The sequence below is a fragment of the Fringilla coelebs genome (genome assembly GCF_963513975.1).
Source record: "Fringilla coelebs genome assembly, chromosome: 1".
NCBI classification, from domain to species: domain Eukaryota; kingdom Metazoa; phylum Chordata; class Aves; order Passeriformes; family Fringillidae; genus Fringilla; species Fringilla coelebs.
This window is the reverse complement of record NC_140028.1, coordinates 128,646,249-128,934,606: the sequence shown is the minus strand read 5'-3', so window position 1 is coordinate 128,934,606 and position 288,358 is coordinate 128,646,249. Positions and strand designations below refer to the sequence as shown.

At 39.4% G+C, this 288,358-nt stretch overlaps 5 protein-coding genes across 16 annotated transcripts in view; 3 read left to right on the top strand and 2 right to left on the bottom strand.

Annotated features, from left to right (window-relative positions):
• Positions 1 to 17,939, top strand: part of COL1A2 (collagen type I alpha 2 chain) — a 38,047-nt gene extending 20,108 nt beyond the window's left edge. The window contains exons 25-52 of the mRNA XM_084209879.1: positions 139 to 237; positions 987 to 1,040; positions 1,685 to 1,738; positions 1,858 to 1,911; positions 2,011 to 2,064; positions 2,854 to 2,898; positions 4,976 to 5,074; positions 5,742 to 5,849; positions 6,629 to 6,682; positions 7,253 to 7,306; positions 7,864 to 7,917; positions 8,026 to 8,079; positions 8,186 to 8,293; positions 9,254 to 9,307; positions 9,397 to 9,450; positions 9,992 to 10,153; positions 10,374 to 10,481; positions 10,918 to 11,025; positions 11,957 to 12,010; positions 12,119 to 12,226; positions 12,438 to 12,491; positions 12,819 to 12,926; positions 13,560 to 13,613; positions 13,745 to 13,852; positions 14,238 to 14,484; positions 14,904 to 15,097; positions 16,693 to 16,935; positions 17,524 to 17,939. Of these exons, the coding sequence (XP_084066005.1) occupies positions 139 to 237; positions 987 to 1,040; positions 1,685 to 1,738; positions 1,858 to 1,911; positions 2,011 to 2,064; positions 2,854 to 2,898; positions 4,976 to 5,074; positions 5,742 to 5,849; positions 6,629 to 6,682; positions 7,253 to 7,306; positions 7,864 to 7,917; positions 8,026 to 8,079; positions 8,186 to 8,293; positions 9,254 to 9,307; positions 9,397 to 9,450; positions 9,992 to 10,153; positions 10,374 to 10,481; positions 10,918 to 11,025; positions 11,957 to 12,010; positions 12,119 to 12,226; positions 12,438 to 12,491; positions 12,819 to 12,926; positions 13,560 to 13,613; positions 13,745 to 13,852; positions 14,238 to 14,484; positions 14,904 to 15,097; positions 16,693 to 16,935; positions 17,524 to 17,670 (2,694 nt within the window). The 3' untranslated portion in view covers positions 17,671 to 17,939. The remainder of the gene's footprint in view (positions 1 to 138; positions 238 to 986; positions 1,041 to 1,684; positions 1,739 to 1,857; positions 1,912 to 2,010; positions 2,065 to 2,853; positions 2,899 to 4,975; positions 5,075 to 5,741; positions 5,850 to 6,628; positions 6,683 to 7,252; positions 7,307 to 7,863; positions 7,918 to 8,025; positions 8,080 to 8,185; positions 8,294 to 9,253; positions 9,308 to 9,396; positions 9,451 to 9,991; positions 10,154 to 10,373; positions 10,482 to 10,917; positions 11,026 to 11,956; positions 12,011 to 12,118; positions 12,227 to 12,437; positions 12,492 to 12,818; positions 12,927 to 13,559; positions 13,614 to 13,744; positions 13,853 to 14,237; positions 14,485 to 14,903; positions 15,098 to 16,692; positions 16,936 to 17,523) is intronic.
• A 12,498-nt stretch (positions 17,940 to 30,437) lies between these two features.
• On the top strand, positions 30,438 to 59,166 carry CASD1 (CAS1 domain containing 1). Of its 6 annotated transcripts, none has more exons than XM_084204439.1 (18): positions 30,438 to 30,708; positions 35,842 to 35,938; positions 36,619 to 36,739; positions 38,263 to 38,307; positions 40,462 to 40,524; positions 41,683 to 41,727; positions 44,378 to 44,501; positions 46,196 to 46,410; positions 47,374 to 47,799; positions 48,207 to 48,296; positions 48,856 to 48,975; positions 49,936 to 50,092; positions 51,643 to 51,722; positions 52,607 to 52,708; positions 53,995 to 54,135; positions 54,672 to 54,749; positions 55,730 to 55,822; positions 56,829 to 59,166. In XM_084204439.1, exons 1-18 carry the CDS (start codon positions 30,576 to 30,578, stop codon positions 57,093 to 57,095), a joined length of 2,397 nt encoding a protein of 798 aa, XP_084060565.1. In that variant the 5' UTR covers positions 30,438 to 30,575; the 3' UTR covers positions 57,096 to 59,166. The 6 variants fall into 6 exon arrangements, with proteins under 6 accessions (XP_084060565.1, XP_084060566.1, XP_084060569.1 ...); XM_084204442.1 differs by lacking the exon at positions 30,438 to 30,708 and adding an exon at positions 30,960 to 31,169; XM_084204441.1 differs by lacking the exon at positions 30,438 to 30,708 and adding an exon at positions 30,960 to 31,181.
• Positions 59,167 to 59,900: 734 nt separating this feature from the next.
• On the bottom strand, positions 59,901 to 92,927 carry SGCE (sarcoglycan epsilon). 5 transcript variants are annotated; one of them, XM_084214932.1, is made up of 12 exons: positions 92,753 to 92,927; positions 84,501 to 84,605; positions 80,561 to 80,683; positions 77,892 to 78,049; positions 75,110 to 75,182; positions 74,093 to 74,291; positions 72,281 to 72,443; positions 68,875 to 69,086; positions 68,098 to 68,124; positions 67,194 to 67,382; positions 65,495 to 65,538; positions 59,901 to 62,981 (listed from the first exon to the last, which is right to left on the bottom strand). In XM_084214932.1, exons 1-12 carry the CDS (start codon positions 92,859 to 92,861, stop codon positions 62,965 to 62,967), a joined length of 1,419 nt encoding a protein of 472 aa, XP_084071058.1. In that variant the 5' UTR covers positions 92,862 to 92,927; the 3' UTR covers positions 59,901 to 62,964. The 5 variants fall into 5 exon arrangements, with proteins under 5 accessions (XP_084071058.1, XP_084071059.1, XP_084071061.1 ...); XM_084214933.1 differs by lacking the exon at positions 65,495 to 65,538; XM_084214935.1 differs by lacking the exon at positions 80,561 to 80,683.
• Positions 92,928 to 127,054: 34,127 nt separating this feature from the next.
• Positions 127,055 to 258,364, top strand: PPP1R9A (protein phosphatase 1 regulatory subunit 9A). Of its 3 annotated transcripts, XM_084216044.1 has the most exons (19): positions 127,055 to 127,137; positions 128,260 to 129,931; positions 194,477 to 194,609; positions 195,102 to 195,222; positions 200,269 to 200,373; positions 213,793 to 213,928; positions 222,069 to 222,224; positions 227,649 to 227,702; positions 229,543 to 229,772; positions 231,099 to 231,195; positions 231,327 to 231,498; positions 237,081 to 237,238; positions 237,811 to 238,111; positions 242,186 to 242,273; positions 242,374 to 242,451; positions 245,610 to 245,808; positions 248,350 to 248,469; positions 251,651 to 251,833; positions 252,777 to 258,364. In XM_084216044.1, the coding sequence occupies exons 2-19, from the start codon at positions 128,480 to 128,482 to the stop codon at positions 252,987 to 252,989; spliced, it is 3,996 nt and encodes a 1,331-aa protein (XP_084072170.1). In that variant the 5' UTR covers positions 127,055 to 127,137; positions 128,260 to 128,479; the 3' UTR covers positions 252,990 to 258,364. The 3 variants fall into 3 exon arrangements, with proteins under 3 accessions (XP_084072170.1, XP_084072171.1, XP_084072172.1); XM_084216045.1 differs by lacking the exon at positions 222,069 to 222,224; XM_084216046.1 differs by lacking the exons at positions 237,811 to 238,111; positions 242,186 to 242,273; positions 242,374 to 242,451; positions 245,610 to 245,808.
• Positions 258,365 to 262,485: 4,121 nt separating this feature from the next.
• LOC311166544 (serum paraoxonase/arylesterase 2) lies at positions 262,486 to 277,109 on the bottom strand. Its single transcript, XM_084226578.1, has 9 exons — positions 277,006 to 277,109; positions 273,483 to 273,553; positions 268,264 to 268,319; positions 267,568 to 267,733; positions 266,266 to 266,392; positions 265,240 to 265,440; positions 264,555 to 264,636; positions 263,912 to 264,040; positions 262,486 to 262,981 (listed from the first exon to the last, which is right to left on the bottom strand). The coding sequence occupies exons 1-9, from the start codon at positions 277,077 to 277,079 to the stop codon at positions 262,823 to 262,825; spliced, it is 1,065 nt and encodes a 354-aa protein (XP_084082704.1). The 5' UTR covers positions 277,080 to 277,109; the 3' UTR covers positions 262,486 to 262,822.
• Positions 277,110 to 288,358: the final 11,249 nt, after the last annotated feature.

Genomic DNA, 288,358 nt, shown 5'->3' with positions numbered 1-288,358 from the left:
AGGGATGCATGAGCATGCGATGTATCAACAATGGTGAAAAGTTAAATGACATTTGCTTCCTGTCAGTAAATATTTCTCCTAAAGCTGAACTCTAATTAAATTACCTCAGCCATTTACAAGTATGATTTCTTTTTCTAGGGTTTCCCTGGAGCAGATGGTAGAGTTGGGCCAATTGGTCCAGCTGGTAATAGAGGTGAGCCTGGCAACATTGGATTCCCTGGACCGAAAGGTCCCACTGTAAGTAGAGTACAGAAACTTTCTACTACTGTGAAAGTATTTCCAGACTAATCTTTAGAGTCCTAACTCTATCCTTAATCTAACACATCTCCCTGTATCCTCCTCATCAGATGGCATCCACTTACATTCAAGAGTTCTGTTTCAAATTATTTTCCAGTTATCTAAAATATGATTAAAGAAATGAAAAAGCAGTTTAATTAGCTTAGGGATATTTTTAAATTGAAGTGATTAGAATAATATATGTCTATTTTATTATTTCAGTATGTCCATTTTATCATTTCTGTGTATTCGCATCTGTAAAAGTTCTGTGAAGTTTGGCCCTTAAACCAGTTCCAGAGTACTGTTATTTATAGAGGACTATCCAAAGGTCACTCAATTAGAAGAAAAGCTACCAGTGACTTCAGTGGAGTTCTTTACATGTCCCACAGAGACCACAGAATCACTCATGTCATGGACTTGGGTGTTGCTGTACACACAGGCAAACATATAGTGTATTGCATAGGATACTACATGGACTGCCATGAATTTCAATCTCAAAACATAAAGGCATCGAGTTTTGAAAAGACAGGTATTTTTGAGCTAATCTAAGTGATCTAAAAAGACAGATGGTGCTTGTGTGTGTTTTAATTGGGGTTAAAGAAATATTACAGTAAATCTTCTGGCAGTGAGAAGAAGTCTCTGCTTAGTAGTTTAAACTGAATCTAATATGAAGTGTTGGTTAACTTTTATATCTTTTCTTTCAACTTCAGGGTGAACCTGGCAAACCTGGTGAAAAAGGCAATGTTGGTCTTGCTGGCCCACGGGTATGTGGATAAATTTTCTTTATCACCTTCCAGAGAGGAAAAAAAGCAGGTTTTCCAGACCTCTGTAATAAGATAGCATTGGATTGTGCAAGGTTAACTAGATGATGAAATTAGAAAAGCCCTTGAAGAATGCATTATTTTTAGCCTCTTGTTGGTGGGGGCTATTACTTAATGGATAAATCAAAACTCCCCTTCTTGGGTATTAGTGGGGTAATTAATTATGGGGTATCACCCTATGAAGAGGAAAAAATAGCACTCCCTGTCCTTAAATCTTAGAGCACAGTGTATGGTTTCTTATTCATCCTGTAAATTTCCAACTTTTTACTCATAGTTCAAACTTAGTAATTCTTCCATTTAAGGGGCCCAAAAACAGTCTTGTCTGTGAAAAATGCTATCAGCAAAATTTCCATATTCTGTAATTCCAAAAAAAGTTTTCTTAAGTATGAATGTGTTGCAATAACTAAAATTATGAGAATTTAAAATTTTAAGCATCTTTAGTACCTCTGGCTGTGAAGTTCTTGCAAGTAAATGGTTAAGTTCAAAAGACAGTCAGAGATGTTTGATTTCAGCACATAATAATTTAGAGATATTACTCATATCAAATTAAAACTTTTGATAATAGCTTTCTACTTGAACATATACAGGGTGCTCCTGGTCCAGAGGGTAACAACGGTGCTCAAGGTCCTCCTGGAGTCACTGTAAGTAACAGCCTCCACACAAATACAATTTGTGATTTACTTTTCATTAATGGGACTTCCCATTTGAAAATCCATTTCCCTGTTTTTCAAGTTAATCACTTGTTTTTCATTCCACCCAGGGCAACCAAGGTGCAAAGGGTGAAACAGGTCCTGCTGGCCCTCCTGGCTTCCAGGCAAGTAACTGTGTGCTCTGTTCAATCTCATCCATGGCTCTCAAAGCATGAAGAGCTTCTGCCTTAACTATATTTGTATTCTTGTTTCTTTACACTCAGGGTCTGCCAGGTCCCTCGGGTCCTGCTGGAGAAGCTGGTAAACCAGGCGAGAGGGTGAGTGACAGGCACAGCATTCCATGGATGGGGCAGGCATTGCATGAGGGCTGGGTTTGCAATGGCACATGAGGTGGAGCAAGAGCCTGTTGAATCTGTTTGCCAAAACAAAGCAATCGGGGTAACATGCAAACTTTAATAGTCCCTTTTACATTGGAGCTTGCATCGTACTTGCTTTTTAAAAGCTTTGGTATGAAACAGAGCAAAGATAGTCCTTTGCTTTTGGGGCCTTAAGTAGCAATAAACTATGCTTCTTCCCCCAGAAGAGACAGTACATGAAAAATATTTTACTTCCCATTTCTTTCAAAGTCTTCAAGGTTCAGTCTAACCCGCACTACTCCATTTATGTTTTTGCACCTCAGCTGATTTCAGGGAATGTACAATGGCATCCAGCTGAGGTGGTTCAGTTGTAATTCATGCTCTAGCTGCTGCACAGTTACTGTGGGATGGACTCTTCAAATTGTGCATCCTTTGTGTCATTATCACCTTTAACATTTATAGTTCCATCTGTGTCCCTGTAAAAGAGTTTCCATTGTGTATACCTGAAAAAGGAGCTTGTAATTTAATAACTAACTCCTCAGATGAAAAAATATTATCTAATGTCTACCTTGAGATACTGTGCAGCTGGAGGAAGAGAGCTTATTTTCTATGTATGTAATAGATTGTCTGAAACTGTCTGAAACTTTCCAATATGCTGTTGCAATTTGAGAATTTCTATTTGTTGCTAAGAAACAAAATAAAATTTAAGTAAATAAAATAAATTTTACCTCTATATCTACTCTCTTCTAGGGTCTTCATGGTGAATTTGGTGTCCCTGGTCCTGCTGGTCCAAGAGTGAGTAACTCATTTGAAATCTGGTAGAGACTGTGTTAATAATGTGTTCAGTAATAATAGTAACTATGTACATTTCCATGTTCCTCAAGGCAAAAAGCTTTTCTCTGTTACAGAATAGTGTATTGCAGCAGACTCCCAGGAAGGAAGGATAATATTCTCTGCTCTTTGCTGGTGTCAGGGTATTTGAGTTAGGGTTAACACAGTTGCCAGTGCTAGTAAACTTCTGCATAAGTATGAATATTACCCAAATAATGATATCCTGTATTAACCTTACAATGAGACTGTGGATGATAAAGGACTGATCCTGCACTGTTACACTGAGGCCTGATGAGTATGAGAGTTTTCATCTGCAGTGCCTGTGCACAGACCTTCTTAGCCTGACCATTTCAGTTTTACAATCCTTGCTAGGCAGCTCCTATCTCCCCAGTTCTGTCTTTGAATAAATAATGGGCTGAATTCAGAAACCAGAATAGTCATTAGAACGTATTGCCTCCCACTTCCCTTTAGTTCTGAACTGTCAATAGACATCCTCAAAGAGCTTGGTGTGGATGCCTTCCTGCACGGCAAGATCCCACTTATGCAGAGCAAGGTGTAGTTTATAAAGGGCTCAATTAAGTATTTGCTTTCCAAATCTGCCTCTAAAGAGGTTGATATTTGACCTACTTTTGTTGCTTCTTCTTTTCTTCTGACTTCCAGATTAAATGTATCCAGTGAAAAATATTCCCATTCACTCTTATAAGTTATTTCAATCAGTTTAAACAGCACTTTTTCTCCCTATGTTTCAGTGCCCTGAGCCTGTATCAAAAACCATGTGTGCTCTAAACTCTCATTTTGCCATTTCATCCAAGCCAAGTTCCCTTTGTCATACAGTAGGGCAAGCTCTAGCTCTGCTCTATCTTGCCCTAAGCATCACATCACATCACATCAAGCCCTCAGTGTATTTCATCCAGTATTCCATATTAGGTCTTACTGATGCTTTATCTACAAAACTGACACTTCCTAAAAGTACCCCACTGCTTGTCCAGATCACATTTTCCTTTTGCATGTGTGTGTCATATTGTTGGCTATTACCTTTCCCTTTCAGTCTTTTTCACCATTGAAACCTCCACTTACAGGAGAATTTGCAGTTTTGGTGTCTAAGTAAATGGTCTGGTGCTTGCACTCTTGAATTTTATCTCTTTGCTGTGACAGTCATCTAGCAGGTTGTTCACGTCTTCCTGTGTAGTCTGCCAATCCTTCTTCCTGTTGACAAATGCTTTTACCTATGTGATATCTGCATATTTCTTCTTTTTCTGCTTCTCTGTAATTAACAAAATGTATGAAAAAAATTAATTCAGGAACATGTCTACAATATAAATAATATAAATCTGTTGCATCATTGATGCTTTTTACTGGTGTGCTAACTCCCCTTAAGTCAGTTCTTTGACCACCTCATAGTTCTTATACAAATTCCAAATTCTCCAGCATAACTAAAAACTCCATTATACCTTATCAGATTATTCACTGGTGTCCAGCTTGATCATACTGAGATAATTTGAGGTATCTTTAGTAAAACTAGTGTTTCTATCTTTTGTACATCTGTTGTGCATTTAAGTTGAGTTTCTGGCTACTCTGACATCTCCAGATCCATGATGAAGAATTTATATACCTGTTACATATACCTGTTTATAGACCTGTTTATATACCTGTACATTATACCTGTTATAATGTACAGGTCACATTAGTAGGCTTTAGGTGTTATTCTCATGTCACCAGGCATCTGCCACTGTATAAATAATTTCTTGCCAATAACTATCCCTTTAATTTCACCAGATTCCATTATTTGTCCTAAAACAGAATCTCCATTTGACAGTAGAATGACAGACAATGTTAACAGAACAAGCACAGTAGCCAAAATCCATGTTTGAGAAGCATTAAGACTTTAGTTTTCAGCTGTTGTCATGATGCAAGGCCTCATTACTTCATTTTGTTATTTTTGTGTCAGTTTTTATGACCAATTTATTTCATAGCTGCACAATTCTAATTAAAGTTTTGTTCAGATAAAAATGTGCCACTCAGATCAGACTGTCTCCTGTAGGGTGAGCGTGGTCCTCCTGGCGAGAGCGGTGCTGTTGGTCCTGCTGGTCCCATTGGAAGCCGTGGTCCCTCTGGCCCACCAGGCCCCGATGGTAACAAGGTATGACTTTGCCAGCTGCCATTGCCTTACTGTTGAATTCCTGATCAATGCAGTCCAAAACATCTCTCCAAGTGGTGAAGTTCCATCCCAGCTAGTCCACACTAATATTAAATGGATTTATGTTTAGTAATATGGATGATGGGAGGGGAAGTCAGTTTGAATACAGGTTGTCAGCTGGGGATGCTGTTATTCTGTTTGGAGACAGGATCTGAGATTCTGACCAAAATTCATGCTGACTTCTGTTCATACCCACACCTACTTGTACACAGGAAGCTCTTGTCTCTAGTTAGCAATATTTTCCCCCAAATATTAGGGCAATAATAAGTGATCATCCTGCAAATGATGATGTTGGCTTGATGCTAAGTGAATCTGGGTCTTAGTTTTTTAGATTTCCATGGCTAGTCTTTCTACTGAAGTTTAATTTGGAAAATGGACCTAAAACCTCAGGAGCCCATAGAATCAGAAAGAGTGTTCACAGCTAGCATATTCAGTAGCTGGAAAAGTAAAACATGTACAATAGCTCAAGACAAAAATGTTACTGCTCACAGTTTACAACCAAGTAGAATGGTGGGCAGAATAGTAATGATGATTTTGTTCCAAATTGTGTGACTTGACCCTGACTTATGTGATCTTGACCCTGACTTTTATGATATGCTGTTGCTGCTAGGGTGAGCCTGGCAATGTTGGTGCTGCTGGTGCTCCTGGTCCTGCTGGCCCTGGTGGAATCCCAGGAGAGAGAGGTGTTGCTGGTGTTCCAGGAGGCAAGGGTGAAAAGGTAAGATTGACAACTGGCTTGTTATTGTACGCACAAGTTTGAGAGATGCCTAAATTTCATTAAGCTGGAAAAACCTGCAGATTACCCCAATGTGACTTTTATTTACTGTGAAACTGTATCCGCAAGTAGAGGTTTTCGTCTAATGGACTGTCTTTTCTAAGGTGCTATCCTAAAACTTTTTAAAAAACACTGTGTATTGACCTGCAGAATATTGAAGAACACTGGACTGTATTAAGGAAAAAAAGACAACAGAGTGCTGATCTGGCTTCTTGACTCTAGTGGTGGTCTGAAAATAACTTTTTGTTATATGAAACATGTGGCATTTTATGTGTCCGCCCATGTGACATCATTTTAATAGTTGTTTTCTTGCTTCATATAGAAGGTATAACATTAATACCTAGAAGAACTTTTACAGATAGCTATCTCTTGACCCAAAGAAAAGAGATTTTGAGGGGGATTTATATTCATCATTTGTAATGTACATGGACATGATTTTCAATTTCAAATTCCATTCAAAATTCTTGCTACCTGAGAGAAGCCAAGAAGGCTTCCCATGACAGACAGCATGCCAGTACTCCTTTCAAACATTCACTTTGCCACTCAGTACCCACTCAGCAATAAGAATAAAAATAATCAACACCCATTTCTCCAGAAAACCTATCATAAGGTTCTTGTATGATGTCTAAGTAATGCACAGATACTCAGCAAACAGCTCAAGATTTCTTTCATACAAACTGTTGTGTTCACTACCAATACAATTTTCCCACTGTGTGTTCCAGGGTGCCCCAGGTCTGAGAGGTGATGCAGGTGCAACAGGAAGAGATGGTGCTCGTGTAAGTATCTTCTGGTTCTACTTGACTTTACCTTGCTACACCTCAGAAATTAAATAACTGAGAAGAACGTTCAGAATTTGCATTTCCCACTGTATTGCATTACTGCTTGTATCTGCTCATTTTTTATACAAACAAATGTAGTTCTGTTGCCCCTTGTCCAAGGATGATTGAATTCAGGAGGAGAGAGAGAGAAAAGGGATCACTTCTCATGCATGCAAGCAGAGAAATTACATGAGCAGAGTATGTCACCGACATTGCACAGCTGCTCAGTGTGCTAGTAAACTTTAATTTCATGGGCTCAGCCCAGGCAGTTAATTTTAAAGACAGCCTGCAGAGTTACACAAAATGATCCTTAATTTGAGATTTCAGGTTTCTTTCTTAGGATTCATACTTAGGGAAGGAAAATAACAGAATAGGTTTTGTTTCATAAAATCATGTATCCTTTATATTGAGAACACCTGAAAGGAAGTTAGTTCCACACCTTTCTTCAGGGGGAAGGAGAAAGCTTATTTATAGCAGTTGGTCCTACTTATATTTGTCTGAAACAATGTCCTGTCTCTTGGCCTATAGGGTCTCCCTGGTGCTATTGGTGCTCCTGGCCCTGCTGGTGGTGCTGGTGATCGGGTAAGTCTACTCTTTGAATGAAAAAATGCCTTTTTGGTACAGTTTACTCACACATGAATGTTAAAGATGATTTCCATAAAAACCAATTCCATCTTTCTAGTTTGCACCAATTCTTTAAGTTTTTCAGATTCAGGAAGCAAGAGCTTTTGGGACTATTCAGTGAAGCTTGCCATAGGACCCCAAACCTTTTTCTAAAAGGGCAGGGAAAGGGATGCGTGTCTGCATGGCAGTGGGTTATATCTGGAGAGGATTCTGATTCAGCTTTGGGCTGAATTTTTCCCACCTGAAATTAAACTCCACAATCCTTCTCACACTGTGAGAGGAAATTTGATACAATGATGAGTAACCACCTTAGCTCAGAATGATACTTTATGCTGTCTGAGAATCATTAGATATAATTAATACAGGGTAGATCAAAACCAGAAGCATTTTCAGTAACATCCTCTGTACTGGAGATCCAAAGAGACTCACTATATGTATCTGTACCACAGGAGCACTCTTGTTCTGGCTGCAGTTAGGCCATTTCCCAGTGTCAAAATGTTTTGTCTGTCTTTTAGGGAGAAGGAGGTCCTGCTGGTCCTGCTGGTCCTGCTGGTGCCCGTGGTATCCCTGTAAGTTGTAATTTCTACAATTATTCCTGTGTCAAAGACATGATGTTCAGAAAACTGCTCTTTTAAAGATCGTTCTAACCAGTCATCTCTTCTTTGTCCTCTCTCTAGGGTGAACGTGGTGAGCCTGGTCCTGTAGGTCCCAGTGGATTTGCTGGACCACCTGTGAGTTTTGTTTGCACTTTGCTCATAAAACCTTCCTGCCATAACCTTCCTCTATTTCCACTGCAAGGTTTTCAATTCCTCATTTTGTCTGTTTTTCTGCCCACAGGGTGCAGCTGGTCAGCCTGGTGCTAAAGGCGAGCGTGGGCCCAAAGGACCTAAGGGTGAAACTGGACCAACAGGTGCCATTGGCCCAATCGGTGCTTCTGGACCACCAGTAAGTGAATTGTGTTTTTGTGAAATGCATCTTTCTCAACTGGGCCATGCAAGCAATGTATTAGCCTGAAAGCCTTGAATTCTGAAAAGGTAATGAAAGAAATTAAACTTCAAGCTAGGCTGTGAGGAAAGTTACCCTGCTGATTTTCACACATTATGTAAATTTTATCAATCTATTTATGTGGGCTCAGATCGTGAGTCTGGAACTGAAATGAAGAGAAAATAATAAGTAATTTTCAACTTGCTCTCAAGATCAGCAAAATCACTCTGTCTTGGACCATTCAGGGGGTGATTGTGGGTAAGTTCTGAGCTGAGGATGTTGACACTTTTCTCTTAAAGATGGGATGTGCTGTCACAGTCTGATTTTCGGACTCAGTCATCCAGAAGAATTGGTGCAAATTTGTCTGTGCACCCATTTGCACATAGGCTTTTCATGTGCTGACACCTTTATAGGCCAAAGCTGTATACTGCCTCACATGGATATTACTGGGGAACAGGTTGAAATGATGCAAAAAGTCAGACCCATGTACTTCAAATACCACAAAGTGTTGAAGGATAATGTGGCTTGGGTTACTTATTGTATGATTTTAATAACAATACCAGGCTCTTGCACCAAGTGGCTGTATTAGTCACACAGTGCAAACAGAGGATTTGATTTTGCCCTGCTTTCACATTTTAACTTCCACATTTGTTTAGATGCATGTAACATTTGCAAGGAAATTAATCTAAATCATAAGTGCCTTATGCAACTTTTCTCAGGCCTTATGATACCAATTCAAAATGTGTGTGAGAATTTAATACCTTATTGTTAAGATAGGCTACATGGTTTTGGGCCCAGTCCTCCTGCTGCTGTAAAAATCACCCCTAGCTTTTGCTCAAGTGAGACTGAGCCTTATTCTAAAAAGAAAGTATTAATTGTTTTTGATTGATCCATCTCTCTTTTTCAATCCTTCCTATTTAGGGTCCTGCTGGTGCTGCTGGTCCTGCTGGCCCTCGTGGTGATGCTGGTCCTCCTGTAAGTCTTCAGGCTTTTAGTACATTGTTGCTTTTCATGAAGGTATTGTTTCCTTTAAACCTAATCTTCATTTTCAAATTTGTTTTTAGGGCATGACTGGTTTCCCTGGTGCTGCTGGAAGAGTTGGTCCTCCTGGCCCTGCTGTAAGTAACTAATGAAGAAATGTAATGGGAGATAAGTCATCTTGAGCAGGGGAAACTCACTCTGTTTTGGAATGGGAATCTTTTTTATTTTTCAACAAGAAATTCTCATTCTAGATTGACATTTGTAGTCTTTTCTTTTCAAAGGTGTTTCCAACCTTTACCAAAAGGCACTTCTTTTTTTAGATACTGTAGATTTAAAGAAATTTTAAGTCCTGTTATTCAAAGCAAATAATCCTCTTGAAATGGAAGATACTTGGTTTCTCATTGCAATTCATGTCTCCAAGAAGAGACAGATCTATATTTTCCCACCAAATTTTGCCACTTTCACATGCCCAGAGTTTTAGGGGAAAAAAAAAAAAAACAGCAGTCAAATGATTCTACTGCTTCCAGCTCTCCACTGCTAACAAAGCAATAGAAGTTGCTGCTTTGGAGCAGCTGATGACCTGTTTATTGCAAGGGACTATTTTTTCATCTGGACTTGAAATGAAATTTTATCCCCAGATCTATATTGTAATGGTATCATATTCATACTCAATCCTAGGGCATCACTGGTCCCCCTGGTCCTCCTGGCCCAGCTGGCAAAGATGGTCCTCGAGGTCTGCGTGGTGATGTTGGACCTGTTGGCCGCACTGGTGAACAAGGTATTGCTGGCCCACCCGGTTTTGCTGGTGAGAAAGGTCCATCTGGAGAGGCTGGTGCTGCTGTAAGTTACTGAGTATCACATCTCATTAAAATGTTTCTCCTCTTGTGAATGTTATGGCTTCTGAGATACATTTGGTGTTTGTGAAGTGCTTTTCTAGAAATTTCTTCTGTGATCTGCAAAAATTGTAAGCAAGAATGCAATTTTCCGTATCATTGTCTGATGTGTATGTTCTATTTTATTTGTGTCTATTAATATAAATATTATTCTCTTCATGTCATAGGGTCCTCCTGGTTCCCCAGGTCCTCAGGGTATTCTTGGTGCTCCTGGTATCCTCGGTCTGCCTGGCTCTCGGGGAGAGCGTGGTCTTCCAGGCATCTCTGGAGCAACAGTGAGTATATGTTTAGTTAACTGCTTTAAATAGATAACATGTAATTAAAAAGAAAAAACCCACAGACTTGAGGTCCTGTCTGATGGGGAGCCGGGGAGATGCAGATTATGCTGTTTTCCTTGCTGTTGGAAACAGAGGATATGGACCTACCTGACATAGATCAATGGAAGAAATTATGGCTTGTTGCAGACAAACCAGAATTATCTGCAAGTGAGCAAATTTCTGAATGTCAGAAATGTTAAGAGGTTTCTAGTAGTAAAATTTAGAATGAAGATAACATTTGCTATAGATAGGTATATTTTTGTGTCCTGATTCTTTTTTCCTTCCCAAACTCATTGCAGTGAAATGCTGGTCTTAAATAAAGGCTAAAAGTTCTGTAAGACTGGTTTGTGTTGTATTACAATGTCACATTTTGTTACAACTGTTCCTGCATTAGGGTGAACCTGGTCCCCTGGGTGTTTCTGGTCCTCCTGGTGCCCGTGGTCCCTCTGGTCCTGTGGGTTCTCCTGGTCCAAATGGCGCTCCTGGTGAAGCTGGACGTGATGTAAGCTGTCTTTTATCCTCTTCAGGCTTATTTTTCTTTATTCTGATCCAAATAAAAATACTCAGAAAAAGTGGATGGAGCTGGAGGCTGTTCTGCTAGCAAACTTGCAGAATTTCTTCAGAGAAAATTATATCAGGATCTTTATAGATATGGATTCTTAGGCCCAACTAGGTGGCAGACCTTTTTAAAGCAAAAGTTGTGGCTGAAATACATCCAAAAGTCACTCAGAATATTTTCACTTTTTACTTAAATGCCAAGAAAGATGGAATGGGGAACATACGTATCTTTCATGAAAGTATAAAAACTGCAGCCATATCAGGGAAGTTTATTTGATAACCCAAAACATAGTTAATACATTATGAATAAAAATCTTGCAGAGACTTTGCAGAATTTCAAGGAGAACAGAGAATAGTAATTTAAAAATCCCGAACTTTGTTTCATTGAGATTTTCTGAATGAAAATGGGTTTCATTGGACACAGCCTAAGTGCTGAAGTGAAATTAATATTCACAAAGGAAACCATTTAACCTTGTGAAGTACCACAGCAAAGTGATTTAGCTGTGGCTATTGTTTAGGTTCTTTTCCCTCCACTGGCATTTTTCATCTAAAAAGAAAGTCTCAGTTTTAAAAGAGTGCAAGCTAGTGAAGACCACTATTGCCTCAGCTTTTTCATCTAGACAAATGTTGCAAAGCCCAGTAATTTTTTCCTCTACTGAACCTAAAATATTTGAAGACTATTTTAGTTTTCTGAGAACATTAGTATATTTAAGGCATTTGAGAATGACATGTATAAGGAAGAGGTTTTTTTGTCTTTAAGATTTATACAATCCTATCTCAATATCCTCTCACTGTAAGCAATTAAACTGAGGTACAGTTCTATGTGAGATGAAAGGTGATGGAATTTAGTAATTTTTTTCATGGTATTTTAATAGGGCAATCCTGGTAATGATGGTCCTCCAGGCCGTGACGGTGCTCCTGGCTTCAAGGTAACTTGCTTCTTTTTCTTGTATTTTATTGTCATGGAAGAAATATCCAAATATGTGTTAAGTCAGTAATAACACAATGTGTCTCCTGTTGCATTCCTTTGTTCCCAGGGTGAGCGTGGTGCTCCCGGTAACCCTGGTCCCAGTGGTGCTCTGGGTGCTCCTGGTCCCCATGGCCAAGTTGGTCCTTCTGGAAAGCCTGGAAACCGTGGTGAACCTGTAAGTTGATGATATGATTATATACCTTAACTTTCTAGATTTAGGTCTAAGAGGACTATGACTTGCCTATAATATGTACATATATACAAAGTACTTCCCAACTCTGCAATCTATATAGATAATTGCTTCACTTTCTCCAGAGATGTGTGAGCATGGAACCCTCATTAGAACAATATACAGCAGTGACATGTATTCTCTATTCTTGTTTCAGGGCCCTGCTGGTGCTGTTGGTCCTGCTGGTGCTTTTGGTCCAAGAGGTCTTGCTGTAAGTTTGATTTTTAAATACATTACCACATTGAAGAAAAGAAAACATGCTTTATCGATAAGGACTCATAACTGTGGCCAAGGGGCCCAAACAATAATGCTTAAGGACCTGAAAATATTTAGGAACTTAGAATCTCAATTCTCTTTTGTGGGATCAATCCTGAAGCTTTTAGGATTTGCACTCTTCCTGGGTGTGTAAAGGGGACGTTCATTATATACACTGGGATATGACTTAATGTAGAATATTTACACTTAATTCTGGCTTTGACAGGAGTATGTTGTTTGAAGCCTTCTAATTTTTTCCTTTGACACCTATATTCCTTCCTAGGGCCCACAAGGTGCACGTGGTGAGAAAGGTCTACCTGGTGATAAGGGGCCTAGAGGTCTGCCTGGCTTGAAGGGACACAATGGATTGCAGGGTCTTCCTGGTCTTGCTGTAAGTAAATGATTTTCAGGGTTTTGAATATAATGAGCAAAAAAACCAAAAAAAGGTCACACTAGCAAGGAATTACATATGCACAATACAATATGTTAATGCCACTTACTCCATTCTTCAGCAACTTTCAAATGAAGAGTCATAAATAGCCTCTTTAACATTCAATGGTTTTTGTACAAAATTAAAGATTCTGGTATTGGCATTAGACTGTGACTACCATTAGTTCTCTTGAAGCTCAACTGCATTTGGCTATCAAAGAAGTAAAAAATCTTCTGCCTTTGTTTTAGTATTATTTCTTATTTTGGCCAGAAACTGTACTACTTTTATCTCAGAAAAGCTGAAGTAATTTGTGGATTTTCTTCCCTTTAAATTTGGGTATCAACTTTAGGAATTCTGACTTTTCTTTTAAAACCTTCTCTGAAGATCAGAAGGAACAATATAAAGAATTTTAGCCTCTCTACTCTCTTCCCAAAACAGGCATTTTATGCCCTAACTCCGCTAATAAATGTCATTAGCCTAAGAGTCCCATTCTCTGAACCCAAATACACATTACATACATTTCCCTCTTGAATCAAGCAAACACAAACACGTTCCACTGCTCTTTTTTTGATGACTGTGTATCTTTCCCAATAGGGCCAACATGGTGATCAAGGTCCTCCTGGTAACACTGGCCCTGCTGGCCCAAGGGTAAGTGAATTTCAGAATATATTCAAATAACTCCCATTCTCTTTGTGCAATATATAAGTATGCTCCCATCCATATGAATCCCTATTTGTAGCATTTTTACTGTCATTTAAACTGTTCAAATTTCCATTTAGGGTCCACCTGGTCCTTCTGGTCCTCCTGGTAAAGATGGTCGCAATGGCCTCCCTGGACCTATTGGCCCTGCTGGTGTGCGTGGCTCTCATGGTAGCCAAGGTCCTGCTGTAAGTATAAACTTTTTTTTGGTTGATTTAACACGTTTATGTTATAGCATAAGCCTAGTGATTACATCACTTCAGAAGCCTAATAATGCACATGGTTTTATTTCTTAAAAAAGATATGTAATATTAGGGAAATGTATAATAGACCTGAACTAAAAGGTTTTTTTCTCTCCTTATGGCCTGAGTGCAAATGCGCAAAGGAGATGTGGTAGTTCTGCACTGTGCATCTTCCACTGCTTCAACCCATAGCAGTCGCCACAGCGCTGCCTCCGATTCGAGCTGAGGGTGCCAGCAGTTAACCAGGACTATGCATGGGTGGAAGCATTTCATTAAAAGCACCGTATCTCTAACAGAATGCTTTTTGTCTTCTACTTTTGACAAACTTCAGGGTCCTCCTGGCCCTCCTGGTCCCCCTGGCCCCCCTGGTCCCAATGGTGGTGGATATGAAGTCGGCTTTGATGCAGAATACTACCGGGCTGATCAGCCTTCTCTCAGACCCAAGGATTATGAAGTTGATGCCACTCTGAAAACACTGAACAACCAAATTGAGACCCTGCTGACCCCAGAGGGCTCCAAAAAGAACCCAGCTCGCACCTGCCGTGACCTCAGACTTAGCCACCCAGAATGGAGCAGCGGTATGTTAGTGCCAGATGTTTGCCCTTTCTGGCTCAGGAAGCACTTCCAGGGCATTAGCTTTCTTCATTGAAAGGTATCCTTGGCCAGGTGGCAAAAAACCTAAATGACAAGGAAGAAGTTCTTTCTGCCTCCACTGAAAATAGATACAGTTACATCCTGAAAAGCTCTTTGTAGATATTGTTGCACATTATTGCAATAATTTTCCAAAAATAACACAAAAATATTTAACCCTTGCTTTTAAATACAGTTTCTTATACATTAACAATCCAAAATACCTGTATCCCACTTATCACCTTATTATTGCACCTAGCTGTGATATTTATGGCCTGAGTTCCTATATATCAGACAAGTGAATATGAACTGCATGCAAAGTTTATGCTGAGTGAACCATGATTTACATTTCTTCCCCCAATGGCAGGCTTCTACTGGATTGACCCCAACCAAGGCTGCACTGCAGATGCCATTAGAGCATACTGTGATTTTTCCAATGGTGAGACTTGCATCTATGCCAACCCTGACAATATTCCTGCCAAGAACTGGTATATCAACAAGAATCCCAAGGACAAGAAGCAGCACATATGGTTTGGTGAAACTATCAATGGTGGCAGCCAGGTAAGTGATGTATGGCAGGGTGATTGTTTCCTTCAGCACCATCTGAAGAGTTCTCAATTCACTGACTCTCAGAAGCAAGCAGATAAATTAGGTTCTTAGGGGAGAAATATGAAAAAGCTATCTACCTTTTATCTCAAGGGCATAGAGCTCTGATTCTGATTTAGATCAGTTTCTTAAAAGTACTTTTCAATATTGTTCTAACTTTTCTTGGTGTCTGCAAATGATCAATTCAGCCTGACTAATGGTTATTGCTAAGGGAAGCCTGGACTGGAATATGGTACATATAAAGACATTCCAGAAAATGTCTGAAAAGTTAAGAAAAACATCAATCTTTTAAATTGATATTTTTTATACACACTATTCCTGGAAAGATATCTATATTACACATCACAGATTCTGAGTGCATGCCACCATAACATTCAGAATTGTTGGTATAAGTGAAAACAAGAGCTACTACTTGCATGTTAGACACTGTCCCAGCAAATTGCAAATACATCACTTTTTTAAAGCTAAGGAGATTTAATTACCTAATTCTTAAATGAAATGGAGTTGATATTGTGATGAAGTATCTAAGATGAGATTTAATCACATTGGATCAGAACAGTCTAGGGTCCTGTTTCTTAGAGTGGCTAAAAGTAGATGCTGTAAAAAGACTATAAGAGTGAAGAAAATATTTGTACCATCCACAAACACTAGTGTTCTAAAAAAAGTTTCAAAACTCTATCAAAAAAGGTTTCACGGTTTTATTGAGACAGGCATTGTTTGTGTATCTGTAGGAACAGTAGATTATCTTCCTTGAACTTATCTGATCTTGTCTCTGAATCCATATAAATTGCTAACACCATACCTTGGAACAGAACTCTACAGTTCAACTACATCCACTCGTGTCTGGTTGTCAGTCTACCTCCTACTACTTTTAGTTCATGCTCTTTAGCTCTGGAGTGGCAATAGAAAAGTGATTGCAGACTTGTGATTCTTTTTTTTAAAGCTCCTAGCTGTCATGGTTTAAGCTCAGATAGAAATAGGTAACATTGCCACTTTCTCAACTCCGTCTCTCTTCCCACCAATACACCCTAGTAGAAGGGGGATGAGAATCAAGGTAAAACTGGCTTGTTGAGATAAAAACAGTTTAATATTTGAACATAAAATATAGTAACAATGGTAAATAATAATGATATTAAAAAGGAAAACAATAGGTGATGCAAAATGTCATTGCTAACCACCTGCTGACTGGTGCCAGACCGCCCTGCTTCCTGAACCCAGACTGGCTGCCTTTTTGGGTTAATCCATCCCAGTTTATATATTGAGCATTATTTTTTATGATGTTGAATATCCCTTTGGCCAGCCCAGGTCACCTGTCCCAGCTATGCTCCCTGCCAGTTTCTTTTGCACACTTCCTCAACATCAGTGTGTTTTCAACACCATTCTCATTCCAAATCCAATACACAGCACTGTATCAGCAACTGAGAAGAAATTAACTCTACCCTGAAGCTGAAACCAGGACACCAGAGCCAGAGCGGCTATCACTCATTTTCATTACGAGCATCCTCCTTTCCCCCACAATACAATTGACTGGGTTCCTCTCTGTTTTTCAGTTTGAATACAATAGTGAAGGAGTGACCTCCAAGGATATGGCCACCCAACTCGCCTTCATGCGTCTGCTGGCCAACCATGCCTCCCAGAACATCACCTACCACTGCAAGAACAGCATTGCCTACATGGATGCAGAAACTGGCAACCTTAAAAAGGCTGTTGTGCTGCAGGGATCCAACGACGTTGAGCTACGAGCTGAAGGCAACAGCAGATTCACTTTCAGTGTTCTCGAGGATGGCTGCTCTGTAAGTAACACAGAAACCACGGGCATGGTGACTGCCCAGGCCTAAGCATGTGGTTAGGGATAGAGTTGTGCTTTAATTCAGAATTAGATTATTGGTCAAACCAGCAAAATTTTGCCTGGTGAAGATACATAGCCTACAAACCCAACCATGGCAGATCCTTAACAAGTGGGAAGGAAGAGATTACAAAAAAAAAATCCTACCTTGTACTGTTCATGTGGCCAAAAAAAGAGTTTTCAGAGGGACCAGATCCAAATTCGATGTAAACAGAAGATTGATAAGAAAACAATGCGCATGCTGTAGAAGGGGCAGGATCTTTAAGTCCTAAAACAATCAGGCAGAGTTCTCTTAGGATCTAACATCATTTTGAATAATATGGTAGCTTGCATACAGCATCACATCGGACTACAGAAGATTCAAGTAAATATTTTCTCTTTATTGGAGATCTAAATGGTTGGATGTGAGTATCTGATTTGCAAACAATACAAGCAAAATTAATATGAAATTATTTCAGGAATTATCCATTCAGGTAAAACAATTCTTAATACTGTGAACAATGCAATAACAACTGCAATGAATCTTCTCTTACAGAGAAAGAACAATGAATGGGGCAAAACAATCATTGAATACAGAACAAATAAGCCATCCCGCTTGCCCATCCTTGACATTGCACCTTTGGATATTGGCGGCGCTGACCAAGAATTCGGTTTGGACATTGGCCCAGTCTGTTTTAAATGAATGAACTAAAATTAACTTAAAGCCTCTCCCAAATTATTCTCTTGTCATTTCTTTTTATAATGAAAGCTGACTCCTTCCATTTCTTCTGTTCATCTACTTGCTTAAACTCTGGGCGAAAGAGAAAGAGAAGAATTGATTGGAGCATTGTGCAATGAAATTTAATACAGCCCCAAATGGACTTGGAAGTCTTTCAAGATTTAACACCTTGTTTTGGGAAACGTCAACCTTTGTAAAGAAAAAAAACCAAAATAAAAAGTCATGAAAGTTTGCACCACTTGTGGCCTTTGAATATCTTCCACCGAGGAAGTTTAAATCCATGACTTCCAAAGGGTTAAACTACCTCATACACTAAATCAAAAGTGATCCACATCTTTTGTAGGAACTTCTCCATATGATCTGAGGTACTTTCAATTCCACTCAAAATACAGTGGTGCTAATTGCATAATAACAGAGTATCTTTCCAATACTTGAACTTTGATGGTGCTAGTAGCATTTAAAGTATTGCTTCTCTGTTTCTTTGAAGTCTGTCTTAAAACTTAGGATGTCCTGTCTCACCCACAGGTTAAGCATGTGGATAATTTTTCTTCCTCTTTGTCTTCTTCCTCCAAAATCAGGTGTTCCCGATTTTCAAATTTCATTTCAATCTTCTACTATGGTTAAAAAAAAAAAGTCATCATTTCTCAAAAAAAGAAAGAAAGAAAATGTATTTTGTATATGTGAGATGTTTAAATAAATTGTGAAAAAATGAAATAAAGCATGTCCAGTGTTCCAAAAGAAACTATTTAATTACTTGCTTAGATACATTGGAGATTCTCAGACCAAGATTTTAGCACATTGCTATAAAACATTTTGTTAAAGCCTCAAAAGATTGCCTAAAATTCTCTTAAGAGTGTGATTTTCTACATGACTCTTCATTTCAACACTAACTTTTGAGAAGTTCTCAAGAAACTCAGTGCCTCATAGTATGAGAAGTTCAGGACCAGAAATAACTTCATCCTGTTTTCCAACTAGTAAGTAGGATTAATGGCTGCAAGAAGGATCATCATCTTACTTAAAGGGGGAAGGAAAATGAAAGTTTTTCACTTGAGGACAGAAAGCTCCTGGCTGTTGATAGAGCTGTGCTGGCTGATGCTGGGCTGCAACCAGCAGAACTGTGTCTGTGCACTTTAGAAAGGATGTGCAGAAATCTATGCCAAGAATCTCAAATTTAGTTCTTGTCAGGAAGGTCAGTATTAGGGCCTTACAGTTTCTTCAGTTGTGTATGGGACACAGGACCATATGCTTTTGCTAACCTTAATAATTTACTGTCACACAAATCATCACAAGAAGCAAAGACTTCTCTGAGATCATTTAGAAGACTGCTGAAAACCCTAAATGAGCTGCAATTCTAACAGCCATGTTTTTGTAGTTGGGAAGGTGCTTGAGAGAACCCACTGAGGACCATGAAGACAACAGCAAAATCATGTAAGGCAAGAGGTGAGGTCGCCAGACAGAACACCCAAATAGTGGCATGAAGAAAATATCCAGAATAAAGTCCCTGTAACCTGAAGGAAGCATCACTCCAAAGATTAGCAGCTGAGAGTCTGAAGGCAGATCCAAATTGGTGCAAGGCGGAATAAGCAGTAAAATCTGTTTCTAAAGATACTTTTTTTGTTGTTCCTGATTGCAATGAACTGATTAAGGAAAATAGGACAAATATCAAAACATAATCTTGGATGCAGCTGCTATGTGCCTGCAGTTCTGTGCTGAATTAGTAAAAATGAGAATTTCCATTATGAAATATAACCCTTTTTTTTTCACTGAGTAAAACATACTGCAGGTAAATACCTGCATTTACTCATTGGACCATGATGATTCTTAAAATATTATTATTATAAGCATTTTTTTATCATTTCAAAATAAATTTGTTGTTGCAAAAACAATAATTCAATATTTGAAAATAGTAAAGACTTTCTTTCTAGAGATTAACTACAAGACGGGAAGTTCCTACAAAGACTGAAAAGCTAAAATTTCATCCCTCAGGTTATGCAATTCACTAGAAGGTATGCAAAGGTTATTGCCAGGATAGGGAGGTGGACCTTTGTTGCCTGGGGAGAAAAAAAACCCCCAAAGCTAAAGGAACACATGAGTTTAAAAAGGAAACTACACCTAGCAAACAGTGTCTCCTTTTGTCGTCTTTTGATTCCTCCTTTTCTCTCTGTGATCTATTCCATGGCATATCCTCCTAGGCAGAGAACACCATTCTATCAGCCCTCTGATAACATCCAAATTATGTGTTTTCAGATCTTTCAGAGGCTCCAAAAGCAGCCTCATTCGGAAAAAATACATAGTGTTTACCTCACAAATTCCAGCCTCATTAGCGCTGGAAAGGTATTCAGTCTGCCTTGCAGGTTTTCAGCTTATCAGAATTTATTGCATGATCAAGTATTTTGCTTATGCTATGTACAGTATTGAAAAAACTGTCTCTCAAAGATCATAGCTGCAAATAAGAGATAAAGGGCAGACAGGGCAGAGAGCCTTAATATTGTCTAGTTTTGGGAATAGAAGATGTTGAATAAACTTCTGGTAAAGTGATCTTAATTATTTTTCGGAATACTCTGTCTCCCTATAAGCATTATCTTTGGAGAATTTCATTATCAGCAGCAATATATCTATACCATTAGCATAAATTAACTAATATAATAATGTTTACATTTGTAACAAGATAGAATCTTGGAAGGAAAGGAAAACAGCTGGAGTAACTAAGTGAAAGGCAAAGTTTGCAGCAAAGCCTGGCTGTACTGCACCAGAACAGAATTGCTGGGGAAGCTCTGTAGAGCTGGGTGGAGAGACAACTGACGTGTAGTGCTCGGTTGTGACACAACTGTGCAAACCAAAGTACCACAGCATTCAGACCATTGTCCTCCCTGGAATATGCAGGATTGATAACCCTCACCTGTGTGATCAATGAATATGTTCTGTCTATCAGCTTCTCTTGCACCATCCCCCCAGGAGATGGACAGAGATTAAAAGGCTCCTGTCAGTATGTACTTCAAATTATATCTAAGCTGACTTCTGATATCTCCAGTGCAATATTCCTTTTTGTATCCATGCAGTTTCCCATTGCAGCAGGCTCAGCTGGCAGCAGACTGGGATCTCTGTAGCATGTGCTTTTGCATTAATATCGCCTAAGTAAGTAAAAACTAGAGGCAAGGAGAACACCATCAACAGGACCAACATTGAGCAAAAAGAAACTCAACCCATGAAGCACAGTTCTAGAAGGGGCAGTTGTAACCCCACAGCCACGTAGGGAGAAACACTAGCCACTGGCAATTATCTTCAGTATCTGAGTTTATCAGTCTAAAATATGAATACTGTGCTACAGACAAATATCCTTTAATACAGGTGATTGACAAAACAACATTAACAGACAACATATCTGCACTTCCACCTCTCAGGTTTAGGCTGAAGGTTTTGACATGAATTTTGATTCATTTTCTTGTAGAGGTTTCAGACAGGATCTCCTAGAATCTGCCTTCCTACCACCCTCTTGGTGAAGTGTTTTACAGTATTAGAATCATGTATCCAATTCCAATAAGATATTAGCAAGCTTAAATAAAGCTATTAGATGTGCAAACAGAAGTGACCCCTAATTCATTTAGCTTTAATCGTGCCTCATTCTGAGCTCATTAGAAATCCACTATTTTTCTATAGGGCTCCCCCTTGAATCTCAGATGCATAATGAATGCAATCTACAGTGCATAAACAAAGAAATTACTGCATGTCTATATTCTAAGGCTGGAATACATTTGTCCTTTGCTGAAAAACATGTGGTTGGATATTACATGAGCAAAATTTCCTACACATGAATCCACGCTTATGTATACGCTCCAACTACTCAGGAAATTATGATTCTCATTAAGGCAAATATAACTATCAAAACAAACAGATCATTTGAATATTATTTTGAACACAAGCATTTGAAATACATAAAATAAATTCCAATAATTATTATCAATATCTTACTGTGTTCAAGCTACAGAAACTGGACCTTCAGGTGAAACGAAACTTTTCCCAAATGCCAATTCTGAAGACGCAGTCAAACAGTAGAGCAGTTCTCCAGCATTTTCATAGGCATTGTGCACCACCTACTGCCTCACATACTAATTACCAGCCCCTGAAGACTGTTTTTCTGGGGCTTTTATTCCTAAATTCACTGTCATTCACAGAATCACAAAATATTCTGAGTTGGAAGGGATCTACAAAGATCACCTAGTCCAACTCTTAAGTAAATGGCCCATAAAGGTATCAAACCCACAACCATGGTATTATTGGCACCATTCTCTAAGCAACTGAGCTAATCTCAGGGTTGTAGCAGTCAAAATCTTCTGTGCCAAGACTACTCTACAGGCTATTTCTTCAAAACACCAGCATCAGAACTCACCCTAAATATGCACTAACATATGAGAAGAACATTCATCCAAACAGGAAAGCTTTTGGAGCAAACTGCAGGCTCACTCAGGGCACAAAAAAAGACAATAATTAAATTTACCTTTTAGTTGTTAGGTTCTGTCAATCTGAAATTATCTTCTCTATAGAGCAGTGTAAAAGACAGGATTTTTTCTTCATTAAATATTTCCTCCATAATGACTGTCAGTTTTTCTGTTTTTCAATTTTATCCAGAGGGACTTACCACTACTTTTTGGTTAAGTTATTTAACATCTCAAGGTGTAAATCTCTTGTCCCAATATATCCCAGTATAGTCTCTACAACAGTGCAACAAGAGGAGTCACCCAAACACAGTCTGACTTAATTTGGGGAAAATACTTTTCATTATTCTTTCTAGTTAATAATAAGCTACCTTCTCATTTATTCTATTTTTTCAGCATTTAACAGGGAATAAGACTAATTCCTCAGTTTGAAAGAACATCCATTGCTATTATGGCTGTCTGTACCTGCCTCTATACCACATTTGCTTTACCATAGTCATCTAAAATCTCAATTCCTACAGAAGCTGCCCACAGCCAAAATTACTTGTTCCTCAGATTCTGCAATGAGATCCAAAGGACCTCTGCTTCTTCTTCTTAGGAACAGCAGAGAGCAAACCACACCCATGAAGAGCACCTGCCTCACAGTAGACAAAAAGTAGAATTACAGTTTTACTTTATTTCTCCAATCTACTTTAATTCTCATACAGACACAAAAGATGCATTAGGTACAATAGATACAGACAGATACAAGAGGTCCTTTGAAATTTTTCAGTTCCATATGTGATTCTGGAGTACAGTTGCAAATACTTTATTTCATGTAGTTCCTATAACTCTCAGTACTATCCAGTTTCTGGAGACATTAAGGGCTAGGGTTAAGAATTAACCCTGTGGAGGATGAGCTGGTGGTTTGTGCCTACAGATGACAGTGTCCTTGTCTGGCTCCACGTGAGAGGAACCAGCATTTGATCTCCCTCCTCCAGTGCTGGGATGCCCTCAGCCGCTTTGGGAGTATGGAGTTCCTGGAGACTCAGGAACTACATTCCTGCCCCCCATCACCTTCCTCCCACAAGTTAACCATTAAATATCTATTTTGACAAGCACATCCAAGAGTAAACAATACTGCTTCTAACACCTTGCTCATGTTTAAGGCAGTGTTCTCTGGCCCTATATACAATGATATTACCATCTCTACAGCTTTTACTCTTGTGTGTATATCAGGCTCTTATAAATCTCTTTGTTGTAATAAGACTTGGGTATCCATTACAGGTATGACACCCCGATAACAAAATTATGGGCCAAGGACTGACCTATGGATTAACGGAGTTTCTCTCACACACTCTTTCTTGGTCCATAGCAATGTTCTTACCTTCTACTTATTCTCTGCTGTAGAAGCTTAGTCTAAAAATCCATTCCCTATGTTAACTCTACATAAACACTGCGGAAATTTCATATGCAACAACTCAGTAGCTGTTTTCTGTGGTCTTTGTCTGAAAACTCCTTTACCTCTTTTCCTCTCACATGAAAATGCACTGCCGAGACACACTATGGAGACTACTTGAATTGATTTCTACTGACTTTTTCATCTGTTTCTTAGTATGCTTATGAAGTTAAATAGATTTTTTTGTTTGTTTGTTAAACTCACAGCCTTTTACAACCTGAAACTCTGAAATTTAGGACAGCATGACTCCTAAAAAAATATAAATTTTAAATTCATTATTTGATATGATCTCCATCTAGTATGTTGAAAACCAACTGGGATTTGTATTCCATTTCCAAGTTGCTTTGTATGTTCTAGGAAAACAGGTCTGTAGAAAGAGAGCTCTGTGAGAGAAGGGTAGGCTCATAAAATGGAATCATAGAATCATTGAGTATTAAAGGGTGGGAGTGGACCTGAAAATTCATCTAGTCTTGATCACTCCTTGCAGGGGCTCCTCCCACTACACCAGATTTCTCAAGGCCTTATCCAACTTGGTTTGATCATGGCCAGGGTTGGGGTACCCACAATCTTCCTAAACAACACGTTCCAGGGTCTAACTAACCTCACAGTAGAAAATTTCTTCCTAATATCTAGCCGAAATTCTCCCTCTTTCAATTTATACCCATTATTCCTTGTCCTATCACTACAGCTCCTGAAAAAGAGTCCACAAGAAAGCTGCTGAAGGACAATGGGCTCCAGCGGTTTCATGGCATATGGATTTGTTCTGGTTTTAGGCTTTAGAGAAAGCCATACACTATTAGTTAAACCTTTCAGTTCAAGTATTTTTAAAGCATAAGAAAAAACAACACATCAAAGAATTAGATCTACCTGTCAGTCATCTAGCAATTATTAAAGTGGGCTATGCACAGGAGATTTAAAGCTAAGGGAAAAAAACAATAGCTCTCCTGTAGATTCCAACTCACCAGTTACACAAAATTGCTGGAAATAGCACAACTATTCAGTTATCTGTTAATTCCTAAATGACAAATCTTTGCTAAGCCTGAGGTGCATAGTAGCCCATGTTGATATTTTGGATATATGTGTTTACATTTCAACATCATAAAATAACACAGATCCTTTACAGCTCACAAACAACACAACAGAGGCCCATACAGACAAATACCTTTGATGGAATAGGGAACGTTGCAATGTTTGGCTAAAATGAAACTATTTCTATGCAATTTCATTTTAAATAATGATGCTTGGAAATATTTTAGTCTGTTAATCCATTGCTTCATACTTCAGCAAACAAGGGTTTCAGTGAACCTGAGGCTAAACAGAGAATTCCAGATTTGTAGAGTTTCACTGAATGGCTAGGTTTGGAAGGGACCTTAAGGTCATCTGGTTCCAACCCCCTGCCATGGCAGAGGAAAAGCAAAGACCCGTCCCTGGGTGGGCTTGAACCACCAACCTTTCAGTTAACAGCCGAACGCGCTTACCAATTGCGCCACAGAGACTCCCTTGGTGCTGGAATCCTCATAAGAAAAAATAATTTCCCCACCCAAAATAAATTTATGTTCCTAAAAATGTCAGTTTCAAGTAGCAGGGATTTAGTGCAGAGATGCTAAAAGAGAACATGGTCATCACATGGCATCTATATTGCTGGCAGCCAGAAGAAAAGGCTTATAATGCTGCACAAACACAGCAAAGCTTGCACTGTGCCTGTGTAGGCTTCCAAAGGCTGCCCTAGAAATATAAAGAATTCTGAATTTTAAGAAGGCACAACTAGGAGCACAAGGGAGAACCATAAAAAAGGAAACAATATGAAACAAAGTGTTCATGAAAAGAGAATACCTCAATTTGAAAGCAACTAACAGTGACTGCCATTTTTCCTCAACCAGGAGTCAAGAAAAGAGAGGGGGGGGAAATAGAAAAAACTTATACTTCCATACCAAAAAACTCATCAAAACCAAACATTCTTAACCCATTACTTTGATGGATGCAAAGCTTTGAGGATAAAAATGCAAGCAGCTGAAAGAAAAATAATTTGTATTAGTGAGCTGAGCTGGGTCCCAGCCCCTTTTTCAGGACTGTGTAGCTGCACAGCAATGACACACCCCATGATGCAGAAAGGTGTGGCCCCTTGACTGTCCTTAATTAAAGGAAACAGATGACTTAAATATTTGCTATCTGCCCATTTCTCTTCCCTGTCTTCATCTGATCCATCTTTGTTTCAGACCCACAGAAGCCTGAAATGAAAACACTATTAAGCCTCATGTCATAGAACAACAGATGCATTTATCTCTTAGTGATAAAGCTAAATATGGCCTTTGTACATGTGATTTCATAATTACTTCACTTAATACCAGTCTGATTTTAGTGCTGACTATTGAGAAATCGTTATTATAACTGTTACAAAATTAGAAATCTGTAAAAGCAGTAATTGGTGATAGAATTTCCAGGATCTTACAGATTTAAGGGCATATTTGCTTCAGCATTTGGCTACAAATTCAGTACTCAGGCTACACTGGTTGATTGAACAAGTTCACTTAGAAAAAGACTTCTTACACTTCATACTTCTTCTTCATTAATGCAATCAAATATTTGCAATAGGTGGCTACCGTGCATACACATGCCACATGGAACCTCGATTCTTAGGGGAAAATTGATTATCATTATGAGGCTGAAAACCCAGCAATTAAAATGTCTGATGCCATCATTTGGCAGGTACCCAAAAGCTGCCCAGGCAAAAGCTGTATAACTAAAATTTCTACACCCCCCAGGAATCCATTGGAAACATAGCTTTGTTTCTGGAATTACAATTTGACCAGAGCAATTTGGCAATGCTGCACCATTAAAATTAAGAAGTGATATGGTTTGGGGTATGGCAGATCCTACTAATTAATTAGTCAACACTTAACATGTAAGTTAATGTAGGGAATATTCTACTTATTATATAACAGACAGAATGTTCCTTGTGAACATGTGATCATTTCCCTTATAAAGCTTGAAGATTAGAGGTAAGAGATAATTTTTTTTCTAGCTCTGGTGCTTATATTCCTTTCTATATAGATTTGTGAAAAATTATACTCTTATACACAAACTCAGAGGGGAAAATATCACATAAGAATGCCCTACTATTCCTCTGAAAATACTTAAATGTCAGGTCTCTGTTACATCTGACTTTATACTACAATAGCCACTTCATTTTCTTACATGCTCCCAGCCCTTGTGATTACATTGTGCCTTTGCCTGAGGACAGCAGCTCCAACTCGAGAAGCTACACATGGCTGTAATACTGAAAACAGGAAAAAAGGACATCTGCCAGCTCAGTTTATCGGCAAACTCGTATGCCAGGTTTGACCCATGGCACAAAGTTCTCCTTCCATTTATGCTGAGCCTGCCAGGAAAGGTCAGGAAGCATTAAAAGAAGAATTACCTCTTCTAAATTATATCTGTTTAAATGGGATCTGTCCAATTTAAATTTATTTTCTAAATTGAACAGAAAGTCACCATTCTTCATGGTAAGTCATTCACTGTATTTTAACTTACAAGTAAATTACCACATTGCTTGCTATCTCAATTCTGCAGAGGGAGGGTGATTAGTTTAAAATAGATTGGTTCTCTATGAGGGAGTGGAATTAGGTGGGATGAACCCCTTCATTCCTGACTGTTATTAGATTGATTCATAGAGGAAATAGAGCAGCCAAAAACCACGGTAATGACAGCGTCAGATATTAAGAAATATAGAAAACACCACAGCCTCTTATGAAAATAAATAAACCAGTTAACCCAAGGCTACCCCTGTAGAAAAAACATATTTAAAATTCTTCCAGAGGCATTTTACTTGTAATATTCATACATATTATCCCACGTGTACAGCAGTGTCATATCTCCTCTGCCTCTCAAAGGAAACACTTTTCTCTTCTCTGGGTCTTCCCTCTGTGTCTGCTCTAAGTGTTCCCCTCCTACTGATGGTCCTTGATGCTTTCAGCAGAGCAAGCAGAAAGCCAATGGGAAGCTGTAGCATTTGCAAACCAAAAGCTGAGGTTTGACTGATCAGAAGGGCTAGCAACCCTCTGGTTTACTTTCAGCACAATAGATTGATCAGGAAAATAAAGAAGGCACAAAGCTGTTTCTAGCTAATAATAGTTCATGTCTGGAACTGGTTTTATAGGGTACTTTGCAATTCCTAATTAGCCTTTTCTATCAGGCCTTTTATATATAGGGGTTTTGGTGTGAATTACTTAGGTATATGTCATGATGCCAAATTGTGAAAAACAAGGAGGAGCATGTTAGAAGAGAGACCATATGCCTGCAAATCACTTCCTAACTCACAGCACTTCAGCCACAAGCTTCTGACTGAATGAAGGGGATCTCAGTTATTAAACTCCTAAGCAATGTCTCCAAAGAGGCATGGAAGTAAAAGCAGATGTCTTGCTCACACCCATATAAATATTTAATATACATAGGGGGACTATCTTAATTAAGAATCTCAACTTGCAACAATATCAACATGTACAGTCCTAAAATAGCACAGTTGAAATCCACACATGGAGTTTACTAAAGATCAGTGTTAGGTCTTCATGGCAAGTGAGGAATGCCCAGGGACTTCCAGCAGCAGGCAGCAGATCTGAAAGAGCCCTCCAAAGGCTGTATGACAGAATTACTATTTCTAAGGGTTGTAATTTTCTGAGATATATATAAACAGAAATATGGTTGTTTTGATAGCATTTTAGTTCCTGCTGCTCTTTTATAGAAAGATGATGATTTAGTTGAAAATCCCTGAAATTCTCCAGAGACAACCTTGTTGTGGAGACTTGAATTAATTTTTTGATTTTGAGAATAAAATATATAATAAATTATAAATAAATAAAATATAGATAAAAAATATAAAAAATAATAAATTAAATTTCCCTGCTTAAGAATTGTGCCCACTCTAACTGAGAAGCTGAGTCAAGATCGCAGGAGTTCTGGCAGAACCCCATGCTTTCTGGATCTGCCCTGCTTATAGTAACAGCAGCAAACTGGGTAAGTTTTGAGGAGCTGCACTCGTCATAAATGGACCTTGCAGACTTGCCCCATAGCCCTCAAACTTAACATATTTACATTGCAGAATGACACAGGCAGAAGTAAATATGTTTTGGTGGGATGAAAAGTCTCACTTGTTCGTGAACAAATGTTATATAAACAGGTGAAGAAGAGTATCTGTGGTCCTCAATGACTGCAGGAAAGATACATTTCATAAGACTGTAAAGAATCATTATGAGCAACAATGCAAAAAGCTACAAAATAGTCTAGCTAGAGATTATGTTTAAAAGTGTTTAAGTTGCTTCTTAAAGTGTAAAATGCATATGAAATTAAGACAAAGAAACTGAAGCACTATCAGGAATATTTTAACAATCTAAACAAACTTTAACAATCAAGTTTGCTCACAGTAAGAAGGCTTTGAAAATTCCTGGCTTTTTAAATGAGACATGAGCAAAAAAATAATGCATCAATGAGAATTTTTCGTTAATGGAGTAAAAGAATCCCTACTACAACCAGAAATGGGGGGTTGCTTTGTCCGTATTTTTGTCGTTGTAATTGTTTTGGTTTGGTTTTGTTGGGGGTTTTCTGGAAAAACATAACCAAGTAACTACCAATCTGTATACTTGGTACCATTTTTCTCTCTCTTTCCCTGAGGGAATAAACCTGAGCATTTTAAAATAGTGAAGTGTTTTTATTATTTAAAAAGAATACTGAAAAGGTGAATGAATCAACAGACAGACTTGAATAGGAGTATAGTCTATACATGTTGGCAGACAGTAAAGACATCAGTTGGATAGAAATGGGACATACATTGAATATATAGTAACAGAACACATCAGAATAATACTTAGAACTCAAATTTTGTATGTACATAACATTATGTGACTACATACTGCACACATTTCCTAAGTTTTAAATTTGTTTGTACGGTTTATATATGGTTACTTTATTTTGTGGAAATATTTTTCCTGTGGCAACCTGCCCTGCTCTGGGCCTGCAGGGTTTGGTGGCAACTTCCCAGCCCCACCACTGATGAGGGACTGGATTCCCAGCCCATATTTCCTGCCCAACTCACGTAGCTGCCTGTGGAGGAGCAGAATTTCCCTTTTGTAAATCTTAGCAAGATTTGATTTCAGCAAACCCAAACCCAGGTAAATCTGTGGGGGTTGGCCTCTTCTCCCATAGGATGAGAGGACACAGTCTTAAGATGCACCACAGTAGATTTAGGTTGAATATTGGGAAGAATTTCTTCAGAGAAAAGGTGATTATGGGCAGCCCGGGAGGTGGTTGAGTCACCATCCCTGGAGGTGTTTAAGGAAAGACTGCATGTCTTTCCTTAAACTCAGTGACATGGTCCAGTTGGCATGGTGGTGCCCGGTCACAGGTTGGACTCGATGATCCCAGAGGTCTTTTCCAGATTCCACAGAATCTGATTCTGTGATTCTGTGTGTCAGCTTGCTTGTACAGTTACCCGCGTTCAGAGGGAGTGAGCGTCTCCCAGCCTGGAATGGCCATTTCGTTGTCAACAGAAGAGTGACAAGTGTTTCAAACGCATTATTTGGAACGAAGCCCTCACTGCTCAGTGCCCGATAGGGACCGTGTACGGCACAGACCCTCGCCCAGCTCCTCATTCACGGAGCAGAGTCCCCAGGGGGTTTCCGCCTCGCCGCCGCCCCCTCAGCTGCGGGGCTCGGGCCGAGCGCGGTGCGATCCCGTGGAATCCACCGGGCATCCTCACGGCGCCGCGGGGCGGGGAGGCGAACGCTGGAGCCGCCCGCTGGCGGTCGAGGGGAAGCGGCGGCGCCTCGAGAGGGGCGCCGGCTCCGCCCCTGGGCCGGGGGGCGTGGGGCTGCTCTCGGCCGCGGCGGCGGGGACGGCGGCAGCGGCAGCCGCAGCGGCGGGGTCCGCGTTGGCCGCCGGCGGGGACCCAGTGCTGCCCCGCCGCGCCCGCCCGCCCCATCGCACGCTGTTGTCATGGAGGAGCCAAGATGGCGGCGCTGGCCTACACCGGGGGCAAGCGGGAGATCAACTACTACTTCAGCGTGAGGAGCGCCAAGGCGCTGGCGCTGGGCGCCGTCCTGCTCCTCACCGCCTGCCACGCCGCCTCCCGCCGCTACCGAGGTGAGGGGGCGGCCGCGGGCGCTCTGCGGGGGGCCACGGCTGCCGGGCAGGGGAGGCGGAGCCCCGGCGGAGCTCGGGAACCGCGGCCGTGCAGGGAGGGCGGAGGGTCCCTCCGTCCGGGGCAGCCGGTCTGGGCAGCGTAGCGCGGCGGGTCGCTGGCTGCCGAGAGACGCGACCTTGGGGGACAGCGGGGACCCGGCCCGCGGGGCTCTGCGGGCCCGGCCTGGGGGTCGCCGCAGGCCCCGCCGGTCGGGCGAGGCCCCGCGGAGTGAGGGGGCGAGCGGGGCTGGCGGGGCTGTGGCTATGCGGTGTTTGCACTGGGAGTTCGCCGCAGCTCCGGGGGCCCGGCCTGCGGCAGGTGAAGCTGCAGGGGTAGAGGGTGACTTCTTCCCTGTCACTTGTTTCCTTACGGCATGATTAATGGCCAATTACCTGGCAGTTAGTGGTTAAAGTCTTAATTGGTACGAAATCTGGTATGTATTGTTTCACTCTTTGAACCATCGCCTCAAACATAACGAAACCGGCCGCTCTGGTGGATGAAGCGCAGTAGAGAGCTGCTTGCCTTCACGTGTTGTCGGTGGCCGTGGACATTGCCGCGGCCAGGCTCTGGGCACCGAGCGAGCTTGTGTCACTGTGGCCGTGGCCGGCTGCGCACGGGCGCGCCTCGGTTACGGGGCGCCGGGAGCTCGGCTCGTTCCTCCTCGCTAGGGTTGTTTTGGCCCTGAAGCAGAGAAACTTGGCATGATCCGTAAATGCAAATGCAGCCGCTGAAGGATATATTTACTTGTTTCTGTGTCACGCTGAAAAATGTGGTATGTTTTTGTGGGTAAATGAAAAAGTTGATCTGTAGGGAGGTGACCGCGGCTCTTTTTGTTGTAGCACAACTGGTGTCGTGTTCTAACACTTGGCTGCTAGCATTCAAGGGAGGCAAGGTTGAGCGAGGCAGTTCATTGTGGAAATGGAAAAAGGGGTAGGGATCTCTGTGTTTACAATTCCCTAGATTCACCCTCTAGCTGGCATGTCGTAAGTCTGATAAACTGACTAGTATTAAATTGGAGGACTTGGAAACATTTATTGAATTCTAGAGTAAATCAAACATGAGGTAATTGAACTTGCCTGTTGTGCAGTGTTCCTTAAGGGACAAAAGAGTCATAAAACTAGACAGAAGGAAGGTGGCAAATTTTTAAAGAGGGATTGCAAAACTAAGCAAATGGGGGCTGACATATCAAGCAAGTTACAAGGAAAATAAAATATGTATAATTTCAGTATATTCTGTGAGAGTTAAGAAGGGGGGTGAGTCTTAGATTGCAAAATGGTGATAATCTGCTGGCCTTTATGTAAACTGTATGAATTGTTATAAACCTTTCAAGTTTTTTCACCTAAGGCTTTTAGTTTCTTGAAGCAATTAAAGGGTAAGGGAAAGGTTTTCCCATAAGTGTTTAAAAGGTAGGAGGACATGGAATTGTAGTGAAAACACACTTACCAATTTGGGCTTCTATGAACATAAAATGTTCAAAAGAGAAGTTTAGAAAAGGAAGGTGGAAAAGTTACAACAGATGAATTTTTAGGATAGGTTAAAGCAGAGGTGCTTTAATCGAAGAGATCATTCTGCAAACCTGCAGTGATACCAAACAGTTGAATTCAGCAAATGCCACAGTACTTTTGGCATGTAATGAAAAAAACAGGTTTTAGTTGAGCTTTAGCTGTACACTGATAGTGCACAGCTAAAACTCACTGGCACCTCACTTACTCTCAGTGGTGTTGATCACCCGCTCTTAGTAGCGGTATGATAGAACTTGGAAAGTGTGTACAAAAGAGCAACATAAATGGCAGAAGAATGAAACAGCTTCTCTATGACAAATAATAAACTAAAATTCTGGTTCCTGGAGAGAAATCTAGTAACTTCTTAATGTTCTCAAATGCTAGGAATTATTGGGGGAAGGTAAATTGGTTTTTACTGTGCCATAACACAAAAAGTATCAACTGACAAAGGAAATTGGGTAATAGATTTTAAATGATCACAAGAAAGCACTTTCTTTTACACATAAGACATTTTACACTGAGATTTTTATATCAAAATATCCCAAAAAAGATTATTATGATTTCCAGAGGGTGTTTGAGGTAGGGCTGCAAACAGGCTCAAAGTAGCTAGGCTGTGAAGGCCAGGCTATGTCACGTAAGTGAATGCTGTGTTTGTTGTGCCTTTATACTTCCCCTTTTGTCTGATTGTCATTACGTGGAAATGTTTTAGCTAATTTGGGCCACAGCCATGCAAGTGCATATTATAGGTAGGAGCAGCCCAGTGTACTTTCAGTCAAACTTACCTGTATAAAGTTTACTTTTTTGAAAAAATGCTGAACTGGGGTTGTGGAAGGTCACATTTGTGTTCAGGAAGACTGTCGTATTTATGGGTCACCTACATTTTTTTTTTTACAAAAGAATGTGAATAAAGAGAAGGTAGAGGCTGTCTTTAATTTGTGGAGAGTTAAGTGGGTTCAATGTTTACATACTATCCAGTGAAGTTAATGCTTTGTGGTTTTCAGTTGTTATATTTCAAAGGTACAGTCCTAAACCATTTTGGAAATAAGAATTTATTTAGAATTTTGCATTCTTAAAATTAAACTCTGTTTAAAACTACATTTCTTACTTAGAGTAATAGAGAGAAACTGAGTTTCTAGCTCTTTGAGAGTATGTATTTTAGAGAAAACTTTGTGAAACATTTTGCTCTGGTGCTCAATGAAGACTTTGAGATTTCACAATTTCAACTGAATAACCATGATTTTGAGAAATGATAAATTAGAATAATGAACATTAAAAATTTCAGAAAAATTATACCCTTAGTATAACTATAATGTTGTGTATCTAAGTAAGCGTAAAACTTAATGTTTTGGAAGGATAATTTACACAAAGAAAGAGTTTAAAAAGAATTATCTTTGTTTGTGTATACATTGGCATTTGAAATTCTTTTTCTTGGGTTTTGAGTTGGTTTTTTGGTTGGGTTTCTTGTTGTTTGTTTGGTTTCTTCTTTTAAGATCTCATTGATCTTAAGAAGAAGTAGTTGTGGTATATTAAAATGAGCATAGTTCTTTAGCTGCTATTTCACCTGCTAAATCCAGAGTTGAGCTTTTCTGGAGGCACTCTCTGGTTTGTAACCTCCTCTTTACTTTCTTGGCTGCTGTTTCAGTTTTGCTTTATTCCCCTACTTCATCTTCTCCCCTTATTTTCTACCAGTATGTTTAAAGGAAGATATCAAACTTGAGTAATAGCCTGAGTGAGTTTCAGGAGCTTTTTAATATTGCTCAGGGCAATGGTAAGATAATGAGTACCTGGAGTTGGGAAAGAAGGCATAACCCATTGACATGCACTATTGTCTCTATGTTTGAAATGTATACAATGTGTGATGTTTGGAATGTAACTTCAGTGAATGTAGTGTAGGATGAAGGATTGAAGGATTGATCTCTTTATGGGCAATTATTGTGGTGGAAGTGCCATGGAGTGCAGAGCTACTGAGCTTGGGTCATGACCTCTATGTAAGGACATCCTCCCGTCTCGAAAACTCAATTGAGAAAGAAGTGATAGTGGTCTTCAAATCATGGCAGATATAAGCCCAAACTGCCCTGTTCCCTTGAAGAACCAGGGAGAGCCCCAGGTAAATCTAGTAGAAACCATAATTCAGATAAAGGCAGATGATTCTTCAAGCATCAGCTCTGGATATAGAAAACTCTGGAAGGATTCTGTGGGTGCTAAGAACTTGAAGACTGCATGTCCGTTTCACTAAATCCTTGGAATGAACATAGTTGGGAGAATATTGGGCAAGAGCATAATGTTTATTTGCCCTCTTCTTAGTCATCTCTGAGCATCTGCTTTTTGCCCCTGTTGAAGGTGGAAAACTAGGCTAGACTGACCACTGGTCTGACCATGAATAACTGTCCTGATTTTCTTACATATCTTTCTCAGCAAGTTAATGGATGTCAGAGCGAGTCTGATTAGTGGTGGATATTCTTTTACAAAGTTCACTCTTATATCACTTTCATACATCTCCCAGCTGTCATCATCTGCAAAGTGGAGGCCTTCATATCAGTAATAACTCTAAACCACCTTGTTATCAAACTCATGTTGCTTTTGATTAGATAGTTTTTTTATTATTCCTGACAGTTTCATTTTTTTATGCAACTTACTTGATGTTATAGTTTGCATGAGTTTGCAAGTTTGAGGATCAGGGAAATTGTGTTGCTTGAAAACCAAAGTATGAGTTGAGCTTAATGAAGTGAAGGTTTCAGAGAAAGTGTTAGGTAGGGGCAGTGGTACATTGTTTCTGCCCAAGCTAGAACAAGTCCGTACCACTTCATTCACAACCATTTCCCTGTTTGTCAGTGCTCGGAAATGCCAAGTATGACAAAAATGTTGGAGAGCAACTTCTCTTGCAATGAATGGGCTCAGTTGTGTTCAGTTATAAATCAGCAGAATCTGACATGGAGTTGGAAAGATAACAGTCATTGATTTCATAACTGAGATATCTGAAATTTAACATGACCTGAAACATCAGCACCTGTAAAATTATTAATCTTAATTAGCATAAAGCAAATTGACTGGAAGAGATAAGTGCAGTTCAGAATCATTAGCAAATTGATGTGTAAATGTCTGGGGGTTTTTTTGTGTATTAACCCATATCACCTGTTCTAAGGTGACCACATGACCATGTCTTGCAAAAACTTGTAATGAGTTTTATGTTCTATACAAGATGCTGTGCATGGTGATTCTGTGTAGAAGATTACTTTATTCAACAGTTGTATTCTATAATTTCATATTTGGGATAGTAGATAGCAAAGTGGATTGGTGTCTCTTAAAGGAAATGCCATTCTAAGTAACAGCATCTTTCTGACAGCAGAAGTGGGAACACTAACATTTTGTGGCCAGGAGTGGGATTTACAGAACACTATTGTATAATGAGTGAGAAGGCAACTTGCAGAAGCTTGTGCAAGATGTATTTACAATCAGTTAAATTTGTTTACTGCTGTTGATTATTTCAATTTCTGTTTTTCAGATGTTGTCAAATTAGTTTTTATAATGGCAACAGGGCTATGTTTTATATTTCATGTGTCTGAATTCTAATCTTAATATAACATTTCAAAGGTGGTGATACATGTGAGTATCTTCTGTCCAGTGGGAGATTTCTTGGAGAAAAAGTATGGCAACCTCACAGTTGTATGATGCATAAGTATAAAAATAGGTAAGGAAGCTCATGTCTTCTGTTCATCTGTAAATAAGCATCCTTGTTTGACTGCAGCTGTAGTAATTGCTGTAATTGTAGTAATAGTGTAATCTGTTATTCACTTTATATCTGATACTCTAGGCTTTCAAAAATGCACATTTATGAGAAAGAAGTCTTTTCCAAGTACTTTATCTGTGTCTACAGTGTTTACCATAGTTGTATTTCTGTATAAAAATACAAATAAATGTTGGTGATGGAAGTACTGGCACAAGTTATGGAGAGCCACGTGAGGCTGCATATGTCACTTGCAGATTGCTGACCTTACATGTCAAATTGCAAGTAAAAATATCCCAAAAAAATCACCTATGACTCTATGACTGTTTTTCACTTCCTAGTAAGAGAACTCTTTTTTTTTTTTTTGAGTTATGCTGTGTATTACCATTTTGAAACATCTGTATTTGTAGCACACATAATAGGAAACCTGCTTAGTTTATTGTCTAATCACATTAGCAGGAGAGTTAATTTTCAATTCTGTGCAAATTGCAATAAATTGTTTATTAATTCAGCATGTAAAAAAAAATTTATCATGCCTTAGAGCTGGATATAATGTTTAGAATTATCTATATAGCTCCGTAGATTTTGAGAATACTTCTTTCTAAGGTACATATTTTCTTTAATGTTGCTGTTTTGTTTTACAGTGAAGCAAAAAATTGCCTCATAGACAAACATGTTGTATTTATAGGAGATTCTAGAATTCGACAGCTGTTCTATTCATTCATAAAACTGATAAATCCTCAAGTCAAAGAAGAGGGAATTAAGGTGAGATAGCTTGTTTTGGTGATTGATTTTTTTTTTCTTGCTTCCCAATTTACCTCATAACTCTACTCTGAACTTCAAAAAATCAAATTATACTGTTTTCTGGCCTTGCCATGTGAAAGGAGAAGCGCAGAAAGGTCTTTTGAAGAAGATTAGACCAAAATAATTGTTTGGGTACACATGAGATAGTTGCGAATCTCAGAACTGGAAGCTCAAGAGAAAGCTTGCAGCAGCCTGGGAATAAATTAGTGAAGCTGACTTGTCCCATAGCAATTTATGCTTTGCATTTGGTTTCTTGATGAGAAAATGATTGCTCCTTTGTGTGTTTTTAAATAGTAATAATTCATGCCTTCTAATTTGTCATTTAAAATGTCAGTTAAATTGCTGATCTAATCTGTTCATAAAAATCCTTGGGGCAATGACAGATTTCCAGGTCTAACTAGAAGCTGAAACTAAAAATATCTTCAGGTCTTACCTTCTTTTTGATCACCGATGAAGAGCTGTCTGAATTTTATAATGTTAAGTATGTAAACTGCAGCCAGGTGGAAGGAGGAAGAAAGGATTTAGGTGTATCATTTGTTGAACAAAATGCTGTTTTGCTTTGCTCTGTGATACTTTTTGGGCACGTGTCTTCATAGATGTATGTACATACATGATGGAAAAGACACCTTTCAATAGTACATCAGATTTGTCAATTATTTAGTAATTCTGTCACTTAGAAGTGCAAGGTGGCAGCTTGTCCAGCATGCAGCATGCAATCACTTCCACCTGTCAAAACAAGATGTTTGATTGATCCAAGAACTCTGTTTTTCTTAGTCAAGGTTGTTCTTGCTGCCCAAAAGTAATGGTGAGATGATAGAGTGCTGTAATGGATCTTGAGTTGAGAGTATTTTTTGTCAAGTGTTATTGAAATCAAGATCTCAGTTTGAAGAAGAGAAGTACACTTGTTCTTATGGATCAGTACCAAAATTAATACCGTGTTTTATAATTTTAAAGGAGTATTGTGAATGCATATCTGACTCCTTCCTTTCTGACTTACAGTTTTCACTCAGAAAATTTAATAATGCATTATAGATTTTATTTCTGCCTGACACTATTGTCTTTTATTCTTTAATTAAAACTGTGTTGGTTGTTTTGTGTAAAGGAGATGGGCAGATAAAAAGGAAGGCTGGAAAAAGGCAGCGTAAGAAAAGAAAGAGGAAAAGTCATAAGTTTTTCTTATGCTGGGAGGCTAAATTTAGGAAAATATTTGATACCTTTGTAACAGAGTGAGCAGAAAGCATTTCAGAGACTTTGTTGGCTAGACTGCTTCCAGGAAAAATAACTGTTTATTTTAGTAGCTTGTTTTATCAAGAAAGCAGCATAAATATTTTGCGTGAGTACACTGACAAGTTTATACAAGGAAAATCCTTTCCTCTGAAGATAAATATTGGGTGAGAGCAAGTTAGCATAGGTATGTAAATATTTTGTTTTCATTCTCAAAGTTTCTCTTACTTTGTTTTTATTGTTTTGGGGGTTTTTGACAGCATGGAAATATCCCGTTTGAAGATAAATCTGCTTCAATTAAAGTGGTAAGTTTTTATCTAGTGTTAAATTGCAAACCATAATCGTGTTATTATTTTATCCAATATCACTGAAAATGCCGTCAGAGCTGAAAAGTTAAAAGAAGGTTAAGACCATCAACATTCTTTATAAATATTTCACAGATGTTTCACAGTGCATCTTAACATACTATATTTTAAGAGAATTTGGCATGGAGTACTTGTATTGTGTGGAGTACCTGTATTAGTTTTGGGCATAAGCTCTGGAACTGTGCATAATTTTTGTCAGATATTACAATTTGGCCTTTTCAAGTATACCTTTTTGCCAGGAAGTTTACTCTTTTCATGCTGTAAAAAATATATATGTGGGTCTCCTTGGATTGGTAATTGTAATTGCCATTGAGTTTTCTATGCTATCCCAACAAGTAATCGTGCCACTGTTTTTGCTTGGAGAAATAAGCACAATGTTGATTATAATGTGGATGTTTTTAAAAAGTAAACAAAGTACTTGAGGCTAGTTTTTCTGAAGGGCTCTGTTCTCCTCTGCCCTGGCAATGGAGATGCTGTCGTCAGTAGCTTTCTTTGCTTCCCATGACAGCTGTCAGCAGTGCTGGCATTGTGGTAGTCATGTATTTATTTATGCCCTGAAGAAAACTCATTCTCTATTCACCAAAACCGAAGAAGCAGTGTGTTTGCTGAGTTCTCTGAATATGGGTTTTCAGTACTTGTTTGTGTACATGGTTAAGATTTAGGGTACAGAATAACATTTTAGGGTGGTAAGCCCATGGCAATTTAAGCATGTGCTGACCTACTCTGTTGGCCTTCACAGTATGTTCTTGTGTTTGTGCTGTAGCTAGCACTGGTGAGCTGTGGAGTGGGTTGTTTCAGGAATCAATTCAGCCAAAAAGTTACTTTGTAGGATTCCTTTTCAGTCAGGTCTGATGTGGTTCATCATGTGGTTATCTGAATGCTGGAAAAGATGGGACAGAACACAAGGCATGACAAAGAGGCTCATGCAGTGTGATTTGCATTGGGCTGGCATGACAGGGTCACATCTTCAAAACTCCTTAACCACAAAGATTTGAGATGGCAGGTCTGGGCTTTTGGGAGACGTCTCATAGTTAATATATTCCCAGTCTGCTGCTTCCTTGTTTTGTTGCAGTGTTGCTCTTTGACATTATTGGCATGGTAGCTGAATTTCCATATTCAGACTGACTGTGACCCAATAATCCAAATGTGGAAAATACTTGACCATCAAAAGAGAAAATTACTGGAAACAAGTGGAGAGTTTAATTTTGCCCTTTCTAGTCGTCACAGTTACTCTTCTGTCCTCCGGCCACTGTAGAGGACTGCATGATTGTTCGCAAGTTCCACAGCCAAATAACGAATTGACAGCACTCAAGTGAACTACCAGAATGTAACAATCCAGAGGAGTGGAAGATAGAGATTTCCTCTCTGCTGATAGTGTTTCAGCATTCTGTTACAAAGTTTCCTCACAATAGTTTCTGCATGTGTAGTCCCTGCCATTTCCCTTCAATGTGTATTTTTAGGCTATTCAACAGTGCTGTCCTGAGGAGTAACTAAATGCTAGGAAGTCATGGCTTTCCCTGGGAGACATAAAAGCACTAACCTACACTGTCCTTCTAGATGAAAGCTGAGCACTGCTCCTGGCATCTAAAGAATTGTTAGGTTTTGATTTTGTTTGAAAATTATGATTTTATGCTATCAGTTATTTTAAGCTTTGACACAAAGAAAATTTGCTGGTAAGGATGTGGAAAACTGAGCAAAAAGCAAGTTCTAATACCTTATAGATGTGACCTTATGTGACTTTATCCCTGATTGCAGTCGAAACCCAAGGACATCTCATTTGGCAGACATTAAAAAAATAGCTTCTTGGTGAAATTCTGACTCCTGAACTACAAATAAAAATTTGTTTTTTATGAGGGAAAAGTTTTGTGGATTTGTTGGCTTCTTCTCTTTTTTTTTTCTTTGCTTTCTGTTTTCCATGCTGGAGTAAGATATCAGGTTTTTCATGCTAATCATAAGGAAATCACACTCTGAGCCAAATGTTTTTCCTTTAGAATTGAATTGATGGCAGCTAGTTTGGGTTTTTTTCATTTTTTGGTTTTAGTCTACTGATTGTCTTTTAAGCTTACAGAGTAACTCTTCCTTTTTTTTTTACAGGATTTTCTGTGGTATCCAGAAGTTAATGGCTCTATGAGGCAACGTATCAAATCTTGGACTGAGGTTTGTTTTAATCTGATCTATAATTTGACTTCAGAGTGGTGAAAGGGGGATGTTTGCTGGTGCATATGTTTCTGGGTATCTCCTGGTCTTCCAAGGCTGGTATCACTTGGACCTTAAAAACCCCTGAGCAAACTAGAAAAACCCTACTTCACAGGAGCAGGTTAATTAACCCTATTGAGAGCTAAAAGAATTTCAGTCTGGTTTGGCATTTTACTTCCTCTGTGGCTGCAATGACTTCACTTTAATGTGACCAAATATTTTGATCCTTATGAGTCCATTTCAACTTGAGATATTCTATGATTCTATGATTTTGTATATTTGTTAATTTGAGCATTTCAGAGTAAAGGGCAAAAATAATTTGCAAAGTCAAGAATTCTTTGATTTGATTTGTTTTCATTTGTTTTCAATATCTCCATCAATGAGCATGCTATTTTTTTATGTGTTTCAGTTATGAGGCAGGCTGTCATGTTATTCTGTATGTAACTCTGATAACAAGTAATACATTTACAGATCAGCAACTAATTTTTTCTTGTTTCTTCCTTTGTTGCCTTTCAATAGCCTGGAGTTATTTAGTAATAGCTCACAGTGATTATTTTGCTATCCTGTTGATCATTCTTGCACAACACTTTCCATCAGGATAGCTGAAATTATCATTTGGTTTTCTTTTTCTGTGGTTTCTACAAAGATTGAGAGCTGCTGGTTTTCCTTGCTCTGCTGGGATAAAACTGGTACTGAGGTGCTTAGGACTGTTTGTTTCCTTGTGCTCTTTTGTTGAGTACACTGGCCCTTGTTCTTGTCCTACTCAAAGCTGTCACACGCCTCTGGGGTGACAGTGGTCAGTGCAGCAGCTCCAACAGATGTTTGACAATGCTGAGACTGAGATAAAAAGTTGAGTAGTGTGATCTACAGTTTGCTTCACCTTAGGAGAAGATGTCTAAACAGCTTTTAAAGAGAGCTTATGCTCTCTTTAAAAGCTCAATTGATCAGGATTACATATCTTGCATATATCAGTTGTATGTTCTCTGCAATATATATCTGCAATCTACTCTTTTGTAGCCATTAGCTGATGGGCAAGTGAGTCACAGTTAATCAAGATGTGAGTCTTAATAGAATTTAAGAATATTTTAATACTTATTCCTTTTTCTGTTTGTTTCTTAGGGTTCTGTGGCAAAACCTCATATAATTGTAGTAGGAGCTGCCACGGTAAGTTATACTTTTATAGGGGGTTTTAGTGAAGAAGGAAGTTCTTGTATGATAACTTTTAATGTTCTCAAGTTGGTTACATGATCAAATTGTTAAATACAGTTTAGAGTAAAATATCTGTTCTCAGGGAATTTGCTGTTACAAAAAGTAGTTTTAAAATACCAGGTGTGCTTTATTATACCTGTGTGATGTAAAGTACTTGCTTTTTGTCAGCAATACTGGTCATTAAGCATTAATTTGCTTTAACCTGACTAATAAAGTGGTTTTAGTTAAAAGCAGATTATTAATTTTGAAAATTAAAGTATTTGCATACTAACTGAAGTGTATTTTTAATACATCTTTTTCAGTCACAAAATTCTACTTTTGAGCATGGCCCAATCTGGATGGTCTCTTTCACCACACATATTTCTTTTATATATATATATGTAAAAATCATAATTTTACATGGATAATTCAACAACTAAGCAAGTTGGAGTTCTGGAATCTTGTTGCACTGGAAGATTCCACCACTGATATGCATTGCAGCATCACAGAAAACAGGGCTGACAAGCCCCAGAAGAGATGTCCCTACCCATCAGTTTGCCACCAGGCAGGATATTTCTACCTATGTTGCACTTGGCAAGAGTCAACTAATTCTTTAAAACTTCCAGGGATGGAATTCAGCAGGCCCCCTTAATTAGTCTGTTCTAGTAACAAAGTCAAATCAAACAAACACTCATCTCATTATTTCCACATTTAATGTCCCTTACTTCCAAATATTTGGGAATAGGAATTTGGAAAGAATTAGCTAATTTATTTTCATAGGAGTTGAAATGTAAAGGGAGGAAAATGTGTTGCATTTAAAACAAAATCCTTCAAAAACAGTTTGTTTTAGAGACAGTTGAGGCACTCTACCAATCTGGAAACTTGTGGGCATGCCCATCTAAGGACAAACTCCCTCACTTTTAAGAGGTCATGTGTGTATGTAGCCCTCCCCACTTTTCCTGAGGCATCAGAAATTCTCCTTTTCCTTTAGGTGAAGCCCTAAGTTCCCTTCCTCTGCAGGATCCACATAAACATTTGAGCTTTAGGAATTGTAGTAAGCCTAGAATATAATTTCTCAGTCTGAAACTGTAGTAGGATGAGTCATTGTATTCCATATAGAAAAATGCCTTTATGTATGGATAATGTTCTGGCATGCAGAAGGCCAGGTTGCAAAGCTGCAGGACACTTAACTAAATAATTCCTTTTACTTGTATGTATATATTAGCCCTAGCTTGTTGCCTTTTGTGGACAGCAGGAGATAGAAACTAACAATATGCTCTTTTTAACACTAGTATATTTATACAAAACATTTAATATGATATCTAGAGTTGAACAAAGATAAACTTCCTCTATTTTAAGGGGCTTCAAAAAAAATAAAAACCTAAAAAATCAGACATATCAGCAACCTCACCATAGCTGACACTGGTGTGGTAACTTGCCACTAGATTAAACTGGTGTGTGTCCTTGGAGTTTGTTGCATTTTGAAATTTACCTATATCTTTAACTTAGCTCTTGGGTTGGTCATGCTACTTCAGCCTGGACATGTCTGTCTTAAGATGGCAACTGCATAAAAGTTTATAAATAGAAGTCCTATAAGCTGGAGGAGCTCCAGCTCATACAAAAGTCAGTTGCTTTCTTATTTTGGGAAAAGGAGCCTCTCTGAGAATGTCACTACCATGCTCTGCTTCTTAATTCTTCACTTCCTGTCGTATGGAACATGCTGCTTTAACTGTCTGGTGAATACTGTTGGTGTTTCAAATTAAGTATTAGCTGCTGGGAGAAACTGCTTCTTTTTTTCCAGTGTGAGTTCTCAGAGCAGCTGTATGTTATTTGGCTTCACAAAGTATTAATTTATATTGAACAATATTTTCAGGAAGTGCATTAATCAGTGTACTTGTCTTACGATGAAATTTTTATGTGGCTATTTAGAGATAAATAATAGCCTACATTTGGGCTAATTGTTATGGTTTTTCTTTTTTTAGTTTTTGCTAGGTCAGTAGAGATACAGTAACACTTTTAAAAAAAGCTGCCTCCATTTTTCATACAGTGTGTAAAATAATTTTCGAAAGTTAGGAGGAATTCATGAGTGGCTATAGCATTCTCCCAGGGATTTCCTATAGAAGATTAAACCAGAAATTAAATTGGCTCTTGTTTGGTTTTTGGGGTTTTTTTCCCCTTTGTGGATATCTGCAAAACAGATGGAAATATTGGAACTTGATACCACCATCAAGTTTTTTTTGCATGCATCTCTTGCTGTAGTCAGTCTACAGAGGAATTGATTGAACTGGCCAAGGGTTTTCAATAACAAGAGTGGCTTTGCTACTTCATTGTTGGATAAAGCCAGGAGACTTTGAATTAAAACATCTTGTGTCATTTAATTTATGAAAAGTCAAATATACACATAAGTTGAACGTTAAATACTCTGTATTTGGATGATGTGACTGAATGTTATTATCGGTCTGGACAGCTGCTTGGTCCAAAAGAATTCTTTTAGCACTTTTAATAGAAAACTGAAGAAATCTAGCTGTATTGAAATAATGAAAAATAGCTACAAGTGGAGCAAGGGAATCAATTAATCAAGGGTCCTCAGACATACATCATCTGATTTTTTTCTTTTTTTCTCCAGTGGTCTATCAAGATTCACAATGGCAGCAACGAAGCTCTTGCACAATATAAAATCAATATCACTTCAATTGCACCTCTTTTGGAAAAATTAGCAATAAGTAGTGATGTTTACTGGGTCTTACAAGGTAAAGTAATGAACAGTCGGTAACAATTTTTGACCTCACTGTCAAAATGTTAAATCATTATGTTGTAGGCTATGGATAACGTAATCCATACTGATTGCTTGCAGACTGAAAAAGGTGTTGGTTCAGCTTCAGTCTCTCCTTTCTTGCAATCATAATTAAGCTGATACCTAAATAGCTGCTACTACTGATAGAGATTTCAAAGCTCTAGCAGGAAAAACTTTTGCCTTGTGAACTCTTAGTTCTCTGTTAGCTTACTCTCAGACTCAACATGCCAGGTCTGTTCTCCCTGTGCTGTGCTCCATACATACCTCCTGGGAGTCAAGAACACAGGTGCATGCAACAGCAGTATTCCTGTGGTTTTTGTTCAGTTGAATTTTCAGGTTATATTAATAACAGAAGAAGTTGAACAAGTGCATCCTCTGTGTGTGTCTAGAATGAACAGACACACTCTTGAGAATATAGAGAATTTAAGTCCCTAGAATGAAACTTGTTTCTTTACACTGTGATGAGAAATCATGGCTCACAATGAGTCAGTGAGATTTTTATTATGGCATCAAGCTTACATTGTTTTGCTTTTCTTTAATAAAGCTAAAATATTTCCCTGAAACTGAGCAATGAGCTCATAGGTAGAATGTTCTCCTGGTTTCTCTGCCACAGGACACACCATTTTAGATTGTCATCACCTTAGTTACAAATATAGGCAGATTTTGAGCCCTGTTAGCGATATACCCAGCTGTACCCTTACAGTCACATCCAAGTTCCTTTCAAAGATGGTTCTAGAGGTAAATCTGAATCAACAAATCAATCTCTCATTCCTTTCAAAGCCATGTTTATTTATACCAGAAGCACTTAGCTGTCAGACTTGTCCCACCATGGTACTGCTAAGGACCTTGTCCATTTACATAATCTCTGAGCTCTTTAGTAGCCAAAGTGGGAGGAGGAGCAGTCTGTACAGAGTTGTCAAGACATGGCTTATCCAAATATAGGCATGAGGTACCTAAAGTAAATCAATCTGTCTCTCACAGTGTGTGTCACAGCAGGAGCTTTTCACAGGAACTTAAAGATCTCTGGCTGACCTTTTGATCTAGAAACCCGTATCACTTTTTTTAAGCTTTACATAATTTCTGAAGCCCGTAGGCAAGTAAGTCAGCCTTTTTCTCTGTAAAAATGAGATTCTGCTGTAAGTTAAACTGGAATCAACAGGAGCACGTGGAATATGTTTATGACTTATGAGAAGTGAGGAGCTGGGTTTTTTTCCACAGAAGAAAAGAGGGTTTGAGAAAGTTTGGTTTGTTTTGTTTTTTTCATGTGTTTATTCTGCGGCCTGTCTTCTGCCCTTTTTCCTTTTGGAGTCTTTTCTTGGGTGATTCCATTGCTGAGAGAAAGCATAAACAGCTCTGCACTTTAGCATTATCTGCTTTTCCTGTATTTAGAGAAATTAAACAAGCATTCATGTCTGGCCAGAGCTTTCTAACCTTCAACTACATATGCATTAATAGGGAATGGTGATAAGAACATTTAGCCATAAACAGCTCTGGTAACTGTAGCAGTCATTTATTCCTTGCTGTACACTTTTTCTGTACTGTTATACAATTGTCACCTCTTAAATGAAAGTAGCCTGTGCAACTTGAGCTAAGGAAACTTGTTGATAAGTATAAGATTAATGTGTGCATTCTTTGTCCTTTGAAATTCAGATCCTGTTTATGAAGATATGCTGAGTGAAAGTCGGAAAATGATCACTAATGAGAAAATAGATGCTTATAATGAAGCAGCTGTTCGTATTCTGAACAGCAGCTCCCGAAATTCCAAAGCTAAAGTTAAAGTGTTCAGTGTATCAAAATTGATAGCACAAGAAACTATCATGAAGTCTGCAGATGGCCTGCATCTCCCTGAATCAAGCAGAGATACAGTAAGTGTTTTTGTCACTGGTCAACATTGAAAGTATTAATAGTTAATAGTAAAACAAGATCTGAAGTGAATGTTCTGCAGTGAAACTGCAAACAATATGGAGGCAATGAGGACTGCATTCATCAGGGAATTTTTTTCAGAAAATTCCAGTGGGTGGGAGTGCAGTCAGTTTTATAGGCATTTTAAAAACATAATAGCAAACACATTCATGCATAACTATTTTAAAATAGCTGTTAATCCACTAGGTCTTTTAGATCCTGAGTGCAAACTTCATGCTTTCATGCGTATGAATGAGTTAAGGTGGTAATGACTTGTAAAGCAGTGCTAAGAAGTAAGTCTTAAATTTCCCCCTATGTGTCCAGAGAATTTGGTTTGGTAAGGAGCATCAAGGAGCTAAAAAACACACAGTATAGATCTCCCTGGTTGTGTGGAGTGCCTCTGACTTTATTTCTTCTCTTTGACTAACCAATTTGTATATGCATGCAGTGACCTGCTCTGAGCTTTTCAGCCTGCACGTTTTATGAAAGAGCTCTCTGATTATGTCACTTTTGGTTCTATTCCTTTGCTCATTTAAGTCGCTTTAAAGTACTGTATGAAATGTCATCTTACCATGTTTCAGTCTCACTGTCATGTTTTAGAGACTTGCATTACTGTGCCTCTTTAGAACCCAAGTTTGTGAGCGGTTTTTCATTTACAGAAATAATGCAGCCAGTAGAGAGAACCCTCCTGTTCTAAGATTAGCCATTTTTGCTTACCTCAAGAAGTTAAAGTATTTTTGGAAGTGTTTCGACTGGACTATTAGATGCAACTGGATATATGGTGGGACTGGAAGATTTTGTTTTTGTAATGATAAGGGAGAATTGCATTTATGATGTCAGTGCATGATGCAGAAGAAAATTTCTTTGATGGAAATGTTAACTTTCTTATTAGAAATTAATTACCAAAACTGCTTATTTTTTTACAGAATGCAATGATTCTTATGAATGTCTACTGCAATAAAATAATGAAGCCCATTGATGGCTCCTGCTGCCAGCCTCAGCCTCCTCTCACTCTGATACAGAAGATAGCTTTCTGTTTCTTTACTTTGTCCATTTTTGGATATTTAGTTATCAGCCTAATTCATCGGAATAATTATCGGAAGAACAAATCATGCACTGATTTGGAAAGTGGAGAGGAGAAGAAACCTGCCATCAGCACACCTAATGTTTCTACTTTGGAGATGCTCTTACACTGCTTTTGCAAACTTGGTCTAATCATGACCTATTTTTATCTGTGTGACAGAGCAAATCTTTTCATGAAGGAAAATAAATTTTACACACATTCATCTTTCTTCATACCAATCGTCTATATCTTGGTTTTGGGGGTATTTTATACTGAAAATACCAAAGAGGTAATGATCACCTTGACATCCCACTTAAAATATTGTTTCCCAATTTGTGTGTAAAATAACCCATTTCTAAGTATTCAAGGTTAATTTTTCAAAGTCAGTATAACTCACCTGCAAAAAATGCCATCTCAAGCAGTATAATGTTTGCATAGAATTAGATGCAAAGGCTTTTTGAGGCCATATGGATGTCAGCCCTTTAGTCATTCTTGCTCTTTCAAACTGCAATTGATCAGAGCTCAGCTAAAAGAATTTAAATCATGTTAAATCTGTGCCCATGAGACAAGACTTTTACAGTTGAGAGAGACCCACTTACCCATAAAGTGGTTTATTGTTTGAACTTTTTTTCCTCATTTTGTAGATGTTCCTTGTTCTTTTTGGAATAGCAACACTCTTGTTTTGTTTTGCATTAGACTAAAGTGTTAAATAGAGAACAGACTGATGAATGGAAGGGCTGGATGCAACTTGTTATTTTGATTTATCATATCTCTGGAGCAAGCACTGTAAGTAATTTGAATTTCTTTTGCTTTTAGGGGGAATATAATTTGGGTATGTTATTTCAAAAGAAAGATAGTGTAAATGGACATTAGAACTGAATAGAATGAGTAAATAATGCTATTGCTTCTGTAGTTTTAAAGATGGTATTAGCAGAGTTGGTTTTTCTCTCTAAGTGCAGATTTGACTGATAAAAACATTATATATGTTACTTGACCAATAAAAAAAGTGTTTCTTCTGTGTAGAAAATTGCATTAATTTATTTTTAATTGCTAGCAACTTGAAACTGTTGAAGGTGACCTTTCAAAGAGCCCTTCTTAAGTCTCTCATAACTAGTAATAGAATATGGCAAGTGTAGAGAAATAAATAGAAAAAATTGATTTTAACATCAGAGGTTAGGACACCAAAAGAGCTTAGTAAGAAACAGGGCAATGTACCACAGTGTTTCTTTTCGTAGTTAAGTCTGATTTAGTGCAATGCAGAAATAGCATAAAGGAGAGGGGGCAAAAGGAAAGCCAAAAATATTTACATGTACGTTTATAAAAGGTACTTTATTTTTCTCAACAGTTTTTGCCTGTGTACATGCACATTCGAGTTCTGGTTGCCGCGTATCTGTTTCAAACAGGTTATGGGCACTTCTCATATTTTTGGATAAAAGGGGACTTTGGTGTATACAGAGTGTGTCAGGTAAGAATATCTGCCTACTATTTTTATAAATAAATTTTTCAGATAGTAAAATATCCATAATATATCCGTACTCTCTAAATAATGTGATATCAGATCACTCAACCAAGGTTTAAACAATAAAAATGGCTGTTGTATCTACGTAATCTGAGTTAATTGGTAGTGTTTATCTAATACAAACTTAAACCATATAAAATTAAACTACTTAATGTAAATTATAAATGTATAAAAATGTAAATTACTTAAAATTTCAAAAATGCAATTATGTATACTCTGAAATTACAAGACAAGTATTTTCTAATAAATAGCAATGGAGATTCCATTGCAGTAGCAATTTACAGTATATAGCAATATGTAAGTAATGAGCAAGGTGGGCTTCCAAAGACAGTGTATTGGAGCCTACATTTATTAATAAAGAAAAATCATTTTCACACCATAACAACACTGGACCGCATACCTGGTTTTGTGGTTTTCCTCCGAGATTTTGCAGCATATGCTGTAGCACTTTAATTTTTTTCTAATGCATATCTTTTATTGATATTAGGTCTTACATTGTCCTGTAACTCAGTTCATTGTGCTTATTAAATCTACATTTACAACCTGGTGATGGCATTACCCTGGCTTTAAATGAGCTAGCCTAGGTAGCTTTTGGGGGTGAAAAAGGAGAGACATTAACAGCATCCAGCAACTAGAGCACTTGGTCTCAAGCCTGGGAAATAGTCAGATAGGGTTAACCTTATTTTCATCACAATCTCTATTCAAGCAGGTCAGGGTAGGACAGGTCCAGAACCACATAATCAGACTTATATTGCCCTGCTGATGTTCCCTCTGCTACTTTGTCCATGTTTCAATGTAAAGTACATAGATTTTTTTTTACAGTGCCAAGGGAACATGTCCTCATCTTTCTCAGCTTTGCCTCCCAGTTTACATATCCTCTGTCTTCTCTCCTCTGACTCCCCCTAGGTTTTATTTCGTCTCAATTTCTTGGTTGTGGTACTGTGCATAGTGATGGATCGACCTTACCAATTCTACTATTTTGTGCCATTAGTCACTGTCTGGTTTATGATCATTTATGCCACCTTAGCTGTATGGCCTCAGATTGTCCAGAAGAAAGCAAATGGTAAGATTTAGGGGGTTTTTTCTGCTATAAAACATGTATGTTATTACAATGATAATCAAACAGAAATGGCATCGTTAGTAGATCTCAGTCTTTTTGTTAGTCAAAATATGCTAAACAGCTGCTCACAGAAATACAGTTTGTCATAGGTGAATTAGGTCAGTTGAAAAATATAACAGCCGATGACTGAACTCTGCCTCTGGTTACAGTCAGATTACTTTTTAATAGGTTTTGATCATCAGGAATGTGTTTTACAAGAATTGTAATTTTACTGCATGGAAATGAAAACCATAGGTTGCACTGTCTGTGCTTGCTGGGGCGGTGTCTGTCATGCACTGGGGTGCAGTGTGATCAGAGAGCGTTTAGACTTTCTCGTTCTGTGTTGCCAAGGCGTCTGTCCATCTTGAGCACCAATTCTGCCTTAGCTGGCCAAATAAGAACATGGGGCTTGCTATCCTAGTATCTTAGATTAAATGAGCTATCAGAAGTATGTCTTGTGGTACAAATATTTTAAATAAAAATGAAAATGAAATCCCAGTTTGTGTTGCAGTTCATTAAAAAGCTGTAAAGCATGTCATAAATGCTTATTATTTAATTTGCCTAAATTAGAACTAAAACCTTAAGAGCCTTAAATCCTCATTTGCTATTGATGGAGGAATATCTCCATTTTATAGCCTGAAGATATGACCGTGAAATATACCAAATATATACCAGGATTAGATGCTGCAAAAATACACTTGAATAGTTTTACAAGCTGTCTCAAGGGCAAATATCTCCTTTTTTTTTTTTTTTTTTTTTTTTTTTTTTTTCCTTCTACAATGGCACTTCTCTTCCAGAAACAGAGAAATTACTCTCGTGTACTTTGGAGCAATAGTCTACTGTGAAACTAGAAAATCTTTCAATAAAACTTTCAGTTGTTTATGATCCTGTTTACAGCTGCCAATTTATATGGTAGGAGGGGGAGATGATCTCTGTTGCAATCCTGAGGTTTGGGTAGAGCTTAGTATCAGTCAGCAGCTTTGAGGAGTAGTTTCTCAGGCTTGTTTCAACAAGATACTTGTTTTAGCAAGATACTTGTACTTAATGACCTGTAGTTGAACTTTGGAGTAAAACTGGTATATCAAAGTTTAATATTTACTTGTTTCACATGACAAAAGGAAGACATTTTTATGTATATATTTATTTACACTCACCTAGAATAAGGACTGCCTGTGCAGAGTGTTTGGGAAAGCAGAGGTTTTAAAACAGTGTTTCTGTTTGAACACCTAAATTCTCTTTATGTATTTTTCTCCTGTCTTAAAAATGAGGCTTAGTTTAGGCTTAAAACTTTATAGCTTTTTAGTTGCTGTGAATGGTTTTTTTAATGGCTTAAAGTAAAATTTAAATGTAGATAGTGATGAAATATTGCTAGCAATATTTGAACATTTATTTATGAATGGATCTATTACAAAGCATAGCTACACTAAATAATTGGCAGTTATTCCTTAATGTGTCCTGGGGCTTGCTGTTGAAAAATTAATGACAGTATAATGATTAATTTATTTCTTCCTCAGGGAGCTGCCTGTGGCACTTTGGTTTACTGCTGAAACTGATTTGTTTACTGACATGTATATATTTTCTGTCATATTCTCAGGTTTGTAAATCATGGCTATATTTATCCTTAATGACCTAAGAGTATATTATTACCTGTCTCTACTTTTTGATGTACTCATAACTTGTATATTTGCTCCAGTATCATAAATACCGAAGGAAAAAAAATAAACCTTTTGATTTTTTTTCTCATATTTGAATTGGATTGGGGGCTGGAAAAACCCACAACTGTGTGTCTTACTCATTGGTTTGTTATGTTTGACGTATTTTCAATGTGCTACTGTGAATGTAGTACCTACAAGGGCCTATGCTTTGCGTTTGGGGTGGGATTTTTCATGTGCTTAGAGTTACTGGGTTTTGCCAGCATATGGCGATGAATATGGTGATACGGTGATAACGAAGTTCTGTGTCTCTCGGAGACCTAGTCTTGGCTTTGATACCACATCAAAAGATTGGTTCTCAGGCTAAATTAGCAACTCCCTGCATGCTGGAAGTACAGCTGACAGAAGTCAGGGTAGAGTTTGTCTCTCCAGGATCTTACTGGGGGGTTGTGTGGTTTTAATCTCTCACTGGTTTTCAGCCTGTTGAACTGTAGTCTTGGAGTGCATATTCCTTATCACAACCTGTTAGTGGATCTCTGCCTATGAAGAGCAGTACAAAGTGCAAATACCTGAAGGGGAGGCAAAACTCAAACTCTCTCTCATGTGAAGAAGTTTTTTTCTTTTTCCTTTTTTTCTTCCTTTTTTCCTTTTCTCCTTCCCCTTTCTTTTTTTGTGGGGGAAAGACTTCTAAGGAATCTTGTTGTTTTTCTAGTGCCATGTAGCTAGTGAAATAAGGGTAGAATAATATTAAACATGTTATTGATTTAAATTTAGTAAATACAGTTGACATCAGTGTTAATGCTTTGTCCATGTTTGTCTTTTACAGGGTGCATTTGAGAAGATATTTTCATTTTGGCCATTGTCCAAGTGTTTTGAACTGAATGGGAATGTCTATGAATGGTGGTTTAGGTGGAAGCTGGATCGTTATGTATGTAACATTTGCATAAATTTTTACTTGTCTTTTAAATGTGTGTTTTAATTTGTGGGAAGAGGGAGGATTGTTTTCCTTCCCTCCAGAGAAAACAGGAGTTTGCCCCAGTGTTTAATAAAAGACAAAGCTGTACCCACTTTAGTACTGCAAATGTCTATCAAAGCCTTGCTTAAAAGATGGAAGTTTATTTATTTGTTTCTGGATTTAACAAAATGAAGTATCAAGTATCCTAGAGCTGTCTTTTTGCAAAAATTTTAGTATGAAAATTTAACACCTGTAGCACTTCAGGCTGTTGAAAGATAAGGAAAATTACTGTGGTAGCTTTCTTAATAATACTTTTTGGAAGTTGTATCAATTAAGGATATATTTCTTTTAAGGTAACATTTAAAACATTAAAGTCAGGGTCTAGGTGCCCAAACCAGACTACTCTTGTACGTATTTTTAAATTGTTTTCCATTGGGAAAGTGCTTTCCTTCCAGTTATTGACTCTGCAGTGTGTGGGAGTTGAACAGGGAGACATTGGTCTTTTTTTCTTTCCTTCTTGGCAAAGGTGAGTGGAGTTTCTAAGATGGAAGCCTTTTTAAGTGCTGAACTTACCCTTAATGGGATCAGTCCCACTGGGGCAGTCTGGGTGGCAGAGCATTGTCACACCCAGCACTGCCCGGCAGCAGCACACCCTGCCTGGCACCCCACGCTCACTGCTGGCTTTGTGAGCATTGTGAGCTGGGTGGTGCTGCTGAAGAACAGAGCTCAAAACAAGTACAGAGGACAAGCACTGTGTGGGCCTGAAATGGCCTCATGTTGCCAGCTGATGAGAACTTGGCATAAGATTGTAAAACACTCAGTTGAAGAATTGTGTCTGTGAGAGAGGGAAGCACTTGTCCTGCTTCTTTAATGTTTTCACCTGCCAGACTGGGAGAAAGCCAAAGACTTGGGGTTTTTTCCCAGAGAAAGCATTTTCAGTGGTGGCATAGATTGCAGAGGGGATAGTAGTTACTTGAAAGCTTCTTGACATTTAATTGTCTTGTCTTTAATGCTCTCTGAAGCATTAGTAAAGGTTTTTTATTTGTAGGTTTTGAGTTGAGTTAAAAATTCAGTTTATGACTATCTCATGTCATAAAACCAGAAAGTTTGGTTTCGTTTGCTTCAGTAAATCTGGGAAAGGACCTTTTGAAACATAGCTTTAAAACTACTTTATCTGGTAGCATTTCTAGTAAGAGTTTATACCTGAAGTATTTGTAAAAGCCGTGAAATATTAATTGCATTCTGTTTGTCCTTTACAGGTGGTTTTTCATGGAATGCTGTTTGCTTTTATTTATTTGGCCCTGCAGAAACATCAGATGATATCAGAAGGAAAAGGAGATCCTCTTTTCTCCAACAGAGTTTCAAATGTTTTATTATTTATTTCAATTGTGTCCTTTTTGGTAAGTATCTATTATAACCTAGTATAATCAGGTTTGTAAATATCTGAAAAATAAGTTTTCTGAAGTTGTTGTTTAGTCAGCACTATCTAACAAACCTTGAAAAATCAAATCTTTATCTGGAGATATTTTAGGTGGGTTTTTCTGTACAGCCCTACCCATCTACTCTAAAATATTTTCTCTTCAGCCAGATGTAGATGAAAACATCATTACTCTTTCAGTTTATTTCAAAGCTTAAAAGAAAATTGGATCATAAAAATAACATGTTAGATAACACAGCTCTTATCTCCACACTTGATTGCTTGTCTATCTTTGATGAAAAAAAGTTGTATTAAGAATTACTCATCAGATAAGTATTCATTAGTTGCAAAGAAGAATTTGAGAGAAACACAAAGGTTTAAGTCATGTAGTTTTTTCTGTTAGTGTCCCACATCTCAGTGAACCTACTAATGCTAAAACAATTCAAAATATCATACTCTTGTTTCATTTTTATATGTACATATAATTGCTACACAGACTAATTTTTTAATATCTTTTAGACCTACTCTATTTGGGCTAGTAGCTGTAAAAACAAGACAGAGTGCAATGAGCTACATCCTTCTGTTTCTGTGGTGCAGGTAATTATTGGTCCTTTTTGAGTACTGTGATAGAATCTAGTCTGTTCTTATTTGAGCTTTATTAAAAATTGTTTTAAAATATATTTGTGCTTTTGCATGGAATTGTCAGATATTGATCTTCATTCCCATGTCTGAAAGTGAAAAAGAGTTTAACAACATTAGTCAGTTTTTCATTGCCTTTAAGCCCTGAAATTGCACACTGTGATTGTGGTTTCAATTTATCTGGATGTCCTTAGTGTAGGTTTCATATGCACCATTTAAGTCCAAACCGAACTTTTGACCATTAGCAAAGCAGTGGAGAAGAAGAAAGCTGTGGAAGAGAAGGAAGGTGTAGAAAAGCAGGGATGTTTGGGATGTATTAGTGTAGGAAGAAACCTATGGGACCAGGTAGTCACTTCCAGACAGAGAAGAGGTGGGCCACAGAGCCATGTATGTGGTTTTCTTAAATTTAGATATTCCTCTTGCTGTGTGCCCTGCCCCACTATACCCCAGCTGTCTCATTCTGTGCCCTGTTTCTTTTCTCATTATTTTGTCCTCCTCTCTTGAGGGGCAGCAAGAGGGACTTAATTTTTAGTATTATTTTGTCCATCTTGATACCCACTGTTTAAAAATTGAGAGGTAACTCAAAATTGTGGCCACCTTTATTTTAGGCTGGCATGTTGTTAAATGTTTTGTGACCATGCCTAGGAGGCATGTAGTAACACCTGTCAACATCAAGGCCATGATTCTACTGGAGATGTAAATGTGACCTGATATGCTGTAGCATTTGTGTACAATATTTTTAGTTTCAATACCTACTTTAAGTATAAACTGCATGGATTTTTGTTTGGTTTATATTTTTATTAGCTTTTAAAGAAATCTTAATGCGTGATGCGCTTCGCTTAGTGCAGCAAAAATGGATACACCTTTTATGTGTTTGCCTTATCATTCACAGTCACTTTCTTTGTTTTACCTTTTTTTTTAAAAAAAAAAAAACAAAGATTTTAGCTTTCATCCTCATCAGGAACATTCCCGGATATGTCCGATCTGTGTATAGCTCATTCTTCGCCTGGTTCGGCAAAATTTCTTTAGAGGTAAGTGGAATGACCAGAAGTGCAGTGAATTAAAACTTAGAAATGTAAGGTGGTGTTAGGTGGCTATTGTCTAGATTGGACTTTAACACAGAGAAAACATTTATTGGCCAACTAAATACCACCCTGTCATGTTTAACCTCTTTTAGCATTATAGCTTTTGTAGCACTTAAGAATCATGGCTGAAATAGCAGTCTCACAGTAGCAAGCTGTTTTAGGGGATGGGGTGATTTAAGGCAGTGGGAGTGGGGATTAAATGCTAGAGTATGCTGTGAGGTTTATGCAGCTGGAAGATAAAAATGTAGGCCAGTTGAAGAATTTGCATGAATTTTTCTTAGTAGTGTAAGAACGCTTATAAATGTGTTTGCCCTAGAAAGCTTTTTGTGACTAATAAAGAAATGTAGCATTACAAATAAACCCCTTCTTAATGCAAGTGTTACCTTGTTCCATTGAGTGTATATTTTGAAACAGCAGGAATTATCTTCCTTCCCATTTTATTTGATGTTTAGTTATATGAAATATAACATTTTATTGTATTACTAAAATATATTTCTAGGAGAAACTCATTGCAATACAGTGTATATGGGGTACAGGATTTTGTGGGTTTTTCAATGAATCACATTTCATCCTTCCAGTTCCTGGTAGGTTTTAGGTGCTGATCAGCTCCAGGGAACTGTGCATTCATCAGCAGGTGAAGCATTCTCTCTTATTTGCAGGCATGTTCAGTTCAGAGCCTCACCAGAGAGACAGTAATTGGGGGAGGCAAATTCTTCCCTGCTCTGATGGAATGTATCCAACGCTCCCCTGAGCTGTATTTGGTTAAGGGCCAAGCAAACCCCATGTGATTTAACGAGCTCATGGTTTTGTTCTGTAGCAAAGACATGTGGAAAACAGCTTTCAACTTAAGCAGAAGTGTATCAGTTGATGCAATAGTAATAATTCTATGGGTTTTGGTAAGTAAAAATATTTACATATATAAGTACTGTTAAACTTTTTTTTTTTCTTTTAGCTCTTCATTTGCCAATACCATATTTGGCTGGCAGCAGACACAAAGGGGGTCTTGGTGCTCATTCCTGGATATCCAATGTTTAATGTTCTTGTCAGCACTTTCATATTTGTGTGCGTGGCACATGAGATTTCTCAGATCACTAATGATCTAGCACAGATTGTGGTTCCTAAAGATAACTCAACTCTGCTGAAAAGGTTGCTATGCATAGCTGGATTTTTTTCTGGACTGCACTTCTTCTCAGCAATGCAAGATCAGTCAAGGCATTAACTTGGAAACTTTCTTCAGGCTTACTTTGTGTCTGCCTGAACAAAACTTCTCAACTGGAGGTACAAGAAGACATTTAAATTAAGCGTGTGGAAAATGTATATAGTGGAAATGTACATATTTTGTGTGGAAATAGCCTTCTCAAATAATCTGAGAAACAAGAGTGCACTGTACAGAATTGCATGTGAAAATGAGTCTTTTCTACTGGATGTTTGTTTCTGTTTACATATCTGTTGAAACAAGACACGAAGCAGTGCAGTGGTTGAGCAGTATCATGGGCACGTCACGGGATTCAGGCGGCGCTAGGCGAGCCCAGGGCTAGGGGCTGCGCTGTTGTTGCTGTTCCAGCGCCCGCCGCGCGGAGCAGGCGCTGCCCTCCTCGGCAAGGAGCACGCCCAGCACACCCGGGAGCCGCCGGACCCGCTGCCGGAACCACCGCTGAGGCAGCCGGACCAGGGCAGTGTTCTGAGCAAAGTGGTCATTTGCTTGTTAGAAATTAGTGTTTGGGGTGGAAATAGTAATACATGTTATGTGAAACCCTTGGTATGTGGAAGTAAAAAGTAATCATCAATTCACTGGCTGAAGATTATATACAAGTTTACATAATACTTCGTGAGGGTTTTTTTAGAAATTTAAGATGTGTTCAGCAAATACGGTGAATTCTGAGATGAAAATTTTTATAAAGAGAATTTGGGTTTTCTTCCTAGAATTGTTTGCTTTTTCATAAATTTTTCACTAATTCATTTAACTGTGTGTAGTTCTGTGTACAATCCCAGTGAACAAACAAATGAAAATTCAGAGACTCAGTTCAAGATGGGAAATTTGTGGAAGACCCTCCAACCTTTTTCAGTCAGATGAAATCCCATCATATCCACTCCATCAGATCTTAGGGGAACGGTGATCTTTGATCCTCTCCCTGTGTTTGTAGGTGACCTTGAATTAGGTCTCACTAGGGAACTAGTGCCATATTCTATGCTGTAATATCATTGTCATTTAAGGGGATGCCAGTCAGTCTGTTGGTATCATGAGGAAGAGGGATTGAGTGGTCAGCTTTGTTGCATGCAGATGGTTGAGTCTCAGAATTACAAGCAAATGAGATTGGAGCTGTTTGAAGAAAACTTTTTTCCTGTCCTTCTCAGGAGTGCCCAATCTTTGTTACTTATTTTTTCTTTTAGCAAAAACCTTAAAATTGAAAGAAACAGTCCTTCAGTGTGGCAGTGGCAAGCTGTTGTTTACATTCTACTAATCAGTGAAGTTATGGACATTTTTTGGTTGGTTGTGGGTTTTGTTCAAGTAATTGTTTGACCTCTAGTTGCTTTTTCATTTTATTCTTCTTCTGATTATTTGTTAGCAGTCAAAAACATGAGAGCAATATTATTTTCCAAGCATATGTGCAATTATGTATGATTATGAACAACATGAATCCTAATTTGTACCATATACTGTCACAGGCATGTTTTGTTCTTATCCCAGGTAAAACATTGAATTCAATCTTGCAGCCATGAATGAATGCAAAACAAATTTATGAAAATAATTACTTCACTTTTTTTTGTGTGTGTGGTGGAGAACAGTTTCTTTTAAAGAATGAGCAGTCATTCATCATAAAAACCAAAAAAGAAATAATTCATTTCCCCCAAATTCAGCAGTTTTACTAAGCCTGCCAGCTGTCTTCAAGATCCTGAAAAGATACTCAGCTGTTTGTTCTGTGTGCATATTACTTCCAGTGCTTGGGAATTTAACCTCATTGATCAATACATTTGAGTGACTGAAGGAAAGACTGTAGGTGGACACCATAGTGGGGGATAGCAAGCATAACCTTCATCTATGCCAGTATTATGAGCAACAGGGAACTGTGAGCTTGAGGGATAATTTTTGTTTTGTTCTTCACAACATAACTATTGTAGATATAACTCTATTTATCTGTTGTACAGACTTGGTTAAAAGATTTATTTTTAATGTTTGAAATAATGCACTTGTTTACTATTACTGTATGTGGGATAAATATATTTTCTTTTCAGGTTATGTAAAAATATGAAGTAATTTAAACATTAAATAAAAGTGCTGTGGATGCTTATTTTTGTAATGGGACCAGCATCATTTAAGTAAAAACTCTCTATTGCTTGTCTCTAGCTGCGCTGCAGTTCACTGTATCACAAACTAAGGCAGATGCAATGCAGGAATTGCTCTGCACTAAATGGCACTGTCCCTGCTCTGATGAAATTCTAGCTCCAGTACCAAAGCCAGCCTGGAGCTCTCACCAGAACTTCGCAGTGGAGGCGTTGGATACTTTTCCCTGCCAGGAACTCTGCAGCAGAGCTCTGCAGGAAAGCAGAGGAACAGACTTGGCTTTTCTTTGGTCTGGCAACATCAAGAAAACAAGCCCATCTTGAAGACTTGCTCGAGTTACGGAATTTAGATTCTACTTGAGCTACTTAAATCCCACTCTCAGCAGACGGGGCTTCTTAAGCAAAGGAAGTACCAATCTCTTTAATCTTGTGACCAATGACAAGACACAAGGAAGTGGCCTAAAGTTGTGTCAGGAGGTCCAGGCTGGATATCAGAAAAGGTTCTTCACCCAGACGGTGGTTGAACAGGCTCCCCAGGGAAGTAGTCACAACACCAAAGCTGCCAGAGTCCAAGGAGCGTTTGGACAGTGCTCTCAGGCACTTGGTATGACCCTTGGGGATGGTCCTGTGCAGGGCTGGGAGTTGGACTCAATGATCTTGATGAGTCCCTTTCCCAACTCAGCAGATTCTGTGATTTTGTGATCCCAAAAGCTCCTGATTTTATAATCAGGGAGATACAGAGTTCAGTGTCCACTTTAGATACTAAATGCAGCAAATCCTCTCCCTCTTCTCCAGTTAGGACATCTGTTTAGGCATTGTCCCCAGTTAAACAAACCCTGCACCATTAGCTCCACCCCAGGTCTCAGACCCAACCAGCAGTATTGTGGTTGGAATAGTAAAAGCTGTAACAATCTTATTCAGGCACCCTTTTGTAAAATAATCAGGCAACAACTTCACTACTTTATGTTTTCAGTTTTATTAGGTCATACATTTCATGTATGTACAAAGAGATGTGTAGGGCTTTCTGTTTAATTTGGTTGCAACTTAATACAATATCCATTCACATTGCCATCATATAATGTTAAAAGAGGCTGTGAATTTACTGTCTTAATTATTACTAATTCTTTAGCCATCAAGTGTCTTTAACCAGCTTTATAAATCTATGCTTTCAGAGTAATTGTTTTAATAATTAAAAATAAATAATTTGTTCTTAAACTTACCTCAGACAAATGAAGATTTCAATCATAAAATAATTCAGGTATTCTTAATACCCAACTGACCTACATCATTAGATTCTTTCCAAAATAGGTGGAGCCTGCACTGCTACAAACAAATTCTTTATGCATGTATGTAACAGTTAATTTCTTTAAATACATTGACACTGTTACATTAATACAAATAAGTTGGGAGCAGCTCAGCTGGTAGATCCATTGATTGTCATGTCATCCTGGAGTTATCAGAAACTACTATAATCCACACCCAGAACTATTTACAAAGTTTAATCTTACGTTGCATTAAAAATCATTATTTAAAATCCATTCCATTCATTTTGGTTTCCAACCACTGATAGCTGATACATCTGAAAATAGTAGTATAAACTAATAGAAGCCAAATGATGATTGCACCTGATTTTTTTTTACAGCTTGGGTAAGAGATGAAAATGTTTAATTTACTATAAACCTCAGTGTGCAGTTTAGTGATTTGCTTTTCACTGATAATCATCCAAGCTGCTGGAAAGAAGGGTGGGGGGGGGGTTCTCTGAGGAGGCTGATTTACTGGTGAAGTCTCTTTCCTGGTATCTTTTGGATGAGGTAGGAAGGCATGATGGATGCCACTCAAAAAGTGAGTAGGAATGGCTCTTTATTCCACCTGTTTCAGGAACTGCATTTAATTTCTCAACTTGAATGCCTGTAGCTTGAGCTACCTCTCCTGGTCTAACAGCCACCAGCAGGATTTGCTGCCACATCCTGTGGGCTGTGCTGAGCATGCAGAACACCTTTGTAAACTGGTACTGAAGGTTTGACAGCATACAAGTAGGTACCACGTACTGAGCACTGCTTATCTACTTTGCTGCCACAGTGATCATAGTTGGTGCTCAAAATAAGTCTAAAAAGCAGTTCAGGATTTGTTCTATCATCTGTTGAAATCCTGCATTCAGGTCTGAGCCTACAAACACATCACTGATGCTTAAAAATTAATTTAAATTAAGGTTCTGTGTTTTGACAGATCTGGGTCATAACTGTAAAAAGAGAAAAACAAAGACAAACAAACCAAAAACCACAAAACCAAGAGCAACTACTTTGGTCTTTTTACAAAATGACCTCATTTTACAGATTCGTTTTATCCTCTGTCTTAAATTCCAAAATTACTCAAATTTCTCTTAGCAGAGACTTCAGGAACCTCAGCTAAGGAAATGTAGCCAGCACTTGGCAATTTTAAAGCAGACGCAGTTTTCTGCTTACAATGCAATGTCCTGATGAACATACAGCTTCTGAAAGAGAAAATATTACAGAAAAAAGACAAAGCGTAAGTGTCAGCTTAAAACAATGCCATGCTTTGAGGTAAAACCCCAAGAACTCTTGGTGTCAGCTGTTACAGCTGCAGACCCTGAAGTCCTGAGTGATGTCCTTAAATTGAAGATTTAAAGAAGCATCAGAAATTCATTTAAAAGCTGGTGAAAAGTGTCAGTAGATGAATTATAGTTGTCTATTGAAAAACATGGAAGCCCCAGTTCAAATTCTTTTATCAAAGTCCATATGTTATTAAGCTTTCAGCTGCATGGACAAGTGCCTCTCAAAGAAACTACTTCCCAGCAAAGTATTCCTTTAATTAAGTCCTTTTTAAGATGTGGAAATATAATCCCTGGTTTACTGGATACATAATTCTCCCACAACAGTTTGTGCTCCAAAAAGAAAAAAATGTGGAGAATATAAAAAATAAACAGCATTGGGGCTCTTTATTGTGAATACCACAAAAAAATGTAAGAAGTGTTTTTAAAGAGTTACTCCAAATACACTGTACCAGATTAAACCCTTGCTTATTTGCAGACAATAATTTTTGCCTACAATAGTTTGTAACAGTTTCTTCTAACATAACCAGGTGAATGAATGGACAGATTTTAAATGCTTTATTGCTTACAAGTTTTGAAATAGTGTAACTATCTGTTAAAAGAGCAGAAACCCAAATTTTATCATGAGAAGTTTTAGTTATTTTCTCTGGGGGGTTATTTCTTTATTTACTTTCCAAAAATAACTTTGCTCATTATATTTGGTAATGTCTAAAAAATTAGTACCTAATATATGTGCAATACTATTTCTAAGCCTCATCATATTGCACAAGTTTTCACGCTTGTACACTACTTCTTTTCCTGTGCAAGTGTTAGGCAATTATATCATCCCATTAACAGTCTGAAATCCTTTGACATTTTGATTTCCCTGTTAAAACTTTCAGGAGAGATCACAAGACAGAATAAAGCTTAATATTTATTAATACATATATATATACACACATACATACATATATATATATATATGTATATATATACATTAAAGATTACTTCCTGAATGTAACAAATATAAAAAGTTATCAGTGTTTACAAATTGTCAAAAATGTCCAAAGTACAAAAGGATACAGTACATCAGTTATATGGAAGTGATTGTACTCCTGGCACTGAAAGCATCATAATACTGTGGGCATGCACAATATACACCAGAAAAACTCATGCATCAAGCAGAACAAATAAGGAAGTGAGACAATTTGCTGCCTTCTTTGATTACAAATTCATTGCTTCTGTTAGTTTTCTTTCCTCAGGAATACCATTTACCTGCAAAGAGATGAGAATTTATATAATCCATCAGTGGCACATGATGCTTCAACAGTACTGAACTGTCAACTGTGAGCACAGCACATAAATAGTCTTAACTATTCCTTTATCAACAACCGCATTGGAGAAACACTGCAAGTACAACTTGGATCAAAAGACAACATATACGTGACAAAGCATTCTTCTGGGAAGGGAGAGGGCTGGGAAAAGATTGTTTAACTGGGAATTTATCTTTCTACTTGGGATCTAACAGACTTCATAGGGACGCTGAGGCACAAAATAGAAAAGGTGGTACGTGATGTACATGCAATATTCAGTCTTTATATTTTAGGAATACCCTATAAGCTTTTTCATCCAAGCACCTCAAACAGTCCTTGTGAATTCTGCCTATTGACAGAGAGACAATTATAAAACCTAATGTATCTGTTCTTGCTGGAGACCAGTACCAATTTTCATCACTGTAATAAACATTAGATGTGAGTGGTCATCTCTCACACAATTCTTTCCCAATTAACTTTTAACTTTGTGAAATAGTCAAGTATTATGTCAGCTATTAAGTCTTTTTATATAAGGTTAAAATAAAACTATTCCTTACTGGGGATTCAGACAGTTCCTGTAGTGGACAACAGTTATTATCCATGGTCTGCTCTTCAAATTACTAAATATGGTCTACTGAAGATTTAAAATAGAAATTTCTATTTACAGCTGTAGTATGATAGTATGTGAAATTCCTTGAGTATATTACTTGAGTTTTCTATAGAAAAGGAAGAAAATTTAACTTTTAATGTCTCATTCTATAGGTTTTTTGGTCTTAGACATTCTATTTCTCTAAATTTCTTACTTGAGCAGATCAATAAAATCAATTGCTAAGTTTGTATTCATGCTACTAAAAAACACTTAGTAGTGGCTGAATTTTGTTTTAAATCACAACTTTCTACAATTCTAACATTCTGGCAACAGGAGTTATGGATATCCTTTCAGAAAAGGTGCCATCAAAAGGCATATGCCATCATGTCATGGAAGTGCTTGCAGGGTCACCAGCACATCTGAGCTACAAAGCAAGGTGTCATTATAAACCAAGGGAAGAGGAGGAAACACCCTCTGTCCCAAATTCATTCCACCATCTGCCCCCCATGGATTTCTGAGAGCTTGTCACAGGCAGCATCTGTGATGAATATGAAAGAACAGTTGTATTCTACAGAAATAATGTACTGCAGAAAATACAGACACGGGAGAATCCTTAAGATCTAATTTTAGGGCAGTTTTTCAGTGCTACTCAAAAGTGACAGACCTGTGCTAGCTTGTATTTCATACCTCTGCAAAAATGCTGACTGCTGTCACTGTACAGTATTACCAGGTGATTTTGCATCTTATTTGCTGCAAGACAGACTGGAATTCTTGAAATGAAACAGTCATAGCAGAAGAGCAGCACTGTGTGACACTTATATTCTGCCTTCTAAACAGTGTGAGTGAGAAGAGCTGTACTAAATGTCAACCCAAACCAGTGCTGAGGCTCTGGATCAAGGCTTTGACTGACAGGGTCATCCACCATGCAATATGTACAATGAAGAACACAAACGGCTTTTATACCTGTGCTTCTAATTTCCACATAACAAAACCCACGTGGAGAGAAACATCTATTATATACTTGCCTCAAATCTTTGAAATGTTGTCATACGAAATTCTCCTTTAATCCCCGAAAGCAGTAATGAAGAAGAAGAATTTTCAATGAAAAGAAAGAGTTGCTTATGTAACTCCTACTTTAAAACAAATCTTCTGCTTGGAGCTGTAGCTCTCATATTATGTTCAAAACATATGTATGTATCTAGTGTTTTGATTTTGATATCTCCTTGAATATTTAAAAATTACACTTGGCCTCTACTTTTTGCCTGTGTGGTCCTTAACCCCCTCTGACATGGCTATGGCTGTAGGTTTTTCTCAAACCTGAGATGCTAAGTAGAGGGGACAGTCACCATTAGGCTAATGGGTCATTCCTGGCCTCAGTCAGTACACCAGCATTTGTGAGAATGATACGAAAGTGATGACTACAACACAGGAAACCTGAAGCATGGATGTGCCTCACCACAGATGCCCCAGTATCAACACTTTGTCTAGGAACTGCAATAAAGAGCTCCTTCTTCAAAGCTTAACTAATACCGGTGGGAATTAGAAATTTACATTTACTATCAAGTGTCAAAATCCGAACCATGTAACTGCATTTGGGAATCTGGCTGTAGCTTCATGTAACAGAAAATTATTTATATGAGGTTTCTAAGTTAGCTGAACCAAATTCCAGCCTCTCATGCAGAATCCTAACATAGCATTTCTTCCTTGTTTAATCAATCCCGTGCCAAAATTTTCACTGATGTATCAAAAAAAATTCTAGAATGACAATTCTGTAATGCTTTACTCTATTTGAAAAGTATTTCCACTGTCCACAGACTATATACATTTTGACTAGCGTTTTCTCCACACTGGTCATTTAATAATTACAGTATTTTCTGAGTACTGACCTGCACTCTGCTGCTGTGGAATCTGAGTCTGATGTGGCAGGTTCCTATAAAAAACCATTTAATATCTTTAATGCTTCCATACAAAGTCTGAAGTGTATTATGATGAATGCTCAGTATTTTCACTTCATTTTTTTTTTGGTTTATGAAGCAATAATCTATTTTCACTATGCAAATACAGATGTCCAAAGGTTAGCCACGACCATGAAATAAAGACAATCAGTGCTAAAGTAGTTACTATTTCACTTGTCACCTATGTTCAAAGGCTCAGACTCAGTGACATGCCAGAGGCAACAAGAGTCACCACGGGTTTCTTAAGTTCAGCAAAGTTTGGTTTCTGGAAGTGAATATTCCATATTCCATGAATACAGCAAAGGTGACAGCATTTGCAACATGGTTATTGGCTGTGGAATGAATGGTCAGCCACTTCTATCCGTCAGACCAGTTCACTTATCAAGGCAAAGCTGCATTTCTGTACCCTGCCTGTCTATTTTAACAGCTACCAGATAGAGGCGTTTTTACAGAAATGAATTGAGGGGTACAATGTAGGTGAAGCAGATGAATACCCTATGTACAACTCAAGAAAGCTTTTGGTACAGGATTTAGCACTCCAGTCACAAAAACTGCTATTCTGAATAGAGAAGAAGCTGTAAAAGATGGGGCAGAGCACTTTGCAGCACTTGTACAAGGAAGAATTTATACAGCTGTCCTTTCTGGAGAATTTAGCTTCTGGGACAGGGAGAAGAAAACACTTCTGCAGCATAGATCTACATTCTGAAGGGATTCTAGGACAAGCATGTGTAAATTAGAGCTGAGTTAGAGCTGGCACAGGACGAGTGCCACTGGGGCCATGGAGGCCTGCCAGCAGAGGAGGCAGCAGCTGGAGCTGGTGTTACAGCCGTGCTGTGTTCCAGTGCTGTGTTACAGCACAGCACTGGAAAACACCAGCCACTTCTGAGACCACTGCCTCAGATCTGCTCAGCACCAGGGACCTCAACCAAACCTTTCCAGAAATGCCTCTTTGCTACAGCTCTATGGAGTTATCTGAATTAGAACACGCGCAAGCATTGGGGTCTGCCTCACTAGTTTCACTAAGTTACTGATAAATGAACTCTAAGGAACAGGAATTAATTATTTTTCTGGTTTCTGTCTTGGAAAGAGAGTGGCAACAATGGAAATGGGAGAGAGCTATGAGCATTTTTCTTGGCAAGCCTGAATTTATTATCTGTGTAATGGAGTACGTTCTTCTGTTCAATGTCACTGTTTCAAACACAAACCATGTGTGACAGGTACATGACTAACTACTTACAAAGTCTGGATTTTCTGGTATAAAACTACCACAGATTTGGTGGTTAGTTTTACACCAGAACCCCGGAGATATGGGTCAAGAGACAAGGTGTCTAAAATAGAACAGTTTTAACTGAATCCTCTGTCAAAAGTAGTTTTTCTCCAAAACATACAGAAATCTAACTGTTCCATGCAAAGCCTCTTGCAAGCCTGCAGCCTCTTGCCAGCCATTTAATCTTATAACAGAAGGCCTTTCTTCCTGCTGGAAATGCAAACATCAGAGCAATCTTGAACTGGAGAGTCATTACTGAGTCCTCCCACAATGAACACATTTCAGAGGACAAACACTGGGATCTGCAGTGAGGTCGTGCAGCACAGTGGGCACTAAGAGCCAGAACTGAGTGTGAACACTTACTGCTGTGTCTGCATCAGAGGCATGCTGGTGTTGTCGTAGCTGTCCGTGTGCAGGGGCGGGACGATCTCGCCCGTCACGGGGTGGAACACGGGCAGCGTGGAGAGTGGCCACGCGATCTCTCTGTTCTTGGACATGTCACGAAGCTCTTTGGTTGATTTCTGTATAGCACTGTGGTGCACCAACTGGATGCTGTGTCAGAAGGAAATAAAATAGTGAATACATACTTTAAATGCTTTATCAAAACAGAAAGAAGTTTGCAATTATTATTATTATTATTATTAAAGTACAAAGACTTTGATGCATGCTACAGACTACAGTGCAACAATTACAACCTTCACATAATTAAATTAATAAATATTTGATGTATTTAATTTTTTAAGGCAGTAATTATTCCATTAGATTTTTCTGTCTGAATAGATATTTTTCATAAGATTCAAGACTGTGCAGTTTGTGGCTGATGTTCCATTTATTTGCTGCAATTTGGTTTCATTTTAATTTTGGTTAACTGCAGATTCTTGTGGTAGATTCATAAAAGCTTGTAAATTAATTTTAAACCACTCCGTATTATAGGCACTGGATACCTTCCAGGATATTTCTTCTCCAGTTCATTGCCTTTAAGAGACAAGCTGGGAAGTCCAATAACCAGGAGTATTAATTGCATATTAACATATTTATTCTAACAGCACTATTTTATTTTGAATTACAGTCTTTAATTTCAAACCCTTTTTATTCTGGTCTTCTATCCTTGCCAAGACTGATTTAAAAGCAGCTTTCACATTTATGAATTAAACCATGAATTAGAGAGAATGAAAGAAGATTATGACACATATGTATGAAGCATGACGAGCTACTGAGAATGAAAATTAAATGGTAAAAGAAAAATAACAGGAAAGAAGACACTTACTCTGGTGTTTGCATGTTTCTCTTTTCCCTAAAAACAAAACAAAATTTATGAATTAAATAATAGCATTGATAGTTGGAACATTAATCTGTCTGATGATGAAAACAGTACATGATGTAGAAATGCTGACAAGGTTATTGCTAAACGCAGCTTGGCAGCATTTGCGACAGGGTTTATGATGAGGCCTTGATGGACACACGTAGAGAGATGTGATAGTGGTGACAGACACACACAGACACACACAGGGAAATGGAAAATGCAGGTTAAAGAACAAGCTTCTGGCTAAAAGAAATTCTGTGACAAAATGAAATTGTAGTTTGTGTAAGAAATGGCAGAAATCACGTTACTTGCTGCTTTCCTTTTATGTGTTTTTCTTTGATAACATGCCTAAATTCAGTTACCCTCCTTAACCAGGTTTATTTTATGAAAGTTAGCATTTTAGAAATTACTTAATATGCTCCTCAACCAATGATCCTTTATTAGTATTTTATTTGCTGGAGACATTTTGGAGAGCTGTGCATGTGTTGAGATTTTGGGGAGTTTTGTGCATATGTTGAGTATTTTAACCCTTTCTAGAACAACCAAAGACCCTACATCCACTTGCTTGGAAATCACTGCATGTGCTTAAGGGTCAAATAATTCAGTATTACAAGCAGATACCTTTTGGCCTGTTTTAAATGTTTCTAATGAACTGAATGGAGATATTCTAACAAATAACCTTCTATGCATTATAATCTTAGAAAAATCAAGAGTTACTTATTAGCATGTTCAAGTACTCACACTCCTTCCCGTCGGCAGCACATGATATAGGCAAGTATTAGAAAAAGCACCAGTGCTATTGCCGAGGGCACTGCCAGTGTAATTAGGAAATCCGAGTAATAGTCTCTGCTTTTCAGTGTATCAGAAGGTGGCTTGTATTCTCCACCATCAGGTAATATTCCCTCTCCACGAATCACTTCCTGAAAGGTGGAAACTTGTTTTGTATTGTCAACCTAATACCCAGGAAAAAAAAAGAAGAAAAAAAAGACTATTAAATAACACAGTAACATAATGTAAAAACAGGTAGGTATTTAACTAACATAATAAAAGATCCATATTACTTGTTTTACGAATTCTATACAATTTAATCCAACCACCTTTTTTAAAGAATAGAAACTTACATTTTATGAAGCTTCTGATCAGTGTGATAAGTAACGTTATATTACTACTCTCTTTTGTGCCTAGCAGATACCATGTCTTTTAAAGATTAATTTTAGGCACACACATCTCACACAAACAGTATTTGAGTACAGATCCAGTAAACATCTTTAGTGCAAACTAGTTAACTGATTCTGATTTCTTTTTGATTAATTAATCCATTTATTACTAGTCTTCCTAAATGACAATACTGTCCTCTCTTGTATAAAGATGTCAAAAATGAAGAGTCACATACCTACAATGTTCTTCCTCCTTCTTCTTCATATCACACTTTACATCCAGTGCTCAAAAAATCAAGAGCCTTCAACTGAGCTGCCAAGGACAGCTCATTGTCTCCCTCACACAAATTCAAATTCAATTAGCCTCCAAAAGCTGCATTCCTGGTCACAATTTTTGGGTGTGTTTGTCTGTACTCAATGATCCTAGAAATACAAAGCTGTTTTGCTACTAAATTTCCTATTGCTTTTGACTACCATTCCCAGATGCCTTAATTTTCTGCATGCATTTTTTGTTATCTTCAGTTAGATGTTACTGTCAAATTTTATCAGTGCTAGCTTTAAAATCATTAATCTCCAGATCATTAATACAAATAAAATATATTTGCTTACATGCTTGACCTTTTGTGTGACTTTTCATCTAGAAATCTTGCAAATGATGGTCACTTTTTTATCACTTACACCTCAAGTCATAAAATGCTGTATTACAGCTTAGGCAATGGGTGAAGAGATTTTTATGAAATTCCAGAAATCCTGCTGAGCCTCAAATGTGTTCATGCACACACACACACCACACACACACAAACACACAGAGACACAGACACACACACACAGACACACACACACATATGTGTTTTTTTAACAAAAACTGATGCACTCTCTGCTCATTATTCCAGAGTATTCTATGTTAAGTACACTGAGTTCCACCTGGCTGCTTAGCTGAATCTCAAACCCTAACAGTGCACAAAAAATATGTATTTATTGATGTGACTGACATAGGTCCATACACAGTGTGAGAACAAGCTGTCAGGGAGCAGCTTCAAGTGGATCATTTATTACATTGCCCATCCTTGCAGAATGTGGGACCCCCAAACTTACATCCACTCTTTGACTGGGTGCTGACTGCCAACAGCACCTCATAACAGTGGGAGGATGAGGATATGATGGCTCTATTTTCTATCACTGGTTTAAATTGTGGATATGGGAAACAGAGTTCAACTCCCTCCCAGCCCATAGATCTGGGGAGAATTCCTGTCTCTCAGCCTGCCTTGTGAAAAGTAGACTGTGATTAGATAGAGGGAAGCTTGGCTCCCTTCTCCCTTTGATGCAGCAGGTTACAGCAGAAATGCTGCTGGCAACAGCAAACACCCCTAAGACAGTTTAAATTCAGTTACTGTGGCACACGGCCAAAACAAGTACTGAATTCCAGAAGGCTGTGTTATAGCTGCTGCAGAAAATAATACTTCTCTGAAAGCCTGTTCCTGTTACACATCCCAGGGTGATCTCTGCTTTTCTCAAACCAGCGTGACAATGCTGCTTCATGATTAGTTTATGAGCCACTGCCACTATCAGGCATTTTTTTTCTGAAGAAGTACTCCTAACCAGCTTCTTTTCCTTCTGCATGGGCACAGCTGACTGTTCTTGCATTACTGCATAATCCCTCTGCTGCTTATTTTAAAATTCACCCTTTTTTCCAAGACTGTTTCTCCAATTTCTCAAGACCCTTCTGTCCTTCAATGCACCTGCAGATCCTTTCACTTTCATGGGGAACTACAAATTTAATTTAATAAGCACATTCCATCATCCAGCTATTAATGAGGAATAGCCAGGAATTATTATTAGTTCTGCTATGATTATGGCTACGAACCAGCTCTTCCTAGCTTCACCTAGGCCATGTTCCTGAGCTTGCTTGTGAGACAGTATCAAAAAACCTTACCAAGAAGGAATGATATTTGCTGCTCTGCCTTAGTTCTACTTCTTCCTTGTAGAAGGAAATGGAAGACCTGACACAGTTTGTGCTTGCCAAAGACCAGCTGCCTTCTGCTATTTTTCAAGTGCTGGTAAGTATTACTGTGTACACTTGGGCCTTTTAAAATTTCTCAACAGAAAGCCAATAAAAAACAAGTAATCTGGGTATTCTTTTGAAGCAAGTATTTTCCAACCTTCTAGAACCTTTCCTAACTTACAGTGTATAGGTAGAAAAGATGGAAGTTATCCAGTCAGTTTTGTGTATGAATACCTTTCCTTATACTCAGTAAGTTTTTTCCATCTAGTGTTTAGTATCTCCCTTTCAGCTTCCTCCTGGGTAATGTCTGAAGCAGCTCAACAACCATCTAAGTTTATCTGCAACATTCTCTTCCAATATTGCATTATTTCTTGATTTTCCTTACAGGAACTAAAAAAAAACCAACCTTAAAAAGCCTCTTTGGGAATTATTCTCCTTTCATGGCAAATAGTCTAGTGTTTGGTTATCTTTTTTCTTGCATTTCACTGAGAAGAATGTTCCTATTTATCATTTAAGTAGTCAGCATTACTTTCATTCCTTCTTCTATTTAATTTTTAACATAAAATATGTTTCAGACATTTTTCAGAAACAGTTTTTTTAGCAGCATAGTATGAATTGATCAGTGTAGAATCAGATTCTGAAAAAAACATGTATGTATGCACACACTTTTTAGAGAAGTGTAACTAGCAGCATTCTGAATTACAGAATACACCTCTCATTACTGTAACTTTTTTAAGCCCTGGAGTTCTCTGGCCATTTGTAGAATTCACTGCCAGTGAAAACAAATACAGTGGTTTCACTGGGGCTCAACTGTAATAGAATTTAGCCTACACAGCAAAAACCTTTCACAATCTTAAGAGTGTCTGCTAGGTGGAAAAAAATGTCAGTCACAATGAAGTGGAATTGGCAACATTGTCTGACCAGACTGGCAAAACTCTTAGCTGTACTTCTACAAACATCACTTTTATGCAATAATAAAATAACTCACCAGAGAGATTTTACACCAGTCAATATGGAATTGAGTACGAAATTTTTTATCACAGGTTATTACAGGCTCCATTTCTTGACTGCACCTCAGCTGATTTTGTGGGTTTTCCACTTCTCGTAAACACGAAGAGAAAGGAACATCTGCCCCAACCATCACATACACACTGCAGAAAGAGATGAGTGACAGACCAGCAGGATGTCTCACAAATCCCCCAAGGACAATGATGTACTCTTCCAAATATTATTGCTGTACACAGTAACATTCAGCTGTTACTTAAGGATGAAATTACTATTCAAAATAATTTTCCTTCATAGTACACTTTTTTCTCTTTAAGCATACAAGTAACAGACTGAAATCAAAACAACTTTCCTAGCTGCTTATTACAACATATTCTCGTTTGCTTGTTAATGTAAATGTTTCAATACCATCAGTTGTGCCAATTTCTATGAAGTCAAAGAGCTCCAAGTGTGGCTTCCTCATGTAAGCAAATCATTACTATTTTTGAAAATTGTATTAAAATAGCACCATTTTGTTTTAAGGAAATCTTTAATCTTACGCATCATAGATTTTTTTTTTTGGAGTTTCTTCCCATGCTTTCAAAATAAACTCACAATGACTAGTTATTGCTAAACCTAACATAGATATGAACGTGCTAACCCCCAGCTGCTTCTGAAAGATTCCATACTGTAGCTATGAATGGCCAACAAAATTTGCTTCAGCATACTGAAAGCTGAAGGTAAACATAACACTTGATTTAGCATCACCATACATAAAATAAGAGCTACTGCACTGATTGTATTAGTCATTGTCATATTTATGTATATGGAATGCTGCTGTAAAATACAGTCTGCTGCACCAGGTTATAAGGTACCAATGGATTCTGAAAGAGAAATTAGGTCCCAGTTGCCTCTTGTTACAGTAGGCATTATCTAACTAAATATTTTAAGTGTAGCTATTTGTATTAAGTGACTCTGCTATTACTCTGGCAAGTACAGAAGTCACTTCTTTAAATATGCTCAAAACTTCAGAGACACAAAAGGGCTCTGAAAAAGCCCGTATTTTCTGCACACATCTCGTATTTTGAACCTTCATCACTTTCTAAGATACTATTTGACTCCAAAATATCTAAAATTATCTAAAAATAACCAGGTATCTTCACTTTCACCAGGGAAAAGCACTGTCAGAACCATATTTGAAAAAACTGAATCCTTACTAGTTTCCTGTTAAATACTGTTCAGAACAGTATTTATGGTTACAAATCACAACTGGAACCAGTCCATTCCAGCAGTTTGCACTCAGTAACCTGAGTTCCCCAGACACCTTACAACTTTCATAAGAAAGCCAACAGTGCTCTTAAATCACATAAGTAACTCACCTAATGAGAACAGCTAAAAATTACACTGTTACATGCAAATTGCTCTCAGAAATTGAAGTGTCTCTGCTCTATCATAACTTGCTTCAAAATTTTGAGTTCAATGAATTGGGACTGATTAAAAGCATGCCAAGTGACTGCTCAGAAGTAAAACTGGGATTACAAAAGAAATATATTTACTACCAACTCATTTATAATAATGGAATTTATTAGTACTCCTTGGATTATAACATCCATATATAGGAACTGTGCCCTGTTGTAGTGTATCTAACACAATAAATTCATAACTGGGGCTCAGAACAGGAGTAAACTTTCCATATCTAATTCCAAAACATAAAACAGCAATTGCAAAGTATCTAGAAAACTTGAAAAAATATTAGGCTTCTGAGTAACAAAAGAAAAAAAAGTGAAGCAAAAACATCATAGTGACACACACTTACCCCTCTTTCATGTCATTAATGGGAAGTGGCACTCTCCCTCCCCTGTCAAGGGCTGAAGTAATGTTTATGGCATTCAAGCGTTCTGGCTGCCATACATTTTTCACTGCTCCCAGGAAGTCACCCAGAACTTCACTTGCCAGCATTTCTTCTACGTTCATATTCCTTATGAAGAATTCTGCTTGATACGGTAAAGGAAAATCTGCTTGTGATGAAAAAGAGCGTTGCATTAAACAAAGGCTCCACAAATCCAAAAATAAATCTTCAAAATATCTGGAGTAATGATTAATGTAATGCTACTTTAAGATTGATTCACCTTTCCAAAAATCCTGTGTTTAAATTAGGTAATTTTGAACCTACTGTGATTATGTTAAATTCAATAGAGAGTACCCTTAGCTGCTATTTGAACTGAAAACCTTCAGTTATTTATAAAACAACAGGGAGGAAGCAGACTAGGGGAAAAGAGTCTCAGTTGCTAAAACCTCATTAAACAGCTATAATTTCATTCATGCTAATTTGGGGGTCAAAACCAATCTGCAGCAACTATGGATTCCAGCTCATGACACTCCAGAAGGTAAATGTGCTAGAGAACTAATGTTAAGGTCCAAATGTCTATATATGCCACAACCTGCTGTTTTCTGACTCTGCCTACACAATTGTTCATTGCATCAGGTACACACAGAACTAAGAAAACTAAATAACATGCACAGAGTGAAATCCTTCATGTAAGGTCCCTTCGAAAAGACAAGGGAAATTTTGAATTAGAAGTTTAATGAAAAACAAAGACGCAAACATTTTACTGTGAGTGAAAAAAACCAGTCCTGAATGACAGAAATAATCTGAATTAAAAAATCAAAATTAATTAAAGCAGGAAAAATTCTCTTACTTCTCCCCTGTGCCTCTGTGTTTAGTTTGAACACCAGACAACTATTTTACAGTATTTATCTTCAAAAGCAGGAGCCCATAAGAGGGTTTTGTTGATTCAGTTAAAAATACAACCAGCTATTATCTGTATCATACCTTCTGCTGACATTATATTAATGATCAAATTGTGTCTCGCTGTTTCAAAGGTACGCCTGTTATACGCAGTGATCTAGAGTGAGAAGGATTACAAAACAATGCAAAAATGAAAATTAGATAAAGGAAACATCAGTGAAAGTTAAATTGATAACTTAGAAATACTTATCAGTTTTTAAGTACTTTGCCTCCTTATTTTGAAACCTATGAACATTCATTCACTAATACACAATTTGAAAGGTAAGGTCAATTTATTTAATGCAGTACTACCTTCAAGTCAGGATACTGGAATTTTCTTGGCCAGTCTATAGCCAAATAAAATTAATGAATATGTGAAAATAATATATTTTGGTCCTGATAAAAGTGTTCTCAAATACATGTGTATTCTTTCTCTTCTGTTATCTTTAAGAACCACCATAAGGACAGATTGTTTTTTCCATTTCCCCACGCAGCCTCCAATCCCGACCTCCATCAATAGTGTAAGATCTAAATCCATCGATAGCTCCTAGGAAATAAACTACATGGAGAGGTTTTTTTGAAGGAAAAAGTGTTGTGATGCCAGGAATTCTCATCTTTGGGACTGCTATTTAGTTTTAGCTCTGGTCCCAGTGAAGTCTCACTCCATGAAAGGATTCAAAATAATGCTCCAATACAAGTAGTTTAAAAAAAAATCCTGGAATCTGTAAATGTAGGGGAAATGAAAGCTAGAAGGTAGATGCAACATTTGAGACTCTAATCTTTTGAAATGTGCACCTTCACAAAAAAAAAAAAGCAAGGATGCTAATTTAAAAGTTAAAATATCTAGGATACGTGAAATGCATGCAAGTGGTTACTTCTCAGTGGTGACTGAGAAGTACTCCAAGGCTGTACTATGATTAAATGATCATTCATAAGAAATACAGAACAAAGCTGGCTATCAGTATAATTATGTATTATCTTCTCTACCTTTTTTATCCTTTCTAGGTGAAAAATATTTCATGAAATAAACTGAAAAAATGAATTTTCTTTCTAATTTTAGACTTCAGTTCACTCATTTCAAGAGCAAAGGAGAGGCATAGGAGTGACAATAGTGACAGAACTATGGTGCTTCTCAGCAAACAGAGCCACAAACCACTGTGTCACTGGCTAATAAATAAAAAAAGTAACAGATGTTGCACTTCTTTTAAAGGATTTGAATGAAAAGGAAAAATGCTGTGGAGTATCTACTGCAAGTTTGTTTAAGTGGAGAGGGAAAAGCTTACAATCAGATCTCATTTAACCTTACAATTTCATTATAAAATTAACAGAAAATAAATTTGAGATTTCTCTAGTCCTAATTCTGCTAATTTTTAAAGGGTTTCTTCAACAGCAGCTGAACCACTAGTACCCAGAAAATCAAACCCCCGGTGATACAAGCCCTGTACAGGAGCAGGGCAGTGCCACTGTGAGCCTGCACTCCAGCAGTGGGAGCTGCCAGCTGCCACACACCACAGGCAGGCGTGGCAGATTGCCTCTGTCCTGAATATTCATTCAGACACAAACTGTCCTTGCACAGCTTTCAAAGGAGCTTGAGCTCAGAATGTTACCTGCTCTACTGCAGTGCTATGCATAATGCTAGGCTCTCCTAATCATGAGGTCTCCTCCAGTTAAGTGAGCTCCCCATGACATCCCCTCAGGAATTATAACATGATGGAAGTTATATTCAGGCTAGGAATATGCAATCACTCCTCTCAGAGGGCACTAGGAAGAGGATCAAATGCCATCTGCCCTCCTCATACACCACAAAATTAATTCAAAAGCCACATCTAAGACTGGAACTGCAAGGAATTAATTTGTACGCTAGGCAAGATTTACTTCAAATGTGGCCTGCAGTCATGCTTAGAATGGAGGTCTTGATAAAGATCCTAGAATCTAAAAGTACATGCCATTTAAAAACTGGCAATATCAAATAATGGTTTCCTCTAAATAAAACTAAGTAAAGCCTGCAAGAACTTCTGCACATGATCCATTCTCAGAGGGTATTAGTCCTACTGAAATCAAAACAGAATCATGAGTACAAAATTTAACATGGGTGAAACTATCTGCAGTATAACTTAACATTCAGAGCTATCATTCTTGAGGAAGAAAAACTACATGCAATTTAGAAAAAAAATACTCATCAGGCATTCAAGACAATTATACTGCTGAAGCAGCAAAATTGCTGGAGCAAGTTATTGTGCAGATTTCTTAACAATGAACCCCACAGTGCCTGATTCAGTCTGCTGTCTATGAAATACATGATAGAAAATATTGTCCCTTTTCTCTTTTAAATTGCTTTAATTAGTGCTTTAAACCATTTGAATAGCTAACTCTAAAAAATACAGTTTTTTCATTGTTACACTCATATGAATTAAATTCATAAAAGTGCTAAAAAAATAAAATAAATATCAACAAATATGAATAATGAAGGGGGAGGGGGTATTTGATAAGAAATAATTGAAAAAACACCAAACCAATCTAACCAAAAACCCCAATCAAGCAAACAAAAACAAACAAGCAAAAAAACCCCACAACTGCTTATTGACTGAACATTTTCATCTAGTGGGGAAAAGTCTGACCCATATTTAGGTTGAATGTTACAAAGTTATGATTAAGTTATTCTTCAAGTACAGTTGCTTACAAAGGTTTTTTTTTGCTCTGTATTTTGAATAAAACTTGAATATGAAATAGCAATTAACTCTTAAAAAAAAAAGAGGAACTTGTTGACAGTTCTGAACCTTACACTCCAAACCAAAATATGTATTTTTGAACTTCTGAAAGCAAATACCTCAATGATGGTTGGCTTGCCCACATTTTCTACAGTTGGTGAGCCATACAGCACTCCATCACTGTACGGTGTCCTTTGTATATAGCGCAGCCATCCAGGTCTGTCAGGGTAACCCATTAAATTGGTATTAAACGTTATAGGATCATTACTTATTTCACCTAGATAAGAGAAGTTATATTAGAATATTTACAAGAAAATGTTAAATGCTTTTATTTTAATTTTTCAAATAGGAAGTCACATGTTTCACTTGTTTTCTGAACTTTTCTAAGAAGAAAAAAAAAAATTGCTAACTTTTACCATATCAGAAACAAGCGAACTATTACTTAGCACTTCTAAGTATTAACAAATTCATATCTGGAAAGTGTAACCAACTGCAGACATAATGTGCAGGTACTTCCTAGAGTTTTGGAAAACTGAACCCTTATGTTCAGTAACTACTGGGTCTCATTTTTAGAGCTCAATTCCACCTCAAATTGAAGCATTTAACCTCCTTACAGACAAAAGCTCAAAAGTTTCAGTCCTTTAATTTCCCCTCCCAACTTGTTTTTATTGATGTTTTTAATGATGGATCCAGGTACTCAATGTACTGTAAAGAGTGGCTCCGTAATCAATAATGCCTGAAAGCTTCTGTTAGCATTAGGGTACACATACAGGTCTTTGGCACCAACAGCTTGGCAATCATTTTAATTTAGAGAACAAATTAATTCAAAAAAGGATCAGACATTCCTGTGACCTGGAGCCACTGATGGCTACTAAATACAGTGGTCCAGCTGTAAAAGCCCCTCAAGTCAAACCAGTACCTTGGTTCTTGTGGTTCTTATTGATACTCTTATAGAAGTCTGGATTTTACTTCAGCTTATTTTAGCTTTTGTAAATGAGATGAGGCTTGAATACTACCAAATCCTCACCACCAAGGCCGTGTCCAGCTGAGGCACAGAACTCAAGTCAAATCCATTCTGAGCCTGCACAGACACCTCTGCCCTGTGCTCCAGCTTAGCTTTGAGACAGCAACAGCATTATAGGACAGGTGATGAAAGGAGATACCAGCCATGCTGGCCCAGAAAGCAGAAACCAAGCCCAGTGAAGAATGAACAGATCTCATCTCCTCCAGAGAGGGACAAAGAAACTGAGGTGTGCTGCCCAAGGGTCACTAGTCTTTAGGTATATATTTCCACATCTGGTTGAGTAAAATGAACCAGAACCAGACTAAACCAGTACTTAGGTGTAACACAACTTCCCTCACAATTCTCTCAGGACATCCCAGTAATCTGATCTACTGCAGTCAGAATCACAGCATTCAGAATTTACAGAATATTCTGAGTTGGAAGGGACCCACAAAGATCATGGAGTCCAACTCTTAAGTGAATGGCACGTACAGAGCTTGAACCCACAGCCTGGAATTACCAACAACCTGCTCTAAACAAATTCAGCACCATAAATGATTTAAGGAAAATTTTGAAAGCGACCTGTGAGACATTCTGGTTTGCCCTTCCTTCATCAAGGTAGGCCATGGCAATGATCCAGCTCAGCAGACAAAAATAAGAGTACCGTGACAACACCTGACCTCACAGTGAATTTCTGACATAATCCCAATTGTCTGTGGGAACAGACAATTTTCAAAGGATCTGAAACCAGATTCCTATTGCCTGGGAATCACATGAATGTCAAGAGGCTGCAGCTGTAAGACAATCCATCATTAGTAAAATTTCCAAGCTCCTTCCACCTATGTGCCAAAACTGAGAGAAGACTGGAACAAACTTCACACTGCCAGTCACTATGGCATAAATGAAGACTCAGGTACCTGTGTCAGGAAAAACACCCATTTTACAAAGAGATGAAATTTTAAAAACATTTGGGCTTACTCATGTTCACTCAAAATTTAACCAATGCTAACAGAAGCTTATTTTTTCTTTAAAGTGAGTCTTAGTAACTCCCAAATCAATTCAAAAGTTTATTAATGAAACAGGCTTTGATTATATGTGCACTGTACATAGGTTTTTCCTGTTTTCTTGTTATGGGAAAATAGTCATATTTATATAAGCTGAACACATTTCTTCCTTTTCACTGTTGATAAGCATGTGGGGCTGAATGCTCTCTCTCTTCCCACCCCTATCAGACTGCTTACACATATTCTAACCTGTGGTTAGAAAGCTAACCAGTCTTTTAGCTTTAGTGTATGGCAAAACCATACTTAGGGAATCACAGCTCCTTCTCTAAAACCAATTGGCTTTTGAACATTAAACTGCTCCTAAATATAGGAAGAAGGCTGAAGCCAAAGGACTATTTTTAAAAATGAAAGAAGGCAGCATTATGAAGTCTCATACTTGATTTAATCTTGTATTTTGTCTTATATTTACTATATGCTTTCAAATTGCTCCTTCATATAGCCTGATACATACTATGTCTCAAACAGTGACCAAATAAATAGCATTTTTAACAGATACAAATTTCCACGATTTCATATTTAATGCAATATTCATGAAACTAGAATATTTTAGAAGTGTTAGACTACACATTTTATTTCATTCGAAGATATTTCAATAGAAACTAAAACCAGTCCTGTTTATCTTATATGTTGAACCACAAGGTATGCTAAACAGACTTCAATTTTTTATAACATTATTTTTTCTGTATCTGCATATAATATGGAAGATCTTAGTATCTCATACCGGGCTTTGGGTAAGGAGGGAATTCCCCCTTAAAGTACTCTCTCTCCAAAACATGAACAAACAGAACTCCAGCAGAAGGGTATACATTCCGATCAGAGTGCACCTTAGACAGAATTGTGTACACTGAAAAGCAGAAGGAGAGATAAGAGACAGAAAAAAAGCAAAAATGAGACATGCTCTAGGTAAGTTCATGCATTTCAACAGCAGTGCAGGCATCTGGGAGAAGGAGAGCAACACATATTAGGTACCTGTTAATAATATTTTGAAAAGGTTACATAGATTTAATAACAGAACACAGAGCAAACCTTCTCTTTGCCCAACAGGATCCTTTCCAAGACTGCAATAAACAAAACTGCCTATGTCAAGATTTCAAAAGTTGTATAAGCTCTTTATTTTTATAGTAATTAAAAAAAAATGAGGAAGGCTATTGTAATTTTATAGTTGGTTTATTTTTAATATTACGTTGATAAAAGTACATTAAATGAATTACACAATCATGTTTGCCTGATATTTTACATAGAGAAAGCAACAGAGGAATACAGAGGAACCTTACCAATTGACAGTTGTCATTCCTCACCGAACAGAAATGGCAGATTTTTCACTTCTTGTGCGGAATAGGACATAGCAATTCATTATAGCTGATTTCTATGAGTTCTTAGAGCTAGACTTTCTCAGACCACCAGGGTAAAAGACAACTCAAACTTTGGTTAGAGAGCTCTTTACTGAAGATGTTGGGCTTGTATTGAAGGATAAGACAAAAGTACAAGGGTATTTATAGGTCAGTCACGTGAAACTGATTCCAAACAAAAAACGTGAAGCCATGTTTCACAGAACTGAGAATCAAAAACAAAGAAAATTCAGAACAATCAGCACATGTAAAAGCACTAAGGTGGTTTTTATTTAGTACAAAATTTGCTGACAAGTGCATAGTTTTTTTAGGTATAACACATTTGATGCAGAACTACATACACATTTTAATGAATTAGAAGAATGAAGAAATCATTACAATAAATTAGGTGGATAAGAAGCCACTTTATCAAAAAGTTTCAAAATGTAAGTATAAACAGAGAATACTGATTTAATAGGTGTTTCTCAAGGTGTCTTAATAAGATTGATTGTACTTGTATTACTACTTTTACTGCTACTGAATTTTAATTTAATGCCCTGAAAGAATTGATCACTGCTAATAGATTTTGTCAGTGAGATGAAGATTACAAGAGTAGTAGATAAAGATGGTAAGCCACACAGCTACCAGCCTTGCTTGCCAGGCTGGAATAAACTTCATGAGGAATCACAGCTCCAAAAGCAAATTATAGGCCATACACCTTGGAGGTGGTGTCGCTGGGAAGACAGACTCCAAAAGACAATTCATAGACATTGTAACAAAATGATAGGAATAAACTTGTAGGTCTCAGAAGTACTAATTTCAACCGTGGATCAATAAGCAGGACACATTTGAAATGTGGATAAAGCTCATGTAATTCTTCAATGCTGGTGTAATTTTTTAATCCTGGTATAATTTCTCCAGCCTTATAATTATACCAACTTTCTTACTTGAGATCTGCTTAAAAGGCATCATTAATTAGGCATTAATCACAGGCATTCCAGCCCTCGCACCACGTACTCTGAGTGGAATCTCTCTCACCTAATTTTAGATGCCTACAGAAACAACATCCACCACTAAGTTAGTCAGGCTCCTTTTATAGTCAATGGAGAAGAAACAGATGCTTCTAGGGATTGATTTATTTGAGTTCTCCTGTAAAGTGAGATGAATCATGTCCTAGATTCCACACTACACTGACTAGATCTCCATGGACTGCAGAGGCATCTGAGAGGAGATGCAGACATCTGTAATGTAGACCTCCACATTTACATACTCCCCACTCTTCAAGCTTAATGTTGCAGAATGTATAGCTCTGGATATACTACTGATCACATTCCACAGCATTTGCTTTTTCCTATACTTGAAAACCACTTTTAACACAATACTGAACAGAGCACCTTTCCAATAATTTTATCTTAGTGACAAAATGAAAATGATCCTGAAATTTGAATTGTTACTATTTTGTGCAGTTGATAAAACAGTTAGTGTCATTTTCATTATGTAGACTTATGTACAGTAAGAGTGTTGGTTTACTTACTTAAAATTAGTAAATTATTATCCAAAAAACCTCTGCACATAATTCTGTGAATGAGCCGTAAACAGCACAAGGAAGTTAACTAATTTCCTTTAAAATATTTTCAAGAAAAGCTGAAAAAGTAACATTATTAGAACAGAAGAGCTGGCAAAAATATGGTGGCTGGCTGAAGTTGCATCAAATACTTGGAAAAATTCATTTTTCCATTTCTGATGCTTTTCCTCTATGATAAAAATCCAGTTCAAACAGTGAAAAAGAAATGTGCATTTTTTTCTCAGTAAGCAATTCTTTCAGGAAGAAACAAGCATAATAGAATCAGCAGTTACTGAAAAAAGAAAACAACCATGTAACAGTTATTTTGTCTGCTATAGGAAACCTATTACCACCACTAAATGCTTGCCCATTCCTAGCAATGAGACATTCCCTGCTGCTGAAATAAGTATACCAGTAAGGATTTGATGCAGATATAAAACACTGATCTTGATGGAAGTCTAGAAACATCTCTCAGAAGGAAAAATCTCAAAAACCTGTTTTATCTTGTAAAAACAAACACATCATAATGACAAAAGTATGGTGATTAAAAACTCAGTAGTTCTTACCCTCCTTGTCAGAGATGCCCTCCTTGCTTTCCCACCCAAGAAATTTCTTTAAAACCCGAAAGAAAGTAATGAGTCTTCAGTCTATTACAGCCATCATTAGCTTTTCAATGATGAAACAAGTGAAATGCTACTTTCTTCATGAGCTTTTAAAACCCATCATTATTTTCATGAGACAGACTGGAGATGAACGTGTAATCATCATCTTGGGTGATCTAGGGACGAAACTGAATATACTTAACAAATAGACACTAATCTAATACAGCAGACTGCCAGCTGTGAATTGTCTGGGCAAATTCCCTGTGGTAGATAAAAGTCCCAGGGACTGTGAAAAGCTTCTGTAAAACTAATCATTGGAAACTAAAAATCTTCATTACTTTGGATCACATCAGATCCCTGCTAGAATCGGCTACATTGACAGCACTGCTTTCCTCTTTCTTGTTTCCAGATTGCTTGGAGGACTTTCTGTAGATCCCAAGATCTCCTTATAGGTCTTGAATACAGGCACAGCCAGGAATTCAGACAGGATTTTATCAGCTTGCAGCCCATAAACAGAAAAACCCCACCTGCAGAAATTTCAGAAGTTTCACCATGTTGGTTGCAGCCTGTATGTTGATGATCCTCAGGAAATAATTCACCTGGATTTTTTTGGGTGTTTTTTTTGCTAGAAATTTCAATTGGTTCTCTCCCCACTGATACTTAAAAGATGAAGAACAATCCCAAAAATAACTTGATCTGGAGACCAATCCAGATTGCCTGCCTAGAGATGAGCAATCAGTACATAGCTTCTTCTCAGCCAGTGTGCACTAGCTACAGTATTTGATGTGTACTTGCATAAATGACAGTAAAATAGTCTTTTTACATTCATGTGTGAGAAGACTTTTTAAATTGTTACAGAGCAGTTATTGTATTAAGCAAACTGCAGAGGTATCTTCAAGCAACCAGCCATGATAAGAAAATGTGCAGTATTAGGTATAAACACAGCCATTATTTCAAGCAAAGCTACAGGAAAAGTCAGGGAACACTAACAAGAACACGCAGGTCTGTGAATATTTGAAGATGGAAGAAATGTAAAGTTTTCAAAATTACTTACCTTAAAATAGCACCCTACTCCTAAAACAAGGACATGACTGGAAAAGCAAGAGTAATATTAAAAGCAGGTTTGCTTGAACCAACAGGGTATTTAAATTTACAACCTAAACTCACCATTCTTCTGAACAGCCTTTATTCTGCTGATAATATAACTGTGGGCTCGCCTAGTCGTCCAGTTAACAGTTCCATTATTGCCATCAGCAGAGCTTAGCAAAATAGCTTTTCACAATAAAACAAATGCAAAAAAAAAAATTAGTCAGATCAACAAACTGCCACAAACAATCTGATCAGATGGGATCAGACACCTCCTACATCATGTTTTGGTTTTAGTCAAAATTTAGGAACCACAGGTCAAAAACAGAGATGTTTAGTTTGAGTATATAAATATATTATAATCTTTCTGACAAACACCTTTTTGACACCCATTTTTCCATATAAGCTAAATCTGCAGACACTTTTGCTGACATAATTGTACTGATAACAAAGATGAAGAAGAGTATTCTCTAATAAATATATTTGCACTGACAAAACCTCACATACAGGCAAAAACATATATAAAGTAGCTTTCACTGGAGTGGTATATTTTGGTCAAAGTAGGGAAATTAAAGTAAGCAAGCTTTACTTTTATAATGATGCCTATATAAAGACACATGGGGTTGATTGCCTTGCAGGCATAACCAATAATCAATTTTGAAAAAAGAACCCATTAAAAATGGCTGCCTACATCCCAGACAACTAGAACACAGCCTGAAATCAGCTGGATACATGCAGCTGAAGGTGGAAGTTTTAAATGCAGTGAGGAGCAAATGATTACTGGAGACAGAAAGCAGCTGTGGAGCTGACAGGAAGATTCCATCACACCAGCAGCAGAGGTGCCTGAGAAAGCTCCCTCCTCACTTCCCACTTTTTGTTCCTGCTCTTCTCTGATGAATAATAGGTATGCCAGCTGTATAGTTACATGCCAGCTGAAAGTGCAGAGGGAAGGAACTGCAGTCAGATGCTAGGAAAGGGAAAGTGGCCATAATGAGTAGGTATTTTTGTTTTTGAAATAGTTTGGGAGTGAGAACTCATGTTAAACCCTGGATCAAAGATGTTTTTGGACTAGCATCTTAATATCTTTGTAAAAACAGCAATATCAGAAACATCAAGGAGCAGTACTTGTGTACAGATACACCAATCTGCAGGAAGAAATAAACATTTATTGGAAAACAGGCACAGTACAAGAAAGAAGCCTAATCTGTGGAAACTTCTGACCTGTTACACCAGGCAGCTATTAAATTAGTGATAAGACATTCTTCAAACAGAATTCAGGAGGTCAAATAGATCTGGCTTAAGCAGTAATAAAGATACACCACACTAAATCTACACATGTAATACAGATATCTATTATTAATAATTTACACAAAACATCTAAAATGGAATTGAGGATGAAGTATAATTAAAAATTGAATTTTAATGCACTTTTAATTAGACTTATTTATTAAATTTAATAATTTGATTAATTAAATAATTACCATACCAACAAAATAACATTTCTAGCAACTTTTACCCTGCTGAACTGATCTGCATATATTGCAAGTCTTAATATAATAACATCCTAGGAGCTATAAAATTCAGTAGTGCATAGGATTTTGTGTAAATTTAAATTCTTGAAAAACTCGAGAAATTCCTAAAAAGATCAAATAAAGATTCTCCATTATTCCAAGAGGATGAGCTGGGCAATCAGAGGCTTGTCAGCTACAAACCAGCACCAGTACCAGACAAAACAATTAATACAAGATTAGGTAACTGAATTATTAAATGGAGAATAGTATTAGAGTTGTCAAAATTATTACACTTCTCACAGGCCTTATTTAATCCTTATTAAGGATTTAATGCCTCTTTTTTGACACTTTTGGTGAGCCCACAGGTTTTTCCTGATAAAGACAGCAATAATGACATTACCCTTAGCTATACAACTTGTCACTTAACACTTCAATTGAAAAAGTAGATACTAAATCATTTTAGCGTATTTAAACACATTTTAAAAAAAAGAAAAAAAAAGAAAAAAGACAGGTTCCACACTGTGTTTTTTAATACAAATGGTCAGTAAGTGTCTTTCATTTGGGTTCCAAGTTGTGCTAGGTTTGGCTGTGTGGATTGAAGAAGTCACCTGTCTACCTCTCCATACTATGCTGCATTTCACAGGGGAACTGGAAAAGCAACCAGTATGCCTGTTCTCGGATCCTAGAGTTTATAGTGTGATGTTTTCATATATATCACTACTGATTTCAAATGACAGACGTGAAAAGCAAGAGAATAGGGCTGCTAAAAAGTTAATTTGTTATATGCGCTTTCTAGTGGGTCTCACAAAGTTTTGGCATTAGCCCTATGTAACTGGGGTGGAGGGAAGAGAGGCAGGACAGAGACAGAGATGGGGAGGGAGACAATAAATGACTTGTATGTACCAAATATACTGATAGAATTTGCAGGTAAAACAAAGGCTAGGAGACTGACAAATAATAGAGATGACAGAACAGTCTGCATTGTCTGTGAAACGGTGATCAGTGATGTGCAGTTAAATAGAATAAAATGTAACTGCACAGCAGGAACAAAGGCATCAGCATGCCAAACACATACTGTGAGCACACAATTCAGGGATGCTCAGCTTGGGTAACAACCCTGAGATGTAAGTCAGGTTGAACAGAGCTTTCACCAGAACACGGGCTAGAATAGCTGACATGTAAACAGCAACATCAAGAAGGAACAGGCAGACTTTATTTTTGTACTTGACACAGATTTGATCACTGTTCAAATGCCCTGTCTAGCAGAGCCTTAAAGAAACAACTGACAACACAAGAAAGGCTCTGGGAAGATCTGAATATGATTAAAAGATGACAAAAGAGACCTTATACTACAGAATGCAGGGATTCAAACTATGCATTTTATCAAAGAGACAGTTTAGAATTAATTTAATCAGCCTTGTACTCACAATGAAAAGAATGTTAATAGTGTCAGGCTCTTCAGTCTGTTACATATGTTGCCACAGTTGCTGGAGAAGCCACCACTGCCTTCAACAGGAGCAAGTCATAGCCCTGTGCCTGGGACTTGAACATGCCCAGGTGAAGCATATCACATTTTTTTCTTCTTTCTCCAATTATGTTTTCTTTAAATTATTCTTTAATTATAATTGTCTTGGTTATAAATAAAAATCACATTTATATTAATTTATACTCTTTTTTCCCCCTTTTAAAGTATATTTGCATAATATTTAACAACTGAATGTTTAACAGAGTGGATATCCACAACAATTTCTGACCATGCAACAATCAGAAAAGGACACAAGTATCATGGACCAAATTCACCTTCCCCATTCCTTTACTGCACTTTGACCTCCAAACAGTATCCTGCACCTCTACCTATCCTCTTATTCCTTCTTTGAAGTAGGATCTCAGCCCATCTCTCCTACTATTAAAGCAGCACACAGCTCAAGCTATCAAACCTGGCCACTTCCCCTCTCTCCTCCACCTTCCCCGGGGACCTAACATGCTTGCTACTTTGATACCACAGACCAGGGCCTCTGGCCATGCTTACACTGCCCCTTACTCTCTTACAACACAACCCCACAGCAAAAAGCTACCCTTGCACTCCTCTACTGCATATCCCATCTGGTCAGTCCTCTTTCCTCTGAATTCTGAGCTGGAAGTGCAGATTCATACACAGCACATTTTTTCTGAAGGACTGCTGAGAACCACACGGCAGAACAGTTAGAAACTGACACCGTTAGTTGAAGTGAAACATCTGTGAAGAGAGAACCGCCTGCAAGGTGCATAGCCCACAACTGAAATCAGAGCTTGTAGCCAGGCAGTTACTGAGGATCCACTGGTGTCCACACTGGATACTTGCCCAGTTGGTCACATCATCCATTAAAGGAGGAAGAAGTTGCAGCACCCACCTACTCTCCCTTCACTTCCAACTTCCACGCACTGTCCTCTTGCCTACTAGCTAGTACATGGCAGAAATTTTCTTAGAAGGGATTCTCTCAGAAGAAATTCACATTGAAACTGGCTATGTTCTAACCCTCTTCAACAACAGCTACTATGTAAGAAACAGGAATTAATTTGTATTAGTTCTCCTTTGCAGACTGCTCAGGTCCCTCTGCATTCAAACTGTTTAAAAGTCCAAATCAACCCAGAAATGTTTCTCGGTTCTATTCTTATTAATCTTTGTTCAATAGGCAATGGTTTTCCATCTGTTCCTGTGCTATCCACTGATTACTGCAACATCTGAACATTTCTCCTAAATCATTCAAGTAAAGTAACCAAATAAAGCATTTATCAGTCTCACTGTTAAACTTTAGCACTTGCATTCATGGGAATGCTACAAATTAACTACTTGGAGAACAAAACCCTCATGGTTTATTAACAGTAACATTTACCCACCACCATTCTCTGTACTAATTTGGTTCTAAGAGAACCAAATTGGTTTGAAGAGAACCAAATTAGGTTAGCATTTCCACAAAGGTGAGGAAAAAATTGTCAGTTTCTGTGGTTCCAGCCCAAGTGTAACCAAGGGGGTACGATCAGGCCACCCTGGTGGCCTATTATTCCAGGATGTCTCCTACATTTCTATCATTTTTGATATGAACTATCAGGGTATCCCTGCAATTGCATTCCAAATTTCAGAGGTGACAATTGCTCTGAAAGACTAAGGAATTCAGAAAGGTCATTGATTTCCACACACTAAGATTTCTGTTTGCTCAGTAGGTTGTTCTCTCTAACTTCCCATTTTCATGGCTTGGACTGTCACTAAAACAACCTACATTTAAAAGGCATTTTAGCTGTTTGTGTTGCAATTGTAACAACATTTAGAAACAGACTGAAATTCCTATGGAAGTAATCAAAACTAGCAACTCTCTTCTTTCATCTAGAAGTCTGCCAAGGAAGATAGTCTACACTCATACTGACTACAGCAAATTTATCACTCTCTTCAGGAAGAATTCAAAAGTTCTTCAAATACTAAAAAAAACAGGTACTCTTGTCTAGGTTTTAAATCATTTTTTCTTTGATTGGAAATAACCTTTCTTCTAAAGAAAGGGCTTTACTTCAGTGACTGCAATTCCTGAAGTACTTTAATGAACTTCCAACCAAATCTAAAAACATTAAGGAGCAAAAATAAGCCTCTCGACACACTGAGCAGTTACATCTTCTGTCATAAAGCTGACTTCTTATTGTCTGGCTTTAGGACCTCCAAGATGTCTCCATGTACTGACTATAAATAATGTGTTTCTGTAATGAAAAGCATATTAATGGAACAACTACCTTTCCCCCTCCTGTAATTACTTATTCAAGTAAGTACCTATTGACAGTAGATTGTATTGACCTGGCTCAGATTAGTAGTACAGGCAGCATCTTCATAGGCAGGCAGGCAGGCAGACATCCAGAGGCTCTCTGAAGGAAACCTGCTTCTCTGCCCTTATGCTTGCACCCACAACAGGAACAAGGGCAGGTGTGCTGTGGTGTTAGCTAGGAAACACCAGACCATCTATGAAATGTTCTGCCTCCTTGCACAGGGCGCGGCTTAGCAGAGGAGTGTTGCCAACAGCACTTCTGCTGTCAACAGCAGGGCAAGTGCAGGGATCTGGTTCAGCCTCCTGGATCCCTGCCCCAGCCAGTGATTTCACAGCTGTTCTAAATGGGCATGTCTGCAGCCCTGCTCAAAAGGGGCATTCCCAGCACATTCTTCATCACCTAGCACACACCAGTGGAAACAATCCCATACCAGTCCTGGGCAGTACATACACTTCAGTGAACTATTTCTGTGGGTCAACTAGTTTTGAGCCAGGGGACCCAATCTACAGTATCACTATACAAGTTATTGTCACCAGGGAAAGCAGCAAATAATTCCTAGCTGTGCAAAGGCTGGAGAATGCTTTCTGGCAGCAGTGCAGCCTTATGACAAATTAATGTGACCACATAACCACAGCTTGCAAAGTGAGAATTAATGAGCTTCTTCCTTATTTTGACCCCTTTATAGGGAAAGGAGAATACAACTCCATTGTTCTACTCCCTATTCCTAGGATGAAACAGGGGTTCCAGGGACAACATAGGCACTGACAACTAATTCTAAGTGCAGAAATATAGGGCAAAACCACTGGCCACAGTCACTCAAAAAAAGTTATGATAACCACTCTCTCTGTAGATACCCAGTACGGGGGCAACTCATTGCTCTGCCAAACTAATATGACTGACAGCTCTACTAGTGTAATTCAGCAAACTTCTAGGAAGTCTGTTACTATAAAGCTAGAGTCAAAGAACACCTAACTAGTTTCTAGTAGAAATGCTTAATCCTATAAATCATGAAGTCCCATGTTTTCCTAGCAGTGGAGTATCATCAGCTTGCATTTGGGAGTCAATACCTTCAATCTGAGTACTATACTAGACCTCTAGGAGCAACTGAAATCACTCCTACAACCTTTAAATTCTTCATTGTCGTGAAATTCCTGGATGATGAAATAATATTTTGCCTCAAGGAAGATAGGAAGAAGTGAAAGGCAGACAACCCTACTGACTTCTGACAGCAGTTCTCCTCCTCCAGAAAGCCTTTTTTCATACATTTTTAAGAAATGCAAAAATCATAAGTCAACTTTCTTCTGTAAATCAAGTGCTACAACATAAATGGGAAAAACTAATCCATATTAGTTGATGAGAACTAAAAAAAATCTATTTACAAGTCCTGCACTATTCCCACATGCCATTTTGTCTGTCAGATGTCTCTTGCCTTGTTAAGTAATGCTGCAGTACTGTAGAGTTTACAGGATTCAAAAGAATGGATTTTCATGCTGGGCAATGCATCTTCGAGCCAGTAGATGAGATTGGAACTTCTTTACTTAGGGAGAATGGAGGGGAGCTTGGGTGAGCTCCTGGGACAGCTTCATTCAGATCAAGAACATACTACAAATCTCCACCTTGCTGAAGAATAAATTTTATATAGACATCTCTTAAAAGAAGGTAACTGAACTAAAGTTCATGTCTCCTTTTTTACATCAGTTTCAAACCATGTTTTAACTAACTATGTTCAAACTTCTGTTTTAACTAATGAAATCTCACTAAACCAACCTTAGAAAGGTTTAAGTGGAAAAGCTATCATGAAAAAATTAAGATCTCTTCCCTTACCACGAAGCCTAGAAAGGACTTGTGGATTAAGCTCACAATTCAATTTCTATAAGGTCATTTAGTTGACCTTTGTAAAAAATATTATTTCAGTTGATACTGAATGCTTATTCTCAATTGTCCTAGTTCTTGCTTGGTTGCTATCCCAAAATCAGTCATGGAGGGGAAGGCGGAAGAGGTAGGAAAAATTTCCAAGTAAGGGACAAGCAGTCTTGTCTTGCATTTAACAAAGTTTTATCCTCACATTGAACAACTTCACACTTAAGTTCTTACCATATCTTTAATATATCCAGTGCCTCATGTCAATTTTGCTGCTAATAACCTATGACAAGTATGGCCATAAGTAAAAGAAGTACTAGGAGAGTACCTAGATACTATTCAAGAGGATACAGAGCAGACAGATAACACACCACTGACCTCTCAGAACTCAAAATAACCCACACAGATTTCTTGCTGTTAACTTACTCTTGGTGTAACAAGTGTCACAAAGGCAGTCCTGTGGCTGGGCTGCTATTAAGTGTTAGCTGTTTGATGTATTTCACTGTGAAGAACCTGCAGGTGAAAAACCTGCATGAAAGCTATTATTTAGCTTTTAGGGACCAGGATCAAGACTTTTTATGAACTCCTAATTCTGGTTCAGTTGGACTAAGTGGTCAAGATGGGAAATAACGGAGAAGAAGGGCAGCACAAAAGGCACACACAACAGCCCGTCTCTCGCGTCAGGCACCAGGTCGAGGGACCGGAGGAGCGCAGCGGGCCCGGCCCAGTCCCCGGGAGCGGAGGCTCCCGCGCCATCCAGCGGCTGTGAGCCAGGCCTGGCTCCCGCGCCCCGCCGGCAGTCCCGCTCCGGCCTCACCCGCCGCCCCCGCGCTCCCTCAGCCGGGCCCCGCCGCGCCCGCCGTGCCGGGAGGGGCTGTGGCGGTCCCGAGGCGGGGGCGCGCAGGCCGCCATCCCCGCGCCGCCTGTGGAGCGTCCTCCGGGAGCCGCCGGAGCCGCGGCATGGGCAGATGCTGGGACAGCCCGGCCCCCGCACTGACGGGGGGCACGGGGCAGCGGGAATGGGGCGCGCAGCGAGCCGCAGGCGGAGGGCGAGGCGGGGGGCGGTTCCGCCGGGAGGGGACGCGAAGCCCGAACAGAGGCAGCCCCGCGGCGCAGGCCGGCCGCTGCCAGCGGGGCCCGCCGCCGCTCGCGGCGGGGAGACGCGCAGTGACCGACCTGTCAGCAGGAGCGTGGTGAGAGCGCTGTGCGGCCACGGCCCCGCCGCGCAGCACCGCATCGCTCCCCGCTCCTCCGCCTGCTGCTGCCGACACCACCGCCGCCGCATCCTCTATGCCGCCAAGTACCGCTACTCCTCCCGCCGCTGTCGCCGCCGCCTCGCCCCGCAGCGGCCGCAGCATCCTCCCCTTCCCGCCCCGCTCCTCCCCGCCCCGCCCCGGCCCGGCCGCCGTCTCCAGGCAGCGCGGCCGGGAAATGCCGGGTGTGCTGGGAGGAGCCTCTCGCCGCCATGGCGGGGGGCACGGGGAGCGGAGCTGCTCGGTGCGGGCTCCGCAGGGAGCGGGCTCCGCGGGCCAAGGTTCCCCTCAGGGCGGGGGCAGAGCGGCTGTGGCCCCCGGCGGAGGCCGGGGCTGCCCTGCCCCGCGGTGCAGATGTGGCGGGACGAAGCCGTGGTGCCCCGGGTGGAGGGGCGAGGCGTAGGCTGAGGTGCCTTGCCCAGCCCAGCCCAGCTTTGTCCCGCGCCCTCCCTTGGGGACCCGACCGGGGAGGGCGGCATCCCACACCCCACAGGCTTGCCTGGTGCACACGAGTGTGCGGTACTCTTGGAAAATATCGTGGCGAGACCTCCCAACAGCAGCTTCTTGAACACCTTATCCTATCACACTGGAGGGGGTCCATAGGTCAAAAAGATCATTATGGGTCTGGAGTCTAAGAAGAGACTGCAGGAAGATTGCAGGAACTGGGCCTCTTCAGTCTGGAGAAGACTGAGGGGAATCTCATCAATGCATATAAATATTTTAAAGGCGGGTGCCAAGTGGATGGTGCCAGGCTATTTCCAGTGGTGCCCAGCAACAGGATGAGGAGCAATGGCCATAAATTAAAACACAAGAAGTTCTACCTCAACACGAGGAAGAACTTTACACTGAGGGCAGCAAAGCACTGGAACAGGCTGCACGAGGAGGTTAAGGACTCTCTGGAGATGTTCAGAACCCACCTAGACACATTCCTGTGTGATCTGCCCCAGGTGACTTTGCTTTGGCAGGGGGTTGAACTGGACGATCTCCAGAGGTCTCTTCCAATATTAACAATTTTGTTTTTCTGTGACACCAGCAGTAGGGCGCCTGGCAGGCTTGCCTGGTGCACACAGATATGGCGTGCTCTTGGAGGATATCACAGCAAAAGCCCTTGCAACTGCAGTTTTCTGACAACTTACCCTATTTTAAGCCTATATCCTTACTCCACACAAAGCTGGTTTGTTTTTTCCAGTGTTCAGCAGCTGTTCCTGCAGCTGGTGGAGTTGTGAGCGGGGTGTCTGGAGGTGTTGGTTGGGGTTCCATCTCCAGGCTGACCTGTGTGTAGAGGCTTGCATCCAACTTCCTGTGTCGGGTCTGACCATTCCATGCTGTCTCACTTCTACTGTCTGCATTGTGCTTTCTGTACTCATTGCTGATTTTTGACTGTCATTTAATGTCTGTGGCATAGCTCAAAAGCTATGGCAGTCTTTGCTGAGCTGTGAAAGCAAATCTCCCTGTGGAGGATGGAAGAATATTGTCAATGTAGTTCTTGGCAATGGTGATGTATTTTGAAAGTAGGTGTATGTATATGTCATATATAACTGCTTAAGACACAGTGCTATGTAAATACTGCATTTTCTTTTGGGGAGCTACTCTCTCTCAGCTTTCTGAATTATTCATTTCAGAGTAGTCCCTGTACTAGAACTACATACTCCACAATGAAAGCCCCATCTCGAGAAATAGATCCGTTTTTGCTTTTATTTTCTCATTGTAGTGAACTGTCATGTTTGCTATTTGAAAATTGCAGTAAGTCTTCCATTATCCATGAAAATAACCTTCCTTCATTTTGCATAGAGAATTTTGATTTCTCATGAAATTTCATAAGCATTTCCTCTAGCAAGCCAAATGTATTTGCAAAAAAGTAATAATAATGGTATGCTTTTGAGATTTGGAAGAAAGAAATATAATCTGTCTTACTCAAATTGTATCGACCTTATTGAACTCTTTTATAAGCTGGGGAAAAAAGACAACTGTAGAAGACTTTACCCCATCCATCTTTAGTCTTGTTACAGCTCTAAATTTCCATTAATCCATCTTATGAAGGAGAGCTTTACATAGCAAGAGGCTCTTCAGTATAAATATTCTGCCTGATATTAAGATGCAAAATAGTCTGGTGTTTTAGTCAGCCTGCTCATTATCCTAGATAAAGGACTTTTTTTCTTCTCATTCCACAGAGACTTTCAGAATATATTTAAATTTTAATTTGACTACAAAGATATTTAAAAGCAGAAATCACACTCCTTCGCTTACCTGTGCCTAGAAGTACTGTTCTGTTTCGTGACACTTTTTGATTTTGAGTAGGCCTATTTCCTCTCTGAAATTAATGTGATTTTTTTTGCTCATTCCCTTATGTAAGTATAAAAAGCCATAAAGATGCAGCTGTTCCATAAGAATCTTGGATAGCCAGCTCATGCTATAATGGTAATGTTTAGACTAACAAGTCTATATAATATACTGGTAGCTTTCCAACAATAATTTTTTATGCTAGTGAAGTGTCTGATTTCTGTAAATATCAGCACTGTTATCAGCTTATTAATTACCATTTTCTTTCCAAGTATTGCATGTTGAAATGTTATACACTATAAAACAGTCAACATCATTTTAATGTAGTAGCAGCACTGTAATAGTGTTCAGTGCTTTGCCACCTTTGCAGAGAAAGAAGTGTCCATTTATCTAAAACATGTTTGTGAGATGTCCTGCCTGAGAAGAAAAGGTCATGGATATGGAAAAAAGTGCCACAAAAGCCTGCCTTGTCCCACTGCTTCCTTTCTGGCTGCTCTTGTGTGTGGGTGGGTATCTCTGTCTTTTTTTTAAGTGTATCTTGAGGCTGACACTCCAAAGCACGCATCACTGACCCAGCCCTTCAAGACAGACTGACTCACCTGGGAAACTTTGGCTAATGCAGTGCACTTAAGAATCCTACCCTTACGTTTCTAAAATGAAGTGATATGAATACAGCAGCTTGTTTAAATCAGCCACCAGTGACTTGATATTGATTAGAAATACTCTCTCTGTAAGTATTTCTTTCTCCTGTAATTTAACAGACTGCCTATATTGAAACTAATTGAAAGATATTTTTACAGAAATTGTTCTGTATTCCATATTTACTGCATTTACTTTGGAAAGGAGAAGAGCTGGCTTCTAGAACTACAATAGCTTTTAGCTAAAGCTTTTTAATTCCAGAGTATTCCTCATTTTTCAGGGATGCAAAAGTAACAATTACTGCTTCCCCATGCATTTTGCAGACTTCAAAGGTTTATTTTGTTGTTCAGACACATTAGGAGGCTGATTTCATGCAGAAGGAATACAGCCTAATCCATTTGCCTCTTTCTTTTAGAGCACAGGTTCTTGGAGCTTGATCTTTATAGGTACTGAATGCTTGCAAGTGTTTGGTGTTTCTGGAGATCAGCCCACCTAAACAAAAGGAGAAAGGGCAGGGTTTTTTTTTTCCTTCCTGGTTTTTTATGCATTCATGTGAGAAAAATATTTTTATATTGTTTGTATTTTTGCATTGAAAAATATTATTATATAGCTTTCAATAAGGCTAGCAACTAGTATACCAAGTCATTATGTAAGACATAAACAGAGACCCTGCAATTCTTGTTCCAGTTTGCAAGTCCTGAGGAGTTTATAATACCACCTTTCATTACATTCCAAGGATTCTTATTTCCATTTGTACTTCTTGTCTTTTTAATGTTTACTGGAAGCCTTTTGGCATGTTAATGTAGTAATTTGTGACTACAGTACACTATTTGTTTTCATGCAGTGTTTAACTAAATATTTTATATGCAGCACTGCTACAGGATACAATATACAACAAAAAATTCTTTAAAAATTAGGGGGTTAAGAATTTTGGTATTATGTCAACTGCACCCAACAGATGCTTTTTGAAAGCACATTATTCAAAACTTCCAGAGTTGAACAGAAATAGATTTTTGAACTGTGTTTTTAGCTGATTTAGCCCGTGTATTTTATTTTCTACTAGAATTTTAAAGTGCAAAGAGGAGCTCAAAAGATAAAATTATATAATACAGTAGTTATCTCTAGAATCTGGCATATATTTTGGAAAATACCAGTGAAAGAAGGTTATATCCAAACATAGGAGTGATAAACAGGAACAAATTTAAAAAAATAAGAACTTGGAAGAAACAAGAAGTGCACTGTAAGTTAAAACAGCCCACAGGTGTCCTCAGTTTGCTGAAGCAACACTTGTACAGCCAGCACCCTGTGTGACAAGAACTTCAACCTTATTTTAGAGCTTATAGTTTCACATGTTAATGTAGTTCTTCTGGCTCTTAGACATGCTCTACTGCATCTAAAATACTGGTTCTTGTCAACATTATAGCAAGCTTTATACCTTTATGTGAACAAATAGCCCATATTTGCCCCTCTCTCCCTCTTCAGGGCACTGTCAGGCAGCAATGAATAAAATAATAATGAGGTGTGCTATTCTTTTATGAAAAGCTTCCATTTCATACATGCTTGCTGCTGTGTGCTCACTGACGGCTCATACTATAGACTAAAAAAAAAAAAAAGTACCGACTGTGGTTTTCATCACAATTTTTCCTGTGGTCAAAGCTTTTAGGGAACATATTGGTTTAAAGCATTAATATTGGTATCTGGGATTCAAACTGCTATTCTAGAAAAATACAAAAAATAGCTAGACAGTGGTAAGTTTGATTTTTCTTGCTCTGTATTGGGAAAAGCTGCATCCTGTAAAATGGCACAGAGAATAAATATTGTACATATAATGCTTTATCATAGGGAGAAAAATAGTACCAGCAGCATCATCTGAATCTATTCAAATGTCTGTCTGTAGCACTCAGATTAGTAGGCTTCTTAGTCCAGTATAAGTAGGACAAAATTACTATTTTCCTCATCTTTTCTGTGAGCTCTGCCATTCCTTAACTGCTAGGTTTGGCTTAATTTCATGTAAATTCTCCATAGAGAAGTTAGTTTGATGACTAAATTAGTTAAAAATTCTATTATTGTGTCTTCATTGTTCAAAAATTCTTAAAAAAATTCCTTGTTTCAGCCTTTTTAGTAATCCTCAGCAAGACGAATCTCCCCCACCTGGGAAGGTAAATGTGAGTCTGTTCAAAAGCATTTGTGAAATACAATTATCAGAATTAATGGCTGAAAAATGAGAGCTTCTAAATTTTGCTAACATGTGTCTTACCAAAGCTATGCACCTTTTGTGGATAATGTAACTAAGATACTCTGTACTTCAGAGGTCCTCTGTGTGGAAACAGGAGAATATTTATAGCTTGAATTAACTTCTTGTTGTTTTCTTTTCAACAGAGCACAGGCCCTGGAGTGCAGATGCATGATGATGCACTCCCTGGCTACACAGAAATAACTCAAAAAGAATTATTAGAGAAAACAATGGGCTAGATGAGCACATTGACAAATGCAGAGTGAGTAAATCCTAATCTCTGGCAAAAATGTCCATCTCTTCTCACTCGACCAAATAATTTATGACAAAATTTACTGGAAAGGGCTGGCATTATCCTAGAACCAGAATTTGTAGTGAAAGCAACTTACTGTCTATGAAATGTAACTTGACTGAAGGTTGCATGTTCTTGTTAGGGGTTTCTTGTGCATCCTCATAGGTGAGACTGTGTATGTCTCTGAACTTAAGTCTTCTGTTATGTTTGGTGCAATAAATCAAAGTGCTGTTTGGGAGAAATAGTTCCCATGTCAAGATGGTATCTGTGAATAATTTGGGAAATGGAACACGCCTAGCAGGAACTCCTGCAAATGCCAAACCTTAGATGTCAGTTGGCCAGGTTACATAACGCATAGATCCAGCTTCATTAGGGATTCTCAGCCCAATGAAGTGGAAACGTGGGCCAACACTGAAAAAGGGGTAGTTCCTTCTGTGGGAATAGTCAACACCCAGAGCTTAAGGCAACATCTTTAAAAAAACAAGTTAATCATACATCCTAGATGATGAATAAAGGAGGGTGTTGGATTTTTACCTAGAGTAAGCTCTTGCCAAGAGTGTGGGAGTTGCAGGAACATCTCAAAGGAGCAGAGCAAAGTTTGCGACAGGTGTGTTATATGCAGATTTAAGAAAATAGTTTGATGAAAAATAGGATATTTTCAGCCTGAAGGCATGAAATTTGAAAGTGATGTTAGGAGGAAGGGCCAAGGTTCACATAGAACAAAGAACAAGCTTTTTTCTCTGTTCCAGAACAAGCTTTGCTTGGAGGAAAAGTGAAATACTTGTATGTTTTCTTTTAAATAAGTATCACGTGCTCTCCAATGTGTTTATGTGAGGTATTACCTTATATGGAGAAATCCAGGCTGAATGTGGCTCTTTGAGGGTAGCAGTTAAGAAAGTCTAAAAAAATAAAGAGCATGCCACAGAGTACAATTATCAGATTTACATCCAGAAGAACTGGAGGCTGGAAGGGTGGAATGCAGCTGTAGTTTCAGGATTGTTGAATGTGGTTCTGTCTAAACTGGGATCTGAAGGCGTGCCTTATCTAAACATATCAGAACTAGTCTTGAGTAGTGTGGAGTTCATACAGACAATCTTAGCCTAGTTTTTTGTCTTGTATGGATGTGATTTTGTGAGATGTGTATTGACTGAGAGCAGCAAACATTACCACTTTTCCCCCAGATAATAAGTAACAAAAGAGACAGATGTTTTCAGTTTTCAGAAAAAGTGGCACATATAAACAAGGTTGTGCTCAGGTGGCTGTTGTTAAACTGCCATGTCTTCACACATGGAGTGCTTACGTCTTTTGGCAAGTAAGATGTGTTTTGTTTAGGAGAAGCTCCTGTATCACTGTGTTTTGGCTTTCAAATCAACTATCTAGCAGTTGGCAGATGTCTCAGTTTATGAAATATTACAGAACCTGAGGGGGAAATGTAACAGAGAGTTACTGAATTACAGTGTTTCATCTGGAGAGGTAGAGGACCAGCCAGCTAAAGGCAGGTGATCAGAAAAACTAGAAATTAATCTGGGAAGGGATAGCCCTTTGTGACTCTCATTAATTTCAGAAAGAATTGAGAATTTGGCACCCTGGAAAATTAGATCATTTTAAATTTGGGTGCCCAAAGAGTTAATGTATTAGTCTTTTTCTGAGCATTCACGTTTCAAGATTTTCACTTACCAGTCTTGGACAGGTTTTTAATTTTCTCTTGGTAAGGTTTCTCTATCTGATGATAGTAAATCATATGAATGCTAAAATATCCAAGGTAGATGAAGAGTGTAGTTATTGCAGTAGACTGTAAATAGTGCTTTTATCTCATGAATGAAGGTGGGCAGTACCACTGTGGACTGGGAATGCTGTTAAATGTATCCCTGTAATCATAGAGAGGTGGAGAAGGAAGGGGTAATGTGGAAGTTAGAAGTCCTGTGAGCCTCTCCTTTAGAAGGTGTTTGTGTAGTACTGAAAATTTGGCAAAGCTTTCCCTGATTTTCAGATTTCTGGGTCTAGTCCCATCCATACATGCTGCTGGCATGTTTTGCTTCAGATCAGTAGAATTCAAAATTCTTCTTTTCAACTACTTCTGCAGTAGGAGAAGGAATGTGATTTCTGACTCTTCTAGGTTTGCTCCTCTGTTTGTCATGTGGAAATAAACTACAGCTTTCTGGCAACCCACTGTTTTTGACTTCATGCAAAGTGTTTGGATTATGTCAACCTATATTATTATATACCATTTTTTTAATGCAAAAAACTGAGTATTGTAAGTTCTTACAAACATATCAGGTCAATAAATCTGACCACGAAACATCATTAGTACTTGACAGTTCTGGTTTCACAAGTCTTGCAAAAAGAAGCCCCATAATGTTTCCTCAGGTTTTTAAAATAATGTTTTTAAGCATTTGCATATTATCTTTCAATAAATCCTAGCTGTCTTTTGATTTGAAGTAGCTGGAAAGAGATGTAATTTAAGTGCAGCATTATTACAGATCTTTAAGTCAAATTGGTGTTGTGATCTGTTATTTCCATAGTTTTTCTTAGGTACATATAGACAAATCTGCATTTTAAATATAATTGAGTTTCATTGCTCTGATGTGTTTTTCTGCAAAATTAAAATCTTCATCTGTGCTGTTTTCTCCTGCAAAGAAAATTCTATGTCAAATACAGACCATAGATATAAAACTCCTTGATTTAATATTATAGATTGTATCTGCTGGCATTCTGAAAGTTTTCGTGTTTTAACCAGTCAGACCTCCATTTCTCCCAGCAACTCTGAATTATTTTGAAGATTTGTTTCAAGTCTTTGTTTACCATGTGTGTATCTTCCATCTGATTAGAACTTTTATCTTTAAACCTCTCAATTTCTTTTCTTCAAATGTTTAAAATGTAACCTTAATCTATGCATACAATTTTACTACAGACAATTTTACAGGTTTAAAATAATTTTGCAATTTTTAATTGGTGTTTAGTCAATCTTTTCCTTCTTTAACTCTGCAAGATAGTGTATGTGTTATATTTCCTTACATGTACCTTGCTCTCTCCAAAATGTTCCTGCAGAAATGGAAATGTTCCTTGCTCCTTTAAGTATAGATTTGTGAAAATTGCAGAGCAGTATTTAGACACCTCTGCTTTTCTGTGCGCAGTCTCTTATGCTCTCTCTTTCCACATGATGTAGTTTGGCTGCTGAGAGGAGTGAGTTGTATGCCCAGAACAATGGCAGGAGGGATTAGTACCCAGGTTTGGGGGGTTTGCCTGACTTCATTGTCATTTTCATCCTTTCTATGATGAAAATGATACTCTTGCTATGATACCCTTTTGGTATCTTCTTTTGAATTCATGTTGTCACTCTGGTTAGTAAGGCCTAAAGGGGGGAACTCTGGGAAGAAAAGTCTCAGGCGCCTTGTATATGCCAAGATAAAAGTGTTTATTTACCTTACTAAAAGTGACAGTTCTGGGTATCTTTTGGAGAAAAGATTTTAACCAGCAGTCTTGTAATAACCTTGCTGATGAAATAATGAACTGTACACAACCAGTGGAATATTCTGGAACTCAAGGAAGGCACATTGTGAATACATAATTTTATAAAGGTTAAACCACTCCAAATTATCTATCTGGAGAACAAATTTGAGTATTTTCCCTGAAAAAGTAACATTCTATTTTCAGCATGTGCCATCCCATGAGTTGTAAAATTGTTGCCACCAGACAAGCTAATGATACAAGTCCTTTTGTTTAATTAGAGGTTTGTTGATTGGCTTTTATTTGAGGGAGAGAAAGGGAGGGTAGTTTGTATTTTTGGCAGGAAGGGAATGGCAGGGAGTTATTTTGCTTTTACAAGGAATAGATGTCCTATATTATATGAACTGAAGACATGTGTGTTCTCAGCAGAGTGTCAGAACAAAGATAAAGTCTCTGCATGAGAGAACTTACTGTGTAGGAGGATCTGTATGTAGCAGATCAGCTGCATTAAGGTAGAAATTACAGTATTTAATTCCCCTTGAAGTTGTAATGTGAGCCTGTCGCACAGGCAGTGTAGAAAGCTGTGTGCAAAAGTTCTTGTTTGACTCAGGAATACTCAAACCCTACTTTCCCCGGGGGGAAAAAATGCCCAAAGGATGTATGTAGAATACTGATTTATATGGTAGTGATATATTCTGGAAGGAGACAATGAAAATTGGTTGCTGAGGGTAGGATTTGACTTTGCATGAATGGAGTCAGTTTGGAAGTGTCAGTACAATTGAATATAAGATTGAAAGAAAAACATGAAAGATCAGAAAGAACAGGATGAGCACAACTGGTGCTAATTTCTTGCTAGGATGGAGGAAACTAGTAAGGTAATTCATGGTTTGTAAGAGGGGATGCTTTTGTGAAAGGGTTTGTAGCAATTGTGGGAGTACCAAGCAGGAATTAGAAAAAGCAGCAGAGGAGGTAGCAGTAGTTTAGGAACTTCAGTAGATAGGCAGTCAGAACTCAGGCAAAGGTTTCCCCCACAGGAAGTGAGAGAAAGAACTTGCTTGTTTTTCAAGGACATATTATAAAGGGGTAATCAACAGGGCTTGGCAAAACACTCAGAGAGGTGGGAGAGAAGAGTAACTACAAAATGATAGATGTGTTGTTCTGACAAACAGGAGGATGCTGGAGCTGTGAAAGCACAGAAGAGTGGTTTTGAATGGAGCAGCTGCTGTGAGATTATAAATACAGTCAAGTACTAAGTATAGTTGAACAGAGTTGAATATTTCCATTGAAATTTCCAGACTGAAGACCCTGATATTTACATCGGTGTAACTGCAAGTTATGGCTTTTAATTGGCATTTCTGTGCCTTTCCTGTTTATGCTTTTGCAACAGGTACAACCAACCTTTGACAATCATGTAACAAAAGTTGGCTTGTAGGGAACAAACACATATTTTCTCCTGTGTGCAGGAAGTATAGCAGATATGCTTAACTGTGAGAAGACAGGCCCTGGCTTGCAATAAGAGCTCCCATGATCAAATTCCTGTTTGACTGACTTCAAGTGTTGGTAGTGCGACTGTCACAGTATAGCTGAGCTTTGTCTTAAAGCTTTAAATATTGGGACAGGAACATTCATGGAACATAGCAGATTCTCTCTCCATAAGATCTCACTGATTCACAGACTCCTGTAATTGCTAAAGAAAGAAAAACAAGGAAGTTATGTTTAGTTTTACTTCAACTGCCTACTTTGAGTTCAACTAGTTATTATTCATGAGAATATTTGGTATTATGCAGAACACAAGTCCTACGAGGAGCAGCTGAGGGACCTGGGGGTGTTTAGCCTGGGGAAGCCCCAGGGGGGAACTTATTGCTCTCTACAACTACCTGGAAGGTTCTTTAGCCAGCTGAGGGCTGACCTCCTATCCCGAGTATCAAGGGATAGGATAAGAGGGAATGGCCTCAGGCTGTGCCAGGAGAGGTTTAGATTGGATATTGGGAAAAATTTCTTCACTGAAAGGGTTGCCAAGCATTGGAACAGGCTGCCCGGGAAAGTGGGTGAGTCACCATCCCTGCGGGTATTTAAAAGATGTGTAAATGTGGTGCTTGAGCACATAGTTTAGTGCTGGACATGGCAGTGCTGGGTTAAGGGTTAGACTTGATGAGGTTAAAGGTCTCTTCAAGCCTAAGCAATCCTATGATTCTTCAATTTTTGCCAGAGATGAAAGATTTTATATCACTTCCTTTTTAATGTCTGTAACTTGAACTGTCTTAAACATTTTAGCAAAGCTTTGGCTTTATGAGTTCACAGCAAGAAAAGCAACATAAATTATATTCAAAATTAGATTCTGTAGAATAATTCTGAGAATTATGCTGCCAGCTAAGTTGTCCTTTGATTTTAAAATGCCATTAAATCTTGAATTGATAACAGGTACAAAAGCCTGTTTGATCTGGTTTTTTCTCCCTTCTACATTTTTATGAGAAATTAGACTTTCTTGTAACTTCTTAAATGTAAAGATAACTAAAACTATTTTATGAGTAAAATCACGCTTAGATATGAGTTAAAGCTGCTGAAACCAAACCTAAATCCTGCCTGCCTCTTTTTGCCTCCTGCACCCTTCCAAAAATGATAAGATTTAATGCTTGCCAATCCTGTATTGCATTATATAAACTTAAAAAGCACAGCAAGGTCCAAAATTAATACTGTCTGCTTTATTAGCCCTGTAGATGACTGTTATATATGCACAAAGTAGTTTTTGCACTGTTCCTTCTGAAATTCAAATGCAACTTAAAATATTTCCAGCCCATGACCAAGATTTTGCACATTATTAAATGAACAAGTTCTTGTTGGCAGTCATCACAGATACTTCTTTTTTTCTGAAAGAATAGTAAACGCTTGTTCTCTCTCTGCATGACTGAATTTCACAACAAAGGAAAAAAGTTCTCTCAATCTCTTTTACTCAAAATTAGCTTCAGATGGTGTAGAAGACTGTACAGCCTTGGTCAGTTTGTTGGGGAATAAAATTCATTTTTCTCACTGGCATTTTGTAAATTAGGTTATATTTCAAAGACAGGAATTAATGGTTTCGTTGTTAATCACAGACTGCTGGAGTTCAGCATTTTCTGTATCACAGCAGTCATCCGTTGTTACTTTTAACAAGTCTTTTCCTCACCCAAATAGAAGTGTCAGAATACTGAATGCCATTTACAGGAGTACTTAATTACCAGAACTGTTGCAGTTAGTCTAGCACTACTTTCAGAGTCCTCAACACAACTTTAGGTTATTGGTGCTACTTCAATTTTATCTAAGTTGCAAAGCATTGAAGGATATTTTAGAAATGCCTAATCCAGATCTTAAACAAGTTTAAGTGAAACTGGAACAACTCAGTTGAGTGGCTTTTTGTGTTTCATAGCAGCTTTACAGACTGTGATGAGAAAAACAGGTTTTTTTCTCAAAAAGCAGTGTCAGTGCACAAAGAAGTAGATGCATACTGGAATCTCCTCTCAGCTTCTGCAAAAAAGGTAGCAACTAGTAAAGCATAATATTGTAACTAAATCATATGAATGATGTGTTACAAGAGATCTTGTATTACTCTCTGACATTTTGGGGGAGAAACAAAAGATGAGATTTTGTTCAGAGCATCTAAGTAAACATTTTCAAAGGTGCATTTTTACTAATGAGTGTGTAGATTTAGTCTAGTCAAAAGAATGTCTTTTTGCATAATCTCAGCTGGCTCAATTGTGTCTCTACACTCACTATCTAATAAAGAGAGAGGCAGGATCACACCAGGCTGAGAGAAGTCACCTGAGGTGAGATTAATGCCTTTCTGATGGTGTTTATCTGTTTTTCCATGAGGTCTCTGACAGTTTAATGGCTAAACTTTAGCTTAAGTGCTTGCTTTTACAGATAGTATCTAGGAACACTAGACATGCATAAGGTGCTTGAGGCTTCATATACACAGAATAAAAAACCAGTCCTAACTCTCAGAGTTTACACACTAAATATAAAACAACATGACAGAAGAGCACAGTAAACAGAAGGAGCAAAAAGGGTAGTAAGAGTGCCTGTGGTAATCACCACCATCAACAACCCAATAACTGAAAGTTTTGCAGACTGTGTAAAAAGAGCATTACCATGTGACTTGGAGGTTGATGGACTGTAACTGTGAGGATGTTGCAGAGGAGAGCCTTTGAGGGAAAAGGATCATGGAGATATATTTATGGGAAGTAAATACATGGTCATTGTGAACTGATGGAAAGTCTAGACCCTCATTTAGAGCAGGGTTCCTGTGTTTGGCCACCCTCACTGTCAAAAAGTATTTTCTTACATGTAAGTGGAATTTTAGTATTTTAATTTGTGTCCATTGCTTTTATCCTGTTACAGGGAACTATTGAAGAGGGCCTGGCTCCATCTTCTTTACGCATTCCCATCCAATATTTGTACATACTGACAAGATGCCCCTGAGCTTTCTGTTCTCCTGTCTGTTCTCCAAGAACAGCCCCATCTCTCCCAGCCTCTTTTATGTGTTTCAGTCACTTGGTCATTTTCACAGCACTTCACTGGAATTCTTCCAGTTTATTGTTTATGTCACACTGTGGCAGCCAGACCTTGACTCAGTACTCCAGGAGTGTTTTATCAGGGCTGAGTGGAGGGAGGGGGGCCTGTCAACCTGCTGGCAACATTTTTCTTAATATAGCCCAGAAGGATGCTGGCCGTCTTTGCCAACACTCTACAAAGTTTGGCTTGACAGAAGCCAGAGAGTTGAAGTAAGAATATAGTGAACTTTTGATGGTATAATCCCCATGTCATTCATAATCCAGTTTTTTCTCACCAGCTGTACGAGGCATATCCACCATGAGGTATTGGAAAGAAAAGTTTCTTTATACAGATGTTATTTCCATTACTGGAGTGGTGTGTATCACTTCTGTAAATGAAAATTTCATTAGGCTTAAGAGCAGCTCCTGTTGAAGCTGAGGATATGAACTGAATCTCGTGATTCTGGAAAACAGCTTAATCTGCTGACGTTTTCTGGATTCTTGAGCTAAAAATGAGGCATCTTGGCCAAGAGAGGAATACAGTCTGCCTCTTGTCCTGTCTCCTGCACACTGGACAGAGAAGAGCAAAGATGACATCTTCTAGGAGAGCAAGCCAAGTTGCATGATATGGGGAGGCTGGAGTGCAGAGTGGGACATGGAAGGGAAGGAGTAAGTAACTCCATACCAGAAGGAAGATGGGAAAGCTCCTGTGTAAACCCTGGGCCAGCTCTCATCCAGGGTGGGGAGGAAGACACTTTAAATGAGTATAGGGACAAGGCAGGAGAACTGGAAGGAGATTAAAACAGAAAGCCATATGTTCCCTTCAAATGTAGATTCATCATCATTTCCATGGAAGATGGAGGTGGATTTGGGGGTCTTTCACACTGACCTGTGTAGAACCATTATTAAACATACCTAGGTGATGTGAGAATGATGGCAAGCATGGAAATGTCTTCTGAAGTTAGATGCTACTAGTGATTAAAGCACTTTGAGGTAAAGACTTTTTAGCAGTGTAGACAATTTTTTTGATCCAAAATTTTATTCACCAGGCTACTGCTGTTTCCTGACCTCATGAAGTGGCACTGCGTGGGAGCTACACAATTCACATGTACTTCCAAAAGATGGCAACCTTAGGCTTCCAAACTGGGGCCTCTGCTAAACAGCTCTACAGCTCCTAACAGTTCACTGTGGTGAATGTTGAAAATTCTGTTGTCCCAGACTGAGCTTATTTTTATCCATCTATTCTATTTTTCATATATTTCTACATATAAAACAAAATATATGTGATTCAGTTGAAAAATAGGCAACTTCTGAAATTAATTTCTGTGCCTGAAGGAAGAGGAGGTTAGGAAACCTTAGATCTACAATCTCTGTTTCAGACTGTGACTTCGATTATATACAGGAGTGAGGCTCTGCTATCAATCTGTGCAGAAGCTCCTGTGGCACAATGACAAAGCAGAGACAGACTGGCAAAAAATGAGAAAGGAACTATTTATTCTGATGAATTTTAGTATACTTGCTTTGTTTTACAGAATTATTAAGGCTTTATTCACAAAGACCACTACACTAGTATTGCTCCTATCAGTGTACTTTTAATGGCAATCACTACCATTGTGAAACTCTGCATAACTCTGGATAGATACACTCTGGAGACAAGATAAGGTAAATAGCCTTCATACTACCTTCATTCTCATACCTTAAAAGATTCATCCTTTCTCTTGGTTAGTACTTATTTTCTGACTTGATCTTTGTGTCCAGCTCCTGCCTTTTTTTGTGGTTCTGTGTTCACCATGAATCCTTCTTATGATAGTTAATGACAGAAACTTCACAGAGAAATTCATCAAGAAAGTCAGTTATTTTAGAAAATTTTATTAAATCCTGTCATTACAACTGAAGCTGCATTGGGAAAACCAAAAAATTCTGATGCTGAAGTCTAAATTCTGTGGTTTTATGACAAATGCTGCTTTTTCATTACAGGATCATTGCTGGATGGAAAATCAAGCATCTTGCTTATTTTCCAGAAGTCATGCTTGGAAACCATCATCTTGGAAAAATCTATCTTGGTTTGGCTTAAAGCCAGATTTGGAAATATCAGCTTTCATGAACCAGAAATGTCTTTCTTCAAGCAGCCCTAGCAGCAGGGTCAAAATCTGAGCCCCACTCCATTTTATGCAAAGCTTTTCACTTCTGTAGTAGCTCATCCCTCCCCAGTCCAGGGATAAAAAATTCTATCTTTTTTAGATTGTGCCAGTTCCTTATGATTTTGCCTTCCTTAGTTATCCTGTGCTGCTGTGAAGGGATAAGTATTGGCCCAAGCTCTTACTGTCTTTCCTTCACATACGTAGCAGAACTGGGAGAGAATTTTGAAGGCAATTTCGCTGCTTTTATGCAGAAAACTTGTGATTTTAGCATTGCCCACAGGGCTATTTTTCTCCCACAATGTTGGTTGATCATTCTATTTTAACTAACTCAATATTCCAAGTTTTGTATCACATTCATATTACTCTTCTTTGTTATGTTTATTGCTTGCATAGGTAAGATTTCAGACAGGGATCTTATTTCTACAAGGTTTATTCTGTGCTACAACTCTCATTACTGAATGCCTAAGCACCTCAATGTTCACTACATTCATCCTTGCCAGCCCACTGGTATGTAAAGCTTATTTTATCTGTTTAAAAAAGGGAAAACAGTGGTTTGTAGAGGCTAGAGTTTCATCTAGCCTTCAAAGGGAAGAAATAGCAGACTCCTGTGCATAATTTCCAGATGTTTACACCCTAATTACCTCTGTTAAACAGTTGGGGTGATGGATGTTGCAACTGGGGAAGAGTGATCAGAAAGTGTCAGCATTCTCAGCAGGAAGCTGCTCTGAGCCAGTTAGCAAGAACAGGGATGTTTCAGGACCTCCGCCTCCTTCTGCAGCTTTGGCATTTAGCTCTCTGTGGCACCTCCTTTCTTTGGCACACTGCCTCTCCTGCCAGTGCATGCAAGCTCTGAGTTTTGGTACATTTACTTTATCCTTCTATGTCTTTTATTTAAAAGAAAAAACCAAACCAACACACAAACGCCCACCAAACCCATGGTGGATTCCCTCTTCCTCACATTCCTTATACATTATCAGTAGCATAAGCATTGACTGAGAAGGCTTACTGCTCCCTTGGGCATGGTGAAGTTGCATCTCCCAGATCCTAGGGGCATGCCCAAGTTAGCAGGCTGCCTGGGAGGCTGGAGCTAGGGAGGGAGCTGTGCTGCAAGGCTGTGTGAGTAAGCTGGGAATCCTGGGGCCTGGAGGAGGATGACTCGGGACTTGGCTTTCCCGGCAGGGAGGGGAGCAGAGTCCCACCTTCCAGACTTGTTTGTGCATTTTAAACACAACTCCAAACCAAGTCAAATGGGTCCAGTCTGTGTTTTTGTTATTCAGGTGACAGCCCAACCTACTCAGTGGTGGACTCTTTCATGTCTTCTTGTCCCCTCCCTCTCTCCTGTGTCCACCCTCCATTTAAGCATGTTTTTAAGGCAGAAGAAAGAGAGGAGGTGAGAGGAACCTCCTCATGCTGCAGAGGCCTTTAACCCAGGTGTCTCATGTTTTCTTCCAGTAAGTGCTCTAACCAGCAGGACACGGTATGAAAATAAACACTTGCAACATTTTTGTCCTCTCTGGCTGTGTTTTAAAATAAAATGTTTACCTGTTCATTTTGTGAAGTACTCTGAGCTCCAGCTGTAAGCTAGGTGTGTTGGGAGTATAGGTATTGCCTCCTCAGGAGCCAGTGTCACCTGGGATTTTTGAGTCTTCAGTTAGAAAAGGCAAGTGACACAACTGCCAAGATGTTTCATTTTCAGCTTGTACAGAAGCAAATTTTATAGAACACTTCCAGGTTTCCCTTTGGAGTAGGCACTTGTAGATGCCTGGATTATGGTTTTGGAATTGCTATACCATTATATAGGTATTTCAATTATCTGTTGAATGTAGTCTCAACTGAGTAGGCCTCCATGTCAGTGTCCTTCCTCCTTTTCCTGTCTCTTCGCCTATTCTATTTCCAAGTCTTAAAAAAAAATATATAGAATAGTTACTCATCATAATTTCTGTAATACTTTACCTGATAGTCATGTCTCTGTAATATTGCTCATCATGACAACTTCTTCTTTCTAACATCCATCTTGTTTTAAATCTGTGTAACTTCTTTCTACAGAACATAATTAGATTCAATTATAAGTATACAGGTTTTTAGGAAATATTGTCATTATTGAATCTACTGCTTTCATTCATCAAGGAATACATGTTATAAAATTTTGTATTTAAGTCGACCCTTTTTTTCCTCCCATTTTTTTACTGTAACCGTTTACCTCTGTATTTTTCTGTTGAAGCTGCAGGGCCAGTTTACTTCTTGCTCCATCAAATTAATTTATAGCAGAGGTACAGTGAAATAGCATCACTGTTTCAAGGGAGATGGTAGATATAACTCTCACAAGAGAAATTTATCCATAAATTTAGCTAGAGCTTCTCTCAGAAAACATTTTTGGACTAATTTCAGCCTAACAGTGTACTCTTTATTTTATGCTGATCACATTGGTCTCTGTTCAGATAAAATATATGTCTTTATTCCAGTATGTTTTTTCCCTAAGAAATCTCATGAACTAAAAATCTACATGGCAAAATACTCATTAATACTTTATTATTTGGCAAAAATGAAACTATTGGATGATTTGCTGTCTAAGGTCTGGACAAAAATTGAAAAATACTTAAGATTTTCCCCTTCAGAAACCTAATTCTCTCCATAATTATTGTTATTTCTGCTGCATACAAAGCCCCACTCAAACTTCACTGGGGATAGTTTCCATGGGAACTGGAGAGTGAGAACTGATGAGTCTTGAAACAGTCAAATAATAATCTTCCTTTTTACCAGTGGGCAAAGATTTATTCTCCCCTGTTTAATGGAAGACACTAGAGCTTATGTGTTGAATGATGGGGGGAAAAGATATGTGAAAGGAGACCAAGTCTGCTTTGTATACCTGAAGGATTCATTCTTGCTGTATTAAAAGGGAAAAACACTATGTTCTCCTTGCAGGGCTGTATTCCTTGCATTCTGCTTGCAGACTCCTGAGTGATAGAAAGGGAAACTCTCTGTAGTGGTCATGAGAAGGTGAGTTAATTAAATATATGGCAGAGATACAGTCACATCATGAATGCAGAATTTTAGAGGCTGTTGAATGATCCTGCAGAAAGCATCCCTGGGGAAGGCTTTCCAGGAGGTGACATTAACCTGTCTCCAGAACTGAACGGTGCTGGTTTTTGCACAGTGTTGAGTGCCCTCTTACCATACCTGAGTATTAGCTGCAATGGGGGCTGTTTATTGCAATTTCATGAGAGGGAGAAGAGTCCCTCAAGAGTGATGTGAGGTAATGAATAAAGTCATTCTGAAGTCTAATGAGGTGCTCTGCTAAACTGGCCATTATTTGGTTGCCACAGTTATAGTCATTGGGATTATTTTCCTGAAATACTGTGAAGAGAAGCATTTCATTCTTGTGAGAAAAAAATATGGAAAAGATAGAGAAATGATTGCCCTCTGTTAGATCTGTGATATTGTTATGAAAAATGACCTCCAAAAGGAGAAGAAAGCAGGTTCCACAAATCTTGCAGCCAAGTTGCAGTTCTCTAAAATTGCTGATGCACAGAAAAGACCAGAAGTGTTTCCTTACATCTAAATTTGGCCAATAAGCTGAGTTTTAATATAGCACAATTTAAACTTGAATTATAGGAGGGTAAATGTCAAGTTATGTTTTTTAAAAATTTATTTTATCTTCAACTAATTTTTATATTCTTTACCATCATTTGGTTTTCCAGTGGTTTTGGGTTTGAGTAATATATGGTGTAATTATCGGTGCAATTATTTTGATCTCCATTTCACAAACATAAAGAGGGAAAAAGGAAAAGTGCACATAGATTATCATCACAGTTGGTGATTGGCTTGGAAATTTTTTTTTTCTCCTTTGCAATTAGTTGAAATAATAGAACCTGAGGGAGAAAATTGTTATTTTGTATTGTGTAATATATCAGATATAGATGTGATTAATGATCTAATCCAATGATTAAATCAAGAAATTCCATTTCTGTCTCTTACCAGTAATTACTGTGTTGGAAACACTGATGGCAGTTACTGTATTGAAAAATGAGGACTCGAATTCTAAAATATTTTTTCTTAGCTTGTGCATGAAGCTAAGATAAAACAAGATGCTTGCATTAATAAAAAAAGCATGAAAATTATTTTTTACATTAAATATGTATTTTGGAGGGCTTCTGGGATAAAAACCCAGGTATACTAATGGTAATATTGAAGCATACAGGAGGAGGATGGGGTGGCAGATGAAGTACAGTTATGCTCTGTCTTTGGGTCACTTTATTTTGGCCCCCTTAGCCACGCACGGAGAGACCCTGCAAGCAAGAGCTGTGCAGTTTAAACTGTGCAAAGTAGTGTTCAATTTGTGCTTGAATTCTAATATCAGATTTGCTTGAATTTTAATAGCAGATTTCCTACTGTATGTTTTTTAATGTCTTCATGTTAAATACTGCCCTGTACAGCTCTGGTGATCAAAGGCAAACAGAAATAAAGACTATTTCATGTTTTTAATGCCTAGAAGAGTTTATTCGCTTCTTACTGCTTGTGTTTACCCAGTTCTATGCCTGCCTCAACTTTGAGGAGAGAAGAACATCACAAAAATTCTTTATTCCTGTGACCAAGTGACATAATTGAAGTTAGGCTGGGAAAGAGACTGCTTCTTCTCTTTCCAACAGTCTGTAAACCAGGGGTTTTGTGGATGAGGTGTGTAACAGGCTACCAAAGGCCAGTATTGGTAGGTTGCTTAATGCTGTTCCCTACTGTTCTCTGAGCTGGATCCCCAACTGCCGACCACAGACAGTAGGCAAGATGATTATTAGAGGAGAAACTGAAAACTGTTACCACTGATGAATCATAAATTTCAATCACTTATTCTTCTGGAGAAAAAGGCATCAGGGCTGCTGCTTATTCTGAAGGTCTGGGTGGTGTGGTGAGGAAGAATATGATATTCATCTGGGAACAGCAGAAATGGTGGCAGTTCCCAAACATCTGATAGGAGACAGTGGAACAAAGGACAGGGCTGACACAAGTGCCATTTCATCACAGCATGCCCCAATCCAACAGCACTGTTTCCTGGGAGATGGAACAACACTGCGTGCCTATTAATCATGAAAGCAGCTCTCTGCTGTTCTCACAAGTCCTCCAAAACCTGTCTAACTCGAGTGGGCGAGGATCAGCCCATCCATGACAAACTACTGTGGCTTTATCCTACATACTGTATATTATCAAAAATGTTATGTCTGCTCTGAACAAAATGTCCAAGTGTGATAAATGTGGGCAATGTTCCAAGAAAGTGGTCTTGTCTTCGTGAGAAAATTGTACTTAAAATCAAACTTTAAGTTAATTCATTGTAATCACCCTAATCTACAGACCTGCATGAGACACTCATTTTTTTCTAAATATTGCTGTCACACTCACTGAAATGAATGTTTAGTGCAGATTAGTGTGCTGCTAACTAAATTGCTTTGAAACCTCACCAAATTTACTGTGACTTTCTCCTGTAGCTATGGTTATATGCTGTGGTCTTCTTTATATTGAACCCATTCAATTCCCTCTGTTATTATAAAAATGTAGGTGCTTTAGGAAAGCTTTCAGTGAAGCAACAGGGATCTTCTCCCCTGCCAGGAGAGCCTACATTTCTAGAGGTTACTGAAGGACTTGTGTAGTCCTGACTGTGAAAAGTACAGCCATGCTCTTCTCAAACTGCGTAAGGTAGGCCTCATTGCTGGAATTAATCTAAGTTTGATATGGTACAAGCCAGAGTTCATGATACAGCTCTTTTCATTGTTGAGAATCTTGGTAGAACAATGCTAATGGATAATTCACTCTTTTGTAAAGTGTAGAATTCCAGCAGAAGGCAAAACTCTCAGATTTTTTTTCCTACACATCCAAGGAAAAAATGAAAGTTTTCTTGGTAAGTAAGCTTTTCATTGAAGAAATACAAGCATCAAATACTTTAGAACCACTAAAAATCTGTCCACTGTGTGCTTATTCTCTGATATTGTGCTTGATCATCAGAGATCTACATTTTATTGTGTTTTACTATTTGAACTGCATTATGAGATGAAAACTTGAAGGCACTTTTAAAATGTATGTTAGATTAGAAAAAGCACTGTTCAGAATGTCACAAGAGTAATTTAAAAGAAGCTTGTTACTGAGACATTCATGTCTAACATCAATGTGCTGGGGTAAGTTTTTATCTGCAAGAATAATGGTAGGAATTTTAAATTTCAAAAAGAAAGAGAAATCTGATTCCCAGGGAAGGGCAGAAGCATGAAAGCAGAATTATTTTAGTGACCCAGTGAGAAAATTCTGCCAGCAAAATCTTTGTCACTTGTTTATGTAGTCTTGTGTAAACCAAAAATATTTTGTTTATTTAAAAGATGAAATGTATGTTTTATGTTGTGTCTTATTTCCCCAAGTCAAATCTGTTTTGCCCATGACTGTAACTGCTGAGTGATCTCTCCCTGCCCTTATTCCGACCCACAAGCCTTTTGTTATATTGTCTCTCCTCTGTCGAGCTGAGGAGGGGAGGGATAGAGTGGCTTTGAGGGGCAGCTTGTGTCCAGCCAGGGTCAATCACCAGCACCCCCACGCAAGCTCTCAAAAGACTGAATTTGGGGCAGTATTTTGGGAGACTTGCCCCACTATGTTTCAGGCCTTCCTGATGTCTCAAAACAATGGCTCCAGGGAACAATGTTGTGCTTGCTTACCCTCCCTACGGACATAGGCCGTATGTACCTATGTTCTTAACCTTTGCCTGTGTGCATGGGTACAGAGAACAGTACTGGGAGCTCTGCTCTGCCTTGTTTGGGCAAGCAAAGCTATAGACTCTGTAGTCAAGGGGGGTGGAGTTGGCCTTCTCCTTGTTTTCTGTATCTAAACATGGCATTCTAACGTGGGAGGTGCAGAAACCTTTTGCATGCTGCTCTCCGCTCTGTAGCCATGTAGAGAACAGACCACAGCTTGTGTGGTAGGATAAGATTATGCCACAGGACTTAGTAGTTGTCTTTCCCCTGTGTGTTTATTATGGACTGTGATGGACTCAGCTAAGAAGCAGGGGAAAAGGACAGTGTCTACATCTACCTACTGTGAAGAAGGTTATGTAGTCTGTTTTGTTATTGATGGGGGGGGTCCAGTATACTGTAGCAATCTACATGTCCACAACCCCCAGCAGAACTCCTGATTTTGTCTATAACCTTTTCATTCAGTAAGTTTGAGAAGAGTTTAAAAAGTATGTAGAATTTTGATCTGAATTTTATTAAATTTGTTTGTGTAGGCTTGGCTAAACAATGAAATAAGAACATAAAAATAAACATCATCATAATAATCTCCTACTGCCTGATATTGGTTAAATATACACAATTAGCTTTCAAAGTGTACATAGAAATAATTATGGCATAGCTCAATATTTAAGACTTCTGCTTTTTGCTTTTTTTTTAGGAAATACTACCACACATTACCTTATACACATAATTCTGCAAATATTTGAAATTACAGAATCAATTACACCTACATAAAGTACATAAAATAAATAAATAAACAGAACAACTCCCTTCTCAAAGCAACACAGAACAAGTGCTACTTCATGAGACATGAACAACTTTCTAATTAACATGAATTGCTGCTATTAGAGCATTTTAAGGTAGTATAACCTGCAACAATTACTCTTTAAAAACAGTCTGTGATGAGTTATGCTCAGCCCTCAAAAGGCAAAAAAATCAAATAAATATTGTCATAATCATGCCCAAGATTAGCATGCTTATTAAAAAATAGAGTTATCTTCTGGAGCATCTATTTTTCTTCTCCAATTTTGAGCCTTCCATGAAAAACACAGACTGCCCTGTATGCCTCCTCTTTAAAATTTCTTATGTTACTGATTAATCAGTTAGTGAAAAATTTATGATTCATTCCTAGAAAAAAAATTCTTGAACTTCCCCACCTATGTGGCCTGAGGGTCACCCCCCTACAGACTTATGTCCTTGCAAGCTTTCTCATTTCATCAGCAAGAAGTTCTTAATTTTCTTTTCAATATTGCATCCACGAGGATCTTGTTATTGAGTTATTGCTGAAATGGAAGGCATGATCAGACTCACGATTTCTGGCATTGCAATCTGACTACAAGCACAGCTGGTAAGTGTCATGGTTAATCACATATTCTGTGGTACAAAGTATTACAGGGAGATTTAGTCTGAGAAATACTGTGTATCTTAGTAATGGTATTAATTGCAGATGGTTGGATATTTAATTTCAAGTTTATGCTTTTCAAGCTCACTATAAATGAAAGGGAAAAGGCAAAATGTTATACAAGGTTACATGGTCAGTGATTTCCATCAGTGCTGAATCAGATGGTTTACATCTACCAAGACAGTTGGACAAGGAAGGAGAAAGAATAAACGTGGGCAGGAGGCTGATTTTCTCAATGTGTCAGAAGTCATGGCTTGCAATTAGATGTTTTAATAGAGCAAAGCCCTCAGTGAAAGAAGGCAGAAAAAAATAAAGGCCTCAACTCTGAGATTCTGAATCCTTGAACTTCCTGCTGGTATTGTTTGCTAGACTTCAGATCACAAGGGCAGAAAAAGTGAGTGCTATGTATAAATGGGGAAAATAGTATAGACAGTTTTTCTAAAACTTATCTGTATGAACAGGCCCATAAAAATTAAGGGGGTAAGGGGAGCTGATTAGTTGCACTGAGATCCTAAGGTGACTTGTCCGGCCAGTGTTCTGATCATAATAGAGTTCTTTCTTTTCCTTTAATAACTTGAGATACAGTGTCCTTGGAAGGATGCTTTACTTACCCTTTTGTATCACTACTGCATCCCAGTTTTACTCAACATACTAAAAGAAAGCTCTAAGTGACAATATATACATTTATATTTCCATAAAATATCTTGTCCATCTTTTGCCTTGCCCCCCGCACTATTCAATATATTTTCCAATTTTTTTTCTATTGCCAACACGTAGTTCTGCTGACTGTTTACTGAGCTCACTATTAGAGCAGTACTGAATGCAAGCTTCAGCAAATCTGTTAAAAAAGTAAATAAGTGTTTGGGGCATTTAAGAGTAGTAGGAGATACTCTGGACAACAATCAGAAGGCCTGCCTAAAAATAAGTATTTTAGCCTTCTGCATGTATTGTCGGTATTTCTACCTTTGCAGTACACGTTCAAAGTCCTAAACTTAACTATCAAACAAGCCAGTGCTTTCTGCAGTTTGGGAGGTTTGCAGACATTTCCTTTACTAGTAATCAGGATACTTCAGTATAGTCAGAAGGACATTTGACATTCTCTTTAGTGATTCACAGTGTTACTGAGTGGCCCCTAACTTTTAAACATAATGAATTCAAGAAAGCTGTAGCTTAATTTGATGATTTAAGAATCTTCACCCTGACTGAAAAAAATAGAATTTGGTGTCTTGATAAAAAATAAATTTGTAGTAGTTAAGGCAGCAGAATTTCATTCAGTGTTTTCTCTTTGCAGTGGAAAAGAATTTTTTCCAGAATTTTTTTTTCTGGTAAGTTGTTTCAGTTGTCCTTTTAAACTTAAAATAGGTAATACACTAGTGTGTCCTGTGTTCTGAAACTTAGATGATTTTTATATTGAGAAGTCATGAGAAGTTTCCTCTTAACAAATGATCCATTCATGATAATGTCACCATCTGCTGTCCAGAGAGGATGAAGAGCAACGAAAGCAAAAAAATTGCAAAATCTCAAATTCACTTACTAGGTGCAGACTCCCTCCAGCAATCCACAAATCTTCAGGCATCTGGCACAGACTTGGCAGCTTTGTAATTGTGGGAAGTGAAAAATGATCGTACTTAAATTTATGCCTAGCATTCTCTTATTTTTTAGAAAGATAGTGAAATAGTAATGTGGTACCCATTTGCAGGCATGCATCTATGTATAGTTCAGATGGCCTCCTCAAAGCACTTTAACTGCTGAGAACACCATGCATGGGCGAACTGTAATGTTAGTGAATTTGGGATTTATTAAACTCCCACTGTCTCAGATGTTTTGGAAAATTTGGTGCACTATGTTCTTTTTCCTGCTCTGAATGGCACTGAGTTTAACCAGTAGTAGCAACCTGAGTTACTACTACCTTATACTATATTAAATATCCACTTTCTTTCTTTTCTTGCAGTGAAATAATGAAAGAATTTCTTTTTCTAATGAGATCAGTCTCTCCACTGCCTGTATATGCTCTTGTGGAGCAGTTGTGCAAAGTTAATTGAGTAAGTTTTCAAGTACAGGGTACAAGGAAAATGTTCTCTTGTCCTCCCCCTCTCCCAGCCCAGTTGCTTGCATGTTGTTTCTTGGTTCCTAGTAAGTCCTCTGCACAGTCTGGGAGGAGCACTGCCATGCAAACTAATCATTCCCTTGTTCCTCTGCCTGAGCTGCTTCCTTCTTTTTTATTTTTAAAAACTTCTTTTCCTGTTCCAATTACAGGACAAGCTGGAGTTACTGAAATATAACGCAAAACTGTTCACCTACAGCTGGGGTTATTTGGGACTGATTAGATGGTGTCTCTGCCATACAACCTACATGAACCAAAGCCAGTGATTTCATGCCTGATAGGCATCACAGTCAGGACACTGGTGGAACCCTCAGAGATGCCTATACAGAGGTGTGGGCACATGCAGCTAACTTCTCTTTTGTTTCTGTCCTTTTATTCCCTATCTGAAAATTCCACTACTATATAGAAAATAAATAAATAATAAGGGTCAAGTAGTTTGCTCCTCATGCACTCTTTATGACTTCCCTCTCAGATCTGACAGGTTGTTGGCAGTTTTGTACTCACCTGTATTTCCCCTCTGCCTCTCCCTCCTTTACCATCCATTCCTAAATGTGATTTTTATTTCACACTGCATGATGTGAAACTAATGCAGACTACTGGGTAGTAGGTCTAAACTAGTTTAGACCTCTGTAAACTCACTTCCCTTCATTCACCCTTCAGTCCAGTCCTCTCCCCCGACTTCTTTACAGCCACTTTTTCTTAGATGACAAGATAATGCTTGGAAGAGAGGTTGGGCATTTGTATGAGGTGTATTATGTAGAGCGATGCCACAAAACACAGAGGAAAAACTGGTAACATGACCTCACTACACAGAATTTTCCCATAAATTGTATTTATGTAAAGTCCTTGGTAAAACAGTTGAAATCCTATTTCTTCTTGATTCTGCATCCCCTCCCATTCACTTTTTGTAGACTATTTATTTTGGTATGTTTGCTTCTGCTAAGCTATGAGGCATCCTGCTTGCAGCACTTGCTTTTGCTGTTCAGACACCAGCACATAAAAATATTTATGTCCAAACCCTACTATCAGCTTATTTACTAAGTGATCTTGTTATTCTGCTAAAGTGTGCATGATTCTACACCTGAATAAATAAAAATATCCATCCTTAAAAGAGGGCACAGGAATAATCCCTCAGGCCCGAGTGCCATGCAACAGATGCACACCTGAGCCCTTAGGTCTCTTTGTCATTTCACAGTTAAGATACAAATGACCAAATCAGACATGATTTGTTAAGTGAAAACGGATGGGCAGGTTGTATGTAAATATAGCCTGTCTTGGTAGCAAGAGTTGTGTTTGCCTGTGGTTTCAACAGAACCTTCTCCTCCTGGTGACCAGGATCCATTACCAAAACCCACCGTGTAGGTCTAGGCAAACTCTTGCCAATACAGATTACTGCTTCTCAGGGGCTGCCTCCCTTCTGAGAGAGTGTGCATCTACTTCGTTCTTACCAGCAATATGTGTTGCATCAGAGTATTCCTACCCTAGCACAGCTTTCCAGGATGCAGCCTTTTTCTCCAAGGACAGGAAGTGAAACTTTCATTTTTCAGCTGTCTTGTGTGAATTCAGCCACTTGACAGTAAAATGACAAGAGGTTTCCCTTGTCTAAAGATGCATAAAGTACGTGCAGAGCTAACGGAACATAACGCTGCAGAGCAATTGAGAAACCCAGTACTTTTCCCACCTTTTTCCCCGCATTTTTCCCCCTTGGCGTCCCCAGGAGGTTCGGACCGCGCTGTGCCGGGGGTGGCACCGCCCCTTTCAGCCGACGGGAGGCGCCAAAGAGCCGCTGGTCAGCGCCGCATTTGTGCTCGGGTGTGAAAACCTCGGGTTTTTGTAAAACGTCCCCCAAAGTTCGGGGTCTGACCCGCTATTCAGCACCTGGGCTCCTGGGCTTGCTTTTCTGTTACGTTCTTGATGGTTCTGCCTGTGCAAAACCTTATAGCAGCGATTGCTGGGCGGTTTTTTCCTGGACAATGGCCCAGACCCTTCAACAGCTTTTCTCTTGTATCGTGCAATTGCTTGCTCTGTTTCATGCAAATGTTTATGTAATCCTTTCCCTCTATAATGCTATACTGATTAACGGGAGTTTTCCTTCCTTTCTTAAACATGGCGTAGTTAAATTTGTAGACTTTGATTTGTTAATTCTAATGTTTTGTGTTTCAACCTGATGGCAGTGTTCTCATTTTTCTTTTCAATAGTGTGATCCCTTCTTGATTTCTCTTTTACTCCAGTGCTTTAGTGTTAGCACAGAACTAATGTAACCTCTACTTCTACAGTGACTGCAGCACTGTGATATTGTTTCTATGCTTTGGCAAAGAACAGAGCTTTTCCAAAATAATGCAATATTTTTGGCTTGCCTGTGTTCTTTATCTGATGCCATACAGAACACAGTAATCAAATATTTAATGCTTTTATGCACTAAATTAAATTGACTACCAAATCTAGCTTTAAGAGAGAACTTTCACTTGATGGTGTGTTAGCAAGACAGTACCTGTAAGGTAAGGGAAAAGAGAATCAAAGTACATGACAGGTAACCAAGGCATGGGAAACAATATTGTTACATTCTATAAGTGACAGCTGTTTTGAGATAAACATCTGTTTTCTCATTTTTATTTATTTAAATTACTAGATTTTTGTAAAGGAAAAAGGAGAAACAAATTACACTATTACAATTGTAACAAGCTTATGTTCACATTACCAAGAGGGTGTGGAACACAGACTGCTCAAATGTGAGCTCAAATAGACGCATAAGTATCAGCTTCAGGGTGGAGCAACCCAGACAAATTTTTCCGACTTGGCAATAGATTGCACGCTGCAAAGCAGCAGTGGTGTGCTGTGTTTTGTGAACTCTGGGCTCTGTTTCTCTCTCCAAGAAGTCATCTTCTACTCTCTCTAGAATGTCAGTACAGGCTCCAAAGTGTCACTGAATTTGAGCAGTGAGTTGGAAAACAGAACTTGCTGCCTTCTCTTCATGGCCCAAAATGTTACCTGATTTGCCAAGGTAGCTATTCCTGAACTCAATGATCAGATTTGCTTCTGTATTATTTACTAACAGTGTCAAGTACACTCATAAGCTCTGATCACCAACTATATTTCTCCCTCCTAGTTGTACTTCTCTCTCTTCTCCCAGTTTGGCTCACTAAGTGAGCTTTAAGAGTAATGATGGATATCTAGTGCACTATCTTAAAATGGATAAGAATACTGCACTATCTTACTCTACTATGTATCTTACAGTGGATAAGAAATATTCTAAGCTAATGCTTTTACATAGACTGCCAAACCCCATTATTTTCTGGATTCTAGATTCAAACTAGAATCTAGAGTAAAGAAAACTCCTTTTCAATAGAAAATTAATGTTACAATAGGAAAATATTTCCATGAAGAGATAATTATTGAATTATGGTGAGGCTCTCAACTATCTCTTATTTCTGCTCTTCTGGTTTGAAATAGTTGAATTAGTAACATTTCCAAGTCTGAATCTTTCCCAATGATGTTGGAAAGGAGAGTTTTCTATACCATGTATCTACATATGATACCTGATGACTCAAGGTATGAGACAGGTACCACTCACCTTGGAGGATCTTACTCACTTTGTCAGCTAATCTGTTTTATGTGATGCTTCCTAACAGTTTTCTTGCCTAAATAGTTTAACATGAAATGAGTTTTGCCAGGACTGATTCTTAAAAATCCTAGCAAGTGAAGCACCTGTGTGTGAACACTTCAGTGGTATGGTACCAATGCAAAAGCAATGAATTAATTTGTGGATTTATATACCTTTTTTTTATTATTATTATTTCCAGTCACCACTGTCTTGCTTCTGTATAGATAATAATTAGTTTTCAGACTTTGCATTGTACATCCCCAGGCCATTTTTGGATTTTTATATTTTCCTTTTCCATGAAATCATGTTTTCTCTGCAACCACCTGCTATTGTTCTACTTAGGCTGCTAACTAATAGTTGTCTTTGTTGTGGTGTAAATGCAGAGCTCAATATTAAGGACTCATGAGGGAAAGCTGTGTGAAATACAACTCTTTTGACCATTCTTAAGATTTCTAGCTTTTAATTAAGGCACAAATACCATTTCAAAGTAAGCAGTTGTACACAGTGTATAATTCATGTTTTCCCTTCTTGAAAATTTGATTTTATTCTAGCCATAGCTGTGCATTTCTTAAATAATTTAAAAGCAGGATGTTTAAGAATGGATGTGAAAGTCTCCTCAGAGTAACTGAGAAAAGGCTTCGCTAGTCTTAGTTTAGGCCTTCATAGGCTAATATTTGCCTTTCTGATAAACTGCTAGAATACGCAGTTTTGTTATCATTAGCAGATTTTCTTCAGATCTTTCAGGACAAAGTTGGGGTTTTTTTGATGTTATTCTTGATCTTTCAAGTAGTTTAAAATGTTCTATGTAAAAACAGCACAATCTTCTGAAGCTGCCAAATTAGTGATAATAATGAGCTCCCATTTTTAACTATTAATGGCTTCCTATATAAAAGAATTACACTTATGGCAATCACAGATTGCTCATGTTTGAAACTACAGGTTATCAACCACTACCATAGCTGTTTGTTGTATATTTTAGTCTCTGCTACTCTGGTTATGGGGAGCCCTGACTTTTAATGTACCTTATCTGCCAAAATGTAAGTATTTTGTTCAGACCAGATATTTTTCTTTAAGCTGGATTACATAATAAAAATTCATGGGAACTGTGAAAAAATATAGCTCAATTCTGTTCATGCTGTGATATGTATAAGGAAGAAAAACCTCCTCCCCACTAATGGTTTGGCAGGATAGCAGAGAGGATTTCTTAGCCAAAGATCAGATTAAATAAATAGTTTCCATTTCTACGTGAACAGACAGACATTATCTTGTAAGACTTGAAAGACACTGACAGGAGACAAAAGATGGAATGACTTATTTCTTTTGCCTGAGCCATATGGAAAAACTTGCATTGCTGCTCTGCTGCAAATAAATCATAATTACAAAAAAACCTGAGTGGCTTAAAAGCAGAGAATAACTTGAAACAACCCATCAGTGACATCCAAAGTAAATATAGCAAGTAAAAAAATTCACACATATAGAGTAAATAGAAAATCAATTGTTTTCAGTATTGTGGGACTGCACCAAAACTGGTTTTAAAAGATAGTGGGTATAATTTAAAGTCATGTCAATAAGGTTAAACAGCTTGGGTCTCTCCCTGCCAGATGTGAGAATTCAGAATAATTTGAACAGAGTTGTTACTGCATTGCAAGTAAAATGATAGTCTTACTTTATCATATGTAAATACTAAACTGAATAGATTTTAAATTCCCATTGATTGGGAAATGGAGTAATTCTATAACTCCAGTGAAGTTACTCTGATTTTATACTAACATAGTAAGGAGGTCCTTGATCTCTCATCTTCTCTGAAGCATGCTGTGTAGCATTTTAATATTGGTCAGGAATTAACAGAAATATCAATCATACTTTAGCAAAGCCTAAAAATACTTTCTAGTCAAATGGATTATCACAAAAGTACTGAAAATGTGAAAGGACACACAATTCTGATATTTATAGTAAGATGCGTGGCCATGTTAATAAATGAAGATACTGTCTTAAAAGGCAACATAACAATTGAAATAAAATACAATTCATTATTCTAGACATTATAATAATAATATTGTTTCACATGGGCACTGTGTAAATAAAGATGTAGATTGAAATTTTTTGTAAGTGATTATAATGTAAGTTTGAATAACTTAGATGTCAGTGACCAAACCTGAACATCTAAATAGGGTCCCAACTCTGATAAAGCAGCCAAAATTTCCAGTAGTTTCTGTACATCTTGGCTGTAATGAACCTGAGGTGATATTGAAGGAACATGACATTACTTAAAATATTTTGGCATTAGATTCTGTTTCAAAGCTGAACCTTTATGTTTTCTACCAACAGCACATTTAAGGAAAACGTAAATGTAATATATTATCTCTCATTGTGGAAAACTTGAGATTTAATGTGCATTGCTTCTGTGAGCATCAGTGAGTTGTCTTATTTCCTTACTTTCTACTAAAATATAATATAGAAATAGTTTGCACTATTCTGCCATGAAGGAATACAACTGTTCACTTGGGTACATTATTTCATGTGTATAAATTTCACATGGGTAAGAAGTGACCATCTTGTTTGCACAACTTCTGTTAGAAAATGAATTTAAAGGACTTCACTTATTCAGATAAGGTAGTGGATATTTTTCTAATTATCTTTATATAATTAGATGTAAATTAGTCTCTTTAGGATTGTCTCAAATATTTAACTGATTTTTTAATGTTTGCTTGTGCCTCTTTTTTTATTTGTGTGGGAGTTATAAAACTCTAAACATACATATCTGGTACATGCTAAGGTCTTCAACAGCCCCACATCCTTAGCAAAAATCACAAAGGAAATAAAATGTTTAAATTTCTGCCTTGTGTCTCTATTCTTCTTTAAAAACACCTGAAGTTCTTTTAACATATTTTTATATCCAAAAGTCAAGAGGCTCTCTTGAGTGTTCCTATAGCTTCTATAGTTCTATAGTGTTCCTATAGCTTTATGTCTACAAAGTCATACCAATAGAAATACATTGACAGAGAGGCTGTGTTGGTTTTTGGTTGGATCCAGGACTGCACCAAGGCTGGGCCTCAGATTTGTTGTAATATCTGATGTTTAGAATTTTAAAAGGTGATGTCTTGCTTAGCTGCAATATTTTCAGTCCTTGTGCAGTAAATCACCCGTAGGACTTCCTATTGCAAGCAGCTGCGAAAAAGTAATTCTTCTACTTTGGAACACAGTCTTGGAAGGGGAATTTTTGTGACTTTGGAAGCTCAGGGGCTGCCTGTATCTTGGTTCATTACATATTTCATCTGATCTCCTTTTCTCCCTGCTGTTGTGGGTGCTTTGGCACAGCCTTGCTCAGCAGCCCGCAGGGTGTCCAGAATCCCCCAGCTCCTCCCGAGGCTCCAGAGCCTGAGGCAGGGCCATGCAGTGCGCCAGGACAGGCTACTGCCAGCAGTGGGGAAAATTCTGAAACGCTCTCGCTTCTGCTCCTGGCCTCTGGCATATATATTTATCAAAATGCTGCTGTTCAATCTATACGCTTTGTTGTTTGCCTGTCAATATTCATGCTGGTTATTTAAACTTTATTGAGGCAAACGGTCATGTGCTGCATCCCCTTGGTACAAATTAGCTAGAGATCGACACCTGTGAATGCTTCAATGGTATAGTACTGAATGCTTCAGTCTCGTTATAAGTAATTAATTTTGTGTATTTATGTAACTAAATTTTTATTTCCAGTCACCACTGTCTTGCTTCTGTATATATAATAATTAGTTTTCAGACTTTGCATTGTACATCCCCAGGCCATTTTTGGATATTTATACAGTTGGTTCAACGAACTTTGCTTAGAAGTTGCTATGTGATTAACAGTCATTACCTTCTTGGATTGCCTATTTTACAAATTACCTAGAGATTTCATGTTCTGCAATTAAGTTTTCTTATTATCTTTATAAAGCCAAAACATTTCTGTGGTGAACTCGCCTAGCTAACAAACAACAAAGGCTTTGTGGTTGCGCTCCAAAGATGATCCTCCGTCCCTGTCAGCAACTGCCAGAGCAAGCCATGCCCACGGAGCTGTGAGCGGTTCGCCGGGGCTTGTCACCAGCACGCTCCTCGCTCGGGCAGCCTGGGTGAGTGATCAACAGCGAGGGAAGGAGCACGCCGGCTCCCGATCTGTAGGGAGTTCTCCGTGCGCCCGGTGCCACCCCAGCCCCGCGGGTTTCCTGCAGCGGGAAGGAGCGGGGGCTTTCCCGGGACCCGGGACGCTGCCCCTCCCGCGCGGGGGCGGGCACGCTGCCTCCTCCGAAACGGGCGGGTGTCGGGCGGGCCCGGTCCGCGGGGGTCAGGCTGGAAACGAGCCTTCCAGGGGAGAGAAGAAGGGGATAAACCGGGCCGGAGGCAGCCAGCGGGACTCGGCGCTGGCGGCGTGGCCGCGGCCGGGCCCGTCCTCCGCGTCTCGGCAGTCACCGCCCGGGGCCGGACTGCAGCGGGCTGGCCGCCTCCCCCGCCCCGCCGGCGGAGCGAACCACTGCGGCTCGCCGAGGAGGTGAGGCACCTGTCACCGCGGGCGGCGGCGACGGCGGGCGGCCCCGCGGCGGGCGGTGGCGGCGGCTCGGGGCGCGTCCGGCGGCGGGGGCGCGGCGGGGGCGCGGCGGCGGAGGGGCGGGCGGCGGGCGGGAGCGCGGCCGCGGCGGCCACGGCGCCTCATCCTCCCCCGCGCCGCCGCCGCGGGTGTGCGCGCGGAGCCGTGTCCGTGCCCCCGCTGCCGCCGCCGCCGCCGCTGCCTGCAATGGCGTTGAGGCGACGCGGCGGCTGCTGCCTCCTGTCAGGCGGGCGGCGGCAGCGGCCGCTCTGCGCAGAGGAGGCGCGGGGGCAGCGCTGAGTCGGGCGGCCGGGGGAGTCCGTCGCGGCTGTCGGCTGGGTAAGGCGGCGTGCGCGCTCGGCGGCACGGGCGCCGGGCTCCGCGGGGAACAGCGGTGCCACCGGGCTTTTGTTTCGCGGGGGCGGCGGGCGCCTGCCCGGGCACTGCCCCGCCGCAAGGTGCTGCCGCCCGCGGCTCCGCGGCTCCGGCCCGCCGGGGCGGCACGGCCGCCCGAGGAGGAGCCGCCGCGGGGGCCCGAGCGCTGCCCTCTCGGGTTGAGTTTATTGCCTTCTGCGAGGGCTGCACGGCTCGCCGAGGGTCTCTGCCGTGTGGCCTTTCCAGTTGGCCGTGGCGATCGGCGGGTGCGGACCGGGAGGTGCGCGGAGACGGGCGTGTTGCTGTCGGTGCGGCGGCCGCGGGCTCCCGGTACCGGCACCGGCACCGTGTGTGCAGCGGCCAGAGTGAGGCGTCCCCGCCTCGGCAGCGGCGGCGCGGCAGGGCGAGGGCTGGGGAGCAGGAACGGAGGGGAAGGGAGAAGGGGGTTGGCTCTGAAGACCCCCGGGGTGCCCTTCGCTGGGCTGCGGGAACCGGGGATGAACCCCTGGGGCCGGGGCGTGCGAGCGGTCCAGCCCCCGGCTCCGTTTCTGCATCTCCTCGTTGGTACCTCCGGGGTCTTCCAGACGATAAAACCTCTGCCCGTGACGAGGGGTAACTTTCTCTAACGGGATTTTCACTTCCATTATCCTGTCGGCTGAAGATGTTAACTTTGGGTGCAGTTTTTGTATTCCCTCGAGCTGATGTTTAATTTGCCTTTCTAAGCGTATTATCTTTGATCGCGTTTCTACCATTATGTTTCTCTGAGCGAGTAAGGATTGTCTTGCAGTGCCTCATATTTCATGTCATATTGCCTTTCCTTTGCGTGCATATTTGTGCCATCATACTGTACTTGTGAATGGAAAGCTATGATTATTTGTTCTTTCACTATGATGTTATAGATTATAAATTATGCAACAGTCAATTTGAAAAAGTTTGTAATGGCAAGTTTTCACATGTCTGTGTGGTGTTGGTTTGTATTCTTTTTTTTGCTAGTTTTTTGTAAACATGTCAGATAATGGTAAATGGTAATTGTGACAGATTTAAAGTAACTGACATGGTTTCAGAACACCCTCTTTTCTATTGCAGGTTAAATCAGCCCTTGTTCTTGAGAGTCCTCAGTCGTGCTGCTTTGTCAAATTTGACCGCGTGCATTAAGACATTTGCCTCCAGATCTGTCAAGTATGGTCCTGCTGAAGGGCAGTGGCCCCTGAGGAAAAACACTCCTCAAGCAGAATCTGCTGTGGCAAACTACAGAGAGCAGTGCTGCAGAAACTATGCAAGCAGGTTTCACACTCCTGAAGTAAACATGATGAAAACAGAGTCTTCAGGTGAAAGATCCACCCTCCGAAGTGCCTCTCCTCACAGAAATGCTTACAGGACTGAGTTCCAGGCGCTGAAAAGCACCTTTGACAAACCGAAATCAGATGGAGACCAAAAAGCGAAAGAGGAAGGAGAGGCCTCGCAGAGCAGGGGAAGGAAATATGGCTCAAATGTCAATAGGATCAAGAACTTATTTATGCAGATGGGCATGGAGCCCACTGAAAGTGCTGGAGTTGCCCCTAAAACCAGGGGAAAGGGTGGTCCTCCATCACCTCAAAGACGAATTAGGCCCAAAGAATTTGTAGAAAAAGCAGACGGTTCAATCGTGAAGTTGGAATCGTCCGTGTCTGAAAGGATAAGTAGATTTGACACTATCCATGATGGTCCTTCCTATTCCAAGTTTACTGAAACTCGAAAGATGTTTGAGCGAAATGCTCATGAAACGGGACATTCAAATCGCTACTCCCCAAAGAAAGAGAAAAACGTTTCTAATGAACTTCCAGATGAGTGGTGCAGCTCTAAGTCTCAGAGAGGCAGCATGGATTCACTGGACAGTCTTAGCCCAAGGACAGAGACTGTCTCTCCAACTGTGAGTCAGCTCAGCGCAGTTTTTGAAAACACTGACTCACACAACGTAAACGTAGAAAAGTCAGAAAACAACGAAGAGTACTCTGTAACTGGTCACTATCCACTCAACCTCTCCTCTACTGTCACAAATATCTCCTCGCCAGTTGCAAACCTTGAGGGTTTCAGTCCTTTGAAAGAGACCAGCACGTGGTCTCCCCCAGCCAAACAGAGTACAGGCGTGATGTCTGTTGAGAACTCTCAGCAGACTAACACTTCTGCAACACCGAGACAGAAAGTGTCCACAGGCACTTCGGCAGGTTCAAAAACAACTGAAGAGATAAAAAAGAACACAGAGGCAAGTGCTGATTCTGTTGAGAGTTCTGCAACAGTTCAACAGGATTTGGTTGGTGTGCTTGACAGTGAAAGATCTGTGGACAACTGTGCTAGGAGTAAGTCAAAAACAGAGACAGGAGTTTTGGTGCAACAGAAGGAACAGTCAGAACACACAGAAGATATCTTTGATCGGCCTGAAGCTGCAGAATTAACAAGAAATGTAGCTTCAGGTGGTGATTTTGCCACAGATGCTACTGAGTCCCATTATGATGAGGAAAGTGAAAAAGATGGGCATGAAGATGTGAATAATTTTCAGAGTTCCCATGTGTACATGCACTCTGACTACAATGTGTATCGGGTACGAACCAGGTATAATTCTGACTGGGGAGAGACAGGTACAGAACAGGATGATCTGGATGACAGTGATGAAAATAACTGTTATGAACCTGATATGGAATATTCTGAAATTAATGGATTGCCAGATGAAGATGAAATCCCAGCCAACAGAAAAATACAGTTTAGCCGGGCTCCAATTAAGGTAAAGTTTATGTTCCTTTTTTTAACAGTTTGGTTTGTTTTCAAATGCAGCTTTATTTGAATGAGATTTTGACATTTGATCTTGCCTCCAAAAAGATTTCAGAGGATCTTTTGATACATGACTTTATTGCAGTCAGTGAACATAATCTTAAATGAAGTAAGGCGGCTGAGCTCTGATGAGCTCGTCTCATTTCCTGGATTTTCTGATGGCTGACTAAACCAGCAGAATTTGAGCATGACAGCTGGGCTTGTGAAGTTCAAGAATTTTGCCATGCATATTTTGACTTCTATGACTGTACTGTAACCACATTGTGAAATGTCAGTGTGGGTATTTGGTGACTTTTATGCTGCTTGTTTAATTTCATTTGAGATCACAGCTTCTTGAGATTGAAAGGCTTTTCCTCAGCTCTCAGCACATTCTTAAAGTACCTCTATTTAAAGACTGTCCTGAAGTACAGTGTGATCCTGTAGTAGAGGACTGTTAATATTCCACATCTCAGTTAGTGTCATCTTTTTTGGTAGCACTCTCATTTATTTAAAACTTCTAAAGCATTTATATATATATATATAACGAAAGTATATCTTAGTGCTACATAAGGGTGAAATCAGTTGACTGAAATACCTAGTGAAAGGTGTGCTTTTTGCAGAGCTGTTATGGTTTGTTTTTAAGTACCTTGAAATTGCCACTAAGAATGCTGTTTCCAGTGTTTTTCAGTTCAAGAAGGAATAGCTAGTTTATGGCTTGTTAAGTTTTGTTGTACCAGCTTTTCACTGCTGAGTCTCAGGGTTAAATATAAAAGTATTTTACTTCCAAGTTGGTTTTGGTGCCTGTGTGAGATGTTTGACCCTGGCTGGAGATGCCATATGTCTGTAATGGGCAATTCAATACCATAGCAATTACTGCAGAAATGGCTTCTTGAAACAGAAATATATCATGGAGTACTTGAAACGTAAGCATTTAAAAATGAAAAATGTGTAATTGAAGAGGACTGTTTTCCCTTTGTGATTTTAGCAATGAAAATTACTAAGTCAATGAACAGAAGTGCCAGTGTTAAACTCAAAGTAATGTTATTTACAAAATCTGCATTCACACTGTCTGTGGTTTAAAGTAGGTGGGATGTGTATTGTAATATGAAGTTTTCATCTGAATAAAGCAACCACATTTTCATATTTGTTTATCATGGGAGGGAGTGAAAAGAACTGTCTTGCTTTGAAAAGAGGATTTTTACACTGAAAGAAAGAAAATATTCCAAGGCAGGATAATGGATTTTTCTTTAATTTTAGTTTGTTAGTGTTCTGTTCAGGCTTGCATCATGAACCAAAAATTCTAAGTATTTTTGTACCCTCTTGATTGTTCCCATAATTAAAGTACCTGGTTTTCTTGAACTCTTGGAGGGAGGTGAAGTGGGGAAAACCTTGATTACAAAGGAAGTTGTCCCCTCCACTGCTTTCCAGCTCAAGCTAATAGACAAGATGTACTAATAGGATGATGTTCTCTCTTCTGAAAGATCTACCACTTGTTTATGATGGTTCCAACAGATGAAAATCCAGAAAGTGACTCCACTGATTTTATTCTTGAGATGGTCAGACTTTTCTGCTGTTTCTGAAAGAGCTAATAGTGACAGTTTTACTTCACTGTATCGCTGTTTGACTCATGCTGTCATACCAAGTGCTCTAAGAGTATTTTCTCAATTATTTGTATTTTTTCTTTTCAAGTTTTTCATGCTATGTTCATTTCAGATTAAATATTGTCCAGTAATAATAGTAGTCCATCAGGAAAATGCTTTAAAAGTAATTTTTGTAAATAATTGAAAGAGCACATTTGTCATGGGTTTAAGCATAAAGCACTCTTAAAAAGCTTGTCCAAAGTAAACAAGTCATTGCTTTCATTATTCTGGCATCTTTATTGTAATTAGGAAGAAAAAAGAATAAAAGCTGTGCTGGGAGAGAACATTGTGGGAGGGTTTGGGAGATCCCCTGCTTTTTGTCCTGTGTGCCTCCAGTGCCTGCAATCTGTTAGTCATGTGGGGAAGCAGAAGTGAGACCATGTGGAAGGCTGGCCCTAGCAGGAAGAACTGCAGCAAAAGTTGTGGAAAATTAAAAGCTGCCTCTGGAGCGGTGCTCCCTTCTCTGTGCAGTTCCCTCGGCAGAGGGAAGCTCTGTGGGCCAGGGCAGGCTGCCAGGGCCATCAGGTCACTGCCAGGGCCATCAGGTCACTGCCAGGGCCATCATGTCACTGCCTGGCCACGCCACCGCAGGCACAGACCCAGGAGGGGCAGCTGGAGAAGCCCCTGGAGGGTCCTTGTGGCTCCTGAGTCCCTGGGCTCCTGCACTCCTCCTGGGACACGCTGCTGGGAGGCTGGAGCTGGCTCTGGCAGGAGCTTTCTGTGCAGCCCAGCTATCAGTAATCGAGCAGTGCAGGCGGCAAGAGGGACTTGTGTTCTGTCCCCTCACACAGTGCCAGCAGATGAACTTACCCAGTCACTCCCTGTGCCCCATCTGTTACACAGGGATGTTGCATCTGACTGAATAGGCAGCAACTGTTTAGGGATTTTTCTGTTCTACACAATTTTTTGTGTTAGTGGGCATGACTGGTTTCATTAATACTTAGCTGAACATCATCTCATGCATGGCATGATTGCAAGAGAGGAAAATACAAAGCGATACAGGAGTGTTTTCTGAACTGTTGGAAACTGCTTTGTCTTTATGAAAATGATGCAATTTGTACTTGAGTATTTTGCTAGATAGTGGTGTTCAAAGTCCAACCCAAACTCTGGATGTTTAGCATTGATTTCAGTATTGTATACCTTCACTCTCCTCCTACAGGAGAACTCCCAAATAATTAACAAAGTTGACATTTAAATGTGTGAACTGTGGAATCAGTGGGTAGTTATTGCCATAAAGTTGTTACTTGAAGATCTCAACATGTTTAGGTAAACATCTTTGGACTATTTTTCTGTGACTTCTTCAGGCAGACATGTAAGATATTTTTTTGTCACTTTAAGGGTAATGCTGAGGACTGTGAGAAGCAGTGAAGTATAGGCAGAAGGATAAATAAATAAAACCTTACCTGATAAAAATAAAACCTAACTGATAAAAACTGAATTCTGCTTGTCTCCCAAGCAGGAAAGACTCATTTATTGAGAAACTCACTATCAAGAGGAAGACTCGAGGCAATGCATGGAGGAACTGTACTATGTTACAGTCTGTAATTTTGCTATCACAGATGCCATGCTCCATGGGCCATTTGCTCTGCTCTAGGATGATGGGATATATTTGCTGATTTCATCTCTGTTGAAAGTCCCTTTAGGAGGAGGTGACTACCCAGAGGCCACTGTAGGCTTGGAGAGTTTCTAGGTATTTGGAGTGTGGTATTGCTGACGTGAGCAGTCATTTATGTCTGTGGGAGCTTAAACCAGCTTGGTGCTGTTAATAAAAAGGAGTACAAAAGGGCCCAAGAGTGGCAGTGGACACAGCAATGGAGTGTGTTGCTAAACAAGGGATGTGAACATTTCTGTAGCTGTTCATAGGACTGTTTATGTAGTGATATAGAGGCCTTTATCAGCACTGGCCTGCTCTTGTGTTGAGGTGTTGTGTTTGTGCTCAGGGATAGAACTGAAGCTCTCCAGGGCAAGTGTATGAGGTGAAAAAGTTAAGTAAATGGGATAAAGAAAAACATACCCTGGTTTTTCCAGGGATACTTTGCTACCAAAGAAACAAAACAACATCCCCCACCCCACCTACCCTACCCTCCCAGCACTCCCAGCACTCACTGATTTATTGGTCTTTCGTTGGGTTTTGCAGGGTTTCCTGAGGGTTGTGTTTGTGTACTGCTTCCCAGGCTCTGTGTGCTAATTGGGCAAGGTTTGCCTGTAATGCAGAGTTCATTAGCTCGTGGCTTTCCACACCCTAGCAAATGGAAATGTATTGATTGTACAAATGATAAGTCATTTTTTTGAGCCATGCTTCCTCCATCCTGGGCAGAATTAGGATGAAGAGTAATGTTCACCTTTTCCCTTTCCCAGTCCATAGTTTCTGCTGCCCTGACAGCTAATGGCTGCATCTTCTGTTAGTGCCTGATTTCTGGCACCAGGTACGCCTTAAACCATTTAAAGCTGTTAACAGCAATTTGTGTCTCCTGCTGAGCTTCCTTTTGCAACTTCTGCTCCACTGACTCTGTCCCACCAGCCAAGGGGTTGGGTATTGTTTTATCAAACCGTATGGCAGACAGCAGGGGACTTGTGGTGCTGTGAGGGGGTTTGGCCCGAGCTGCTGCTGCAGTTTTTAGCATTCTGTAAAGCTTCCTTAAGGTGCAGTGGTGAAGGGACATCTCTGCAGACCTCTCTTGAGTTTTGGGGCTTGGTGGAAGTGAGGGTAACATGAAAGAAGATATATGGCAAGCGGCTCTTACATCCTTCTGCTAATACCATATGAAGAGAATGTAATCACTAGTGCCTGTGGTTCCTGTTGTGCTTCCTCTCTTTTGGCAGGCAGCATGACTGAATTTTATACCCCACAATATTTCAGTTTTCCAGATCATGTCTTGTTCCAATGGTCTTCCAGAATTGGAACTTGTACTCTCTCACCTTTGAAGGACATTTACAAGTGCTGTGATTAGTGTAGAACATAAATGAAATTTGTACTTAACAGTTGCTTTGAAATTTTTTTACAAACTTCTTATAAAAATAATTTCAATGAATGAGTCTTTCTTTCAGTTATTCCTCATTTCTGAGGGGAGCTGAAAGATCATTTATTTCCAACCCCCCCTGCCATTGGCAGGGGCTCCTTCCACTGGACCAAGTTGCTCAGTTCCATCCAATCTGGCCTTGAGCATTTCCAGAGTTGGGGTATCCACAGCTTCTCTGGGCAGCATGTTCCAGTGTCTCACCACACTCACAGTAAAGAGTCTTTTCCTAATATGTATTTTTAACTTACTCTCTTTCAGTTTGAAGCTATTCCCCCTTGTCCTGACACTACAAGCCCTTGTAAAATGTCTCTCTCCATCTTTCTTGTAGGCCCCCATCAGCTACTGAAAGGCTGCAATTTGGTCACCCCAAAACCTTCCCTTTTCCAGGCTGAACAATCCCAATTATCTCTGCCTTTCCTCATAGGAAAGGTGCTCCATCACTCTAACCATCTCAGTGGCCCTGCTCTGGACTTGCTCCAACAAGTCCATGTCCTTCCTGAAGTGGGGACCCCACAGCTGGGTGCTGTGTTCCAGGTGGGATCTCTCTCACCAGGACACGTTTGGCTCTCTGGGCTGTGAGTGCACATGGCTGGGTCATGTCCAGCCTCTCATCCACCAGCACCCCAAAGTCCTTGGCAGGGCTGCTGCTGGTCTCCCAGTTTATACTGATACTAGGGGTTGCCTAAACTGGTTCCCCCAGTTTATATTGATGCTAGGGGTTGCCCCAACAAAATGTGTTCAGGAATCTAAATAGTGGCAAAAAAAAGAGAAAAATCTGAAACAATCTGGCAATAATTACGTTGGAAATATTTAATCTAAAATATCATTATTCTTTATATAATAGCATCATAATAAAGTATGCTGAAAGCACTTTCAAGTCTTAGTGTAAAAAAGGAGCATTTCTGTGCTTGATGCAATGCGCAGTATTGTACTGACCTGTTGTTAAAGTGTTGATGAACTGTTCTGGATCATAGGAATCATAGGAGACGGTGACCCATGCACAGGCACTGTACTGTCCAAACTTGTCTATGTGTGTTTTACTTCAATGAATACTGAGTTGGGTTTCAGTAATCTCCACATTTTCCATCCCCAGTGAGCCTGTGATTTTATAAATAAAGTAGTCACAGTGCATGTAGGACACTTGTTGTTTAAGGCCAGTATGGAAGACAGGAGTTGCAGAAAGACCCCGAGGCTTTGTTAGAGTTGAAATTGTTACGGAATCTGAGAAATTCATCCACTTTTTGAATGGATTAATTATGAAAGCTTACAGATAAAACAAAGATGTGTACCTCTTTCTGAAATCACAAAGAATATTTTGTTTTCCTTAAATTTGGTTCACTGCTTCAGCTCCTGTGTTCATGCAGAAGCCTAGAAGATAAAAGAGACCTAATATGTATCCTCAAACACTGACAGCCGGATAGCTGTGGAGCCAACCAAGGATTGTTGGTAATAACATTATGTGAAAAAGATAAGGATGTTTCTGAAGAAGGGGCTGTACAAAGGAAGGGCAGCACTTTGCTGAGGGTAATGTTCTGGTTTGGGATCCTGGAGATAAGCGCAACACCGTACAGCACAAGTGCAGGAATGAGGTTGAGGATTGGGCCTGAAATGTTGACCAAAGGTCAAGCCAGGCATCAAGACTGGTCATCATTTGGTGATCATAAAGACCAGCAAAGACTGGTAAAGCCCTCCAACCCTTTCCAGAAAGGTCTAGAAGATCAGACTGCCCATGATAGCTAATTGGCATTGAAGGTGAGAAACTGTCTCCAGGGTGGGCATAATTTACTAATAAAATTTTGTAAGCTCTTGCGGACCCTCTGACGTTTGTCACGAGTATCTCTGAGTCTTGGGTGCTCCCTTCCCCATAAGGGTTCATGCTTTGTTTGCAACTTTAGGAGTGGATGACAGTTTTTGCTAAAGCATGAAACTAAGTATTAGGTAGGCTTAGTCACTGACTCCTGTAGTGTTGAATATATCACTGAACTTTTATGCTCATATTTAAATTACATAAAGTGGACAGCAAGCTGGTAATCAATTTCGTTCATCTCAATGTGTGAAGTAGTTTGGCATGCAGGGCTATTGGCTGTGTAGCTTGGAACATGTCTATTCTGCTGCATAAAATGAACTTATGCTTTTTTCCAGGTGTGTCAAGTATGGGGAATTCTACTGACTTCAGTAGTAAAATGTGTTGTACTGCAGGGATTGTCCTGCTAACTTGGATTATTTGTAAATAACAGTGTAAAAAAACCAGGTTCTTTGCTTTGGTGATATGCTCTTAGGGAAGATCTTTTTATAAAAGGCAGAATCTTTTATATGTATTTGTCAATGAAAGCAATGAGAAGTAAGTATAAAGGATTCAGAGACTGGATGCACTCAGATAACAGATAGTAAAGGGATAAAGCATTTCAGAAGTTACTATTTTGATTCAGTCACTTAGTTCAGTGGTGAACAAAGACACCTCATTATTGCTGTGGAATTTTATGCCTTCACCGATGAGTCTTCTGCACACAATTTCAGGTGCAAAAGGGTTTTCTTGTATTAAGTATATATGGAATTATTGGACTACAGTAAATGGAATAAAATTATTTCCCTGTTACAATATGCTGTGGAGTCTTTAACTCTTATATAGAAGTCATAATTTCACTGCCAATTCTAGGGATCAGCAATTCCTGGGCGCAGTGTTCACACACGTAGCTCTTGAACTAAAATCAAATAATTTTGCCTAAAACCTGGGCTTCATAAGTATTTAGGGCATTCTAGAAGGACTGTATATAGAGACAGAATTTGGATTGAATTATTTGCATCAGAGGTTTATGTGGTTTAAATTGAAAGGGGTTTCCAATTAAAGGTTTTGAATTCCAAAAATGCAGACTGAGAATCTGTAGGGAAATGGTTTGAAATTAGGTGAACCAAAGAGCAAAGGGAACTCTTTGATTCAGAATTAGAAAAAGTGCGTAGGATTTTCATCCCAAGAAAAAGCAGACTATACAAGCAGAATGATTGCAGACCTAATCAGAAGAAAAGTCAGCCAAAGAGAACATCATAAGTTAGCCAAGAACTTGGAAGGAGTGGCAAAAGTGGTTGTTGAAAAAATGAAGAATGTCATAAGAGTTCAAAAGTCTTAAATATGACTAAGAAGTTGCCAGAAGTCAAGCTGAGTTTGACCTTGTAAAGGAAAAGAGTCCAAGTAGTATAAAGATATTCATCCATTAAAATTCAACAAGAAAGGAGGGTGGGTGTTATGCAGTGAGTATGAGTTATGGTCAGAGTTATCACTCACAGTTTATTGTGGAAATTCATATAGTGAAATGAAGAAGAAACCTACAGGTTCCTAGTGCTCAAATTTGTATGGGTTTTGGTGAAAGAAGCTGTGTTTTAGAAAATCTTGTAGCATATATTTCAAAACTAAAAGAGCACTATCAAAGTAGAAATGGTATTTAACTGCAGAAAAGCAAATTTAATAGCTGTTTTTCAGAAAGTAGAAGAAAGATGGTACTGGCTGCCTGAAAATTACTAATTTTTTTCCCCATAGCAAAGCAATAGAGAGCACTTTTTAAAGAATCAAAGGCAGAGAGGCAAATGGAATACATGTAAATGAATTTATCAGAGGTAGTATATGCCAGACTAAATTAGGATCTGCCTTTGATAAGATAAAAGACCTTGTTAAAAATTTCAGTAGTTCTGTCTCAGGAAGTTGGAGCACGCTAATGACACTAGTTTTTGGCAGAAAGTGGGGAAGCCTTATCATTGCATAGGATTACAGCAAAATATGGGTGACTACGAGGACTTGAGTAGTGGGGATGGATTTATGAGCTAAGAACTTTCACAGTAAACTAGTGACTCATTTGTAGGGAATGACAGCTAAGGAGAAAGCCACTCTGACTTGCTCCCATAGAACCACAGCAGCAACCCCTGATATGATGCAGCTGCGAGGAAGGCAAATGGCATTTGAGATAACATGAAGCAAAATATTTTGGAAGCAGTTGGGAATTATGGATGTCATTTTATAACTAACCAAGGAGACTTCATCTGGACCATGTCTAATGGATTCTGCTTCAGCCATGTGGGTTTGCAGGAAGAGCTGTAGCAACTTGATGCTCTTATGTGTCTTTTTCTTGGTTAATTCTATCCTAAAACAGGGGCCTTAGGTAACTTATCTTGCTCATTGAGTGATGCACAAGGCCTGAAAAGGACTGTTATTGCGTTTCTGTATTCAGATGAAAAGGCACCTGAAAACTAAGTGGCAGCATTCCACTTTTAAGATGGAATTGAATGTTTTCCAACTAAGATTAAAGAATTTTAATAGAGGGCACTCTTCCTACGTTCGTGATAGACTACTGTGTTGTGTAGTAGTGTCTGTGATTTTTTTAAACTGTTGCAATTACCTTTAGCTCTGTTAACCTTGAAGGCCACAAATAATCTATTAAAAAGAGTACTTCCTGTAATTAAATGGTACAAAGTAATGGATGTTATTCTGTGGTGTCGTCTTTTATATAGAAAGTGTTCTACTGGGAGAAGCTAATTTTACTTGAGTTAGTTACAAGAGTTGATCCAAGAGACCCATCAGATCACTCAGATAATTCCATATGATAAAGTTAGTGGAAGGTGTGAATGCAGAATTTGTCTCCAAGACCCGTTTGCCTTGTGCTATTATACATAAAGCTGTGCTTCTTAGTCTGTGCACATCTGTAACTTCTGATGTTCCACTCTGCAGTTTCCATCTGCCTTAATATTCAGTGAATAATCTCAAGGGCATAAGATGCTGGTTCACATTGAAAGGATATCTTCCAGTATTCAGTCTATGATGCATGTAGACCTAGGGATTTCCATTTGATGAAATCACTGTATTTTGCGTTAGTTGTTTGAAAGCAATAAACTATAGAGGCTTTTAAAAGTCATGCTGTCAAACTCCTCTCTAATTCATCTAATTCATGGCCTTTATGATAAAGCATTAGGATTTTTTTTTTATCTAGCTTGTAATCATCTTTACATCTTTATAAGCTTGCAGTCATTTTTAAGATGGATGGTGATATATTTAGGTGCTGACATACTCTAGATCCCTTAGATGTGTAGAATCTGACATACCTATTAATTCTGCCTTCTTAAAAGCCCAAAGATATTTTCTCAATAGTGTTGGCCTGAGTGATTGCCCAGTAGATTTCATTGTGCATGGAGCGTTTAAATTGAATATTCAAAATATGTTAGTGTTATATTTTTTGCAAGGGCAAAAAATGCAGAAAGAGCGCATTAATCCAGAGGTTTAGAGCACTCTTGTAAAGAGCTGGTAATTTAGCAGTGTGGCAAGGTGAACTAACACAAATGAGAATGTTTCAGTATGACATTTGATAGGAAGAGACTACCAGGCCATGTAGCTCTTTATTCCCCTTTGCCCAACCATTTTCCTCTGAAGTAGTTGCTCAGTTTTATCTTTCTTAATTTAATAGGTTGACTAAAAATGCTTCCTTGATGTTTTGCACATTTCTTTCATGTTAATATTTGAATTCTGGGGAAGGGAAATACCATTAAAAAGAGGGGCTCTTTTTTTCTTCCCCTTTTTTTTCTTTTCTCTCTTTCTTCATGCATGGCCAGTGAAAAATTCTCTAAGCTTAACAGCTGTAGATCCAAAATAACTGCTGAGACATACTGTGGTTTACTGCAATGTGTGACACTGTCATTACCAGTAAGTCGTGACCTTGTGGCCTAAAAGGGGAAAAAAAGGGGAAAAAAAGGGGAAGTTGTGCCTAATCAACCTCATAACCATCCACAAAGAAATGGCTGGGGGCTTAATAGGTGGGGGGAGAGCTGTGGCTTGCTGTACATTCACTTCAGTAAGGCTTTTGACACAACATATTCACAGAGAAGCTCGTTAAGTGTGGGCTAGATGAGCAGACAGTGAGGTAGGTTGGAAACTGGCTGAACAGAGAGGTGGGAAGCCACAAACCTCATGAAGTTGAGCAGAGAGAGGTGCAAAGTCCTGTGCCTGGCCTCGTGCATCCTTGTGTTCTGGGGACCATCCAGAGGGTGGATCCTCTTCAGCTTTGCAGAGGAGGCTCCAGGGTGCTGGACAGCCTCAGGCGGAACGTGAGTCAGCCATGTGCTCGTGTAACAAGGAAGGCTGATTGTGTTCTGGGCTGGCTTAGCATGAGTGCTGCCATCCCTCCTCCATACCACTGAGGCCACGTGTGGAGTTCTGGGCCCTATTCCAGGCTCCCCAGCACAGGAAATTGCAGAAAGTCCAGTGACAGCCCATTAAGATGATTACAGGTCTGGGGCATCTCTCCTGTGAGGAAAGGCTGAGAGAACTGGGACGGCTGAGCCTGGAGAAGTGCAGACTCAATGGTCTTATTAATGTTTATAAATACATGAAGGGAGGGTGCAAGGAAAACAAAGCCAGGTTCTTTCCAGTTATGCCCAGTGACAGGGTGGGCGCCAGCTGAAACACAGGAGGTTCCCTGGGAGCATCAGGAAATTCTTTCCCTATGAGGGTGACTGAGCACAGGTTAACAGAGAGGCCATGGATAATCCATCTTTGGAGATACTCAAAAGCTGTCTGGCCGTGGTCCTGGGCAAGGAGTGCTGTGCTTGAGCTGGGGGTTGGACCAGATGACCTTGGTAGATCACTTCCAGTTTGAGCCATCACGTGGTTCTGTTACTTCATTCAGATCAGAGAAAAACTATTTTCCTAATTGTGAATTTTGGTAAAGGAAGCAGCTAAATTGCATCCAAGATAAATTAACTTAATTTTATTATTTGTAAAATATACTAAGTGACCTGTTGTGTTATTTATCAGCATGGTTTTGCATGGTTTTGCAAATCTAAAGGTGGTACAGCGGCTCCAGTAGGTTTGATTGTGATAGTTAATTGTTGTTTAATAGTTGTGATAGTTAATGTTGTTTAAATCTATATGAGTATTTTAGTAAGAGTTCATTGCATAAAGCTTAGATTCTTACTTTGTAATTACAGATAGTTAAGTTTAAGGATTGAAACTAGACCTTTAATGAGAAGCTAGGCCCACCACTGCTAATTGAAACAGCTAGGAAAGGATTTTAAGGCGTTTTTTGGGACATACTTTGTTGTATATATAGGCAGATGGACCTAACCTTCTAAGTGACATTTAATACGGCAAAAGATTTTTGGGAAATATTTAAACAAATATTATGAGTTTAATTTTTATGAGGAAAAGGAAAAATTTAAAACTGCCTATACAAGAATAGAACTGTTGAGTAGTAGTGTTCATTTGCAGCAGAGGGAAAGCCCAGCAACATTTTGCATGTAGCAGTAGCTGAGGTCTGGATGGCTGAGGTAAGCCTTGATTGGAGTGGGAATTCCTTGATTGGAATGGGAATGTGATCTGATGCCCAGTTGAGTCCAAATACTCAAAAGCTGTGGTTAAACAAATAAATTATCTCATCCTAGGCTGTACACTTGAAGTGAAATCTTTGAACTACTCACTTCGTAAAATATACCAAGTTGCTGATTTTGTCTAGTGTATCTAGATTATCTCTCCAGTAGTGAAGGAGAGAGGCATTTTGCTGCCCTTGTGAAGCTAAACAACTCCCAGAAGACAGATCAATGTGTATGTCTGGAGATTACCAACAGCCATTTCTGAAACGTAAGAGAGGTTAGTGAGAAGTTTTTTGAATACTTCTTTGAAAAAAGGGTATAAAAGATAGCAAATAGAATAAATTGTTTTCACTCCTTTGGCTTAAAAGTGATTCTACTAAAGCAAGCCACTTGTGCCCTTATATGATTTACGTTATTAATTTTATTTTCCGAGTGCAAAGGGTCACTTGTGCCTCTAAGCCCTGAAGAGCCACTGTAGTTAATCTGTTCCATTAAGAGCTCCAGGTTTCTCAGTTTGAGAAAGCTGGATTTAGCTTGAGAATGCTGTGCTGCTGGAAGGTAAATGCAGCAGTGAGAAGCCAGGGGCTTGCCAGGGGTGGTCTCGTGCCCCAGCTGGGCGCTGGGGTGGGGGCACAGGCTGGGTCAGGGCTGGGTCAGAGCCCAGCACTGTGCCCCAGCAGGGTCCTGCTCCAGCTCTCGTAAGCCAGTGGTACTTGGCAGCACTTCACTCGCAGCCTTTAGCGCTCTCAGAAGTCACAGGGCAGGTTTTTGGCCTTTCTTTAAGAGCTGGCTTCTTCCTGCTGCGTCGGTAGTCCTTCGGTATAGCATTATCCAAAATACACAGTTGGACTCTTATTTCACCATTTTGCCTCACTTTACCTGAGCACTGAACAGATTTTTTGGTTTTAAAATATCGTCTCTGTTTTTTAATCTTTTTCCTCCTTCCTCCCCAGGCCCCCCACCCCCTCCCCTGCTATTGCTTCTGGACACTTGCAGAACTGCAGTTTTGTCGTGGCCTCGGACACAGTTTTCCCTCTATCATCAGTTTGCTTGTTTACTAGGATTACAGACTTGACATTTTGCATTGCATTAAAAATTGAAGAGACAGCAAAGAAGCTTTTTTAATCATTTAGTTTATAATTTTTTCATTGTTTTATGCAGATGATGTTCATCACTTGAGTCAAGAGTTTACTGTAGTACCTTCTCCAACAAGTTTTTGTTGCAATGTTATGTATAGATTTTGTTTATTGTATTTTATTATTTATAATGAGTGAATAATGTGTGAAATATATAGCTTCATATCCATAGAGGCTCAATGAGTACTGTTCATTTTTTGGTTTGTACTGTCCACAGATTGTTCTGATGTCAGACTTTGCTTTTGATAACTTGATTCTTTATTGTGTGAGACACAACAAAATCTAGATGTGCCATATGTTCTATCACAGTTTTCCTTAAAACTGTGTCTGAGACCTGAGACGAGAAAGTGTTTTCTCTGGTCTGTGTTGTGTGGAGTATCTGCTTCATCTGACCAACTTATAGGCAAATCTACTGCCACTACTTTTTAAAGGATACACTTGTACACCAAGAAAAATAAGAACTGAAACAAAATTATTTGTGTATGCAGATACTTGACTAGTAAAATATTGTAGTGGTAATTCATCAGAATGTTTTGAAAGATAATTTTTTGTCTTAAAAACTCTGTAATTTATTCTTACATTGCAAACATGCTCCCAAGGGTATGGGGCTTGCTTTAGCTGCAAGAATTTTTGCAGTGCAGGGTAAACCTGCCAGGAGGATGTAGCAAAGGTCTGTTAAAGGTATGTCACTACTTCTCTCTGGTATTAGGTATTTTTTTGTTCTCTTTTAAACAAGAGTGGTACTATAATCATGAAATACTAGATGAAATTCTTTGTCTTTTATTAGCACTGGAATTCTAAGATACAGCATCACTTGGTGACTTGATGAATAATAGTTGTCATTTAATGACTGGCTAGGATTACTTTGAAAATAAAGGTCAAAATTTTATCTTTTGTCTCACTACTTGAAAAAAACCACTAGCAGTAGATGAAAAGGAGTACTGTCCCTCATTCCCCTTTCAGAATTTAAGATTTTTTTGGGGTTTCAGATTTTATTACTTTTCTAAAGTGAAAAAAACCACAATCATGCAATAAATTGCATTTGAAACATCTTACTTTGAAAGAACTGCTTCTGCTTATATCGGTATTTGTATATTTGGTATGGACATCAGTGTCACCACCAGAAATAAGATATTTTTGGGAGCCCTAGATATTGTGCAGCCCTTCATCATGTTACAGGAACTTGATCAGTAAATTAGTTCAGATGGTAGTGGTAATGGATTTCCAGGGATTACGCCACTGACTCTGATTGAGAGCACTGAGCTTGAATGCAAGGATTCCTGAGCACCCCTGTACTACAGAATGCAAATTATACTGCATGAGAATGGCAGACAATGATGCTGGAAACCATCATTACAACATCACTAAGTCCTGTGTCATTTTCTGCACCATTTGGAATAAAAATAAGTGATCAGTGTGCATTTGTAACAGGTCACCTGGATAGACGTGATGGTGGCAGTGACCTAAAGAAATGCACAGCTATTAATTTTTTTATCTTTTGGTGCATTCAGAAGTGTTGAATGGAGTGGGCATTAGGAGAGTTGCAAAACAGGCAGTGCTTCCTTTTCTCATGGATGTGTGACAGCAAGTAAACTTAAGAGAATGGGAAAGTTTGGAACAAACAGAACTTTAGAGAATGGTGTAATACAGCAAAATCAGGTGACAATGTTAAAAACCTTCTCAAATTGAGATGACTTAGGGGAATTTTTCTTAAAACTGGAAACATGATTATGAGTATTAGGAGGTAAGGCTGAACCATTGCATGAATTACCAGTGGACTTGCCACCTCTGAGACTGTAGGATATTTTTTAGCATATTGTAGGATATGTAGCAGTGAGATTGTAGGATATTTTTTAACTACGGTAATAACAACAATTGTGGGCCTTTATTCTGTGCTTTGACTTTGTTCTCCCAAAGCAACTAGCCCTGGGAATTGTAGTCTGTTATGCAAGGAGCCTGAAACAGTGCACTGAACATGCAGTCTGCTGTCTAATTATACTAAGTACTGGTGGGATGGTCTCTTCATCCGCTTACAAGAATTGTGTCAGAAAATGTCTGCGTCAGGTAGATCTCTAATGAAACCATGAACTGATGCTTTGCTGGAAATAGTATCAATATTTGTTAATATTCAAAGAGATGCAAAGCTGTTTTATTAATAAAGGAAATTACTTATAATTCATAATTATCAGTATATTGCATGGATAACAAAAAAAAATCCTGTAGTTTTTTGCCCGACAGTTTTTAACAAGTGGCACAGATTCATGGAAGAGGCTGTAGTGCCTTCAGTTGAAAGCAGTTTTTTAGTTTAATTAGTAGCCAGTGAGTCTCCTTTGTGTGATCACATCACACCTCTAAGCTGATCAGTATTATGTTTAGCTATTTGCTAGCACTTAATGAGGTTTCCTACTGATCTTAGAGTGCAGTGTACATCATCTCATGAAGGCCAGCAGCTTCTCAGGCGTGTTGCAATAACATTTTAGTAAAAACTTTGGCTGGTCCATACAGTTGATAAAAGTGCAGACAGAAGGGGTAGCCATCTTTGGAAGATGTGCATAGGAAGGGGAATTGGACCTCCATAATTTTCTAGAGGAGCACCTACCTAAACACTGCACCGTAGGTTACGTTGTGTTCTTCCATCCTTTCAGTTCAATGTGGGACCAAAAGAAGTGTCTGTACTGGATGATTTTGCAGGTCCTGGCACTAGAAGGAACACAAGGACAAACACAACTGTGTAGCTTCATATTTCGACCATTTCTTTCAGGCACTGAGGAGGCAGCTTTGGGATCTGAGATGTGCTGAAAGAGTCATTACAATGAAATGATAAGGAGCTGTTAGTTTTAAGAAGAGATTCTTTGATATAAGGGGAATTAAATTTTAACTCTCATGTAGTGGATGAGCATTGCAGGCACTTGGCCTTTTATATCGCTGCTGTCATCTTCATCTCCTGGATAGGCTTTCACAAAGAGAGTTACATCTTTCTTGGGTTTTTGATCAAATGCTGCAGTCACCTGCCTTCAGAAGGCAGTTGTTGGCCTTGAGCCCTGATTAAAGGAGACATCTGTTTGCAGCTTTTACTTGGGCTTTAGGCTGGAAGAAGTCAGAGAGACTGTAGTACTCAATAGATTGATTCTAGACCCTAGGCAGGGTCTTGGTCAATGTTTGTGCTTACTTTGTGTAGCACCACCCCATTGCAACTTCATTGCCCTTTGGATTTTGTGGGGGGCTTAAGTGAGCAACCTCAGGTTTTTGATTTAGTCTGTACATAAATATTGTGATTTTCTTTGACCAGCTGATAGGAATGTAAGTACTTTACTGAATTGGAGTCCCCAGTTAGTGATAACAGATATTATTTGTGTCTCAAACCAGAATCCTCTTCTGGATACTTCTCCATCCTATTTTATTCAGTCACAGTATGAGATAAAACCTGCCTTTTTTTTCTTTTTTTTTTTTTTTTTCTTTTTCTTTTCTTTTTTTGGTTGTCTCTCCCATTATGCTCTTTGAAAGTGGTGGCTGGGAGGTGAGAAAGGCTAACATTTAACTCCACTACTCTGAAGCAGTTTCAGTGTGGAGCATTCCCCCAGGGCTAGGTTGGGGAGAGAGATAAATAAAACATCAATGAATAAAGAAGCTAGAATAATTTTAAAACCAGGCTAACCAGGATAGACTTTCTTATTTGTGTCTTGAAGACAGAGTCAGGGCCTTATCGAGGTATTCACTTTGTGGCTAGAATGTCTCTTTGTCTGCATAATGAATATAAATGAGCACAACAGATAGTACGGAGAGAAACAGAGCAAGATGAAGTAGTGCTCAGTTATGCAACAGGGCTAAGTGGAAGAGGGAGGAGTAGAATTAAGACCTTCAAGTTTTAATGGAAAATAAAAACTGCAAAACAAATTTGGGCGAGTCTTATGATACTGATGAATGGATGTCACAATACTACAGTTCAGAAGGAAGATACTACTCACTGTTTACAACATGTGCTCACATACTTACAAATTAACGAAGTACAAGTGAAATCTGAGGAAGGAGCCTGGACCTGCAGCCCCCTGTGTGGAGCCCTTGCCTCCTGCCTGCACTGCTGCTCTCTCCTACACCACTGTGATTTGAGAGAACTTCTTTGTGGTCCTCAACATCTCCAAAACACACCTCCCACTTTCTCGTAGCTCTTCACTACCTGTGAAACCAGGTTTCAGAAATGACAAAAAGGTAGGTAATGTACTGTGGACAGAATTGTACCTCACATGTAACTGACTGACAAGAGTGGGCTTGTTGGCAATGGTATCTTCAGCAGAACTGAAACTGAAATTAATATAGAGGAAGGAAAAGAAAGTGGCTTCAACCCGTGCTTTGAGTTCCTGGTGTTTTTATGATTGTGCTGACTTTCTTCTCTGCAGCAGTGCAATGTGACTCGATACTTCCTTGAAAATACTGTCTTTCATAGATGTAATTATATGCTTGGCCAATAAAAGTTGGCAACAAATTACAGTTCCCAGAATCTGTTCTCCTTTCACTGTTATAATGCTATCAAGTTATGATCTGGGAACAAGAGATTTAAGATGGGGGGGGACAGTCATGAGGAGTATGTATATATACTGCTGCAGGCAGCAGTATAAATTAATCCAGTGTGCCTGGATTAAAATTAAATAAAACAGGTTGGTACCAAAAGCAGTATAGTTGTAGCTGTTTGGTGCCCAATAAAAGACTAATTTACTTTACAATGTAGTAATGTATTTTTTCTTATTTTATGTGTTAAATAAAATAAGCCAAGTAAATTTTCCTTACTGAGGCTGCTTCTCCAAATGCTAATCGCTGATGGATGATTATAGAATTTGCTTATAATTATGTACTACTCACAACAAGAGATTGTGAACTTATTTGATGCTTTCCCAGAATTTTATTTATGGTAGTTCAAGGATGTAGTTTAGAAAACTTCCACTTTGAAGGAAAATTCCTTTCATGATTAGATTGAGTGTATAGGGTCCTGCATGCAATAATAAATGCCTGTTCTCTGTATATCACTGGATGCAAGTGCAGGTTTCTGGTATGCTGGTTTTCTGAATACAATATTTGAAGAATCAGAGGGTTTTTTTTTAAACTTGGAAGTGATGAGTGGTTCACTTTTATGTCCTTCTGCAGAGGCAGCTATATTTGTTTCATGTCATTTACAGATAGTGGCCATTTCTTTTTCCTGTGGTGGTTTCAAGCATGTTTACACAGCACATGTGGTGACTCTTCCTGTGTTAACCTAAGACTCAGGGTGCAGGGAGGCTTGCTGCAGAGATGTTAAGCTGACATAATCATTCCATCCCATCATGAAGCTCTTTGGACTGCCAGTCTTTTAAGTGTCTTATGGGATGATATGACTTAGAGAGTTGGGTTTTTTTTTTTGCTGCTGTGTTCCACAGGCGTTGATTTGAGTTTTTTTTTCTTTGTTTTGCTAAATTGTGGGCAGATAGAGGACAGTAGCATCCTGCTGTTAGTGAGCTACACAAATTACCAGCTCTTCCCCAGTGCAGTGAATTCTCCCCAGTCAAGCTAAAAGTTTGAGGGTTGGTATTGCCTATTTTTTTTTTCTCTGTGTGGCTATCTTAAGACAATGTATTCTGTGTTGTTTTCTGTGAGTAGTTTTCAGAGGCATTATATAATGTGGAGGATTTTGTCTTTGAATCTGCACAAGATATTTTTTCCTATTATGTAGAGTTATCTTATTGCTCTATCAAACTTTTCCCTGGTACTGCAAATTAAGAAATTAGTGCACAAGAAGTGTGTGAGAACTTTGTGTGATCTGGGACTATCTACACTGAGTGCAAATCTTGTTCAGTCTCTATTCTTACAGAAACCCCCTGGATTTGTGCAGTATGTGATGGTGTTTCCAGCTAAGAAGCAGCTTACAGGATTGAGCTCTGAAAAGTATTTCAGATATTATGAGCTGGTCTTTCCTCTTCTAGATTTTTTCAAAAGCTTTCAGAAATGCTATTTGGAGCACTGAAAAAGAAAACTTAACAGTTTCCCACGGTATAGAGTAACAAAAGTGAATCCAAGTGCACATAGTATGTCACAGTGATGTACTTAACATAAATGAAATGAACTACCCAGTCTAGGTCTTGACACAAACTGTCCATCATATGTCCCCTCTGTTGTGTCCTTGGCCTCTGGCTGTACATCAGGAGTTTCTGCCCCATCTGGGAAACAGCAGATGCTTAGCAGCAACTCAGCATATTTTCCAAAAAGCCTCTCTTCCACCTTCGCAGAAGAGAAGTGCAGACTGGGAGTAACTTGCCTGTTTTGCATACAAAATAATCTTTTTTTCAGTCTGCTTGTGTGCATATCTGAATGCCCTGAGATGAAAACCTTGCCTACAAGTGTCTATTGATTGTGTTTTGTCTTGAGTTCAAATTTCGGGGTGGATTGATAATCTAAATGGATGTATGTTGTGCAATTTGTGTAGGAGGAAGAAGCAAACAACACCTAGAGGGTACCATGTAAGGCCAGCTATTTTTATTTCTGTATGTTATGTTTTAATTTGCTCTTAATTATGGGTTTCTTTCTGGCTGAAGCACTTGTGCCTTCTAGTTTTTGCAGATTTGCTGAATCATGACATCCAGATAAAAAAATTGCAAATGTCAAGTACTGTATTTAAGTACCGTATTTATTGATAATTAGGTTTGCATATAGTAACAATAAACATACTTTAAATAACAGAAATAATAAAAATAAACAACATATAAATAAATAATGATAACAATAATAAACATAAATAAAATATTTTTTCTGCATTGTTACCTAACTGTATTTCTAGAAATGGAATTGCCTAAATCTCTAAAACCTAAAAAAAGAAAAAAAAGCCTTAACAGGCTTCTTAAGTTCAATTTTGTTGAGCTTACCTATTTGCAGTGTCATTTGTAGTGCAAATAAGCTGGGGAACCTGTAGAGACCTAAACCCCATACTTCCTCCATCTCAGTTGTTTTAAGCACTGTCCAGCTTTCCTGTTGCTGCTGGGATCCATGTTCCCTGGCTTCCTGTACCTGGCAGCCATGCAGCAGAGTCTTGGGAGGCAGCCTGGGTTGCACGGGCGCTGAAGAGCTTGCTCTGCTCGTGCTTGTGGTGTTCAGGGAGAAGCACCATCTCCTCTGCTCCCACATCAGGTGTTCTGCCACTGCTAATGAACTTGCAGTTTAAACATTAGAAACGCTGTTCTAATCTATCCTCTTTCACTTGTGTAAAATAAGTACATTTTAGGCTTATCTAAATAGGTACAGTTCAGCAGGTTCTCTTCTGTTTCCATGTGGTACCTCCTAAATGTTCTGAGTTCCTTATCACCCTGATGACTTCCCCATGGTTGGCCCAGTTACCTTGGAAACCGATTCACCAGCACATCTAATCTCTCAACTGATGAAATAATATGTACTGCTTGCAAATGAATTTGAAGAAAGCTTTCTTCTTTTTTAATTGAAGAATGTTAATCTCTTTGTTGCAGAAGTATCAGAATTTCAGAGGGATTTTTTCAGGTTCAAGTGAAATGTTGTACTTGTTTTTATTTGTAGTCCTTGAAAACCTGGCAAAGAGAATTAACCTTATCTTGTATTTTGAAGAAGAAGCAGGTATCTCTTGAAACCGACTGCTTGCAAGTAAAAATTAAAAAAATATGAAGAGGCAAAATGCTGTTTACTAGAGGGTGAGGTTAATTTGTGCAGCTGTTGAATCAGTGCAGCAGCAGCATTAAACTGCTTGGTGATGGTTCAAAAATGCCTCCTTTGCAGTTTGTGCCTAGCTGCTGCTTAGTCATAAAAAGAAGACAAAAAAAAGGACCAAAAAGAAAATACTTCTTTTCCTTTAGCTTCTTCTTTAGTTTTCCACATGTAATTGGAAATTGCATTCATCTCCGTACTATTAAAGTTTCAATTTATAACTTATTTAACAAACACTAGAAGTTGTCTCCAGTTCTGTGATCACAACATAAAAGCACAGATTTTTCTCATTATCTTCTGAAAATTTATTGCAATGATCAAGACTATTTTTAAGGTTTTGTCTGGGATATGGATATTAAATAATTTTATTCTGAAAAAAAAAAAAAAAACCAGAACAATATTTTATTTTCAGTGCAAACTTACTTATTAATTGTTTCTGGGGACCTTTCCTGAAAATTAAGCTATTCATAAGAAAAAGCACAATCTAAAACCTAAACAATCTAAACATCTCTAACAATCTCTAACAATCTCTAACAATCTAAAACAGAGTTCATTGTGGTTGTCATGTTCTTCTATGAAGAACTCAATGCTTTTGTTTTCTACTGTACTTCAGATTTTGACAGGTTATATAGCAAAATCATGCATGGTGTTTCATGAATGATTTTTTAGAAAGTAATTTAATTTTAAGCATATACTGAATTGTGGTAAAAATACTCTTTGCAGTGATACAGTAAGTAGTTGATCTTCTGTTTATCATTCATGCTTTTTTTTGTCAGTATGGTCATCTGCTTCTCCCTCTTTTTGACACATTCAGGTCATTGAAGAATTTCCTGAGGGTGCTGAGGGCTTTCATATATTGTTAGATATGTTTATTCCAGAGTTCAGGTAACAAATTTTTATCCTGAAAATTTTCATAGACTGAAAAAGTTCTAGAATTTTAATAGGGTGGGTTTTTTTCCCCCCAAAGCTTTATCAAGTTTGCAAACTGCTTAATTAGGAAAAAAAACATGAGAGAGCAGGATTTATATACTTAGCTGAAAAGAAATGCAGTTTTTCTTGTTTGATTAGTCTGCTTATGGTTGCATGCTAAGATTCTAATAATTAGAGACCAAAGATTTGGGGACAGGATTTTGGAGGGAATTTTGTTAGGGTTTGTAGAAAATCTCTCAAAAATGTAGGATCTTGATGTCAAGTGTACATGGATTATTTGTGATGAATCAGTTTCTTTTTCTCCACATATCTCTGTGAGAAAATGTGTGTGGAAGTACAAGTAAGACTTGTACTTTTCTGTAACTTGGGAAAAAAACCAAGAAGTCTGAAATCAGAAGAAAACTGCTCTACACTCAAATTATAGATTTTCAGTTGGTGTATATTTACACTAAAGCAGCTTTAACTGTGTTCATTTTTAACTGCTAAAGTACTGAATATGAATGGTGTTGTTTTCAAAGCATTTAAAATGAGCAAGAAGGCCCTCAGGAGCAGTTAGCATGGATTCATCAGGGGAGCATCATGCTCAGCCAGCCAGATGCTGCCAGTGATGAAATGACTCTCTTGGTGGGTGAAGGGAGGGCAGAGTGTTTTGTCCACCTGGGCTTCATTAAGGCTTCCAACAGTCTCCTGTAACATCTTCACAAAGAAGCTGACAAAGTGTGGGCTGCAAACTGACTGACTGACTGACTGTGACTGACTGACTGACTGACTGAACTCAAAGCCTGACCTGAGAGCAGTAGCTGGCAGCATACTCCAGGGGTCAATACTCCTGTGCAACATCTTCAGTAGTGATTGGGGTTATGGAGCAGAGTGTATCCTCAGGAAATTTGCTGATGGCACCGATCTGGGAGGAGTGACTGATGTGCCAGCTGGTCATGCTGCTGTCCAGAGGCACCTCAGCAAGGGAAATGAGCGGACAGAAACTCCCTGAAGCTTAAAAAGGAAAAATGCTAAGTCCTGTGCCCATGGTGAGCAGCCATGTGCAGCAGTTTATGCTGGGGGCTGTCCAGCTGGAAAGCAGCTTTGTAGAAGAGGACCTGGAAAGCACAGATTTGAACATGAGCCAGTGATGTGTCATTTGTGTGTACCTAATGAAAACACTGTTTTACTGTGAGGGTCACTGAACACTGGTACAGGGTGTCCAGAGAGATTGTGAAGTCTCTGTCCTTGGAGATCTTCAATTTGGGATAAAATCAGCCTTTTTAGTGTCCAAGGCTGCTTTCATGTCTTCCATTATGGCTTGGGCTACACAGCTGGACTATATGTAAAATAATTCACTGCTGCCAAATGATCCCATGCTTGTTGTAGCAAGTCAGAAAGTAGGAAGACCAAAGTACCACAGGAGATCTTTTGCCAAGGAATATTAAATTGCATGTTATGTTTTTGAATTTTTCTTATTAATTATTTTATATAGGTGAAAGTTTTTTATGGCTGTATTTTGCTATTTATGAACTTCACTAAGGCAATTTTTAGATTCATTCCTTTTTCCAGTGCCATTTTGTATTTATGAACTTCACTAAGGAAATTTTTATATTAATTCCTATTTCCAGTGCTCAAGATTCAAATAGTTAAAACTATTGTTTGTTGACCTCTGTTACTGATTAGGGTTAAACTAAGCTTGTGCTGGACAGCTACTTTGCTTTCAGGAACAGACACTGAATGTACACTGGGAAGACAAAATGTCAGGCACCAATTTAGATCTCTTTTGGGAGACTTTGGTGGTGCATCCTTGCCTGTAGTTTTGTGTGTATTTTGTGAATAATTAATTTTGTGTGTATTTTGTGAATATTAATTTGAGGAGATATTCCTCAAACCAGCTTTCTGACTGCTGTTCTGTGCTTATCATGCCTATGGATGGAAAGACTTGTGTCCCCCACTGTATAGGTTTCTCTCCTGTTACAGTGCCAATTTTGTAAGATTCAGGAGTTTTTAAATATTTGTTTAGGTTGAATTCTTTCTGTATTCTGGCAGGTACTTTACATTGCTCTGACAACATAAAAGACTCAACAGAGCTGGCAGAAATGACCTGGCTTTGTAAATTGAGTGTGTCAGGTTCTTGCTGATGTAACTACATTTGCAGCAATTCAAATATGAACTTTTTATTGCTACGAGTATTTTTTTTCAAATTTTAGCAATGGACCCAGCTCTCAAAATCAGGTGCTAGCCTGGGGAAAGTCTTCAGTTCATCTGGTTAATTTTATATATCTGAGCTGAACATAACCTGTTTTTCTTACCCTGTAATTTTAGTTCATTCTTCATTCAGGCATTTCACAGTAACTTTTCCTAACAAATTACCTCATTAAATTTAGTAAATAAGACCTGTTCCACTTGGCTGCTTGCACCATTGGTTGTATTAAATAACTAATTAGATGCACAAGCCATTTAATAAAAAAAATTACACTCTCTGTGTTCTATAACCCAAACAATCTGACAGTTTCTTCAGCAGCTGTGAAGCGAAAGTAGCTCCCATTACCAGGAGGAAACTGTATTTGCTATATGGTAGATTTTAATGGCTTTTTCAATGAAATATTTTGAAGCTGGGAATCCATCAGCATTTTAATATCTGCATATTATTTTATCTCTCTGCAGTTATTTGAAAAGCACACTCTGGTTTTCAGTTAATAAAAATTATAGCCTCAACATTTGTATTCTTGTCTTTTTACTCATCTAAGCTTTTGTTTGCATCATTTTCCTGATGGATTAAGCAAGCAGCTGCTCTTTGATTGTTGCATCTGTGCCCCTTATTTTGACTTGAAATTTCAAAATGTGCAGTTTTTTGAAAAGTCTAAGCAAATGTATTTCTTTTGATGGTCTTGTTCAAAAGAAAGCAGTTTGAAGACTATTAAGAGTATTACTGATCTATTGTCAATGTTGTTTCCATTTAGGGTATATTGTTGTTTTCCCCTTTCTGTGCATGGATGCAGGGTTCTTGGGAACTGACAAGGAGTATGACTACCTGAGAGAAATAGTTATTTCGTTGTCCATTAATGAAAAGGCTTTGGAGTAATTTTGTTAACTGAAATGCCTGTATAGATTGGTCTGACCACTAACTGAGAGTTACAGAAAATGCAGGCAAATTTTAGTGATGACATTATTTTGGTACTGACAGAAGAAACAAAAAGTAGAAGAAAAAGAGCAGCCATCTACACACAGTCAAGTCTTGAGGGCAGTGAAGATGAAGACTTTATAGGCCAACTGTTATAAATGTATATGCCATTATTTGTTTTATGTTGTTTTAAATGGTTCTAGACTCATGTGCTACATGGATACAGTTTGTGGTTTGTGGCACATGAAATTATGCCACAACAAAGCAGACAGAAGCAAATTTAGTTGCTGATGTTTTAATTACACAATACACAAGTCACTAGCTTTTAGAATAAGTACTGTAGTTCTCAGTACCTGTTAACATTTCGGGGTTTAGGTTTTCAAGCTCGTGGGTTTGGTTTTATTTGCTATTTATTATTGCCGTAAGTTTTTTTAAAAAGCTGAGTGTTGTAGCCTTCATGTTTTTTCCAAAACTCTTTGTACCTCATACGCAGGGGTAGATAAAAATTAATTATTCTTGGTTCATCCAGCAATGACTGTATTCTGCTGGTCTCAAAATCAGCATGAAGAGAATGGTGTAAGTGACCTCTCCGTCCTTATTTCCCCGAAAAGGGAAGAGGAAGGTCTGAAATGACAGATTGAGGTTTCTATTCCTCTTATGTACTTAGGAACAAAATAATTCAGAGGTGTTAGGCAACCATTCAACAGCTACCAAGGGTGGAACTGGGGAAGACCCGGGATACCCTGGAGCTTACAGGGACCAAGCTGTCCCTGTGAGAAAAAAAAAATCCTGATTTATTCTCTGTGTATAAACCAAATGTTGCCATTCTTGTTGTATTCAGAGTTTGTCTCAGTGGTCGCTCCTGTTCCTTGAAACCCTTTGCTAACTGTCCAACATATTTGGGTTATGTTGCTTCATAATTCACTGTGTAGCATTTATTAAATAGGCATTTTCATCAATGAGTAGAAATTTCTTTGTTTCTTCCCTGCATCTATTAAGAGAATGGTGCTGGTGAGCAGAAGGAGCAGGAAGCATGGCTAACCACCCACAAAACAGAGTATTTAGTTTTACAGTGAAGATTCACATTTGCCCTCTCCATTTCTAACCTTGATGCCAGTTCAAGTCAAATCAAGCCTGCGCTTATTGACTTGCCAGCGTTTCCTGACTGGAAACATTACTCTTGGCAAATTACAGGACGGCGAGGAGTATCAGACGAAATAATTGACGCTTCACTGCAGTAATATAAATGACCTAAATACCCAGTTTTAGTGGAGCCTTTGGGTGTGTTAAAATTTTAGACCTTGGGTAGAGTACAAATTGCACACAATGTAAAAATATCACCCTAACAAAATATCTAAGAATTTTTTAAGGAACTCTTTTAGTAAAAAATATTCTCAAATAAACATAAAGCTGTTGTAATTACTGTTTTGTTGATGGCTAGTGGCATGTCATCTGTGTAACCCCTTTGGAAGAATGTTAACTTTCATCTTTTCAGCATGCTGGCACATCCCCAAGGCTATGAAAAATCAAGAGTCTGGGGATGCAGGAATTCAATGCATTTTCAAATGCTGCTTTTTTCACTACATCTTTTGAATTAATTTTTCTTCCTTTTTTTTTTTTCCTACTTTAAATAGCTCATTTTTTTACGTGGTTTCTAAAACTGAATAGCACCTCCTAATTGTAGGTGATTCAGGTTTAACATTTTTCCTTTGCCATGGCTTGTTGAGATGTTGAGCACCCACCTCACTTGCTAATTTCCATGGGAGCTGGAAGCGTTCGGCTTTCATGGAAATTGCAGTCAAGATGTCTCAAGGAGAGGACTTAAAAGCTGTTGCTCTAAAAATGGAAGGCTCCTTTTGGAAATGCAGTCCTATATTTGAAGTGGGTTTTTAGCTGCATTAATTTGCTCCCTTTTAGTTTGATTCTGAATCAGCTCAACTGAGAGAAGCAGGGTAGGTATGCAGGGTAGGTTCCAGGCCTGGATGCTCCAAGGAGAGCATGAAGGATGGGAGAGGAGTGCCAGGGCCACAACTGCTTGCTCTGGTGTCCCCCCTCCCATGACTGAGTGCCCTGGCAGTGCACTGTGGCTGTGGCTGTGCAGGCTGATCCATTGCAGATGGGTTTTAGCAGTGGCCTTACATACAGAAAAGGTGAATATATAGAATTGTTTAAGATGCCCTATTTTAATATGGTGATGTGTAGAGGTGATACAGGTTCAAATTAGAGGCAGCTTTGGTTTTCTTGACAGATTGAACCTATCAGAGCCCCTGTGTATGTTAGGAATCTGATTCTGGTAACTGCACTCGCAGTAGAGCAATTACAGGGATGAGCTCCTTGGGCTGATTGACTTTGTCAGTGCAGAGCAATGTTTGTTGAGCACCAGAGTCTGGTAACGTTGCAAGGGAAAGGCACTTCTTTAGAACCCTGCCTGGTGCTGTAGCATGCCTACCTGAGATCATCATTTAAGGTTGTTATCAAAAGGAGGATTTCAGTGATGGAGAAGAAAAGTAAGTAAGAAGCTGATGTCCAGGATTTCCTGCTTTTACTTAACAGATTTTCAATTATTAATTGTACAGAAGAGCGACTAGGCAAGAGCATGTGTCTGCTAATTTTGCTTTGGCACTTTAATAATGTATTTAGATGTCATTTGAAATAAAGCAAATTTTAAGTGCTGAAAAGAGAAGGAACAAAAGGAGTGTAGTGAATGTAGAACTGAGAAAAGTAAGGTTAGTGAGCAAGTTGAGGCCAGGGCAGTTGGTGTGATGTAGTAGCCCTCTTTCCTGCTTGAAGGTGAGTGGAGAGGAGGTAACAGGACTAGTACAGCATCATGCTTAGAGCATTTCTGAATTGTAAACTGCAGTGCTAGCCATGTAGCTATTTATCAATTTTGAAGTAATGGCAAAGGAATTTTTTTCCACAAAGGTTTCACATGGTTATTCTTGTTTTTCAGTTACTTCAAGTTTCAGGTGTTTTTCATTGAAACTTTCTATTTTATTTCTAAAATTAATTAATGCATTTTAACTTGGATTTATAGCCTCTCTTGATGTTTGTTTAGCCTTACATTGTATGGAAATTCCTATCTCATTACTTGTATGGAGTCATATGTATGCCAATGTAATGGGATTTTTAATTTGTGTTTCCTCCTGCTCTGCTCAGCCAACCATAATACCTTGGAGAAATATTCTGTCTTGAGGGAAGGAATAAAATTTATGAAATAAAATTGATATCTGAGATCTATTCTTGAAGGTCATCTCCTTTTACATGTGCCCTGTTTGCTGCCATGACAGGGATGTGTATAGATGAAAAGGAGGGTGAAGCTCTCTGATTGAATCCTTTCCTTTCCTCACACATCCTATTTAGCAGCCTGTGCCTGAACATTTTAAAGGCCTGCTGGGCTGCATTACTGAAACTACAGGTCACAACTAACAATTATGCAAGTTAATTACTCTTTCCTCAATTGTGAAAGGCTTATATAAGGGTTTCATTTTAAAACATGTATAGTTGGTTGCTTTGAAGAAAAAACTGCTATTGTTTGCGGGAGAACACATTGTATAATGGAAGTCAAAGCAAGACTCTACCCTGAAGCTTGCTCTCAAAGATAGTTTAGCCCAGATCCTCTAAAAATAAAGTCCTTTAGGGCAGCTTCATGCATATTTGGAACTCAGTTGCATGACAAGGAACTGCATTTTCAAACATCTACATTTTATTTCAGGGACCTATGTATTTGATGTTTAAAAAAAAAAAAGAAAAAGAAAGGAGTTATTTAGATATCTTGAAGCACTAATCTTCAACCAAAAATAGTCTTACACGTTTTGAGCATTTGCAAATATTGGATACAGAGTAACTTGAAAAATTAAAACCATTTTAATTTGGCTGTGAAACATCTATTCTAATACAGCACAGATAATTTAAAATATAGTTGTTTCCAGGTTCAGTTTTGAAAATGTGAAGTGATTAAAAAAGCCCCACTAAATTCAGTACAAAACCAGTAATTCCATTCTCTCTGGAGCCAATCTGGTGTGTAACACAGCTTCTTTTGACTTTTACTATCTGTGGGTTTTAATGTAGGTGGAAAACTTGCCACAAAATAATAATCTGATAGTACTCGACATTTTTAAAAAATGTTTTTTCCCCCACCAGATTTGCAGCCTACACAGTGAAGTTATGTACTTGAATCATGAGAAAATGTAATTTAGGAAAGCAGGAATTTACTGAGTATAAGGTGTCAAATAGCAGAGGGGAATACATTTTCAGTATTGGGCCTTTATATAAAAGGAAAAAAAAATGTTAGTAATCACTTACTCAGTTATTTCTTGAATATTTACAAATTCAAATAAAACAGAAAGTTTTGTTTGAAATACTATGTGGATGTATTTTTCAGTAGAAATCAGTAGGTACCAAATTTACTGATGAAGCAGTATAGAAGTAGAAGCTTTGCTGATCTCCATAGAGAAAAGTCATTTTTATGACCACTGATAATAAATGGGATCCAAAATAAGTAGTGGTACAAAACTAGTGTAATACTATTGGCACAAAAGTCTTTTTACTTCCCTCTCTATAAAGACTGTAGTGCTCAAGATATTTTTTAAGTGTAAAACAAAACAAGAGGAATACAATTTAGAAAAATATATACATATTTAATGTAAGGTCTTAAAGCAGTATTTTGAAGAAGGGTATATTTTATTAAACAAACAGCATTATTTTTAAAAAGTATTGAGATTTCTTTCTTTGGAGTATCCAGCTGGTTCTAGTTGGGGTTTGCATGTGTTTTAGCTCAGATTCTCCCTTCTGGACTGTGTATGTAAAAAGTTTCAGTTGTTTATTGAACTTCAGGCTGACTATTCTGTTCATAGAGCAATGGGGATACCCTTAAGCTTGTTCAAGAAAAATAGATTTACTGTAGCCATTATAAAGTTTTTTAGGTGTAATGGATGAGGATGAGGAGTCAGTCTATGATGGTGGTTGCTGAATCTGCATGCTTCTGCAGCTCCAGTTTAATGGCACTTTGTCTCATTGGGCCAGCTTGCTCGCAAGCTATCTGCATGGAATAGCAAATACTTCTTGAATTACCAGTACATGTAAATAAAAGACTGAGTATAAGATGTTATATCATGATTTCGTTGCTTCAAGGAGTTCAAACCAACTGCTCTGCCGCAGACACTATGAGGAGTGGAGTGTGTCACTGCATCTTGTTACTGCTTCAGCCTTTTCTTGAAGGTAACATGGAGTAAAGTTTATTAAATTCATGATTGCTCAAAACCCCTGAACTTTACCTCATGTCTTATGGTAGAAAATGCTATAAGAAGCGGCTATGTAGCCTCAGGTTGCATGTGCCTGTAATTATTACTTAGCATCTATCACACTCCCTGAGAAGTGGCTGCTCTCAGAGCTCCAGAGTGCAGTCACAGCAGCAATTTTTTCCAGTTGCTGATACCAGGGATTTCTGTTAGCAGAAAGTGGGTGCATCTCCCACTACTACTGCTAGTAGTAAAGTCTGGCCAAGTTGCGTGAAATCAGCTCCCATATATTGCCAGAAAGAGCAGAATAGAAGTAAACTTCATAATATTCTTGAGTTTATTTTGGGAATGTAATTTGAAATGTTTCATTAAAATTCCTGTTAACATACCAGTTGGGATGTCCTCAGGTTTATTTTTAATTCAAAGTGTTCTAATACAGTGAGTTTATTTGAGTTTGTAGGTTTTTGGGGATATTTCATTCTTTCTTGCAAGGACACCTTGCTAATTCCTTGGAATATATTTTAAAGTATTATTTTAGACAGCAGAGTGTGTTCTGGTTTATATACGCCTAACATCTTTGTCAGCTCTTTGGTTTATTTCAACTGCATTGGTATCAGACTCGATAAAAGTTGCGTGCAAGAGCTGTAAGGCCACGTTTTCTGTCTTGAGCCCTCCCTGGAGTTGAGATAGGTTTAAGACAGGTTGGTGTCATCAAACAACTCTTGATGTTAAACAGTGCAGCTGTCATTTGCCAGAAATGATTGTAGACAAGCTACTGGCACTTTCACTTTTGTCCCCCAGAAGTGTTAAAGCAAGCAAGCCTCCAAGAGAGAACTTTCTGGAAAACATGGGAAGAGTAACTAAGAAAAGGAGAAGTATATTCAGTATGTCCAGCTCCAAAGTTACATTTCAGCAGGAGGAAGTAACTGGAGGTGCTAAAACCAGCTCAGCTTCCTAAACTGCAGTGGATCAGGACCTTGAAACAGAATTGGCTGTTTGCCAAGCACTGTAATTTCTCCCCTTGTTAAGTTATACTTCTTTCTGAATTGTTGGTACTGATCACACAATTCCATAGGTACCAGTCTAAATGCAGTGGAAGCAGTGAGAATACCAAAGCCCCAGGAAAGAGAGCAGCATCCTATTGGCAGCAACCTGCAAGATTCAGCAGGTCTTCATCAAGGTTGTCTGGAAGCATCACACAAGCCTCAGCCTCATTCCTCTGCAGAAGGAGTTTGGGGAGTTTGTTGCATTTAGTTGGTTTGTTGTATGGGTCTTAAGTTCTCAAGAAATAATATTTCTCTGACAGGGAAAACAATTTTGGAGAATAGAATTTGCTGTCACAAGTTCCTCATTGAGTTTGTTGAAAAAAACAGCAAAACCAAAACAAAGTTGTTTTACTTTTTTTTTTCCTTCCCAAACTGCCTTCTACTAGCTATAGAGATTTTACTATGTACTGGTTTAAAAGAAATAATGTAGCTGTAAATCAAACTTTTCATTTAAAAAAAGAAGGCATTAGTAAACAATGAAAAAATATGTCTAACTTGGTGTCACTATGGTTTTTGGGAGATAAAGAAGACAAATATATACTAAGTAGAATGCAGAATTAATCCCAAAGAGTGCAGCTACTCATCATTCTTCAGCTGGCTTAATAAGTGACAATTCAGATAAATTAAATGAGGTCTTCAGTATTATTTAAACATCTGAGAAGCACATCCCTTTCTTTTAGAATATCTATCCCTCCAGTAATTGAAAAAGCAAAAATTGATCTGGCTGTTTATTTTTGTCCAGAGTTGCTCTTTTAGATAAAATGAAAGTACATCTTCTGCTCTTTCTCTGGAAGAAATTTGTATGAGGTCTTTAAAATGTATATCAGAAGAAAGAAAAATTCTGATTTTCTGAATTTCTTTAGAAGTACACACAGCCAATTTTAGAATACAAGAGTGACTCTTGGTATGAATCAGATGTATTTCCCTGGTTATTGCTCTTTGGCTGGTTCTTAATAGCTTCTAGTAGACACTGTAATGATGTACTGCTACCTTGATCTTGATATAGTAATTGTTTGAAATGGAAAATTGCTTCAAGTGCTGTGGATGGCATGGTGGGAAGCAGAAGAAGCTCTTTCACTGACATTTTTCTAAATAACATTTGAAAATTTCCAAATAACAGCACCACTTTTTTCCACATGCTGTACTGAAAAGTATATAATACTCTTCTAAACCTTTTCCTGCCAAAGAAAACTTCAGGGAGATCTTTTGTGTTGAGAGTTGGCGTTGAGGCCCCCTGGCATCCGTGGATGTGGGGAGGGCTGAAGGGAGGCTGAGCAGCAGCCAGTGGTGCCGGGATCGGCCGGTGACCCAGAGCCACGGCAGAGCTGTCCCGTGATCCAGGTGTGCTGAGCTGCTGGCATCAAAGAGCTGCAGGTAACACATTTCCTCCAAGGAGAATGAGGATTTGGTCTATTCCCCGATCCATTTTATTTGGAGATGGAGAAATGAGCACGAAGAGCCTGCAGCGGAGAAACTAGTATCAAAGGAAAGTAAAAATACAGTCATTGAAGAGACATAAGAGAAGTTTGTTGTTGGAAAGCTTCCAGGAATTTTGGGAAACAGTAATTTCAAGAAATAATTCTTACATTTTTGGGGGGCAAAAAAAGCGCTCAATAACTCTTTGAGGTCATTTGAAAGAATACTGCATGAAGCAATAGAAGTTTTTCTCTTTAATTTAAGGCCTTAGTTGGAACACTGAGAGTTGCATTGTGAAATTAAGGATAGGAAGCATATACATGCTCATACACACAGATAATTGTATATTATACATAAATACCTGGAAGGCACTGTAGAATAAGTGTATATATATGGATTTATTGAAGCATTAAGTGGAACCTAAATAAGAACCATTTGTGATGGCATCCTTTGGGCAAATGTATCTGCTAGTAGAGAACTTTGTGCAGTTTATGCTTTAAAAAAGGTGGAAAATCTCTGTATAGATCATATAGAATTCTCTGCATTAAACTCAAGGCTGAATGTTTACTGCTGCTTGTTTGGAATTCAACTGTGATGAATACCTGACTGTTCTGTCCTTAAGGATTTTACATGGAAGTGTACGGAGAGAAAATGTCTTTGGGCAAACCTAGTAGGTATTAATACTTAAATAATACTTAAATAATGTGATCTTGTTTAAATTAAAACTCTCCTATATACTCAAGACAAATAATTATATTCACCACAAGGTTAAATTTTATCACTTTTTGGGGGTAGCATGGATAGAGAAGGATTTCTCTCTAAGAATTTTGTTTAGTACAGGAGAGGAGCTGGAGGAAAGTGTCAGTACAGGAGGAAAATATTTTACATTTTTATTTCTTTGTGCTTTGATATGTAAAAGTTGCAGTTTGTTACAAAAACCTTGTCTGTGATTGTCAATGAAGACAAAAATAGCTGTGTGAAACAATGGGCTTTTTCTTTCTGATTTTGAATCCAAGCAAATTTGCTTTAAATGTATCAGAAGATATAAGTGGTGGTAAGAGGACTGGTGTTGTTAGTTTAAGAACCATTTCATATGAGAGTAACTGTCTAAACTAGCACATGTGTACCAGATAGGCTTTGGAAATCACTGGGCTTTGAAAAATTGGCCAAACCATTTGTGAGCAAAACCTTTGCTGAAAGCTTAGATGCTGTCAGAATTTAACCTTGATATTTATGCTGTAGCTCATGGCAGGTTATTTTCATTTTAAGCTCTGTCCAGAAGCTATTAATTTAGTTGTGAGAAATTGCTTCAAGCTGCAAAGCTTTGATTTTATTTTTTTAATACAGTATGTCAAGGTGAAAACCAACAGAAATTGGTTCATCAGGTTTTGAGTTTCAGGAATGTTACAAAAGTTGCTGACATCAGGAAATCTATAAAAGCCTGGTTGCAAGTCAATACAATCCAGCATGAAAAAGACTTCAGTTCAGACCTGTTACAAATGAACAGATGATAATTATTTTTAACTACAAAATAGGTAATATATTTTCAAAGATTTCAGCTAAATCTGTGGAGCAAATGCTACGCTACAGAAAATGTATTCTAAGGTCAAAGTGTGGGGTGCTGCACTGCTTGCTCAGCATGAGAGGGAAAGAAGTAGGAAAGACAAATTAGCTTTACATTAGTAGTCCAAGAGTCCAGCTAAACTGTTCCAGTGTGCTTTACTTATGGTTTGGAGTATCTTGCTATGGACTTAGAGGAGTATGAACTGGTTTTTTTTGTGATTGCTTTATAATCAGCCTTTTAACTTGTTCTAAATCACTTTCCTCCTGTTCACTTATTATACATATGGGTGAGTCTTGTAGGAGCATATGGGTTGATCAGAATTTTTCCCCCTCCTAAAAATAAATAGTGGTTTTCTTGGACTCATTTTCCATATCTGTGTCTTTCCCTTTGATCAGTAAATTTCTGCTTTCTTTAGCATTATCCTGCTTCTTGCCTTGTGGAAGAAACAGGAACGTGTTCAGCACACAGTGTTCATGTCTGCATAGAAACCCCTCATCTTGGTTGTACTTCCTTCCAGCAGTACAGCCCCTGCAGTTCCACACAGAGCTCTCCTCCTGTTTGCCCCACAGCTCTCCTTGCTGTAGCACCAGGATGATTTTCACATGTTGGCTTTAGTGCAGCTCATGGAGAATGGCATAATGCCTTCCCTGTATAATATCCTCATTTGTATACAGAGCTCATGCCATAAGGAAAGCAAGTGCTTGTTCAGCCATTCTCCACTGCTGGGCAGTAGAAGAAGCGAGTCCTTTGTTTGAAGGGTCATACAGGAGTTTTAAAAAAATTATATTTCAATGGTATTTCCTTTTTTAGGTTTTATTTGTTGGAGAGGATTTCAGTCCTGCTCCAAGAGTGGGCCTGAAGCGTGGGAGGTTGCCTTGCCTGCCTTGAGGTGTCAGAAAGTGAGCTCAGCTGCCTGCGGGGCTGGGGCTGCCTGGCAGCCTCCTCTGGCGCCTGTGTGGGTTCCCTGCACTGCTCCTGGGGGCTTTCTCAGCTCTGGGGTGGAGATGCTACAGCCGCTGTTCAAATAGGAGAGCCAGCTTCCTACCTGAAATGATGTGCTGGGAACACTCCTCCCCTGGAATGTCATATAAGGAGAAGAGGAAAATGTAGAACAAAAGAGAAGAGCCATGAGGAATTCAGCAAGGCTGAATGGTAGAGGGGATTGCAGAGTCAGTCCAGGTAATGCAGATGAGAGCATATGAGGGAAGACGGGAGCAGAAGGGAAGCAAAGCAGTTTTCACAAGGGTCTCTCTTTCTCTGGTCCCACCACGCTAACATCCAAAAACGTCTCGATAATCTTACGTGCATGTTTAATTGTCAAAAATAGTCAGTTGTAATACTGGTTCACAGTTGGGGTTTTGAAAGACCACCTGAGCTGGATACTCAGTTGTTTTTAACACCACGTTTAAACAGGAAATGAATGGATATGGAAATGGATACCCTCCAAAGGATTGATGTTGTAATGAGAGGTGAGGGGAGTAACCTGTGTGTGAACTCATGAATGCCGCTCAATGCTGTAGTCTTTTGGATGGTGTCGATTGTATCAAGTCATATAAGTCAGTTTAACACTGTTCTTCTAAATCCTTTTTACAAAAGGTTTGGATAAATCCATCATCATCTCTGTGCTGCCATTGTCACTATTTTTTAGGCTCAGGCACCGTGTTGATTCATGAATATAGTCCCAGCTGCAGCGTGGCCCCTTAAGGTTTATGCTGTGCTATAAAAAGCATTTTCCCTGTTTCTTCAAGTGTGCTGTAGTGCACAGTGTGTTACAGTTTCTGAAGCAGATAACACAACTGGTGAGAGGTGTTGTGTAAGACTTTTGTAAGTATTCCAGAAATAGCAATTCTTTTAATGCAGATAGGTCTTCCCAGTGGGACCCTGGAGCTCTGGAGGCACTGCTTGAACACATCTTGCAGATGCTGTTCAGCTGGCATGGCTGGAAGGAGCTGCTTCTTCTCTCCCTTCCCTTTGGCAGTCCTTTCAGTCCATCTTTTTAGAGCTGCAGCTGCATTGCTCTTAGCTCCCAGGCTGACCTGAGCCACTGAACTCACCCGAATAAAAAGTAACCTTGCAAAAAAAGGAGTTAGTTGTTAGAGACACTTGAAGTTTGGTTTGCCTGGCACAAAGCAGCAAACCCTTGCTCTCTTAGGCTTTTGGGTGATTCTTAACATCCAGAGCACAACTGCAGAAATCAGGTGGTGTTTCTGCTCTATCTGCCGGAAACACACAGGATCAGATGCTGCCAATATTAAAATCACAGTCCCTTTTCAGGAAATCTGACTCAGTATCTTTCAGTCTACCAAATGCTATTTAAAGAACAAGCAGATAGGAAACAGAAAAAGACCAAAATACTACAGAAATTAACAATGTCCTGAGTTAAAAGTAAAGCTAGCAAACTTCAAGCTGTCAAACAGCGATTCAGAGTCAAACAGTGATTCTGAAAGCTGTGCTAGAATTCATTCCCTCAAGATGTGTCTGTGGATTTTTTTTAATGAATGTTTTCTATGTAATAGATAATTTCTGCAGCATCGTATTTTTCTGTTAAGTCCTCAGAAGGTAAGAGTGATATCAGTATAACTGAAGATGTTAAGGGATTCCTGCGTAGAATTTCCTTTTATCTAACCAAGCCCCTTCTACTTCAGAAGATGGTTTGGTAGCTTTAATTGTTCTTTACAGCCTTTCCATGAGATCTATGGACTTGACAAAACCATTAGGGAAGAGGAGTGTTGGATATACTCATTGATGTGTTATCTATGTGGAGAGTCTTGTTTTGTTTTGCTTTTCTGTAGTAATTGCTTCTTTTCACAAACTCAGAGTGGAAGGCACATACAGGATGTACAGGAAGCACAAAAAATAATAGTTTCTTTTTGTTAGAGATTGCCTCTAGTAAATTGTCTCAATAAGTTTTCTTAGTTACTTTTGCAATTAGGTTTAACTAATCAGTAAGATTCTTAAACTTCCAAACATGAAATTTCAATTCATTCTGTGGCAATTGTCTTGTAAAAAATGCCTTTCAAGAGCAGTAGCAGAGGTCATGGTATGCTACTTTTCTGTGTGTGTTAGGGAATATATATGTGTGTGTTAAGGAATATATATTTCACATATATCAAATATATGTGAAATTCGTTTAAAATTTTCAAATAAGTAAAAAAGAATCCACTCTGCTTGGGAAAAAACAGGACTTGTATGCATAGCCAAAGTCAGATACATAAGATCTTGAAGGTACATTGTATGGGAAGTAAACTCCCCCAAATGGTTAATTCTTTTTTTACAGGAAATTGATTTTTTAAATTAGCTTTTAAGTGTGTTACTGTCATTTCATTGACATAATGAGAGGTGTGAGATTGGCCTGCACTGAAGTATGCATAGCTCAGAATTGTAATTAATTTAGGAATGGACTTAAGCAGCTCCCAAAACCAGTATGTTAATTAAAATATTTGAAAAATAAAGGCCATTTTTGTGACTGTTTTCATAGTTTTGCTTCTGAGTGCTAATGTGATTGCTATAATCTAGCAACAGCTGTCACAAAGAATTAATTATTATTTGTCTTTATTCAGTATTTCTAGTGTGTAAGTTGCTTGTTAGTATAATTACTCCTGTTCATAGATTCCATTTGCCTTCCTGCCAAAGATTTAGTGGCATATTTTATTTTGGTTATTTTATATCAGTCTTTTACATCTTTACCTGATATCTTGGTTGTCTTATTGTCTTTTTAAATACACATAGAGTTCATTGTTAAAGATTTTGAGATGTCTTTGCTGTTTTGCTTCCTTCTGTTGTGCGTTAGGCTTCCTTGTTCTTTTTTTATCTACCTTAAAAGCCCAATTATATCCTTTATCCTTCTCTGGCATGTGCTTCTGGTTTTTTTTTTTGTTTTTTTTTAATGGTTGACAATAGGAGGAAAGAAAATGTGGGGCGTGTAGCCTTGCCTCAGCCAGCCAACCCTTCAGCAGTTTTGCAGCACTTAGAGTGATTTAGATGTGGGCTGCTTGTAGACATTTTAGCATGTCTGTCAGCCTGGGTAGTGGGATGTTTGCTGCGTGACTATACTGCCTTGAAACAACAAAGATTTTAGAAGAAGGGTGGGCAGGAGGAACGGTGACTAGAGCAGTGGCACTTGTCAGATATTGAGGTTTACTGTGTTCATGGGAGTCATCAGGATTTTATAAATTGAACTGCTCCACGGAGATACTGAGCTGCAGGTGGAAAATTAGTCAGTAAAACAACTTTAATGGAACAAAATTAACTGCTCTTCTGAGTTAAGGTATTCCTGATTGTGGAAAGCCCTTCATGGTGGCATCATTGGCTTCCTGAAATCTAGAGGGAGGTCAGGAGTACCACCTTGAAACAGGCCTTTCGTACAACAGGCACCTGCAAAATCTTTTTGTTCACCCTTATGCACTGCTGCTGCTGAGACTGAATGGTGCATTTAGACCTTTGATTTAAAAGCAGTTGTTTCCTCTTGGAATAGGAGTAAGTCTGGCCAGTATTCAAGGGGCTGTAGTCAAGGTCCGTCTCTAGGGTGGCAGCCAGCATCATGGCATCCAGACATCTTCCTCAGCAGCATCCCTGACAGGGAGCTGCTCTCCCTGGGTGGATAAAATCATTAAAAGAGAAAAGGCAGAAAGAAACTGGACTGTGGGAAAGGGATGAGGAGAGGACAGAGCATAATCTAGATTACAACAGAGAGACTGTGGGCAGTCTTGTTGAAATTGTTCTTCATAATTGTGATCCTTCCTACAAGGGAGTGTGAGACTGGCAGGATCCTTGCAGTCTGTGAAGTGATTTCTAGTTTGGGAGATACCACTCTTTGGTTGTTTTGATATTAAGTGGAATTCTCAGTGAAGTGTGGTTAATGTGTAGTGTTTATAGCAAGGTTTAGTGGTTGATTACATTAGAGAGGTTTCCTTTTAACTTCGTATTTTTTTTAAATAACAAACTTTCATTGCATCTCTGAGATTGAGTGCCTATTACTGCACTTGAAGAGGAATCAATGGACTTCCTTCTCGATGCTCAAGGGAGAAGAACATTGTGAAGTTAAGGTCTAATTTAGAATAAACACATTGAAAACAGAAACAAATTAAGCAAGCTTTCTGTACTGGGAAGTCTCTCACTGACTTGGAACGGAAGCTGAATTAATTCTTAGCAGGGGAGCAAATGTACTTTACAGGTGTCCTGTCTGCCTGTCTTCCCAAATTCTCTTTCATAAGGAGTTTTTCTGCCTTCTTTGGCCAGCAGCCATTCTTCTTCCACAGCCTCCCTGCCCAGGAGTGCAAGCCCTGTGCTCGCTCCACAGTTTGTAAGGATAGGCTTCCTTCTATGTGAAAGGGCTGGTAATGCATATGGGAAACTTTCAGTAAAGATCTGCTGTCATTTATGTAAATGTTATATGAAGTAGGAGCAGTGCCTTTATTTTTGTTGCTCATTTGTTGCTCATAACTGACTATTGCCTTGGATTTAATTGTAATGTGATTTATCCATTTAAAATACCTTGACTGCTGTTTACTTCTGTACTATGAATATTAATTGTGATGCGCAGAGCTCGCTATCGTCCCTTAAAAAGAGGAAACGGGACCATGCAGGCTGTCCATTGCATTCCATATGTTCAAACAATTTAAAAGAGCTTGTGATAAGCCTGCCACCACAGTGTACACCTCAGACTACCCTCCCTTTGCTCTGCCAGGAAGGATCCTTGCTATTCTACAAGTTACCCTAGAAGTCCCTTTTATGGTTTTGTTTGGTTTTTTTTTTTTTTAACTTTTTGTTGCAAATAACAACTACATGAACTTTCTGTTCATGTCACAAGCTATGTAAATGTGTCTAGCAAGATTACCACAGAACTGAGAGTTAACAGCTTGCAGTTTTGCTTTCATGATCATTTATGTGTTTGTTGGTGCTGTGATAGCTGCTTTTATTTTGTCATGGGCAGTCAGGCAGATGTTTTATTTCTCCATACATACAGCTATGACTGTGTCCATGCACACAGTTATGCCTATATTCATCTTAGATGAATTTGTTATTTAGATGGTAGCTCCTGTTGCAAGCCTTGAGCCAAGTCTTTAGCATGGTTGTGCAGATGTCCCTTGGTGATGCTCTGCCAGGGTGATGTACACAGGATCTGTTTCACTGCCTTTAATGAAAACTATGAGAAAGATTAATTGAATAAAACCACAGATGGCATTCCATTAAATTGGATGCTACCAATTTGTTGTAATGGGTTGAGTTTTTTTTTTTGTTTCGTAACCTTTTGATCTCTCAAGACTGTTTCATTTAAAATGAGAGTCCTAGGCTACCCTAAACATTGAAGCAAAATCAGAGTAGCAATACTACAGTTACAGGAAGGGGAAGAAAATTAAACCTGTAGTGAATTATCATTTTCAGATATTAAACATCCCTGGGAAAATACAGCCTTGGGACAACATTTCTCAAGTTTGCTCTCTAGTATTAGTCATCATTTATTTGGGTTTGAATTTAGAATAAATTAATTTAACACCTTAAGAACATTTAAGAAAGTTACAAATGCTAACATTTTCATGCATTATCTAAATATGCATATAGATATACAGATGTCAAAGCATACAGGCACTTTAGCCTGCTTGCAATGATTGTTTCAGTTTCTTTTTAACAACAAGGTGAGCATAAGAATGTATATAAAGTTGTATAATATATTAATACATTAAAATTTATTATATGTGGGGCTTCCAGTAGATTTTAATTGTGATTGTAAAATGCAGTTTAGGAAGTTTGATGTATAAAACATTTATTAAGCCAAAACATAAAAGCAGCAAAGCATTTCTGTGTTTTTTTAAACAATAACTATCTCACATATACCCAAGGAATCTACATGAATAACCCTTTCTTAAAAGCACATGATGAGTAGGTATCAGCATGATACAAGTATGCCCTTGCTTGCTCTCTGGGAGATTACCTGTGCTTAGGTTATATTTGTGTGTTGCACAGGACATTTATGTCCTTGTCTGTAGCAGAAACTTCTGTAATGTTTTTGTCGTGGTACCTAAGAAGTTTGCTAGACATAGACTTCAAAACCAGAATAATCTGATCCTGAAATGGAGGAAATGGAGGATGAGTAAGATGAAAATCAGATTCCTCTTGTATTACCAATGAGAATTTGTTTTTATGGTTAGTCTATTTTAATAATTATGGGACTCATGCTAACTTGAGAATTTTATTTTAATTACAATTCCCAGTAAGATTTTTCATGTAAACTTGCTTTTCCTCTCACAGGTGAGTTCCTAAAGCCCTTCTTCATGTCCTGCAGGCAGCACCAACACTCAGCTCAGACTTGGGTGAAGGGGAGGGAGTTCAAAGAACAGCGATTAATCTGTCTAATGAATAAAATCCTTTGTAAGCACTGTAACATTTTGAAAGAGAGTGAGTTCCTGCATACTCAACAGATCTGGTTACCCTGTGTCAGTTACAGTGGACTATTGTAAAGAGTGAAAAGTCTTTTAGAGACATTGAAGCATATAATAATGCACTAGAAGTTGGCTTTAGTTTGTCTCAGTTCAAGGTTAGGTTTTACGGCACCTCTTTCTTCTGCATATTCAGCTCTTATTTTATTTTATAGATCTTTTATGGAAGTTAATTGCATTTGATCTGACTTTCTGTCCTGCACATCCCTTGTTATTGCAAGTCTTAAGTAGACTTTTGGTAGATCTTTGTTTCCTTTAAATGACCATACTCTGATGTCTGCAGAAACATTTCTCCACAAAGCTGTATCTGCCCTGTGAAACTGAGCATGGTGTAGGCACTGGGATGCAGTCATTCCTACTGTTCAATTGCTAGGGTTAGTTATATACTGCTATAGTTAGAGCCTGAAACCTCAGCCCTTTTGTGAGTACCAGCTCTGGTAATGAACAGCGGCATCTCAGGCCATCAACCTCGGTTTGCAGTGATTTTTGTGAGCTGAGAGGTAGGGGAAGGGGCTCATGTGTCTGGCCCAGAAAGGGTATTGATAGAGAAGGATACAAAGGAAGCTTTTTGAGACTTGTCTTAAAGAAGGGGAGTTTCACATGACAGTGAAGTGAAAATGAACGGAGGCTGTCCTTTGTCCCATCACTGCCTTTCCTGGCAGTGTTATGTTTAGACAGGAGAGGGACCTCACAAATCTCTTCCTGTCTCCACCTCCTGTCTCTCAGCCTTGCCTAGGGCTGGTGATGGTGCAGGAGCACACCACTGTCCATGCTGGCTGTGGTTTCAGCACTGGTGCCAGAACTGCAGCACCGTGAGAAGCTTGCAGGCAGGCTAGCAGGTTTGCTTCCAGTCCACTGTTACTACTTTAGCAGTGACAGAATACCATCATAAGTACACAGAATTTGGATAAAATGTAAAACTGCCACTGATGGATCTGAATCTAGTAGCAGCACAAGGACTTCCACTGCGCTTTGGTTTAGCAACATGTCTGGGACAGAAGGTCACAAGATCCAGAGTAGCAGCTTTAATTAACTCTAATCTAGTTTATTTTTGTTTCTTGCTATCTGCCCAGGACAGTAGATAATTTTTTACAAAATGGAAGAAGTTTCATTTATTGTATTGAAATTAAGTTCAGGCACACAATAAATTCTGTGCAAGAACTTTTTGGAAACATATGCTTTTTATAGTTTGCCAGAAAAAAAACCTGAGAATGCTGAAAATTGGAGAATTGACAGATACAGTGTGAGGACCTGTGTTTTATAAGAGTCTAATGTTTTGTGCTCTTCCCATGTATTTTGAAAGAAGTCTTTTCTGCACAAGGGGAGGATTTTCCCCAAGAAGTAGCAGTGGAGAAAGCTGTGATAATGCAAGGAGTAAAAATGTTGTGCCAAGGGGAAAGTGGAAAGTGTACAAGCACTTAACCAGTCTGTGCTGTGCAATGGGCTTTTCATGCTGAAATACATGCTAACGCTGGAAAATTTGGAAAGGTTGCCTTTGCACTTTTGTAGATGTTTTAAGCAGAAAAGTCAGTCTGTAAGAAAAAATATTGTTCAGGGACAATCTTTACCAATATAAGATTAAGGAAATTATTCTAAATCTGTTTTTAGAAATGCTGTACAGTGTTTTATTCTGTCCTTTTATACAATGTCCAATTTTTATTTTATAGTCTTCCCTTTCCTTTGTACTTCCCCTCACTCTTTATCCTGCTATCCACAGAGAATATCCTACTCAGGCTGGATACGGTATTGCTAGCTTTATTTTTGGCTTCTGAGTCATTTTTGGAATAGACCAGCGACAGAGATTAAAGCTCATGTTTTTCTTATATGTTCCTTGGGGAAAGTGCATCAATGATGATGCAAAAGAAATGCTTAAAATTTTATGTGAAACACTTGACTCCCCCACAAGTGTCTCTTGACATCAGGCTGGGATGGCAGTAGCCAGCCACAGTAACATTTGAAAAGGCACAATGTTTCTCTGAGCAGTGATAATGTAAAATGCAGATTAGGAGACTGTAGAAGGGTAATCAAGAATACTGCCATCAGCATCAACCTCACTGATCCCTGCTCTCCCAAACAGCCAAGGGAAAAGAGGAAGGAATACCTGCACAGGGTAATTAAGAGTAACAGTGACCTGAATCCTTGTCTTTTGTCATCTCTGTATTTAAAGACACCAAAAAAAGTGAGAAATCTTTCTTTCCTTTTCTTGACAAAACTTGATCTATAGCTTCAACTTGTTACTTGAATCTGTGATAAGAAGTAGTGCTAATGAATTGTAAACAATGTATCACTGCCCTGTGTTTAAGAAAGGAAGGCAAAACAGACAAACCTTTACTTAGTCACTATCATTGAGCTGTCAATCTTTAATATTCCTGCAATCTACTCCTCTGTTAATGTTTAGGAGAGTACCTCCTAAAGAGATTATCCACTTCTTTCTGTTTATAGCTGGATTACAAATCATTAGCAATCTTTAAATTCCTGAGTATAAGGGAGTGCAATGAGAACTGTGTACACGATGTTTGATTCTGTTTGTGGGAAGAACTAAGTTCCTAAGCCACTTAGGTACTGAACAGATGGAGGGAGAGTAGGTTAAACCATTCCTGATATATCGTAGCCTTTCACTGAACTAATAGGGTTCACTTTGGACTAAAGATAGGCTTTTGTTTATTATGTGGCTGATTAGATCACGGTAACCTACAGGACACAATTAAAAATTTTTCTAGTGGTGATCAGTCTTCTGATTTGGGCAATATGCTGTCTGTAACGTGAAATGTGCTTTGTGTGAATCTCTAATATGTTTTTTTGAAACATAAAATATCCACCCTTTCCCATGTTTTTCATTGTCATTTTCAGTGGCATTTAAATATTTATACCACTCACTGAAATTATATTTTCATTCTCGCAATATCTATACAAAACTTACAAACATATTCCAAATACAGCTTTCTTAAATAGAATTTCCAGCAAAAAGAACCACACAAAAGAAAATTCCATGGAAGATTTTCTTTTTGTTGGTAGTCCCATTTCTGTAACCTTCAACTTAGAGATGACACACTTAATTTTTATACAGGCTTCAGATGTTTCAGAAATAAATCATAAAATCTTCCCTAAGACAGAGTTTAGGTTTCCTGATACATGTTGTTGCAGAGTTAATTCCTGTGTGTCAGGAACTACTTACAGGATGCCATTCAAAAAGAGACAAGGTTTTGAGATTAGGAATCCATCATTACATTCCATTAAAGCTCCATATCACAATAAGGGATTGTCCAAGGGCTCACAGGAGGAAAAGTGGGTCAAGTAATAGTTGATGAGTTCCATTCATTGCAGCATTAAATGTTTTTGACAGATGTGCATTTTTAGTCGCTTTAGGACAAACTGTTTTTCATTGAATGTAATGCAGGAACTATACCTGGAAGTTGGTGTGCAGTAGTGGAAAGAGAAAATAAAATACCTGTATAGGTATGAAGTTTCTTTAAGGACAAGTAATAACATTTTCTTTAATGACAAACTGTTAGAGAATTGCACTCTTCTGTGCAGAGAATGCCTCTTTTCCCTTCCTTGCAGCCCTTCATGAAGCCCAGACTTTCTACTTATAAGAAGAACTTTCAGTGCTGACAGTATAAAATTGTTTTCCCAGTTGCACCAACAAGATCTTTACAGACTGATTGCCTCATTTCCCTCAAAATTATGGTGCTTACATATCAGAAGTTTTCTGTTTGCTAGCAAATCTGTAACTAGCACTAAGGGGTTAAAAATAAGCAGTTTCAGGAGAAGCCCCCACAGAAGAACAAGGGCCAAAATGTTTGTTTTGAGGAACAGGGCAGAGCAGGGTCGAGCTTTGTTTCAGACTCGCCATCCTGATTGCAGGGGCAGGGAAGAAGCTGAAGGGGCAGGGCAGTGGAGAGGTGCTAGGGGAGGTAGGAACTGGTTGATAAAAACTTGCAGAATGTAATTCTCCTCTGCTCCAAGGAAACACTTCAGAAAAGTGTTCTAAAATTGTCAGCTGGGGCTTTCTCTTGATCTTGATAACCAATGTCTCACTAAAGGCTTATTACCTGATGCATTGACAGACAATTTTCCTGTGCCCATGCACAGGAACATGGAATGGTGTCACAGCAGATTAGCTGAGAAGGCATCTGAGAAAATCTTATCCAGCCCTCACTCAGAGCAGGTGGAGGCAGCCCAACTTGCTCAGGTCTCAGCCCATTCCAGTTTTACATCTCCCCAAAACCAGGGAGATTCTGCAGTCTTTCCGGGTGCCCTGATCCCACATTTGGCCATTGTCACATTGAATCTTTCTTACTCCTAACAAAAATTTCTTACATGCTGGCTTGTGTGTGTGGCTTCTTGTCCTTTCTCTCGGGAGCCCCAATCCCTGTCTAATCCCTGCTGCAGGGCAGCTGAGGGTGCTGGGGAGCTCTGCCCTTGCCTGCTGTGACCCACGGCGTGGTTCGGAGTAATCCCACGCGTGGGAGGGATGGGGTGCTGGGAGACACAGCCGTGACCTTCCAGCACAGCTGCTGGCCTGACCTGCTGGGAGCTCACTGTGCTGCTGGGAGAGATCGTTCTTTTCCATCTTGGAGTCTGTATGGACATTCTGGGAAGCTCTTCAGATGATCACATTCTAAGTAAAAAAGCCCATCCAAACAAACAAAGCAAAGCAAAGCAAAACAACAACAACAATGAAAAACTCCAACCAAAACGTAAAACAACCCTACAGGAAATCTAATGAGTACAACATCTTTTATTTTAGATACATTATTGATTTATTAGTTTTTTATAAAAATTTTCCTTCACTTTTAGCTATATTTGTATGTGGCTTATTTAAATATTTAGTAATACATGTACTATATTATTTAATAAACATTTAGTAAATATTTATTAAAGATGTAATGTATTAATATCAAATATCTATTTAAATATTTATACATAAAGTATAAATATACCAAATTGAAGTTAAAGCACAAAAATAAACATACCTATACAATTTTGAATTATTCTAGAGATTGATACACAAAACCTGTATTATGTTTACATGGATTCAGTATGCATTTTTGTACAAAGTTTCATTTGTTGAGGGAGGTTATTTTTTTAAGTTTTTAAAACTTAAAACATGATGAATGTAATAGTCCTTCTTCACTTAATGAATATGCTACTTCATAGGTTATAATGTGAGATAACCGGTGAACACAGACTCACAGTCAGAAATTGGTCAGTGCCATAAACAGTCACACAGATTGCCATAGGCTCCTCCCTAGTCTGAAGGGAGGATGTGACATTTTGAACATACCAAATAAATCAATCAGTGCATTAGGATTAGCTAATGTCTGATGCCTAAGAAAAGGATATGGATAGCGCAATGTTAACTTAATCCTGTGGCCTTCTTTTCTTCCATAAAAATGTGTCAAGGGAGATTTATCCAGTTTTACCATGTTGAGGGATGGATACTAGAGCTCTTGAATTTTTTTCCCACATGAAGGCTAAATAAGTTTTCTATCTGTAACAGGCAATACTGAGGTTATTTTTCCATAATGTGTGAATGCTTAATTATGTCTTGATAAAATGATTTTATTGAAAGTTAGTAAAGATGGAGTAATGTTGTACTAGAAGTATATTTTGAAGAATGCTTGTCTAGTAGAGATATTCTTAGCGTTCAGTTTGCTGTGCAGACACATGATTCTTTTTAATTAAAGGATTGCATCTCCTGGTTTTTGCCTGTTCTTTTAAAGTCCTTGAATAAGGAATGGGAGTGTTGAACTCGGAATATGAGGGTTTTTTACTGGTCAGCATTTAAGCTTTTGCTGTCTGAATGACTTTTGAGAATTAGTTTCCACTTATGACTGTAATAATGCTACTGTTTAAATAGTTGAGAAATTAAGTTTGTTCCACCTGTAATGTATAAATGCATATGCAACATGTACAGAATGTACAAGCATAGTTGCTTAAATTACGATCTTGTAAAACCCTTTTGCATTTCATTAGTTTTGAGAATCAGAACTGTTTATATTTAAGTTATTCTTTGGTTGCTTTCAAAAGTGTGCATTACAGAATTTAGCCATGCAGATTTTTTTACAGCTGTGTGCAATAAACCTGCTTGCCAGAGTAAGTAAAAGCAAAATAACAAAAGGGAGGAATATGTGATTAAAATATAAATTCAATTCTCTGGATACTGTATGCAGCTATTTAATTAAGAGATTATCTGGATAACTGAAGAACAGAAATATCATCTGTTCTAAATTGCATCAATGAATATTAACTTGTGTTAAGAGAGGAGAGTTAAAAAAGAAAAGTAGAAGAGGCAAGAGTATGTTCTTGTGTCAGACTGTAGATGAGGAAATCACATTGTTCTTTAGGAAAGGCTAACTTTTTTCTCTTATTGATTAAAAAAATGATCAGTGGCATAGCCTTGTTTAATTTTTCTTTGTGTTAAAAATACAGAAAAAAATATTTATTAGCAGTCACTGATAATTTCAGGAGTATTTTATTTGTCATGGTCCCTTTGCAGGCTTGGGTCATGTGGCAAGACAGCAAAAAGAAGTTTGATGAGGTCTTCGTATGTCACCTGTTTATGTACCAACAATTTTTCCTTGCCTGAGCATCATTGCCTTTTCTTTGCAGTTCATATATTAGCAATTTGGAAGTTCATGAGCTAGCAAAGCTCAGTTATACTTCAGAAGAGACATTCCTTGGAAAGAGGTACAGCTGTGCCTTATCTGGAAACCTTTGGGGTAGTTTTGGTGCTGGTGATAATGGAAGAACGTAAAAATTTTCCAATTCAGTGTTTACCCTTGATTCCAGAATAAGAAAAAAAAAATCTGTTAGTTTAGCAGGAATTTTCAGCCTCTGAATATTGGCCTGATACTGATGGTGTTGAAATGAATTGTGGAAGTCTCTGTGACAGGTTTGGAAAGCAGCTCAGTGCCTTTAAACTTCCCGTGATGTTAATGGGTTTTCAGAGGATTGAGCTTGTTTGAGTGTGCCTGCATGAGTGCAGCAGTACAAGAGTACTTCAGATGGAGAAAAACAGTGATAGTCTGAACGTCTCCTTACACTCTGATTGCTACATCTGGACCAGTTTCTGTATTTTACTCAGCTGTTGAGAGCCCCAAGGGCTGTAAATAGCTGATTCCATGATGTTCTGTCAAGTACCTGATTCTTATTATAATTTTTTATGAACAAAGATGAGATAAGCTTGGAATTACGTGGGTGGAAGATCCATTTGGGCTGAACAGGATTTTTTAAAGCAATTGCTTGGTTGTATCACACCTCCCTGGTCTATTGTTTCTTCTCATTCAATTTGTTTCCTTAGAAGATCTATCTAGGTTGGTTGATGAATAGTCTCATTCATTTAGTTACAGTCCTTTTTTATACTTTTTGCTGGGTAAGCAAAATGAATTGAGAAGCAGCAAAAAGGCAACAAAAGGAGGTATCAGATCTATGAACCTTGTTTTACCCATTCCTACTAACCTTTTTGTCCATTTCCATACCAATTAGGGCACTGCTGACATCCTCAGGAGACGATTCTGGCCCCTTTGGCTAAGCCTGGAGCTCTTAAATATCTTCCAGTTTGTCCAGTTTGGCTTTCCCTCAGCAAAAGCTTATTGATTCTGAATTCCTGTAGTTTTTTTAATTTAGTATGCACCACTGAAAATTTGCTTTTAAATTTGTTTTTTAAATTTGGACTTTGTTTCTGGTAATTCATTCTTTTGCCTTGTACTTCCAGTGGTGTCTTCTTCGTAGACACCTCACCTACACCTTGCATCTTCAGGCTGCCTACTTTCCTTAGAAGGGATTTGGAAGAACAGGTGAAGAAGTATTCACTTTTCAGTCTTTTTTTCTGTTTGGGAGGTCCCATAGACCAAAATGGGGTATTATGTGATTTGTGTGTATTTACATGTAGTTTAAGCAGTAGTTTAGCTTATGCTGGAAAATAGTAGGTGAGTACCATCAAACCAAGAATCTCTCAGTGTGCCTTGGTGGCTTCCAAAATCCCTTTTCTTTGCAGCTGATTTTTCTTCAGTTGTCTTTATTTGAATGAACTTTTTAGACTTAGCTCACACCAAAACTTATATAGAAGAGGCGTCTGACACTTCTAATTTTATTTTTATCAAAGCTGAACTTAAATCAACTATATATCATATAGGTGTATAATATATGACTGTTTCATATTCTTTTTAAGTCTTTCTGATGCAATTTTACCCATTTCTGTACTTACAGTCATGGACTTGCAGGGGAATGGGTGTTCTTGGTATGCATGTCCACCAGCCTGCCTGCCTGGTTAACTTTCTGTGCAGCACGAGGGACATTGAGGGATGAGGGAATGCTTCTTCTAAAAGGGAAAGATATTGGGTATTACATTCTGATACATCTGAAGTGTAGCAACAAGATCTGAGATCCATTTCTTTGAAAGGAGGAAAGGCTGAGCCTCAGTGGTAAGACACACTAAGAACATAGATTACGTATTACAATTATTATTCTAATAGTTATTAGGTCGTAATGATCTGGCACTGTTTCATTTTACTGCTGAAGTTTTGTAGAACTGGTGAATGTCTACTTTTGGAGTTTACTGCCTTTATCAGAATTCAGGGGTGAAAATAGAAAGTTTTCTCTGTTTTCAACTTTCTGTTTTTTATCATTTCTCAAATTTGGCTTAAAATTTAACTGAAATGTGATTTTTTTTGGCACTTAAAATAACTACCAGGAGGAATGGATAGCTGGCAGCTGCAACCAGCTTTCTGGGGAGCATTGCTTTCCTCCCCCTGCTCGTGATCTGCCAGCCCTTTCTCTCAGGAAGGAGTGCTGTGGGTCTTCAGGCAAGTAGATGAGTGTTCTTTGGCTTTGTATGTTCTTGATCTGTGCCTTAGTTAAACCATTGCTGTTTCTTGCACCCTCTGTAACCAGTGAATATCTGGGTAAGGATATATGAGTAACCAGTGAATAGATGGGTAAGATAGCATGTAGCATCTTGCTTTTCAGGTACTGGGGAATATAATTGTAATGAACTTAATTTGAAAATAATATTTTTATTTATTTTTATATTATTATTTTTCTAAAGCTACCTGTTTTTATTTCATCTATACAGTTTTGACCTAGAATCCAAAGTATGACTTTTCAGCTGCGTCAGGACATGTCTGATTCTTTCAGCCACTTTGCTGTTAGATAATGCTCAGCATTTCCATCTGCCAGACTTTGCTGGACTTACATACTATTTTTCTGCAATTTAATTTCTCTTAGAAGTACTTCTATATCTCACCCACTGCTTTTCTTCTTTTGAAGTTGTGATTTTGGCTTTTGGATTTTAAGCTTCATGCAGCAAATCGAGCTGCTACATCCCCTCTGGCCAAAACTGACTTCTGCAGCTGCAGTCTTTGCTTTTCTCTGGTACTGAGCCATCCTGCAAAAGGTGTACCCTGTACTAACTGTCTCTCTTCAGTCTCAGCCTCAGCTGGTACCCTCACAGACGTACTGGATCTGTCCTCACTGTAATTTGTGGCGAGGTCAGGCAGAGTTTGGATGATTTACTGAGTGTTTCACAAAAGCACGTCACTGTACTGCTGGGATACCTCATCCTGCCTGAATAATCAAACTGCCGTCAAAAAAAAGATGTTAAAAACACCAAGTCATGCTGTAGGGTTCTCAGCATTCAGTTCCAGAGCATTGCATCAATGCTCTGGAACAAACTAAATGTTCTTTTTTTCTTATAAACATAATTTTACATCTTATTGAAGAGAAACAAAAGGGACTGAGTCCATCAAGAATGCCAGTATTTTTCTTACTTTATTAGTCAATACCTACAATCTGCCAGATTTGAGGTTTCCATTTCTTTCACCATAACTTGGTGTATGCTTTATTTTACCATATTATTAGTAATGGATTAAAAAGTAGTGAAGAGAACAGTTTATTGTGAAACTACTGGTTGCTTTTAGTACCTATTTTTTTGGGTTTTTCATAGCCATTATTTGAGAAGGGCTTTTTCCAGTCTTCCATGCTGTTTCTAGCACTTGAGAACCTTGTACAGGGACTGTCCTTGGGTGCATTATGTGCACCACACTGGTTTAGTAATAAAGTCCTCTCAAACTAAACTGGAGCTCTTGGTTCTGTATGGTGGGATCATCAACGTTTAATGAACCTCAGAAGGTTCAGGTCTGAAGCCACAGAGGAGGTGGGACATTGTCATTGCTCTGGTGGCCTGCATTAAGGTTCTTCCACATTAGCAGCAGGCCTTGGAGGTGATAGACAGAATCATTTTATTGTAGCTGTCAGTGGCAGGGTCTTGGGTAGAAGCAGGACAGCAGTTTGAGGTACCTTCCATAGGGGAGGGTTAACATGGGTTTAATTATTTTACATTGCACATGGAGAGATTTTAATCTAGATGATTATCATGTAGCAGTAGTCTCTTACTGGCTAATTTCTGGTTGCATAAATAAGTCCCCAGTTAATTAAGCATTTTTTAAAGGCAAAATGACAACCTTTACATTGTTCTTACTACTTGGTAGAAGGACTTTCATCCTCATCTGTTTTAGCAGAAGTCAATGTGAGCTGTAAGGCAACTAAAGTTTTGGTAGAATAAAGAAAAAGCTTGAGTATGAAGAGCCACTCTTGTATCTAAAACACATTTTATGTACATGTCAGGGAACCTATTTTGTGCATCTGGTTTTCAAGCACCTACCCTGGGAAAAACTTCAAAAAGTCTGCTGAGATAATAAAATACAAGTTTTTTCCTAAACAGAAACATGATGGCTTTTCCATAAATTTGCCTCTTCTAAGCTAGAAGTCATAACATTAAGACTCAAAACTTGCTGTTTGTATTTTTATTGTGCCTTTTTTATTCTGTTACATTATGACATTTATCAGAAATAAAATTAGGCTTAGGGCATGGAAGATGGAGTATTTTCACAATTTAAAAGTCTTGAATTTAAAGCACATTTTGACAGTGACTCTTTTTGGCAAGTCAGGCTTTTAACCTAAAGGTAAGTAAAGTAAGATTAATTTAATACTGTTTTTATGAGGCCTGCCTAATCAGATAAAATAATTTTTCAAACTTGAGTTGAAGCAATGTCTTGTACCTTTCAGAGTAAATAGGCAATAACATGCATGATATATTCAGGTTGCTTTTAATTCAAAGAACTGTCAGACACTTTTCAGTTGACTGTCATAAGATTGCCAGTTCTCTGCATCCATTTCTGTGACAGTCACCTACTGTTGATGTTCTGTATGGTACCAAAACCATTTAGACATTAGGGTTAAACTGACATTTGCAAAGTAAGATGTTAAAAGCTCTCTATTGTCCAGAGTTGCAGTTGCAATTTAAAGCTTGACTGCCTTTTTCTCCTCCAGTGTTCTCTGTATTGTTCTCCTTTTTAGGGTAATCCTGTGCTTCTTGCAATTGGAGTGGTGCTCATACTTCTAGAAATTTTTGAATTCTTAAGAGGCAAGACTTCCATTTTTCTTCAGGAAAAAAAAAAAGGGGAGGGAATCCATTTTACACTTGCACAATCCTTGTGCCAATACTTTACGTTATTTGGTGACCCAGGAGGATTGCCTGCATGGCCCGTGTGTGGCTCTCAGGCTCAGCTTTCACACCTGAGAGTGGATGGACTCTTGGGCTCAAGCTGCAGGAATGCCTTCATGCAGCTGCTGTGTGTCTGGGGCTGGTGCAGTTGGTCATGAGCAATGAACATGTTTGGATGATTCTTTACCTTCTGGCATGCACTTTTATTGCGTTTACTCCTGAAAAATCTGTGGAAACATTTCTTGCCGTCAGGACTAAAATGGTTGATAGCATCCTTTTGAACACTTTACTGCAGGGAATTGAAAGCTAAAGCTTTATCTGATTGTAGACAATGCTGTGTTTGTGGTTATTCAATGTACCAGTACTATAGAAAAGGCTTTCAAAATGTGTCATTTCATGCTATTTTCCAATTATTTTATCTGCAAGGAAAAGGAGCTCTTTTGTTAAGATTTTTTTTTTCTTTTAGCATTTTAGAGTGTTTAATCAGTAACAGTAAGGTTAAAATTAAAGTTTGCACGATTGAAGTTTTACCAGCTTGGCTGTTTTGATGTCCAACCGTATGTTTATTTTCCCACACCACTTGTATCTAACTCCCTCATCCAGGACAGTGGTTTTATTCACCATTGGGTTTTTTTGAGGGGTAAAAAAAGCAGCCAGGAGTTACATATACTTTGTACTAATTGTCTGTCCTGCAGTTTTCCAGTGAATGCTAACATTACCATTTATGTTTTTCTTGACAGTACTAGCCTTGTGTTAATAATTTTAAAGAAGGATTTGCAAGAGTTTCTGTGAATTGTTTCCTGTTTTTCCTTAAGTTTGATCTACAGAGGGTTGATTAAGAACAATAGTCATGCCCAAGAAAAGAAGCCTTTCAGTATTGCTGGGCATTCTCGAAACCATAATTAAAAAATACTATTTTAGAAGATGGGCTTCTAAAAAACTTGGGTGTATAATTTTTTTTTTTTTTTTTTTACTTAGGGATTCATAAAAATAGCTAAGGTGGTAAGTGTAAATATATTCCAGCAAGGTTTTGTAAGATTAATTTGCTGTCTTTCTCTAGTTGTTCATTCACAGCTCTTATTTTAGGCAAGCATCACATCCTCGCCAGTTTCCTTAGATGATGAACACTAGCTGACTGAAAAATATTTAAAGGTCATTATTTTATAGAGATATTTGGTATGTTTTCTTCATTCATTTTACTACAATGGGGTACCCATTGAAATCATGCTAGGATAACTGAACGGCTTACTGTATTGGCTTTATAGCCTGTCATACACAGATTACACCCGTTTTAATCTGCTCTCTGGAGTATGTCCAGCTTCTGCTAAATGGTGTCTGTTTTACTTCTAAAAGAAATGTGCAGCTGTTTGTAGCCAAAATACAGTTACTGTGAGTGACAGCGATACCAGCTGTGTGCTGCACACTTCAGCTGCTGGAGCAACTGAACTCAGAGATGCCCCTGCTCTCTTCCCTGCATTGACACAACATACAGAGAGCTTCTTCTGTAGCTTTTATGGTTCTGTGCACAGGATAAACAGCACTTTCTCTCCTCTGCCTGAGCAAATCTGGACAGAAAGCTATGTTCCATATTTTAGTTTCCCTTACAAAGGTGAAATGTTTGTCTTGAGCTTCACTTTTGTGTCTGAAGCAGGTCAAGAAGTTACATCTGGAGAACAGAAAGCTCAGGGGCCTTAGTAAGTTCTGAAAGCCTGGGAGTTTTCCAGCTTCTACAGCCATCTCTGCTGCTGGCATGTGGCAGGAACAGCACTGAGCTCACATTTAATGCCATGTCTGTCTTTGTGTCCAGCAACAGAGGTCTAAGGACATGGTGCCCTCCCTGCCACTCTGCCCAAAGGCAGTGTGCAGGTGCTACTAAGGGAGTGCACAGAGAGGCGTTTGGTCAATACCAAAACAGTAAAGCCAGGTGTTCCTGTGGGGAAAAAATAGACCAAAACTCTTTGAAACAAAACCCCATTCCCAAAATGCACATGTGTAAGGGCATCCTCCCAATTTCCCACAGCAGTGGGTGCTACACTTTCCATTTGGTTCTTCATAACTTCAAAACCGTCACAGATTTGTGTATAGATAATGTCTGTAATAAATTTGAATTTATGCAGTAAATTTGGACACAAAGACTAGAATTGTGTAAAGTCTTCAGGTGAGCAAAACTCATTGCAGTTTCTCTGCTCATTTAATTTTTCCAGAGTACGCAGGGTAGAGTGAAAACCAGCTGTAATAGACTTCCCTTGGGGTTGATGAAATTAATTTTGCTGTTGTTTTCAAGGGGGTAATATCTTTGTGCCTGATGTCATAGCAAATGTTGAAGTTGAAAAAAGTCCAAAAATAGTGTTGAATTGAGTCACTTTAAAAGTGTTTATCTTGAATCCCCACTTTGTGGCATTATTACTGTAGTCTCATCCCAAGCTAGCATTATTCATTAATACCAGCTTATCCCCATGATCCCTCGTTCTCTTTGTCTATTCATTTGGATATACCTTGTGTGCACATTTGTAACCTTCTGCTTCTTGCTGCATTAATACCATATTTTAAATTGCACTTAGAGCTGGTGTGTTTGAAGCAGTTCTGCTGTCAGACCTGGGAGCGCCTGTTGTTGGCTTGCATGAGAGTCTGTTACCCCACCTACCGTATTAGGAAGCATTAGGAAGGCTGAATTCCTCTGGAAATACAGACTGTCTCATTTTTGAAGCTGTGGTGTGATTAACTGTAATGTAATACACTAGGTATGGATGCTTAATGGATAAACATTCTTTTGCTTACTCTAGGCAGTTTTACATCTAACTAGAATGCGATTCATTGTACTAAACATGGGAAACTATCATTAGCAAAAATGCAGTCAAGCCAAAATGAATTCTGCCTGCAGGTGCAATTAAGGAATTGTTAAGGCTACAATATAAAGTAATTGAGTAGTAGTCTAGCACTGAGAACGTGGCATGTCACTTTCTGTTTGAAAGATGTTTACAAAACACAGCAAACCTTTTGCTGTATTACAGAAGCTTTTCTGTTAATCCTCTTACACTCCGCCTGTTTGTCCATTTTTATACACAAGCAATGGCATTAACAGGCTGTAGGGCTGCAACACTCCTACCAAATTAATGCAACACCCCTCTAATGGGTCTCTTTTACATCCCTGCATGGTGATGTTAATGTGAATGCAGCAATAGGCTACTAAGGGCTTTCGATTCCAGAGAATCATAAGCATTTTTGCTACTGTAGAAGAATATCTGCTTGTACTAGAAACTAAACAGATACCCTCAGTAACATGTGCCATCTGAAATTGTGGAAATATGTTTACCCTGTACAGGACACTGTTGGAAGGGCTGTCTGATATGGAATGTCATACTTGTCTATTCTTTAACTCATAAACCATGTACTCGTATAATTAATAGTATATGTTTAAATAAGAGTTTATTACATCTCCTGAGTTTTTCTTAGTAGAATATAATAGAATTTCCCCCACTCATCTTAAGACTGTAAGCATTATTTTTAGTAATCTCATCTCAGTTAAAGAATTCATTAAGAACTTCTCATTAAAAAAAAAAAATCCAAGCCTCTCATGAGATTTTTAGAACGTAGTTATTGTGAAAAAATGATGGTGGGACAACTTTAGAGATTTATGAGGCCTGCTGCTACGGTCTGGTGTGGAAGTATGTGTGCTTTTATCCCTTGGCCAGAGGCAAGGCTGTAAAGTCTTCTGGTTTCTGTCACTGGAGATCCTTCTCCCTCTCCCTCAGCCTTTGCTGTGTCTGCAGGAGTATTGGTAAGGTGGGCAGTTAGTGCTAAATGCCATAGCTTCTAGAAATGACAGAAGGTATGTGAAAGAGTCATAAAAAACCTTTGGGAAAGTTGCAATTTTGCACCCTTAAAAAGCCCAATAGGATTTGTATTGATTATGTAATATTGAGAAAATAAGACATCAAGGCAGATTGTTTCCATCTAGCTCTTTTCTTCCATCTTTGCTTTCTTCTCTGCTTTAAGTAAAGAGATAGACAGGAATGTGTACTATTTATAGCACATTTAAAAGATTTTCTATATATGTGTTTATAAAGAATTGTATTAATTTTTGTTCCATTTACAAAATATTATAATTTCACAATAAAACTCAGGTGGGATGAATTATCTCTTTATAGTTTACACAGCAAGTGTTCTGAATTAATGCCTGTAATTACTTTTTTGTGTCTTTGTTTTCCTTTGAAATATTTTCTCAACATATGTAGTAGCATCTGTAAGGGAATAAAAGGAATTGCTTATGAAAGTTTTTTGCTGGGGTCATTTTTAGTGAATATGCAGGTTACTCAATTTATCCCTGATGAAATTTATTTCAAATAGAATGTTTTATGCATAGTCAATATTTTGTTTCAAGTATTTGCCTCTGAGAACATTTGTGGCATTTTTACTCTCCGTTTAGACCTCTTGACTTGTATGCTGAGGGAGAGGGAGATTGCTGGGAGAAGAAACACTGATTTGTTGATTCATGGTGACTGCTACTCTACGGCAGTCTGTACTAATTGGTACCAGAAGCAGCATCTACTCTTGGCTACCTCATGTGTCACACTTAAAGGCAGAAGAAAAAGGGGAAAAATAGCACCGTCAGTTAGGATGTAGATTGGCAGCAGTGCAAGGATCTGGAAGAAACACTGCAGGAGATTCAGGAATAAATGTCTAGGGACAGAATCTGAAACTTTGCTTTGTGCTCTCCTATCTGTTCAGAGTTGTTTGGACACCAGATTTGAGATTTGAGCCTGTACTGCACTTTAATTAATTTGTCAAACTCTGCTCACTTCAAACATTCTCCTTTCTGTGCTTATTTCACTGTTCAAAGATACAATGAATTATTGAGCTTGCTAGTTTGTTACCTTGGCAATAGAGGGAACTGCCAAAAGAGTGATAAAGTATATTTGCTGTTATATTGGAAATTCATGTTCTTCTTAAATACTCTTGTTCATATTTTTATATTTTTTGTATAACATGGATGTTTGAGTGCTCTTGTTGCAGCTACTTCTTTGTTCTGCTGGATGGAGACACTCTCAAGGTGTAGGCAAGTGTTTTTACTTATCCCTGAAGCAGGAAAAGTCAGCTAAAGACGTTCAGGTTTGTAGGTCAGTACCACACCGAGGTAAATACTAAGTGTTAAATTGCTGCACTCACATCTCTAATCTCTCAAGGATCTATGAAAGTCTGGCTGGAGGGACCTTAGAAGGAACCCTGAGCTTAATGGGAATGCAGGATTGTCTCTGGGCTCTTTTCCCTGCAATTGTCCAACTACTGTAGTGAAAAACACAAAGCTTTTTTTTTTCATGATTTTTATTCTCTGTATCTAGTCGATAACTGACCAAAAACAGCGGCACTTGCAAAATACATTTTTGTTGGTAAGTTACAGTAGTGCAAAATAGAGTTTAAAAAAAAAGCAAGATCAGGCAAAGGGATGAATTACATATGAAGTGTACCTGTGAAGTACACAACACTTAAAAAGTCTCCTTGAGATTTTTGTATGATCAGTAAGACTCAGGGAAGCCACCTCACTAGTCATTTATACCTCCCATTACACTGCTGTATCCAAGCTGCTGCATTAGAAAAACCAACCCACTATCAGAGAAGATTTAGACCCAGGTCTGCAAAACTCATCAAAGAGAATTGACTAAAAATTGTTTAGTCTGTACCATTAATATAAATTAAAACAGGACAGTATTTCAATTTCCCATTCATATTAATGGTTATGACAAAAAAAAAAAAAGCGAGAAAGAAAAATCTGCATGGAACTGTAACTCAACACTGTGTTAAAAAAAAAACCAAAAAACCAAACAAAACCAAAAAACAACAACAACAACAAAAAAAAGCACCCAAAAAAACTAACCAAAAAAAAAAAGCAGGAATGTTCAGATAAGGTTGTCTGGATATCTTTGTCAACTCCAGGTTTCAGTGCACCTTGCTGTTTTACTCACTTACTAAAACAAACACACAGCAGCCCTAGTAGAAGTACATGTTCCATGTGAGCTGAGGTTTTACTCTTCAGTAACAGGGCTTACATTTACTTGCTAATTACTCTGACCTGTTTTAACTAAGAGTAACAGCGTGAAGTTTTTACATGAGGCACGCATCTCATTTGCAGCTCCAGTGATTTTGTGTTTTTCCGCTATGTAGACAAATAGCAATGTAAATTGTAATAAAACTAGTACATCAGCAATAAAAAGTATGCACTGAGTAAATAATAAGTGGATATAAACAATAATTTTCACTGATTCTAGGAAACTACTTAATGGAAACTAGTCTTTTAAAAAATTGGCACCAAAAGCGAGCCAAGTAGCAGGAGCAGGGGAGATGATCCATTGGCAGTACCCCATAGGCAATTTTGGTTCCATGTTTTGGCCCAAAACTGCAGTGTATGAAATTTAAGATACTGGTTTCAGTGAAAGAAGCCTAACAGAGGAGTCTGGCTGCTTCTTAGACTACTTATACCATGAAGTAAATGCATCCTCATGTCACAGGACTAATGAATGTGTGTGGTTAGCCCATGCATTTTAATGCTTGTGTCCCCCCAGGAAATGCCACTGAGGCATGGTTTGGGTTTAGGACATGCTGTAGTGCATGGAAGCGTACAGATCCAAACTGAGATGTGTTAGCACTGCTGCAGGACAGTGACACTGTGGTTATCTACCGCAAATGGTCTTCACGATGTTCCAACAGGTAGAAGACTTGATAACTTATTCCAGTTGTCTAAAACAAGAGGATACAGAGAGAATATTTTCCAGTTTACCCCAAGAAATTGAACAGTTTGTCTGTGTGTCACAGCAGCTGGTCTTGGCTTGTCATCTGTCTGAAGAGGTCTCTCTGGAATGTAGTCTGGGGCCCAGATACTTTTAGGATTTTAGAAACATAAATCTGCTGTGCAGGTCTCTTTGCCAGAGTTTCAGGACACTGTAAACAGATCTTTCTCCTAGAGAGCTTTCTGAGGGAAACCCCAGGCATGGATTTGATGTTAGACATGCAGTTTCTTTCAATATTGCTGATGTCTAATTCCCATCTGTGTCTCGTTCCTGCAGTTGCTTCTTGGGAGGGTTTGTCTCCTTCCTTTCCGAAGCTTTAGTGACGGCTGATGCCCACACAGGCTGTAGGGGAGCATGAAGCCAGGAGAGCTGGAGGAAGCCTCCTCACTGACTCACTGCCTTTCACTGTGACAAAGCAACCACTTTGCAGAGAAAAAACTTTTTAACAAAATAGTCACCAATTTCAGACATAGCCAGAGCTTCCTCTCCTCCCTGAAGCTATGCTGTAGAAAGATTTTAAAGTGGAAGGTAGTGGTCAAATTGTGATTTCTTTTACTCATTTAGCTTCTTCAGCACAGCCAGAGGGGTTATCCTCAGTGCTTCATTATAGATAATCTAAATCTACTCCCTTACAGTTTGAATCTCTTCCCCCTTGTCCTGTCACTACATGCTCTTGTAAATAGTCTCTCTCCATCTTCATTGTGAATTCCCTTCAGGTGTTGGAGGCTCCAGCTGTGTCACCCCTAAGCCTTCTCTTTTCCGGGCTGAACAACCCCAATTCTCTCAGCCTTATGTCAGATACGACCAGTTTTATGTTGCATAATATACAACACTAATTGTGGTTTATATAGCACCAAGCTGGTTAGCCCATGTGATTCTTCAGAGTTACCTCCATTCTGACTTGCTTAAAAAGAATAAAAAAACCCCTTGTCACTACTTACTGGTTACTGTTAGCTAAATTCTGTAAATTATTTGTAGGTAAGAGCTATGGGAAAGCACCCTAAACTTAGGCAACTTTGCCTTTTTTCAAGAATAATCAGTTTTTATCCTTCTGATCTTACTCCTAAAGATGAGGTACTAAAACAAAAATGTAGGGTTTTTTTCTGAATTAGTCAGCAACGTATTTTTATAGTCAGTGACATGTCTTCTCTAGCTTGTGCTCTGCCAAAGAGAAGCAAATGATCTGTGTGTGTATGTATGATTTCCCTGGGGATACCACCCAGGGTGCCTAAAAATTATACCTACTTCTTTCATATTACAGTTTGTTACTATATTGGTGCTGGATGAATCACTGATGACCCCTTTTTCTATCACTTTGGAGAACACAGAAGTATGTTCTATTAACAGCAGCTCTTCAGGGCTTGTTTCAATGTGTCATCACTGTTGGCTTTTTGTTTTCCACAAGTGCTGTTTTAAATCCTAGAAAATGTCACAAATGAATTCTATGAAAACTTTTTGTTTCCTAAATACTTGTAGTGATAAAATCAGAGAGTAAGATACTATAGAAAAAGAGCTTGCTTTCTACGTAATGGTTTGTGATGTGTCTCTTGGGGATGGTCCTACACAGGGCCCAGAGTTGACTCTATGATCCTTGTGGGTCCTTTCCAACTCAGCATATTCTGTAGCTGTGACTTTTCTGTACTGGCTACTTGGCCAGAGTGGCAGGAAAACCAAATCTGTCATGACAGGGAATGGGAGAATTCCCATGAGTCTGAAATCCCACTCACACTCTGGAAAACACTCCAGCAGACGTGGTGAAATAGTTTTACTTAAATCAAGTTAACCATACTGTGAGGAAAAAGTTATATATGTTTATCTTATTTTTAGTGCAGTAAAATCTTGAGTGACAGTTCTCATGACTGTACTGAGCAAGCAGTTCATTACTCTGGTGGATAGACTGTTTCACAAAGAAAGAAAATTTCCAAGCATAAATTTTCTTTACTTCAATTTAACACCCAGAGATTCATTTAATAGACTCAGTCAACCATGAAATGTGATTGCACAAAATGAGATAAATGACATATAAGAATACCCTTCTTCTTCTTCCCCCTTCAGGGGGAGACAACTGCCTTGTTGAAGGCAGTGGGCAGAGTTATATGACCAGTGTACAAAAGACAGTGAGTTAATGCCAGGTAGGAAACACAGAGCTTTGTGCAATCAGGGATCTACAATCTCAGAGTGAATGCTTAGGTGAGGTACTAGATAAGAGTGATGTGATGTATTTGGAGACATAATGATAACTTTTAATCCCCAACACTATATTTAGTTTCCTTTTAGTGGTATTATTAAAATGCTTCAAAACAGTGAGCACAATCCAAAAAGCCATATCTTCTGTCTAATCTGATTCAAGAAAAATCATCCCAAACCCAAATGCAGTACATGATTTGATGCTTTCAAAGAAAATTATGCTGAAGCATATCCAGTCATTTTGCAACAAATCTAAAACTGCTTCCACAATATTCTCATGCCAGTCATCAAACATAAGGAAAATAATGGCGCCAGTTAACATGATGAAAAGAAATCCAGAAGTAAATACCCTAATTTTGTGACATAATTTTCCCCTCTGCCTCTCTCTCAGCTGTTCTTTGTTTCCAGGAAGCAATATCTTTACCTTCATGCAATTCATCTCTGTTCACATTTGAGGCATGGGGTCCCTCTCATCATGTTAATAAATGAGATGATTCAAGCCAAATTCACAGCTGTTGTTTTTAACCTGTACTTGCTTGCATGTCTGCTGCATTTCAGCAGACCTAAAGTTTATGGTAAAACCTTAGCTCAGTAATGTTTTAGTTGATTCTCACTTTAGTTGATTCTCACTTGATCTTTATTGATCTTTATTTTGGTTTATTTCAGCATGAATGAGGTTGGGTTTGATCATGGAACCCTTAGTGGTAAAAACTGCTGCCTTTCACACCAAATCACAGAGGAGGGAAACTACCAGGAAAGTTGTACCACTTTTTCATTGCCTTTGAGTGGACTCTTCCGCTGTTTTTTTCTATTCTTTAGTCAGACTAGAAATCATGGCCTTGAATTGCATGACTTGTTTCTCAATCCATGTATTTTCTCCAATCTTACAGATACTAAAGCAGCATAAAATATTCAGCAGCACTGGACAGCAGTATGTGTCTTAGTTTACTTATGCTTTGCAGGTATTTATGAAGGATTTCTAGGAGCATCATTTAGTTAAAGCAGCCTTTTTCTTGCATCATAATGACTAAAAATCCATGTGAGATAGGTTTGTGAATTCTTGTAAAATGTTTATCGTCTCAGTCTTCTTGGAACAGAAAATTAAGTGTTTCACATTGATGTGAAATACCTACATGAATGGGTATTGAAATTATCATTGAGTCACTGCAGTCTTTTCTGTTTCAACCACTACTTTATGTAAAACTGAAAGGGCTTTGTGGTAGCCATAACACAGTTAATAGACTTCCAGTAGTATTTAAAAGTATTTTTGTATTTCAACTTTAATATATTTACTATTTAAAAGAAGTGAGCGCATACTAACAGCTTTTCAGGCAGGTGAAACCTCAAGTGGCAATGACCCAGTTCCTGTCACTGCTCTGGGCAGCCAGCTGGCATGTGTGCCGGCATGTGTGCCCCATCCAGGCACAGCGTGAGAGGGCCTCCAAGAAGGGCTGTAAAAGAGCAGGCTTCTGGAGAACTCTGGAATATTTGAGTAGCGATGTAGCAGGGTGCAGTGTTTTATATTGTGAGAGGAACAGTGATAAAGGAAAACGCGGCCACGTGATGATGTCTCCTGTAGGTTGTCTGTAAAAGAGGAAGAGGAAATGTGGGAAGTTGTTTTCCTTTATTTGAAGTGATGAATATGATACATCCATGGGACTGAAGCTTAGTAAAATTATTACCACTAGTAATACATATTCTTTCCTTACTGCCAAGTGCAGGCAGTTTAATGAATTAGGCTGGCAAACTCTGATCTCTAAAATATGAAAATATGCTTTTCCTGGCTAATGTTTCTGAAGGTCTGAATAATCACTGGTTGAAGGCCATGTTGAAAGTATGATAGTAAAGTAGCATAAATAATATAATCAGGTTCATGCAGTCACTGTTAAATTACTGCTTTAGAGATGAAGTAAACCTGTAAAGCTGGTTAGCTTAAAAAATACAAATGGCTGTGTATATTGCTGTTTTAAAAATGTTTATACATAATATGGAACATAATCTCCATTATGCTCATAGGTGATGTAAATGTAGTTTAGTAATCTTCAGGTCAAGCTTTGTTTGGATGAATGTGAACTGGAACTTCATATGGCCTAAAGACTAATACAGAAACACTATACAGATTATAATTTCAATGTATTTGACTCTGATAATGTTTATGAATAGTGCATTTTTAATGAGTTAAATTAATTATTCTAATTATTTATATGCCTAGACCAATGTAGACATTAAGGATCGCCTTCTGAATTTATAATCAAAAGCAATGGAAAGTTACATTCAGTTGACTTTTGCAACCATACTTGTGCTTCCTTGAATAAAAAAGCACAAATTAAAAAACCTGAAGCTTGAATGAGCAGGAGAAATTGTCTTTTAAAAGCCTTTTCAAACTTTGTAATATCACAAGACAAAAGTAGTAGCTAATTTAATAATTTGCAAGTCTTTTTTGGAGTAGCTGAATGAATTTTGATCTATTTCCACAGGTTTTCAATACATACTCTAATGAAGACTATGATAGGAGAAATGATGAAGTTGACCCAGTGGCTGCATCAGCTGAATATGAACTTGAGAAGCGTGTGGAAAAGTTGGAGCTCTTCCCAGTCGAACTAGAAAAAGGTATCATGTCTGTGTGTCATTTCCACTTCCTGTGACACTGACCTACAAGTCTGAGGAAGTTTACACATGCCTACAGAGCCTATCTTGAATTGCCATGAATTGGTTGTAGTCACCGTGGCTTTTTGGATTTCAGGAATTGTTCAGTGAGGAATTAAAGAAGCAGCTCAGAGACAGGCAGTTTTTATCTGCTTGAGAGAATTGTTTGGTGACACTCCATTAACATTATTTTACACAGTGTTTGATGTGATATGTTAATTCTTCACTGGAGGAGTAAAAAATCTTGTCTGTTGTTCTTAGCTCCTCATAAGGCTGCAGATGATACTTTTTTTACGTAATTAAAATGGTAGTCAAATAGATTTTTAAAAGGAAGCAAAATAATGTTAGTGTTACTGACACAGAAAGCCAAGAGGAACCAAAGCATGACTGTTTACCTACCAAATAAGTGTACAGATAAATGTAAGAATTTTCTGCTTTCTCTTGCCTCCTTCACAGATGAAGATGGACTTGGCATAAGCATTATTGGAATGGGAGTTGGAGCTGATGCGGGCCTTGAAAAACTGGGAATATTTGTCAAGACAGTAACAGAGGGTGGGACAGCAGAAAGAGATGGCAGGTAAACTAGACTTTGTATTTGGAAAGTTTATCAGCAATAGTTACTATAAATTATGATTTTCATAAGGAATAGTTGTTTTCTTAACGTATGTCATGGTAATCCAAGCTGTAAAGTTTGTCAGCTTCATTGGTAAGGTCCAAATACCTGATGTGGTTATGAGAAGACATTAAATTGGTACCATGAGTTTAAACTTTTAAAGAAGAACAAATTTGCCAAAGATATGTGTTTGTGACTACTGAGAACCGAGATGCTTTAGCGTGAATAAGGCTGCTGATTCCAAACTCTGTGACACTTTTGAAGGTAGTTTTGATTCTTAAGGTGTGGAGCTCCCACCTGTTCTATTGGCTTTAAACCAGCTTTAAATAGGCAATACTTAAAAAAATAATTCAGTTCAACATTGGATTATTTGGTCTCTGCATGTGATGTCCTTACAAAGAGATCTTGACAGGCTGGATCTATGGGCTGAGGACAGCTGCATGAGGTTCACTGAGGCAGAGGGCCAGCTCCTGCACTGGGGTCACAGCAGCCCCAGGCAAGGCTACAGGCTGAGGGAGGAGCAGCTTGAGAGCTGCTCAGCAGAAAAGGACTTGGGGTGCTGGTTGACAGGCAGCTGGATATCAGCCAGAATGTGCCCAGGTGGCCGGGAAAGCCAAAGCATCCTGGCCTGAAGCAGCAATAGTGTATCCAGCAGCGCCCAGGCAGTGACTGTGCCCCTGTACTTGGCACTGGTGAGGCACCTTGGGTTCTGTGTCCAGCTCTGGGGCCTTTCAGTGCAAGAAAGACACTGAGGTGCTGGAGTGTGACCAGAGGAGGGGAACAAACAAAGCTGGTGAAGGGTCGGGAGCACAAGTCTTACAAGGAGCATCTGAGGGAGTGGGGGTGTTTAACCTGGAGAAAAGGAGGCTTGGGAGTGACCTTATCACTCTCCACAACCACCAGAAAGGAGGTTGTAACCAAGTGGGGGTTGGTCTCTTCTAACATGTCTCAAGTAAAAGGGTGAGAGGAAATGGCCTTAGGTTGTGTCAGGCGAGGTTCAGATAATATTGGAGCTTTTTTTGACTGAAAAAGGCATTGGAATAAGTTGCTCAGAAAGGTGGTGGAGTCACTGACTCTGGAAGTGTTGAAGAGCATCTGGATGTGGTGGCACTTGGGATGTGCCACATCCACTTAGGAGCGATTGAGCCGCTTAGTTGATGGCTAAACTGGATGGTCTTGGAAGATCTTCTCCAACCTTGATTATTCTGTGATTAAGGAAATAATTAGTGTATCTGAATGTTTAAACTTCTACTAAATACGCTCCTTTCAACTTTACTAACACAGACTGGTACTTTATATTTCTTATTTTGAATAGTCTTCTATTCTGGGATTCAGTTTTCCCACCTACAGCACTGAAAGTACATTAATTAACTGGAAGTTGTACCATAAACCTTGCCCACTAAAGAAGTGAATTGGTGTGTGTAGTCCTATGTGCTCATATAAAACCTGCTTGCTTATTTGGTATGTGCAAGCTAAAGAATTCCTTATCAACATAAAGTATTTCATATCATGTGGGGCACAGTTATCTGGGTATTCTACAACACCTGCCAAAACCAAGTCAGCCTCTTTTCATTCGGAGACAGGAAAAAACTTTACTATGTAATAATTTAATAATGAAAAGGATTCTTAAAAAAATCTACCAACCCATACAATTTTTCATTTTGTCCCAGTGCTTAACTTTATAAGTTTTCATGCCAGTAAAATATAACTTCTCTGATATGTAAGCAATTATATCAACTTATCTGCATTCTCCTTTTCTGATTTTAACCATTAATGTGCTGTTATATTACTCATAAACAATATGAAAATACTGTTTATAAATAAGAGTGGGAATAAGTTCTTAAGATGTTGATGATGTCTTTTAAAAAATGCATTTCAGTAACATGTTCCTTGTTGAACACTTCTAACTTTTCAGACAGGCAAAAAATTGTTCTGTTGTGGAAACCCCACAAAAATTTAAGCAAAAGGCTCTAGAAGGCAGGGGCTTGCAAAGTTTAGTACCATTGCTTTCAGAAACTACTGAGCTATGTCATCTTCTAGACTGGGCTTGGGGGTGTCTTTACAGATCTTGGCAATGGGATATAAATTTGAAGGCCAAGTACTGATTTATCAGAGGCTTAAAAATTATGAAGGGAAATGAAGCTGACGCCTCAAGATGTCATGACTTTATCCATTATTTTAAATTTAAGTGAATGTTTTTCTGAAGGGTATGCTTGACCTCAGCTAGAAGGCATTAAGCTCACGACTGGTATTCTTTGTAAATGTCTCTGCTTGAAAATCAGTCACTCACTGCTGCTCTGTCATGATCTGTAATTTCTTTTCATCTCATTATTCACATGTTTGAGTGGGCTACAGAAGTTAATGTTCCATCACAAGTATCTTCTTTCATTTCCCTAGATGGCATCTGAAAGGAACTTGTCAGCTGAGAAAAAATAATACCATTCTTTGACCATTCTAATATTTGTGTTGGTTTTCAACTGGCAGAATGTTCAGTCAGCTGAGAAATAGGACTCTGATTTTCTCTTTGAGAGCCTGACTGATCATTCACTTGGGAAAGGAATATATAATCCTCTCAGTCAGGACCAGACCGTTCTGCATAATAAAGTGCACCAACTGTAAAGGCTCCTGTTAACTTCATCTTTATGAAAAGCCTACTTAATCATTAACACTGATAGCAAAACAAAGTCTCCAACCAGAAAATAAAACTACTTCAGTAGCTGCATCAGATATTTGGAATAATCGCATAGCAGTCTTCAACCAGGTTCTTGTGAAGCTACAATTTAAAATGTTACAGTATCTGTAGGACAGGTGTTCTATTTTTTATTGAAAGACCTATCAAATTATGATATAAAGTACTTGTCTCTCATGGAAATACAAAGTCTATGCAAAGGGGTTTCTCAGTGATTTAACACCACTGGCTTGATTCATGCTGCTGTAGACAAACAGGTGGCCTAAAATTAGGTGTCATATTTAAAGGTTTTGTGTGCCAGTATTTGCCCCAGGAGGGTGCTTCAAGATGAATCCAAAGGCAAGCATGTTGATAAGTATTAGGAGAGGTTATTAGCAGTGTGAAAGACAGGAAATCAGTCATTAGACTGAATGTGAAAAATTAGACTGAATATGAAAAATAAAATCTTTTCCTGGATCAATCAATCAGTATCTGCTTCTTTCAGATTATTGTGGTGATGAGTCATTCACTTTATAAAGTATTTTGATCACATTGGGAGCAACAGTTCTGAAACATTACATAGTTCTTAACTTGAACTCTAGAAGATGTCTCTGCACAAATTAAATTTTTCAGTTCATCATACAGAGCAATTGTGCAAATAATTTTTTCAGTTTTAGTTGGTTTGCTTCTATAGTTGCTACTTCATTGTTATCTGCAGGCAGAGTTTAAAGTCATGAACATTAGAAAATAATTGCAAGAAGAATTACCAATGTTATTAATGCTAAAAGCAATACAATTTCTATAATTCAGACTTTGGCAATCTGAGCATTCGTGTTTGAAATTAGATTTGACAGACAGAGGAGGCCTGGAGCTCCTCTTGGAGTGGGCTCTAATGGGAAGTCCACCCTTTGTATGTTGATATGCATATATGCTCATATATAATTAAAATATATGTGTAAAGGAGTTCTGGAGAACAGTGGCCATAAAAATAAGAGTTGAAAGTTTAAAAAAAAAAGGTCAAAATTAGATAAATATTGATGTGAGTGCTGTATTTCTCAAATGTTTCAGTGCAAATTGAAACAAAATTCTGAGCTTAAAATGCCAAATATGATTTTCAAAATAGGAGTTTATAGTCTGCCTTTTTCAAGGGAGATCCTGCCTAGAACACAGTGACATTCTGTAGTGTGAGGCTGCCAAAGAATAAATACTGTATTTCTTACTCATCACTGGAATCCAAAGAACAGAAGATGCTGCTTGAACACATGTAAAACTGCAAAGCATTTCCTCAGACTTGACAGAGAAATTAGTGCTCCAAGTCCAAATGCTTCAAACGCAAAAACCAAGGCTGAAGCCTCTGGTTTTTGAAAAGAAATCTTATCGCTAATATATCCTAAGATGTTAAATACATTAATTAAGGTATTTTTATATAATTTAAACATGATTTTTTCATAGCTGTTTCTTGGTTGCTTTGTAAACTGTGTTGTTTGGATCAATAGAATCCATGTATGTACTTGAAAATTGCTCCCTTTCACTAGTTCTGCATGTGTTTGTTTGGTTTTTATTTTGAAACTATTAAGAGATCATGCGTTTCTAAAGAGCAGTATAGCAGTCATCTTCCAGGGATTTGTAATCCAGAGGAGTCCAGTGCCTGCTGTAGGGGTTTTGTAGCAGTGCTTGCTTTAGATAAAAGCAACATGGCTTTCATTCTGTCTTAACTTTTTCTGCATTTTACAGTGTATCGGCTGTAAATAGGTGTTTGAGTTCAAAAAGAGAGTCCTCATTGCAGCAGTCCAAGGTTTTATGATTGTGTGCAGCAAGATCGTGCTTACACGGGGAATTCATCTTTTTGGAACAAGTTAGATGAAATATCTTAAGACAGTATGTCACAATTGGTTCTGATACTTAAGTTCTTTTCTCCACAGATGAGCAGGTTGTTCTAGTTAAATACTACATTTTTTTTCCATTACCATGAAATGCCAGAACTATGTCTTATGCTTATGTTTTTCAAGATTGGCTTAGGAAAGAATGATATAAGAGATGTTCAAGTATCTCATTTAATTTCATTCATATGACAAATTCAAGAGTTTGTGTTGCTGTATTTCTATACGAGGAAAGAGAGTGGATAATTAATTGATGATATTAACTGTAGTGGTACCTTTAAAGTTGGATTTATGAGATGTCTGTGTGCAAGGAATGATGTGTTTTTCATATTTACCTCAGTCATTTTATTACTGAGCTTTTGTTTAAGGTCAAACTACAAAGATCTCTCTATGCTAAGTTTTGCTGAAAATTTGCAAGAATTCATACAATTAATTATGCATTTGTGTTTTTTTCCCTGAAAGGATCCAAGTGAATGACCAAATCGTGGAAGTTGATGGCATCAGTCTGGTTGGTGTTACACAAAATTTTGCTGCAACTGTTCTTAGAAACACCAAAGAGAAAGTCAGGTGAGTATTTTAGAGGGAAAAAAAAAATTTAATACTTAAGATGACTTGGCTTCCTTTGCAGGCCTTTGTTTGCCCAGGTAGAATCAGAGGCTTTTGGCCTCTGTCTTCTCTCCTTTGATCCCAAGAGAGGGATCAAATACAATATTACAGTTTTGTTTTGGCTTAGATTTTTAAATTACCACTAAGACAAGCTGAAATTGCAGACAGATGATGACTATGCTCTTGATCACTAGTCTGGATGTTCATGGGCTTCTGTATTGTATTAATTGGGATTAATTAGCTGTTTGTATTAATTGGGATGATGATGGTCATGGGTGTCGGTCAGATGGAAACTGCTGCCAGTGATCACTTCCTTGCTCCACCCATGGGGACACTGACCATGCTCCAGGGTTGGAGCAGGAGGAGATGAACGCTCCGGTCCCTCAGATTCCACCTCAGCCCAAAGGAGAGGAGAGTATTGGATGCAGTAGTGATAACAGCTGCCAAATTGAGGAAAATAACCAGTACTAATTAACTGAGCTCCCAGCCCCACCTGTGGGTTTTTCTCTGCACCTATACTGTGGTTCATTAAAAGGTGTCCCTGTAAAAGTCCATAAAGTAATGAACTGACTAGAAAATGTAACATATACTGCAAGTACACTTCTGAACTTGTGTGAATGTGAGTGCAAAGCTATAAAATGTCGTTAATGAGAACATTGTTTCCCTAGTATTGAACTGGTTTGCCATTTAAGACCCTGTGCAGTCACATAGTTTTTCAATAGCTTGTTAATTTCAGTAAAGATTCAACTTTACAAAATAAATCCAAAAATATCTTTGTCACATTGTAAAAGCAGCAGCCATTCTGTAGTTACCTTTGGGTTCTCTTTCAAAATCTTCTCTAGGGAGTACAACTGAATTCTCTAATTAATGATTTCAGAGCTGACTTCTTTTGAACCATGACTAAACTATGGGTGGTAATATATGCAGACGCCCTCAGATGGTGGTGCTATATGTTGGCATGCACACTTCCACTATAATTCCATAGCTGATCCTGCATGACATTGAGGAATAATGCTGGGATGTGGATTCTGCAAAGAATCTTGGGGGTGGTTGATCAATCTTTTATTTGAGAGAGGCTATTTAGGAAAAAAGAGAATATTTGAAACTGTAGTGTAATTATAGGCGAGTATATTTTTATGTAACATTTACATTTGAAGTTACACCATTACTATTTCTGCAAAGACTCACACATGCTGTGAGTGTTCCTACTGACTAAACTATGAAAATGAGTGTATACTTTATTAGGTTTTCTACAGTTGGGACCTTTAAACATAAAATCCCTGTGACAGAGAATAATGTGTTCCTGTGTTTTGGTACACAGAGCAAATGTTATGTATATTCTGTGTTTGATGTTCTAGTTCAAAAGGAAAAAGGAAGAAAGAAAGCTCTAACATAAAACACATCTATTGTATACATTTAGAATCAGCTTAGCTTGTGTAATTATTGCTGCATAAGTTATGGAATAGAATACTTGCTTCCATGGGAAAATAATGGAGGAAGGAAAAATCATAGAGTGATTTTCACACAGAGCTCCCGCAGTCTTCTCTGAGGAAATAAATTACAGTGAGACTGGTTGCAATCTAGACCCTTGTCACAAAATAGGGAGCTGAAAAAAGTATTTCTTCATTGTTGTTGAGTTCACATTATCAAGTGTACTGTGCACTGGGATCATTGGCTTCTGACAGGTCTCGTTTGTCAAAGAGATACTTGAGTTTCTTCATTTTTCCTTGTAAGATTAAGATACTGAGTTTTCATGGAAAAAATGACCCAGTATGTTAGTGTCAAAACTAGACCCAAAAAAACCGTAAAATAATATTCAGTTAATAATACCTTTAAAATGCTGTGTGAGTTACAATATAAAGTAATACTAAAATATTAATAATGTATGCATAAAGAGCATACCATGTTGTTGGCAGTATCTTTGTAATGTGTATTTCTAATTATAGGAAAGAAATGGGTAGAATTTGGTGCAACTTCCTCAATTCTTTTTGCATTTTAAACTTCATGGAAAAAAATGCTCAGGAAGACTTCGTTCTGCTTAATGCAAGCCAGCTAAGAAATGCATGATGTTTTCCCTGGTTTGTGGTAGGCTGGGAGTGAGACTTGAAAAGGTAGCCAAGCCTTGTGTGGGATAGGCTCCTGCTTAGCTTCTGGTCCAGTCCTGGACAGTTTTGTTGCCTGATGCTCTACATTGGTTTTAGTTGCACAAAATGAAAAATGGTTCCAGAAAGCAATTTTTTGGAGACAGATATTTCAGTGTGCTTGACGTTTTGGCTTCAATGCAGGTTTGAACATTTGCTCGTAAAGAAAGTAAGAGCTAATATTGATGAATTTAGATAAGAAAGGAAATAAGGTATTTTTAACTTCCTGACTGTTCTTCTTTTGACATGTGACAAGAGCCCTGCCTGCTGCTTGTTTTATGGGGAGAAGAACTGGTTTCTGAGAGATCCTCTTTCCTGCTGTGTTAGAGCAAGGATGGAGAATCCCTCATCTCCACCTTCTTTGGCAGACAGTGAAAACCTCTGCGCTTGAACTGCTCCAGAACATTAGGGACAAATGGGAGGGTCTGCTGGGGCAATATGCCTTCCTTGCCCCCAGCTGTCAGCTCCTGCCTGCTGGCAGTGCTGGGAGCAGTGCAGGGAGCAGTGCTGGGAGCAGTACTCCTGCCCTTTGAGTGCGCCATTCCCATGGCAGCTGCCATTAATGATCCGTGTCACTGCAGGAGGCAGGAGCAGGGGAAGAGGTTGCTGCTCTATAAACCTCTCCTGCCTTTCCTGAGGAGGATGTTCCAGCTGACTACCAGTGTGTAGGCAGTGTACAAGCACACCTCACCTGATCCAAGGCAAGGCAGCTTCACGAATCCTTCTTTCACAGGAGGAATCACGTTCACACTTACTTGCATATCTACTGTTCAATAGTGTCAGCTTGATGGGGTTTTTAGAACTGCTTTAATAGGCATAGTTACCTTTGTGATCATAGCATACAGAATCTGTGCCTTTCTTCTGCCTGGTGTCCTGTACACACAGGGATTTGTGTGCATTTCACTGGCATTACTTCACGTTTATATCGCACAGCATTAGGTATCTGAAGTCATTTTGTCCTTAATCTAGTCAAAGTGCATGCTGATTTTTATAGCAGGGTTTAGTATGTGAGATCAGTTGCAAAGAAAGGACATTCATGAATAGAATGACATTAAAGCCACTTCTTAATTCTTTGCAATAAATGCAGTCAATACCTCTTCAGAGAGCTTGAATAATACCAATACTTGGTGATTTATTTTTCTCCTTTGAGCCTTTTTGAACACTTTGAATGATACTGACAGTGGAAGTCGTTGACCTAGAATAGATTTTTGCAATTTTTCTACCAGAAAAAAATGTATCCAGACTGTCTGTAGCTGACATAGTAAAGAATTTGTGAAAATGAAGACATGGCTTTTACCTTTTGAACTGTTCTAGGTGAGGCTGAGAGGAGGTGAAGGAAGAACAAACATGAGAAGCATCTGTGGTTATTTTATCCATTGTTTGCAGTATTGGATTATCCAGCAGAGTCATCATACAGTAATGAAAGATCATTGGCTCAACCAGTTTGACTTCCACAGTGATAATAAATTATTCTTTCTTATAATGTTTTCTAGAAAGATAATCAGTACCCAGCAGATGTACTCTGGTAGCCTGTGAGGCAAAGGAAAGAGATGGAATTCTTTCATAATCCCAGCTGGCAATCAGCTTCTGCTTTTCAGGATGAGAATTAGTGTCCTCGTGATTCTAATCAGGCAAATGCAACTATGAATGCTATTTCAATTGATGTAAATATCAAGTCTTCTTTATAATTTTACATAACTGTTTAGTTTACTAATGTCTCATATTAGTGGATTTCAGAATGTGATTATATACCGGAGGGATTTGAAGTGTGTGTTGTTTTCAATATTGTTGACTGCTGCCCCTGCTCTAAGATTAATGGTTCAGAGGGCAGTGCCACACTAATACCACTAATTGTTCTGTGCTTCTTTTGACCCCATTTAGGATGTAATCCATCAGCTTGAAGTTTGCAAGTGGTGCCTGCAGTCATAAAAGATAGGATAAGGAGACAGCTTGACAGTGGGAATCCCATCCTGCCGTGGAGTTTCTCCTGTGTTGTTTTGTGTGCAGTCTCCCCATGGACTGTGATGCTGTTCTTTGACCTGTTCTTTGAGGCTGCTTGGGTGATGTTAAGCCTTTGTGACCATACTTTCTTCCCCTGTTCATGATAATGAAAGGGTTCTGGGAGACCCTATCGTCTCTGCCAGAGAAAGCTAACTCAAAGAGCTGTATGCCTCCAGGAAATTTTATTTCTTTTTCCTTGAACATACTCACAAGAGAAAAAAATATAGTTCTTTCAGAGAGAAAACTTTATCCTATTATCATACTTACTGAATACAAAGATTTGTGCTCACACAGCTCTGGGAAAGCCAGGGTCCCAGGAAAGGAGGACATGGTTCTTAGAAGACTTAATGGATTGATAAGGAGAATAGGTCTTGCATGAGAGAATCATCAAAAATCCCAGTCCTTCATATGCTGCTTGTATGCTTTTAGCATTTTTACTTTCCTCTGAAAGGTTTCTTTTGAGGAAGTTAACCAAATTCAGTGTTTTACTGGAGAGACAAATTTTAAATTCTGTGTCCTCCTTCCGTATCCTGTTGGATGAATGTGACTAAACATTTTCTTGGCTTCCCACACTGTTGCTAGGCACTGAGCGGATGCTCTCATGGCGCTTTCTGAGTCAGTTCTTGATTTTTTTTAGGGAACCACACAGAACCTGTACAAACCTGTTCGGTTTATAATGACTTGGACCACCCTGAAAGTTATTAATTGTTTTAATTCTAACCTGCCAATGAGTTTACCTGCTTTTGTTTATTTAAATTCTGCTGAAATGCATCAAAGTCTTTCCATCTTAAATAATTGGTTAGCTAATTTTGCCTTGTCTAATTAATCTTCTAGATCATTAAAGAGTATGTTCTAACAACAGCAGTGCAAAATATCCAGCCCTCTGGCTTTTCACTGTTAGCTATTCTCTGTTCTATTAAATAATAATTTATTGCCTTTTTTTTTTCTTATTTGGAAAGATTTAATTCAAAGCAGGGTTCTGTCTAAACTCCCAATTAGTTCATAGCCTAAATTTTATCTCGTACTAAATTGAAAATTGAATCCTTCACACAAATTTCTACGTTTATATAGCTCTTATGCAAGGAGCAATTAAAGGGTAAAAAGTAAAAATAATTGATTGTTCATTAACATCAACTTGAAATATCATTTATTCTTTCCTCAGCTAATTCCTCACCCCATCTTGAGATGATTTTTTTTTCTGCAAAATGCACCATTTCCTAAAATAGTATTTGCATGCCTGCTGGTAGTTTTGTTTACCACCACAGCAAGTGGAAAGGCAGTTCATGCAGTCAGGTCTTTGCAAGAGCTGAGGCAGTGCAGGGGGCAGATGCAGTGTGCCTCAGGAGCCAGCCAGCAGCAGTGTGCCCCCATGGGAATGCTCTTGTTGACAGTAACACTGAGCAGCGTGCCTTTGTTGTGACTCCCTTGTCTAGGTAATAATTCTCCTCTCCCAGTTTGCATGCCTGTGCAGATTTTCTTTTGCTCCTTCTGACATTGCCTGCCTGTGCTCTTACCCTGTGAAACAGCTGGGTCCTTCAAAATTTTCTCCAGGCATTCTCCATAGTGCAGATCCACATTGTGGCAGAGGCAGAACTGCTAATTACTGGGTAATGAGACAGGACCCAAACCAAAAGATACCACACTCCATGTCTGCTTCAGAGAGCTGGCTTCTGGCTTATGTTATCTGCTTTCTGGGGCTTGTGGTTTTGTTCTTCCTTTCCTTGTCTGTTTCTTTTTCCTTGAATCCAAGTGCAGAGCTGAGGAGATTAAAAGAGAAGGAAAGAAAAGCCCTTTGCTCTGCAGTGCTGATTGCTGAGCTGGGACTTCATGCTGGGCTGCTTCAGAAGCCATGTGCGCTTGGTGCACTTTCTGCTTCTTTGATAAACCTGATTTATGGATCCTGCAGAAACAAAATGTGTGGTGCTGTGTGCCAAAGTAGTGTAAATTTCTCCTGTTTAATCCACTGTGGTTACACAAAAGATTCCATGATACGTTGTCTTTCTGGTTTCTGCAAAGTACTCCTACAAGCACTGGTAATTGTCCTGTAAGACTACCAGGAGTAGTGTGCTGAACATGAGAAATTACTCAAGTCCTCTGACCCCTTAGCATGGGTGAGATAAGACTGCATTCATCACTGCTTAGCTGGTTTATATTCCTTGGTTGTGCCTGTGTAGTAGACAAGCTGTGCCTTGGACTGTTCTTTGTGCTGAGGCCAGCTGGCACCAGCGTGGTTGGTGCTCCTACCCTTAAAGAGTTGCACCTTTCTGAGCAGGGTGGCCATATCCAAATTGTCCACTGGAAACATCCAAGCTGACTTCTAGCCTTTGCTAACTCCTGGACTGTGTCTGAGTATTCCTTAGCACAATATTAGTTAACTTGGGTCAAGCTGTTTCCAAGACTGTTTCAGTGATGTAAAATACAATTTTAATATGATGACCAGTTACTAGAACTTGGAAGCATTCCCTGGCACTGTGTGATTTACTGGCACATAGCCCCTGTGTCTTTAGTTCTTGCTAATTTGAATTTTATGGCAATTTTTAAAAAAATATTTGTGCATTTGGACAGGAAATTATATGTTTGAGTGTGAAATATATAAAGAAGTATTCATTTAAATATTTTGTCTGAATTATAAACTATTTTTCTAGGTATTGGAGCATGGCTTTTAAAATTAAATACAACATGAATGAGTAAGGTTTAGTGGGACTAGATTTCATTAGGAGCAGCTTTTCTTTTCTTTTCCTGGAAAAAGGAACAACTTGACTGGTTTTGAATTAGTTCCTCCTCAACTTGGTTGGATCTAAACATAAACTACTAACACTGCAACTGAAATATCACCATATATGTTTATTTAGCTAAGTTTTTTACTCCTTCACCCAAGATACTATTTTGTGGAAGCTCCCACACAGTTTTGGTGCACCTTGATTAATGGGATACAACATTGTGACAGCCGGGCAGAAGTACCTGCTGCTCCTCCATGCAGGATAACTCACCAAACTGTATGGGTGGTGCTGTAGGAGCCTTTAGCTGGACTGTGCTGTGAGGATGGTCTGTCTTGCCTAGAATCTGGATCATGTAATCATCCAGATAAGGACATGGTCTGAACTCAGAAGCTTACTGGTGACCTACCTGTATTTTCTTCCTGGATTTCTTCCCTGTGGATGCCAGCAAGGATGAGAGTGAGGGAAGACAGATCTCACTTCAGAAAGCAATCTGTTTTTATAAGAAATATGGCCTGCTAGCACTTGTACCTTCTGAACAGAGGTGTCTGCATTCGGGTATGTTAAAGCACAGATTTACAAATGTGTTTCTTTGAAGTGGTCATTCCCATAAGAGTCGTGTGGTGCTATAGCAAATGCTGATTAAATTATCACCTTGTATTCAAGGAAACCTTTTAAGCAAGGATTGTGTTGGAATACTGTCAGGCTGTCTGGAAAGAGATGGAATAGATTCTTAACGTGCACTCTCAGAAGAACAGAGCAATGTAAGGACCAGAATCTGGAGAGGTGCCAAAACATTGAATCCCTTGGCTAATTTTGAAGTACTCTTGAGTAAAGCTAATGTGTCAGTGAGGCCCTAGACTAGAATTGATTTCTGGAGGAATAATTAATCTAAGTGCACTGATATTATTGTGTGGGTTTTTTACATGACTGCCTAATTGTCTGACTCAATATCCATTTAGTGTTGATAGTAGCATAGTTTATCAGGGGTTTCTATCCAAGATGCTCTGGAGAGTCTGCTGAGGCTTTTTTGATGCTTAATCTGTGATTTTGCTGCTCATCCACCAGTACCACTGATACCACTGTTTGCACACAAGGCAAACCACATCCTGGGTCAGCACCAAAAGAGGAATGGCCGTCAGGGTGAGGAAGGTGATTCTGCCTCTCTTCTCTACCTTGTGACACCCCACCTGCAGTGCTGCATCCAGCTCTGGGGTCCCCAGCACAAGAAAGATGTGGACTTGTTGCTGTGGGTCCAGAGGAGGCCACAGAGTTGATCAGAGGGCTGGAGCACCTCTCCTGGAGACAGTTTAGGAGTGCTGGAATTGTTCAGCCTGGAGAATCAAAGACTCTGAGGAGATTTTATAGTACTTTCCAGGAATGAAAGGGGGCTTATATAGAAGAGGTAGAGCAACTTTTTACACAGATAGTGATAGGACAAGGGGCAATGAATGGTTTTTTAGACTAAAAGAGGAGAGATTTGTGTTAGAGATTAGGAAGTTCTTTACTCATGGGGTAGTGAGGCACTGGGACAGGTTTCTCAGAAACTTTGTGGATGCCTCATCCCTAGAACTGTTCAAGGCCAGACTGAATGGGGCCCTGAGCAACCTGATTTAGTGGAAGGTTTCCCTGCTTATAGCATGGTCCCTTCCAACCAAAAGTGGTAAGTTGAGGTTCTTCTGTCTGTTTTTAAATTCAGGGTACTTTACTTCATCCTGGGTGTGGGGACAAGGATAGAGGCTGCAGAACTTCTGCACAACGGCTCATTTTACTGGCAACTCAAACTCCAAGGTCCTTGGAGGCTCTTCCCGAAGTCTGCTTATCTGTACTGGCTTCATATAGCCAGCATCCTGCAGTAGATACTACACAGATTGCCCTCTTAGATGTTTCTTATGTGACCTTAAATAACTGCAGTCATTGCCACTTTCATTCACTGATGGTCATCACTTCCTTATGTTACTTAGGGTGCTGCTCTCCAGGCAGAGTTCTTCACTTGTTGGATTGGAGTTTTGGATCACTTACCAATTATCTCCAGGCAAACCTTTTTTATTTCCCTCTACCAGTCCTCTTGGTTCCAGCCTAGTAGCTTTAAAGATTGCTGTGCACATGCCTATCTCTAGTGCAGGGGTGGACTAGGTGGATGTACTGACATGCATGAGGTAGATAGGGTAACAAAGGGCTGCCATCACAGGATCTTCAACAGCCTGCTGGACTGGGCTGACAGAAGCCTCATGAGGCAAGGGCTGATGACAGCAGCATCCCTTGCAACTCTGTGAGCTAGAGAGCAGATGTGCAGGCAGCATCGTGGGAAGAGGTGGAAAGAACATCTTCAGTAGAAAGGAAAGAATGGAATGTCAGGCATTATGTTATTATTATTGCTGTTTCAGCTGCCTTCCATGCGGCAGAATGGATAAGCCCAGATTCTTCGTAGTCTCGGTGCAAAGGGACAAAATGGCAGGCAATGCAGAGAAGTTGCAGAAAGGGTAATTCTGATCAAGGCATGACAAAGTTGGCCTTCTTTTCAAGTCAGGGGCTTAAGTTGGACTGGTTTCCTTCCAACTGAAATTATTCAGTGTTTATGAGTTTCACATCATTTCATATCAAGAGGTGTAAAGGAAACTCATAGGTTGTGAATTCCTTATGTGCAGTCAGTGACTTCTGCATTTGAGAGTGCTGTTAGGGAGAGGTTGATCTTGTTTATTGTAACCACACAAATTCCAGCTTGTGCTGCTGTGACTAAATAAAACTGCTTTCTTAACAGGGTTCACACCTCTTTTAGCACTTTGGATTAATTATGTGGCTGTTAACCTAATGGAAGCCGCCAGGGTAGGTAATTGAAGACATCTTGAAATAAATGAGATAAATGGTAGCTGAAGCAGCTTCAGAATTTAAAGCTCAGAGGAAAATAATTTCAAAAATCATAGAATGGTTTGAGTTAGAAGGAACCTTAAGGATCATTTAGTTCCAGCCCCCTCTGCTGTTGTCAGGGACACCTTCCACTAGAGTAGGTTACTTAAAGCCTCATCCACACTGGCCTTGACCAGTTCCAGGGATGAGGCATCTGACTATAAAACTCCCTGAATGAATTTCACTGTACATTTTTTACATTTGTACATCTACTGTACCAAACTGTATTTTAGGAAAGGTTAGAAGAGGAGATTTTGAATACTGTTGCAGCAAACCCCCCATTCTTTCTTAGAATGTGTTTGCTGTATTCTTTGTTAGATTTAAGGAAACCATGCTAATGTATTTTTAACTGAGTCCATAATTCCTGAAGTATTTTCAGGAGAAATCATTAACTCATTTCACTTAAAGTGCGTGCTGCAGAACTTCAGTTTTGCATCACAGATTTGGTGCCTTCGCATTTTTAGTACCAGTTATTTTCAAAATGGAAATATTTTTTAAATTAATTTTTATAATTAATTTTTCTGGTTTCCATAGTTGATAAAAAAATCAATAAGTTATTTCAAGAAGCACAGGTCTGCAGATCCTCTTTTAATAAAAGCTGGACATATGCGACATATGCAGAAGGCTATATATCAGGTAAAATATTTAAATCCTGGATTGCAGGAGATGTAGGAGTTGCTTCCAATTTCAGAGGAATGCTTTTCTTAACCACCACTACTGTAATTAATTTTCATTTTCTCAAGACACATAATTCTTTTAGATACTCTAAAATCCATTACAGAGTCAAATATTAATTATATTTCTAGCTCCATCCCTGTTCATTTTAACCACAACCACGGAGAATATTTCATGGCTGGTAATTCAGCTAAATTGCATGTAACTCTTGAGTATCAAGGGCAGTTCAGGCCCTGCCTCTCTCCTTCTCCTTCCTTCTTTTTTGCAGACTTCAGAAAAAATCAGTAATGACCTAAAATTTAGTACAGTGATGGCTGCGTCATAGATTTGCAGGGGTTTATTTTACATTTGCAGGCTTTAATAATCTAGGGGAATATTATTGTGATGTGGTTTAAAGACTGTAAAATGCTCATTTGTCTCATATCTAAAACCATGACCAGCTTCTCAAATATATTATTGCTGACAGAATGTATAGTTCTTTCATATAATACTTCTAGCCCTTGAGACTAACTAATAAAGTCTAAAATGCATGTGATTGATTTTGTTGAGCCAAAATTATTTGAAATATATAATTATCTACTTTGTTGAAGTGTGTGTTTTATGGTTCAGTGATGGATTTTTTGGTCAGTGAATCACAGCCTAATGTCTCTTTCTCATATTTAAACACTTCAAATTATTATATTTCTTGTATTTAAAGCTATTCTCTGAATAAATATCTAATTAATGTTTAGAGTTTTAATAACTGCCCCTGCTTTATGGTTTTCTAAGTTATTTTTATTCAGCTCTCTCTTTAAGATGTAACTTTATAATTTATGGTTTATCTCGATTGCCAGTTAAGTATAATTATATGCATGGTATTCTTAAGATTATGGAATGAAAAATGACAAAAAGTTTGGTTTCGTTTGTAAAAGCTGTAATTGCTGGGAACATGGTGTCCCATTTTACAAATTTTTACTTCTTTGTCTAGAACTGGCATCAATTGTAGATTGAATGCTTCTAAAAACTTTTAAAAGCATTTTTCAGACATTTTGAATCACTTTTTGTGGTTTCATAACTTTACACATTGAGGATCTCCCTCACGTGTTTACAAATGTGGTGCTCTCTGTACTATGTGTAAGTAATATAATTTTGCTTAAAATGTTTTTATAAAATACAGTTTTTTTTCCATATTCAATTTTCATTTGTTTTCACATTAGAGGAGACAAACAAGTAGCAGATATGGGTTAAATCCTTTCTTTACTTCCTTTAGTAATTTCAAAAGTTCATTGTTACTCCCAGTTGAGTCTGAAAACATGACTAGTTTAGTCTTTGTAATACTTGGCTCTAAAATTAAAATTTAGAGGAAACAGGATCTGTGTGTGAGTCAGTATGCAGAACAGATGAAGTGTAGGGGCCATGAAGAAACATTCTTTTTCTTTCAGCCCAAGGTCTTTATCATTACTGAGAACTAATGTCGTATTTTGTAATGGAGGGATATGAGTGCCAGACTGTGATCTGTTTTGATCAGGATTAAAATGCTGATGTTATTGCCTTGATTCTCTTCTAGTTTCTGCTGTATTTTCTGTTGATGTTTTTAAGCTAAGACACTTTCTTGCAAATTATTTTCAGAGCACCTTGTGCCATTATTTCAAATGGAGTTACTAATTTTCACCTTTCTTATCCTTTTTGAAGTAATTAGTAGCTTGGATATTTTGATGATGTTGAGATAATCTCCAAATTGCAGTCCTTTCTGTAGTGCCTGACTTCATAGAATCTGAAAAACTATTTGTCACAGGAGATGGACCCAGGGTTGTCCACTGTTGGGAAGTTGGCTTACACATGGATGACAAATCCCAAGGGATTTTAACAGTGATTTTAACAGCAGTGCAAATGAAAAGAGTTTTCATACATGAGATATAATGCACATTTCTGCCCTCATTCAGATAATAAATTGAATTCATCATTTGATCCAAATGTTGTGGGAACAAATAATTTATTATATCCAGTATCTCAGTGTCATCTTATTGTGCTTTTCAGCTCTACATAATACTTTCATCTGTAATTACCTAATTATCTTTTTAGCCTTCTAAGAAAATAATTCCTCGGCTTGACATCTTTAAATTGTGCTTTTGTTCAGTAATTCACAGTGTGTTGGTACTGTGTAATGGGTACTTATGATTAGTTCTGGAGACAGCAACATATCTAAATATGGTTATGCTACTGTGCTGGAAAAAAAAAAGGGGTTACAATCCTAACCAGTTCTAAGTTCTAGTTGCTGAAAGCAAGACTGAGAAGCATTATTGTAATTCTCAACCAAGAAAGAGGCACTTCCCTTGTGTTTTGTTAAGCCAAGGAAGTGTGCACCCAGTGTTCAGCAGTAGCTAACAGTGGAGAAAACGTTCCTTAGCAACAGAAGTTCATGAAATAAAAGACAAATTTAAATGAAGCTTAAAATTAAGGAAATAGTGTCTGTCAGATTTTAAAATGTGGAAATAGATTCTGTTTTCTAAACTGGAGAAGACAAATATAAAAGCTCAGAAATGGAAGAGAACTTCTAAGTCAGAGTGGGGAGGAGTTACTCTCATGCATGTTCCTTTCACTATAAGTTGCCATAAGTGTGCCTGTGCTCTTACTGTGCACCCATAGGAGCCTGGTCTTCTGTAGCCTTCTGGAAAATATGTGGCTGTGAAGGGAATGGAATTGATTATCCTTTACTGAAACTTGGAGTGGTGGCTTGCAATGGTCTCTTCTATTTTGCCCCTCCTGTCATGTGACCAGACCTGTCATGGTCTGATCACTCCTGCTCCTGCACACAGTGCCCTTGTGACAAATCTCATCCACAGAACACATACAAACCATCAAAACTACGAATCTTTGGAGCAAAAGGCCACCCTCTGTATTAGAAATGGCTAAGACCCTAGAAGTTCAGTAAACTGTTTTTTCACTGTTGTTTTGTGTAGGTTTGTAATTGGACGAGAAAAACCGGGACAAGTGAGTGAGGTCGCGCAGCTGATTAGCCAAACTCTAGAACAAGAACGCCGCCAGAGAGAGCTGCTGGAGCAGCATTACGCACAGTATGATGCAGATGATGATGAGGTAACAGACTGTCCAGTCTTTCACTCTTTGGTGTTTTTCCATGTTCTGTTTTCTATTCCCAATTTCTTCTTTTTACTTACCAATCAGAGGTCAACTTTTGTACTTTTCCATTACCTTTGCTGATGATTTTTACGGATTTTGATGATGAATCTTAATTGAAAAACAAATTTATAGAAAAACTTTTCATCGTGGATTGAAAGTATTTGTTTTGTTCCAGAAGAGCAAATATCAAGTTGTTTGATGCTTCTGTAAGCATTCCTCTTCCTTGAAAGCCTATACCTTTTCTGAAATAAGGGAGTAAAGCTTGTTTGGTTGTGCACTGAAACATTAAAGTTTTGTGAAAGCGTTTAAATTTTGTGAAGCCTGGTAAAAGTTGCCCTCTAACTTTTAGAGGGGTTGAGGAAGTTGGTTTTTTTCCTAGAAGAATTTATATTCTTCTTAAGTCAGAATGTTTTCTGAAATTCTAGGTAAGACCCCTCCTTCCTCACACTGTGATTTTGTTTCTGTGTGAACAGATATTCCTCAGGATAGAGAATTAGCCTACCTTGTCTGAAGTGTATATTCATGCTTACAATTAGTGCCAATACAAAAGTTTCAAAAGTAACAACTCTGTGCAGTAAAATTTCCATAATTTCTTTCCATTCTCATAAAATTTCTAGTATGCCTAAATACCAAGATACTTGGAAAGATTACATTGAGAGCTTTTTCAGAAACTGCTGCTGTCTGAGTTGCTCCCTAAATAAGCTGCTGGGTTTTGTAACAAACTGCTTCCATATAGCTCAAGCATACTGTCATCATTTCACATCATCTTGAGTAATATTATTTTAAATTAGAGGCTCCATGTATTAGTGTGTTTTCATCCTGGGCTAGGTGTTTTTGGTTTGTTTTTTTTTTTTTTGTGTAAGGGAACAGTATATAAGGGGAGATAGAGAATTAATGATATGCATTTAATTCAGGTTACTTTTTGTTTTTAGAAAAAAAAATACTCTTAACATAAAATCAAGATATACTCAGATTTTGAAACATGCTGTTAAAATAGCAATATGTCAGAACAATCAGAAATGTCCCAACAGACTAAGTAAAAATCCTGTCTAGTCCCAGTAATGCTTTCACTTTTTGTAATTTCCACTTATATTAAGAATAAAAAGATTGCAATATATCTTAGAATTAATCCTGTCACAGGGACATATGAACTCATATAAATTAAGAGCTGTACATACATGCACATGTATGTGTGCCTGTGGGAGACCATGAAGGATAGAAAAATGCAAGTCTCCTAACTTCTCCTTAGTCTAGAATTAAATTCAAGAGAAGTTTCTTGAAGGAACTCTCTTAAAATCTCTCCATAAACAAAATGGAACAATTAGGCTTTGGGAAAAGAGACTTCCACAACTCATCAGAGTGTGCTGTAGGTGTCAGGGTATGAAGACTTTCAGTACCATTTTATGGTGAGCATAGTCTGATTGCTTTCATACAGGCAGGAGTGGGGTGTCCTAAATGCCTGATGGTCAAAGCTTTCTCATTGTGTACTTGCATGTAGAGGGGTGTGTGGCTGACCTGTGTGAGTGATTGATACATTACACCTTTTATCTGTGGGACACATCCACCTGCAAAAAAATCTCAAATGTTTGTGTTTCTTGCCTTCACGCACCACACAGTGGGGTTACTCAAGATCTGGCAATAAAGAAAATGTTGTTAAACCCCTGTTGATCAATACTGATCCTGGTAGTCCTTCAGCCTTCAGTGGGGATTGTTGCTGTGAAGATGCTGACGGTGACACTGTCACACTGATGGCCATGCAAGTGTTTCCCAGTACAGTACTGAAAGAGGACAGGGATGAGTAGGTATGAGTAGGTATCAGGTACTTTTTGTGATGTGTCTTGTCCTTGCAATTTGGTGGTTACAAACTCTTAGGTCCTGTTCCCTGCATAATTTTTTCACAAAAGATACTTAATTCACAAAGTGTTTTCTGTTGGTAGTGCTTTGGACCAGAGAGAAAATAAAATTGGGCAAGTTTTTCCCAGGTTTTTCCATAATTAAGAGAGCTAAAGGTATCTTTTCTTATTCTAGCACTACACTGAGGATGGTGACCATCTCTGTAACTATGACATGGTTTTTGGCAATGACCTTTGGAGTGCAGAGGAGAGTTTTGTGTTGCATATGAGGAAAGGAGGAAGAAAGGAAAAGACATCTACCAGGGGAGATCCAGATGATCTCATAAATTATCTCTTTTGGAAGGAGAAAGAATTAGGCCTGAGAACATATGCAGTTCTTAAAAACTACATTGGGATCATTGAAGGTCATGCCCATTTCCTACCTGATGCCATGTGTATATTTGGGGCATGGGTGGTAAACATTTTCAGAATAAATGCTGGGGTTTAGTTACTAAGGTATGCAGTGTAGCATGTTCCCTTTCTTAATTACAAGACTTAACCAGAAATAGATTTTATTGAATACCTGCAGTAATCTGAATGTTACTCGTCTTTAGCCACCTGACTATGCTGTCCAGGTCTACTCACATAGCTTGCACCATTTCCAGACAACTGGCACGATGTAAACGGTGATCTAATGCACATTAGCCACACTTCAAAGATATTTTTGGTCACCACAAGCACTTCTGCTCCATTTACTGTCAAATATGAGCATTACTTCTTTGAGCATACCTTGCTCTGTGTGGACAAGTCTGGCTGGGTTTATGTTGCTGCCAGACACCACCACCAGCCCTGCATTCTTTGGCTCTGGTAAGCAGAGCACCTTTTGGGCAAGAAAATCTCAGTTTGCACTGGCTGAATGAATATCTACAAGTGTGCAAAAACCACTACTACCCTCCTGGTCTTTTTCATCAGAGGGAATAGTGACTCTGACTGCTTGGAGTTCAGGAGCATTTGGATTGCCAGTGTAAGGAGTTTGGCATTGAGGCAGCACAGAATTACACAAGTTGCTCAGTCTCAGAGCTGTCAAGCCATCCTGTTCATTTTCCTACGCCGTTAACAATATGGTGCCATGGATCGTCAGGTACAGTGCTGCATAAAATAAACAAGAAAATGATCTTGAGACTGCCAAATTCTGAGGCTCAGAGACTACTACAAGGACAGCAATAACATTTTAAGTTTTCCAGAGCAGGAAGTGAGTGATCTTGTTTGAGTCCTGTGGTCATGGCACATGACTTGTGTTTGTTAGAGGTGGTTAAACCACAGGAAGAGAATGTGTGCCAGGCGTGTGCAAGTGCTGATGTTTTATCTTGCTGTGTCATCAGCTGGCTGGATTTCCTCTGTTTTAGAGCTTCTGAAAGTCTTCGTAGCCCAAGGAGTTTGTAGGTATTTTAGAAGGATCCAAGTTATTTTTAAAAGCAATATTCTGAGACAGTTTTGGTTTCTGCCAGCTAGTGGGCAGTGGACTTGAGTTGGATACTAAATTTGGAGATGCAGTGTTAGCCTACTACCTTCTCATTCCATTGCCTTGCAGGAATGTTGCCTGGCAGCTATTCATTGGGTAAGATTTACACTAATACATAGTGTTTCTAAAATACATATCATTTACTGTGTAATTCTGAAAACTCATCATTTACTATATAAATGCCCTGCATCCCTGCATTTCAGAATCTGCTGTTATTATGGGCTGCAGGTCCCACAGGGCTGCAGGATGCTTTCAGATGCTCCTTCATTTAAGTTTTTGCAGGGAAACATAAAGCCCTTGTGCAGAACTGATAAACATGAAAAGAAAATGGATGCCCACAGTGTAGTCCATGCAAAGACCAGCAGGATAAGTGTGCATCAGCTCACAATTTGTTGTTAAGCTCCCACAAGCCAAGCACTTGAGCCAGTAGCATCAGCTATTTCTCAAGTGTTACATACAATAGGCAGCACTGGCATTTCCTAGTGAGTCTGTGCTAATCACAGTAAAGCTGGGAGGGTATGTTGCCTCTAGATAGCCTGCTGCAGTTTGCTCATCACCAGTTTGTCTAGCTTCCTAAAATCCCCATCCTTTTAATTTCTAGCATCCTGTCAGAAAATAAAACTCGAAGGCTTTGAAGTAGGCACTGTCTTTGTATTTCCTACTTAGAGTGCTAAATATGACCTGAATCTGCATCCTTGACTGAAACCTTTTGAATTCCCTATGTTAACATAGTGTTCTGTGCATATGAGTCAAATTCTGACATTTCTTGGAGTTCTGATTTGGACTTGGTATTATCTTCTTCATGTTCTACAGCAAATGACAAAAGTCACATAAAGCAGACGACATGTTCCCCAGAAGGCTGCATGGTGTGATGCAAAAGGTGAAATGAATAATATATTGCCAGATTCTGTTCACTCTGTGGCCACAGACAAATAGTTTAATGCAAGTGATGTTTTATAATATCACTAATAGTCAAACTAATATTTTGTTCATTTTAAATTCTCATTCATTACGACACGCTTGAGAGCAAAGCAACATTTCAAACCATTGAAGAAAATCTTGACACATGCAAAAAAAAAAAAAAGTGGCAGTGCACTTGAATGTCTTAACACCCAAAGAGTACATTTTTTTAACCAAATCTTTCAGAGAGTACATTTTTTCCAACAACATTAATATGATGCATTCCTGTAAAAGCAATGATTAATACTATGTCATTATGTTTTTCTTCACTCTTTTGAAAAAATTAAATATAAGCCATCAAAGAAAAAATCAGATGAAGAGATGAGCTTGAGTTATTTTTATAGTTCTTCAAATGGTGTTCCTTGATTGTGGGTGAGTTTCAGCAGGAACAAAAGGTGTAGCTTGATGCAGCCTTTGTTATGGTGATTTGGGAAGGTCTGTCTGCATTATCCTGGCTGGTGCTGCAGCTCCTTCTTTATGGTTGGGAGTGTTAGGCACATTTCAGAAATTTACTGTTAAGGCAGTTAAACAATGCAGGTAGCACATTTTCCCTTTAGAAGTGGAAAATTGCAGCTCATGTTGATAATTTCATGCTATTAGCTGTGATTGCATATGGCAAAATGGAATGGCTAATATCAGAAGCTCTTGCTTTGGATGGTACGAGCTTAAGCCCTAAGTGCTACTGAAGTGAGAAACAGGGCTTTTACATGGATGAATTCTGCTCACAAACACAGAATGAAGGGTCTAAGATTTTCCTTTAAGAGCATGTAAGTTTTCATTGGCTATGAAGTTAAAAATATTATTTCTGTTGCTGGATAAGGAAACCAAATGTATGGCAGCGAACTTCAGGGAGTTACAACGACAACTCTTACCTCACAGGGCTTTGTTATTTGAAGTAAGACAGCTTTTTTCTGTGCCTTACTGCTCCTTATAAAATAGTGAATTTCACATTCTATCTAACTGGCACAGTGTGTGTACAGCTACTGTCTGATAGTTTCATGTGCAACAAGTCAGCATAGAGAATTCTTTGAGGGAAAGCATGTTTCATGTAGTTTATGATGTGTATTTCCTCAATGTACACATTGGTTCTTTTGAACCTGTAATTTGTTTTTCATGTGACTGTAAGATGAAATCCCTTTATTTTGAAGACAAAAGCAAAAGTCCCATTTATTTCTGTGTTTTGTAATGTGTTCTTGTCATCCTGGTGTCTTGTTTACTTGAGCTATGCTTTGCTTTGACAGCTACTTTTTTCATTAATTGAAGCAAAAATGACTGTGCTCATTGACACTCATTATGTACAATTTGAAGCAAGATTTTCCTTTGTGTTCATTTGTAGCTGCCTGATGTTCCTCTTCAAACACTCTGGCTCCTGAGGCCAGTAGAATATTGTCTGCTCTTGAATTTTTCCCCAATAATTTACTCCTTCATGTGTGTTCATTTTTCTTTTAGTATTCAGTACTTCTTCATAGCTTAAGTCTTTGGAGAAATCAGCTTTAACTAAATTCATCTGTTTTATTCCTTTGCTAAAATCAATAGATGTAATTGGGATTTTGCATTAAAGTATTTCTTTAAAATGCACATGTAGCTGAGCCAGGTCTGTTTTGTTTTACATAAGCAGAGCATGAGTTTACTGGTTAATGATCCTGTTTCTGCCTCCTCTTTACATGCTTCAGAGATTTCCTTGCCACTGCTGATGGACCCACCAGGATTCTTTTAATGCAGAAATTACGGTTGTGTATTACCTTACTTGTTTCAGGGATAATGACTGCAAAATGGAAAGTACATGGACTGTAGTATTTTGTCCCCACAAAAATTAATTTCTCTGAAATCTCAGTGTGATTTTAAGAGTTAGTCTTTCTGCTTGTGGTTGCCCTGATGGTGTGTGCAGGTGGCATAACATTACATGAAAGAGTCAGGAGAGTTAGCAGCCAAATTTTCAGTTTCGACAGCTACTGCACATAGCCAGGGACAATAAAATAGAAACTAAATAATAAAGAAGATACTACAGGTGTAGTGTAAGAGAAGGTTTTTTGTGTGTGTGCATAAGATCTAAACATACAGAATGACAATTTCAGGTGTTGTTCTGTTTAGCTATAGTGCTTACATGCCTTAAAACTCCAGTGAGATGGACTATGTATTTTTTACTTCTCTTAAATAAGGAAAGAAGAAGCAAAACCAGCTGTTAGCTTTTTTTTTGTAGAAGACTATTGAGATTCTAAGGCATATGTGCTTAGTGGGCATGAAGTATATAAAATAAATGGTTACTGTTTATTTCATTGGTGAATATGTTACTATTTATAATGGCAGCAATAACTCACCAAAAAAGGGCCTTGCTTTACAGTGACTGTTTTAAAGTATGATGTGCATGTTGGTGACTTTCTTTTTAGCAGTTTTTTCAACATCATGTGTTGTCTGTTAGTCCTGTCCCCCTAGATTCAACATCTTGCATGCACTACTTTTTAGTTTAGAGAGATTCCCATAAGCCTAAACAACAGCTGAGGAACTGAATAAAGGTAGGAAGCTGAGGTTTGAACTGTTGTTCAAAAACATTTGAGTTCTAACCTCTTGTTTTGAAAAGTCCTTTTGTAAAAAAATTACACTAATAGATCATTTTAGCACTATGGGGAATATACTTCTGATAATAGTATTATGTTTCTTCATCTCAGGAACTGAAAGCTCATGAAGAAAAACTGAATAGTTTTGTCAAAATGTTGGTGGTGTTGCTGAATAAACATGAAAAAGACTGTGCTGGTCCCCCCGCCCTTCCTTTTCCATGTATTTATTTAGTCCCAAGCCTTATAAATCCAGATGTGGTCCTGGGGGACGTGTTTGCTTTATAATGTGTTTGCATAGTCATCTGCAAACCAGCAGGCTGTTTGTGATCCATGCACACGGTGCTCCAGCTTCCAGAGGGAGCCCTGCAGGAGAAGGTGGCACCATTCACCTTAGGGATGGGGAGAGATGAGCACAGACATGTGAGCAAAAGACTGAGTAGGCAGCTTGGGGTTCAATACTTCAAGATTTTTCTTTTCAATATTGTTGTTTTGTTTTATTTTGTTTGTTTCTGATATACTGACTGCAGCTCATGATTTTTCAAAATTCTATTTTGTCAGCAAATTGTTTGCACCTCATAGTTTATTTTCACAAGAAACACCCACATTTATTGTTCCAAACTAGTTCAAAGCAGCTCCTTATTCAGAGTGAAAATTGAGTAAATTCTGGCTTCAGACTCTGAACTTGTCTGTGACACTTGGTTTCTTTTTCCTACGGTTGTCTTTCTGCGTGGGTGTGACTTTTTATTGTTGATTTGTTTATAAAGAACAAACCGATGAATTTTCTAATTCATCGTGGAATATCAGTGGAGAATTACTTCATCCAGATGACTTTACTAACAAATAATCAAGATCCTGTTGGTTGTATTCTGCTTTTTTTCTGTTTGGAAAAGATTCATTGTTAAATCTGAAATAAATTTGGAGAGTTCTTCCAATGGAAAAGAGGTCTCACTTGGAAAAGGATGAAACCATCAAAATACAGAGCCAGTAATGCTTGAGAACTGAGTTATTGGTGCTTAAGACGCTGTTTTCTCCTCTCTCTTAGTGTACTGAAATACTGTGGAGTTATATTTTGTCTGGTAGAATTCATCAGTGCTGGGGTTGTAGCTAAAGACAAAGATAACCTTTTTTGTATGCAGAATGCTGTGATTGCACAGTGTCTTAGTTACTCTTTGAATAGTTTCTGCATAATAAGAGGATAACTGGAATTTCTTAAATGCTATAAAATTAAGACAGGGGAATATGCTACAGATGAAGAAGATGAAGACATGGGACCTGTCCTTCCAGGAGGTGACATGGCTATTGAAGTGTTCGATCTCCCTGAAAATGATGACATGTTCTCCCCCAGTGATGTGGACACCAGCAAACTTGCTCACAAATTCAAAGAAGTAAGTTATACATCAGAAAATACTCCTGAAATGCATCACTGAACCAGATTTCTAGTTATCTCAGTGCTTGGGTTTTTTCCCTTGAAAACTGGAGTGGTTTTTAGCTTTTTGTATGTTTAGTACTTTGAAATTACTCAAAAATTTTTGCTTGAAAGAAGTAGAACTGGCCTTTGGAGATATTTTGGCATCAGCTTTCAGGTGACTGTTGTATTGATGAGGGCAGTTTATAAATTAACTTTTCAGTACAGAAGTTGCTCTGCCTCAGCGCTTAGTTTGACCACATAGACAAAGTGCAAGTTCCTTCATCACTAGCAGGGTGCTGGGGTTTGGGGTTGGTTTTTTTTTTTGGCTTGGTTTGCTTTGTTTTGCTTTGTTTTTTTTTAAGATTCTAATAAAAGGTGATTGGGAAAACCAAACAACAAATGTTAAATTTCAGTGAAGAGAGACATGTGAACCTCATCCTGTGGCATTCCACAGTAACTCATCAGTGTACAGCCATGTCATATGTTTGGCCATGTGTTTAGAAAGATGCTCTATTAAGGAAGCAGCCATACTTCAAGATGGTATTTTACCAAAGTTTACCAAAACTATGCCAAGTTTATAGTTAGGGAGTGTTGCATCCACCTGTACTAACCATGGTGTTCATTGTGTTCATTGAGTTAATATAATTTCACATACCAAAGTATGGAGGGACATTTCTTCTGTATTTTAGGTTTTAGGCTGTGTGCTTTTGATGTGGCTTCTTTTTAAGCTTTCCTGAATTCTCATGCAAATAAAGATATGAAACAATGGATGTACCTGAGCTTATAGTAATGGGCTGAGTGATGGCAGTAAAGAACTTTTTTTTTTTTTTTTAAACACAGGAAGATGGAAGGGTGGAAAGCTAGGCAGAACCTCATAGGAGATTTAAGCAGCAGAACCTGGGCCCAGATTGGAGTATTAAAATACTAGGACTCCTTTTTTATCCTTCTCCACTTGTCCTCTTGCCTTCACTCAAACCAGATATTTCATCTTGTTTAAATACATTGTTCTTACCACATAGTGAGAGTCATGTGTGCAAAGTAATCAGTCAGTGAGCAACCAGTCTTTCCCTTTTCTGCTGATAGCCCTCTCAGCCTTTGGGTGCTTACTGTTATTCATTGTTGGTTCCTGAAAGTTTTTTACATTACTTATGATTTTCTCACTCCATATTTTGAGTTTTATGCTCTTACACAAATTAGCTGAACATTTTACTTCCTTTTTTAATACTTTGCATCATACATAGAAAACAGTCCATAAGTGGTGGGAAGATGCTGCCTTTCTCCGTGTGCCAGCGAGTTTTCCAAGGCTGTACAAAACACAGATGCAGTGATGGGCAAGAAACTCACCTTTGAATAAACCACCTTTCAATTTGTTCTTGCATACAGTTTCCAAAAACTCCGGCTATTGCCATACTTGAGCTTGTCCAGAGTGATTTGAAGTTATTTACAGACCTGTCTTCTGTAATGGGCTTAAAATGCTGTTTTAGAGCCCAGATGAAGGTACTTTGGGATCCTTGAGTGTAAGAGTAGATGAGAGCCTGAGAAGCAAACATGAAATGCTCCTGCCTAAGAGTGGGCTCTTTCAGCAGCCCACGCAGTTGCTGCTGTTCTGAGCACGCCACTTTTGTTTCACGGATCGTCTTTAAGAGTACACAGCTGCGTTTTGTTGGCTGATGCCGAGTGAGTACATGTATTTTTCTTGGTATTTGCCCTGAATTCTTTCAACACTGGAGGACTTGTTCATGATCACACTGCACAAGCCCACACAGTGTTTTCTGGAATTGTATTTAAAGAATAACTGTTCTTTCTTGTTCTTACTCCAGAGATTAATGAAAGTATTATGCAAATGGGTAGGACATAATCTTTAAGCATAATAGTTTGACCTAATTAGTTGAATTCAGTCTTTGCAACAAAAATCATGTTCCCATACTCTGAGAGCACTCTTATTTAAAATGCCTTGCTTTTTGGAATGAAATTCAGAAGAGAGATGGGCATTCCTGGGTAAATCATGGTACTTTTGAAAGTCTTGTTTTCCTGGCTGTAAAGCAGGAAAAATAGAACTGATTTTTCTTAACTGCTTTGAAAGAGCTAGAAACTTTATTTTAGCTGTGATGATTGAAGAGAGACAAGATCTGTAGGGAGAAGAGACATTTATGTAAGAATTCATTATTTCATATTTTAATGAAATATATGAAGAATGGGTGATCATTATATGCAAAAATATATAATGATTGCGTAAAAATTGTCATGGAGATTATTAAATTCTATTGCATACTTTCTTTCCCAGTGTACTCCTGGTATTTTAACGTTAGCTAGACTTTCATCCCATTCTACCTTTTGCAGTCTTGATGAATTCAATCCATTTTCTCTCTAAAAGTTACCTTTTATAGTAAATTTTATTGTTTTGTAGAAAATTAATCAGCTTTTCAAGACATACTTGAATAGGAAATGTGCCAAAAGTTACTCAAAATGTCTTTGCTAAAGTGAAGCCTTCACAATTTTATACTGACTTAAAAGCCAAAAAAAAAAATACAAAATAGTATCTGCCAAGAATTTGTCTGGCATTAAATAGGACATGGAATAAAGATTTCTGGTCCCCTGTTAGTAAACTTGCATAAAAAATTTTAGCTATGGAGTCCAGATTTTCTTGCCAAATAGTTGACCCTGCCTGTTGTTTAGTCTAACCTATAAATGTGTTAGTATTTCTCATGTATTATACAACCATAATTAGTTCTTTTTTTAAAAAAAAGTACATATCCAGCTACACATTTTTCTGTTAAGCAGAAAAGTGTCTTCTTTCTTCTGCCTCAGTGGGATCTGCTGTACCATGTACTGATTCAATGATCTGACTTGGTACTCAGTATTTAATTTTTTTAACTTAATAACAGAGAGCACAAAAATAACTGTTAAAGACCATCTGTACCTGAGCAGATTGTCATTTATGCAACAATTTGGCATTTATTTGTATGTAATAATGATCTCTTTAAGTGCTCCGTATGGGTTTGTGGGGTTTCAGAAGAGATGGGAGTGGACTGTCAGCAGGTTGCCTAAGGCTTTGAGTCTTGGCTTTTTGATGTCATTATAAGTCTGAAAAGGGGAAAAATCTAGCTCATCCATTATTCCCCTGATTTTATCTCATCCCAGAACAGTGTAGCAGAACTAAGCAAAGTTTAGGCATTTTATAAATACCATGATGTTTTGAGATGGTTCTTTAACAATTTTTCACTATTAACAGGAATGCAATGGGGAGAAAAACCAGTTCTCAATCTCTGAAAATTGTAGATCAGAGGTTGGAATGACTGAGCTCAAAAACTGCGAGCAACCTCTTGAAAATGCTAGTTGAAGTATCTCCTTTTTTCCCTCTAATATGTCTATTAAAAGGTGTATGTCCTTCTCAGCTTCCCGGCCTACTAGGTGCAGTAACATCACTGGCAACTTCTTGCCATTAGAGGAGCTCCAGGGCTGCCAAGTGCCCTGTTCCCAGCTGCACTGGCACCTCTCCATCCTGGAGCAGTAGCCCTGCTCCCCTGTGGCACTTGCTCAGGAGCCCCATGGTTCCAGGGTTACCTGTGTCTCTACAAGTTGCTTTAGTCAGTTCATTTCACTTGAAATGGAATCTTACCTCTGCTCTCACTGAGCAGAGGAAGAGTTGTAACACTTTTCAGTGCAAAGTCAAAAAGTGAGCATAAGTAGCAGATGATTGCAGGGACTAGAAGTTCTTACAGTCTCCTCTGGAAACCATGACCAAGAAATGAATGTTGGAAAGAAGATTCCTAAATGGTGAATGGGTGTCTCCTTTCTTCTGTCCAGCATAAACTGAGAAATTCTCTACCTTAAAGGACTAGTTTTATTCAGTAGATTAATTGAGGCTGATTTGCAGACCAAACTGTATCTGAGAATGTGCATTTCCTGTGTCACAAGAAGGGGCATTCAAGACTTCATGGAAAGGGAATTTCTAAATTGGTTTCGAATTTTTCAGATACTTGTACTGGTCAGCTCAGTGATAGCTCCTGTTACTTTGAAAATTATTCCTCTCTTCCTGAAGAACTCCTTTGATTAATTTGCACATTTTCTTACGAAGAGCTTGCATTCTTCAAGAATGTAGCCATTGCTTCACCAGAGATGTTAGTTTCTGGTTCAGTACAACAACCTCATATACTCTATTATCTCCCATAAACTATTCCCAAAAGCTCATGTTTGTCTTGTAAGAGAAGTAACCTGCATGTAAAACATGCTTTTCTGTAGCTATTCCTTCTATTCATAAATAATGGACAATGCCTTATCTCTGGTGCAGTGCTGGCTCAGGCTGTAAATCACTTTTTGACCTTGCCCTCAGCTCCATACCCAACGAGTCATGGATTCAGTGTGAGGTTTTGGGGCCTGTCAGTAGTTGGTCCATGCTGCCTGCTTTAAATAGTACAGCAGCAGGGCTTGGGGTGCAGGCCAGTATTGGGTACATGAGCGTGATCATTTCCATTTGGATTAGGGTTATGCTGTTGGAGCAGTGAGAGAGAGAGTTCCGTTTGTACTTCAGAGCGTTCCTGGAGCCTGTGAATAGCAGACTTTTGTGGTAAAACTAAAAGAGTTTTAGGACATTGCTTAATACACTCAGAGCAGTAGACTGTAGTAGGCTGTTCACGCCACAGGAACAGACCAATGTAGGTTAGTACAGAAGAATTCCCACAGCAGGTGGGCAGGTGGGAGCCAGGTCCTCCACACCAACCCTTTCCGTGTACAGATCCCCTGTTGTTGTGGCTGCTTGGTGATGTAACTACAACCTTTAGCACACTGCCTGGGCTGTTAATCTGCTTGCCATCGCTTTGTTGCTTGAATGCTGTTGCTGTTATTTACAGTTTCCCTGTGTAACTGCCCTCAACTGAGATTAGCTGGCTTGTGCAGAGTAACTCCAGCTATTGGTGAAAGATAGCATCAGTTTACCTTTCTTCTTGCATGAAATAAATGTGTGGAATCTTCCCTCAAGGTCTTCCTGACTTCTTGAGATGTTAAATCACTAATTTCCATATTTGCCTATTTGTAATGTGCCTGCTTTAATCAGTGCAGTGGGACTTTCAGCACTGGGACGTATTTCACATTCACATCAGAGGAGAGCAAAGCCCAGCAGGATAACATCTAATTTTTTTAAACATAAGACATTTGGTTTTGCTAAACAGATTGGATGTTCTGATTTGAAATTATGAGTGGTTAGACGGCATCCTATCTTTAATTAGGTTGCACAGACTGAGTCATTTTGCAAGCTAGACATTTTAATTTACAATCTACTGCACTGCAGCACTCTTCGGGGCCTTCTGCTATGTAATAAGGTATTCAACTTGCAGCACAGGCTTTAAAAATACCGGAGTACTCTCTGTGACTTCACTTGTTTATTTTGTGTTTTCAATTCTAGTTGCAAATCAAACATGCAGTTACAGAAGCTGAAATTCAGAAGCTGAAGACAAAGGTAAGAATCGATATATGGTTAATACATAATGTTTTCTTCTTCCTGCAAAATCAGATCTGAAGATGTATCTTTATGTGGGTGGAGAAGTCACCATCCTTATTAAAGGCTGATTAAGAAGCACAGTGGCTCAGCTAAATCTTGTCTTGGTGTATATTCTTTATTCCAAGTTTCGAGTAAAAATCTTAAGTGCTGCTATTAAAAGAAAGTGCCAACTTTTGTAGCTTCAATTAAGCATATGTTTTAAGGGGTATCATAATGACTAAATGGCAGATTGCTAGTTTTAAAATTCTGATGCATTTTTTCAGGTTTTAAAATTATATTTGGATCTAATGTTCAAGTTGAAGTTAGTAGGTTTTTATTTACAAGTGATGTTAAAGTATCCCTGCGCTACTTTCCAATATTGACATTTTTTAAAACCCTGATTTGTTTGAAGGTATTTAATAGAAATTATTTTTATAGACAGAAGAAAAAATGTTGTTTCATATTTTTGAAGTTCTCTTTAAAAGATAATCTAGGAAGGAAAAATATGATCGGTTTAAAAGAAAACATTATCTCACAATCAGACGCTAGTTAATAAATTAAATTTTCTATAGCAATAAAAAAGAATTGGGTTTTTTTGTACTAGGGTAACCTTTATGGGAATCTAACTGAATATTCAGTTGTTCAGCAATACTAGGTGTTATAATGACATCCTTCTCTTTGAGTCTGAGTTATATTATAAAGGAAATAAAAATAAGAAAAAGAGAAAATTGTACTTCAGGAAAATATTTTAGATTATTATTTCTTTCCAGCAGCATTTGCACTCACTATTATTTTGTATTTTGCATAGTGTTTATCAAATCTGGATAAATTACTGTTAAAAAAAAATCAGAGTGCAACTGTTTTCTGTAAGGACAATTTCTGTTGTCCTGTTTCAGTCCAGAAAGACAAAAATCTTTTCTTCCTCTGCCTTCCAGTTCAAATCTAGCAATTGGAGCCACACAGTCGATCCCTTGGGATTGTGCCAAGCCCCATTGACTTGATGGCATCAATGTGTGGGTGTAAACATTCCTCTGTGCAAAATCCATTTGCAAAATTAGGGTTAATGTGCCTTTTAGTGTTGGACCTTTTTACCTCATTTTTTCACTAGAGCTGAAAAAATGTGACTCATTTAGGTATATTACTAATAAAACTGCAAAGAAGTTCATTTTTTTTGTATGTATCATCCATAATGCTAGCAGAACTGCCTAGACCAAATTAAGAACTCTTGATAAATAAATAGGGATGTTAAGGCATTTTTTGTTCACTAAATTATAGGAACTAAATCCCACAAGATGCTGTATAACCCTACCCTTATCCAGCACCAAACACTGAAACCTGCAGGTAGCAAATGAGAACACTAAAACAAAACAAAACAAAAAAAAAATCTGGAAATCAAATTCCCCCTTCCCAAAATAAGAAATGTCATCATTTTCTGAAAGCGTGTAAATGCTTTATAGCACCTGAGTCACACACACAAAGCAAAATGCATCCCATGTGCTGGCTGATTAACCCTGCAGTTTGTCTGGGTACTCCACTATTGACATTTTTAAATGTCAGCCAGTCAGATAGGTTAGCATAACCCAGAGAAGCATAGAGGCTGCACTGGAACACTGAGCAAAAACTGTGCTTGGTTTTATGAGGAAGAATAATACATGTATCAGCCTGTTTTCTTTGTCCTGGAACACTCTTCCCACTGCTAGCATATTACTACTGTATTTACTGATTTACTGATTCTCTCTGTTTATGATTGAATTAAGCCTGAACTATTAGGCTGCACTTTGCAGCTTTTTATGGACTGCATCTCCACTCCTTTGTTCAGCTGCAGGCTGCTGAGAATGAGAAGGTGAGGTGGGAATTGGAGAAGACCCAACTCCAGCAGAACATTGAGGAGAATAAGGAAAGGATGATGAAATTAGAGAGTTATTGGATTGAGGCACAAACCCTGTGTCACACAGTGAATGAGCACCTCAAGGAGACGCAAAGCCAGTATCAGGCTCTGGAGAAGAAATATAACAAGGCAAAGAAATTAATCAAGGATTTTCAGCAAAAGTAAGCAGCTACACCAGGCTCACCAAATGACTTGGTGGCCAGTTAGAAAACTTGTATGTGATATATTTTGAAATATGAAACCCACTGTTAAGCACCTGTAAGGTAAACACTATTTTCTACTTTTTTATTCATGAAGAGCATGGACTCTTTCTATTATGGAAAAATGCTGGTATTCAAGCTGTAGTCATACTGTACCTAAATAAAGCCTTAGTCTGTAATATTCCAGGTTGGTATGTTTCAGAATTAGGAGATAGCTTGATGTAATTGCAAACAACTAAGAGTGATCACAGTAAATCATTTGATTAGCAAAGTTTGCAGCAATTTATGTGGGTATTGTATCAGCTGGATTCATTCCTGCTGTGTACTAATGTAACATCAAAAAGAATATTGTTTTGTTGCGTTTTACATTTAATTTTTCTTCTTCTTGTAGATGCCAAGAATGTTTGAGCTGAATTGAGCTAACTGATGATTTCCCAGCCCCCTCTGTTTCATGTGATCCCCTCTCCCTGGTGGCTAGCAAGAATAATAACATCTTACATTTCTATAACAGCTTCCATTCCCCAATTTACTTTTTTTTTTTTTTTGTAGCAGCTTTTTTTTATTTTCTGCTGAAATACACTTATTTAAAGAGGAAAACTCAAAGACATACAGCAATGTCAAGTGATAATTGGGATTGCAGAAATGAATATTCTGTCCCATTAAAAAGGGGGTTAGATTATCAAAATATCATTACCTATTTTGGAATTTCGTGACTGTTCCAAAACTAGTTTGTGTCCTGTGTGATTTCTTTGATATTCAAAATAAACAGAGGTAGGGCAAGTCATTAGAATGAGTTTGGTTAGCTTTCCATTGACATTCTGCTTTATATTAATAAAAGATCTAATCAGTTGTTTTTAAATACTTCAGACTCCTTAACTGACATTAGGTATTTCCTTTAGAAAATTCAGTTTGTGTCTGCAAACTTACAGGTTGTCCATTCTGTGAAGGAGCACAGTCATACTCTAGTAAAACAGAGACTTTGCTCTATGTCCTACAACATAGAACAGCATAAACTAAGCTACGTTGGTTTTATTATAAACACAGATTAGGAAAAGAAACTAATTTAACTGTTTTGATTATTAGTAAGAACTGAGATTTTTTTTCCCAGATAAGTTGCTCTTGCCATTTTTATGTTATTGCCTAGCATATTCACTTAGACTAATTGCTTAGGGTTTTGTTCTGAAGAATTATTTGATAAGGACAGATTTTTCTGATGAGTAGCAAAACTTTTTTTTTTCACTCTTGATTGCTTTGATGACAGCAAATACATCTTTTTTTCCCCCTAAGAGAACTTGACTTCATCAAACGCCAGGAAGCTGAACGCAAGAAAATAGAAGATTTGGAGAAAGCACACCTTGTAGAGGTTCAAGGCTTACAAGCTCGTGTGAGTAGCATTTACTCTTACATTTGAAGAGTGAGACAATTCTGTGTGATATTCTGGAAAAACAACATCTCTAATGGGGAGGGTGTACTGGGGTGAATATTTTTGGTAATATTGCGTTGTATTTCTTTCAGATACAAGACTTGGAAGCAGAAGTTTTCAGGCTAATGAAGCAAAATGGAAGCCAGGTTAACAATAACAACAACATTTTTGAAAGGCAGACATCTTTTGGAGAAGTTTCTAGAGGAGATCCAGTGGAAAATCTAGATACTAAGCAAGTGACCTGCCTGGATGGCTTAAATCAAGGTTTGTTTGAACCAAGCTCCTATGAACCATAGAATCATAGAAAAGATTAGGTTGGAAGTGCCTTAAAGATCATTTAGTTCCAATCCCCCTGCCATGGGCAGGGACAGCTTTCACTAGACCAGGTTGCTCAAAGCTGCCTCCAACCTGGCCTTGAACACTTCCATGGATGGGGCAGCCACAGCTTCTCTGGGCAACCTGTTCAGTGTCTCACCACCCTCACAGTAAAGAATTCCTTCCACATTTCTAACCTGAATGTCCCTTCTTTCGGTGTGAGCCATTCCTCCTTGTCCTGTCACTACAGTTCCTGACAAAGAGTCCCTCTCTGGCTTCCCTGGATGCCCCTTCAGATGCTGGGAGGTTGCTATGAGGTCTCTGCACAGCCTTCTCTTTTCCAGGCTGAACAGCCCCAACTTTCTCAGCCTGTCTTCACGGGGAGGAGCTCCAATCCACTTATCAACATCATGGTCTTCCTCTGGACTTGATCCAACAGTTCCATGTCCTTCTTAGGCTGGGAGTCCCAGAGCTCAAGGCAGCACTCCAGGTGTGGTCTCATGAGAGCAGAGGGGCAGAATCACCTCCTTTGAGGTGGCACCCTGCTTTTGATGAAGCCCAGGATTCCTAGAAACTGTAACATTATTCATTTCTCTGTTGAACAAAAAAGCAATACATTATGAAATAAATTAATTTCTAGCAAGCACAGAGGTGTTTTATTAATATTGATATTTTAGCAGTCATTTCAAGTGTGGACACCAACAATATTGCCTTACAAACAAATCAATATGAATTCTATTTTTAACAAGGTATGCGTATAAAAAAGAGCTAGTCCCGCTGAAATGGTATTAGGTGATGTGCAGACCTTGTGCAGTTGGTTTCCACAAATCTTCACAGACGTGTTTTTTCTGTCAAGTGTTAATTTTAATGAAATCTCTGAAGTTCAGAAAAGCACCCAGAATGACAAAAAAGTCTGTATTTCTGCCATAGAGACTCAGTAAGTGTTACAAAACTTTTAATACTTAGTGTTGTCAACACAAGTCCTTGTGTTGACTCAGAAAAATTATGTTGACTTGGAAAAATGATGCTTATATGTACTGTTGGAACAATGTCAACACACATCTATGGCTCAAGAGCTAAAATCTGGGAATTTCTACGTATTAAAAAAAAAGAAGAATTGTAAAATTCATTCTAAAAAGTTGAAAGTTCTTAGTACAGTATTAAAAATCTGCATGTCAGTGGTTCAAAATTATGTTTTTTAATCAATGCATTTACATGAAAATTTTCTAAGAGCTGCCTTTTTTCATTCCAAAAATGTTCTCCTGGAAAAATGTTACTGGTGTTAATTATTTCTGAGTGTTAGACTAGATGATCTCTGAATTTAAACGCCCAAGTTTAACCACATGAATACAAACACAAATTATTTGCTAGGAAAAATTGGTAATCAGCAATGATTTTTTGAAAACAAGAGCTGTATAGTTAGACCTTAGATTCCTGGCTACATTTGTGGTTTTAACAAGAGGGAAAAAACTTCATTTTAAAAAATAAGTATATCTTTAAATATGCTGCAGCACTCTTTGACTTCCATATACCTTTTCCAGTAAATTCTGTGTCAGTTTCTGAGGTCTGTATCAGACTCTAAAGTCGTGACACTTGCTCTGCAAAGAGCCTATGTCTCTGTATCACTCTTGCTTAAACCTTTTAAGAAAAGAACTTGCCATCAACCCATGGGTGTTTGCAGAGGAGCTGTGAAGGGCAGGGGAGTTGTCCAGGATGGACAGCTGGAGGTGAGTCCCTTTGGTGCCGTGGGTTGTGCACACTGCCTTTGTGACATTCACACAGGTGCTCCAGTCTCTTTCTGGCTCATGTTTGGCAAGCATAACACGTGCTTCTTGATCAAGCCTCTGCTTTAGGTTCCTGGGTAGTACTGCATGTGGACAGCCACATCCCAGAATTTTGTCCAGAGATTTTCCATCAAATAGTTAGGGTATGAAAAAATGCAATGTTTTAATTAAAATTGTATCAAGTATGTTTTTGTTTCAGTGTGGTCTGAGGTGTTTATTACATTCTTTCGTGGCTGGGGACTTGGGAAGGAGCAGTGGAGGCAGCCTGGTGGTTGCAAACATTTGAGTGTAACTGTTCCTGACGCTGCACAGTGCTCTGGCCGTGTTCAGCATCCTGCCAAGACTGCACCACTCCTCAGGCTGTAACATAACCTCACACTGAGCTTAAGGGGCTGCCAGTAACATCCGTGGAAGTTAAAAAGAGAAAATTGAAACTACCATGGCCCACATAATTCTTCCCTTGCTTTGCCGGGGAATACTAGACTGTGGATTGCATTTCATTTACAAATACATGGTTTATTCTGTGCCCAGCAGTGCATTGTAGCTTCCTGGTTTAGTGATCATGAGCTGTGTCTGCAGTAGACAATCAAGCTGTTTACTGGCAGGAGTCAGTGGTTTGAAATCCAAACAGTTCAGTGCTGAGGCCAACTTTGACAGTCTAAGACTTTGACATCTCTGTGCAAGCTCCCATTCAAGCCACCTCGTGTCTCTGCTTTCTGGGTGTCTTTGGATAGCCAAGGATGCATCAGTTCCCAGAAGGAGATTTTAAATTCTGTCAGCCTGTCTAATGGAAAAACAGTGGGAGTACAGGCGAGCTCTTTCCTGCTTCACAGTGGTACTGAAATAGTTCAGATGGAAGAACATTGGAGTCAAGTGGTTGAATGTCTGGTGAAAGAAAGTCTCATTACATTGACTCTGAGAGTGAAATAAGAACTGGTACGACTTTTTTGTGAGAGCTTTTCCAGACACCCCAGTGGGTTGGGAGATTACTGCAGCATCATGTGAGGTTGTGGGTTTGTGCTGGGACCTGTGAGGGTCAGCCACTCTGTGCAGAAGAGGGAGATGGGACTGGGGCTGGCAGCATGTGTGGCTGGGACAGAGACCATCTGACAGCAGCTCAGTTCCACTGCAACAAAGCAGGGCAAGTGGGGCGGAGGAAGTAGGAAGCTCCAGGCCAGATGGTCTTCTGCTTTAAGAAGGCCCATATGAGCACTTTTTTAAATACCATTTACAGTCCTGTGTTTATAGTTTGCATAATTTCAGCAGTGAAATGAAGGGATGTATAGAAGTCTGTACACCTGAAAACAAATACAAGCAGTTCAAGCTATATTAACCATGTGTAGTTTTCCTGTGGGGTACTTAGGGCAGAAAGACCATTGCAAGTCAGACACTGCTAATTATTCTGGAGTATCATGTGAAGTAAAATCTAATTCTAACACATAGAAGAAAAGCAAAAATACCTGTAAGATCAGATTTTAATTAATGAGTGTATTCTAAATGGAGTATATAGACAAGTAAATGTGTCTAATGGATTATGGTTTGGGTTTTACTGTGAGGGTTAAAGAAAAATTGTTAAAACTGTAAGAATCTATTATTTTTTTAGTATTAAATACAAAAATACCTTTAAAATAGTTTTAGTCTTAGTCACTGCAGCTTTGTACAATGTTAAATTTGCTGCAATACTCAGATTCCGTTTGAGTAGATGGTTGACAGCTAAGACAAGTACAGCTATCTCAGTTTTAGCTGTAGAAGCAAGTCATATATGAAGTGTTCAGTATACTTTGTTCATGAGACATTCAGGAATCAGGTGTCTTTGAAGCCAGGCAAGTAAGATGGTTTCATTGTTCCATTCTTTTAGATTAAATAATTCTCCAGCTTTGATGTATCACACATGATGTTTATGCCCTGGTGGAAGAGAACTCCCTGCAGGCCAATCACATGTAACTCCCTCTGAGGGAGTCTAAGTGGATCTACTTTTGGGGCTGGTACAGCTGGGTTTGTATGGTCATCTGTGTAACAGTGGGAATACTTCATTGAATTCTTAAATATCTGCAGTTGGCTCTTTGTATGCCCTTGCTGAATCTGTACAGATAAACTTTTTTATGCAAATAACATTTTCTGGGTGTACTATAGGAGTTACGAAGGTACAGGTGCAAGTAAAATGTGTATTTTCTAACCTTGTTTTGGTTTGAGAGGAAGTGAGTTTTTTGGGATGCTGTGGTCAAACCAATAGGTGCTCAGATTTGAATATTGGCATCTGGTGTGGCCACTGAGGACATGGATACACCTCTGAGAACACAGGGGGTTAAAAGCAGAGAACTGCCAGGGGAAGCTCTGTTGGGTTCTGTCTGTGAAAGAGGTTTTGAGCTCTCCTGCCCGGCTCCAGGCTGGGAGGGGCAGGAGAAGCCGTGCGGCCAGGTGAGGTAGGCTGGGGCCTTGGACAGAGAAGGGAGGTGAAGGCCCCTGCAGGATGGAAGGGTGGAGGAACCCTGAGAGACATCAGGCAGCCCCCCAGAGAGAGAGAGAGAGCTTGTGCCACCTTGGAATTCCATATCATGTGCTGGCAGCACGGCCAGCCAGGGAAGGAGAAGGGGGGCGGCAAGAAGGTGCCCGGCAGGACAGCCTGGGAGTTCTGGACAGGCAGAGCCTGATATTTTAACCCTTTTCTTGAATGATAGAAACCTTACAAATGCTGATCCTCCTGGAGCTGAATGAGGAGAGAGATGGAGATGGCTATTGCCAGAAATGGGCAAGTGTGATGCAAGTTTGTGCAAGTGAAAGATGTCCGAGGGAAGCTGAGAAGAATCCTAGGTGGGCAGAGATGATGGAGTGGCCTTAGGCTGGACTTTTCTTGTATAGCCATGGACAGAACCATTTTTCCTGTGACACAGAGACTGCATTTAGAGAGAAGCAATAGCTCAGAGCCAAGAGAGTGCAGCAATGTGATGTGAAGGAGTTCATGAATAGAGATGATGGGTGAGAAGGGTGGTGGTGCCCTCGATCTTCAGTGAAAGAGAAGATCTCTGTTCTCAAGACCCCTCGGCCCCAGGGGGTGAAATTTGGAGAAGACACGTGTCCCAAAAGTGAGAGACTGTGCTCTTTTTGGAACTGGGCAAAGCACCCTTAAAAGGAAAACCCTAGAAGCAGCTCTGGTCCATGCGCAGTGGTGAGAGCACTGGGCATGGATGGAAGATGTCACGATGGCAGATGTTCTCCAAGCAGTGCCACGTGTGACATAGAAACACAAGAGGTTTCAACTGTGTTTCTAGGGGAAGCCCATGGTGCTAGAGGGACTCCTCTCTTCTTGATGAACTGAAGGGTGGTGATGGACTGCGAGTTAGTGATCAGAGGGGTGGTAACTGAATTGAGAATCCAAGGTTTTGTCCTACTGTGATGTATTGGGAATTTGGTGGGAGAAGGAGGAATGTTTTTGGAAGGTTTTCATTTTGAATTCTGTGTGTGTTTCTTTTTAAAAATAGTTGAGGATTAAGAAAGTTTTTTTTCCCCTTTATTCCTAAGCTGGAGCCTGCTTTGCTCTATTTCTGATCACATCTCACAGTAGTCACCAGGGAGAAAGTATTTTCATGGGGGCACTGACATTGCACCAGGGTCAAACTATGACACCTAAATTATTCTATGATTCATGCAAAGCGCATGTGCTTGCAATTGTTTGTCCAGTTCCTTTTCTTAGGAAAAAGTAATGAAAGATACCTCTGTTAAACAGTTTCAAATCACATTTCCATACAGATTTCAATGAAGCAGTTCCAGAAACAGAGAGGCTGGACTCCAAAGCCCTGAAGACTCGAGCTCAGCTCTCGGTGAAGAACAAGCGGCAGAGGCCTTCCAGAACGCGGCTGTATGATAGCATCAGTTCAACTGATGGCGAGGACAGCCTGGAGCGAAAGGTGAGAAGGGCTCTACCCTCTCTTTCCAGCTTCCTGTGGAGTGCTAGATTGCCCCTCTAAGTCAGTTCATCCTCTGTCTTTAACCTTCCATTGTAGCACAGGCAGTATTTATTCCTCTGTGGCCGGTCTGCTGTGAATGTACTTGAGTGATGTGCAAGTCCAGTCTCCTTTTGAGTCAGCACACCTGTTTTTTTGGATCTGTTGTGTTTTAACTGGAATCCTGGTCTTTTTGATTTACATGTGCTTTATAACGCAGAGTGGGTCTTTTCATTTATGCAGGAGGTGAAAGGAGCTTGAATTTTGCATTTCTCTATTTGTTAATTTGTTACCACAATTGATACAATATTGGCTCATTGTTTTGTCCTATTCTGACTTCATCTGAAAGCAGATACCAATAAACACACTGTGTTGTACCAATAAACAACATCAAAGGGTAATGCCTTGAACTGCTACAGCATTTCGTACAAATAGAAAGCTAAATAATGAATAAAAGAATTGCATGTTCAAAGTAAATCTTGCTCTGTTTGCTTACTAAGTGGTATAACCTGCTTTATAATCTCTTATACCAACAGCCATCACACAGTTACAGTAGTCCCATGCACATTTCAAAATCACCACTGCCCTTATGCATGAGAGCATCCTCACCAGCATCAGATTCTGGTGCTTCCTCCCTCTCCCCCGTGGCTAGCAGTGCAGCAATCTCACTTGACAACCTAACTGAAAACCAAGAAGAAGAACAGCACCACAAAGGAGGTGTCCTTTCCCCATATGCTCAGGGAGACACTCCACTTTCCTCTCCTTCAAAATCTGGGCACAGCTCTGAAGCATCTCCTTTGCATCACCCAGCTGGCAGGAATATTTTACAGAATAAAGGTATTACTGTTTCTTTTACAATAAATTGATGAATCATTTTGCTCACTTAACAGCTATCTACTTTATTGCCTTTTGTTGTGCAGTAGTACATTAGCAACTAGAGGGTCATCATCTTGTAATTTCTTTTGCCTACCTGGAAGTCAAAAACTTTAAAATGATCGTGTATGATGGTATAAGAGAAGGACAAAGTTTAAAATGGGATAGGGAACTGCTTGCTTTCTTTTTTCAGGCTTTCTTGGAACTCACTGAAAAAAATGGGGAAATTGTCCTTAAGAAAACGATGTATTGTGTTTTTTTTTAAAAAAACATGTTATTTGACCTTGGGTCACCTCTGTATTAGAAACATGTTTAACACAGTGTACTTACTCAAATAATGTGATTTTGGCATTGCTAGATGATTTTTTTGGAGGGTGCAGAAAGGAGTGTAAAGCAAGAACAGCAGATTGTAGCTTTTAATTGCTGAGAGGAAGCAAAGTCTAGGTTTAATGAGAGGTTAGTGGAGATTTTTCATTTACAGAAAAAAATAATCTCTTGCAGAGATTGGCCTCATTGTTACTAATTTGATTCAGACTCTTGAAAGGCTAGGTGGATAAAACAGGATGCAATCATATGTGGCTCAGGTGTATGTCTCAGATGCCAGTTTATTATAAGAATTAACAATATGATATGTCACTGAACACTGAGCTGTCCTTTTCAGGTGCATTTCAAAGTCAGAATTAACATCTGACACCACTTCAGCATTCTTGGCAATGCACCTTGCATTCTGAAACTGTCACATAAATTCAAATACATAATAGAAAATTGTTCATAAGTGAGGTCTGCAGGACTAGGTCTAGAAAGGTTTATAACAGACTTTGGCTTGTTTGAATTAACTGAAAATAGCAATTTATTGAAGATTTATGTTTGTGTGTCTGACTTGCTACTGATTTAAACCCTGTATCTTCTTCATCTTCATACTGGGCTTTCACACAGGTTTATAAGAGACAGCATTATGAAACTACTGAATTTAGGGGAGATTAATATATTGCAAGAATTTTTACATGAGTTTGGAAATTGCTAGTTGTATCTAGGTTAAATTGTTAAGAATTCCAAGTTAAATTCAATATCTGAGTTTTGCAAGTAAAAATAAGGCTGTGAACATAAGATTGTTTAGATTGACTTCAGAAACTCAGCTTGAATTTGTGATTGGTTTTTCAAGGAAGTCCTAAATCCTGCACTTCCAACTGATGTATGAAAAATACTTTGATAAAAAAATTGGTGGAAACTAACCTTGTAGTGCAAGGAATAGGGCATTGCATTCCACCCACTGTGTCACACTTTCCATTTTAGGTTTGAAAAACAATCTCTGTCTAAATATTGCTGTCATGCTTTCCTCATCGTGACTGTTAAGTAAACAACCAATGCTTTTGGGTGTGTCTAGGTTCTGCTGAGTAATACATTAGAATTAACCAGAGCAATATAATTTCAAGTAGAAAAAAATCATATTTAGTAAGTCCTACTAAAAAAAGAAACAAGTTATTTGGCAACAGGTGTTGCAGCAATGTTATTTTAAATGATTGTTGATTTGGCTGTTAAACTTGTACAGCTCAGAAAATAAAAAAAGACATTGCATTTGTTTTATGTGTTCAGGTGAGGTTTTTTAGAAGTGAAAAGAGAGCACCTCTGTGGACACACACATGGCTATAAGTTAGTCTCTCAATAGCAGAAGTGAGCATTAGCAAGCTCACATTTGTGTTTTCTTCTTTTTCTTACAAGATCCTGCAGTGTTGTGTGGAGGGCTGAAGTGGCATGAGATAAGTTTCATTGCAAAATGATGAGCTTAGAACCACAGCTTTTTCATGTATATGTGATAACTTAATTTTCTTCAGTTCTGCCTGGTTTGTGCACCAGCAGCATCCTTTGATATGGCTGCCAGGTGACAGCAGTGGGCAGTGCTCACTGACGTGAGGCTGCTGCCCGTGCTGTGTGCCCATGGGCAGGGGACTGAGGTGTAGGGTCTTCCACATCCATCAGTCACACATTAATGCACCTCTCAGCTGGAGGTGGTGGATTAAACAGCTTCTGTGGGATTTATTCTGAGAAACCAGCTTTCCCTTACCTTCTCTGAAGAGCTTCAAGGGGCCCAGGAAGATGCACCCATCAGGGTGGCCAGAGTTCTGTCCTGCCCTGGCAGGGCACCTGTGCCTCTGGTCACTGCCATGTGCGAGCATTGAGTAATTCCTGCATGCAAGACGCTGTAGGTTCAGATGCACACTGCCACTGCAGCTGGTTTTGGGACCTAGCCTATCCATGCTCCACTAGGTCCCATAGCCAGCACAAATATTTTCCTCAGCAAGTCATCATTATTTAAAGGGCCCTGGCTGGCCCCAGCTGTTTGGGAGGGGGATCATAGGGATGTAAGAGCTTGAACAGAAATTTGCCATTCCAAGTAGCTGCTGTGTATTCCAGCTAAGCTCTCCAGGCTTTTTTTTTCCTATTACAGCAGCAAAACATCCATCTACTAAATGCTTTAATTATTTGCCCAACACAAAACCACTGTACTTTATGATTTCTCGGCTTTCAGTAAGAAATTCCTCAAGAAAACCCACTACCCCTTGCCCTGAAAGCCATTTGCCCCACTTGCCTGTTGATAGCTGTGAAAATAAATGTTGCAAGTTTTAATTCTTGTGACAAGTTTGGCAGTGCTTAAATAAAAAGTGTGCATTAGAGAAGAAAGAGAAACTTAGAGGAAACAGGAAAGAAGTGTGCACAGTGTAGGGTTGATGCAGAGTGTACATTGCCTAAAGTTCTCCTCTGCCTCCTTGGGGAATGCATTTCTTCTTCAGAGACTTCATCTTGCTTTTGTCATTTTTCGTATTACTTTCTTTTGTTTTCTTTTTTGGAATGAGATTGCTTGTTAGTTGTTCTTAAATTTTTTTTTTTAACATAAGGACTTGTGTTGGTGGAAATAGTATGGCTTTTAGTGTGGGTATTGCAAAAGGCTTGTTTTCCTACTTCTCAGAGGATTTAACCAATTAATTGCACACTAAATTTTTTCTCAAATGAAAACTTGGGCAGATATTATCTAAAAAGCAACAGACAAAATTCTGTACACATAATTGACTGTCCTGTGATAGTGCTGGGGTGCTTGGGGTTAATTTTGAGGGTTCAGTTTAAGTCAGCAACACTAGGAGAAATCCACAAACCCAGCAGGGCTTCCAGTTAGAAGTTGTGTATGCCTGAGGTCACATTGCAAAAGCCACCAAACCACAAGTGACATGAATGACTGACCTTCCTTTGCTTCCTCTGGGGTATTTGGGAGCGCTCTTTATGTTTAAGAGTCACGGTGTCTAAATTTTTAAACACACAGTAGTGTGTTTTCTTTTAGTTTCTGTATACATTTCACAGGATGTTTGCCAGACTCAGGTTCATTGTTTTGGCTTTATTGGTACTGCAGCCTGTTTCCTCTTTAGGATTTAATAGCATTGGTAGAAGAGATCAAAAATTGATAGATGCCTCAAGGCAAATTTATTAACTAAGCTATATTTAGGTTTTGGGGAGGGTTGTTGTTTGTTTTTTAATTCAGAATGGTTAGATTTCAGGTTACATGTTCAGTTTAACAAAGATGTTTGGGCTAAACTGATTAACTATTTCATAGCATGTCCATCATAAAAGGTACCCTGGGCTCCAAAACTGAAAAAAGAATTTTAGGAGTAATTTTGGAAGTAAAGCATACCTACCAAATAAATTCTGTAAAAAAGTAAACATAAGCAAAGCACTTCTGAATTTAAAAATTGAGTCACTAGAATGTTTGCCTATAAATATTTTCTGTTGTTCAATTTATTACGTAGTCATTCAAACTCAATCAGTATTAGCTTTTGGTGTTCTTTAATTAAAATTTTTGTGTATTTTTGAGTTCTGAAATTATTTATTTTTATTCATGTTCACACCATCTTCCTAAAAATGAGAATTCCCCTAATCAAATTGTGTACTCACACACATGTACATGTATGAAAAGATACACAAAGTGTTCTGGATGGAAAATACCAATTAAAATTAATAATGTACATTCTTCCATGTACAAATGTATCCTAGATGGTGCCACAAGTGCTCAAGCAGCAAGAACAACTAGCCCTACTATAGGGCATACAGAAAAACTAAAGAGAAAACTTGCAGATCTTGGGTAAGCATTTTTTAAATTTAAAATACATTTTCTTCTTCATTAAAAGGATTGAAAGTAAAATTTCTAAGATGTTTCCTGATGTTTTCTAATATTCTTATAGGGCTCCCTTGAGAAGGAGTTCAAGCAAGGGCAAGAAGCGGAAGGAGAAAGAAGCTATTAGGGTGGCCTGTGGCAGTAGGTATGGGTGAGACTGGGGATGCAAAAAATTGTGTGCCAGAAACATTGGAGAAACCTAATCATCCTAGCAGATGGAATATGTCCTACTGACTTCATATATAAGTGTTAAGCTTTGAGATAACCGGAGCCTACAAACCTAGATTTCTTGGCTCACAAAGGACTGACATGTAATCTAAAGGTACTTGGAGGTTTATAATGTCATAAAATCATAAAATTTCTCAAGCTGGCAATGACTTGCAAGAACCATCAAATCCAACTGCTGCTGTTGCATCCACTAATGGGATTTGCAGAAATAGATTTTCAGAGCAGCCCTACAAGATGCACTCAGTCAGTTAATAATGTCCGTGAACCAGAAACCTTGACACAGTTCCACGGGGTTTTTTTAAAGCTCCCCAAGTGAGGTTGAGCAGCAGCTGTTCCCTTCAGCTTTGCAGCACCCACACTAGGAATGCTTTCAGAAGGGTTTTTCTTTCTGAAGATAAACATCCTAAGTTGAAAAATAGGAAAAATGCTGACTGCATGTCACATCAACAACTTTCAGGCAAGGAATTGTGAGATCTGATGACACAACATCACCAGCATCAGAATTCTGAATAAATAAATGAATGTTCACAATGACAGGAGGCAATCTCTGCAAAAACTTGTGTAGATTTTTACTGAAGATCTCTCCTTACATACCTATGAATCTGACAAGATCACAGCATGATACCTGGTTCCAGGTATGAAAGGAAAAATAAAGTCAGGAGGGCTAAGCAAACTTAATATGTTCCAAAAGTCTAGAAAGAACGTAGCAACTCAAAAACTCTGCACATAAAACAATGCAAAAAAACAACATGATAAAAGAGCTGTTGGGAGAAGGCAGAGTTTAAATGCTATTCAGAAAACATTGTGGTGGAAAATCAGTATGTAGCTATTTGTGCAGTTCTGCTGACAGTCTGGTATGTGGAGAGCCAGTGACAAGTACATTGTGTGGCTCCATAAAATCAGAAAAGCAAAAGAAACCTTCCTTAGTCCCTCAGGCACACTGTGCTGAAGTGCAGTGTTCTATCTCAGCATACATTTGTACATTTGTATTCTGCAAATATCTGGCAGGATCCTCAGTGATCTTAGGCAGCAGTCATCACCTCTCTGCTGGTGTCAGAAAACCTGTCCCAGTGCGTCTGCTCGCAGCCGACATGGAGTCAGTGATACTCACTGCTGGGTTTCCCTAGTGACAGGGAGAGCTTTCTTAAAGCCAAATCTCTGCACTTGATGTGGCTGTGAGGCAGCTATTGCCCTTAGCAGGGTGTTAGACATTATGGAGCATTTAGACACCAAGCCATAGGGTGGGGGAAGTGAATGTGTACTTGTTTCTAAGACCCTGAATGACCCTTGTGCCAACACAGGATGTTGCAGATGTTTGTGAGATCTCACAGGTGTCTTCCTTAGAGAGAGCAGATCTCAGTGTAGAGATCAGTTGCTTGTTAGTCCATGTGATAAATCAGTTCTTTGTGTTGTTTTTTAATATTTCTTTAATACAGTTCAGCATCCCAGTTACATTTGCTAAAAGCAGAGTTTAATACTGCTTTCAAAGTTGAAATTTGTGAGCATTTGTCATTCTTACTTGACCTCTGTTAATTGGCGTGTAACTGTTTCAGCATAACTTTTTAAACAGGCATCGCCACTTCTTTTGTTGCTAACTCCAAAGCATTTGTCTCACAAGAAATGTGAGGGTGTTGTCTCTACAAGTCCAAAGCTGTATAAGCTATTTGAAAGAAGGAAGATAATGAAAAGACAGCATCCTGTTACAATTATGTCCATTACAGCAGCTGATTGAGGTAGAATTAATCATGTTGTTAGATGAGTGTTGCATGCATTATTTTGCCATTTCCAGAAAGTAGCACTCAGGATGTGTAAATAATATCCCAAATTCCTGAAACTACCACTAATGCTGCAGATATGAAAAAACACCCCATTTAAGTAAGGAGCATAAATTACCCTGCCTGAAGTTAGGTGATTTGGGCCACAACATTTGTGTTTACTTTATATGTTCAAGCAAGATAAGATGATGATGGGGAAGTAAAGGACTGGGTCAGATGCATCCGCCTTTCTTTTGGTTGTTAATTGGAGTATTTAGTTGCTAAATGCTAAACGAATTGTCCTTCTGCTTCTGTAGGTGGGGGTCCTTTGACAGCCTCACTTTCATCCATACAGAAAAGAGGTTTCAAAAAATATGTGGTCTGTTATGTTAATAATGATTCAGAAGCTGTCCAGAAGGTAGATGTTGAGGTAGATGTACTTACACCCCATTTACACATGGCTGCTAAGAACAGTGGGATTTTAATGCTCTGAATAATATATATGTTGATGTAAATATTATGGTTCTATGACACATGCATAAGTTCTTGGAGGCAGACACTTTCCATAATTCTTTTTAATTTATGTACTGTACTAAGGCTATATTATATATATATTCCTTATGTATAAGGAAATAAAATTTAGGCATAACATTATGGGCATAATTTAGACATTACCTTTGACTTGATTACTGCAATCTTTGTTATTACAAAGAGAGAATCTGATAAAATCCCATAGGTGTTTCTTTCATTTTTCTCCATCAATATTCTTAATATTTAATTAATTTTAAAGCAAGATAATAGTACTTCATATGTATTTAGCTGTTGTAACAAAGGAACATCTCCATAGATGGATGCAGATGCATCTGACTCATTCTGCCTGTGCTCAAAATCCAAGCCAGATCTTCTCGGGGACCCAGGGCCCACTTGGGTCAGTGCTGAGTCTAATGATTTAATCATGCTGAGATACCACTGGGGCTCAGAAATGCACAAACACAACGTGTGGCTTCTTGACAGGAGCTGGTTCTCATCTATGCTCCATCCAAACTGTGGGAGTATAGGCATTTTCAGCTGGCATCTGTCTCCATTTGCTGGGTGTATGTTGTCTTAAGAAAGCTTGAGATAGAAAAAGAATCAAAAGAACATGCTTTTTTTCTTTTGCTGAAGGAGATATTTCAGGCATGCCCCTACCAGCTGCATGCCACTCAGTTCTTTAGTCACAGCTACAGGGAATGTCACTCCTTACAATTAACTGCCTCTGTGGCATTTTGTTTCCCCTTCTTTTATAATCTAATGCATATTCCTGCTCCTTTCTCTTAAACAGGACTGTCAGAGAGATGCTGCAGAAACCAGCAAACACTAAATCTTTAGCAGAGCGATCCTCCTCTCTCCCACACTGTGTACCATTCACATGGTATGGAGAGAGCGGCAAGGGATCCAATTCTTCCAGCAACCTGCCGTCGCCTACCAGCTCAACTGAACCTTCCTCTGAAAATTTAAGCCCAGCTAAAAAAGGGTCGAAGGTAGAAAATAAAAACTACCTAATTCCCACTGTGTTGAGTAGCATAATTGGCTTTGTGATTCTGGAAAAAAGAACAGGCCAATATGTGACTACTCCAATAAACAGTGCATGGTGTTCATTGTACGGTAACAGCCCATCCGAACAGAACATCTCCGTCATTGTACCATTCCCTGTTCTACCTTTTTTACTCTGTCTTAATGTACATTACTCCAGTAAACTAACTGTGGTGTGCTGTACCATAACAAAAGCAAGTGGAAATTAGCATTTGGAGGCACTGAACAAATGCTAGATTTGTGTATTCGGTTACAGATCTTTTCTTCGTTCTTCAGGACTGGTTGTGGGAATACCCATGTTCAAATGAGGTGTTTGCAAGTGAAGAAATGCTGTATGCTGTCATCTGCCTTTTTTCCCCCAGTAATGAAATCTGTCTGTCATGCATGCTGGATGTTGGATTTAATTCTCTGTATGAAGATGCTTGAACTGTAAATATGAAATATTGCAATTTAATACATCTGTGTGATTCCTTTCTATGTGCATGAATGTTTCAGCATGACAATTCCTTAAATAACCCTTATTTATAATATTATACTTAGATTTCTCATGTTTGTTTTCACTTCTGGAAAATATTTCTTTGCCTGTAACTTCTTGTGACTTACAGCAGTTGATTTTTTTATATTTGTCTGGTAAAAGAAGCAGATATAGTTCTCAACTTTGTGTAGGAATATGAATCAGAAATCTCATTTCTCTGTCTTCTACCACCAAATGCATGTTCATAATAGCAGTTTCCACAGGCATTTCATACTTACTTCTTTGATGCCAAAAGCTGGTGATGCATTACTTCTGCTGTGCTCTTGGCTATGCAATGTCATATCTGTTCTTGTGTTACCTGGCAGGGAGAGCAACACAAGGCTTACAGCAGCCCAAATCAGATTGATAGAGAAGACCACTAGTAAAATCTCGGAACAGAAATTATTTGTTTACCTCTTCTCTTTTAGGGAAAAAGAAATTTAGACCTGTAAATCCTATTTATGTATTTAAGCAAACATTGTTTAAAATAGTTTTCAAACAGGGAAAAAGCACATCCTTTTAGATAGTATTAGGCTGAGTTTGTGGGGACTGTCCTAATTATTACCAGGCCTTGGCTATCTTGTGGTTTTGCTGTAGAAAATTAAATTTGAAAATTAATATCATTGTAAAGCTAAAGCTTGCAGAAAATAGAGGTGAAAGAAAAATCAGAGTGCTTAAAAAAGAAAAATATGTTTTTCACACAACAGGAGGTAGAGCTGTTGAACTCCTGGCCTAAGAACGCTGTGTGGGCTAAGGAAGCAGCTAAGGAAGCTGCTCAGATTTTCTTCTCCTCTATAAAGAGCTGGGAAAAACAGAACAGGAATTCTAAATGTAGGTGAGAGAAAAATTATCACAAAAATATTCTTATGTTCTCTGTAAAGTTCGCAGGCTCTTAAATTAAGAGTTTCTGTACTGCTGTTCAGGCTTTCAAAGCACAGCACGCTACCAGTATTTAGTTGGATTTCCAGCAAAACTAACAGGACCAACACTTGATATTTTTGGAAGTCTTCCTATTTTCAGGAAAGAGAGGTCAAGGGGCAGATGGAAGAATAACTTTTTTTGTGTTGTTTCTGTTGTTTCAGTTTCTAAAGGGAAGGTCAGAGATAAATTGGATTTAATACTCATTTAGATGTTCGAGTAGAGAGTAGAGGTCTCTGTATTGTCAAGTGTGTATTCAAGTTAAATGGAATATCATGGTGTCTTTGATCTTTTATATATTTTGTTTTTTTCATTGCTCTCCCTCTAGTGTGAAATACTTTTTAATTTTTGTCTTATTCTAACGGTAATTTTGTCGTATTCCTGAAAAATATGTGCCTGCTTTTGCTTATTTGCTGTAAGATGTGATGTGTCTCATTGCATTGTTAAGAAAAAACAGAGTTTATGATTATTAGTTCAGTAAATAATATTCACTATCCAAAGATACTTTTACCTTCAGTTTCAGTTTTTTTCTAAAGGCATAGGCAAGGAGGGAGGATCCTTTCACTTTTCAAGGAGATTATTTGGGACTCAGAAGTGGATTCACAGCATATTCTCCTTGCTCTTTCAATAGGAGTTTTCACTTCCTTCTGTTCATTGATTCTCTGTCCTATTCTTTGTGCTACTGCCTGTGCTATGCTTCTCCTAAATATTTGTAGGACAGCAAATGCTAGTGATTAACCTGCAGAAGCAGTAATTTAGCTCCAGGATGAGAGCCAGCATCTTAAGAGTCTGGAAATTGCTTTTAGACACCTTTGTTATTCATGAGGCATTAAGCTGGCAAAGTGTCTCATGAAGTAGAGAGTGGTAAAAATACTATGCATCCTGTAAATAGTAACACTATAAAACATTAGGCTTCCTCATGTGTATTGTGATTGGTTTGGTAAATGATTGAAATCACTCCTGAGCTATGCCAACATGGAAGACAGAAAGCAAATTTTCCCTTTTAGATGCATCTAAACAATAATTTGTTCATTCTTACTCATCTTTTTCTCCACAGAATTTCACATTCAATGATGATTTCAGTCCCAGCAGCACAAGTTCAGCTGATTTGAGTGGTTTAGGAGCAGAACCTAAAACACCAGGCTTCTCGCACTCCTTAGCACTGTCATCAGATGAGGTATGCAGATGAAATTGTTTAATTTGGGAAAAAGTTGTTTTCTTTTTCCTATGGAATCTTGCTTGATTACTCAAATAATAAAGGTTTTATGCAGTAGGATTGGAGACAAAAATTAATCTTGGTTTCTAAATTAAGATTTTTCTTGTTCATTTAATAAAAACTTAAAATAATGCCCTGTGGTGCTGTTGCGGGGAAGTGGAATGCAGTTGGTGTCCTAAGAGGTGCTTAGGACATCCCCACACCTGCCAGTACATTTTTCTAAGTATGTACATATGGACATAGATAGAGATATAAATACACTAAACTAGGCCTGGGACAGTTTTGGTATACCAAACATACAGTGCATTTTGGTAAATGTAGTTGAGATGTCAGGCACCTCACCTACCCCAGTTTTTACCCTGGTAGAATGAGCTGTACATGCAGTAATTGTGTGTTACTGTACCTGAATGTGTGTGTATTGATTATAATGTTTATGTCTTGATCCACTTTGCATTCTTTGTGCTTGCTTTGCACAGTGGATTTGAAATCAATTACTCCAAACCAGTTTTTTCATACAATGATGAAGTATAAAGGCATTTCTAACCCTGTAAATTGGTGACATATTTGAGCTAAATATAATGTATTGAAAATACTCTTCTTAAGATACTAGTTTTGGAACTCAGCTCATATTTGAGCTGAATATAATGTATTGAAAATACTCTTCTTAAGATACTAGTTTTGGAACTCAGCTGTGACTATAATGTATTGAAAATACTCTTCTTAAGATACTAGTCTTGGAACTCAGCTTAAGATACTAGTTTTGGAACTCAGCTGTGACAGTAGCTGACAGCCCATCCTGTGGAGTCAGGAAACTTGTGCTTTTGTTCTTTTACAAACTCATAAGAACTTCACATTTTTCATGTGAGATTTGACCCTAGAGAGGGAGAACTTGAAGTATCTATACCTTCTATACAGTTTTTTTTTGTTGTTGTTTTAATGATAGGTAGGTTTTTTATTACGGCCTCCATGGTTTACTTGGGTTTAAAGAATGAGAGCTGTTCTGTGCAACTCTATTTGCCAAACTGCAAGTCTACAAACCCAGCCATTCTTTTGAGGTTGCTTTTACTGCAGGTAATTAAGGGCAAAGATTTATAACAAAAGGAGACAGCACAGAGTTCTGCATATGCTGTAAATTACTGAAAATAGCAAAGTCATCACTTGCACTTTATTTAGTGTTAGTACTATCTTGATAATGTGTTTCATTATCTTACCATGTTTAATTCCCCTTATGTATTTGATTGTGGCAATGTCCTGTTCTGAGTGGTATTGAATTAAAAGCTTGAAAATCCTTTCATTTTGTGTGTTCAGCTTTCTACTTTATTACTTCTAAAATACCAAGCCTGAGCAAGTCCATAAAAATGAATGTGTTTTCTCCATCCTCTGCTGTGTGCCAAATTGCTGCCTCCAGGTGAGGCAGCCTGTTCAGCTCCAGAAGAGCTGCCCAGGAAACCTCCCCAACCACCCTGGGCAGGGAGGAGGCTGGTGCTGGTCCTCAGCCTTCCACAGCACATTGCTGAGAGCTCTCCTTTGCTCTGGCTTCCTGGGCAGCCCCATCAGCACTTAAAGAAAAAGAAAAAACAGAAGGGTGGGGAGGGAACCCAGTTCTTGCACTCGGTTCTCCTCTAATTAAGGAGCTTTTGCTCTTGGAAATTGGAGCCCTCAGGGAGGTTCCACCAGTTCTAGGGTGTCAAGATCAGGAACTCTAGAAGGGTTTCATTGATGAAGTGTCAGATTTAGCTGCCAAATCATGTGTGTGGTGAGCTTTCAACATGACCTCTATGCTTCAAGAAATAATTCTTTTTAAAGAAATCTTGTTGGTTTTAAGTAGCCATATCTGTTTGCAAACCTTGGTGCTGCTGTTGCCTGAACTTTTACATGCTGTTATGTGTTTGGTATTTTGTTTCTATAATGCTTTTCTCTCCCATTTCTTTGTTGCTCCCTCACTCAGAGCCTGGATATGATTGATGATGAGGTGAGATATTAGCGTGCTGTTGTGGTGAATCGCGTGGCCGTCGTGTGGCAGCGTGCTATCTCTTTTGCAGCGTCACATTTCTTGTCTTGTGGTGTTGTGTGGCAAACACCTTTGTTGGCACAGAACACACAGATGTCACTGGCTCCTCTTTCCTTGTCTTGAGTTGCCCTCTCGTTGTTGCTGAGTGTTTTCAAGGCCACAGCAAACTGCAGTTTTTGTGGTATGCTGGAAGCAGGAGGCGGGTCAGCGTCAAAGCAGATCTACTAGACCAGGCATCAGTTGTGCTGAGTTCATGCTGGCAATAGCAGAAGAAAATGATAGTGTCCAGCCCTGACAACTGGACAGCCAGAAGCTGAGAGAGCTCCGAGCAGCATCTAACCTAATGTAAAAGCTGCTCTAACAGCAGACAGCTGCTGCAGCCTGTAGCAGCTGCTTTGCTGACTACAGCCAGGACAGAATAGCTTTTGTTTCAGGCCCCACTGGCATACCCGTGGGTGGAATAAAGTGGCAGAGCAGCGACATGGGTCTGCTCCAGCAGTTGACGCCACACTTGCCCTTTTTGGTGGGGTTTGTGCTCTCAGCCACAGCAGCACAACGTGGTGAGAGCAGGGCCGGGGCTGTGGGATCCCTGTGTGTTCCATACCACTCCTCTGTGTCACCTCGTAAGTCTTCTTCCACAGACAGTATCAGTCTCACTAGCTGTTTGATATCATCACTTTGAACTCTAGAGTGGCTTTCTGAGGGGTTTATTTTCCCCTGATATTTTTTTAAAAGCTTAAACAAATAATAAAGATCTCTGAATGAGCATAGGAAGTGAAATGCGCAATTCATTGCATCCTTTAGAAATCTGCTAATTTGAAGGAAAAAAATCTTGTGAGGTAATGGGAGCATACATGGTTTGAATTGTGCTACCTGGCCATTTCAGTTCCTGCTTGGGTTTAAAGGAATGCCAGTTCCTTTTTCTTCTATGATTCTATAGTTTATTTTGATTTTATGATTCATTCTTAGGTGTCTGGTTAGATAGAGATGTAATATAGCAGTGTGAAATCATTATTATTGTAGTGCAAATATAGTCCAGATACCTGTGCTCTAATGCTGGTGGTTTGTGCAGAAAAGTGTTGTTACTTATCTGTTACCCTTTAGTAATAATGTGGAACATTTTTGTCCCAGATCCTTGACGATGGACAGTCTCCGAAGCACAGTCAGTGCCAGAGTCGTGCTGTTCACGAGTGGAGTGTGCAGCAGGTGTCCCACTGGTTGATGAGCCTGAACCTTGAACAGTATGTTTCTGAATTCAGTGCCCAGAACATTAATGGGGAGCATCTCCTTCAGCTGGATGGCAGTAAGCTCAAGGTAATTAATTGACTGGGCTTCAAGATGAACTATAGTATTTTTTGTCACTTTTCATCGTCTCAAAGACAGTAAGAATTCATCCAGAAAGAGCAAATCCTTGTGTATGGAGTCATGACAGGCCAGAATAATAAACAGAAAGTATAAAGCCACAGCAACACTTCAAGAAATTCCCATATGCACTTGGATTCAGAGGCTTCAGAAATGCAAGGCATTTGCTCTGTGAAAATTCTTGGTGTATGTAATGTACCCATATTTGCAAGTGCAAATCATACAGCAGTGTGTGAGTGGTATTTGCATGCACATATTTCTCATCCAGCTCTATTTTGTGAAAGGGTGATTCTGAGAAGACAATGAATAGACGCATATCAGAAGTAGCAAGGGAATAATGGATTAATGGGATATGGGAGGCATAAGCTGATACCAGTTAGTGTGTTACAACTAAACACAGTTTTGATATATAAAGTATGCATTGTTTCTTGTAGTAAAAATATGAGCCTACTTCAGTCAAAAATACAGAATGGAATTGCAGGAAGCTCAGTAGATCTGAAAGTCCAAGTTAGGTATTTCTCTTCTGTATTTTTGGTGGCACTTCACTAACTGTAAGTGTCTTAGAATACTGCTGGTGAACTTTTGACTAAGGCATACCAATGAGAATTTGGAAGTCTTGTTCTATGTTGACTTAGATGATTTCAGTAAAATAGTTTATTTACCTTATTTGATCAACGAAATCAACATTGGTGGTGGCAATGAGGTCTCATCTTTAATATTCTAGAAGAGGAAAGCATGAAGTGTAATACTTGTACATCAGTGATGTATCTGAGTCTCTGACAGATATTCTTTGTGGTTACAGTCTTTTAAGGAGAATTATTACTAGAATATGAAAACAAAACGTGATCGTTTAAACCATAAGAAATTCTTCTAAATTTTGTTTTCCCCACCTCAGGCTCTTGGTATGACATCTTCCCAGGACAGAGCAATCATTAAAAGAAAGCTAAAGGAAATGAAAGCATCCTTGGAGAAGGCTCGCAAAGCTCAAGAGAAAATGGAAAAGCAAAGGGAAAAGCTTCGAAGGAAGGAACAAGAGCAGCTGCAGAGGAGATCAAAGAAAACAGACAAGTGTTCGTCAGATGCAACAGAGGGCACTAATGAGCAGTGATAAGCAGAAGTGCTGCTGTGTTTGGCAAGTGGAGGCATGCCAAGGAAAGAGAAACTCTTATCCACTCTGATGCCCCTTCAGCTTTCTTGTGTTCATCGCCCAGGATTGTGTACAGAGAGACGGGGCTGTACATAGAATGACTAAGGAAATTTATATTGTGTTGTTTTCTTTCCTGCATATCCAGTTCATGCTCGTTGCTGTTGCCATGTGAAACAATCCCAGCACCTCGGTTTGTTCTGTTCTTGTTGACAGCTAACAGATTTCATTTTTGTGTGGTGGTGTTTCCTTCCGAACTACTCTTCTCTGTTGAGCTCTGTGTGTTTGGTCACTTCAGTAACCAGCATGATGCCGAGGAGCATGTCCACTGCTTCACCTCTTCTGAATAGGATGGCCATTCAGTATGGTTGGGGAACATTTCTTCAGCTGGGTAAAAGGAGTTGTGCTCTGTCTGATAAGATTTGACTTGACTTTCTGACTGGAAGTTCATCTTCTTTACGGTATTTGGATACTCAGTTCAGTCTGCTGGAGTTGAGTTTCATCTTGCGTCAGTACTTTTAAGCAACGCCGCTCTGAAAACTGTTCAGCGACTTCTTATACACTGGAGATAAAGACAGGAGAGTCAATATTCCCCCTGGGTAAAGGACAGGAGGTGAAACTCTTTCTGTTAACTGTACAATAGTTAATCCAGGAAGGAGGCAAAGCCTTAAATGGTTGTGTGGGTTTACATAGAAATCTGAGGATAACATTTATCCTTTAGATATCCGAGCAAGGATGAATTTCTAACTAGAGCACAGCGTATAGATCTGTATACATTTTATTGTGCTCCCAGTGTGTAGGCAACTTGCTTATAGCATACTCCACTTTTTTTTCATGTGTTTCAAACAGGAAACTGGGTTTATTTTGTTTCAAGTTAGTTTTTCCCCAGGAAAAACCCCACATCTTCAAATTTGTTCTCCAGTCAGTAAGCATTGGGAGAATAAGCTTTGTGCTGTGCTATTATGAAGCTGGTGTTGGAAACAATTATCAAACTTGAGTCTGTGTAGATTTTCAGTTTTTACAGAAGTGCACTTTAAGAAGAGGAAGATGAGTGATCCTGGATAAAATTAAATTCAGTACATTGCTGTTAAGGTCAATGCTGCCATGGAGGTGATGGTTACGTAATCCAAAGCTCCCACATTTTAACTGTTTTGATTGATATATTTAAAGGATATCCAACCAAAACCTGAATTTTTGGGCTTTAGCTGTAGAATGTCCCAATGGATGAGCAGTGGTCGTGTTTGAGGGATTTCTGGAGTGTGTGAGGTCATGGATGAAGCCTGCTGTGCTGTGACAGAAGCAGTGTATGGCGTTAATGCCTCAGCAGCAGTGCTGAACAGTACAGTACTGCCTCAAAAGAAGGGACAGACAACGGGCAGGTCTCCACCACGAGGAGCTGCAGGCAGGAGCTGCCTGCTCTACAGTCAAAGCTCACTGTGTACGCTTGAGAAACGTCACTTCCCACTCATGCAGCCTGCAAGTGGCAGTCTTCATCTGCCTGTGCAAACCCAGAAATTGTTTAAGACGGTGATGCAGAGTTAGAATCTTGAACCTAAAAATGCACCAGCCTAGAATTGAAAATTCCTCTGAAGAAAATGTGTGTTTTAGTTTGGCTTGGCTTCTTTTCTGCTCTGTACTTCATGGCATTCAGATTTGTGTCTGCAAAGTTCTCTGAAGCTCAGCTTTGGAACACTTAGGGTGCGCTGTTAATGTTTACATTTCTCTTGATCCTAATAATTTCTTTGACATGTAAAGTGGTCTGTAAACTGAGAGAGCCTAGTTCATCCAAAATTAATACACAACAGATCTACTTACATTAGCTTTACTTTTCCTTTCAAATCCAATTTCTACAAGTTTTTGATGTATATTTTATTCAGATCTAAAATTGAAATTGCCATAAAAGATACTTGCTGATATTTCTAAAGGCATGTGCTACTTTTCTTGAGATAAACCACTAGCAGCAAAATACACCTGCTAACAAAAAATTACACATGGCAGTAAATCCTTCTGTGTTCATTCATAGGAGAAAAATTTTACAAATGTTTAACTGTCTCATAAAATTAGTATTCTTAGAGTAAAAGAAGTTACCTGGAAGAAACTGGAAGTTTAATATTTTAAATACAATGTTGATAAATGCATTAGATTATGATTTTCTTTTTAAATTATGTTTACATTGTAGTAATGTTTAAGTGGTTGTATATAATAATCTAAGGTGGTGTCTCTGTTTTATGTTCTTTTTTTATTTAGAAACCAGAGCAGACTGCTTGGCATTATATATTGAGTTTTCATTCTTGCTCCTTAGAACGGTGCCTAGTTAATCTCTTTGTAAATCATGTTCTTACTCTGCAGAATAACTAATTCAACTTAAGTCCTTTAAGTATTCAGGGGATTTTTACTCCTTTGTGATAATATTATTTTGTTATTCTCAGACTAAAAACATCAACAAAAATCCAACTTAAAAAATCCTAGTGTGTTACATTTAAATTAAAACCATTAAAGTGCATTTTGATCAGCATGTGAAAACTAAGGAAACAGAGCAATGACAAGAGTTTTTGCTGTTCTTTCTATGATAAAAGATTTATGTGGTTCCTTTTATGAAATATGGCAACTCAGTCTTGGGAAGCACAGAAATGTCACGTGATAACAGATGTGAAGCGCAGTTTGAAACTTTTCTTGCTATTCTATAGGACCTTTAAAGTTGTGTTGCAATTTTTTTTCCCTTGTATTGTACTATGACTTAAAGGAAACAAAAGATGGATGTCTCATCATTCTTAATTTAAACTTCTGTAAACCAATGCTAAGTCAGACTAATGTAGGGCTTAATGTAACAAGAAGAAACAATTTTCTGTGCTGAATGGCTGGACAGCCTTTTTCACAGTTTGGCTGGCCTGCAGGCATAACTGCCTACATTGTGTATTTATTTGTTGAGCTAAAGCTGTTTTTTCTTAGGCTGACTTGCCTGGCCACCACTGAACTGCTGTGCAGGCAGTGTGGTGCGTCCACAGCTCAAGACATGTGCTTGTGTCATCATTACACCTGGGTGACTGCAGCAGGCTGGCCCAAGTTGTTTTCTCCCTGGTTAGGGTGGTAGGCCAGTAAACTCTAGTTCTCCTCATTGCTGCAGTATTGCAAGTTGTGAATATATAGAGCCTCTAAAAAGGTGAAGAACGGAGAGTTAGGAAAAAGTGGAAATCACAAAAATAGAAAATGAAATTTACAACGCTGCAGGTTACTTTAGTCCTAAAAACCCTAGTGCTTATTCTGAGATTGTGAGGAGAGCAGTGGCTCCTTGTTCTGTTCAAATCAGCCAAACATTCTGACATGAACTGCTTCCAGCTTGTATCTTCCCATTTCTTCACAGGTGGGCTGCTGCACCCGTGCAGGATCCTGTTAAAACTCCCTGCTGGGTTTCAGCCTGCCCAAAGAGACCAGGGCCGGGGGGTGAGGGAAAAGCTGCACCCCTTCACTGCAATGCACAGAGCTGCCCACTGAATGCATTTCACCTGCTGCCCTAAGCAGGTCCTGGTGGGGTTGCTGGGAGTGGATCCTGCTGAAGATCGTGGGTTAGAATGACACAGTGGAACAGAAGCCAGTAATAAAAAGATGAATGGTGTTAGATGTTTGTATTTCAGTGTATACAAATACTTTTGTATTTTTCCAACTTCTCAAACAATTTTTGCAATGGCATCTCTTTTGCTATGACTGTAGTCTGCTGCAGGGATACCACAAGAATTGAGCTTTTACTAGAATTACTGAGAAGCTTTCCTCTGATAGTTGCCAGCCCTTAGCTGTCATTGACATTCAGAGGTGCTTGACACCTGAGATCAGGGTTCCTCATACTTTATTGCTTCCATCAAAGCCTCCTGTCCTCCTGAGCTGCTACACCTTCACCTCCTGGCTCATGGACTGGTAAGAGGTGGGCAGTGCCATTTTTGAGAATGAATTGTGTTCCACTTCCAAGAGAAAGAAGAGAAAGAAATTCCACTCTTGCACGTAGTGCAGAATACTGTACTACAGTAGTATGGAAGAGGATCATCATGTAGTTGGGTGTCAGTGTTCTAGCAAGGAAACTCAAGGGTTTTGAGTTTTTACCCCAACCTTGATTTCTATTGGAGCGCTTTCAGCAGTTTTTTTCTGAGCAAGATGACAGATGACAAGGAGACTTGCCCACTCACAAGAGTGGAGTGTGGGTCTTCTGCAGATGGCACAGTCCCTTTTGTCAAACTCCCTGTGGATTTTACTGGACTTTTTTTCTGTACCTTTGAAACTACTTTTTCAAAGCTATAATACCTTAGTCATGACATTGAGCCCTCCAGACCCCCAATATGAAATGAGCCTTCTGTTACTAACCAGCTGTACCAACTGGTACTTTCCCTTTTAGCATTAAGTAATGATTTAAAAAATGCACATCCTACAGGAAGGTTTGGTGGTAGTGCCTTGGGCTGCCTGTTTCTTTGGAAAGTGAGGATTGTGTTAAGAACAAGGTGTTGGTGAAACCTGCTGAGTTAGGCAGGTGTCTTCTTCCAAAGAGGTGAGGAGGGCTCACAGCTCACGAGGTCAGATCCAGCCCGCGCAACCCGGGAGCTCCTGCTGGGTTTCCAACGGGAGCTTTGCCACTGCCACCAGTGGAAGTGGATTTGGGACCTGTGCAGAAGTGTCTGAAGGAAAGGGGGATCTCAGGGCACCAGACACAGGAGTAACCAGCCCATTTAGAAGTGAAGAGTGCACAGTGAACATCTTCTGACTCTATACTTTGCCATACACATTCACTCAACAACTGCTTTCATATTTCCAGCCACGTTGCAATGGTATCTCACTGGTCACTGACAAGTGTTACACATATTGCTAGAAGACCAGGCAGCTAAAAGACTAAAATGCACTGTGCTTACTGTAAAAATTGGCTTCTTACATTGCTTCTTTTTATATGGTTAAAGAGATAGTTGTGCTTCAGATTTTTTCCTTTTTCTGTTCTTTTTTTAAAGAGGTCAAATGTATATGAAATGCATGTTATCCTGAACTTTTTGTTTGTACATCTTGGTGTCTGATCACCTGCATGAAGGACACAGTAGTGCCATGTCTGAGCTTGTTCTCTTGTGCTTGGTTGATATGAACCTCTCTAGATTGTTGAGTTTTCCCCAGGATAACTTTGTTTAATATTTAGTTATTGGGAGACATCAAAAGAAAACATCATGGTGGCCCTTTGTTTTCTTACAGTTGAAATACAAACAACAAAGCCTTGTGGTTTAAAGTTAATTTGTTAGTGTAAATAAATTTCTTGCCAATGAGTATTATTGTTGTTAGACAACGAATGCAATAAAAAGAGAAATCCTGAATCTTTATTAGAATTTGTAATGAGTCCTCACTTTTCTGCCCTTTTCTTTGTCATTCCAGAAGAAATAATAAATGGTGAGGACGACCAGACAGCTGCATGGGTCAGGGGAATATGTACCTTGCACTGCTTCTTCTTTCCTTCCTTCTACTCAGCCAAAGGCTATTTTAATCCCAGCTCTTGGCCAAATTGGCACGATTCACAACCCCCCAGTGGGTCTCATTTGCACTCTGTAACTATGTAGAAAGAAGTAAAAAAATGTATATTAAGGAAAAAAAATGGTCTTTTTTCTTCGTATGAAGATGAAATGTAGCATGCAGTCTCTTGCTGCAGGTTGATGTAAAAATAGGCTGCTTTCTCATTGATACTGGTCAATGTTTGTATGTTTAAAAGATCTGGATTGATTTGGTTACATAAAAACATTTTACACTCAAGTGTAGGTTAGTTATAATGGGCATTTTATACATTCAAAGTACAGCAGTTCTTTTACTGAATATGTTTAATAAGTCTTTTATTTATTTGATTTTAGTAAAGCATTAAGTTAGGGAAAATCGAAGGGCACAGACTGTGCATTTTGTATAGTCATTTCAGTGGATTTACATCTGGCAGAATCTAGGCCAAACCCTGTGCACTTAATCTGTCTAACCCAGTTTGTGTTTCCCAATGACTGAATCATAAATCTTACCTTCCACTAATACAGGCACCACCTGCAGTAAGATAAAGAGAATCCTCAATTCATAAAATTATTATCTTGATTAAAATAGATATACTAAGATGCTCTGGGTCCACAACTGACATGTAAGATGTGTCTGCTCAGCAGCTCCCTAGGCCTGGAGCCATCTGTACATGTGTTTTTCTTGTTTGTGCAAGTTGTCTCAGATAGCTGCAGCTGGGTTTCAGAAATGCCCAGTACTGCTCCAGTCTCTACAGCTTGTTAAAGATGATGGCTTATGCCCTCCTTGGACTTGCAAGCCTGGATTTTCGGTGTCCAGGTTACTTGGTAATTGGGAAGCCAGGCTTGAGCTGCCTCTTCCACCGCTGCTGTTTCTGCCCTGAGGCTGCCAGGAGGTCGGAGCTGTGCTGAGCTGTTCTGATGGTTCCAGGAGGTCGGAGCTGTACTGAGCTGTTCTGAGGCTGCCAGGAGGTCGGAGCTGTACTGAGCTGTTCTGATGGTTCCCGGAGGTCGGAGCTGTACCAGGCAGTTCCTGAGCTGTAGCCCAGCGTGGCTCTTGCTGCACACCACCGGCTGGCTGGCTGTGTCCTGCCCAGCACCATGGCCCTGCTCCAGTTCCCACCTCTGTGCTGCAAGGCTGGGATAGCTGCGAGGAGGTTGGCAATGGGCTTCCTGCCCTCCGGGCCTCAGGTGAAATGTTACTGTCAGTAACAGCAGACAGCTGTAGGAAAACATAGGCAGACCAGCAGGAAAATCTTCAGCACAGGAGCAGTTTAAACCAGGAAAAAAGCCAGTGGATGAGTGAAGACAGTCTTGATTTTCTGAAAAGCCAAAACCAATTTAAAAAATAGAAGTTTGACAAGATCCGACAACACGTAGATTTACTCATTTGAAGATGTTTTAAGCGACAGTAAAATGTGAGAATAATGTTTTGGTGGGTGACTTTTGCACTGCAGAGGGAAGTGGCTGTTGCCCTTCTACAACCAGAGAATAAATCCAGGACCTGCAGAGTGACTGATTGGCATTTCAGCTGTGTCACTGCCACTGATACGGGATGGAACTCTTTAGAACACAGCAGTTCAGAACAAAAAGTGGCACAATCCTAGAATAATCACTTTAGAATGCTAGTGCAAGCCACTGATGAGTGAACAGCCCAACCTCTCCTTGCTGTGAGAACTTCCTTCAGAGCAGTTCTTTCAGCTTGGGCTCTGGGAATGACATCCGTTCTTCATAGCTGAAAATGGATTACAAGTTCCTGTAAGAAAGTACACCACTTAGGAGGGAAGCTGAAAGTGTCCTGCAGGGAGAGAAGTTGCTAAGGAAGGGGCAGGAAAGCCAGAGTTAGGTAATGCCAAAGTAGAGCACAGGGATGAGACAAAAGCTGCCCTCATTCAGGGTTGGCTCTGCTCTGTAGAAGGGCTGCACGCCATGGGCAGCCAACGACTCAGAACTGTGGTCCAAACAGATGAGTCCTTGTCACCAAAGCTTCATGGGCAGACGGTGAAGCCTAGGCAGTGCTCAAGCCCCCAGAGCAACTGAGCATTTTGGAGAGGAGCTGCAAGCACAGTTTGTGCGCAGACCTGCAAATGCAGAGCTGCCCCCCAGAGATGAATCAATCAGCTGTGATTCACTGGCACCCAGGTCTGCCCCTCCAGCCACCAGTGACCCCTGCAGCAGCTGCTGTTGGGGTGCAGAACACCACAGAGAGCAGGGACCACCGCTGGCACCGGCTGTGTGTGAGTGCTGGCCCTGGCAGCAGAGGGAAGCTGCTGCCATTCGGAAGGGCCAGCCTGCTGTTCTTCAGCCTCACACAGCTCCTGTGCCCAGGGACGTGCCTTACACCACGGTGGCTGTGCCAGCAAGCCAGTGGCCATGTGGGGGCTTGGGGTGGAGCAGAGGCTTTGTGGGGGCAGGACCCACAGCCCACTCAGCTGTGCAGAGGAAGGGGGGTGACTCCGTCCTTCCTGTGCACCAACAGCCCAGGCACAAGCCCTGGCACTGACCTCCTGCTCATTAGAGCTGTCCCTTTGGCTCAGGAAAGGAGCAGTTACTCTTTCCCTCCCAGTGGGTGAAAGCCATTGGGCTTGTTAGAAAGGAAAGGTGCAGGAGCCAAGAGGTGTCAGTACACACATTCACTGCTCAGGGCCCCTGCTGACCCAAACCTCAGCCTGCAGTACTGCCTCTTCTCAGCCAGAACAGCGGAACACAGACAGAGGAGGGTTTGCACATACTCCACACCCTATCTCAGTGTTTGGGCCACTACAGAGCAGGTTATTTGGTCTGTCTAAAAGGCAGAAGCACTCCTGTGTTTTCTGGATTTTCCATGTACTGTTCAGATTAGAGGGGCTGTGGCTGGTGCTGGAGCAGAGGCAGGAGGGAACAGCCAAGCCAGCTCAGCAATCAGCGCCCAGGGACTGCTCTTGCTCCTCCCATGCTTGCATTTCGTGAGTAGCCTGTCTTTTTTCTCCACAGTGAGGAAAAGTGATGCAGTGAGGAAAAGCTACTGCATCAGCTGAAGGATGCAGAGGGGCTGGTGGCCCTCAGGGATGTCTGTCTGGTGGCAGCATTTGGAGGGGCTGCCAAGATGCTGCAAAGGGCCAGTGCAGGCAGGTGCAGGCAGCACAGCGGCAACCCTGGCAGGAGATCCCACATGTGACACAGAGCCTTTAGCTGAATGTCAGCAACTCACACAAAACTGGAGAGCTGATCACAGCTGGGAACTGAGAAAGTGCAGCAGGAGCTGCTCCAGGGTTAAGGGCATCTACACTAATGCAAGAAGAGCTCACTCCACGAGCTCCAGCTTCAAAGGATGCTGAGTTCAGTTCATTGCAAATGACTGCTAACATCATCACAAAAACACTAGCTGAAGGAAACCTGGGGGCCTTTTGGCAGTGCAAAATGTCAGTAACTGGTGCCAGGTAAACCTGAAGGGCTGCCTGGTGCACAGCAGTGCTGCAGGAATCAGCTCCACACCAACTGAAATTAAACACAGAACATGTGTGACCGTGGCTCGGGAGAGTCACTGCACAGTGCCCAGAAATGCTCCCTTTGTAGTGACAGAATAGTAACGGCTAATCCACTTCCTGCTGAAGGTGTGCAGGAAATGTTACCCACTCTTTAAGAGAAAAAAAAGCTTTTCTAAACTCCCTTTGAAAGACCCAGTCAGAAACCTCTCCAAAGTGATGCCCTACTCTTTTCTCATTGGATTAAAACAAATCTATGAAACTGAAGTAACATTGGGAAATGGCTTTAAGGGGAGGAAGGGGAAATGAATGAGACTGAAATGACATTTATTCTCCTTCCAGTTATTTTGGAAGCATTAGAGAAAGCCAACAGGAAGGCTTGGAGGCAAAACCCCTAGCACAGTCCCTGGGAAGGCCCAGGGGTCAGTGACAAGAATGCACACCACACTGGTAGTCAGCAATTCTCATTTACAAAATCAGTTTTCTGATGGGGGGAAAAAGCAACCAAACAACAAACCAGAAATCCAGCCAGCACATAGTTCGGCGTCTGACAGTTCAGTCAGTTACAATCTCAAACTGAGCTTCAAGGTTACCCTGTGTTAACAACATGGGGTCCTCCCCATTACACAGATAAACTAATTTCTCACCTTCAATTCCATGTCCTTTACTATTGTGTAGAAGTCTCACTTTGGAGAGGAAGGCTAAAATACATTTCCATTACTGTAGTTAACCTTTATTGGAACAGTCTTGTCGTTAGCAGATCTAGCGGAAACTAAGTGAGTTCCCAAGGAATTGAATCCTTTCCACAGGAGCAGGTCTTGCCCGTGACGAGCTATAGATCACAGTAGAGAGCTCTGTGGAAGACTGTGCCAATGAGCAGCTTTCCCTGGTGGATGGATGCCACTGAGCTCCCCTGCAGCACAGAGCCATTGTCAGAGTAGACGCGAGTCACCACAGGCTCCTCCGAGAGGATGTTCTGGATGCGCAGCACCTGCCAGAGCGGGGGAGGATACAGCTGTTGAAATGGTCACAGGTGAAAGTGCTCCAAGGAGAGGGGGAACATCAGCATGTTAACTTAAACAAATTAGTTAGGATGACCAGCTGCTGATAATTGCAACCACGGAATTTCTCTGAGAGGGCCTTTAGTGAAGCACGGTCCATGAACACTGATTTTTAATTTTTTTTTTAAGTTGTTGTGCAACATCTGTAAGGAAGTCAGGCAGTCATCCCCACCACTAGGAATGTGCACGGTTTTTTTCCAGACTAAGAGTTAGTTAATATCTTCTTATTTTCACATTTTTCCCAGACAGAGTAAACAACTGCCTAGTATCAGAAATCTGTTGCTATTGAACATGGTAGTTTTGAGAAGTGTCTTACAGGGAGCTTCAGACAAAGCTGAAATCCAATGGACAGCAGCCAGCTGCACTCGTAGCCGCCATCACCCCAATGCCAGCACCTCACTGATTTCATAGAAAGAGGAATTACAGTGTTATCTACAGATGAACCACACTTGCACAAATTAATCATTCCTGGGGAAACGTTTCTGGTCACACTTTGCACTCAGTCAATTATGTTCAGTTTGGCAAAGAGGTGCTGGCTCAGTAATTAATGCAGCGCATCAGAATCTGTGTGCATGTCCACAGCTGCACAGAAAGCAGCCTGAGGAGTCTAGAGTGACTGAGCTACTGGTTGGAAATTATTTAGTCGTTGCCCAAGGATCTGAATAGGTGTTTGTTAGTGAGTATATGCTGCTCAGGCTCTCACTTGAGAGCAGAAGCCAGCTTGGTCTTTGCTTTAACAAAGGCACTTTGTGCCAGGCACTTTTTATGAAATGCAGTTAAGTTATACCAGCATAATTTGAACAAATCAACTTTCTGGCACAGACATAGCCAAGAGACCAGTGATGTCTCCCAAAAGGCACCTCAGATGCAGGAAGATTTTCAGGATCATAGAAAAACAGCTTCATCCCATTGGGATGACATCCTGCCCAGATGTCTCCAGTGTGAGGGTCAATAGACAAGTTATCGACCAGCGTGTCCAGCTGCAGCGTCTAGCCAACACAGAAAAAACAAACAAACAAAAAAATATATCAGAGATCCTGGAAGTAAACTACAACATAACCAACAGACTTGTCTAATTTGACATAACTTAGAGTGCTTTTTTCTTAAGAAATACTTCCCCCCCCACTTCTGTTTGTCTTTTCCCCCGGTATGCATCATCCCCACCCCTGTGCTATGAGAAGCCTGCTTGCTACTCTGAGCTTCCCCCACCAGCTCATTCACACCTACACCTCTGTGGATGCTTTCAGGGCTCTGACCCACACTGCCTGAGGCACACTTCCACTACAGCTCCACAGCACACCCAAGGATTCCTCCCTGTTGTTGGTGGGAGGGTGGGAGACCTGAAGCTCTGTAACAGGGTGTGCAGACACCTCTGCAAACCCACAGTAGGAGCCACCCAGACCAGAACTTTACAGATGATCATGCTGAAATCTCAAGCATTCATCAAAACTATTCGTTCCAAAATCCACATCTGCTTCATTTTACAGGACAGCAGCACCTTACCTTCACATGGGTTAAACTCCAGTTAGCATGTTTTTCCATGACATGGACGTTGTGATCCAATACATCTGCAATATAGATGTACCTTCAAAAGAAAGAAAAGCACCTCTTAATATATATGAGTAGACAGACACCAAAACCAGACCGTTCCTCCTGTGCATGCCCACACACAAACAGACATTGCAAGCCGGCCACAGGGCACTGAAGCCAACCTGCTGAGGTGCCAGTGTAGCTTCACACTGTGCCAGTTTTTCCATTATGACACTGGAATAAGCCTTGGAGCCAGAAAATCACAATTACAATTTATTTTTTTTCAGTCACCTGTCCACACCACAGGACTGGTTGATTCAGTCACACAGGTGTAGGGCTGTAGAGCACTCCCTGCTTGCAGAAACCCTGCCCCATTCATCCTTGCAAGCAAGACACACAAACTCCTGTACCAGCTGGTTAAAATACAGCAGCTGTTGACCTTATTGCCTATAAAGGCAATGCAGCAAACATTGCTGCTAAACACCAAGGCACAAACTTCTGTGCCACAAACACTCTGCACCACTTGTGCTGCACAGGCAGCACCTTGCCTTACATGAACCAGTTCAGACACCTGACCACAGAGGTACCAGGTGTACAAATTAAGACCTCCAGATACTTCTGTGTGATCAAACAAAATCTAACATAAGGAAAAACTTACTTTCTATCAGGTGAAATGTTAATTCCATTGGCTGAATAAAACCCAGATGCTACTTCTTTAACTTCTTTTGGACTGTAGTAAACAACATTTGACCAGGTTAAACCCAAGAACATTTCTAAGAACAGCAAGAGGAAGTCAGAGAAGTAGTGGTCATTGGTAGCATAGAAGCTGTCTGGTCCCATGGCTACTACATCATTCACACTAAAAAAGAAATAAAGAGAATAGAGAAAATAAAAAAAAAAATTAATTAATTAGAGGTGCGAAGTAGAATTTTAGGACTGCCCAGAATACAGTCAGGACATGGTCATCAATACCCATAAAGAGACTGCAATTATAGATGTAATTCAAGTAGTCACCAAATTATTTAGATCCTTTTTACTTCTATTTTCTATGATCCAGGAAAGTGCAGTGCTGAGACCTGAATAGGGCCATAGGGCGTCAGCTAGAGATCTGGCCACCTGTCTATAAGTACATGGAAATTTTTTTTTTTCTTAGTAGTAGTATTTTTAGTATTATTTTCTTTTTCATTACATTCAAGTATAAATCAGAGAACAGGTAGGTGTTATGACAACTTTATCAATCTGGCTGTTTATTTTACAATCATATTGCAGTAGGACAGACCAAAAAAATTTTGTATTAAAAATAAGAAAAACAGAAAAAGCTGAGTGTATGTTCATTTTTACAGTGTAGGAAATCCAGACAATAAAATGTCTGGGAATCATATCTGCAATGACCTGAGTGTGGGTCACATGAACAAAGGAGAAATGGATGTCAAGCTAATTCACTGGCATCAATCACCACAGCGCTTAAGACTAATTTAGTGATAGAGCTATTAAAAATCTACTTTAGAGAAGAGATTGAAGAAACACTGCTTTTGATTACACAGATAAGAAGTGATCAGTAAGAGAAACAGGCATGCTGGTTAAAGAGGAAATATATTAACAATAGCCTAAACCCAAAAGTCATCCACATTGGAATTCAGCAATGCAGCGTGATCTGGAGGAAGAGTGTATTTGAGTCCAATACCTTGTCAGAAGGTCATGTCGAATGGTTTTCAGGTGTACAAGAGAATTGTCATCTTCTACAAATTTAAACAATTCTACTGTGCTCTTCTGGTGGGGATGGTTCACAACGAAGAGGTACACGGTGTCATCTGGAAAAAGAAATGGAAAGAGCTGAATTCTGCGCAGCAGTCTGTGCGGCTGAGCGCCCCAGCCCCGGGGCAGCCTGGAGCACAGAGCACGTGCTGAGCTGGGTGCATTTGTCTCAAGGCTCTACAGAGGCAGAGGGACAAGTAGCCACATTCTGCAAGATGCCTCTGCAACTGCATCCAGACCTCCAGCTGCTTTTCTCCCAGGCTGGCTCTACAGGGAACTGCTTTGGTAATAATAGATTTTTCTATTTCTTCCAAGGAAGAAAGAAATGACCACCTCATCCTTATACCCAAGCCACTGGGTTTTGCAATCTGTAAAACAGCCCCACTCAGCTGGAAGAAGGGTTTGTGGCCAAGGCAGTTTGGGCTGTTGGGTTTGTCTACCAAATCCCCTGGGAGAGTGTCAGGAGCATCCTTCCCCTGCATTCCATGCAAAGCTGCAGCCCATCTGCCCAGCCCTACTGGTAGGACCCTACATTGGCCACCACTGATTTTTCCAACACCTTCCCTCAAAGGGTGACTGTATGGGCATGCAGGTCAAGCTGCAGCAATTGTTTTCTTTATAGTTGCAGAATTCTACTTGCCCTGCTAAAACCCCCAATGAAAGGACACCAGCAATTGTTTTCTTTATAGTTGCAGAATTCTACTTGCCCTGCTAAAACCCCCAATGAAAGGACAGGGGAAAAGGTACTTTATTGGTAGTTAGAGCTTGATGTAGGAGAACATATCTTGGAGAAGAGAACCTGGCTTGGCCAAGGAGTAACAGAGATTTTGGTAATTTACAGAGAGATGATAATTTACTGTTTTGCCACAAAAGTTTCAATTCTGGGCACTACTAGTCACTGAAGGATGTATCTCCTCAAAATATTTGAACCCAGTGTGAGACAGACATAAATGTAAAATCAATTTTCTGTGGTTTTTGACCCTAACTTTTACCATGTTTTTTTTTCCTTTTAATATCCATGGCATCCTTCTGTTTCAGACAGACTGAAATTATGTGCAAGTGTGTTTCCTTTAGCAACTGACATTTAGAGAAGAGCAAAAAAAAAGGTAAAAAACCCCAAACCATTTTGTCTCCCAGCAAGAACCACCATTGGGGGGGCAGGGCAAGGCTGCAAAGGGATTTCTGATTGTGCTCTCTAGGCTGATATTTGCCACCATCTCGAGCTCTTTACCTCTGTCTATGTAGGTGCTGATTCCGTGAGGGTTAAACGATGCCAGATCAAACCCTCGGCTGATTCTCAGTTCCACTGCTCTGGGATTGTCTTCATTCAAATCCATCAAAAATATTTCACCTGGCTTATCCGGAGCAAAGCTCTTTAATCCTGGATATTTCAAGCCCTGTAGAATCCAAACATGAGAAAATAGTTCCCAGATGAAAGGTAAACAAGAGCATCACAGGAGTGAAAAAGCCAGGGCCTTGATCAGACTTGCAAGCACACCTGAGGATGTCCCATGGCCAGCCATAATAATTGCAAAGAAAAGGCTGAAAACTTATCTCTTGAAGGCAAAAAATCAATCAGGAACAGCAAAATCAATACATAAATTTTGTGGGTTTTTTTAAAGTCAGGGAACTAACACCACTTCTTAACATGGCAGAGGATGGACATTTCAACATTTCGATGAAGGAGCATGACAGAAAGCCAAGGTTACACGGCCAGGGGAGTCAGTGTGATAGGACCCCTGTGTCAGAGCCACCAACACCACTTCTGTGTCCAGAAGCATGACAGCTAAGCCAACACATGACTGGGCTGTCCTTTGGGAGCCAGTCTGACTTGTAGAAAAGAGCCCCTCCTGCTCTTGTCACCTGTGGCCTCTGCAAAAAAGGAAGCAGGCAAGTCCCAGCACAGGGAGGTGGCATGGGAACTTACAGAGCTGATGAAAGCCAGTCCATTGGGAAGTATATCGATGTCTTCGGAACCGGTTTCTGCAAAACAGAGATAAACAGGGGTTTTCAGGTGAAATTAAGCATGTCCCATTGAAAAAAGTCTCCTTTTAAGTACAATTCCAGCTCTCATGAAGGATCCTTTCTGGTGTGACCACACACACGATGATCTTTGGTGGAAAAGTTTGGCCACTGCATTAGAAGTGGTAGCAGAAGACAGCGCATCGGGTTAGGAAATAGTTCTGGGGTTCAGCTCTTTTGGGGGCCCAGGGGTGCCCCTGCAGCGGCCAGGCAGTCTCCTACTCAGCTCCAGGTGCCCCCAGATGTTATGAGATGAATCACCAGGTGTGGGATGAATCATCAGCTCCTGAGGATGAGTTCTGCAGCAAGCAATTATTGTGGGCATGGAGATTTCCAGGGCAGGACCATACCTGTGACTCAGACCTCAGGCTTGCATAAAGCAGCCATGGGAATTGTGCATGCTAATTCTCCTGACTGAGCTCAGACACTTCACAAAAATGGATTGCCAAATATTTAGTTAGGCTCTCAAGTGACAGAGAACCTACTATAATAGCTAAGGGTTTTCATAGTTAGACCTCACTTTCAACTACAGGTAATCAATATTGCCAGTTCCTGTAGCTCCTGTAATATTTTTCCCTTTTAAGAAAGGAAGATAAAATAAAAACTCTTTAGTAAGACCACTTCAGCAATTTAAGGCTTTCATAAAGCACTCTCCAAAGAGCTTTTAGTCCAATGCTGAAGGCCGTTTGCCATCCCACATTCCACCACTCCCCTGAGAAGCCTCCCCTCTTTTCTCCAAATCGCCAGCAAAACCAGCATTCCTCACAAGTCACTTTCCAGATTATGAGGGAAACCTCTCAGGAGCCCTTGCTTAAAGAAAATTCTTCGGTAGGTTTTCTTTATCAGAGCCATCAACACAAGGTGTTTCCACCCAGCTTGTCCCATGTCTCCACACCCCCTCCTGCTTTGCCATAACAACCTGTGAGCCTGCATGGGTCACAAAGTCCCTTGCACCTCAACACCTCTCCCCAAGGAAGCACCTGCAAATTTGAGCTGGGTTTGCTGTTTGCTTTTAAGCAACTCCTGTTTATCCAAGCACTGGTTGGCCTGGGCTGTAATTGATCCTGGGATTGATCACTGTCAGCCTCTGTGGAGAGGAACAAGAACCCCAAATTCACCCATCCAGGAAAGTTCCTCCCCAGCTCAGCCCTGGGAAGATGCACTGGCACAACTTCTCACTTCTGGCCAGGGCCAGCTCCTCCTCAGCCTCAGCAAGTTCCTGCTCCATCCCTTGATGGCAATGATTAGAGTATCCCTGCCTTCTGAAGAGCAAAATGTCTGAAGATGCATTTTGGGAGGAGTCAGCTGTTATCCCACCCTGGGTTTTGGTTCTGAATTTTGACTAACTCAAGCAGGACACAACATCTGAACTGATGTGTCCAGAAACACTTAGAGCCTGTATTTGCCAATTAAAGTTTTGAATTTGGGCTTCTTTTTTTTTTTTCTCAGCTCAGCTTACACTGTGGTTTGAGCCAAAAACTCCTTTCCCTTGCCCCAGTCTCTCCGAGCCTGGGTTAATTTAGAAAATGGGGTTGGTGATAATTCTCCACTTGCCAGGATTGCTGCAAAGCTAATAGCATAAATAAATCCTGAGAAGCTCAATTGCCATGGTGACATGAGCTGGACAGACAGCTTTTACTGGCAGCACGCACTGGTGAGTGAATAAACAGAGATATAATCATTCATCGCTACTGAATCGGCCAGGCTGCCAAGCAGAGAGATGAGCAGGCTAATTGGGAGCAGATAATTAAAAACCACAAGTTTCCGGTGGAAGGAGCACGCTGAGAGCCCTGCACCCAAGAGAAGCTGCCCAGCGCAGCACATTTTGAGCGCTCCATGGCCAGGTCCTGGAATGCGCGGAAGCCGGGAGAGCTGGGAATGCTGACTCAGCGCAGCCCCGCTGACCCAGCGCTGCCCGGAGGGCTGCGGGCACAAGCAGGGAGGCTCAGGGACTCTGCACGCCCCTCTGGGCCAGGAGGGTTAGGAGCTGACTCCTCAGGTATCACTCGGATGCACTACCTTGTTTAATTTTATCACTGAGCCCAGCTCACCCGTGGCGTTATCTGAAGAGAGGCGGCATTTAAGAGAAATTAAAAGATAGCGTGAAGAACTGCTGCCTGCTCTAGAAATGTTGGCTTCTTGTTGTCCTTTATTTTATCTTAGTTTGATGTATTCTGCAGGTGTATCTAACAAAAAACCCATCTGGATTTCCAAAAGTGTGACACTGTTTTGCCCATATCCCACAAATTGTTCCAAGATGCAAGTATTTCTAGCAACTTCTGTAGCAGCTTCTTGAACTTTAGGAATTAGTACAGGAGATATAGTTAGTTTATTATAAAACAGTAACATGATAACATCAATAAAACTCAGAAGCTAGTGTTTATGCCACAAATACAGACTTTCCTACATATTTGAGAACAAGGCTTAGGACAAGCTGCAATTTTTGTTTGTTCAATGTTTGCATCTGTGCTTATATTGCACAATATTTGAAAAGCAGAATAGATTAAAGGCTTTAGAAAGATACAGAAAAGATGCAACTGTGCAGAAAGAAAAAGGTCCACTAGAGAAGTCTTCCATTTACTCTGTGTTTGCTTCACTTACTATAGATGCATTCATTGACTGTACCAGAGGTCTGTTCTTCTATGTACAGAATGGATAGATTAAGATTATTTTGCTCAGATCCAAATGATTCAGCTCTGGGACCTCTGTTGCATTAAGAGTTCAGAAGGACTGATTTAAACATTAAAATAAAGACAGAATGTTTATTCAGCTTTATCCTAGCATTTTAAAGGAAAAAGGCTCTGAAGACCAAGACGTCCATGTACAAAGACATCCTTAGACAAAGTCACCCACACAAGTACAGCAGAACCCCATGTCTGAGCAGTACTACTGGGCAGCATTGAAGCTTTAGGGATCCTCGGTCACCCTGAGTGATAAAAGCCCCCCAGTCACAGCAAATGGGTTTTAGAACACGTTTGAGTGAACATGCCAACTTTTCAGTTTGCACAATCCCTTGTTACTTCTCTTTCTGCCACACTGGGCCTGCTAAACTAATTTTTGGCATTTTTGTTTTTCTACTGAGCAGCAAACTGCAGAGCAAAGGTAAGGCAAGGTGCAGTTCTCTGTGTGAAGGGGCAGCGTGAGAGGAGCCAGCAAGAAGCAGAAATGAAGCTCTGCAAATGGATCCACTGCCTCTAAGCAGAGACAGGTTCTCAGAAATAACCTAATCTGCATGTAAGTGTCAGGCACAAAAACCAAGATACTGTTCAGAAATGAAACACAACTCTATTTGCCTTTTCTGGGTTTCCTTCTTTCCTCAACAGAACAATCATGTTGCAAAAAAGTCTCATAAAGATTGTAATAGTGATATATCTAAAAAATTACTCAGATATTATTTTATATTAATCCCCACCAAACAAGCATCATTCATAGTCTTGTATGAGTAAATTACAGCTTAATCTAGAAGTCCTGGAAAATTTTTTCAATGCAATTTTTTCTGTATGTATTTCCAAGCACAGGAACTCTGCATATACACATTCATAGCAGCAATTTGACTTTATAAAGATGTTTGAGTCCTGACACAAGGAAGAAACAAGATTTATGAAATCAACTCATTGACTCAGCAAGCTCGAAGGCAAGGCTGTAAAAGCTCATCCAACAACTTTACACACGAAAAACCCCGACAAATTTCAACGTAATTGAAGCCATTTCCAAAAATACTAAGGAGGAGAAAATCCTTAACCATCAAGCCTGCACTGAGGTTTTTTTTTTTTGTGAGAAAGGGAGACAGAAAAAACCAATCCATTTCAAAGCTCTCAATTGTATAAACTGGTTATCCTAAGTGGAGAGAAAAAAACCCCAATAAATATTGCTGTGTGCTAAACACATGGACCAAAGTACAAAGTCAACATTTCAGCCACTCTGTTAAACCTCTCTGCAAACCAGGCTAGGATGACAAACATGACCCCTCGCTCTTTGGAACCGCACAGCTGCATTGCACAACCGCGCCGAGCTCCCGCCCGCCCCGGGCACCGCGGCACAGCCGGCTCCCAATATCCCAAAATGCGGCGCTGAGGAGGGGCAGCTGGGCTGGCACTCGGCAGCTGCTGCTCCGCCGTGTGCCCATGGCCCTCTCCTAAGCCTTCCTCCTGTGAAAAATGCGTATTTTGTGACTGGCTCTTCTCAAATATTAAAATGAATATTATATGTGTTGTGTTAGAAAGTAATTCTTTTTAGTAGTGTTTAAATTCTTTTAAGTAGTGTTTAAATATGTTTTAGGTTATAACAAAATGTTAAAATAGAAACTCTGCTATGTAGGATACTTTTTTTCTAAATAAAGGACTTGCAGCGAGATAGCAGTCACAGACTTTCAGAGAAAGAGAATTTCTTGCTCTATTATCCGGAGAAATTAACTTCTTCCCATCTCGCTCGGGCAGGATGACGCCGTTAGGATTAGGAGGAAGAAGCTGAGGATGACCAGACAGCATCCTGTATTTTAATGGAATTTATGCATCATGTATGAAGTGTATGAATATGCAACAGGCTATTGTTTTTAAGGGTTAATCCTTTGTTAACAGGGGTCCCTTTTCGGGCTTGTGTTGCCCAGAAAAAGGTACCCGGACGTCCGTAGCTCTTTGTTTCTATTGTCTCATATTGTCCTAATTCAAATTGTCCAAATTATTATTACCCTAATTGTATTACTATTTTTATAGCCATTTTATCACTATGAAACTTTTAAAATTTTAAAAACAAGTGATTGGCATTTTTCACACACCCTTGCAGCATTTCCCATCTCCAAGGTGTAACCAGCTGACACCCTCCTGCCTGAAGAGCCAGCACACCCTCACCTAAAAGCCAAATCATTTTCTAAGTGACTTAGCAAAGGAGAAGTGTTTGCAAGGTACTCAATTTTAAGAAAAGGAAAAGAAACTTAATACCGACTTATACCCAGCTAGTTTTCCAGTACTATTTTTCCTGCAGTTTCTCCCTATCTCCAAGTCCAAGTAGCAAATCAAAGTCAAATTAGCACTTTGTTTTTGGGATCAAGCTTGGAAGCTGGCTTTAAGAAGCCATTACAAGAGAGGCTGGACAAAAGCAATGCACTCAGTTATTTTGAGCACGTACCGATCCCTTTAATGAGCCGGCAGTTCGGGAGGCTCACCGGGGCTACTTCCCGTGAAGCATTGAGTCTGCTCCTGCAAGAGGAAAGAGCAGGGTTAAACAGCACACAGCCAGTTTGAAAACAGGTAACTTTCCTAGTTTTCAGTTTTATTGTCTGCCACATTGCAGCAACAAATCAGCTGTAAAATACTGAATAAGCAAACCCCAGAACCAACACCAAATCACTGCAATGGTTACCCATGACCAAGGATTAAGTGATTCTTCCACCCTGAGTAACTTCAGAAACTTCATTTTGTTCATGAGCTTCAGCAACAAGCTTTCATGACCCACTGCAGCTCAGATGAGAACATAACCACACTTTCTTCAGGTTTCAGACACCTAAATATAGAAGCACCCTGCAGTTAGGACCAATGTTTCACATGAGGAGAGGGCAGTCTTCTACTGCAGCCCACTGCCTATTTTTGGTGACCAGGCCACCAGCAGTTGCACTCTCTTCATTTTTTATCTACATTCAAAGGTAGCAATAGCACTGTTGCAAGGCAGTTGCAAGGCTCTTTCCCTTACAGCAAGCAGTAGTTGGTAGTATGGTTTTCAGCAATTACCCTCCTCTTCACTCCTGGGAACCACCCCAAACATTACCCTTAATCAGGGCTTATTTCATTCATGAATGTGCATGAAATTCCACCTCTGGCTCATACTTCACTGGACAAACAGACACAGACAGGCAGACACAAGTTTGTATTTCTCAGTTTCCTCTCTTCCAAGTTGTTTGCAAATCTGCGTGAACACCACCTCACAACAACCAGGAGGTTTGACAGTGCTGGTCTGCAGTGACACAAGAAAATATGTTGCATTTCTATGTATTCTAGTGTGCTAGAATATTTCTTCTTTTTTTTTTTTTTTTCGGGCCTGAAGGAAGCTTTTAACCTAACGTAGGAACTCTTTTGCATGAATATCATATGCATATGTCGAGGCTATTGCTGCAATCACAGGAAATTCTTAACACAAAGATCCCATAGCAAAACCTTGCCATGTTTATGTTATGGTTTTAGGCATAAACATAAAGTAAACAGCAGTATCAGTCAGTGATATGAAAAATATGTGATACAGTTGAGCACTACTTGGTATGTCAGTCCTGCATTTTTTTAATCACTTAAATATGAATTGTAAATTGCTTCAATGCTGCCTCACTGACACAGGTTGTTAATATAAGGCCAAAAGAAAAGAAGAAAAACAGTAAAAAGTGCAGACAACTGCAAAGGAAAGGAGCCAAGTTAAACCCTCCCCAGCCCTCTCTCCCAGCACAGAAGAACTGACAGAGATCACAATGCTGGCTCCCAGCCCACAAACAGCACAGGAGGGATGTCCCCCCGCTGCCCCCCTACCCACCGGCACCCTGGCACAGCCAAACCCAGCAAGACCTCGAGGGTGGCTCAGGGGAATCCTGCCTGAAGTTGCACTTAGGGTTTTTCCCTGCCTGAAGTTGCCTGCTTAGGGTTTTTCCCTTCCCTATTTTCACCAGCTTTTCCCAGGCAGGCTGCAAGCCACCCCCAGCCAAAAGCACAGCAGGAACTCAGCCAGCAGCCAGCCAGGGATGATGATATCCCGACAGCATTCCCAGGGAAACACTTCATGGGCTGGAATGAGAGTAATTCAAAAGGACACCAGTCACAAGCCTGCAGCATATATAGGGGCTTTTCCAAAATGTGTCAGTTTATCTAGCTCGGACAGCCTCAGCCACGCAGCCAGATGGCCAAGATTACTAACTGGCCATACTAAGAACAGCCTGGAACATGGCAGACCTGCAGTATGTGCTGGGTACAACTTCAAAGAAAGCAAGAGTTTTTGCCACTTGCTGCAAGTCCAGTGCATGGCACTTTTCCCCTCACAGTTTCTCTTTCCAGTTTTGAGTCCTCCACCTGCTGCCCTACTTCATGGGACACAGACCACAAGCCTTCCCTTTCCTTCAGAAGGAGCCCATTCCATATTCAAAGACCTCTCTCTCTTTTAGTTTTCTTCATCTCTAGACTAACCAATCATGAAACGCTTGGGATTTGATTCTGGGGTTTTTTAACAAATTCAGAAGGAACTACAGAAAGTCTTTGCTGGATTCTTGCCCTCTGGGTAGGGGATGAATAAAAAAGACCTTTGGCAAGAGCTAACACCACCCACAGTTTCTCCTCTCAAGACTGTGTTAAATTACTTTTAGAGTACTTTGTGATCTGAAGTTGTGTGTTTCCAAACTTGGCAACTGTCTTAAGACTGCTGGTACATTGCAGTTTGCAGAAAACACAGCACACACGAAAAACCCACAGAGAGCTACAGAGACAGGGGGATGCTGCTTCTTCACAGAGATTCTCCTTTACCAGGTTCCTAATATTTCATTTGTTTATTCAGTTTTGAGGAGAGGTGGAGTCCTCTGCTCTTCACTGCACTTTGAAATGGCTCTCCCTGCTAAAGCCTGGGAGTATCTTCCAGTTCTGCTGTCCCACTTGATGCAGCTCCAGGACAGGAGGGCCCCGTTACCACCGTGGCTATCAGCAATAACACTTGTGGTGGGTTTAATGCAGACATCATCCATGCCAGGCACCAGGGTACAGGCAGTAAAGTTCTCTTTCTGTAATTAGATACAATTACTATCTACCTAAAGTTAATTAGCTGGATGCCATTGCTTCAAAATCAGGCATTAGGGGTCCTTGTGAACGTAAGCAAATTTGTCACCTTCCAATACAATAATCCAGCATCACTTTTGTGACCTGAAAGGACCAGTGACGCATTTGGGAGCTTTCAGGACAGAAGCTGCTGTAACACCAGTGTTCACATTCATACCCCATGGCATGAGGTGTGTGATATGGAGCATGACATGACTGGGTATTTCAGCTCCCAGCTCAGGATCACCAAAGTCTGGGCTCCATCACAGGAACCCTCATGTACATAGGGGCTACTGTTATCCAGAGGCCAGCTTTGGTAGAGCATAACCCAAGTTTCTGGCAAACTATTTGGAGTGACTCTTTGGCCAGTCGGCAGGAGATGAAGTAAATTTACAGACAGCATTTTGGCACATCCCTGTTAGCTGCAGGCTCTATAAAAACACAGGTACTACCCCCTGCCCCTGGGCTCCTTCTTCACTTGTCCCCCTTGCTCCCATCATCCTGGGGAGGATTTTACGTCCACTCAGTGCAAAGGGCATTTCTGCTGCATAAACGGTCCCGCAGTTAGTTAATGCCGAAATCGGATGAAAAGGGCATCACAGTGCCTATATCTTCTCTGGGAAAAGCGGCTCCCTTGGTAGTACTGACGGCAATGATGGTGATGAAGAACCCTTCCCCTCCGGCTGCCCCTGCGCTGCTGCGAGGGCAGGTGTTCGCTACGCCGTACCCGAGTCCGGGAGCTGCCAGTCCTCCCGCTCGGAGGGTGGAGGGAAGCGCCCGCCGCCCCCGCCCGGCTCAGCCCCGCACCGGGGGGGCTCAGCCCCGTCCCGCCCCGCCGGCACCGGGACCCGCGGCTCCGGAACCCGCTCACCCACCGGAAGGCCAGCAGCCGCTCCGCCGCCAAGGCTGCCGCTATCCCGACGAGAGCCACCGCCAGCAGCTTCCCCATGCCCGCTCCCGGCTCCGCCGCGTCCCGTCCTGTCCCGTCCCGTCCCGTCCCGCCCCCGGGACCCGGCGCTGCCTCCTCGTCCCCGCCCCGCCCGGCCGTGCCCGCTCCCGCTCCCGCTCCCGCTCCCGCTCCCGCTCCCGCTCCCGCTCCGCGGCGCTGCCCGCCCGCCGGACCCGGCACGGGGCTGGGCAGCGGCTCTCGCAGGCTCCGTGCTACGGCTTCCCTGGGAAAGGCAGGTGGATCAGCTTCCAGCTCCGTTATAAAAAATGTGTGCGTTGTGTAAATATCAGTGTGTCAGACCAAGACGACTGCGTGATGCGGCATGCTCGATACTCCGTGTACATCCCTCTGCTGGGATGTACACGCTAATATGTGTACACTCACACCAGAGTTCCCCCCACAAATTATGTTTCTTTCACCGCCACCCTCCCACCAATGTCTTTCTCCCCTGCACGGGAGGAGGGCAGCAGAACCCACCTCAGGGCTCCAGGGTTCCTCCATTCAGCAATCTGCTTTTGCACCATCTTCAGTGTTGGCCTCCCTGTGTTTTCTGCTTTTTGAAGGAACACACTTGGCAGGCTAAGGACCTCCCTCAGCAATCTTTCCCTTCCCTGCACAGTGAATGTCCTCACCTGCACACATTCCTTTGCACTTTTCTGAACGTCTGAGCAATCACTTAAAAGGGCTTTTCTGCTCTTCTTTCTCTTGCCCTCGAGGCCAAGCAGATGCTCCACACATAGTAGTACTTCAAGCAGAGTGTGTCCGGGAAGAGAAGGAACTCTAAAATACCTTTTCCCCTCAGTTATGGAATACTCCTTTTCCCTTTTCTGGTCCTTGATTACTTTGAAATTATAGATAGATGAGGTTTTTTTGGGGGAGAAATGCATGGGGTTGTTGTGACCCAAGTGGAGGATCTGGCACTTGGCCCTTGTTGAACCCCATACCATTGGCCTCAACCCGTGGATCCAGGCTGTTCAGATACTGCCGCAGAGCCCTCCTACCCTCCAGCAGATCAACACTCCCACACAGCTTGGTGTTGCCTCAAACTTACTGAGGGTGTGCCAGATCTGCACATCCAGATAAATATATTAAACAGGACTAGCACAAATACTGAGCCCCGAGGAACACCGCTCATGGCAGGCCACCAGCTGGATTTAACCCCATGCACCACCACTCTCTGGGTCCAGCCATCCAGACAGCTTTTTCACCAAGTGGACAGTGCACCCATCCAAACCATAAGCATTTTTTCCAGGATAATTTTGTGTGAAATTATATCAAAGGATTTGTAAAGTCTTGGTAGACACATCCACAGCCTTTCCCGCATCCACTGGGCAGGTCACCCTGTCACAGGAGGAGACAGGTTGGTCAAGCAGGATCTGCCTTTCACAAGCCCATGCTGGCTTGGCCTGATCCCCTGCTTGTCCTGCTCAAGATGATCTGCTCCATGATCTTCCCTGGCACTGAAGTCAGGCTGACAGGGCTGCATTGCAATACCCCAGTTGTGCAAGCCTCCCCACCTTGTTCCCATGATGGCATCGGTATCATAATTTTCCTGCTGCATAATCAATTCCTGTTCCTCCTGTCTATTGCCCATTCTGCATGCACTGGCACAGATGCACTTCATTTGGGCTGTTGTTCCCACTGCCTTGGGGGTAGAAGCCCTGAGTTTTGCATGACCATTTTCATACACTTGTGTGATTTCTAACACCTGAATGACACCTTGCTGCTGTGTGGATCTCCATCCATCTCCACCCCCTGCCTCTGAGGCAGCACCCTAAAGGAGCATGTTAGCACACCATCCATCACACACTGATGTACTGCCTCCAGGCTTGTCTCTATCTAGACTGGTTTTATCCCCTTCCCCCTTCAAACCTATTTTCAAGCTCTTCAAGTGAGCCCTTCTAACTGGGCAAAGACCTTGGACATCAGGCATATCCTGCCTGTCACAAACAGACCTGCTGTCATGTAGATTCACCCATGATCAAAAAAACCAGATTCTGCTGGTTTCTTATCTCAGGTTTCACACCAAGACCACTTTCCTAGCATAGTATTTTTCATTCATTTATTTACACTGCAGTTTAATTTGCAAAAGCACATACTTCTTGCTGTCCAAACTCGATTTTGAGACAAGATCTGTGCAATTCATCTGATCAAATGTCAGTGTCTGCAGGGGAGATGGAAACATCAGAGCTGGCCACAAGATTGCAAGAGCAGCCATCCTGTGTCAGATCAAGGGTTCAGCTCAACAGCTAACAAACGCAGTAAGCCTGGGCTTAGGAAGAGTAAGGAAATGGGGGGCAAGCTGGATAAATCCCCCAAGTTTCTTTCCTGGCTCCTAATTATTTTTAGCTCAGTATGATGAGCTTTACTTTTTAGTAACCCCTAATAGAGTTATCATTCAAGTACTTTCCTGCCATTTCTTTGAAGTGAGTTGTGCTTTTACCATACCTCTTGATGATGTCAAGCCACCTAGACACCCTTTGTGGTCACAGCAGGAAAACAGTTACTTTGAGGTAGCAATTCACATAAAAGGTGCCTAAAATAGCTCAAGAAATCTTTCCTAGGAAGTGGGCATTCCTCTGCCTTCATTGGGAAGGAGCCTGCTGCGACTAATTCAAGTGCAGAAATCTGCTCTGTAGATCCTGAAGGTAGATGGAATGAATCTCCCTTGAAGTCTCTGCTTATCCAGTCACCCTTGACTGAAGGAAGGCTCTGGGCTTCTCAGCAGCCTACCTCCCCAGCACATGCCAGCCAGCCTGGGGTCTGCCCACTGGCACTGTCACATCTGCTCTGGCTCTCCCTCACCAGCACGCCCCAGCTGGCCAAGGGGCTGCAGCAGTGCCGGAAAGCTCCTGATTGCTTTTCAGTCTGTTGCAAACCTCCCTGTGGTCTTGGCTTTGGGGCACTCAGGAGAGAGCTGGGGGTGACCTCCTGCCACACAGCATCATGACTAAAGCAGGAATGAGTTGTGTGCACGTAATCAGCTGGAGAGGGATATGTACCAAGCCTGGTAGTGGAGGAAGTGAGCAGAGCAGGGAGACAAGAAAAGTCTTCTGCTAATTTAGTCATTTAGACTCCTGTACAGTCAATGAAAGAGAAGAAATCCTCAGTAAACAAGTTCAAGGGTGGATTTATTCCATCTGGGAAAGCATGCATGAAGTAGGACAAGTAGGAGGCTGTAGATGCCTGGGCTTCCTCTCTCCCTGTCTCCCCCAGCTGATGGAAATGAGACTGCTTACTGAGAAAATAAAAGGCAGCTTTTAAATTACTGAAGGTAAAAAGAATTTTTTCTACTAAAAATTTTGGAAGTCTAAAGTCTTTCACTTGTAAAAAATAAGCTCTTTACATGTGCTTCTCATCTCATATCGTCATCTTCTTTAACAGGTAAGATACAGAAGCTATGTAAACATGGATTTGGATGTCACAACTTTCAAAATGCATCATTCTTGAGTCATTAATGAAACCCAATATGTTTTACCAAGCAAACTTTTAAAAAGCCAAAACTCTCTTTTTATCCAGATTTTACTCTGTCCTATGATGATGTTAATCTGAAGTCTGATCTGATATCCACTGATACCTGCATTGCCAAAGTATTTACAATGAATTTACACTAAAGATTAAAGGTCAGAATATGATTCTAGAGCACTTTTGGGGCGATAATCTGACTAAATACAAATTCCTGCAGTGCAGTGTGATAAAATTAAGTGGATCCTTCAGTTCATGGAGGGCATTGAGGGCAGATCTGATTGACAGCTCTTGAGGAGTCAGGCAGTGCTCAGTGACCCCCAGCTGCTCTACAAATACTGAATGAAATTCAGAAAAGGGCTCGTGGGTGTGAAGATAGAGAAGATGTTGCTGTAGTTTAACTGCAGAAACAAGCAGAAGATGTCAACACAATGTGGAAAGGTTCAGAGAGTCTAGTGAGGTCTTAAACTGAACTCACTGGTTTTGCTGAATTCAGATCTTAAAACTGGGTTAATGTAAAGGCCACATCCATCAGATTGCTGCTGACATGCAGGTGCTGAACTAGCTTCAAGTAAAAATAAAAACTGGCAGGCAAGAAAGCTGTTTCCACAAAACTAGGCAGAAATCTCAAGAGAAGCCAGTGGTTTGCCAACAGAAAGATGAGGAAAAACACTTCTAAAGCTGCAGATTGTGGGAATGACAAGATTCTCTACAAATGCTGTGGTCTAACACCACTTTAACCCTGTTAGAGGCTCAAAGGGAAATTGCAGACAGCCTGCTCAAATATCTCAGCATGTTCTTAAACCTGGCATTCTTCAGCCCTGCTAAAAGCCACTTCTCAGCTCCCCATTCAAAAACTGGAGCAGAGATTCCTACAGCATCTGGGCCATTGCCACAGAGCAAGGCAAAGTCCCTACTCACACCCTACCAGTGCACAGAGATAGAGCATCACCAACCAGCTAGAAAACAGGAGCTCATTACTATCACCTAAGGAAGAGATTGGTACCTCAAGGCATTCAGGAAGACAGGGGCATAGCACCTTTTACAATGAAAAAGGTGAAAACATTCCTCCAGTGACACCAAGGTATATTGATTTTCTCAGCTGCTGGGAAAAATGCCCGTCACAATGACATCAGCAGATTTATGAGTGAGGGTGTTGAAAAGGCTTTTGCAGAAACAGTCTGACTTTTAGCCCTGTCCTGCTTCAAAGCCAGCAAAAGTCTCTACCTGGCCTTTGCAGAGCTGGGGGAAGATTCCAGCTCCGCCAGCCATGAGCAGCCCAGAGGCATCTGCATAAATTTGGGTATCCAAATAAGTTTCTGAGTATATTTTGGTTCTTTCATGATGATGTGAGGTAATGAAAAGGTTCTTAGTGATGACAAGATGTCAGAACATGTCACTGTCAAAAACAGCCTCAAGCAAGGCTATGTCCTTGCCCAGCTCTTGTTTACGGCCTTTATGCAGCAGTTTTTGTTGCTGCATCTGGAAGCAGTGGCAAAGCAAGCTGCTTTAATTATTTTATAGGTGGCAGAATTGCTAAACTGGAGAGGTGCCAGGCTAGATGGAAAGTCAGAGAGGTCCTCTCAGGCAATCTGCCTTTTGGTGCTGACAGGGTGCTGGGTGTGCAGGATAGTGCTGGTGGTTTTTCACTGCACTGCCACAGTTTAGCCCTGCCACAAGCATAAAGAAAATAATGCTGGGGTTTTTTTTCAGCCAGAAGCATGCTGAGCCAGTAGTGTGCCTTGGCAGTACAATCCTTCAGTCTTGCAGGTGACATTCTGCTATCGTGGCAGCAAGCTCCTTGAACACCGTGGCTGATAATTCAGCTGAGGGAGAGGGCCGTGTGGCTTTTGAAAGATTAAAGCTGTGCATAAAAGCAAGGAGGCTCCTGACTTCAAAGACAAGTAAAGGAGAGCATGTTCCTGTGATTATCACTCCTCTGTACAGCAGGACTCTCAGGCAATACTTGATTTCTCTGACTCTGAACCCACTGTGTGTGCACTACTTTCATGCACTTGCAAATAAAATAAACAAAAACTCAATGTCCTGAATGCTGAGATTTGATCCATTGTCAAATATTAACCACTGCCAAAGACTCTTGCAGCCTTCGGTACACTGGTGTGAGCATTGGTGCATATATCACATACATGTGTTGCACAGTTGTGTTTTGGGGCAGAAAGTGAAATACAGTCCAACATAACCATACAAAGATATAATGGAATCATGAGCTATTTAACTTTTAAGCATAAACTATGAACAGATAACGTAAAAAAGACTGGAGGACCTAATCCAACATGTACTGGAATCCTTGAGAGCTGCTACATCATAGCCTCTTCTGTGTAAACATGTGCCAAAGAGCAAAGAAGGTGGCCTTGGTAGCACCAGAGCCTTTGTAGCATCCAAAACCAACAGCCTGCACCCACGCCTTCTTCCCTCTGCTTTTGTGGAGGAGGTGTCACAGGGGTGGCCAGGAGAGAAGGCACCCACGGGATGTTACAGAGCACTGTCAGATGTAGACATCTATCTCACTCTCAGCCTAATGCAGCTCGAGAGCAGGTTGTACATGAATCTCAATAGGCTATGAGGTACCTTCTAGAATAAGGTAGACTTTGTGTTTTCTGCCTAATATCATCACAAGGAAAGCAAAGTGGAGCTAGAGAGTACATAGCATGGAGTATTGCACACCTGACACCCAGAAACATTGTATTTTGGAGTACCCTGGTGACTGCCCCCAGCAGCCCTCCAGCAGGTAGACAGCTTGAGTATGTGGTACCAAAACCACTAGAATTTGGCTGACTACAGTTTTAGGAGACACTACACACATTTTTTTCTGTGGTCCACCTTTTGTTCTAACATGAGCAGAACTTTGAAATTTAAAAGGGAACAGCTGATTTCTATTGTGTGATAAGAAAGCAGCAGTGATTGTATTTTAAACCCTTGATTAGCAACTTTGTGAGAAGCTCAACATTTCTGATCAAAGTGTTTAGGTACACATAATGCTGACCATGTTTTTATTCTTGACCACATTAATTTGACTTATAAATACCAGCACCATGAACAAGAAATAAAGCTGTGTGCCTTCATCTTTCAGCAAGCCCACATACAGTAGTCAGAAAGCTGTAGAGCACTTCAGTACCACCTCTAAAACATTCTTGTGATCTATCTCAATAGATTGTTAAAAATTCTACATATAAAAATCCATATAAATGGGTTTGGTGATTAGGTTTGGTGGCTGGTTTTGGTGGTTGGGTTTGGGTTTTTTCCCATTAGCAGCTTCAAAACTTGTTGAATTCATGTTTTCTTATAAGGTAGTGGCACAAGTATACAATTCAATAAAATTGGGCATAGTTGGAACTTTCAGCACTTTCCTTTAAAGCCCAGGTGGGGCTTCAACTCTTGTGTAAAGTGTCTTCCCTGACACACTGAGTGCTGTGCAAAGCTCTAAAGAAAATATAGGCAGATGAGTCTGCTGGCCCCAGGCTGGCCTAGGGGCTTCTCTGCACAGCAGGTCAGAGGAAGCCATGGAACTTGAGCATCATCAGAGAGCACAGAAAGGGAGACCTACTAACCCTGACATCCTCAGCTGGACACACACCACTGCCTCTGGCTTGCAGCTTCCTCCAGGTTTTGTGCTGTCTAGGTTTCCTCTGAGTCCTAAAATGCCTAAAGTGTTTTATGGAGCTGGCTCAGAGATTGGTCTCCAACTCCTACTCTTTTCCTTCCCCTAGGAGTACACTGGACACTTTTAGGTGCAGATGCCACTAGATTACCAACACAGTGCCGTGGATGTCTCCCAGGGTGGTGGTCACAAGCAGCCTTTGGGTGTTGGGAGGGAATGGTTTGGGCAAGAAGTTCATTACTGGGAGCCACAACCTTCCTTCCACCCCTCACATGCCCTGGGGATCACAGCCATCAATAGCCAAACTGGGGAAAAACCAAATATTTAGAGCTCTTCATCCTGGGGCAGCTTTCTCTCTTTGAACCACTCTGCTTTGGATATCAAACAGCCATCACAGAACTGCCCACCACCACACAAATCTTCCTCTAAGTGTTTCCTCAGAGACTCACTGCAAGCCCTTCAGATTGCAAGCACTTTGGGTATTTACAGTCACTTTTTGCAGTACCAACTTTCTCAGAGTTTTTAACATGTGAACAATGCACATCACTTGCAAGAAAATAAATCAGAACTAAATAACAATGGTTTGGGGAGATTTGTCTTTTAGTGAGTCACTTTAGGTAAGACCAGAATATCCTTAGAAGGAAAAGCTGGATTTTTTCCTAAAGGGAATTCTCTGACTTCTTCTGTGGACTCTTCTCCAGGGATCAGCCATATCTGTACGATGATCAAAGCTTTCAGTGCACTTTCCATTGACTCAGACGTGAGAAATTAGATGGAATAAGAGAAAAAAAAAAGTAGTTTGCTCCACAGCACAACGGATTTTGTATCACAATTTGATTTCACTTTTAAGTAAGCAAAAATTTTAATTAATTAAAGGAAAACAGTAATGTTCTATTTCTGCATAGTATTTGAAAGCAGTTTCTAACATTACCATGGCACATACCTTATTTGTTATTAACTTTTATTTATGCATATTATTACTAAACATGTTCTACAAATCAACTCACCTATCTAACTAAATATTGATTAAATTACTGCCTTTGACAAACATCTATATTGCTAAAAATACTCTCCTACAGAGGATTATTTGTAGCCCTCTTTTATTTGACTTACTTTACAATTTGATTTATAGCGCTGGTTATATTTATTTTACTTTACACTTAATGTTTCTGGAGTATGTCTGATCTGGATTTGATTTCCATCTTCAGACAAGAGAAATTGCACCCTATAAGTGTTTCCACAGACTCTTGCAGGAGACAATGTGACAAACTCAAGACTCACATATTTATGCTGTAGGTATTGATGTTTGGGCACAAGAGGAAAAATGTTTTCTTGTCTGAGCTGAGCACTGGCATGCTGTAAGAGTCACATAATCCTCCAAACTATCTCACTCTGGCTTGTGTCTGTCTTTGAATAGTTTTATTTGTTTTCCTGTGCCTACCGAGGAAACAAGTCTTATCTTGAGAAAGGTGGTGGCAAAAGTGGGTAACTCCATCCCCTCTCTACACTTATCCTTGCTTCAGAAATGTTCTTGTGCCTCTTCCCATGTAAAAAAAATCTTCCACCAGCCTTAGGTGGAGAGGATACAGCAATGCGAAGGCTCTTTAGCCTGTTCTTCTCTTGGAGAAGTTTTATATTTCAACCAGGAATAAAAGCACCACTCCAAGTTACCATTTCTCAGAAGGATGTACATTCTTGACAAGATTTGTGCTGCAACAGAATGATAAGTGGGTTGATTTTTTTAAAGGTTTAATTATAAAGAATCTTCTTGAAATATCTTAAAATTGAAGAGTTTTCTCCAAGTGCTTTTCAGTTTTAGATGCAATTCACCAGGTCTTTGACATGACTATATTGATACTAAAAGGTGTCAGACACCTGGGGCTTTTGATATTTCAGAACTTCTTATGTTAGGTCTGGGTAATCTGTTGATGACAAAGAAAGCCCACAGTGCACAGCACTGAATTTTCCTGCTTCTTACATAATGATTTAAAAGGAAGAGCCAAGTGGTGATCTTTATTTTAAACTTAGTTGAAATGATTAAATTGAGAATATGGTTGGAAAAGGACAGACTATAAAAAGAATAAAAAATGAGTTAAATGAGGACTTGGCCCAGAGAATGCTGGAGAAAAAAATTAAAACGAAGCAAAAATAAAGCCTACATCCAATGCCTAGACAAAGCTACTGAGAAAGTTGTGATTGGTCACTATGGCAACAGATTTTTAAATGGAAATAAAATGCTTTTAATACTGCAGGCACATTTTTCTATACAGATCTAGTAAATTAACTCAGACTCATTAAAGTGAACATAATTTTACAATACATATTCTATATAATGTTGGAAACACAGTACACAGAAAATCAAAATATAAATAGCTATAAGATGCTGATGTTTTTACCATATTACTGGTTCAGTCATTCAGAGGCTCAGGAGGTAAATGGTAACATTGCTTATTTTCTTTCCTCAGGGAACACTTTAACAACTGGTGTAAATCAAGGCAACTGTAAGTTTAAATGAGAAACATTTTCTTTTATTTTCTTGGCTTTTACACTAATGGTCTTGGGGTGGTGAATAAACAAATTAAGCTCCATTCCATGATGTAAGAGTTTGTTCATACACCATTTACTCCACACTGATGGAGATAATTCACTTCTCATCCCCTTTGCTCCGCATCCCACACAACAGCATCAAAGCCAAGCCAGCCTTGCATCACTCGTGCTCATTTTGGATGTCTGTCAACAAGAGCTGGTATTCCTGCACTTGGAGCAGGATTTATCCTGTCCACTACCAGTGATGTGCATATCCTGCTTTAGACTAACACAGCTACGTTGTCGCTTCTGCATCTTCAAACTGGATCTGTTGTGCTCGGGGAAGGTAGAGGTCAATACCCCAAACGAGCACAATTAACAGCTTACATGGCTTGGAAATGTAGCAAGCAGCACTGTGTATGAGGGGCTGATTTATCAGCAATGGTTGGGAAACACAGGCAACAGCAGAGATTGGAAACATTAATCAAAAACCCTGGCACAACCCCGATTATGAAGCCACATCAGACCTGCACTGTCCCTGCCTCTCTGCGGCCTCCAGCCGTGTTTCTGATGCTCTGCTTGGTTTGTGATGCCTCCTCTTCCCTCTCCACACATTCACCCTTTCAGCAGATTCTTCCATATGCTTTGTTTTGGCATTGCTTCAGATTCAGTCCTTCTGAGCAAGAATAGTTAGATTCCCAGGCCAGCAAAGAGCTGGCCCTTTGGTGTCTGTTTAAAGAACACCAGTCCTGCTTCTGCTGGAAGTGTTTGTATTTTCATATATCAGCATTTTGATCCAAGAAAATTGGCATTATAGAGCAGTTTCAGAACTGGAGATCCTTCCGCACTTAGCTGTTTGCCTGTCCTAAAACTCCTGTCACTTTATTCAATATATATTTAATATTAAGGAAATAATTTCATATATAGGAACCATCTCATAAACACCATCTCAGCTCTACACAAGTCTCATTTGACAGGCAAGGCAAAAGTTGTTGGGAAGAGCCTGATGATAATCTCTCATCTTCAGCCAGCTGCTGCCACGGTTCAGCCCCAGCAGGGACCCTGGCCAAGCAGCAGCAAACTCACATCAGAGCGGGTAGGGAAGATGCAGCTGCCTGTAAGGTACTTTCTCTGGCCAATGAATCTTTTTGCCCCGAAGGAATACTTATCTTTAAAGAACTGCTTTCCAAAGGCTTCATGGAAACCATAGTCCATGCCTCACTGCATCAGCAGGAAAGAAGAGGCGAAGATTCACATTCATATTTAAGTTTGGTTGCAAAGTCCTACTGTTTTACATACATACTGAGACATCAAACTGCAAAAAATATGAGGAGAATTTTCCACTAAGCACAGAGAGGCAAGACTTGTCTTCTTCATGTCTTAGAAATACTATCCACTTGATTTTAAACTCTGTGTACATGCTTTGTGTTTACAAAACTCATGCCCTTTGAATCAAAGAGAACCTTCCAGCATTCTGGCTTGGCATCTATGGTATTTCTTTCAGTGGTTTTGTAGAACAAATGCATTTTGTACATACTTTTTATAGGACAACATACTAATAATCTTGGTAGCAATTTTTGAAGGACTATTCTTTAATGTAAAATACCCTAAATTTAACAGCTAACACTCCAATATCAATAGCTAATCCAACCCTGAGCTTCTGAATGTG

Bases quoted from the DNA above. Each gene is read 5' to 3' on its own strand.
- CASD1 (XM_084204439.1), top strand. From the start codon at position 30,576: ATGGCGGCGCTGGCCTACACCGGGGGCAAGCGGGAGATCAACTACTAC. The intron at 30,709-35,841 runs GTGAGGGGGCGG...AACATTTCAAAG, and splicing joins CGCCTCCCGCCGCTACCGAG to GTGGTGATACATGTGAGTAT. The intron at 54,750-55,729 runs GTAATTATTGGT...AAAAAAACAAAG, and splicing joins CTTCTGTTTCTGTGGTGCAG to ATTTTAGCTTTCATCCTCAT.
- SGCE (XM_084214932.1), bottom strand. From the start codon at position 92,861: ATGCGGCGGCGGTGGTGTCGGCAGCAGCAGGCGGAGGAGCGGGGAGCG. The intron at 78,050-80,560 runs GTATGAGATACT...TCTCTTATCTAG, and splicing joins CCCTCCTTACCCAAAGCCCG to GTGAAATAAGTAATGATCCT. The intron at 72,444-74,092 runs GTAAGTGTGTGT...CTCTTTCTGCAG, and splicing joins ATTAATGACATGAAAGAGGG to TGTGTATGTGATGGTTGGGG.
- PPP1R9A (XM_084216044.1), top strand. From the start codon at position 128,480: ATGATGAAAACAGAGTCTTCAGGTGAAAGATCCACCCTCCGAAGTGCC. The intron at 231,499-237,080 runs GTTTGTTTGAAC...ATTTCCATACAG, and splicing joins CCTGGATGGCTTAAATCAAG to ATTTCAATGAAGCAGTTCCA. The intron at 237,239-237,810 runs GTGAGAAGGGCT...TTATACCAACAG, and splicing joins AGGACAGCCTGGAGCGAAAG to CCATCACACAGTTACAGTAG.
- LOC311166544 (XM_084226578.1), bottom strand. From the start codon at position 277,079: ATGGGGAAGCTGCTGGCGGTGGCTCTCGTCGGGATAGCGGCAGCCTTG. The intron at 267,734-268,263 runs GTAAGTTCCCAT...TGGATTCTACAG, and splicing joins GACTGGCTTTCATCAGCTCT to GGCTTGAAATATCCAGGATT. The intron at 264,637-265,239 runs GTAAGTTTTTCC...TTTCTTTTGAAG, and splicing joins AACATTTCACCTGATAGAAA to GTACATCTATATTGCAGATG.